Source organism: Thamnophis sirtalis, unplaced genomic scaffold (genome assembly GCF_051295495.1).
Source record: "Thamnophis sirtalis isolate CommonGarterSnake01/CBP01778 unplaced genomic scaffold, rThaSir2_p1.2 scaffold_10, whole genome shotgun sequence".
Lineage (NCBI taxonomy): Eukaryota > Metazoa > Chordata > Lepidosauria > Squamata > Natricidae > Thamnophis > Thamnophis sirtalis.
This window is the reverse complement of record NW_028261390.1, coordinates 6437436-6679935: the sequence shown is the minus strand read 5'-3', so window position 1 is coordinate 6679935 and position 242500 is coordinate 6437436. Positions and strand designations below refer to the sequence as shown.

The following is a 242500-nucleotide window of genomic DNA, read 5'->3' as shown; positions in this document are numbered from 1 at the left end:
GAAAAAAAAACCCAGGAATGTTCAAACTTCAGAGCTTTAAGACTTGTAGACTTCAACTCCCAGAATTCCTCCTCTTGCTCTTCATCTTGATGATGTGCAGACAGGCGGGGGGGGGGAGGGAGCTGGAACCGGTTCTAAACGGCACTGTAGATTTGTGGATAGATAGATAGATAGATAGATAGATAGATAGATAGATAGATAGATAGATAGATAGATAGATAGATAGATAGATAGATAGATAGATAGATAGATAGATAGATAGATAGATGTGGGTGGGTAGGTGGGTGGGTGGGTGGGTGGATGGATGGAGATAGGTAGGTAGGTTGGTAGGTTGGTAGGTTGGTAGGTTGGTAGGTTGGTAGGTTGGTAGGTTGGTAGGTAGGTAGGTAGGTAGGTAGATAGATAGATATAGATGTAGGTAGGTGGGTGGGTGGGTGGGTGGGGAGGGAGGGAGGGAGGGAGAGAGAGAGAGAGAGAGAGAGAGAGAGAGAGAGAGAGATGTAGGTAGGTAGGTAGGTAGGTAGGTAGGTAGATGATAGATAGATAGATAGATAGATAGATAGATAGATAGATAGATAGATAGATAGATAGATGTAGGTAGGTAGGTAGGTAGGTAGGTAGGTAGGTAGATAGATAGATAGATAGATAGATAGATAGATAGATAGATAGATAGATAGATAGATAGATAGATGTAGGTAGGTAGGTAGGTAGGTAGGTAGGTAGGTAGGTAGGTAGATAGATAGATAGATAGATAGATAGATAGATAGATAGATAGATAGATAGATAGATAGATAGATAGATAGATAGATAGATAGATGTGGGTGGGTGGGTGGAAGGAAGGAAGGAAGGAAAGAAGAAAGAAAGAAAGAAAGAAAGAAAGAAAAGAAAAGAATAGAATTCTTTATTTGTCAAGTGTGATTGGACACACAAGGAATATGCTCTCAATGTACATAAAAAGACAAGATACATTTGTCACGAATCATAAGGTACAACACTTAATGATAGTCAGAGGGTGCAAATAAGCAATCAAATCATATTAGGAAATAATCAATATAAATCGTAAGGATACAAGCAACAAAGTTACAGTCCTGCAGTCACAAGTGGGAGGAGATGGGTGATAGGAATGATGAGAAGATTAATAGCAATAGTAATGCAGACTTAGTAAATAGTTTGACAGTGTTGAGGGAATCGTTTGTTTAGCAGAGTGATGGCAGTTGGGGGAAAAACTGTCCTTGTGTCTAATTGTCTTGGTGTGCAGTGCTCTATAGCATCATTTTGAGGATAGGAGTTGAAACAATTGATGTCCAGGATGTGAGGGGTCTGTAAATATTTTCACTGCCCTCTTTTTGACTCGTGCAGTGAACAGGTCCCTCAATGGAAGGCAGGTTGGTAGCAGTGGTGGGATTCATATAATTTAACAACCAGTTCTCTGCCCTAACGACCAGCTGGATAGGCGTGGCTCAGTTGTCATGTGACTGGGTAGGCGTGGTCAACTCAACGTCACTCAGGTTAATGGGCGCTTTGCCTTAGCTGTTACAATGGAATAAGGGTTAACCGGAGAGGCAGTTTCTGTAAGCAGGGCAATCAAAATTAGTCTAGAAACAACACCAGAATGTTTCCTTCCTGCCTTCCTTACAGGATTAGCCCTGCAAAGTGGGAAAAACCAAAAGGAGATTTCTTCCAACAACCGGTTCTCCAAACTGCTTAGAAAGTTACCAACCGGTTCTCCCGAATAGGTGCGAACCGGCTGAATCCCACCACTGGTTCGTAGCCATTGTTTTTTTCTGCAGTTCTAATTATTACTACATAGCTAAAAGCAAATGAAGGATTGTGGGGGTTTCCTTCCACCTTTCTTTCAGAAATGCGGCTGAACTACAATTCCCAGCAGAACCCTCTTGGAGATGTTATCAAGGGAGCCGGAAAATAGCATTCCCTCTTTAGCTAATTACCATGATGCAAGATCTTTTATTTTGATCACTGCAGGATCTCTAATTGAGTCCCTCGGTTGCTAAATAGCTTTATAGGCTCTTTGCCCATTAGAAGAAGGCTATTTTTAGAACACAGCAGGAATGGTATTCTTGGAATCAAGAAAATGACAGCTGGTTGGTTCCCCCCCCCCCCGGATGAATTGCTGTCTAGAGCCATCCTTTTCCTGCAAATTTAACCCAGAAATGACATTTTGTAGAACAGGGGGCGTCCAACGTTGATAACTTTCAAACCTGTGGACTTTTAACTCTCTGAATTCCCTAGCCCGGCATGAAGGCTGGGGAATTCTGGGAGTTAAAGTCCACAAATCTTGAACTTGTCAAGGGTGGACATTCCTGCTCGAGATCATGGCAGTCAAACTGACTTCATGACGATCCCCACATGTTCCTCAACACTCTATATCTTCCCCCCACCGCCAAGCTAAGGCATTTGAATTCTTTAATTCTCAGAAGTATAGAAATCACTAAATAACTTGAATTACAGGGACACGGAGTCTCAGTGGCTAAGATGCTGAACTTGTCGATCAGAAGGTCGGCAGTTTGGCGGTTCGAATCCCTAGCGCCGTGTAACGGAGTGAGCTCCTGTTACCTGCACCAGCTTCTGCCAACCTAGCAGCTCAAAAGGATGTAAAGATGCAGGTAGAAAAATAGGAACCACCTTTGGTGGGAAGGTAACAGCGTTCCGTGCGCCTTTAGTCATGCCGGCCACATGACCACGGAGACGTCTTCGGACAGTGCTGGCTCTTCGGCTTTGAAACAGAGATGAGCAGCGCCCCCTACAGTCAGGAATGACTAGCGCATATGTGCGAGGGGAACTTTTACCTTTACCTATATTGAATTACAGAACAAGGGGTGGATATTTATTATTTCTTAAGGCTGTGCAATGCTTCAGGTTCAAAACAAAAATAGGCCGTCCCGTAGCACTGCAATGCCTTTAAGCAGTTGCCCTTCAAAAAGAGCAGCCAGCCTTTTGAGCTGTTCTGCTAAAGGTTGAAAGTGCAACTAAACCAATTGTCCAATCTTAGCAATTTTAAGATTTGTGGACTTCAACTCCCAGAATTCCCCAGCCAGAAAGTCTTAAAGTTGCCACCTTTGAATTAAACAAGGAATCGTTGAGTCTGTCATCTGCACCTCTATAACTGTCTGGTTTGGCTCTGCAACCCAACAAGACAGATACAGACTTCAGAGGATAATAAGAATTGCAGAAAAAATAATTGCTACCAACCTGCCTTCCATTGAGAACCCGTACACTGCACGAGTAAAAAAGAGGGCTGTGAAAATATTTACAGATCCCTCGCATCCTGGTCATAAATTGTTACAACTCCTACCCTCAAAACAACACTATAGGGCACTGCACACCAGAACAACTAGACACAAGGACAGTTTTTCCCCGAATGCCATCACTCTGCTAAACCCTATGACTATCATTAAGTATTGTACCTGGTTCCACCACAAAACCGCGTTCCACTAAACCGCGCTCGACGAAACCGCGTAGCTGACGTCATCAACAGGGCGACAACAGCATGGAGACAGAAGCACGCTGTAAATGCTAAACCTAAAATTAACCCCTAAACCTAAACCTAACCCCCCTAAACCTAATCCTAAACCTAACCCTAAACCTAACCCTTAACCTAACCCTTAACCTAACCCTAAACCTAACCCTTAACCTAACCCTAACCCTAAACCTAATCCTAACCCTTAACCCTTAACCCTAACCCTAACCCTAACCCTAACCCTAACCCTAACCCTAACCCTAACCCTAACCCTTAACCTAACCCTAACCCTTAACCTAACCCTAAAGCTAACCCTAAAGCTAACCCTAAAGCTAACCCTAAACCTAACCCTTACCTTAAATTGAATCAGCTTGCTTTCAAAGCGCTATTTAAAGCGCCCTTCTTTCTCCGCGCTGGCTGTTGTCGCCCTGTTGATGACGTCAGCGCCGCGGTTTAATCGGGCGCGGCTTAGTCGAGTGCGGTTTTGACGGGTCACGATTGTACCTTATGATTCGTGACGAATGTGTCTTTTCTTTTATGTACACTGAGAGCATACGCACCAAAGACAAATTCCTTGTGTGTCCAAAAACACTTGGCCAATAAATAATTCTACTCTAACAAAAATTAAACGGATACACTGATGAAGTGGGATGCCAACAATTCTCTTTGGGCTGAGTGACATGAGTTCTAGTCTTGTTCCTGGCAAGGTTGGATTCGGGACAATCCATCAGCAGCTCATATGGCGTTCCCATCTGATGAGTATGTCACCTGGATTCATGCCAAAATCCAAAAATAACATCCAAGAGCCAAAGTTCAGAAGTATTTAATACGGCTAGAGCCACTGCATCCAGCATATAGAAGGCGCAGCTTCCATGCCAGAGCATCTCCAACAGCAGGATTGAAGAAGACCCTTTAATATTATTTATTTGTATCCCACCATTGTTGTTTTTGCAAATACCCCAAAGCAATAAATATATCATATTTCTATCCCCCCGCCCCCAGAATAACCCCACTATGAGGTGAGTTGGACAGAGAATGTGACTGGCCCAAAGTCACCCAGCTGGCTTTCATGCCTAAAGTGGGACTAGAACTCACAGTCTCCTGGTGATTGGCCCAAAATGACCCACCTGGGTTTCGTGCCTAAGGTGGGACTAGAACTCACAGTCTCCTGGTGATTGGCCCAAAATGACCCACCTGGGTTTCGTGCCTAAGGTGGGACTAGAACTCACAGTCTCCTAGTAATTGGCTTAAAGTCACCCAATTGGTTTTTCATGGGTAAGACAAGATTAGAACTCACCATCTCCCATTTTCTATCCTAGTGCTTTAACCACTAGCCCAATATTTCCTATATATAAATAAATATAAAAATGTAGAGAAATATGTTCTGTTTCCAACCTCTAGCTTTATTTTTTAGCTATTCTGTCACCCAGTTTCAGCTTTCAAACAATTTTAGGAGTTTATGACATTGGCACGTTACCAAACTGGACATTGGGATTATAATTGCAGAACCAACTGTTCAAATTCTCTTTTATTTTTATACAGTATGTAATATGTGTATTTATGTATTAGTGTGTAGGTGGATGGATGGATGGATGGATGGATAGGTAGAAAAATGGCACATAGATAGATAGATAGATAGATAGATAGATAGATAGATAGATAGATAGATAGATAGATAGATAGATAGGATAGCTATGATAGAGATATAGAGATAGATAGATAGATAGATAGATAGATAGATAGATAGATAGATAGATAGATAGATAGATAGATAGATAGATAGATAGATAGATAGATAGATGATAGATAGTAATAGCAATAGCAATAGCAATAGCAATAGCAGTTAGACTTATATACCGCTTCATAGGGCTTTCAGCCTTCTCTAAACGGTTTACAGAGTCAGCATATTGCCCCCACAGTCTGGGTCCTCATTTTACCCACCTCGGAAGGATGGAAGGCTGAGTCAACCCTGGGCCGGTGAGATTTGAACCGCTGAACTGCAGCTAACAGTCAGCTGAAGTGGCCTGGAGTATTGTAGTCTAACCACTGCGCCAGCTCGGCTCTTCTTGGATAGATGATAGATAGATAGATAGATAGATAGATAGATAGATAGATAGATAGATAGATAGATAGATAGATAGGATAGCTATGATAGAGCTTTCAGCCCTCTCCAAGCGGTTTACAGAGTAAGCATATTGCCCCCAACAACAATCTGGGTCCTCATTTTACCCACCTTGGAAGGATGGAAGGCTGAGTCAACCCTGAGCCGGTGAGATTTGAACCGTTGAACTGCAGCTAACAGTCAGCTGAAGTGGCCTGCAGTATTGCACTCTAACCACTGCGCCACCTCGGCTCTTCTTGGATAGATGATTGATAGATAGATAGATAGATAGATAGATAGATAGATAGATAGATAGATAGATAGATAGATAGATAGATAGATAGATATGAGAGAGAGGGGAGGGAGGGAGGGAGAGAGACAGAGAGAGATTATAGAATGACAGTGTCCTGGAGTCCACTTCTATTACTATATATATTATTGCATGGGGAAATTGCAAAGTTTTTTTAAAAAATCCATGTATAAAAACATTTTTGGAAAGAGCAATTCGTTGCGATCTAAAGCTCAAGGCAGGCACCTCTTAATAGTTGGGAAAATCGTTACGCCTGGTTTGCAAATTGCTTAACTTTAGATCGCATTATCTATTTTAAGGCCCTGCTTTTAACAAGATGCCAAAGTGAAGTTTATCTTATGGCTGCCTTGGAGGCAGAGCGACATTTCTGCTGGAAACTGGAAGTGACTTTCGGGCCAACTGATTACCAAGGGACGATCATAAGACTGAAATGACACTGCGCGGGATGGACAATGTAGCCAGCCCGGCATTACAAGTTTCCAAGACGAAGAGCTAAGAAGATGGCAGGAATGTGATTTTTTAATAGGATTTGGTAGCAAATCTCCTCTGAAATGGACCCCACGGCTTCTTCAGTTATACAGAATATCAATCACACAGTTGTTCTGTCAAGGAACTGGGCAGCAGCTGTCCAAATGAAGTCGGGCACACTGACACAAACGTGTAGTTGTATACAAATAAATATAGTTCACATTTCGTATTCACAACAGTCAAGATAGTCAGGAGCACAGGAACCTCATGAGGTAAAAATTCAGACGGCAAACAGAGTACACAGGAAAAAAAAGGCGGGAGAAAAGGGAAACGCCCCCTTTGCATCCACAGCAACCAATCAGGGTGCAGATTGCCTCATCTGCATGAGTCCACGCTCTCCAACCAATCAACGCAGTGGTGGGTTCCGGATCCCGTCGCAACCAGTATACTGCGCACGGGGACGGGTGTGCTAATCGGGCACGCGCGCTGTGCAGCGTGCACGCCAGTGGTGGGTTTCAAAAATTGTTCGAGCCTACTCTGTGGGTGTGGCCTCCTTTGTGGGAGTGGCTTGTCGCCCATGTGACCGGATGGGAGTGGCTTGCCGCCCATGTGACCGGATATGAAGATGCCGACGATACTTGTCAGAACCACCTTAAATTACCTCACACACAACACTGGCCTGCATAAGAATATGGTATAAACTTGTTTTTTAAAAGGCATCTTTGGTTTGCGTTAAAACAACTTCAACACACGCAATGTTCTGATTGCACCACAAACGCAGTAGTCATCCTTACCTTTCACAGAGGCCCTGAGTTTTATAAATATGAGCATGATAGTGTGGAATAATCATATCCAAGGACCAGTGGTGGGTTTCAAAAAATTTTGGGACCTCTTCTGTAGGTGTGGCCTGCTTTGTGGGAGTGGCTTGCCCGCCATGTGACTGGGTGGGAGTAGCTTTCTGGCCATGTGACCGAGTGGGAGTGGCTTGACAGTCATGGGTGGGCGTGGCCATCTTGTAAAACGTGGTGAAACTCACTTAACAACGCTCTTGCTTAGCAACCAAAATGTTGGCTCGGGAATTCTGGCATTTGAAGCATGCAAGTCTTAAAGCTTTCAAGTTACAAGATCCTTGCACCCCTAACCCTTTAGAAAAAAAAAACCCAGGGATGTTCAAACTTGACAGCTTTAAGACTTGAAGGTTTAGATAGGATTCTTAGAGGTGGGCGGGGCGATTGGTGAGCCAGCCTATCAGTGAGTGGCGGGCGGGGCAAGCGTGGTGCGGATGGGCGGGGGGAGGGAACTGGAACAGGTTCTAAACGGCACAGTAGATTTGTAGAACCTCTTCTATAGAAGAGATTAGAACTGGCAGGAACCCACCCCTGGTCTTATTTTCTTTTGACATCCCCCCCCAAAATAAATGCTTGGCCTTATTTTCGGGGAGGTCTTATTATTTTTGAGGTGCAGGAGGCGGTGAGCGTGGTCACCTCATGGCTGCTGCTGTGTTGCAATATTTTCGGGGAGGGCTTATTTTAGTGCATGCGCTCAAAAGTCCGATTGGGCTTATTATGTGGGGAGGTCTTATTTTCGGGACAACAGGGAAGTATGCAAAGCAAACCATGGCTTAATGTGACGCCGCTCCTGATCCAATGAGGAATAAAGTGTTTCAAAAATGAAGTGCTTTCAATAGCAGGCATATGATATTCTAGATCCATGATGGCCAACCTATGGTGCGTGTGAGCCAGAGGTGGCAGTCAGAATCCAGCTGCTCTTCTGGTTTCCATCATGCACATGCATGCCGGCCAGCCAGTCTTCACAGGCGCCGGAGCACCAGAAAACACCCTGAAAATGGCCCGAAAAACACCCTGAAAATGGCTCGAAAAACAGCCTCCAAATAGGCTGTTTTGGGGGCATTTTTCAGGCCAAAAATGGCCTAAAAATGCCCCAAATAACAGTCTGAAAATGGCCAATAAACCAGGCATGTGTGCGCACTGCCCAGCTGGTCTTCAGATTTCTGGTGCTCTGGCGCGCACACATGCACACACACGTATGGTGTGGCACGGTGCTGAAAAGGCACTCAGTGCCGAAAAGATTTGACGCTCGGTACCGAAAAGGTTCTCCATCACCGTTCTAGGTATTCTTGAAATAACACTGCAGAATTGGCTCAAAAAGAAAAAGAAAAAGCCAGAAACTGAACTCATGATGATGATGTAAAACACACTTCAAGCATGTCTGACATTAAGGGAATTGGTTGTCGTAGAAACCAAACCCCACAGTCCCATTGTTGTTGCTTGAATGAGCTGTATTAGCTGTAATAAGCCTTTTATTTTTAAAGGCATAATGTGGTTTCCCCCCTTGTAAATGTTTTTCAGCCCTGGAAGTTTATTACTGTATGCCGGTAAATGTTCCTCTTCAAAGTCATGGAACATCTTGCTGCATTTGGCGGTGTCCCTGGTTTTCATCGCGGCTTGTGTTATGTTTGATTTCCATTATTTATATAGGGAGATTTTTAATGCCATTTTTAAAACCCTGCTGTATCCTGTCCAGGGTCCATTAAGAGGATAAAAGTAAACAAATAAATACAGTTTGTATTGCTTTATGGAAGAGCAGTCAATATCTCTTTGGATTAAGCTCGCCAACAGAACCGCCCCCCACTTACGATTGGTCACTTAGCAACTACGCGAAGTTACGGTGGACTTTGAAAAAAAGTACTTACAGCCCAGATTCAAAGTTCCAATGGCCAGGAACCCCCCACCCCACCCTCCACCGGTGTGGTCACATGATCAAATTTCAGATACTCTTGAAGAGCCGAGGTGGTGCAGTGGGTAGAGTGCAGTACTGCGGGCCACTTTAGCTGACTGCTAGCTGCAGTTCAGCGGTTCTAATCTCACCGGCTCAAAGTTGACTCAGCCTTCCATCCTTCCGAGGTGGGTGAAATGAGGACCCAGACTGTGGGGGCGATAAACCGCTTAAAGAGGGCTGAAAGCCCTATAAAGCGGTATATAAGTCTAACTGCTATTGCTATTGCTATCTGGTCTGTAGTTATGGCCATTTGTATCTTCTGGAAGTCACATGACTGCAATTTACTATGAAACACCCCCCCCCCCGGAACCATAATTTACTCAGACTTGCTGGCAAAAACTTCCCATATCAAACTGCAGTTAAGGTACTCAATTCTGTTTTTTCCATGTAGCCAGCAATTAAGGCATGAAGAATAAGGGGTGGGTCCGTAATCCTCTTGTTTCCTTCTTCTATTCCTTCCTAAGGCAGCTAGCCTGTTTTTCCGAAAATAAGACCTCTTCGGATAATAATAGCAATAGCAATAGCAGTTAGACTTATATGCCGCTTCATAGGGCTTTCAGCCCTCTCTAAGCGGTTTACAGAGTCGGCAGTATTGCCCCCACAGTCTGGGTCCTCATTTCACCCACCTCGGAAGGATGGAAGGCTGAGTCAACCTTGAGCCGGTAAGATTAGAACCGCCGAATTGCAGATAGCAGTCAGCTGAAGTGGCCTGCAGTACTGCACTCTTACCACTGCGCCACCTCGGCTCCCAATCGGGCTTTTGAGCACTTGCGCTAAAATAAGCCCTCCCCTGAAAATAAGTCCTCCCCAAAAATATTGCAACACAGCGGCAGCCACGAGGTGACCACGCTCGCCACCTCCTGCACCTCAAAAATAATAAGACCTCCCTGAAAATAAGGCCAAGTGCTTATTTCAGGGGGGGGTCAAAAGAAAATAAGACCCTGTTTATTTTCGGGGAAACACGGTAGAATTTGTAATCTCCTACGTTTAATAGTGTAAGAGAGTTGGAAGAGAAGGCGCTCTTTGAGATTGATGGTTTTCTTGCAGACGTTTCATTTCCAAAACAGGGAAGATCATTGCTGACGCTAGCACTGATGATGTTACCTAGTTGGGTCATGAAACGTCTACAAGAAAACCAGGAAGCTTGGATCACATGACCCTGTGACACTGCAATTGTTATAAATACGAGCCAGTTGCCAAGCGTCCGGGTTTTGATCACGTGACCACAGGGATGCTGCGATGGTCGTAAATGTGAAAAACGGTCATAAGTCATTTTTTTCAGTGCTGATAACTTCAAACAGTTGTGGTTCAAACTAGATATCATATCAATGGTGGGATTCACGTACCTTCACTACTGGTTCGCGAATGTGAGCGCATGCGCAGAAGGTCGCAGATTATATTGGGGCATGTGGGTGGAGCCTGCAACAGCAGCCGCTACTGGTTCGCCCGAATTGGTAAGAACCGGCTGCACGCTACCTCTGTATCATACACACAGTCCTATGTGTATGCTTTGAACACAATTCAGGAGCAGCCTTTTGGAAAATGTTGGAAGGCAAACTCAATGTTTCTCATTTGTTTAGAAAGAGGTTCTTTAAAAACTTGTAGGGCTATAACTCATTGAAGCAGCTGCAATTCCAAGATACGGCTGCTTTAATGGATCGTAAAAGGCGCTGCGATGGTATTCCCACCCATTCTGAACTATCTCGTTCCAATGAAATATAAACATTGCCGAATCTTCTGCGTGCCAGGATTATCCTCAATACAGAGACCAAATTGGCTTAACTTCAAAAGAGAAATACAAACAATTTTACAAAGAAGATTCTAATCTTCACATCATAGCTAGGAAAGCTGCTTCCAGGAAGATGACAGCTCCTTGAGCTGTCAGTCAAAACACAGGAACAATTATTCCACATGTTCCTCCTGAATGAATTTGGGATTTAAAAAAAAAAAAAAACAAGGCTGAAGAAATGGAAAAAAAAAACAGGAGCATGGCCTTTTGGTATACTGTAGGTTGTTTTCAACTTACAGCCAGCCACAGGCGAACCTAAAATTTCTGTTGCTAAGCAAGGCGGTTGTTAAGTGAGTTCTATCCCATGTTATGACCAGTGGTGGGTTTCAAATTTTTTTAGAACCTCTTCTGAGGTGTGGCCTGCTTTGTGGGAGTGGCTTGCTGGCCATGTGACTGGATGGGAGTGGCTTGCCAGCCATGTGACCGGGTGGGAGTGGTTTGCCGGCCATGTGACTGGGTGGGCGTGGCCAACTTGTAAAATGTGGTGAAACTCACTTAACAACGCTCTTGCTTAGCAACCAAAATGTTGGCTCAGAAACTCTGGCATTTGAAGCACGCGAGTCTTAAAGCTGTCAAGTTACAAGACCCTTGCACCCCTAACACGTTAGAAAAAAAACCCAGGGGTGTTCAAACTTGACAGCTTTAAGACTTGTGGACTTCAACTCCCAGAATTCCTCCTCTCGCTCTTCATCTTGATGATGGGCGGACGGGCAGGGGGAGGGAGCTGGAACCGGTTCTAAACGGCACTGTAGATTTGTGGAACCTCTTCTATAGAAGACGTTAGAACTGGCAGGAACCCATCCCTGGTTACGACCATCCTTGGCACAGTTGTAGAATTGAATCATTACAGTTATTAAGTTAGTAATACAGTTGTTAAGTGAATCTGGCTTCCCTATTGACTTTCCTTGTCAAAAGGTCGCAAAAGGTGATCACGTGACCCCGGGACATTGCGACTGTCATAAATAGGAGACAGCAGCCAACCATCTGAATTTTGATCACATGGCCATGGGGATATTGCAATGGTTGTAAGTGTGAAACACAGTTTCTGTGCTGTTGTAATTTCAGTCCCTGAATGAACTGTTGTAAGTCGAGGATTACCTGCATATATGTTCTACTAGTGTTTGAAAGGAATTCATTTTCCTTTCAGTACTTTTCATCTCCTTAAATGAAGAAAGTGAAATGAAATCCAAGGCTAATATTACAGAGTAAGTATATACCTCATCTTTATTTACTGAGAAATATCTCAGCAGTTTTGAGAAGCTTCTGCAACTGTTGGTCTGGCACCCAATTTCCCAAGTAAGCTAAAAACAACTAAATGTAGTTTAAACAAAACCCAAATATTTTCTTTAGGCTTTCCCAAATTTACAAAATCCTGAAAAAAATCAGGGAAATTACTAGATAGTTGATATGTTAGAAATCTTTTGTTCATTCTTTAAATACCTTTACCTCTTTGGTAAATGAAGTCATTTAGAAAAAAATCATAACTCACATTTCGTACTATAAATCTAAGGAACTCAACTACAGTCCTCAAAGCTTGAGTCTCAAAAGTTACCTAGCTACCTTTTGGGGGGAAATAAATTAATACAAACAATAATTTACCACATTCCCACTTGATCGTTTTTTCCTGTTCCAGAGGCCTATCACACTCATTGAAAAGGGATTTGCTTTTGTATACCTTTAAAAAAATGCCAAATGGATTCTAAATATAATTTCACACACACACAATGTGAAACTATGAAGTGGTATTTAGCTTTAGTTTAACATATAAATTGGATAGTGGCTTAGCGAACAAATCATTAAGGAAAAATTATGAAGCACATTGTGGAGATAAAGTTTCAGCTCTGAAATGCAAAGTTCAGAAAACAACAAATTACCCCTTTTACCTTAAGATTTAAAAAAAAAAAACTTGGAATGGCGCAACAAATGTAAAAGTTTTTATACTTGGAAAACACTTGATCCCTTTTGCAAAACGTTCAGTGAAACCTCTATAGCTTATAGATGCTTGTCAGTTGATTCATACTGATTCAAATAAAAATTTTATGTAGCTAGCACAAGTCTAGCAGATTCTTATATTTGCAACTAACATTTAATGCAAATAAAACATTTACATTTAAAAAAAACAATGCAGAATGTATGAACTAAAAGGACCAAAATATATAGATGATTGGGTCTTTTTTTTTTTTTTTTTGCAACCTTTACTGGAGCATTATTAAACTTTTCAGCTGAAATATGTCATTTTAAGCACCCAATCGATTTAAATAACCTGAATCAGGAGGTGTAAATAACTTTAATCCGCCTGAAACGAATTAGCCTGAATCATGTTAAATCCAAGCATCTTGATTGTTATTGGTTACAAATCAGCTCAGAAGTTACAGGATCCACCTTGAGAAGCGAAAAATTGTTTAAGTCATTAATGTATGTCTCCATATCTTTGAAATTTGCTCTTTCGAAGAATCTATATAAAACAGTACTTATTGGTCTGTGCCAAATAGTGTCCCGTCCCCCCCCCCGCACTTGGCTTCACAATGGCCTAAAATGTTGAACAACCTTCAAATCACAAGACAAAGACCTCACTCCTTCCTCATTCTTTCCTGGAATCAACGCTTTGCTTCACCTGGTACTCTTGAAAGAAATCCTAGCTGTTAAATCTGCTTTAAATTCCTCTTAAACTCTTATTTAAATCAAATAAACAGAGTTACCTTGGAGATGATTAATGGTTCTTTATGCTCCAGTCCGCCTTTCAGTGTAAATCCCCACGGAGCTCCTCCATGGAGTAATACTTCCAAGTAAAGGTATCTCCCCTTATGGGTTGAGTTAGCTTCTGAAGAAGAAATGACGCTTCTGTTTACGCTGTCCAACATCATGAACCTCATAACTTGGTCTTTCCAAGTGCCCTCTGAACACACCCTCAGTAGCCCGTAGAGTTTGGGAACGAGAGCATCGAAGATGGAAAACCTCCACATTCGTGATGAAGGATCTCACCCTCTGCCAGATCATAGGCCGTAAGGATCACCAAGAAGGACAAGTCCATTTCCCTGGTGGCCACCAGAAGTCCACGGTGCTACACAGAGAATTCTTCAGGAGAACATTCGGCCACCTTAGTCAAACCAGTCCAACTTTAGGAGATGTTTTCAGCGCAACGCATTTCACCTCCCCTCTGCAAAACCTTTCTCTCTCAAAATCTCTTCCCGTGAACATTGCCCCAAGCTGGGCCTTCTTCACGGCGTCAGGAGCAGGAAGAAGGCGAAAGGAAGGAAGAAAAGGACCAAGGAGATAGAGAGAAAGTAAGACATTTCAATCTGTTGGGGAGCAAACTCTTTAAATGAGCTCCTAGTGCTTCGTCTTTGATTGATGATCGGCCCTCTCCCCCAGTCCCTCCGCAATTTACCATTACAATGGCTGGTTTTTCCTCAGTTCATTGCATCTGAAGAATGAAAGCATCTTCTGCTGTTCTTCAACAGGCTTTTTCTACTAACTTCACTGTTTTGTGGCTTGTCAGAAGCAGCAGGACAGAAAAGGAGGATGGGAGGGGGAGCAAAGCCCAGACTTTCCTTCCTTCCTTCCTTCCTTCCTTCCTTCCTTCCTTCCTTCCTTCCTTCTTTCTTTCTTTCTTTCTTTCTTTCTTCCTTCCTTCTTTTCTTTTCCACTTGCTCTGTAGAGTTTGGATGTCGAACGGACTTGCCCAGTTGAATTTATAAAGGGGGAAGGAGACCGTGCCAGGAAAACAGGAAAGGCAGGTGAAATTAATCCCTTGCAAAATGTGAAGGAGACGGCTTCGCTCTTTTCAGCTTTCCCCACTCCGCTGCCTCTGTTCTCAAGCCTTCTGTTGTTGAAGGAGAGCGTTCAGCCCAGAGAGGCAGCAACAGCCAGAGAGAGAGAGGGAGAGAGAGAGAGAGGGAGGGAGAGAGGGAGAGAGGGAGGAGTGATTTGTTAAGGACTCCAGAAGCTGCTAGCTGCAATTGAGTAAAAGTGCATGCAATATAAAGTTGATAGCGGTCATTTCCACACAACGGCTGTGCTGGAAATGAAACTTTACCAACTTCAACAACTCGGATGGCCTCCAAAATAGTTTGCTGTCCACTAGAGATAACACGATAGCAGCATTCTAATATTTGAGGGGCTGCCACCAAGAAGACGGGGGAATAACAATACCTATTTTCCAAAGCCCCGGAAGGCAAGACAAGAAACAATGAATGGAAACTAATCAGGGAGAAAAGTAACCTAGAACTAAGGAGAAATTTCCTGACCTGTGGAACAACTTGCCTCCGGAAGTTGTGGGTGTGCCATCACTTGAGGTTTTTAAGAAGATATTGGACAGCCACTTGTCTGGAATGGTGTAGGGTGCCCTGCTTGAGCAGGGGTTGGACTAGAAGACCTCCAAGGTCCCTTCCAACTCTGTTACTCTATTACCGTAAATGTGTTAAATTAAGAGAATTTGTAAAGCAGCCCTTAGAACAGACTTAAACCCTTAATATTATGTTTGTCTGACTTCATACCACGATAGGTGGATGCCAGCATAGAAAGAAGGCAACCTTTCCATTTGTAGAACATTGTGAAAAGATTTGCTTATTGCACCAAATCAAAAATAAACAACCTATCTGTCTTTTCAACCTTCTTTAGAATCAATTTGTTTTTTCCAAATTCCAAAAGTGAAAACATGCCAAGAAACGCTCAACTGCATTAGATCTCACACTTACAGATGAAATACTCCAGGTTCTTAATTTATAATCCAGTCCAGCTACCAAAATACCCAGCATTTTCAAAGAAAGGAGAGAGAAACAAATGGAAGATGAAAACAACATTCCAAATAAGGCAAATTCATTCTGATATCAAAATAGATGGTACGATGCGTCTTCTGATATTTAAGTATTTATTACATCTGGTGAGGAAAACTATATTTTAAGCGCAGTCCAGCTTCTAGACATTTAATGTAATTTAAAGGAAAGACCTCTAGGGGTCAACAGAAAACCAGATTCTGTGAAATGTTTTAATCCATAATATCTGTTTGAGAGATCTAGAATGCACTGGGTCCATTATTCTCTGACCTGATTACCAGTTTGAGCTGGATCAGTTAGCAGAAGTTCATTATGTCAGGATGATTTAAAATTCTTTTCTACAAAGTGATGATTGCTATAAAAAAATCCATAATCTAAAGGGGAAAGTCAATGAATAAAACCACCTGTTTCTTACAGGTATTCTTCGGGATCAGTAAATAATTAAAAGAACAGGAAGAAGTTGGCCAGCGTAACAAGAAGTTTCCACAATTATTTCCAGGTCAGGGCTGGGAGTTTTCTTACTCCTGGTGAGGATAAAAGATGACATTGAAAAGATGTATTTGATATTTGTTTGTGAGTGTACACACAGCCAGACAGGGTGGGAAGGGGAGGGAGGGAGGGTGGGAGGGAGAGAGGGATGGAGAGAGAGAGAGAGAGAGAGAGAGAGAGAGAGAGAGAGAGAGAGAGAGAGAGAGAGAGAGAGAGAGAGATGAGACGGGAGGGAAGGAGGGAGAGGGAGGGAGAGAGAAAGGTGGGAAGGAAGGGAGAGAGAGAGAGAGAGAGAGAGAAAGAAAGAAAGAAAGAAAGAAAGAAAGAAAGAAAGAAAGAAAAAAAGAAAGAAAGAAAGAAAGAAAGAAATTTCAATTTCAATTTCAATTTCAATTTAATAAAATTTGTATGCCGCCCACTCCCTTGGGACTCTGGGCGGCTTACAGACAGATAAAAAGCATTTAAAAATTTAAAAATAAAAAATACAATTGTTAAAATTACACACCATCCATTCAGTGTAAGTGAGGCTGGACATTGATCAACAGCCCCAGGCCTGCCAGAACAGCCAGGTCTTAGTGGCTTTACGGAAGGCCGGGAGAGTGGTAAGGGTCCGGATCTCTACGGGTAGATCATTCCACAGGGCCAGCACAGCTACAGAGAAGGCCCTCCCCCGGGGGGCCGCCAGCCGGCATTGTCCGGTCAACGGCACCCGGAGGAGGCCCATCCTGTGAGATCTTGTTGGTTGTTGGGAGGTATGTGGCAGGAGGCGGTCTCTCAGGTAGCCAGGTCCTAAACCATGTAGGGCTTTAAAAGTAATGACTAGCACCTTGAAGCGCGTCCGGAGACCAATGGGGAGCCAGTGCAGCTCGCGGAGGATGGGTGTAACATGGGTGTATCTAAGTACACCTAGTATTGCTCACGCGGTTGCATTCTGGACCAACTGCAGTCTTCGAACACTCTTCAGGGGCAGCCCCATGTAGAGCGAAGAAAGAAAAAGAAAGAAAGAAAGAAAGAAGGAAGGAAGGAAAGAAAGAAAGAGAAAGAAAGAAAGAAAGAAAGAAAGAAAGAAAGAAAGAAAGAAAGAAAGAAAGAAAGGTGGGAAGGAGGGAGGGAGGGAAGCAGGAACTAAGTAAGGAAAGACTTACAAATTCAAATTAAATTCCTTGTAAAATAAGGCACCCCATTAATAAAATTATTCTCATATCTCAATATACTGACTTTTGTCTCCCACAACTACTGTCACACATACTGTAGATATGTACCTGTACACAATTCTTCCACAAATATTCTTTTTATTTTTATTTCCATAAGAAGCCCCTCCCCATGCGCGCATGTGCACCGTCCCCCCCGCCACACGATATACGTGAAAATTTTAAATCTTTTTTTTTTTTTTTGTTTATGCCCAAACAGGGATTTCCTTACTTTCTTGATTTTTCCTGGCTCTTTCATCTTTTCTCTTTGCCTCAACTCAATACATTCCCTCCCCCCTTTATTATTCATTTTTTGAGGATTGATGGATTAACTGTTGTCAAGTTGTGGTTGACATTCCGTGGCTTCCTAGACAGGCTTTTGTCCAGGATGAATTTTCTGAGGGGAGCATCTTCAAATTCAAAATGGTCTTTTATCAGCATAAAAATAACAGCGCTCTAAAAGGCAGGAACAAAATTCAACAGTAATCTGACAGACAGCCTGCAGAAAATAAGAGAGCAAAACTTAATAAAAGCAAATTAGGTTTCTCCACCAAACAAAAAAAGAGATCGTCAAACGCACAGTTACAAGATAAACGGAATGAAATTTAATAAAAGATAAGGTTCTTCACAAGCAAGAACGACATCAATGAATGCACAGTTACAGGATAAATGGTGCTTGGTTTTGATAATGTTATACTTGTAAAGTAGTTTGGAATTGTAGCTGATCACAACCCAAATATAAGAAATTTTGAGTCATGTTGGTTGCTAAAAAAAAGGAAAGGCAATTTCAGTCTACATCCTAATTCCATATAATGGGAAGTAATCGTTCCATTATATCTTAATTCAACTGATGATAGCAGGTACATTTTTGGCTATCCACATTCATAAAAAAACAAAACTATACAGCTAGTCCTTGAGGTTTAACCACAACTGAGCCCAACATTTATGTTGCTCAGTGAGATGGTTATTAAGTGAATTTTATGACCTCCTTGTCACAGTTGTTAAGTGAATCTTAAGTTAGTAACGTGGTCGTTAAATGAATCTGGCTTCCCTATTGCCTTTGCTTCACAGAAGGTTGAAATGAAGATTACATGAGACACTGCAAATGTCATAAATATGAATCAGTTGCCAAGCATCTGAATTTTGATCATTTGACCATGGGGATGCTGCAAGGGACATGCCACATTTTTCAGTGCCATTGTAAATTCAAACAGTCACTAAAGGAACGGTTGTAAGTCGAGGAGTAGCTGTTTTAGCAAAAAGGTTCGTGAGGTTATCTGTTATGAATGAGGCTTCCCAAGAGCATGAAGCAAACTCCTTGTCCCGACAAAAAACCCTTTTATTAATCGACTGTGAATTCTGCTCATTCACATCCAGCAAAGTCTTTCGAGGGAGGATTTACAGTCACAGACCTTATCTGGCTTGGAGAGCTGACATACCAATATCTGCAAAACTTGGCAAGGAGTCTCGGAGAGTGACAAACCAATTAAGCAAACTAATTGTCTCCTGCAAACTCCACTCCCTTTTCTCTCCTCTTTTATTCCCTCTGGGAGAGGCCATTCACCATTTACTTGTCGCCTTACTCCCAAGTCGACCCTTGTTCCTTAGCTGTTCCCTTCTCCTGGCAACTCTGCGCATGCGCACACTAGGAACAGGCTCCAGCTGTTCTTCTGCCTCACTGATGTCTGACTCCGAAGGCAGCTGATAACTGGCATACGGCTCTGGCCCCCTCTCTGCCTCCGGCACAGAGCCCTCATCAGAGCTTTCCCCAGATTCCAGGATTGGCCCATGTTCCTCCCCAACCTCCTCATTGTCCGAATCTGCCGCCAGCTCTGCTGGTGGGCCACAAAATTTTATCGAGGAATATAATATTACAGTATTGTGAGCTGGGATTTCCCCAGGGAATTCTATTATGTGGCTGAAACTTTTTCCCCCTTTTCTCATGAACTTCTAGATTCAGACTCACCAGTAGGGAAGATCATCTGTAACAATTTGTCCAACCTTGGCAGCTTTAACATCTGTAGACTTCAACTCCTAGATTTGGAGCTGGGGAATTCTGGGAGTTGAAGTCCCCATGTCTTAAAGAGCAGGGGAATTCTGGGAGTTGAAGTCCACAGGTCTTAAAGATATGGGGAATTCTGGGAGTTTAAGTCCACGGGTCTTAAAGAGCTGGAGAATTCTGGGAGTTGAAGTTCTCAGGTCTTAAAGAGCTAGGGAATTCTGGGAGTTGAAGTCCCCAGGTCTTAAAGAGCTGGGGAATTCTGGGAGTTGAAGTCCACAGGTCTTAAAGAGCTGGAGAATTCTGGGAGTTGAAGTTCTCAGGTCTTAAAGAGCTAGGGAATTCTGGGAGTTGAAGTCCCCAGGTCTTAAAGAGCTGGGGAATTCTGGGAGTTGAAGTCCACAGGTCTTAAAGAGCTGGGGAATTCTGGGAGTTGAAGTCCACAGGTCTTAAAGAGCTGGGAAATTCTGGAAGTTGAAGTCCACAGGTCTTAAAGAGCTGGAGAATTCTGGGAGTTGAAGTCCTCAGGTCTTAAAGAGCTGGGGAATTCTGGGAGTTGAAGTCCACAGGTCTTAAAGAGCTGGGGAATTCTGGGAGTTGAAGTCCACACGTCTTAAAGAGCTGGGAAATTCTGGAAGTTGAAGTCCACAGGTCTTAAAGAGCTGGAGAATTCTGGGAGTTGAAGTCCTCAGGTCTTAAAGAGCTGGGGAATTCTGGGAGTTGAAGTCCACAGGTCTTAAAGAGCTGGGGAATTCTGGGAGTTGAAGTCCACACGTCTTAAAGAGCTGGGAAATTCTGGAAGTTGAAGTCCACAGGTCTTAAAGAGCTGGAGAATTCTGGGAGTTGAAGTCCTCAGGTCTTAAAGAGCTGGGGAATTCTGGGAGTTGAAGTCCACAGGTCTTAAAGAGCTGGGGAATTCTGGGAGTTGAAGTCCACAGGTCTTAAAAGCTGGGCAATTTGGGCAATTCTGGGAGTTGAAGTCCCCAGGTCTTAAAGAGCTGGGGAATTCTGGGAGTTGAAGTCCACAGGTCTTAAAGAGCTGGGCAATTCTGGGAGTTGAAGTCCAGAGGTCTTTAAAAGCTGCCAAAGTTGGACACCCCAATCTACAAGGTTTGTGGCATGGCTTGTGAAGCATGACAAAAAACAAGAATGGGTCCTTTTTCTACAGCAGTTGAACAGGCCCTCTTTGCTAGCGAAACCGGACACCCGAAGTTGTGGTGTGTGGTTCCCACACAAGCACATCGCTCTTATCAGAGGTGGAGTTTGTTGCCTAGGTGACCCCACCAGACAAAGGCAGGACACCCGGCTGCTACGGATCCCACGGTTTTGCACCTCACCAGCTCTCTTTGGTGTTCAGTGCTTCCCAGTGTGCTATGTGCATAAAGAGGAGTGAAGCATGAACCCCAGGGCACCCGTCGAAGTCCCCTACTCCCCTTGGATGCACTCAGCAAGGTCACTGCATGAGCCAGTTCCACACCAGAACCGGCGCGGGAAGTGCTTATATTTGCAAAGTACAACAAAAAGACAGAATTTCGTCAGAGGTAGGTGTCTCATTGTTCGCGATGGGTTGTGTGTTTGTTTGTTTTTTGCTTCACAATGTCTGGCTTTGTTCAAAGTTTGGGGAATCCCCAGATTCTAATTCAGCACAATAATTGTGTGCTTCCTCGCACGCAATTATTTTGCGGTGGGAAAAAAAAACTGCTCTCTTCTTTAGCCAGTTTGCAGAAAAAGGGCTGTTGCATTGCGGAATTTCACAGGAGAGAAGGCTGTGTTTTAAAGCTTAGAATCAAAGTTAAGCAGAGAGATTTAGAAGAACGGGATAAAACCAGCTGTAATATTTTAGCAAATAAGCACGTAGGGATTAGGATGGGATGAAAACCTACTCAAGTTATAAGCAGCCACTTTGCAACCTGATACACAAGTGCATGTGGATAGAATCAACAGATGAAGCTATGGTGTAAATTTGTTTATTTATTTGCTTCCCGCTTTCATTATTCTTTACAAATAACTCAGTTTGGCAGGGAAGGTGTCCCACACACTTTCCTCCACCTATTTTTCCCACAACAACAACCCTGTGAGGTGAGTTGGGCTAAGGCAGAATGACTAGCTCAAAGTCATCCAACTGGTTATCATGCATAAGACAGAACTAGAACTCACCATCTCCTGATGATGTGACCCGACAAAAGCGCGAACGTCATAAGCCCGCCGACAACACCGCGGCGCTAAAACCGCGATGTCAAAAGCGCGCCGACAACAGGGCGCCGACAACAGGGCGCCGACAGAAGCGCGATTTAATTTAAGGTAAGATTTACATTTAGGTTTAGGGTTAGGTTTAGGGTTAGGTTTAGGGTTAGGCTTAGGCTTAGGCTTAGGCTTAGGCTTAGGCTTAGGCTTAGGGTTAGGCTTAGGTTTAGGGTTAGGTTTAGGGTTAGGTTTAGGGTTAGGTTTAGGGTTAGGTTTAGGGTTAGGTTTAGGGTTAGGCTTAGGGTTAGGCTTAGGGTTAGGTTTAGGGTTAGGTTTAGGGTTAGGTTTAGGGTTAGGCTTAGGGTTAGGCTTAGGGTTAGGTTTAGGGTTAGGGTTAGGTTTAGGTTTAGGGTTAGGGTTAGGTTTAGGGTTAGGTTTAGGGTTAGGCTTAGGGTTAGGCTTAGGGTTAGGCTTAGGGTTAGGTTTAGGGTTAGGCTTAGGGTTAGGCTTAGGGTTAGGCTTAGGGTTAGGTTTAGGGTTAGGCTTAGGGTTAGGCTTAGGGTTAGGCTTAGGGTTAGGTTTAGGGTTAGGTTTAGGGTTAGGTTTAGGGTTAGGCTTAGGGTTAGGCTTAGGGTTAGGTTTAGGGTTACGTTACAGCGCGCTTCTGTCGGCGCGCTTTTGTCGGCGCGCTTTAGGGCTAATTAGTCGCTCATTCGTCGCGCGGTTTTGTCACCGCGCTTTAGACACCGCAATTTAGTCAGCCACGCTTTTGTTGTGCGCGCATTTGTGGTGGAACCACTGATGATTGGCCCAAAAGATGGATTTTTAAAAAAAAGATGAATGTAGCTTTCATGAGAGAGAATTACATTCCAGAGGGGTGATTAAAAAGAATCATCAATCACCAGGAGATGGTGAGTTCTAGTCCCACCTTAGGCATGAAAGATGGCTTGGTGGCTTTGGGCCAATCACCAGGAGAAGGAGTGTTCTAGTCCCATCTTAGACAAGATAGCTTGCTTTGTGACTTTGGGCCAGTCCTTCTCTCAGCCCACCCCACCCCACAGGGTTGTTGTTGTGGGGAAAATAGGAGGAGGAGGGAGTTATTTCCTGAAAATAATAAAGACGTTCTATAAATAAATGCATTTAAAATCAATGCATTAAAGCTGCTGTGTTGAGAAGCATTGAAGTAGCTGTATTGAGCCGGGCTCGAATATACTGATGAAAGAAATGTCCTTCTGGGTTGGGCTCCAAGTGGGGGAAAAGACACTGGAGACATGGAGGCTGCTTGGAAAAATGGTTTTAACGATGGACAGGACCACATGGCTTGAGTCTGAACAGAAAAGGTGATCACATGCTTCAATGTTGGTGGAGAAGAAGAGAAGGAAGGACTGAGATGCTGAGTCCCTGGTTTTATGCCCTCTCTGGCCTTTGATCTTGATCTTGTATTCTGATTGGTTGTCAGACTCCCATGGGTCAACTCTCTAGGCTGCGTTTGGAATCCAGGTTTGGTTGAGTTCTCAGATGCCATGTGGCGAGTTGGGTAAAGGGCCAGTATTGTCATGCCTTAATCACTCTGGAGCTGAAGGGGAGAACTCTTTATTATGCAAAGGGACTGGCTTGGCCTTCTTAATGCCCCACTGACAAAGTGGGTGGAAGCAGGAAGCTACAGGGAGCTATTCTCTCTCTATAAAACATTTTTCTTCCTTTTCACATCCAGAGAAATATTCTGCCTTTTCAATATTTCCTAGGATATTTCATTTTTCTGAGAGAGGGCTGGGTGATAACTTCCTACAGTACCTTGAAAGTCTGTAGAGAATCCATACACCTTGCAAGCCTAATTTCTCCCCCATACTTATATGAGGGAGAAAACTCCTGGATCAAAGCTTATTTTGGCAGATGTCGTTGTTGAAACCAAAACTGCAGCAATTCATTCAACAAATGTGGCAAGAAGAAAGATCGTAAAAAGGGACGAGGCATCTCTTAACCTATTCCTCACTTAGCAACCTCGATGGTGGGCTCCATTGTGGTCGTAAGCCGAGGACCACCTGTAGACGGGTGTCACAGAGGAGGAGGTCAAACTATTTTCCAAGGCACCTGAAGGCCAGACAAGAAATAATGGATGGAAACTGATCAAGGAGAGATTCAACCTAGAAATAAGGAGGAATTTCCTGACAGTGAGAACAATCCACCAATGGAACAGATGTTGTCTTTGAAAGTTGTGGGAGCTTCATCACTTGAGACTTTCAAGAAGTGATTGGATTTGTCGGAAATGGTGTGTAGGGTCTCCTGCTTGGGCAAGGGGTTGGGCTAGATGACCTACAAGGTCCCTCCCAACCAGTGGTGGGTTTCAAAAAATTTTCGAACCTACTCTGTGGGTATGGCCTCCTTTATGGGAGTGGCTTGCCGGCCATGTGATCTGGTGGGAGTGGCTTGCCGGCCATGGTTTCTCTCTCTCTCTCTCTCTCTCTCTCTCTCGCTCTCTCTCTCGCTCTCTCTCTCTCTCCTTCCTTTTGTATCTCTGTCCCTTTTTCCTTTTTTTCTTTCATCTCTCATTTTTTCTTTCTTTTTTTCTTTTTTTCTTTTTTTTCTTTTTTTCTTTTTTTCTTTTTTTCTTTTTTTCTTTTTTTCTTTTTTTCTTTTTTTCTTTTTTTCTTTTTTTCTTTTTTTCTTTTTTCCTTTTTTCCTTTCTTCCTTTCTTTTTCTTTCTCTTTCTCTGTGTGAGTCTCTCTGTGTGTGTGTGTTGGGTTTCAAAAAATTTTGGAACCTCTTCTGTAGGTGTGGCCTGCTTTCAGGTGGAACCTCTTCTAACCAGTTCGGTAGATTTCACAAACCGGTTCTACCGAACTGGTGCGAACTGGTAGGAACCCACCTCTGCTCCCAACTCTATTAATCTGTAAACAATTTCTCCAGGTTATTCTGGGCCCTCAATCCCAGCCCCCGCAGTACCACCTCCCAACAGCAGAGGCCACTGTGGTTCCGTATGAATCTGTCCAGTCTATTTCTCAGCCCACTGGTCCTTCCGCAGGTGAGTTGCCAGGGGGCGGGGCAACCTGCAGCAGGTGGGACACACCTTGGGCCTTGGGGGAGCAGGCTCTCCCCAGCGTCCCCCAGGACCCTTGTGCCTTCGAGGCTGCCAAACCTCCGGCTGTGTTGAAGGGAGATGCTCTCAAGGTGGGGCGAGCCAGCCTCACCTGGGTGCCATGGGTAGTCTAAGCCACCCTCCAGGATCAGAGACCGTTCGAGCCCTTTGAAGGGGTTGGACCCCCCTACGGTGCCATCCAGGCCCAGCAGACGGCTCCAGCAGATGGGTGAAGCTTTCCAGGGGCCCAGCCGTCTTAGCCGGGGAAGCCCCGAAGGGCTCCTGACTGGGATTTGAAAAGGGGGAATCCGGCAGATCGCTCTCCGTAAGTCGGGATTTTGTACGAGATCTATGTATTTTGCCTGTCAATAAGCCAACACATTTGAATTAGAGAAAAGCAGCACGGACCGAGCAAAAATTAATATAGGTCACAGATGGTACGGTTAAAGAAAAAAAATTGTGCTCATCATTTCAATGAGATCGTGAAGGAGAAAAAAAATATCTAGGGTAAAGAGAAAAACTAAGGTGTAATTATATCCTTAGATGAATCCTAAATGGATCCCTTAATCTAGATATTGCTCCATCTTCTCATTTTTAGACCACGAAGACCTTCTAAAGCAGGTGTGTCCAACTTACAGCCCCTGGGGTACATTTGGCCCCAAACAGCTAGTAGTATGGCCCAATTATGATTGTATTAAATAAATAAATGAAGGAAGTTTCCTATTTATATACATCAACTATATTTTATATGCGGCCCAGTGCAGCCCAGGCAAGCCAAAAGGCTGAATAAGCACGATAATTGATGAAAAATACACAAATAAGAATATTCTTAACACCAGAATAAGTTTCTATTCCTCTTAGTTCTCTTATCTGAGCTCTAAGCTCCTGTTATGAATAACTGAATGTCTCAGAGGCTTTTTGATTGATTCACAAACTAGCTGTGTCACTTTGGGGCAGCTGAGTTTGGTTCCCCGCTTATGTGATTAATTTACATTTCGGCCTGTGGTGCGAAGCTAAAGAATTGAGCAGAACAAAAAGTAAGTGTACTGTAAGATTAAAATTGTGAGGGAGAATAGCTGCCTGGAGCCACCTTATAGGGGAAAAGAACGGCATAAAAATGTAATAAATATTGGGGTTAATATTTTAGCCTCAAACGGGAAATTATATAAGCACAATTATGAACCACTTTGGCGGAGTATACAGATAGAAAAAATGGGAGAAATTGCACTTATCCTTGCTGGGTAGGATAGCAGCAGTGAAAATGAACATCTTACCAAAATGTAATAAATAAAATAAAATAAATAAATAAATGCAAGGGGGACTCTTGAATCATTGACAGCCTTCTATCTTGCACCCAACACCAAGATGATTCCACTTCAGAACATTTTCTGAATTCATTTGTTAATTCATTGTTAATAGGTGATGCCTTGAAAAATGACTTTCTGAAATTAGAAACTGCCTTCAAATGATAGACAAACCTGTTCATACATCCAGATAGCAGCTAAGCAGTTGGTCAAAAACTCAGCCATTTCTGCTACCTCCTTAGAGATGAAATCCTGGGATAACCTTTTCTCCTCCTTAACCAACCACAGCCACTTTCAACATTCACCGCCTATTGTTCATTTTTAACTATTATTATTATTATTATTATTATTATTATTATTATTATTATTATTATTGTTGTTGTTGTTGTTGTTGTTGTTGATGATGATTTATTTAAATTTATTATAGCCTCCATTCCCATAGATTCTGAGTGCTTACAAATACATTAAAAAAAAACTCTGCAACTTTCTTGTTTCTTATCTCCTGCCTTTTATAAGTAGGATATGTGCAAGCAGTCCTTGACTTACGACCACAATGGAGCCCAACGTTTCTGTTGCTAAGCAAGACCATGGTTCAATGAATTTGCCCCATTTTACGACCTTTCTTGCCACAGTTGTAAAGTGAATCACAGTTATTAAGTTCTTAAGTAGTTAAGTACACAGTCCTTAAGTGAATCGGCTTCCCCATCGACTATGCTGGTCAGAAGGTCGTAAAAGGGGATGGCGTGACTCTGGGACACTGCAACCGTCATAAATATGAGTCAGTTGCTAAGCTAGGAAAATAAGGCCAACAGGTCTTGAATTGCACATTAATGATTAAAAGATTGCTTGAAAGTTTAATGGTTAATGATTGTTCTACTATAACACAGAGATGCTTAAAAGTGTAAGGAATTCTTGTAAATTTCCAGTGTTGCTTTTGGATTACAGGCCTACTTCGTATTATCATTATTTTGCTTCGTTGTGCTTGTGGTTAGAGTGCAGTACTGCAGGCTACTTCAGCTGACTGCTAACTGCAGTTCAGCAGTTCAAATCTCACTTGCTCAAGGTTGACTCAGCCTTCCCTCCTTCCGAGGTGGGTCAAATGAGGACCCAGATTGTTGGGGGCCAGATGCTGACTCTGTAAACCACTTAGAGAGGGCTGTAAAAGTACTATGAAGCGGTATATAAGTCTAAGTGCTATTGCTATTCCTTCCTTCCTCCTCCCTCCCTCCCTCCCTCCCTCCCTCCCTCCCTCCCTCCCTCCCTTCCTTCCTTCCTTCCTTCCTCCCTTAATTCCCTTTCTCATTCTCTTTCCTGGTGGCACAGTGGTTAGAATGCAGTATTGCAGTTTAAGTCTGCCTACTACCAGCAGTTCGATCCTGACTGGCTCAAGGTTGACTCAGCCTTCCCTCCTTCCGAGGTGGGTAAAATGAGGACCCCGATTGTTGGGGGCAAGAGGCTGACTCTGTAAACCGCTTAGAGAGAGCTACAAAAGCATTGTGAAGCGGTATATAAGTCTAAGGGCTATTGCTATCGCTTCAGAGATTCCCCGCAAGCAAAAAAGATTGCAATTTGCTGAAAACACAGATGATTATTATTTTTAATTATTATTATTTAATTATTGGTATTTAATTAAGGCATTTACATTGTCTTTTTGGGAGTGGTGCAGTGGCCTAGTGTTGTGCCTGACTGCCCCTATTTTCTTGCCACTTGTTTGATTCGTGCACATGGTATGGCGCAAACTATTAAATGCTTGGTTTTGCTTGACAGCAGGACTGATAATCTTATTGCTATTGCTAATTGACTGGAGCCAGTGGTGGGTTTCAAATTTGTTTAGAACCTCTTCTGTAGGTGTGGTCTGCTTTGTGGGAGTGGCTTGCTGGCCAGGTGACCGGGTAGGAGTGGCTTGCCAGCCATGTGACTGGGTGAGCATGGCCAACTTGTAAAATGTGGTGAAACTCACTTAACAACGCTTTTGCTTAGCAACCAAAATGTTGGCTCAGGAACTCTGGCATTTGAAGCACGCAAGTCTTAAAGCTGTCAAGTTACAAGACCCTTGCACCCCTAACCCTTTAGAAAAAAAAAAACCAGGGGTGTTCAAACTTGACAGCTTTAAGACTTGTGGACTTCAACTCCCAGAATTCCTCCTCCAGTCATGTTGACTCAGGAACTCTGGCATTGAAGTGTGCAAGTCTTAAAGCTGTCAAGTTACAAGACCCTTGCACCCCTAACCCTTTAGGAAAAGGGTTGTGTTAGGGGTGTTCAAACTTGACAGCTTTAAGACTTGTGGACTTCAACTCCCAGAATTCCTCCTCTCGCTCTTCATCTTGATGATGTGCGGACGGGGCAGGGGGAGGGAGCTGGAACCGGTTATAAACGGCACTGAAGATTTGTGGAACCTCTTCTATAGAAGAGGTTAGAACTGGCAGGAACCCACCCCTGACTGGAGCATAGGCTAAACATAACTTTTATATGCACTGGGAAGTCCCAACACTTGGTGTGGCTTGCATTGTTACAATATTCCCTTTATTCTGGGGATCTGGATCTGAATGTTGAAAGCCGCCTTGCGGTATTGTCGTAACTTCGAATGGCCACTAAACAAATGGTTGTAAGTTGAAGACTATTGCCTCTGAATTTTAACCACATGACTGACAATAGGGATGGCCATAATGGTCATAAATGTGAAAACTGGTCATAAGGCCCTTTTTCGGTGTCTTTGTAACTTTGAACAGACTCTAAATGAGCTGTTGTAAGTGGGGGGACTACCTGTGTACAGAAAATTCAAGCTCTGTAGTCATTTGGAACCATGTAAATGATTGGAAGAAATATGGGGACTGTGCTAAAATTTTGGTGCCTGTGAAGTTTGTTGTCTCTATCTATATATTTTAGATTATAGTTGAGTGATTTAACATCTCTCTGTCTTTAAAAACTCAACCTTCCTGAAGAAAGGCATTCTCTGGTTCAATATCTCTCAACCTTGGTCAACTTTAAGATGTGTGGATTTCAACTCCCAGAATTCTTCAGCCAGCATGGCTAGCTGGGGAATTCTGGGAGTTGAAGTCCACACATCTTAAAGTTGCCAAAGTTGAAATTCTAGCTTTTCTTTTATTCAAAATGCTAGTTTTCAGTGAGTAGACCTGTTGTTTAGTCCAGGGGTCTCCAACCTTGGCAACTTTAAGACCTGTGGACTTCAACTCCCAGAATTGAAGCAAAGACTTGTGGACTTCAACTCCCAGAAGCAAAGCTGGCTGAGGAATTCTGGGAATTGAAGTCCACAAGTGTTAAAGTTGCCAAGGTTGGAGACCCTGGTTTAGTCTGTATACTTTCATCCCCCAGCAGGGATGAAAAACCCAATTATAATTAAGTCAAGTTAAGTTTTTGTGTCAGATCTTAGATCCTGGGAGATAGGATTAGGGTTAGGATTCTCCTGGCAAGTCCTTGTCTATTTCCTCATATAGATAATCCTCGATTTATGACCACAGTTGAGCCCAACATTTATGTTGTTAAGTGAGACATTTGTTAATACCAGTAGCACTTAGACTTATATACGGCTTCATAGTGCTTAACAGCCCTCTAAGCCAGTGTTTCTCAACCTTGGCAACTTGAAGATGTCCGGACTTCAACTCCCAGAATTCCCCAGCCAGCTGGCTGGGGAATTCTGGGAGTTGAAGTCCGGACATCTTCAAGTTGCCAAGGTTGAGAAACACTGCTCTAAGCAGTTTTACAAAGTCAGCATATTGCCCCCAGCAATCTAATATAAACGACAAATATTTTGCAATGTCTTTTTATTGACATGATTTATCAAAACATTTATGAACTTGATTTATAATGTTGCAATAAAATAATTGTTTTTTTGCAGGCTTTAAAAGAATGAGTAAGAATATTAATGAGCTAAGGTAGTACCTGCTTTTATACTATTACCAACATTTCAATTGGGATTCTATCATAATAAAATATTTTCTCTAAATAAGTGTTGTTAGCATTTCTCTGAACAATACAAAACCTCTGAACATGTTTTAAGTGTAAAAGGCATTGATGCTTTTCGTGTTCACTTTACATTTAGGAAATGTGTTAACTACATTATATAGAAGGGCTGTGCCCATTTTGGGAATTGTTCTGAAGGATTCATGCAGAATTGGAATGTGCATGAACATAGCACCTCTTGCAGTGGTTCAGTGGCTAAGACACTGAGCCTGTCGATCAGAAAGGTCAGCAGTTCGGCGGTTTGAATCCCTAGCGCTGCCTAACAGAGTGAGCTCCTGCTACTTGTCCCAGCTTCTTCCAACCTAGCAGTTCGAAAGCACGTAAAAATGCAAGTAGAAAAATAGGAAACATCTTTGGTGGGAAGGTAACAGCGTTCCGTGCGCCTTTGGCATTTAGTCATGCTGGCCACATGACCACGGAGACGTCTTTGGACAGCGCTGGCTCTTCGGCTTTGAAACGAAGATGAGCACCGCCCCCTAGAGTCGGGAACAACTAGCAAAGGGAACTTTTACCTAGCACCTCTGTGCTGATGATTAAAGCAGATGCGTTCAGACTCCCATGTGTTTTACAAAAAAGATGTAGTTGCTTTAATAAGTCAAACCATTAAAGCAGCTGCGTCTTTAACCCAAAACAGTCTTTTCTCCAGCCTTATGCAGAAGTTTGGGGAAGTTTGGGGGGAAAAGACGCAGCTGCTTTAATAAGGAGCAAAGAGGTGCTGTGCCAGTATGACTCCAAAGTAGCTCTCTTAAATCAATTCTGAAGAATGCACAGTGCTAGAATCCACTACCGATTCCATTGACGATGTACCACTTAATTGTACAGGGAAGCATTACAGAAAAAATCACAAGAAACCCTGAAGCTTCAGGAAGAAGCAACCAAGTTCTCTTTGGAATCCACTGCACGTCAAGAAGGAATATCTTCTCCTTCCAGTGCCATAGGTACGTTTAATTAGCATGTATGCGAATTATAGTTGGCCTTTTTCCTGCAGGTAAACACAAATATTTTCAGATCGCTGTGGTTAAGGTCTGGCTCCCCTAAAGCACGTTAGGGTTCCAAATAGCATCTAAAAGTAAATCAGAGTCCAAGGCAAAGGATTCTTCAAAGTTCCAATTTATTAAGAGAGCCATGTTGGCACATCTGGGAAAATCCGAATCTGGAGGCTTCCCGGTTTTCCCCACCCAGTTGAAAATTCAAGATCTTTTCCCCACACCCACAAGTCCATCCCATGGTCCAATCTTCCACTGCCATGCTGGCAGCTTCCACCCATCCAGTTCAGGTCAGGTGCAGAGGTGCAAAGACAAAGGATGACCTTGGCTTTCTAGAAAAGAATTTTGTTATGGCTACATAGCATCTTTCAGCATCTCTGCCTCTTTTCTTCTGCACCCAACATCTGGAAGCCTGTGTGATCCCCCCCCTTTTCTGTTCAGGAGCTCAAGCCATGCGGTCCTGTCCACCCTTAAACCATCTTTCCAAGCAGCCTCCATGTTTTCCAGCATCTTTTCCCCCGTGACTCGTCAAAACCGCGGTCCACTAAAGCACGCCCGATCAAAGCGCGTACGTGACGTCATCAGCAGCGCGACAAATAAAATTAAAAATAAATTAAATTAAAATTAAAATAAAATTAAAGCAAGCCGATTCACATAAAGATAAGGGTTAGGTTTAGGGTTAGGGTTAGGGTTAGGTTAAGGGTTAGGGTTAGGTTTAGGGTTACGTTAAGCGTTAGGGTTAGGTTTAGGGTTAGGTTAAGGATTAGCGTTAGGTTTAGCGTTAGGTTAAGGGTTAGGTTTAGGGTTAGGTTTAGGATTAGGTTAAGGGTTAGGCTTAGGGTTAGGTTTAGGGTTAGGTTTGGGGGGGTTAGGGTAAGGTTTTCGTGTTAATTTTAAATTTACCGCTCACAGCGTGCTGTTTTTGTCGCGCTGTGATGACGTCACGTACGCGCTTTCGTCGAGCGCGCTTTAGTCTACCGCGGATTTGTGGTGGAACCCTTTTCCCCCACTTGGAACTGAACCCAGAAGGACATTTCCTTCCAACAATTTCTTCATTAAATTGATACGCTGCCTATTTGACTGTGGGAGCGACTCTGAGCAGCATACGGAATAATAATTGAAATTTTTTTTTTTTTTTTTGAGATTTTATTAATATTTGTAGGCCGCCCTTTTCCCTAAGGGGACTCAGGGCGGCTCACATAAAATCAGGGGAGGGGAAGACGAACATTGACAAAGAGACATATAGTAAAATAGTCAGCAACATACATTCATCATTCGGGAGGGGCGGCTATCCTTGTCCCCAGGCCCCAAGGACTGCTAACTGGTTCGGTAGATTTGATGAACCGGTTCTACCGAATAGGTGCGAACTGGTAGGAACCCACCTCTGGATGGGGGCGTGGCCAGCCAGAGGTGGTATTTGCCAGTTCTCTGAACTATTCAAAATTTCCCTATCAGTTCTCCAGAACCGGTCAGAACAAGCTGAATACCACCCCTGGTTTTAACCTCCATCCCCCTCTAATCATCCTTTAAAAAGATAAAAATATAAAGACGGTTAATGAGAATTTTATAGAGATTAGCATTTCCCCCCCCCACCCTTATATCATTCTTTGCTTTCTTCAATGGCTGTCACATTCTTGGTCCGTGTGTGTGTTTTAGGGGTTCACAAGATGGCCAACCCCAAACCATCGTCAAGTTCAAGCAAGCCCAGCGGTACGGTCCTGGACAGCACCTTGTACAGGATTCCTAGTTCGAACAGTAGCCCTCCTAAGAGCGTTCCTTCCAAATATGAACTGGAGATCACGAGCCCGAAAAAATCAGTTAGCTTTTCTGGAAAAGAGCAGGTGGAGAGCATCATGGAAGAATACGCCCAGCAAGTGAGAGATTTGCAGAAGAAGCTAAGCGAAGTAAGCATCAAGTTTCATGATCAATGCACATGATCTTTAATTCATTATATCTTTCTCAATAAATGGAGCCAAGGACCATTTCTATTTTAGAGATTTAAGTAGCCGCGGTGCCGCTGTAACTTCAGTCACTAAACAAATGGTTGCAATTCAAGGACTAGTCTGTAGCAGGAAAGTTCCCAAGTGAAACCGTTCCCTAAGGAACGCTTTCTTTCCATTGCTGTGTTCCAGAAAATTTCTCCCCTGCTTCTTCTCTCTCTGCGGTTTCCTCTCTCCCATTCTCCCAGCATTTATTTAATTATCTCATTTCATCTCCCGTAGAACACAGAACAACACGAGCAACAGAAATTCGCTTTACGGCAATCAATTATTGAGCTGCAGAACGGCCTAGAAGATGCAATGAGAGAGAAAGAATCCTTGAGTGAATTAAGGTGAGTCCCCTCTTAGCCTGACCCAAACGGAGTCACTAATCCCAGGTAAATATTTCTTGACAATTACTTTTCCTGGGTTGGCTCCAAAATGATTGAAGTGGGAAATGATTTCAAAGGTAGACGAGTCTTTCTTTCTTTCTCACTCACTGTCAAATGTCCAGTTGGTTAATCCAGAAAAAGAAACTCCTGGGACATTATTCTACCAAGAATACAAACCTTACTGAATAAGCCACATTAGCCACTATTTTTTGGAACTGATCCATTTAGTGGAAGGCAGGAGTTTTCTATCAGCTAGATTGTCTTGAATATTCTCAACGGTTTCCTCCAGGCAGGCAGTAGACCGGTTTGTTGATTCAGCTTTGCTACAGTTTGGTGTGAAATGCTTTGGACTGAACACCCAGGCAGCTCATTAAGAGTTCCCCCACACACACATTTCCCGCAGCCACCTGGGGTTAAAAACGGCAAAAGGTGTTGGTTTATTATTCTATTGTGTTTGTTTGCTTTTCTGGTATTATGGGAATAAAAATATGGTAAAAATATGATAAAAATATGGGAGGTGGAGGGGCACCAAGGTAAATCTTCTGGCTGCTGACCCAGAAACGAACTGCTGAATGTCACTTCGCGTCTGCAGTTAAAAAACCTCCTTCCGGGCAGTTTCTGAAGACTTTTCAATTTAAAGCAGGAGTCTCCAAAGTTTGCAACATTAAGACTTCCACTGGGTTTCAACTCCCAGAATCCCCAGCCAGCCATGCTGCTAAGTTTGGAGAGTCCTGATTTAAAGCGTGTTTTTCTTCTTTGCCAAGTGAAAAGTGGCTGAAAAGTGAGTCCTGATTTTTTTCCTTCTAACACCTCACTCTTTCTTTTTCTTTCCCTTTCTTTCTCCCTTCCCTTCCTCTCTCTCTCTCTCATTCTTTCTGTCAGGCGAATCAGCAGGGAGAAAAGGCTTTAACAAAGTAAATTTTAAAAAAAAACTTCTGAAGATCGCGTGCCTTACAGCTGAGCCGCCTGATCATAGGAAGCTTTCTTTTTTAACTGCCGGTTTGCTGGAACCCTGGAAATTTTTGCTACCGGTTCCTGGGACCCGGGGCCAACCAGTAGCATTTCACCCCTGTTCCTAGGGAAGGATACTGGAAAATCCCCATCCCCTTCCCACTCCATTAACCTGCTTTCCAGCTCCGTTCTCTTGTGCAGGGCAACAGAAGAAGACCCAGCCAATCGGCTTGGACATTGATCAATTGAGACTCGGGGCAGCAGAGAATAGATGGGGGCAGTGGTGGGTTTCAGAAATTGTTCGAGCCTACTCTGTGGGTGTGGCCTCCTTTGTGGGAGTGGCTTGCCGCCCATGTGACCGGGTGGGAGTGGCTTGCTGCCCATGTGACCGGGTGGGAGTGGCTTGCTGCCCATGTGACCGGATATGAAGATGCCGATGACACTTGTCAGAACCACCTTAAATTACCTCACACACAGCACTGGCATGCATAAGAATAGGATGGAAACTTGTTTTTGGAAAGGCATCTTTGGTTTGCGTTAAAACAACTTCAACACATGCAATGTTTTGATTGCACCACAAACGCAGTAGTCATCCTTACCTTCCACAGAGGCACTGAGTTTTATAAATATGAGCATGATAGTGTAGAATAATCATATCCAAGGACCAGTGGTGGGTTTCAAAAATTTTTGGAACCTCTTCTGTAGGTGTGGCCTGCTTTCCGGGTCCACTGGTGGAACCTCTTCTTACCGGTTCGGTAGATTTGACGAACCGGTTCTACCGAATAGGTGCGAACTGGTAGGAACCCACCTCTGGATGGGGGCGTGGCCAGCCAGAGGTGGTATTTGCCAGTTCTCTGAACTATTCAAAATTTCCCTATCAGTTCTCCAGAAGCGGTCAGAACAAGCTGAATACCACCCCTGGTTTTAACCTCCATCCCCCTCTAATCATCCTTGTTGCTTTTTTCTTCTTTGGGTTGGATTCTCCCTTGCCTGATCAACAGACGGAAGGAATCTTACTCGCAAGAAGGCCACAACAGCAGGCTAAGGGCCACGGTGGAGGAGCTGCAGACGGCCAGCCTGCTCCAGGAGGAGATGCTGAAGGAATCCAGTAGCCAGATCGACTATCTGAAAAAGTTGGTCCAGGGCCATGACGATGTGTTCGAACAGCTCCGCAGTCTTCTCCTGCACTACGAAGGTGGTCCGGACCAAAACACGTATGGATACGAATCCGTTGCGAGTGTCCGGGTCTCCTACTTGCCCACTGCTTTCGCCAGGATTCTCCAGGACTTCGAAACGGAGGTGTTGCGCTTGAAAAGCAAGTTTGTCCCAGTACGTGATTTTTTCCCCCTCTCTACAGTTGCTTATCTTCACCCCGAATTTGAAAAATGTACAGGTAGCCCTTGACTTGCGGCCGCAACTGAGCCGAACACTGGTGTTGTTATGCGAGACAGTCGTTAAGTGAATTTGGTCCCATTTTATGACCGTGGCTGCTGGGAAACTGCCCTCGGTTTATGGTCACGATTGAGCCCAACGTTTCTGCTGCTAAGCGAGACAGCAGTTAAGTGAAATTGTGCCCCGTTTACCGCCTGCAGTTGTTAAGTTAGGAACAACGGTTGTTAAGTGAATCTGGCTTCCCCGTTGACGTGGCTCGTTAGAAGGTCGTAAAAGGGAATCGCATGGCCCTGGGGCACTGCAACCGTCATAAATATGAGTCTGTTTCCACGCATGTGAATTTTGATCACATGACCATGGGGATGCTGCGACGGTCATAAGTGTGAAAAATGGCCATAAGTCACTTTTTTGTAAGTGCCATTGTAACTTGGAACGCTTACTAAATGAACTGTTGTAATCTGAGGACCACCTGTAGTCCGAGGAAACAGGAGTAAGGGACTGTCTTATGCTATCTTATGGAAATGTAGATGGAATTCCTCAAAAACATGTTATCAGCCCTGACAGTAGGATAAAGGCAATATTGACGGAGACAGAATGAAAATTATTGCCTTCATTTTAAATTGTTCCTTCATTTTAAATATTTAGATCATTTTCGTGTCACTCATCAAGAAAATTATTGATTGTCCAGATATTTATTTATAGGGGGAAAATGTCCGGACCAAATGTAATTTCTAATGTCGGATTTTCCCCCTTACTAGAGGGAGGGATTTTCCACTACACTGTACAGTAGAAGCCATTTTATGGCAGTACAGTAGAAGCCGTTTAAAGCCACAACAGACTGTATCTTAACAGAACCCCCCTCCCCAAAGGGATGTTAGGGGTGTCTTACCCCCACAGTATTTTTCTCCAGAGTGTAAGTCATCTGTGCACCAAGTTTCGTTGAAATTGCTCGAGGCGTTCCAGAGTTATGCTGGAACATACACACACACACACACACACACACACACACACACACACAGAGCCATTTTTATATATATATGGAAGGTGTAAGTGTAAAAATAGATACTCAACAAACGAGGTTATTCTCCTTATCTGTCCTAGCACCATGTTTCATAAAATAGCCACAGTGTTCTGACTACTGAGGGAAATTCTTTATCATTTACACGATAATAGTTGCTTGCATTAGAATAACTTTTAACTAATCACAACTTGTGACGTTTTATCAGCTGGAAGAGCAAATAGATATGTTGCAAAGAGAATCGCAGTCGAAAACCGAAATTTTGCTTCAGCAACATCAGGACAGGTACGCCCGTTTCTTCGTTTTAAATACATTTCAGATTATTTGCGTGTCACTCGTCAAGAAACATTTCCCACGGCAGTTTACAGATAGTCCTTGACTTACAACCACGATGGGGGCGCAGCAGTTCCATTGCCAAGAAAGGCAGTGTGATGACCCAGGGCATGGCACAGAGGCAGGGGTGAGTCCCGGCAGTCACCACTGCCGGTTTGCTCACGCCCATGCCAGGCGTGTGCCGTGTGCTTGATGCGGGCCAATCTACCCCCCCATAAAAGATGAAGAAGAAGCTCATCAAAAAATTTGGGGAATCGGGGGAGGTGTGTCATAAAATATACTCCATTCCTAGGTTGCTTAATAAAATTAAGAACCAGAGGTTTCCCCAATGAGACGGCTTCCAAATAATTATTCTAGTGAAGGCATGTACATCAGCCATTCATTGTTACAAGAGAAAGGAAGAAGGAAGGGTTTAGAACAAAGGGTATCCATCCTTGGCAGCTTTAAGTCTTGTGGACTTCAACTCCCAGAATTCCTCAGCCAAGTCCACAGGTCTTAAAATTGCCAAGGTTGGAACAAGGTTAGAACAACCCTGAACGGGGTTGTGCAGTTAGTCCTCGACGGATGAGCACAATTGAGCCCAAGGTTCCTGTTGTTAAATGAGACCTTTGTTAAAGTGAGATTTGCCCCATTTTACAGCTTTTCTTGCCACAGTCGTTAACCGGACCGCTGCAGTTTATAAGTTAGTAGCCCGGCGGTTAAGCGAATCAAAGGTCATAAATATGAAGCAGTTGCCAAGCATCTGGATTTTGGACACATGATCACGGGGATGCCGCAAAGGTTGTAACTATAACTATAACTGTAACTGCACTGGATGCCTGTTGATCTCCGGGTACGTTTCAAGGTGCTAGTCGTCACCTACAAAGCCCTTCATGGTATTGGATCTGGGTACTTGAGAGACCGCCTACTGCCAATTACTTCCCAAAGACCCGTTAGATCGCACAGATTATGCCTCCTCCGAATTCCATCAGCCGGCCAGTGTCGACTGGCGACTACCCGGAGGAGGGCCTTCTCTGTGGCTGCTCCGACCTTCTGGAACGAACTCCCCGTGGAGATTCGTACCCTCACCACCCTCCAGGCCTTCCGCATAGCCCTTAAAACCTGGCTGTTCCGACAGGCCTGGGGCTAAAGACTTGCTGCCCCACTTCGAATGGTATGATTGTTGTGCTTTTAACCATGTATGGTTTTTATGTTTTTGTAACTCTGTTTGTATTTCCCCTCCTTTTTGAGTTGTGAGCCGTCCTGAGTCCCTTCAGGGAAAAGGGCGGCATACAAATAAATTAAACCAAAATTAAACCATATAAAAAATGGTCATGTCACATATAAAAGGGCAGGGGGAAACCAGGGTCTCCGCGGGATGGGCGTGTACTATAATATTTTTCCCTTTTTCTTTTTTTCTTTTTTTGTATTTAGATGTATATGTGTATGTCTATGTGTCATTTGTATTTTTCAAAAAATATTTTTTTAAAAAAGTCACATTTTTTTCAGTGCCGTAACTTCAAACGTTCACTAAACGAACAGTTGTAAGTCGAGGACATATATATTCTCATGGCCAACTCTTTTCCCATTTGCTGTGTTTTATCCTAAATTTCTAACTTAGCAGTTAGACTTATATACCGCTTCATAGGGCTTTCAGCCCTCTCTAAGCGGTTTACAGAGTCAGCATATCGCCCCCAACAACAATCCGGATCCTCATTTTACCCACCTCGGAAGGATGGAAGGCTGAGTCAACCCTGAGCCGGTGAGATTTGAACAGCAGAACTGCAGTCAGCTGAAGTAGCCTGCAGTGCTGCATTTAACCACTGCACCACCTCGGAGATAGATAGATAGATAGATAGATAGATGGATGGATGGATGGATGGATGGATGGATGGATGGATGGATGGATGGATGGATGGATGGATGGATGGATGGATGGATGCATGGATGGATGGATGGATGGATGCATGGATGGATGCATGGATGGATGCATGGATGCATGGATGCATGGATGCATGGATGGATGATAGATAGATAGATAGATAGATAGATAGATAGATAGATAGATAGATAGATAGATAGATAGATAGATAGAGCAGTTAGACTTATATACCGCTTCATAGGGCTTTCAGCCCTCTCTAAGCGGTTTACAGAGTCAGCATATCGCCCCCAACAACAATCCGGGTCCTCATTTTACCCACCTCGGAAGGATGGAAGGCTGAGTCAACCCTGAGCCAGTGAGATTTGAACAGCCGAACTGCAGTCAGCTGAAGTAGCCTGCAGTGCTGCCTTTAACCACTGCACCACCTCGGAGATAGATAGATAGATAGATAGATAGATAGATAGATAGATGGATGGATGGATGGATGGATGGATGGATGGATGATAGATAGATAGATAGATAGATAGATAGATAGATAGATAGATAGATAGATAGAGAAGTTAGACTTATATACCGCTTCATAGGGCTTTCAGCCCTCTCTAAGCAGTTTACAGAGTCAGCCTATTGCCCCCCAACAACAATCCGGGTCCTCATTTTACCCACTTCGGAAGGATGGAAGGCTGAGTCAACCCTGAGCCAGTGAGATTTGAACAGCCGAACTGCAGTCAGCTGAAGTAGCCTGCAGTGCTGCCTTTAACCACTGCACCACCTCGGAGATAGATAGATAGATAGATAGATGGATGGATGGATGGATGGATGGATGGATGGATGGATGGATGATAGATAGATAGATAGATAGATAGATAGATAGATAGATAGATAGATAGAGAAGTTAGACTTATATACCGCTTCATAGGGCTTTCAGCCCTCTCTAAGCAGTTTACAGAGTCAGCCTATTGCCCCCCAACAACAATCCGGGTCCTCATTTTACCCACCTCGGAAGGATGGAAGGCTGAGTCAACCCTGAGCCAGTGAGATTTGAACAGCCGAACTGCAGTCAGCTGAAGTAGCCTGCAGTGCTGCCTTTAACCACTGCGCCACCTCGGCTCTGTGGCCCTATTAAAGCTTGACGAGAGATTATAATCGGCACATTAGACCACAGATGCCTTATCACTATTGATGGTGCTTTTTGCATGGTTTTGTTTTAATAACAGTGTCGAGAGGCTGATCGGTGAACATGAGCAGGATCTGGAAGTACTGAGGGAGGCAGCGAAGGCTTCCCACAGTCATGCCAACAATATTCAAAGCCAGATGGAAATCATTCAGTACGTAACACTCTTCCGAAGGGCCTCCCAGCAAATGTTCCCAAGCAGCATTTCATGAAACTCCGCCACTCTTAAGACCTGGGGACTTCAACTCCCAGAATTCCCCAGGCAGCACATCTAAAGCAATTGCCCCAAAGATGCTATTTCCAAAAGGCAACGGGACTTTCTTGATAGTTTGTTTTGTTTTGTTTTTCATTTGAAAACCAGCTGAATCCCACCCCTGATTATGGTGTCCAAACCGGTCCGAACCGGCTGAATCCCACCCCTGATTATAATGTCCGAACCGGTCAGAACCAGCTGAATCCCACCCCTGATTATGGTGTCCGAACCAGTCTGAACCAGCTGAATTCCACCCCTGATTATGGTGTCCAAACTGGTCCAAACTGGCTGAATCCCATCCCTGATTATGATGTCCAAACCAGTGTGAACCGGCTGAATCCCACCCCTGATTATGGTTCCAAACCGGTCCGAACCGGCTGAATCCCATCCCTGATTATGATGTCCAAACCAGTCCGAACCAGCTGAATCCCACCCCTGATTATGGTGTCCAAACCAGTCCAAACCAGCTGAATCCCACCTCTGATTATGGTGTCCGAACCGGTCCGAACCAGCTGAATTCCACCCCTGATTATGGTGTCCAAACTGGTCCGAACTGGCTGAATCCCATCCCTGATTATGATGTCCAAACCAGTGTGAACTGGCTGAATCCCACCCCTGATTATGGTTCCAAACCGGTCCGAACCGGCTGAATCCCACCCCTGATTATGGTGTCCAAACCAGTCCAAACCAGCTGAATCCCACCTCTGATTATGGTGTCCGAACCGGTCCAAACCAGCTGAATTCCACCCCTGATTATGGTGTCCGAACCGGCTGAATCCCACCCCTGATTATGGGGTTATTAAAATAAGGTAATGATAACTGCAAAACTGCACTTTGGGCAGTGATTTGTCATGTCTCATTGTCTACTTAGATTTCAAGCATTATTCTCCCCTTTATTACTTACGCTGTCTGCTCCTGAATATTTTGGATTCTCACTTGGGTTTCATTTCCTCTCTTTATTCTCAGGGAACAAGCCAAAAATCAGAAATCTTTGTATACGCGCCAAATCAGTCAGCTGGAAGGCACCATTTCTCAACTGCGCTCTGAGCTACGGGAAGCCATGAGGATGTCCCAGGATAAGGTGAGCTTGAGAGTGTTGGCGACCTTTGAAATTTTTTTGGGGGGAAATTTACCTTGGCGATTGTAAACTCAGCTCATTTCCTGACTACAGGTAGTCCTCGACTTACGACAGTTCATTTAGTAACTGTTCAAAGTTACAACAGCCCTGAAAAAAAAAGCGACTTATGACTGTTTTCCACCCTTAGAACCGTTGCAGCTTTCCCATGGTCACGTCCGACTCTGCCTTTATATATAATATTCTGCCTTTTCAATATTTCCCAGGACATTTCATTTTTCTAGGAGAGGGGTGGGTTTTAACTTCCGTGACCCGACAAATGCGTGCACGACAAAAGCGCGGTGTTAAAACCGCAACGTCATCAATGCACCGACAACAGCGCGCAGACAACAGCGCGCCGACAGAAGCGCGATTTAGGTTAAGGTAAGGGTTAGGGTTAGGGTTAGGGTTAGGGTTAGGTTTAGGGTTAGGGTTAGGGTTAGGTTTAGGGTTAGGATTAGGGTTAGGGTTAGGGTTAGGTTTAGAGCATGCTTCTGTCGGCACACTGTTGTTGGCGCGCTTCAGCGCTCATTCGTCGGCGCGGTTTAGAACTCGCGGTTTTGCCACCGCGGTTTAGTCGGGCGCGCTTTTGTCGAGCGCCCTTTTGTCGGTGAACCTTAACTTCCTACACTGCCTTCTAGGATATTTTTTTTCCTGGTGGTTTCTCAGCCGGCTCTTAACTAGATCTGGCCAGGTTTAGTTTTTGCAACTCAACCAAGGCCAGCTAAGCGTCGCCACCTTCTTGAGCTGGGCTGCAAAGGGAAGTTTAAAAAAGGAAAAAACACTGAGATTCTTAGGCACCTGCGTTCTGTGCCCCCCCCCCTCCGAGGGTCGTTTCTGAGTGTGTTTTTGTGTTAATGCTTTAGATAGAAGATCTGGAGAAGCAGCTGCACCTGGTTCACTCTGAGATGACTGAAGCTCAGATTGAAAGGGATCAATACAGCCAAGAGACTGGAAACTTAGATGATGAGGTTCAGCAATTGTTGGTAGGAATCTGGCGCAGGTCACACAGCTTCCTTTTTTTTTTTTTAAAGGCTTTTGTGAATCTCGGGGGTTCGTAATTGAACTGAGTGGGTCAAATTCTATGACTTTATGAGGAACTTAGGCCATTAGATGACCAAACTCATCTTCATGATAATGCCATGCATTCATACGTTCAACTCCAGCGGCACTGACCCTTGACCCCCACTCAGCCTACTGACCGAGTGTCAGTGGGGTGTAGGCAGCGGCGGGATTCAAAAATGTTAACAACCAGTTTTCTGCCTAGTTGTTGGGTGGTAAAGAGGAACAGCTTAAGATGAACCTGGTTCATTTACCTGTTGCAGGTAAAGAGTTGCAAATTTATTCTCCCCCCCACTTCCTTTGTCACATTGCTTGTTGCCTAAGAGAGTATGAGTCTAGAATTGCTACCTCCTGCCTTTCTTCCCTGGCATATGCGCGTGGAGTACATGTTCTTCATTATACTTTTGTTTTTATTTATTTATCAAACTTGTATGCTGCCCATCTCACCCAAGGCACCTCTTAGTACGATGTAGCTAGTCAAGTAGTTTACTTATCTCTATAGAGGCTGTTGTTAAAGAAATCTAATTTTGTGAGTTGATTAATGCTTTATATTCATATATGTGTGGGTGGGTGGGTGGATGTACTATAGTGTGTGTGTGTGTGTTTGTGTATAGGTAAGTAGGTAGGTAGGTTGGTTGGTTGGTAGGTAGACAGACATGATAGATAGATAGATAGATGATAGATAGATAGATAGATAGATAGATAGATAGATAGATAGATAGATAGATAGATAGAGACAGAGATGATAGATAGATAGATAGATAGATAGAGACAGAGATGATAGATAGATAGATAGATAGATAGATAGATAGATAGATAGATAGATAGATACATAGATACATAGATACATAGATACATAGATACATACATACATACACAGCTGGCTGGGGGATTCTGGGAGTTGAAGTCCACAGGACTCAAAGTCGCCAAGGTTGAGAAACACTGTTTTAGAGAGCCCTTGAGGCCACTTGGAGGACATAGATAAACTTCCAAATGGCCTCAACGACCCTCTAAAAGGATGCAAATGACCAGCTGTCTGCAAGGAGTATCAATCCTTCCAATTCCCCACCATCCCGTCAGAGCTGAAGAAGCTTCTTGGAGGAGAAGTGAAACGTCTTCAAAGAAAACACCAGAAAAATCCAGGGGCCTCTTTGAAAAAAAAATGAACTTTGGCACTTGAAGGACGGCAGAGTCACTTAACAACCGCGTGACTAATTTAATGACGGTAGATTCCCTTAACTCAGTGATGGCGAACCTTTTCAGCACCCAGTGCCCAAACCAGAACACGCATGCATGCACATGCACTGGAGCGCCAGAACCCCAGTGACCAGCTGGCCGGTGCACACATGCCTATTTTTTGGGTGGTTTGGGGGCTATTTTCAGGCTGTTTTTTGTTTTTCTGCCAGCCTAAAAATGGCCTCAAAAACGGGCAAAAACACCCTGGTTTTTTGGCGTCTTTGGCTGTTTTCATGCTGTTTCCCAGTGTTCCAGCAGCTGGCAACGGCGCGCGTGCCCACAGAGAGGGGGCTCTGCATGCCACCTCTGGCCCCTGTGCCATAGGTTCGCCATCACTGTGGCAAGGAACGTCGTACAATAGAACAAAACTCACTTAACAACCATCTCGTTTAGCAACAGCAATGTCAGGTTCGATCGGGGGTCGTAAGTTGAGGAATACCTGCCCATCTTCCAGGCTTTATTTAAAGGGTTTTGTATTTTTTTTTTTGTCCCCCACGTTCAGAAACGGTGAAGCCTTGCTTAATTGGGTTGCCTTGCCTTTTCAGGCTGATCTCCACAAGAAGGACGTAGAACTGAATCTGGAGAAGGAGCAGAACAAGAGGCTCTGGGATCGAGACACGGGCAGCAGCATCACCATCGACAACCTGCGGAGAGAGCTGGACAACAAGAACATGGAGCTGCAGCGCCTGGACTCCGTCGTCAGGTCCTTGCAGATGGAGTGTGAAGGACAAGTTCAGCGTCAGGTCAGAAAAGGACAGTGACGTGCGGGTGAGGTTTATGGCTGGTGAGGCAGAAATTTTTTTAGACTTGTGGACTTCAACTCCCAGAATTCCACAGCTAGACATGCTCAGTTCTGATTTAAAGCGACAGCATTTGTTTTTCTCCTTTGCTAAATAAGTTTCCTTCTTTCTTTTTCTTTTTCTTCTTCCTTCCCCTCCTTCCTCCCTCTCTCCCCCCCTCCCCCCTCTCAAACACACACACACACACACACACACACACACACAAAGTTGCACCAGGAGGATGAAGTTTGAATTCCTCCCCCTCCCTCCGACTCCCACGTACCTCTTCCAACTGTTTCAGAGAGGAATTCTTCAGCAATTCTTAGCTCTGCTCGAGTGATCATAAAAAGTCAGACTAGATGAGGCACGTCGTTCTCCCGCCTCCTCCTGTAGAGGGCGCTTTTTAGAGGCTTTTTTAAACAGTTAAGCACTAAGCAGAGTCATCCACTGTGACTGTGGCAGCAACTAGCTCAGCCTTTTTCCTTTTACATTTTTTTTTTCTTTTCATGAGGACAGTGGTGAGGCTCTGCCTCCCCTGACTGCACATCACTGGAAAAGGAGGAAGCTCCCATCAGACCTTGGAGGAATCCCAGATCTGGAGCAATCCCCAAACTTCTAGAATTTGGCCAAACATGATTAGACACACAAGGAATTTTGTCCCGGGTGCAGAAATTCTCAGTATATCCATGCAAAGCAACCGGATATTAATAATCATCATATGACATCTATAAGAGGAGGTAGTAGGAGACAAGATGGGAAGGATGCAAGTAATACAGGTAGTCCTCGATTTACAGCCACGATTTATGTTCTAAGTGAGACATTAAGTGAGTTTTGCCCCAGAGGAGGTAGGGTGGCCCGTCAGCGGCCAGCGGCCAGCAGAGTCGGAAAGTAAGGAGGTTGGGGAGGAACATGGGCCAGTCCTGGAGACTGGGGAAGGGTCGGACGAGGGCTCTGCATCGGAGGCAGAGATGGGGCCAAGGCCGTCTGGCAGTTCTCAGCTGCCTTCGGAGCTAGACAGCAGTGAGGCAGAGGAACAGCTGGAGCCTGTTCCCAGTGTGCACAGGCGCAGAGCTGCCAGAAGAAAAGTCAGGGTAGACTCGGGAGTAAAGCCACAGGTGGAAGTTCTTGGCCCCTCCCAGAGGAAATAAAAGAGGAGCAAAAGGGGAGTGGGCATTTGCAGGAAACAATTGGTTCATTCGGTCATTAGATTCGTTTCAGGAGTGTGGAGATCTGTCCGTGAATCTCAGAGACTCTGTGCCAAGTCTTTCCTTGCATAGTGCTGTGTTTGGAAAATATTTACATGGCAGCTTTCCAAGCTAGATAAGGTCTGTGGTCATAAATATTCCTTTGAAAGGCTGTTTGCCAGGCCTTTGCTGAAGGGGAATGAGAGGAATTCACATTCATTGAATAAAAGGGGTTTTGCTAGGACCAGGAATCTGCTTCGTGCTTTTTGGGGAAGCCTCGGTCAGAACAATAGCAATAGCAATAGCAGTAGACTTATATACCGCTTCATAGGCCTTTCAGCCCTCTCTAAGCGGTTTACAGAGAGTCAGCATATTGCCCCCAACAATCTGGGTCCTCATTTTACCCACCTCGGAAGGATGGAAGGCTGAGTCAACCCTGAGCCGGTGAGATTTGAACCGCTGAACTGCTGATCTAGCAGTAGCCTGCAGTGCTGCATTTAACCACTGCGCCACCTTGGAACAGGCAGTAGAGAAGACGAGAAGGATACTAATAATTAGAGGTAGTCCTTGACTTACGACCACAACTTAGGTTGTTAAGTGAGACATTTGTTAAGTGAGTTTTGCCCCCTATTACCACTTCTCTTGCCTTAGTTGTTAAGCGAATCTGGTTTCCCCATCTACATTGCTTGCCAGAAGGTTGAGAAAAGGGATTGTGTGACCTTGGGACACAGCGACGGTCATTAATGCGAACCAGTTGCCAAGCATCTGAATTTTGATCACCTGATTATGGGGAACACTGCCAAGGTCGTAACGGTGAAAACCAGTCCCTCGTGCCCAAAAGTTTGGGGGCTGATGCCTTCTGTTTTTTATTTTATTTTATTATTAAATATTGCGGCTGTTCAAACCAGGATTCCTTTGTCTTGACCTCAGGCCTGGAATGAACAATCCTTGTGAACCGAGGAGAGAAATAGGACATTTTTGGGGGGTCCTACTTGCAGCAAGACAAGACTAAGCAAAAGCAGAGGATTGTCCCGTTCTAAAGGGACATTGAGCTTGTCGATCAGAAAGGTCGGAACGTTGGCGGTTCGAATCCCGAGCGCCACGTAATGGAGTGAGCTCCCGTGACTTGTCCCAGCTTCTGCCAACTTAGCAGTTCGAAAAATGCAAGTAGAAAAATAGGAACCACCTTTGGTGGGAAGGTAACAGCGTTCCGTGCGTCTTCGGCATTTAGTCATGCAGGCCACATGACCACGGAGACGTCTTCAGACAGTGCTGGCCCTTTGGCTTTGAAACGGAGATGAGCACCGCCCCCTAGAGTTGGGAACGAATAGCACATATGTGAGAGGGGAACCTTAAAGGGCCACTTCCACTGGGTGGAACACATCGTGCAGTTGTATTCTCAACGACCTGCAGGGGGCAGCATCACTCTACGTTTACAGCAAAAATACTCCCCCTTCACTTCTCATTGAACCCAAAACTAATGTTGCTAGCTGAAACATTTGTTTAGTGAGTTTTTCCCCGTTTTATGACCTTCCTTCCCACAGTTGTTAAGTGAATCACTGCAGCGTTAAGTGAATAGCATTATTGTTAAGTGAATCTGGCTTCCCCTTTGACTTTGCTTGCGGGAAGGTCGCAAAAGAGGATCGTGTGACCCCCCCGCGGGACGCTGTAACCGTCATAAATCTGAACCCGTTGCCACACGTCTGAATTTTGATCACGTGATCACAGGGATGCTGCCACAGTCATAAGTGTGAAATAACGGCCGTAAGTCACTTTTTTTCAGTGCCGTCGTAACTTTGAACAGTCACTAAATGAACGGTTATAAGTCGAGGACTACCCGTGTTGGCATGATAGGAGAATCAGGAAGAGTCCTCCAGGATTTTTGCTTAGCCGCCACGTTTATTAAAAGACATCAGTGAGTTTTTGTGAAATGGAAAAGATGCTACCCGCCCCCTGATTATTAGCCTGATAAGGTCTGTGGTTGTCAATACACCCTTGAAAGACTGTTTGCCGGGGACTTTGCTGGATGTGAATGAGGGGAATTCACATTAGCTTAATAAAAAGGGGTTTTGTCGGGACAAGGAGTCTGCTTTGTGATTTTTTGAAACCTAGGTCAGAGTAATAGGGCAGAAACCAGGAATTGTGGCGTGCCAGCAGAGCTGGCAGCAGATTCGGACAGTGAGGAGGTTGGGGAGGAACCTGGGCCAGTCCTGGAGTCTTGGGAAGGCTCTGATGAGGGCTCTGTGTCGGAGGCAGAGAGGGGGGCAGAGCCGTATGCCAGTTATCAGCTGCCTTCAGAGTCAGACATCAGTGAGGCAGAAGAACAGCTGGAGCCTGTTCCCGATGTACGCATGCGCAGAGCTGTCAGGAGAAGGAACGGCTAAAGAACAGGGGTCGACTTGGGAGTAAGGCCACAGGTGAATAGTGAATGGCCCCTCCCAGAGGAAATAAAAAGAGAAGCGAAAGGGGAGGGGAGTTTGCAGGAGACAATTAGTTCATTTAATTGGTTTGTGACTCTCTGAGACTCCTTGTCAAGTCTTGTAGATATCGGCCTGGCAGCTCTCCAAGCCAGATAAGGTCTGTGAGTGTAAATCCTCCCTTGAAAGACTTTGCTGGATGTGACTGAGCAGAATTCACAGTCAATTAATAAAAGAGGTTTTTGTCAGGACAAGGAATTTGCTTCATGCTCTTGGGAAGCCTTGGTCAGAACACCAGGTTCATCTTAAGCTGTTCCTCTTCCTAGTTCCATTTGGGAATAATCTCCTTCGATACGCTGAAAGCCGTGGGGAAAACACTATATCTTTCCTTTTCCAGATGTCCGCAATTAAAGAGAGGAACGACAGCCTAGAGAGGGAATCTTGCATCTTGGCCCAGCTGAATTCAACCAAGGAAAAGCTCCATAAAGCTTCCCAAGAGCTGGGCGAACGGAAACTGAGCCTGGATTCCGCGGAGAGGGTCATCGCCGAACTCAAGTGTTCTCAACTGGAGAAGGAAAGAGTCATCGAGCGCACCAACAGCGAGATCGAGAAGCTGCGGGGACGCGTGGACAGCAAGCGGCAGGAGTTCCAGCAGCTGAAGAACGAGAGCGAGCTGTTGCGGGGAGTGCAGTCCGACTGCGAGTCCCTGAAGGTGCAGCTGGCGGAGAAGGAGAAGGTGATCGAGATCCTCCAGAAGCAGATCGAGGGCATGACGGAGATCGTAAGCCAACATGGCCGGACGGCGGGCGCCATGGAGACAGAGAAGTCTCAACTCGTAAAAGAAGTCGATGAAAAGAAGGTCGAACTCCAGGAACTGAAGGTGCCTTAACATTTTTCTTACGGCCGATAAGATCCCACAGGGTGGGCCTTCTCCGGGTGCCGTCAACCAGACGATGTCGGCTGGCAGCTCCCCGGGGGAGGGCCTTCTCTGTAGCCGCTCCGACCCTATGGAATGAACTACCCCCAGAGATCCGGACCCTTCCCACTCTCATGGCCTTCCGAAAGGCTATCAAAACCTGGCTATTCCGGCAGGCCTGGGGCTGTTGACCTCATGACTGAGGTCCAGCCCCGACCAGATTGAGTGCATGATGTGGTTTTTAACATGTTTTCCTCTGTTTTTTAAAAAATTTGTTTTTTTTTTTTCTTCTCAAAATTCATTTTCTGTAAGCCGCCCGGAGTCCTTCGGGATTGGGCAGCCTATAAATTTATTAAATACTAAATACTATTAATCAAGCCTGGCATTTCTTGTTGCTAAGCGAGGCAGTTTTTAAATCTTTTTTTTTCATTTCATTTTATTTTTTTTTATTGAAAGTTTTAATAGGTTTTACAATTATATACCTTTCCCCTTCCCTCCCTCCCCCCTGGTTCTTTCGTGGTTTGTTTTTTTTCCCCCAACCTAGGTTTCACAAGACAAAAAGGATAGCCGGATTCGTGAGTTGGAGGCCAGCCTGAGCGACATGGAATTAGAAAAGGTGAAACTGATGAACGTGTGCTCGGAAAGGCTGCGGGTACTGAAAGAGATGAAACTGGAGCGAGAAGAACTTGTGAATGAAATCAAAACCAACCGCATTGAGCTCAGTGCTCTCGCAGGTAATTCGCCAGTTTCGCCTTTGTTCCTTTGAGTCTTTATTCTCAGATACCTGAGCAGTGGTGGGATTCAATTTTTCTTTTACTATTGGTTCTGTGGGCCTGGCTTGGTGGGCGTGGCATGGGGGGGCGTGGCTTGGTGGGCGTGGCTTGGTGGGCGTGGCTTGGTGGGCATGGCAGGGGAAGCATACGGCAAAAACCCCATTTCCTCCCAATCAGCTGGGACTCAGGAGGCAGAGAATAGATGGGGGCGTGGCCAGCCAGAGGTGTTATTTACCATTTCTCCGAACTACTCAAAATTTCCGCTACCAGTTCTCCAGAACTGGTCAGAACCTGCTGAATACCACCTCTGTTCCCGAGACCAAAGTTTCTCAACCTCAGCAAGCTTTAAGATGTACAGATTTCAGCTCTGCGGGCACATGAGCTGTCACCCAACTCAGCTGCATCACACATATGCGTGCGCCTCCCAGCAGCCAGCTGATTTTGGGGGGTCTCAGCCATGCATGTGGGGGGACGCGCGCACATGCGCAGGGGCGGGGGGAGCGCAGTGCCCGCCTGCAGCCCGGTTTTTGGTCCCCAGAGGCCCTTCCAACCAACATCCCAGCGGGTCTCCCTGCCCCTGAACTGAATTCGCGCTGGGTTTCATTTACCACGGAGGGAGCATAAAACCCAAGAACAGCGTGATTTGATTCGGTGTGTTTCTCTTTCGCTGCAGAGGAAGCAGAAATCATCAGGAATGATTACCGAGAGAAGAACGAAGACATGGAAACCATCGTGAACAAGCTGAAGATGCAGCTGAAAACTGCTCAGATTGAACTGGAGCAAACCAGGGCCACTCTCAAGACCATGGAGGGCTCGGATGGCCATGGTAATGGTGCGACCTTCGTTGTGTAGAATTCTTTTTTTCTTTGTCTGTGGAGGAGAGTCTCAGGTCAGGTCCATGGAGATTCTCTGCCATTCAGGTCCCGGTTGTCCCCAAAGGTGCTTTTTCAACAGGCAACTGGACTTTCTGGGGTTTTTCTTTGAAGAGGTTTTGCTTCTCATCCAAGAAGTTTCTTCGGCTCTGACTGAATGATGGGGAATGTTCTGACCGAGGCTTCCCCAGCAGCCCGAAGCCGAGTCCTCGTCCCGATAAACCGCTTTTATTTAATTGACAGAGAATTCCTCTCCAGCAAAGTCTTCCTCTCCCACAGTCTTTCAAGATAGTTCACAATTACCAACCTTTATCAGGCTTGGAGAGTGGCCAGGCCGATATTTCAGAGGCCGCAATACTTGGCAAGAATGTAGGGTTGAACTAATTGTCTCCTGCAAACTCCACTCCCTTTTTGCTCCTCTTTTATTTCCTCTGGGAGGGGCCATTCACTGTCCATCTGTGGCTTTACTCCCAAGTCGACCCCTGTTCTTTAGCTGTTCCTTTAGTCTGGCAACTCTGTGCATGCGCACACTGGGAACAGGCTCCAGCTGTTCCTCTGCCGCCCAGTAATTTGCCTTGTGGAGCAAACAGCAAGTTTCACTTTCATTTTCTCCCGATCATCAGCTGTTTCAGGCTGCAGAGATTGCTATCGCCTATTGCAGCCTCCACAAGCCCCATTTTCCCCGTTTGCTGCAAGGAGGTAAATTGCTGGGAGGCAGAGGCCAAAGGGTGGGGGACGGTGGGTTGGTGGGGCTACATTCAGTGTATAAGACGCACCCAAATTTTCACCCTCTTTTAGGGGGGGGAAAGGTGCGCCTTATACTCCGAAAAATACGGTAAATGGGGCAAAACTTACCTAGCCAATGTCTCACTTAAGACATGAAGTGATCGACCCAGATTGTATCCTGCGACTTTATCCTGGGACGCGTACATTCGCCTTCCTTCGTGAAAAATTGTCGCGCCAAGAAGGGTCAAAGTCCCACTAACGCCTTGGACGTCTTCTCTTTGACAGCCATGAAAGTCGCGATGGGGATGCAGAAGCAAATCACAGCCAAACGAGGCCAGATCGATGCCTTGCAGAGCAAGATTAAGTTCTTGGAGGAAGCCATGACGAATGCAACTAAGGTCCAACTTGCTGAATTATTCAACTGCGATAAACGTAGCCCAGTCCCAATCCTCAGGCCAAACGTTTGAAAGATTGCTATGGGTGCAAATCTGCCTACAGTATGATTGAAAGGATGGAACATATCGAGCGCTAGTTAATTGCCAGGTGTCTTTATCACAGCCCCTATACCAGTGATGGCTAATCTTTTTGCCATTGTGAGCCAAAAGCGGGGGGGGTGAGTGCGAGGGGGTCATGCACGCATGTTCCCATGCCCATAATTCTATGTTCCCTCCCCCCGCACATGCGCGCAACGCCCTCCCAACGCATGCACATGCATCCCTGCCCTCTCCCTGTTTTTGGCATGTGGCAATAAACAAACAAACGACAGTTTCTCCGAATCCCCACAGAGCAAAAAAGTCAAGTGCCCCATTTCATCACCACTTAATCTAATTCTTTCAAGATTGGGGATATTTACGAGGTTAAAAAACGTCAAAATTGGCACCGCACACATCAAAAACAAAGGGATCTTTGCTCGTACTTCTGTTGGCACCCTTTTGACTTTTTTTTTCTTTTTTTTGGGGGGGGGGGACATTTGTTGTGATATTTTATCGTTTTGTTGGAACAAATGTCCCTCTGGGTTCAGTTCCAAGTGGGGAGAAAGACCCTGGAAACATGGAGGCTGTTTGGAAAGATGGCTTGAATGGTGGGCAGGATCCCATGCCTTGTGGGTGTTAGGTGAAGGAGGAAAAAAAAGAGGAAGAGATGCTGAGAGTTTTATTTATACCCTCTCTGCCCTTTTGAATTTGAGCTAGTATTCTGATTGGTTGTCAGACTCCCAGGGGCAACTCTGTAGGTTGTCCTGAGTCCCAGGCTTGGTTGAACCTTGCTGGGTGATGATGTAATGAAAGGGCTTTTGGGATTCCGATTATGGCTCTGCCTGAAGGAGGTAGATCTTAGTTATGTAAAATAATAGACTGGCTCAGGCCTTAATGGCCCATTGACCAAGGTGGTGGTGGTGGTGATGCTGCTGAGTTTCTACCTCCCTTTTAGGGGAAACATTCTTCCCTTCTCATATTTCCTAAAATCTCATTTTCCTAAGAGAGGGGAGGGTGCTAACTTCCTACAGTTTGAAATCCAAAGCAGCGTGGTAGATGCTGTTCCTTGTTTAAAAAAAATTGAAACCTGGTTTTGTGTCTCTCCACCCCACTCCCCATCCCCCTATTTTGCCTCTACAGGAAAAACATTACTTGAAAGAAGATAGGAACCGATTAAGTCAAGAGCTGAGCTGCATGGCTGCTTTAAACAACAAATTGGCTGGAGAGTTAGAAATCTTAAAGTCCCAGGATAAGCGTTTGAAAGACAAACTGGTGACGATGGAAGCCGCTCTAGATAAAGTAAGTTTCCTTAACCCATCGACGTACAGTCTTCGACTTACAACCATCCATTTAGCGACCGTTTGAAATTACCGCGGCCCCCCGAGAGAAGTTATTTTTTTTAATAAAAACAGGGATAGAATCAAGATCACGTGAAGGGTTCATACCACTTTATAAGGCCTTGGTAAGGCCACACTTGGAATACGGCATCCAGTTTTGGTCGCCACGATGTAGAAAAGAATGTGGAGACTCTAGAAAGAGTGCAGAGAAGAGCAACAAAGAGGATTAGGGGACTGGAGACTAAAACATATGAAGAACGGTTGCAGGAACTGGGTATATTGAGTTTGATGAAAAGAAGGACTAGGGGAGACATGATAGCAGTGGAAACCGACTTAAATGTGATTGATAATGCTGGATGTGAATCATGTCCCAAATAGTAAATAACTCCCTCCCGATTTTATCCAGGCATCTCTGCAGTTTGCGGAGTGTCAGTGCATCATTCAGCGGCAGGAACAAGAAGTTATGCGCTACAAGCTTCAGCACACGTTAGATGTGAAAGTAAGTCTTCTGCTTCACCCATGCTTTCAAAAATATGTCAGAACCTTTACAGGCAGTCCTTGACTTAGAACAATTTGTTTAGTGATGTTTTGGGGTTACGGTGGCACCGGGAAAAGTGACTTATGACCGTTTTTCACACTTACGCCCTCCTCCTCCCCGCAGCATCCCCATGATCATGTGATCAAACATCAGAATGAGCCGAGGTGGCGCAGTGGTTAAAATGCAGCACTGCAATTCAGCAGTTTGGCTATTCAAATCCCACCAGGCTCAGGGTTGACTCAGCCTTCCATCCTTCCGAGGTGGGTAAAATGAGGACCCAGATTGTTGTTGGGGGCAATATGCTGACTCTGTAAACCGCTTAGAGAGGGCTGAAAGCCCTATGAAGCGGTATATAAGCCTAACTATTGCTATTGCTATTGCTTGTCAGCTGATTCATATTTATGACGGTCACTCTCCCTCCCACTCCTGCCAAACCAGCAATTCAAAAGTGGGTGAGTGCAAGTAGCTAGATGGGTACCACTTCAGAATGCCAACTTAACAGGGAGGTGAAAAGGGCGCCCAGCTGGGCATCCCCTGGGCAAGGATCATATATCACTGGTTAATCCTTCCTTCCAATCCAGAAGTGCTTTGGTGCTCCCGACACAAATATTGCACAAATATAGGAGTAATATGGCACTTACGTTGTATTTGTGCTGATAAATAAATAAAGGGAGAGTAGTATAGATCTATTTCAAGCTATTTAGCTCTCATCAGCTAGCCATACCCTTACTGGGATTCGAACCTGGGCTGTATTACATATTAGGCAGATGTGTTAACCACTAAGCCACAAGGTTCTCCTCCTTTATAATATGGCACTTATTCAATATTTTGTGGTGGCGCAGTGGTTAGAATGCAGTATTGCAGGCTGACTCTGCCTATTGCCAGGAGTTTGATCTACCCTACCTTATCCTATCCTATGCTATAATGTAAGAGGGATGGCACAGTGGTTAGAATGCAGTGTTGCAGGTTAACTCTGCATTTCGACTGCCAGGAGTTCGATCCTGATCAGCTCAAGATTGACTCAGCCTTCCATCTTTCCGAGGTCAGTAAAATGAGGACCCGAATTGTTGGGCTGTAGAGCACCATGAAGAGATATATGTCTAAGTGCTATTCTTCCCAAGCACAAATTCCAGAAGGGATACCCAAATAAGAGCCTATTTTCCTCTTTAAATAAAACAACCAAATTAACCATTCCTGCTTTATCTTCCTTTGCTGTGGAAATAATGTGTATTTCTATTTGCACCTAGTAATCTTTGTGAGCTGTCCCCATTTTTATTCACAAGATTTATTGTCTTCTTTCAAATCCTTTGGCCTTACTGAAAGAAATATATATATATATATATATATATATATATATATATATATATATATATATATATATATATATATATATATATATATATATATATATATATATATATATATATATATATATATATATATATATATATATATATGTTATATTTATGCTGATAAATAAATAAAGGGAGACTAGTATAGATCTATTTCAAGCTATTTAGCTCTCATCAGCTAGCCATACCCAAGTTTGGAATCGAACCTGTGCTCTATTGCCTCCCAGGCAGGGAGTTAACCATTTGAGCTACAGAGAACGACTTCCTTATCAGCCAGCCAGGGTGGGAGGTATATACTTAAAGTCACAACCCCTGGTATGCCCAAGTATGGGAGGAAGGTCACACTTCCACTCTCTGTCATTAGGCTCGTCACAAGAGACCATCCAGACAGAAACCCAATATTTTTTACTGTTGCCTTTTTTGTTACATTTGTTATATTTATGCTGATAAATAAATAAAGGGAGACTAGTATAGATCTATTTCAAGCTATTTAGCTCTCATCAGCTAGCCATACCCAAGTTTGGAATCGAACCTGTGCTCTATTGCCTCCCAGGCAGGGAGTTAACCATTTGAGCTACAGAGAACGACTTGTGGAAGTGTGACCTTCCTCCCATACTTGGGCATACCAGGGGTTGTGACTTTAAGTATATACCTCCCACCCTGGCTGGCTGATAAGGAAGTCGTTCTCTGTAGCTCAAATGGTTAACTCCCTGCCTGGGAGGCAATAGAGCACAGGTTCGATTCCAAACTTGGGTATGGCTAGCTGATGAGAGCTAAATAGCTTGAAATAGATCTATACTAGTCTCCCTTTATTTATTTATCAGCATAAATATAACAAATGTAACAAAAAAGGCAACAGTAAAAAATATTGGGTTTCTGTCTGGATGGTCTCTTGTGACGAGCCTAATGACAGAGAGTGGAAGTGTGACCTTCCTCCCATACTTGGGCATACCAGGGGTTGTGACTTTAAGTATGTATATATATATATATATATATATATATATATATATATGTATATGTATATGTATATGTATATGTATATGTATATGTATATGTATATGTATATGTATATGTATATGTATATGTATATGTATATGTATATGTATATGTATATGTATATGTATATGTATATATATATATATAATGTTTTTTTATTTTGTGCTGATAAATAAATAAAGGGAGACTAGTATAAAAAATATATATATATTGGGTTTCTGTCGTGATGGACTCTTGTGACGAGCCGAATGACAGATGATGGAAGCAATTAGCTTCCTCCCATAATTGGGGCTTACCAGGGGTTGTAAAAATCTTGAGGCTGGAATGTGTTTATCGTGTACTGTGCTAGGAAGAGGTGGATGTCAATTCCCCCTTTTCTTTTCTTTTTCTCTTCCCTCTTGTATCTCACACCCTATTTCCCTCCCTTAATTTCTTACGTTCTTTTCTTCTTTGTATTTTATATAATAAAAATAAAAAATATAATAATAATAATAATAATAATAATAATAATAATAATAATAATAATAATAAAGTCTTAAGTGCTGTTGCTATGGCTATTCATAAACATCTCCTCTCCCAAGGAGTTGCAGGGACCAGGATACACTGTGGGTTCCGCCTCACTGAAGCAGCGCTATTCATCCTTGCCTCACTCATCCAGCGCACCGTCGTGTCAAACGTTCGCAGGCCACATCTCTCATGTAAGTACTGTGTCTGCTCTGGAACATGAAACATTCAGGGGTGGGATTCAAAAATGTTAGCAACCGGTTCTCTGCCCAGTTGCTGGGTGGGCGTGGCTTCCCTCAAGCCTCTAGGAGGGTGAAAATGGCCTCCCCCAGGCCCCAGAGGAGCTCCGGAGCCTGGAAACGGGCTCATATCCAAACTTCTAGGAGGCTCGTTTTTTCACCCTCCCCAGGCTCCGGAAGCTTCCCTTGAGTTCCGGGAGGGTGAAAATGGCCTCCCCTGGGCTCCGGAGGCCGGAAACGGGTCCATGAATCAACTAGGGCATCTTTCGGAAACCTGACACTAGTGCTTGAGGGAAGAGGGCCTTTGTACTTGCGTGTTTCACCGATCCTCACGAGTCTTTTCCACACCCATCTTCCCGTACAGATGCCGTCCAAGCTTAAGTACGCCAAGGAGGATCCGCTGCGCGATTTAAAACAACTCCTTCAAGAGCTGCGAAGTACCATCGATGAAATACCTTCTGCCATTCTCCCCACAGCAGAAAGTGACAGCGACCCTGACTTGAGCACTACGCTGTAAGGATACGCAAAATATTGGTAACTTCTGTGTTTAGGATTCTCATTTTGGAAATGAATGGTCTATAGGCAAAGGGGGTATCCTTTGCCAAGGATAATCACAGACATCAATGGACATCTCACCTATGCTGAGTTTGTGTGAATCCATTGAGATTAAATTTTCCAAACTGAGCTCCGTCTGTCTTTACTTCCTGGACACACCCATGTTGTTCTTCTTAGCAACAGTCGAAGGATGACTTGCCACTGTCTTCTCCTGGGATGTTTTTGCAGTTCACCGACAAAAGGACGAATGACAAAACTGCGCCCGACTAAACCGCGGTGACAAAACCTCGTGTTCTAAAGCGCTCCGACGAATGAGTGCTGAATCGCGCCAACAACAGCGCGGCGACAGAAGTGCGCTGTAAAACTAAACCTAACCCTAAACCTAACCCTAACCCTAAACGTAACGCTAAACCTAATGCTAAACCTAACCCTAAATCTAACCCTAAACCTAACCCTAAATCTAAACCTAACCCTAACCCTAAACCTAACCCTAAATCTAACACTAAACCTAACCCTAAACCTAACCCTAAATCTAACCCTAAATCTAACACTAAACCTAACCCTAAACCTAACCCTAAACATAACCCTAAACCTAACCCTAAACCTAACCCTAAACCTAACCTTAAATCTAACACTAAACCTAACCCTAAACCTAACCCTAAATCTAACCCTAAACCTAACCCTAAATCTAACCCTAAACCTAACCCTAAATCTAACCCTAAACCTAACCCTAAATCTAACACTAAACCTAACCCTAAACCTAACCCTAAACATAACCCTAAACCTAACCCTAAACCTAACCCTAAACCTAACCTTAAATCTAACACTAAACCTAACCCTAAACCTAACCCTAAATCTAACCCTAAACCTAACCCTAAACCTAACCCTAAACCTAACCCTAAATCTAACCCTAAATCTAAACCTAACCCTAAACCTAACCCTAAATCTAACACTAAACCTAACCCTAAACCTAACCCTAAATCTAACCCTAAACCTAACCCTAAATCTAACACTAAACCTAACCCTAAACCTAACCCTAAACCTAACCCTAAACCTAACCCTAAACCTAACCCTAAACCTAACCCTAAACCTAACCTTAAATCTAACACTAAACCTAACCCTAAACCTAACCCTAAATCTAACCCTAAACCTAACCCTAAATCTAACCCTAAATCTAAACCTAACCCTAAACCTAACCCTAAATCTAACACTAAACCTAACCCTAAACCTAACCCTAAATCTAACCCTAAACCTAACCCTAAATCTAACACTAAACCTAACCCTAAACCTAACCCTAAACCTAACCCTAAACCTAACCCTAAACCTAACCTTAAATCTAACACTAAACCTAACCCTAAACCTAACCCTAAATCTAACCCTAAACCTAACCCTAAATCTAACCCTAAACCTAACCCTAAATCTAACCCTAAACCTAACCCTAAATCTAACCCTAAACCTAACCCTAAATCTAACCCTAAACCTAACCCTAAATCTAACCCTAAACCTAACCCTAAATCTAACCCTAAACCTAACCCTAAATCTAACCCTAAACCTAACCCTTACCTTAACTTAAATCGCCCTTCTGCTGACGCGCTGTTGTAAATCGCCCTTCTGTCGACGCGCTGTTGTTGACACGCTGTTGTCGGTGCGTTAATGACGTCGTGGTTTTAGCGACGCGGTTTAGTCGGGCGCGGTTTTGACGTTCGCCCTTTTGTCGGGTCACGGTTTTTGCAATGCCCTGGTATTGTTCATGGGCCTCTCAGCCAAGTACAGGTAGTCCTCGGCTTACAACAGTTCATTTATTGACCGTTGAAAGTTACGGCACTGTGAAAAAGGGACCGATAACCATTTTTCATACTTATAACCGTTGCAGCATCCCTATAGTCATGTGATCGAAATTCAGATGCTTGGCAACTGGCTCATATTTATGACGGTGGCAGTGTCCCAAACGGTCATTTTTTTATGACCATCTGACAAGTCGAGAGCCAAGGTGGCGCAGTGGTTAGAGTGCAGTACTGCAGGCTACTTCTGCTGACTACCTGCAATTTGGCCGTTCAAATCTCACCAGGCTCAAGGTTGACTCAGCCTTCCGTCCTTCCGAGGTGGGTCAAATGAGGAGCCAGATTGTTGGGGGAGGCAAGATGCTGACTCTGTAAACCGCTTAGAGAGGGCTGTAAGAGCACTGAGAAGCGGTATATAAGTCCAAGTGCTATTGCTAGTGCTAAAGTCAACAGGGGAATCAGATTCACTTAACACACCGTGTTACTAATTTAACAACTGCAGTGATTCACTTAACAAATATGGCCCCCAAAAAAGGCTCATAAAATGGCCCCAAAGCCACTTAACAAATGACTCACTTAGCAACAGAAATTCGGGGCTCTGTTGTTGTCGCAAGTCGAGGACTGCCTGTATTAACCAGATCCAAGCTTGCATAACCTTTTGAGATAAATCAAGACAGCTAGGTGTTACATCCTAGCTGGATGGGTGGGTGGGTGGGTGGATGGATGGACGAACGGATGGATGAATGGAGAGAGAGAGGTATATTCACAAGCACACACACAAGGTTTAATAACCAAGATCTCCCTTTGAAGGAATTTTGGCATCAGTGCTGAGAAATTCTCAATCTACTTTCCACGCGGAACAGAAATCTGGCTAGGTGAAGACATGGTGCGATCCAATATAGGAGAAATTCATATCATCATATGGGCGATAAGGGTGGTTTCGTGGAACAGTTTGTTTAAACTTCTCAGATGAGTAATAGCAGACCATGGACTAGGGCAGGATTATCCAACCTTGGCAACTTTAAGACCTGTGGACTTCAACTCCCAGAATTCCCATGATGGCTGGGGAATTCTAGGGGATGAAGACCACAAGCTTCCAAGGTTGGACACCCCTGGAATAGAATAGGAGGTTGAATTTATATTTTCCATTAGGCAAGAGGCAAATTCGGCTACCTGTGCATATATTACAGGTGTTCTTCTGCTCCTGTTGACAAGGAGTTTTGTGTTTCTGTTTTTATAGCGGTGGGAAGTCAATTCAACCTATTATTTGCCTTTTGTCTACATGCTACAGGTGCTACTGGTCCTGGCTATTCAGTTTTTTCTTCCTCTTGCAGCAATAATTGAGGAAGGATCTTTTTATTAATTTGTAATATGCCAATCTTCTCTGTATCGTTCCAATTTTAGTACATATATTCCAAAAGAAAATAATAGGAAAAATAAGGGAGGGAAAAGTGTAGGAAAGGGGGGGGGGGAAGACACACAAAAAAGGTGGAGTGGAGTGGAATAGAATAGAATAGAATAGGGATTGGAATGGAATGGAATGGAATAGAATAGGGAGTGGAGTGGAATGGAATGGAATGGAATGGAATGGAATAGAATAGAATAGAATAGAATAGAATAGAATAGAATAGAATAGAGAGTGGAATAGAATAGAACAGGGAGTGGAGTGGAATAGAATAGAATAGGGATTGGAATGGAATGGAATGGAATGGAATAGAATAGGGAGTGGAGTGGAATGGAATGGAATAGAATAGAATAGAGTAGAATAGAATAGAATAGAGAGTGGAATAGAATAGAACAGGGAGTGGAGTGGAATAGAATAGAATAGGGAGTGGAATGGAATAGAATAGAATAGGGAGTGGAATGGAATAGAATAGAATAGGGAGTGGAATGGAATAGAATAGAATAGAATAGAATAGAATAGGGAGTGAAATGGAATGGAATAGAATGGAAGAGAATAGAATAGAATAGAGAGTGGAATGGAATAGAACAGAATTGAATAGAATAGGGAGTGGAGTGGAACGGAATGGAATGGAACAGAATAGAACAGAATAGAACAGAACAGAACAGAACAGAATAGAATAGAATAGAATAGAATAGAGCTGGAAGGAACCTTGGAGGTCTTCTAGTCCAGCCCCCTTCTCAAGCAGGAGAACCTGTACCATCTCAGACAAGTGACCATCCAGTGTCTTCTTAAAGTGATGGAGCGCCCACGTTTTCTGAAGGCAAAGCTTTTCCACTGGTTAATAACTTTAGAAAAAGAAGAATACTGTCACTTCGTGGGCATTGATCACCTCGCCATCTGCCCCCCCCCCCATCTCCTTGGAAAATTTGAGATGCGGCTAAGCCTGTTGTCCCACGCACGTGTCTCTCCTCGCCCATCTCTATGCCATGCAAAGAAGAATACGGTGATTGGCTGGTGGGCTTTGTCCCACTATTGGACGAGTTTGGTGGAAGGGAAATAAAAGCCAAGGGAGTCCTCCCATCACTTTCCTTCACTTGTCCCGCTTTATGCCAGTCTCATTTTCTGCTAACCGACATATTGATACACTATGCTCTAATGAAGCTGCCACTCAGCCATGTTTCTTTTCCCAATCAGGAATCCCACTTTGCATAAGACTGTTAATGACTACCCAAAAACTGTGTAAATAATATGATGTATTACGTGGTGTCTGCATTTTTACCGCCCCATTCAGAGAATTTCCTAGCAGAGAAAACATGGGCAGAAGAACATATGACCCCTGCAGGTGAGGCTCTGAAATTTTGACCTGGCAGATCAAAATATTCTAATTGAGCCCGATGGGAGAAAATGTGGGTTTTTTTCCCCCCTATTATTATTATTTCTAGCACTGCGTAAAGGGACACAGTGGCTCAGTGTCTAAGACGCTGAGCTCGTCGATCAGAAAGGTCGGTGGTTCGAATCCCTAGTGCCGCATAATGGAGTGAGCACCCGTTCCTTGTCCCAGCTTCTGCCAACCTAGCAGTTCGAAAGCACGTTAAAAAATGCAAGTAGAAAAGTAGGAGCCACCTTTGGTGGGAAGGTAACAGCGTTCTGTGCACCTTTGGCATTTAGTCATGCCGGCCACATGACAACGGAGACGTCTTCGGACAGCGCTGGCTCTTTGGCTTTGAAACTGAGATGAGCACCGCCCCCTAGAGTTGGGATCGACTAGCACACATGTGTGGGGGAATCTTTGCCTTTACCTTTTACAACTGCATATTTTTTATGTATTTTTATGGGGGTATTCAAGCATCTGTGAACATTCGTGACCTATCCAGAATGCAGTTAGAGAGACAATTAAAAGAAACATTCTCTTTAGCCTTCCCTTGTCCCAGGTTAAGATTACAGTTACGGATACTGTGGTTTCCTTGGTGCTCTCTGAGCATGATGGTTTTCTTGCAAACATTTCATTACTAAAAACTCAGCTAGCCCTGATGATGTTACCTAGCTGGGTAATAAAACGTCTGAAAGAAAGCCACCAAGTTCAGGGAGCACCTGGGACCCCACAGTTCAACCTTGAGCTTTGAATGTTCTTTCGTCGCCGTTATAGACATCCAGGTGTGGGTTTCGGCAGACACTACTGCTGGTTCAGTTGTGGGCACGCTGCGTGCATGCTTGATGCACACTATGCGCGCATGCACAGTACAATAAAAAATTTCTGCACATGCGCAGAACCAAAAAACAAGATGGCAATGCCGATGGCGCCAACCGGAGAACAGGTTCGTGGGTGTGGTAGACTTGGGTCACTGCCTGTTCCAGCGACCCAGGCCACCAAACCACTACCGGTTCGGCCGAACTGGGCCAAACCAGTAGGAAACCACCACTGGATACATCTCACGCTTTTTCTAAGATAGCAGAATTCCTCCCACAATGAAAGGAAAGCTTGTTCCAGAAATGTTCCCCCCAAAAGATCCATTTTAAGGAAGCATCATTCCCCAGGCAAAGACAAAAAATTCTAAAATTCTCCGCCACTATTTTATTCTAAAATGGAAAATTCAGAAATCCTTTTTTTTTCCTATTACTAGCTGATGGGTTGGAAGCAACATCTTGTTGTGCAGTGCTTTTAGCATCTGGTCCCCGCTGGTTCAAGAAATAATTAGGGAAAGGAAACTGTCTTGGTTAAGGACATTCTAAGCAAGATTCTTTCAGAAACTGGCTTGGTTTGGTTCAGATTTTTTTTTTCCAACCAGGAGACTGGACCAGTCCTGGGATTCCATGAACATCCTCATTTTCCTCAAAGGAAGCTTCTTTGATTGTTTTGTCGTCATTATCGTACATTGATTTCATCAATAATCACCCTTCTTTGATGGCTTTCACAGAGTTCTGTCTCTCGATACAGGGAGTCTGCAGTCAGAGACTTACCTTCAGAGGTGACCAGGGGGCAAGAAGCATACAGCAGGTGAGAAGCGATGCTTGGTTTGGTTCTTCGACATGGCAAAAGCATAGCCTTATCCTTAAGGGTAGAATTGTAACATGGCTGCCTCGTTGTTGGGAGAAACCTCCATCTGGTTCAGTTCCAAATAGGGAGAAAGGCCCAAAATGGAGGCTGGAGGCTGATTGGAAAGAGGGTGCTGTCAGGTTTCCAAAAAAATGCCCTAATTGATTCATTGAGTCACGAGCCAAATTTCAAAAGAAAACCAGTCATTTATTGGAAGATTTATTTTGGCAAGGCCTTGACTTTCCTTGTCTGAAGGTCTCCAAAGGGGGCCAGATGACCCCGGGGACACTACAACGGTCATAAATATGAGGCAGCCGCCAAACATCTGAATTTTGACCAGGGGGCCTTCGGGATTCTGCGGCGGTCGTAAGTGTGAAAAATGGTCACAAGCTACTTTTTTTTCCCAGTGCCGTTGTAACTTCATATGGTTGTAAGTTGAGGACTGCCTGCAATTATTTCTTTTGTTGATAATGTCAGGCTGTATTCCTCATCTTGTAGGTGGTTCTTGAGTAACAGAGAGACAACGTGGCTTTATTTTTTGTTTTATCCACAGGGATGCCTTAACCTTACATACTGCGGATCTTGAAGGTCAAGAATCGGCTTTCCCTTTTACATCCAGTGGTGAGCTTCCCCTTGGACATTAAACGAGGGAACCAGAGGTGGTATTCAGCCAGTTCGGACCAGTTCACCCAAACTGGTAGTAGAAATCGCAGGTGGGAACTTAGAGGTTGCATCCTTCTAGAGGATAGCTGAAGCCCTTGGAGGTTTCTCTGTGTCCTCAGGGTCACCTGAGTAGCACTACTCAGTGCTAAGAGCACCACTCAGGTGACCCTGAGGACAGAGATAAACCTCCAAGTGGCCTCAACGACCCTCTAAAAGGATGCAAAGGACCAGCTGTCTGCAAGGAGTATAAATCCTTCCTTTCCCCACCATCCAGTCAGAGCTAGCAATAGCAATAGCAGTTAGACTTATATACCGCTTCATAGGGCTTTCAGCCCTCTCTAAGCGGTTTACAGAGTCAGCATATTGCCCCCAACAACAATCCGGGTCCTCATTTTTCCCTACCTCGGAAGGATGGAAGGCTGAGTCAACCTTGAGCCGGTGAGATTTGAACAGCCGAACTGCAGAACTGCAGTCAGCTGCAAGTAGCCTGCAGTGCTGCACTCTAGCCACTGCGCCACCTCGGCTGAAGAAGCTTCCTGGAGGAGAAGCGAAACGTCTTCAAAGAAAGTCTAGTTGTCTCCTGAAAAAGCACCTTTGGGATAACCATGAGATGGATGACTGAGAATCTCCGCAGGGATTGTCTTACGGAAGTACAATATCAGCATGGGAAATGGTGGTTCACATTTGTAAAAGAAAAAAATGGCAACAAAACCCACCTTGGGGGTCTCTTGAAACCGTGACCCGTCAAAAGCGCGGACGACAAAAGCGCGATCGACAAAATCGCGCCTTTGACGTCATCACAGCGCGACGAAAAAGATCGAAAAATTCAAATAAAAATTAATAAAAATTAAATTAAAGCAAGCCGATTCACATAAAGGTAAGGGTTAGGGTTAGGGTTAGGGTTAGGGTAAGGGTAAGGGTTAGGGTTAGCTTTAGAGCGTTAGCGTTAGCGTTAGGGTTAGGATAAGGGTTAGCGTTACGTTTTTCGTTACTTTAACGGTTAGGTTTAGGGTTAGGTTTAGGGTTAGGTTAAGAGTTAGGGTTAGGGTTAGGTTTAGGGTTAGGTTTGGGGGGGTTAGGGGAAGGTTTTAGCTTTATTTTTACATTTTTTCGATCTTTTTCGTCGCGCTGTGATGACGTCACAGCGCGCTTTTGTCGAGCGCGATTTTGTCCTACGCGCTTTTGTGGTGGAACCCTTGAAACACCCCCTTTTAGAATAGAATAGAATAGAATAGAATAACAGAGTTGGAAGGGACCTTGGAGGTCTTCTAGTCCAATCCCCGGCTCAGGCAGGAAACCCTACACCACTTCAGTCAAATGGTTAGAATAGAATAGAATAGAATAGAATGGAATGGAATGGAATGGAATGGAATGGAATAGAATGGAATAGAATAACAGAGTTGGAAGGGACCTTGGAGGTCTTCTAGTCCAACCCCCTACTTAGGCAGGAAACCCTACACCACTTCAGTCAAATGGTTAGAATGGAATAGAATAGAATAGAATAGAATAGAATAGAATAGAATAGAATAGAATAGAATAGAATAACAGAGTTGGAAGGGACCTTGGAAGTCTTCTAGTCCAACCCCTGGCTCAGGCAGGAAACCCTACACCACTTCAGACAAAGTTAGAATAGAATGGAATGGAATGGAATGGAATGGAATGGAATGGAATGGAATGGAATGGAATGGAATGGAATGGAATAGAATAGAATAGAATAACAGTTGGAAGGGACCTTGGAGGTCTTCTAGTCCAACCCCCGGCTCAGACAGGAAACCCTACACCACTTCAGACAAATGGTTAGAATAGAATGGAATAGAATAGAATAGAATAGAATAACAGAATTGGAAGGGACCTTGGAGGTCTTCTAGTCCAACCCCCTGCCTAGGCAGGAAACCTTACACCACTTCAGACAAAGTTAGAATAGAATAGAATAGAATAGAATAGAATAGAATAGAATAGAATAGCATCTATTCTTCATCCAACATCTTCTTAAAGACTTCCAGTATTGGAACATTCACAAGTTCTGGAGGCAATTTCTGTTCCCCTGATGAATTGTTCTCACTGTCAGGAAATTTCTCCCCAGTTCTAAGTTGCTTCCCTCCAGGTTGCTTTTAACGCCCATTGTCTTTGCTTCCTGTAGTGTCCCAACTCTCCGCTCGCTATACCTCCTCTAAGAAACCCTCTTTTGAGGACCGATACAAAGATAGGTCTCCTGTGCACTCCTTGCTAACGGCTCCTTTGGATGACCTTAAGGCGGCTCCTGCCCCTTGCTTCGAACGACGGTCCAGTCTGAAGAAGAACAGCTCCCCCCCAGAAGTCACAACTACGACCACCAGTCGAAGTAAGCGTGCAAAGTAATCACAAAGGGTCTTTATGGACACAATTCAGCTCTTCCTGAGTGAGACCGTGAGCGCCCCCGACAATACTCGTATGGGCATGTGGGCACCGACCCTTAACATGGCCCGGTAGCAATTAGGCCACAGCCTGTTAGTAGGCTACAGCCCACATGTTGGGGACCCCTGATCTAGTGAGACTAAGAAGAAGGGACTTCTCTGTGGTGGCTCCCTCCATGTAGAATATCTACCCTGCGGAAATAAGATTGGCCCATGCTGTGACGCTCTTTCAAAAGACTCTATGGTTTTGTTCAACAGGTCTGGGGAGGCCAGAGTGATATAGAGCCCGTCAAGTTTAAAAGCTGCCAAATTTTTAAAAAGACTGGTTTATACAGTGATGAAATTCAATTTTCTTTTACTACCGGTTCTGTGGGTGGGGCTTGGTGGGCACAGCAGGGGAAGGATACTGTAAAATCTCCATTCCCTCTCCACTCCAGGGGAAGGATACTGCAAAATCTCCATTCTCTCCCCAGTCCAGGGGAAGGATACTGTAAAATCTCCATTCCCTCTCCACTCCAGGGGAAAGATACTGCAAAATCCCCATTCCCTCCCCACTCCAGGGGAAGGATACTGTAACTTCTCCATTCCCTCTCCACTCCAGGGGAAGGATACTGTAAAATCTCCATTCCCTGTCCACTCCAGGGGAAGGATACTGCAAAATCCCCATTCCCTCCCCACTCCAGGGGAAGGATACTGCAAAATCTCCATTCCCTCCCCACTTCAGGGGAAGCATACTGTAAAATCTCCACTCTCTCCCCACTTCAGGGGAAGCATACTGCAAAATCTCCATTCCTTCTCCACTCCAGGGGAAGGATACTGTAAAATCTTCATTTCCACCCCAGTCTGGGGCCAGCCAGAGATGGTATTTGCCAATTCTCCGAACTACTCAAAATTTCCACTACTGGTTCTCCAGAACCTGTCAGAACCTGCTGAATTTCACCCCTGGGTTTATACCAGAGGTGGTATTCAGCAGGTTCTGGAGAACCAGTATCGGAAATTTTGAGTATTTCGGAGAACCGGTAAATTCCACCTCTGGCTGGCCCCGCCCCATCTCTTCTCTGCTTCCCGAGTCCCAACTGATCGGGAGGGAATGGGGATTTTGCAGTATCCTTCCCCTGCCACGCCCACCAAGCCATGCTCACAGAACCGATAGCAAAAAAAAATTGAATTCCACCATGTCAGAATTCATAGAGGGAATTTTTTGTGCTGTGAATAAGGTTTTTTTTCTGTCAATGGAAACATGACATGGTGTTTTTTTTCTTCTTCTTTCCAAACAGGTGTTTCTTTCAGCACCTCTGCTTGTAAGTATATTCCTATTTTTTTTTTCACCCAACTTCCCACTGCATTGCTGGTGACTGATAAAGCTGTTTCAGTACTGAAAAATTGGCATGTGTTCCCTTTCCCGATGCCCAGAAATAATGAGAAAATAAATATTGTATACTCCAGGTTGGCACGACACAACAAGTCAAACAAAATATACCTAGTTCTGGACTTACAACTACAGTTAGGGGTGGCTTGCTGCCAGTTCACAAAACCTGCGCGCAACATGTGCTATATGTGCCAGATGTGCACTGTTCCATGTAAATTGTTCTGCGCGCACGTGGCATGACAAAACCGCGCTCAACTAAGCCGCGCCCGATTAAACCGCGTCGCTGATGTCATCAACAGGGCGACAACAGCCAGCACAGAGAAAGAAGGGCGCTTTAAATAGCGCTTTGAAAGCAAGCCGATTCAACTTAAGGTAAGGGTTAGTTTAGGGTTAGGTTTAGGGTTAGGGTTAGGATTAGGGTTAGGGTTAGGTTAAGGGTTAGGGTTAGGTTAAGGGTTAGGGTTAGGGTTAGGTTTAGGGTTAGGTTAAGGGTTAGGATTAGGGTTAGGTTAAGGGTTAGGTTTAGGGTTAGGTTTAGGGTTAGTTTAGGATTAGGTTTAGGGGGGTTAGGTTTAGGTTTAGGGGTTAATTTTAGGTTTAGCGTTTACAGCGTGCTTCTGTCTCCGCGCTGTTGTCGCTCTGTTGATGACGTCAGCTACGCGGTTTCGTCGAGCGCGCTTTAGTCGAACGCGGTTTTGTGGTGGAACCCTGCGCGCATGCACAGAACAATTTACAGTTAACTGCGTACACACGGTCACTAAAATTCAAAATGGCGACGCTCAAGCGGTAGCAAGGGAACCAATTCCGGCGCGTGTCAGGCCTGGGTCACAGCCGGTTCTGCCATCCAAGCCTGAATTCCACTACCGGTTCAAATGAACTGGGCCGAACCGGGAGCAACCCACCTCTGACTACAGTTGTGACCCACAATTTCTGTTGCTCAGTGAGACAGCTGTTAAGTGAGTTTTGCCCCATTTTAGACCCTTTGTTGTTAAGTGAATCACTGCAACTGTTAAGTGAGTAACAAGGTTGTTAAGTGGCTTCCCCGCAAAAAGGGATCTTGTGACCCTGGGGCACTGCGACCGTCATAAACACGAGGCAGCTGCCAAGCATCTGAATTTTGATCAGGTAGTCCTCGACTTACAACAAGTTCATGTGCCGACTAAAGTTAGAGCAGCCCTGAAAAAGTTGACTCACGGCCGTTTTTCACAGTTACGCATCCCCAGGGTTATGTGATCAAAATTCTGATGCTTGGCAACTGGTTCACATCTATGGCCTTTTCCCGTGTCCCTGCGTCATGTCATCCACTTTTGCGACCGTCTCACAAGCAAAATCAATGGGGAAGCCAGATTCACTTGGCAACCTGGGTGAATTAACTTCTCAGCTGCAGTGGTTCACTTAACAACCATGGGGAGAAGTTGTAAAAAGGGGCAAAAAAACTCACTGAACAAATGTTTCTCTTCCCAACAGAGATTTGGGGCTCAACTGTGGCCGTAAACTGAGGACCACCTGGACTCGTAATCTGCATTTTGCCTTGACGCGAAGTGTAAACCTCATTCTGAAATTCAATCCCTCTTCTCCAATGAGAGGGATATTTTATGGTTAATGTGATCGTCTTTTTATTTATTTTTTCCTCCACAAATAAAACATTTCAGGGATTTGGGCTCAATTATCCCTGAAAGTTAACCAGATATCTTTATTCTGTTCCTAAAGATTAGGGATTAGGATAACAGCTGAAAGGGAGGGGAAACCATCCAGGGGGTTGCCAGCTAAACTCCACTTCTAACATTCATTTCGCTCGAGAAATTTCTCCTCTTGACGTAGGCCCCTTTGATGGATCCGGGGATCATCAGGTTCTGATCCTCAGTTAAACAGATCCCTGACGTTGATGGAATAAATCCTTTTTCATTTAATGACAGAGACAGATTTCAGAAACAGGACTACAGTCACAATTTTATGTGATGCAGTCAGAGCTCTTGCATCACAATTAGGAGCCTGTGAGTTTGCTCCTAGGGAGAGGCAGATATTTCTCTCTCTGGGCATCCTGAGAATATATCTGCTAAATGAAACTCCGCACTGGCGACAGAATGGGCATCCGGCCAGTAAACGCTCAGCTCCATTCAGTTGCCCAAACTCCACCCCCTAAGGCAGTGGGTCTCAACCAGAGGTGGGATTCAGCAGGTTCTGACCCGTTCTGGAGAACCGGTAGCAGAAATTTTGAGTAGTTTAGAGAAGCGATAAATCCCACCTCTGGCTGGCCCCGCCCCCATCTATTCTCTGCCTCCCGAGTCCCAGCTGATAGGGAGGAAATGGGGATTTTCCCCTGGAGTGGGGAGGGAATGGAGATTTTGCAGTATCCTTCCCCTGCCACACCCACCAAGCCACGCCCACAGAACCGGTAGTAAAAAAAATTTGAATCCCACCACTGGTCTCAACCTTCCTAATGCCCGCGACCCTTTAATACAGTTCCTCATGTTGTGGCGACCCCCAACCATAAAATTATTTTATGTTTTCTGTATTTTTTTTGAAAAATAGGTGTTTTCCTATGGTCTTAGGCGACCCCTCTGAAAGGGTCGTTCGACCCCCAAAGGGATCCTGACCCACAGGTTGAGAACCACTGCCGTAAGGGATTATGGGATTGTTAAAAGAGGGTGATCACTATAGCCACAAAGTCAAATGGGGGGGGATGTTAGTAACCCGGCCAGACACCGTACCGGTTCTATCCCGGATACCGCCATCTTTATTTTCTGTTCTGCACATGCGCAGAACAATCTTCATTGAAAAAAATGTAAATTTCCCCCCTTTTTTTAATAGTGTGCACATGCCAGTCCCAGAGAAGTCGCAGAGATGGGCCGTTTTTCGCAAAAAACGGATGCGTTTTTGCCTTCCCCCAGCCTCCAGAAGCACTCTGCAGGCTTCAGCAGGGCTGGGGGAAAGGAAAAAATGCTCTTGTTTCTGCGAAAAACCGGCGAAGAATGGGGCATTTTTCGCAAAAACGGAGGCGGGAGAGGCTGTCTAATTGTTTTGTCATGCAATTGATTCATTTCATGAAAGGGATTTGGTCCCGGGAAATTTTAACATGTCCGTTGGCTCCCTCCCCTTTCATGCAGATCTGATCCTTTGCGGCCGTCCCGTGTTCCATCCGGGTTCAAATTGAAAATATTTTGTGTACCTTCATGCAGCCCTAGTTGTTTTGCCTATGTGCTTTGGTTAAAAAAAGAAGCAATGCAAATTTGAGTACACATGATAAGGGGAGCTTTGGCTACACCAGTGATACACATTCTGTCTACACCACTGTTTTTCTCAACCTCTACCTCTTGAAGATGGGTAGACTTCAACTTCTAGAATTCCCCAGCCAGCCATGCTGGCTGGGGAATTCTGGGAGTTGAAGTCCACCCATCTTCAAGCAGCCAAGCTTGAGAAACACTGGTCTGTATAAAAAGAATCAAAACAGAGCTCGAAGGAACCTTGGAGGTCTTCTAGTCCAGCCCGCTGCTCAAGCAGGGGACCCTGTGCCATTTGAGACAGCTGGCTGTCCAGTCTCTTCTTAAAAACCTCCAGGGATGAAACCCCCACAGTGATGGACAGATGGACAGAGACAAACATGGCTGTTTTTACCTTGCCTTCTTCTCCCTTAGCGGATAACATGAAGCGGGCTCAGTCCTTAAAGGGGCAGTGGAAGCGTTCACACGTCTTTTTCATGGAAGGAGCCATGCATTTAGATAGTCCTCGGTTTGCAACCCACCCGTTTAGAGACCTTTCAAAATTACAACGGCACTCTGGGGAAAAAAATGATTTAGGACTGGTCTTCGTGCTTACAACCACGGTAAGCATTCCCACGGTCAAAACCCAGCCGCTATCTATGATGGTTGCGGCATCCCGGAGTCCCAAGATCTCCGTTTGCAGCTTTCCCAGCCGGCTTTCGACAAGCAAAGTCGATGGAGGAAGCCGGATTCGCTTAAGGACTGTGTGATCCACTTAACGCCGGCAGTGATTCGCTTGACACTTACTCGCTTAACTGTGAACGACAGTTCCCAACAACTTTGGCAAAAAAAAAAGGGGGGGGGAGTAAAATTAGGTGTGGTTCGCTTAACAACCGCCTCGTTTAGCAGTAGCAATTCTGATTCTTATTGCGGTCATAAGTTGGGGATTATGGATTCGGAATCCATGAATTTTGTTTTCGTGAGCAATAGCAATAGCAGTTAGACTTATATACCGCTTCATAGGGCTTTCAGGCCTCTCTAAGCGGTTTACAGAGTCAGCATATCGCCCCCACAGTCTGGGTCCTCATTTCACCCACCTCGGAAGGATGGAAGGCTGAGTCAGCCTTGAGCCGGTGAGATTAGAACCGCTGAACTGCAGACAACAGTCAGCTGAAGTGGCCTGCAGTACTGCACCCTAACCACTGCGCCCCCTCGGCTCTGCCGAGCAGCTCTGCCAGTCCCGTCAATCTAGTTTGGCTCTGAAGCAATCGTGACTTTGTAAATGATAATGTAATGTTGTAGATCAGAGGTGTCAAACTGAAGGCCGGATCCTGCCCGCGGGGTGCTTAGATCTGGGCCGCAGGGCCAGTCTGGAAATATCAAAGGACCGGCCCATGGTGCTTCTACTGGCCAAATCAGGGCACGTGAGGGGGGGATTGTATGCAGCCCCCCCCCCATTTTCGGCCTCCACAGCTTCAAAATGGACCACAGGAGGGTCTTGCACAGTCCCCCCTGTACCCTATTTTGGCCAGCAGGGTGCTGCGGGAAGCTGTGGAGGTCTAAAATGGGCTGCAGGGGGCTGCAAACGGTCCGTCCCATCTCTCTGCCACCCCTCCCCCACATGCACACACCTGGCTGGCCCGCAGAGAACTTCAATGCTGATCCAGCCCTCAGAGACACCTAGTTTGACACAGAAGTGGGTTTCACATAATTTTACCACCGGTTCACCACACACCGGAAGTGTGAGCGTGCGGGCAGCCTTCTGCGCATGCGCTTTGCTTGTGCGCACGGCTTGCACGCACGTGGGCGACTTAGAAAATGTGGCTAAATAGGACAACATAGTGCCGTGGCAGGTGGATGGGCCCACCCGCAGGTCACCGCTTCCGGTTTGCCTGAACCGGTCCGAACCGGCTGAATACCATCCCTGGTTTGACACCCCTCTTGTAGATCAACCCAACTGCCATTGAGCAGTGTTAATAATGTGTTTCTCATAATACACTGAACTGTATGAGCTGACTGGTGCCTTTTCCTTTATCGCTGGCAGTCCTGCCTCCCGATCCAGGGTGAAATCCAGCAGGTTCGGACCGGTTCTGGAGAACCGGTAGCGGAAATTTTGAGTAGTTTGGAGAACCAGCAAATACCACTTCTGGCTGGCCCCAGAGTGGGGTGGGAATGGAGATTTTGCAGTATCCTTCCCCTGCCACACCCACCAAGCCACGCCCACTAATCCAAACCACGCCCACCAAACCACGCCCACAGAACCGGTAGTAAAAAAAATTGAATTTCACCCCTGCTCTGGATGCGTGTACTTTTTATATATATGTATATATCTGTGATAGTTTACATGACTGGCTATTTTAATCCTCAGCGATTCAAACGGGGGAATCCAGCGAAAACGCTTGCAGGAAATTACAGAATAAGATGGAGAATCTACAAAACCTCGTGGAAAGCATGCAGTTGAAAAACCAAGGTAGGGGCGTTTGGGGCTTTGTCCTTGCATATTTACGATGTTGTGAGGTCCTTTTGGTATTGTGACGCTGGAAATCGCCTTGAGGAGTTTAGAAGAGTCTTGATTGGCTTCGTGAGAAAAGATAAATGGAAATTGCGCCACTTTCTGGAGAATTTCCTTCTGCAGCAGCTTTCACTAGACACAATTACCCCGCGCGGAAGGCTGGCCCTAATTAATACAGGTAGTCAGTGGTGGGTTTCAAAATTGGCCTGCTTTGTGGGAGTGGCTTGCTGGTCATGCGACTGGGTGGGTGTGGCCAACTTGTAAAAATGTGGTGAAACTCACTTAACAACACTCTTGCTTAGCAACCAAAATGTTGCTCAGAAACTCTGGCATTGAAGTGTGCAAGTATTAAAGGTGTCAAGTTACAAGACCCTTGCACCCCTAACCCTTTAGAAAAAAAAACCAGGGGTGTTCAAAGTTGACAGCTTTAAGACTTGTGGATTTCAACTCCCAGAATTCCTCCTCCAGTCATGTTGGCTCAGGAACTCTGGCATTGAAGTGTGCCAGTCTTAAAGCTGTCAAGTTACAAGACCCTTCCACCCCTAACCCTTTAGGGAAAAAAACCCCAGGGGTGTTCAAACTTGACAGCTTTAAGACTTGTGGACTTCAACTCCCAGAATTCCTCCTCTTGCTCTTCATCTTGATGATGTGCGGACGGGCAGGGGGGAGAGAACTGGAACTGGTTCAAAATGGTACATTAGATTTGTGGCTTTCATGCCTAAGGCGGGACTAGAATTCCCAGTCTCCTATTGATTGGCCCAAAGTCACTCAATTGGCTTTCATGCCTAAGGCGGGACTAGAATTCCCAGTCTCCTATTGATTGGCCCAAAGTCACTCAATTGGCTTTCATGCCTAAGGCGGGACTAGAATTCCCAGTCTCCTATTGATTGGTCCAAAGTCACTCAAATGGCTTTCATGCCTGAGGCGGGACTAGAATTCCCAGTCTCCTATTGATTGGCCCAAAGTCACTCAATTGGCTTTCATGCCTGAGGTGGGACTAGAATTCCCAGTCTCCTATTGATTGGGCCAAAGTCACTCAATTGGCTTTCATGCCTGAGGCGGGACTAGAACTCACAGTCTCCTATTGATTGGCCCACAGTCACTCAATTGGCTTTCATGCCTAAGGCAGGACTAGAATTCCCAGTCTCCTATTGATTGGCCCAAAGTCACTCAATTGGCTTTCATGCCTGAGGCGGGACTAGAATTCCCAGTCTCCTATTGATTGGCCCAAAGTCACTCAATTGGCTTTCATGCCTGAGGCGGGACTAGAACACACAGACTCCTGGTTTGTAACCTGGTTCCTTAACCACCCCAGGAGCCATTTTTACAGAACCCGCGACGCAAAAGAGATGCCATTTGTCTTCCAGACCAATGTGGTGTAAACCACCCTGTCCCTTTCTTTCTAGCAATGTCCACTATGATCAGATGTCAGGAAAAGAAAATAGAGCAAGCCAAGGAGAAAGAGAAGAAGCTCTCCAAATGAATACACGGGCACGGTTCTCAACCCCTCAAAAAGAGGTATCCAGATTGCATCTCGCCGAGTAGAATGTATTTTAAGCCTCCAGTTCTTGTTAATAATAAAAGTTGACATAGTTTTGTAATCTGTCCTTTGGCTTAGGAAAAAAAAAACACAGACCAAGGGTGTCAACATCTCTATGACCAGGAAATATCCCAAAGATCCTGAGAGAATCCACCCTATGCCAGTATGCACTTTTATTATTTCAGGAATTCCCAGTTTGGCTCAAATCAGGGGTGGGTTTCAACCGGTTCGCGGCAGTCCCCGCGAACCGGTTGGTCAGTGAACCCGGAAGTAAGTAACTTCCGGGAACGGCGAAGCGCCCGCCCGCCCGCGCTCCTTACCGGTCTTTGAAGGCTTCTGCGCTTCCACGCAGGCGCATGGCACATACAGTGCCTGCGCGATTCTCCGCGAGCAGCTGGATGGCACATACAGCGCCTGCGCGAGTCTCCGTGAGCAGCTGGAGCATCGCACAGGTGCTAAGACGCATGCGTGAACTGCGCGCGTGCACGAGGACGACGGCGGCCCCGTCCCAACCGAACCGGTTGGAACGGGATTAGCAACCCACCCCTGGCTCAAGTGCATCGGCTCTGAAAGGCAGGAGCTGATCAGTGGCCAGATTCCAGCAGGTGCAGTGATCCAGTTTAGCGGTGTGCCCTGTGTGGAGAAGAGGCAGATACTCTGGGTTGTCATTCCATTCTGTTCTGATAATGTTCTGACCGAGGCTTCCCCCAAAACGCACGAAGCAGATCCCTGGTCCCGACAAAACCCCTTTTATTAAACTCATGTGAATTCCTCTCATTCACATTCAGCCAAGGCTTTGGCAAACCGTCTTTCAAAGGTGAATTTATGACCGCAGACCTTATCTAGCTTGGAAAGCTGCCATGTAAATATTTTCCAAACACAGCACTATGCAAGGAAAGGCTGGGCACAGAGTCTCTTGAGATTAACGGACAGATCTTCACACTCCTGAAACGAACGAACGGACAAATTGTTTCCTGCAAAAGCCCACTCCCCTTTGACCCCTCTTTTATTTGGGAGGGGCCATTCACTGTTCCACTGATTAATTGTTCTAACCGTCAGGAAATTTCTCCTCAGTTCTAAGTTGCTTCTCTCCTTGATTAGTTTCCACCCATTGCTTCTTGTTCTACCCTCAGGTGCCTTGGAAAATAGCTTCACTCCCACTTCTTTGTGGCAGCCCCTGATATATTGGAACACTGTTATCATGTCTCCCCTAGTCCTTCTTTTCATTAAACATAGGCAAAACAACTAGGTTTACATGAAGGTACATGAAATATTTTCAATTTGAATCTGAATGGAACATGGGACGGCCACAAAGGATCAGATCTGCATGAAAAGGGAGCCTACGGACACGCTAAGATTTCCCGGCACCAAATCCCTTTCATTAAATGAATAAATTTCATGACAAAACAATTAGACAGTTGCTCCTGTTGGTTATCCAACATCTTCTTAAAAACTTCCAGTGTTGGGGCATTCACAACTTCTAGAGGCAAGTTGTTCCACTGATTAATTTTTACAGAAATAACATAAAATTGCAAGGAAGAAGGTAGTGGGGGGGTTGCAGGCGGTACGCCCCAGTACAGGCGTACTGGTGCCTGCCCGGAGCACTGGCTACCTTTCCAGTACGGTGCTCCGGAGGGCCCACCCGCCTACCGGAGCACCTTACTTGTATTTGGGCTCTTCGGTGCTTCCATGCATGGAGCGCACGGCGCCTGCGTGACGCTCCGCCAAGCAGCTGGAGTGTCGCGGAGGCTCGCGGAGGCATCATAAGAGGTAAGGACCCATATGCGCGCTGCGGACGTGTCCGTTCATGTGGTGGATGCCGGGCCCCGTTGCCACCGTACCAGTTGCAACAGGATACGGAACCCACCACTGGATGAAGGCAAGGAATTTGTGTCTCTCCAAATGCTGAACTTCAGGCGCTGGTCCCAGCCGGCACGGAGAATTAGCAGATGACAGGGTTGAATCTGACCTCATCTAAGCTGCAGTTTCCTTACCTCTGGTTAGGAATATTCTTCGTTGCTTCACTCACCCAGTTTACATTTGACCTGGGTGTTTTTTTTCTCTCCATTGTGAAATACCTCCTTACTATACATAGGCACACTCAGTACTTATTCAGACTTTGGACTCTTAGTTAAGCTTTCTCGGTGCTTTTATAAACCTCACCTAAGGTAAACAGTGTCCTTTTTCAGAGCCTCACCTTATAGTTCAGGTCTAGGCCAGGAGAACCATGTTCATCCTAGTTTCCTTGCAATAATTATATGGTCACCTAAGTGACATTATCGTTATAAGTTATACATTCAGTTATTTTCCCCCTCTCCCCATTTTTGCGATCGGCTTGTCATGCAAAAACAGCCTAATGAAAGTCCAGCCATCTGTTCAAACACCAGCGCAGGAAACTTTGCATCAGTAGTTTAAAAATAAGTCCAGAAATGTTCAGCACGGTCTGATATAGTATATGCACGCCTCTCCTGCAGACATCTGTCTCTGCTGTGTTGTTATGCGTGCTTGAAATGTTGCATTCAATTTTGGACGCCACGATATAAAAAAATGATGTTGAGACCAGTGGTGGGAATCAGTTAGGTTTCCCACCAGTTTGCAACTGTGAGCCCGCTCGCATCGTGTGTGTGCCTTCCATGCATGCATGTTGCCTTCCAATGCATGCACTTTGCTCGCACATGCAGTATGCTCGCATGCACACAGCGTCGAAAACGAGGCTACATAGGATGTTTTGGAGTCAGAGTGAGTGGGTGGCTTCCCACAGTCAGTGGTGAGTTCCGGATCCCGTCACAACCAGTACGCTGTGGTGGGGCCAGGCGTCCACCATGTGCATGTGCACTGCGCACACATGTGCACCACCACCCTACGATGCTCCAGCTGCTTGGCGGAGCATCGCGCAGGCGACATACACTGCCTGAGAATGCACAAATGCCCTGGTCGGCTGAAATAGAGGTAAGGAGAACAGGTGGGCAGGTGGGTCCTCTGGAGCACCATACCGGTACGCTCGTACCAGGGCGTACCGGCCAAAACCCACCACTGCCCACAGTTCGCCACTACCAGTTTGGGCGAATGGGTCTGAACCGGCTGAATACCACCTCTAGTTGAGACTCTAGAAAGAGTGCAGAGAGGAGCAACAAAGATGATTAGGAGACTGTAGGCTAAAATATATGAAGAACGGTTGCAGGAACTGGGTATGTCTAGTTTAATAGAAAGAAGGACTAGAAGTGACATGATAGCAGTCTTCCAGTATTTGAGGGGCTGCCACAAAGAAGAGGGAGTCAAGCTATTTTCCAAAGCACCTAAAGGCAGGACAAGAAGCAATGGATGGAAATTAATCAAGGAGAGAATCAACCTAAGAACTAAGAAGAAACTTCCAATTAAACCAGTGGAACAACTTCCTTCCAGAAGTTGTTGTTGCTCCATTAGTGGAAATTCGTAAGAAGACATTGGACAACCATTTGTCTGAAATGGTGCAATGTTTCCTGCTTGAACAAGGGGGCTGGACTAGAAGACCTCCAAGGTCCCTTCCCAACTCTGTCATTCTGCTTAAAATGTCCAGTATTCCCCCTTTGCAATATGGGAACCTTCTTATCCTGAGCATTAATTCATCACTCTGTAAGATGAAAGCAGGATTAATAACAATTTAAAACGGCAAATGCTTCAAAGCGAGCTACGGCATGCCCCAACCGAAAGTCTCAGGGCCTCACCGTTCGCCTTAGGCCCATTTTACTCCAGGCCTTCTGCAAAATCATTGGACGCAGATTCGAAATGAGCGCCAATTAAATGGGTGCCGCTTCACAAGGTACCCCAATTCCTCCATCCGTCCGTGGAAACCCATCGCCCGCTTTCCGTCATGAAACTGAACCAAGCAGGGCTATTTAAATTCCCGATGAGTCATACCGAAAATAGGCCATCCAGATTGGAAAGGATCCCCGTCAGCACGGATCTGATTATAAAATATCTCCCTAAGCGATTTAAGTATTCTTTATATGTGGCAGGCAGATGCTGAACGGCAAGGGCTGTGTTATTTTTGGAATGAAAGAGGCAAATGAAAAAGACAATTGCCCATCAAACGCAGATTCTGTCTTTCAGATGTCTATACAAGTAGTCCTAAATCAGACGTGGTGTTTCTGGAGGACCGGTAGTGGGAATTATTATTTTTTTTTGAGAAATTTTTTTATTGTTTTAGTTAAACAAAAAGACCCCCCAAAAAATCATCTTTCGTTACATCTTGTTGAAAGCGTATCGATTGGTTACAAATATATTCCATGATAAATAGGATAAATAACCAGGCCATAGAAATGCTAATGTATATTTTGGGTGATTGTCAAGTAGAAATGTTAACATCTCTTAGATTGTCTTAGATGTCTAATGTTTATTTTCTTAGCACGTAATTAACTAATTTGGGATTGAGGGAAAAGTCCTATAAATCTTATTAATGAAATCATTGTTTAAAGACGGCTATAATGTTATAATATTGTGTGGGCCCGGAGAGGAGAGGTAAGATAAATAGTAAATAACTTTTAGTTAACTACAATAATAACAATGAAATGTTAATGGACAATATTTAATGATACACACAGGTGTGTTACCGGAGGCGGGGGGGGAGGGACGCTTAGATATTTTACTTAACTGAACTAATTTTAGAATATGTTATAAAGGTGCAATGTTATGGGAGATCTATTGAAATTGCAAATGAATGCCAGTAGGTGGTTGTGTCTTTTAATATAAATGATTCTAGATAAAAACATGTTTAAACAATGGTAACAAAATGAGAATTGTGGTACAGGGATAGTAAAATACATAACTTTTTTTTTTCTTGACTTAAAATGTACAACCTGATTTGAATGAAGCATATGTAAGGATTGTGGAAGAAACGCACGGAATATATTTGTAACCAATCGGTAGTGGAAATTTTGAGTAAATCGGAGAACCAGTAAATACCACCACTGACTGGCCCGCCCCTCTCATTATAATCTCCTTCCTTCTTTCCCTGCCTCTCTCTTCATTCTCCTTTCTTCTTCCTTCCCCTCTTTCCTTCTTTGTCCTTCCTTGTTCTCTTCCCATATTCTTTCTTTTTCTTTCCTCTTTCTCCTTTCCTGACTTTTCGTGCATGCTCAAATGCAAAAGGGGAAACTTTTCCCCTTTTGTTTTGGCTTTGATTTGTTTTGCTAGCCCTCTGCCTGCGAAAATGGAGCCCCGGAGGACCACTCTCCCGAGCTCCGTTTTTGCTAGCAGAGGCACCGTTGGGAGTGTCCTTCCGTTTCCAGGGCAGCCCCTTGGGCCAGATTTAAGCACCCTGCTGGCTGGAGGTGGCCCGTAGGCCTTGAGTTTGACTACTGTAACGCGCTCTACATGGGGCTGCCCTTGAAAAGTGTTCAGAGACTACAATTGGTCCAGAATGCAGCCGCGCGAGCGATATTGGGTGTACCAAGATACACCCATGTTACACCTATCCTCTACGAGCTGCACTGGCTCCCTATTGGTCTCCAAACACGTTTCAAGGTGCTGGTTATTACCTTTAAAACCTTACATGGCCAAGGACCCGGATATCTGCAAGACCGTCTTTTGCCGCATACCTCCCAACGGCCGATAAGATCACACAGGGTGGGCCTTCTCCAGGTGCCGTCGACCGGACAGTCGTCTGATGACCCCCCCGGGGGAGGCCTTCTCTGTAGCTGCTCCGACCCTATGGAACGATCTACCCCCAGAGATCCGGCTCCTTCCCACTCTCACGGCCTTCCGAAAGGCTACCAAAACCTGGTTATTCCGGCAGGCCTGGGGCTGTTGACCTCATGAATAAAGTCCAGCCCCGCCTAGATTGAGTGTATGAAGTGATCTTTTAATCTGTTTTTTTTTTTCCTCTCTATTTTTAATTCTTTATTTTTGGAAATGTATTTCTGTAAACCGCCCAGAGTCCTTCGGGATTGGGCGGCCTATAAATTTATTAATTTATTAAGAGCCAAGGTGGCGCAGTAGTTAAATGCAGCACTGCAGGCTACTGCTAGATCAGCAGGTCAGCGGTTCAAATCTCACCGGCTCAGGGTTGACTCAGCCTTCCATCCTTCCGAGGTGGGTAAAATGAGGACCCAGATTGTTGGGGGCAATATGCTGACTCTCTGTAAACCGCTTAGAGAGGCCTGAAAGGCCTATGAAGCGGTATATAAGTCTACTGCTATTGCTATAAGTCTACTGCTATTAAATACTTAAATACTTAAATAATGTACTTTACTACCAACACACACACAAAGTGTGAATTAGGCTTCCGACAGAGAAATTGTTTTGCTGAAAGAGAGAGCAGACACTCCTGCTGCGGCCTTTCCGTAATAAGGGAAGCCTTCTTGGTTAAAGAATGACCCCGTGGCGCAGAGTAGATCTTGTTCAAACTAAACCAGGGATCCTTGACCCCACTGTTGACCGGGCTGGCTCTCTCTGCATTATATTAATCATTGGTTGAACAAGAATCCAGCAGCTGGAAACGGCATTGCGTGCTAACAATAGTATTCGTGGTTTTTGAGCACTCTTATCCCACTATTAAAAAATACGTTGAGACTCTAGAAAAAAGTGCAGAGAAGAGCAACCAAGATGATGAGGGGGACTGGAGGCTAAAATATAGATGAACGGTTGCTGGCCTTGTGAAGAGAAGGACCAGGGGAGACAGGGATAGCAGCCTTCCAATATTTGAGGGGTTGCCACAGAGAGGAGGGGGGCAAGCTATTTTCCAAAGCACCTGAAGGTTAGACAAGGAATAATGGATGGAAACTGAACAAGGAGAGATTCAACCTGGAAATAAAGAGGAATTTCCTGACAGTGAGAGCCATCAACAGATGGAACAGAAGTTGCCTTCGGAAGTTGTGGGAGCTTCATCACTGGAGGCTTCCAAGAAGAGAATGGACTGCCATCTGTCAGAAACGGTCTAGGGTCTCCAGTCCTTTGCTATTTCATTCATTCATTTATTAAATTTATCACATTAGAAGTGCAAAGAGCAATAAAGATGATTAGGGTACTGACGGCTAAATCATATGAAGAACAGTTGCAGGAATTGAGTACATGCAGTTTAAGAGAAGGACTAGGGGTGACAGAATAGGAGTCTTCCAATATTTGAGGGAAATTCCTAATCAGGAATTTCAAGTAAGGCCTAGTTTAGATTTTGGCAATTGTACTTTTTTTATATATAAAAAAAAGCAATTTCAGGGAAGTGATTTTCAATCATTCGCATAGTTCCCATTCATGTCAATTCAAATAACAAGTATGAAGATCATATAGTTAATAAATACATGTATAGAATCTTAGTTTTTTTTTTCCAAATTGCAAGTCACTATATTTTTAGGATCAATTTAACTTTTTTACTTACACTGAAGTAAAGGAAAAAAATTTTCCCTTTGTATTTTCCAGAGGGCATGGATCCATTATAATGATTAACCGTAAACTAACATCCTTGTATAGATAATTGCATTAGCCAGGCTATTTTTTTTAGAAACTCGGTATTTTAAAAATACATCCAGGTTAACTTTAACTTGATTACAGTATTTGTGTAATTGTAATAAAGTTATTTAACTTTATTACAGTATTTTTGCTTAATCGTCATTCCACCTAATTTTTTCAATAAGAAAACCAGGAACTGGCAACCCAATTGTGAAAAATAGTATTAAAACAGTGGCAGCTGAATTTTCTGCCTCTTTTATACATGTTCTATTTTAATGAATCACTGTGCTGGGCACAGAGCAGACATGGTAAAGGGCAGCTTTTTCCAAAATCAAGCGAATTGCAGATGTGTGTGTCCTCCAGCGATGCTTAGAGGGAGGGTCTCCCAGGTAAAATGCAGTTAAATCAAGACCACCCCCTTTTTAGTACCCAAAATATAAAGGCCAGCTATCTTGTACTTGGAAACCAACGTTGGACTTTGTGCTTGAGGTGGGAGGGGGGAAATGAAACTTTGATGTTGGGCTTTGCAGATTAAATAGGTTTGTTGTTATAGAAATGCTAGTATACATTATCGTATAAGAGGCAAAAGTTGAGGTTTTATGTTATTAATATTCTACTATACCAAACAGGAGCCTGTAGTCAATGCTTTTCCTTTTCTTTCCTTTCTCCCTGCATTTTTCTCTCTTTCCCCTTTCCCTCCCTTACTTATCCATTATCATTTTGTTTGTATTTTTGCATTACCGTATTTTTCGGAGTATAAGACGCACCTTTTCCCCCTCAAAAAAGAGGCTGAAAATCTGGGTGCATCTTATACACTGAATACAGCATTTTGCCTCCTGAAACCCCGCCTCCTTCAGAAATGGCTGTGCATAGCCTTTAGGAGGCTTCCAGAGAGCTCCTGGGAGCTGGGGAGGGCAGAAATGAGCAGAAAACGGCCCATTTTTTGCTCAATTTTGCCCCCCAACCCGCACCAAGCACTCTATAAGGCTATGCTTGCCCTTCTTTTGACGAAAAATGGGCTGTTTTTTGCTCGTTTTTGGGCCCACCCCCCAGGAGCATTCTACAAGCCTCCTAAAAGCTATTTGTGCCTTTTTGGGGGGGGGGGGGAACGGACTCATTTTTGCGAAAAATGGGCCATTTTTGGGAGGCCTGTAGAGTGCAAAAACTTTTTTAAAAAATTTGCCTCTTCAAAATCTTGGTGCGTCTTATACTCTGGTGCGTCTTATACTCTGAAAAATACGGTATATATATTTTGATATGAAAATGTTTGAATCCCATAAAGGGTTTTACTTTTACAGGTTAAATATATATATATAAAGGCACAGCCATCATTGTAAAAAGTCCATCTTTATTTCTTTCGGATGCAGTCATCATAAACTATGAATGTTTTAAAAACAGTTACAGGACAGTTGAACGATCTTTTTCTCATGTCCGGCGTCCCGGATTCACACGCCTGTCTCTTCACACCATACAAATGTCAACTTGAGAGTTGAAAATGTTTTATTTTGAAGCATTGGCCACTAGGGCCCCTAACCTGCTTGCTATTAGGGAATCCTGGGTTTGATTTAATTTGAAGAATGCGTTTCTATCTTAAAGCCGAGCCTAATGGGAGAAAGACTGGCTAAGAGGCAGTCCTAGTCAAACACACAGCATGGAGGAGTACTAAAATAGCGCTAAGTAAAGGCAGAGAAATGTACTCCTTCTGTTCAGTGATACCCCCAGCACTTATGAGCCACCTGATCTTCGTGTTTAGTTACTAGCCTTCGGTTGGCGCACTCTTCCCATCGCACCACCTTGCCACTCTCCACCAAGACGAACTTCCACTCAACGCTGGTATCAAACGGGAGAACCACGGAGTCTGACCAGAAGCCATCTTTGTCACACCTGAGGGGTATATAATGGCGCCACTGGCCCAGACACTCGTGGTCACCCGTGATGGCGATCTGCTGGGCTTCCAAACGAGTGATGTAGTGGACACGGAAGACCACATGGACAGTCTGGGGCATGGGGGTCACGGCCGCAATTCTCTTCCCTTGCTCCACCTCCTTGTTGCCAGCGTCGTCCGCGCAAGGTTTCTTGGCGGCCTCAAGGTCTTCAGCATCCAGTGTTTCTGGACGCGGGTCTTGGTTGAGTTTCTCCTCAGGTTTATCGCCAGAGTTGTCTACTTCAGCTGACGTTCTCTCCTCGCGGGCTTCCGCTTCATGGATTTGGGGCGGTTCGGGTGTTGTGTTGGGGTGAATGGATGCTTCGCTCCTTAGATATTCTGAATAGTTCATGAACGGGATGATAGGCTCTTTGACCACGGCTTCTATTTCAGGAGGCTGTATGAAACCGTCAGGGGTGTGATGGTCTCCCGAGGGTGTGACATGGTTCTCCAGGGGCTCCTGTGGGCTGGACACATATGCTGTGTGTTTTGTTTGCGAAAGGACACCGTCACCGGTTCTCTGAGATGCGTCTAAACAGAAAGGATATTGTTAGCCATGAAAACTGAGTCCTACATTCCTCATACATGTAATTTTGCACATCTCCACCACACCACGACCAGTGGTGAAATTCAAATGTTTTTACTAACGGTTCTGTGGGCGTGGCTTGGTGGGCGTGGCAGAGGGAGAATACTGCAAAATCTCCATCCCCACCCCGCTCTGAGGCCAGCCAGAGGTGGTATTTACCGGCTCTCTGAACTACTCAAAATTTCCACTACCGGTTCTCCAGAACCTGCTGGATTTCACCCCTGACCATGACTCTTTAAAGTGAGGGAAATGTTCCTTGCTGATGATTTAATCCCACAAAAACTGTATTTGTTCTCCCGACATGGAATTCTTCAACAAAAAAAATGTGGCTTTTGTGCTCGGTGGCAATTGGGATTGACAAGAGTCTAGCGGCAAAATCCTCACCAGGTGTCCCTATCTGATTTTCAGCCCCTTTTGATCTTTTTTAAATTTAATCTTGGAATGTAAATGCGCTGTAAATGCTTGGGTGAACCCCAAAGATACTTTTCCCAAAAGGCAACTGGACTTCCTTGGTTTTCTCTTTGAAAACGTTTTGCTTCTCACCCAAGAAGCTTCGTGGCCATGTGGCCGGCATGACTAAACACCAAAGGCGCACAGAACGCTGTTCCCTTCCCACCAAAGGTGGTTCCTATTTTTCTACTTGCATTTTTACATGCTTTCTAACTGCTAGGTTGGCAGAAGCTGGGACAAGTTACAGGAGCTCACTCCGTTACACGGCATTAGGGATTCGAACCACCAAACTGCCGACCTATCTGATTGACAAGCTCAGCGTCTTAGCCACTGAGCCACCGCGTTTCCTCCAACCCCACCAACCCACCCACAACCACACATATATGTAAACGTATGCATGTGTGTCTGTGTGTGTGTGCGTATGTATGTATGTATGTATGTATATATATATATATATATATATATATATATATATATATATATATATATATATATATATATATATATATATATATATATATATATATATATATATATATATATATATATATATATATATATATATATAGTCACAACCCCTGGTAAGCCCCAATTATGGGAGGAAGCTAACTACACACATACATACACACACACACACACACACACACACCTGAGGGTAGAAACAAGAAGCAATGGGTGGAAATAAATCAAGGGGAGAAGCAACTTAGAACTGAGGAGGAATTTCCTGACAGTGAGAACAATTAATCAGTGGAACAACTTGCCTCCAGAAGTTGTGAATGCCCCAACACTGGAAGTCTTTAAGAAGATGTTGGATAGCCATTTGTCTGAAATGGTATAGGGTTTCCTGCCTAGGCAGGGGGTTGGACTAGAAGACCTCCAAGGTCCCTTCCAACTCTGTTATTCTGTTCTATTCATATAGATGGATAGATGGATGGATGGATGGATGGATGGATGGATGGATGGATGGATGAATGGATGAATGGATGGATAGATGGATATGGATATATATGTAAGAATATATATAAAAGAATGATATAAGCTTGAATGAAAGTCCTTGGGAACTGTTTCCAGATAAGGTACTTCTTGACTGCACATCAGTGAACAAGCAATAGCAATTCACTGCTATTTTCTGGATCTGATTAAAACTGCAAGATGGAAACTAAACTAGCATACAGGAAAAAAAAAAGCTGCAAAAATAGTCTAGCAAATGCCATCAGCCCTCGCAAAGAGCTGTTATAATTCCACACCTTCCTTTCTGGGATTTTTCCTGCTGGATGCCAGGCGGTACTCCAAGCCAGCTGGCAAAGGAGAATCTATTGTGAAGTTAAGGCTTCACCGTAGCTGAAAGGCCAATAAATTGTTGTCCATTGTTTTAATTCAGACCTCACCCAACCCCCCCCCTTTCCCACCCAGCCCTTTTTGCCGAGTTGGTTCCCAAATGACAAGCTCAGCCATAGCCAAAAATAATAATTATAATAATTGCAAGCAATTCAATCACAAGCAACTACTATCTTTACTAAAAGAGTTATTTTCAGCAGTTCATTTCCAGTTCTGGGCTTTTTCCCCTTGGCTCAATTTATTTTTAACTTTGCAAGAAGCGTTTTTTTTTTTTCCTTTCTTTCTTTCTCCCGCTGTTACTTCTTGCAAAACTGATTGATTTGAGCTCTGTTCAATTTGGCTCTCGTTTGGGCTCTGCCAATGAATAAGCAGAACGGTTAGCAGGGCACTGGCACAAGGGAGCTAAAAATAGCCGAAGGGCGGTTTTGCATGGCCTGTCCATATATTAGGCAAACACAAGCCCAAATGCCACGGATTCCTGTGGGGCTTGTAGAACTGTGCACCGCAATCCATGCAAAGGTCTAAGATGATACTTCACATAGTTGCCCTTCTATAGCTGTTAAGAATCCGGCCCAGGCGCCACTGAATTGGCTGGCCAAAGGCATTCTAGCTGCCCGATTCGATGCCATCCCATCTTCTTTGATTACCAAGAGCAAGCAATATCTCTTGCTCTAAAATGGGGCTGTCCGATTCCAGCAATGTTTAAGACTTGTGGACTTCCAATTCCCAGAATTCCCCAGCCGTGGAATTCTGGGAGTTGAAGTCCTCAGGTCTTAAAAGTTGCCAAGCTTGGCTAGTGAAATGAAATTGAATAAGAGTAGAATAACAGAGTTGTGGAAGGGACCTTGTAGGTCATCTAGTCCAACCTCAGCACTGGCCAAGCAGGAGACTCTACACCGTTTCTGAAGATGGCAGTCCTATCAATTCTATCTATTCTATCAATTCCTTTTATGGTTGATAGTGACTTAAGTAGCATGTAGCAATAGCAATAGCAATAGCAGTTAGACTTATATACCGCTTCATAGGGCTTTCAGCCCTCTCTAAGCGGTTTACAGAGTCAGCATATCGCCCCCACAGTCTGGGTCCTCATTTCACCCACCTCGGAAGGATGGAAGGCTGAGTCAACCTTGAGCCGGTGAGATTTGAACCGCTGAACTGCAGATAACAGTCAGCTGAAGTGGCCTGCAGTGCTGCACCCTAACCACTGCGCCACCTCGGCTCATGTAGGCCAGTGGTAGTCCGCCTGATCCCTACCTCCCACTAATGGGTGTTCCAGCTTTCATGGTGGGCGGTGGGGGGTTTGCTGTAACTCTGCTTTATAAATTTTATAAAGTAAAGTTACTTCCCTACTTGATAAATCACCATTTACTGTGGAACCGGTGGGCGGTTAGAAAATTCTACTACTAACAGAGATACAAAAGTGGGCGGTAGGTATAAAAAGGTTGACTACTCCTGATTAAGCTTATCTGCTTAATTAAATACAGGCCACCAAAAACATCAACAAATAACAAAGAGCATTGGATTAAAGCTTCCAAAACATTGCACAGTTATGATCATTATTTTCCTGCATTTTCCTATTTTTGACGTCTCTTTGTTTAGCTGGATAATTTTGGACTGAATAAATTGGTTGCATGAATACAGGTTCACCTTCCTTATGACAAAAGAGTCATAAACAGATTAACGGAGTTGGAAGGGATCTTGTCGGTCATCTAGTCCAACCCCCTCAATATAGCTTGACCCCCTTCCTCTCTGTGGCAGCCCCTCAAATATTGGAAGACTGCTATCCTGTCTCCCCTGGTCCTTCTCTTCACTTGACTAGCCATGCCCAGTTCCTGCAACTGTTCTTCATTTGTTTTAGCCTCCAGTCCCCTAGTCCTCATTGTTGCTCTTCTCTACATTATTTCTAGAGTCTCCACATCTTTTTTTTAATAGTGTGGTGACCAAAACTGGATGCAGTATCCTAGGGGTGGCCCTATTAAGGCTTTATAGAGTGGTCTACAGTTTCATTTACATACACTTTATCCGCATGCACTTTTAAAGATACGGGCGTTAATTCAAATGCAACAGAGCTGGGAGATGTTTAAAAAAGCACACAACTAATATCTGCCTGCAATTTTTCTCTCCCTTTCCCACGCCAATTTTCTACAAAATGCCAGCCGCAGCTTAACCACGGGCAAGGTTGCAAACGTTCCCACGATCCAAATGTTCCCACAAGCACCGCCCGCAATATTATCCTTATCAAAGAACTGGGGGGGGGGCTCCAAAAAAAAAAGGCATTGGAGAAGGAAGAGGAGCAGTTGTGAAGGAGTAGAGGAGGTGCAAGGAGAAATACAGTAGGAGCCTGCAAGCTTGCACAAGAGTAGGTTGTGTACGTGCAGAAATGGGGCAGTGCAAGGGCAGGATGAGCCAACATGTTTCTGGCCAGAGTCCCATGGTGATTATTAAGGCCACCCCCCATCCCTCTTTCATATACTGAATCAGTTAACTATTATGAAATATGTTGAGGAACTAACTTTACAGAAGTTATTTTGCCCTCTGGGGCTGCATTGATTTTATTACCAACAGAGATTTCGGCAACGCAGCCCCGTTTCCCCAACCTACTCCCTCCCCTCCCCCCTTTAAAAATGGATGCTTAAAATGGTTTAATAGCAATGGGACTTCTTAAGAGTTAAGACTTATATACCTCTTGGGTGCTTTAGCTCATTCTGGCTGCATTCACACAAGGGACCCCTCCATTTTTTATTTTTTTTTCATCATGGAAGTTTTAAAGAAGATATTGGACAACCATTTGTCTGAAGTGGTGTAGGGTTTCCTGCCTAAGCAGGGGGTTGGACTAGAAGACCTCCAAGGTCCCTTCCAACTGCTATTCTATTCCATTCTATTGCTATATTCTATTCTATTCTATTGCTATATTCTATTCTATTTCTATTCTATTGCTATATTCTATTCTATTGCTATATTCTATTCTATTGCTATATTCTATTCTATTTCTATTCTATTGCTATATTCTAGTCTATTGCTATATTCTATTCTATTCCATTCTAATCTATTCTAATTCTATTTATTCTAACCATTTGTCAGAAGTGGTGTAGCATTTCCTGCCTGAGCAAGGGGTTGGACTAGAAGACCTCCAAGGTCCCTTCCAACTGCTATTCTATTCCATTCTATTGCTATATTCTATTCTACTCTATTGCTATATTCTATTTCTATTCTATTGCTATATTCCAGTCTATTGCTATATTCTATTCTATTCTATTCTATTCTATTCTATTTTGATTCTATTCTAACCATTTGTCTGAAGTGGTGTAGCGTTTCCTGCCTAAGCAAGAGGTTGGACTAGAAGACCTCCAAGGTCCCTTCCAACTCCTATTCTATTCTATACTATTCTATTGCTATATTCTAGTCTATTGCTATATTCTAGTCTATTGCTATATTCTAGTCTATTCTAATTCTATTCTATTCTAATTCTATTCTAACCATTTGTCTGAAGCGGTGCAGGGTTTCCTGCCTAAGCAAGGGGTTAGACTAGAAGACCTCCAAGGTCCCTTCCAACTTTGTTCTATTTCTATATTTGGCACTGTGTAGTAAACGGGCTGGGATCATCCCCCCACACACTCACACCCCACCACATCCCCCCCATTCCAAGGTTAGCACCAACATTTCTAGCAGGGCTTTTCGCCTGTGTGTGTGTGTGTGTGTGTGTGTGTGGTGGGCGGGGAGGGGGCGTCGTCGTGTGAAAGCGGTCTTCGTGCCTCTCCAAAGCAAAAGAGAGGCGGATGATCCCACCACCACCACACAATTGGCCGGGGTGGGTGGGGGGCGAGGGTTAAAGAGCCAAATTGTGGTCCAAGGCTGGCCAGAGCGAAAGGGCAGCAAAATAAAGGCCGGGAGGGAGGCCGGAGCCCTCCCGCAGGACGCTCTCCGGGCGCCCCCCCACTCTCCAGAGCGTCTCAGACGCCTGAAAACCGCCGGCGGGTCTGGCGAGCAGCCGCTTCTTTGAGGCGCTGACAAGCGTTGCGGGCGCTCCCTCGTTGGAGGGTTTTCTACAATAGGCCGGGGAACCGTTTGAATGCTGCGGTGTATAGAGGGTCTCCTGCCCAGAGCAGGGGGTTGGACTAGAAGACCTCCAGGGGTCCCCTTCCAGCTCCAGAAGTCTGTGTTGTATCCCAGAAGAAACGGGGCGGCAGAAAGGGAAAGGACTGAAGTGACGAGTGAGGGAAGGGAAAAGGAAGGAAGGAAATAAAGGAGAAAAGAAAGGAAAGGGAAAGGGAAGGAGGAGGAAGAAAGGAAGGAATGAGAGATGGAGGAAGGGAGAAAGGGAGGGAAGGAAGGAAGGAAAAAGAAGGGAGAGAAGGAGGAAGGAAAAAGAGGAAGGAGAGAAGGAGGAAGAAAGGAAGAGAAAGGAAAAGGGGAGGAAAGAAAGAAGGAAGAAAAGGAAGGAAGGAATGCGGGAGGCAGAGGAAGGAGGAAAGAAGGAAGGAGGAAGGGAAAAAGGAAGGAAGAAATGAGGGAAGGGGAGAGGAGGGGGAAAGGGAAGAAGGAAGGAATGAGGGAGGGAAGGAGAGAGGAGGGGAAAAGGAAGGAAGGAAGGAGAGAAAAGGGGAAAAGGGAAGAAGGAAGGAATGAGGGAGGGAGGAAAGGAAAAAGGGAGGGAGAGAGGGAGGAAAAAAGGAAAGAATGAGGGAGGGAGGAGAAAAGAAAGGAGGGAGGAAGGAATGAGGGAGGGAGAGAGGGAGAAAAGAAGGAAGAAAAAAGGGAGGAAACGAAAGAATGAGGGAGGGAGGGAGGAAAAAGGGGTAAGAGGGAGGGAGAGAGAGAGGAAAGAAGGAAGAAAAAAGGAGGAAGAAAAGAAGGAAGGAAAGGGAGGAATGAGGGAAGGAAGGAAAAAAGGGGTAAAAGGGAGGGAGGAAGGCAGGCGGGCGGTACCTTGGGCTCCGCATGTGTCCCCCTTGGACTCCTCAGCCTTTTTCCGCTGCCCTTCACCACCGCCGCCCCCGAACCACAGCCAGCTCATGAAGGCGGCCGCCACCGCGGCCAGCAACGCCTGCCACAGCCCGGCCAGGAGCCCGCCGTCCTCGCCTTCCACCCCCAGCCACGCCATGGCCACGGCGGCCCGACCAGCAGCAGCAGGAGCAGCAACCGGCGCTCGGGGCGCAGCGCGGAGCCCGAGCGAAGCAGAGCCGCGCCCTCCCGCCCAGCCGCCTTATATGGACACGGGAGCCAGGCCGGCACCTGCCCAGGCCGGGGAGGAGCCTGGCGGCCCACTTGGGCTCACGGACGCGAGGGGAGAGTCCGAATTGCGGCCGGCTGCAAAAGGAAAGGCGAGGCCGGGGAGCAGCCCGGCGGCCTCCAAAGTTTGCGCTCCGAGGATCGGAGCGCAAACTTTGGAGGCCGCCGGGCTGCTCCCCGGCCTCGCCTTCCACTTTGCAGCCCCCCCCCCCCAAAGCGAAAGCAACCACCGCGGATCTTTTTACACGGTTTGCAAGCCGTCCCGCCCGTCGAACAGTAACAGGGTTGGAAGGGACCTTGGAGGTCATCTAGTCCAACCCCCTGCTCAGGCAGGAGACCTCTACGAAGAGGAGACGGGGAGGGGAAGGGGAGGAAAAAAACAACGCGCAGGCTAAATGCCACGCGCAAACCTACCCTCCTCCCCAACTTTTTTCTTCTTTAAAAATATTTTTATTGAACAGGATTTTTTTTTTTTAGTTTTTTTAAACACAATTATCATTCTGCAACATTTCCACTTCGGTATATATCTCCATTATGCTATTTTTGTCCGTACATGTGTGCATATATTTCTTTTATAGAGGATAGTCTATTAATATATTAATTTATCTACAATACCTACTAATTTATATACAATATATATCTTATATACATCTTATATCTCTATATACATATATTTCTTTTATACATGATAGTCTATTAATATACTAATTTATATACAATTTCTACTATTTTATATACAATACATCTTATATCTATATATACATATATTTCTTTTTTACGTGGTAGTCTATTAATATATTATCTACAATACCTACTAATTTATCTTAAATACCTACTAATTTATATATAATACATCTTATGTCTATGTGTACATATATTTCTTATAGAGGATAGTCTATTAATATACTAATGTATATACAATTTCTACTAATTTATATACAATATATCTTATATCTATATATACATATATTTCTTTTATACATGATAGTCTATTAATAATTATCTACAATACCTACTAATTTATATACAATACATCTTATATCTTATATGTGTACATGTATTTTTCTATACATGATAGTCTATTAATATACTAATTTATATACAATTTCTACTAATTTATATACAATACATCTTATATCTATATATACATATATTTCTTTTTTACGTGGTAGTCTATTAATATATTATCTACAATACCTACTAATTTATCTTAAATACCTACTAATTTATATACAATACATCTTATGTCTATGTGTACATATATTTCTTATAGAGGATAGTCTATGAATATACTAATGTATATACAATTTCTACTAATTTATATACAATACATCTTGTATCTATATATACATATATTTTATACATGATAGTCTATTAATATATTAATTTATCTAAAATACCTACTAATTTATATACAATACATCTTATATCTTATATGTGTACATGTATTTTTTTATACATGATAGTCTATTAATATACTAATTTATATACAATTTCTACTAACTTATATACAATACATCTTATATCTATATATACATATATTTTATACATGATAGTCTATTAATATAATAATTTATCTAAAATACCTACTAATTTATATACAATACATCTTATATCCATGTGTACATTTATTTCTTTTCAAAGCCCCCAATTGGGGAAAAAAGAGAAAAAAATCACTGCCGTAGAGGCAAAAAAGGGCAATTGGAAAGCTGCAAAAAAGAAACTTTTGCCTTATTTAGAGACAAAATTGCTGGCTCTTTAACGACCAGGCGCAACCTTGGAGCCAGAGGTGGTTCTTGAAGGCAGAGGGGATTTAAGCCGCTTAAAGGGACTGACAGAAGAGGGGCGGAAAACACAGCGGCTTCCTCCTCCGGGGAAGGAGGCTTAAGTTAATCCAGGGGTTGAAGAAGAATAGAAGACTTAAAAAAATAGAATAGAGCTGGAAGGGACCTTGGAGGTCTTCTAGTCCATCCCCCTGCTCAAGAACCTATACCAAGGTTGACTCTGCCTCCCAGCCTTTGGAGGTGGGTAAAATGAGGACCCAGATTGTTGGGGGCAAGAGGCTGACTCTGTAAACCGCTTAGAGAGGGCTTCCAGACAGCTGGCCAATTGCATTCTTTGTATAAATCCTTCCATCTCCCCATCATCCAATCAGAGTTGAAGAAGCTTCTTGGATGAGAAGCAAAATGTCTTCAAAGAAAAAAAACAACAGAAAGTCAAATTTCCTTTTGAAAAAAAAAAAAAAGCACCTTTGGGACAACCGTGACCTGGATGACTGAGACTCTCCCTAGACAAGACAGTTGCAGGAGCCTGGATGTCTTTGCTGCCCCCTAGTGGCTACCTGGAGCGTTGCAGGTAAGATCTGAATGTTCTAGGTCAGTGTTTTTCAACCTTTTTTGTGCAAAGGCACACTTTTTTCATGAAAAAAATCACGAGGCACACCACCATTAGAAAATGTTAAATTTTTTTAACTCTGTGCCTATATTGACTATGTATAAAGTAATTCTCTTGAATCCTCCGCGATTATTGCTATGGGCGCACGCATGGGACGTCAGTGACGTCCCTGCGTGCGCTACCTCCCGGCGGTCCCCGCGTTTATAAAGTAAACGCGGGGCCGCAGGGACTTAATAGAGGCATCCCTGTGTCCCGAAAGCAACTTTCGGGACACACAGAGATGTCCCGAGGCAAAAACACCCGGCGGGTGTTTTTCCCACGGCACACCTTACACTATGTCACGGCACACTAGTGTGCCGCGGCACAGTGGTTGAAAAACACTGTTCTAGGTAACCCATTAAACACCCAACCACGATGGAGCTTCCTTAATAGATTTCTCCGAATGTTGGGGTGCCCAATTTATGCCCTTTTTAAAGGCAGCTCTGCATGGAATTGCCACGGTCTTACAATCTGGCTTGTCTAATGGTGTATAAAGAAGATCGGAAGTATTCCAGGGGTCAGTTTTGCTGGTGGGCTAGGAAAACCGAAGTAGAATTAACGCGACAATCGGGTCGAAAGGCATGCCCAAGGTGGGTGACTTTGAGCCAATCAACAGGGGAGGATGAGTTCTAGTCCCGCCTTAGGCATAAAAGCTGGCTGGTGACTTTGGGCCAATCACTGCCTCTCAGCTCACCTGACGTCGTTGTTTTTTTTGACATGCATAACATCAATATGTATTTGTATTAATTACTTTGTCAAACACGTACAAGATAGCAGGTATAAATATAAACATGGACATGAATGAAAGAAATAAATACAAATAAATAGGGACAGTAGGACAGGGATGGAAGGCACGCTGGTGTGCTTATGCATGCTCCCTTACGGACCTCTTAGGAATGGGGTGAGGTCCACGGTAGACAGTTTAAGGTTGAAGCTATGGTGGGGGGGGGTTTGAGGATGTAACAACAGAGTCAGGTAGAGCATTCCAGGCGTTGACCACTCTGTTGCTGAAGTTGTTTTTTCTGTAATCGAGTTTGGAGTGGTTTACCTTGAGTTTGTATCGATTGTTTTCCCGTGTATTATTGAGGTGGAAGCCGAAGCAGTCGTTGACAGGTAGGATCTTGTAGCAGATAATTTTGTGTCCTATGTTTAGGTCAGACCGTGGGTGGCGTAGTTCCAGGTGTCCAAACCCAAAATTTCGAGCCTGGTGGCGTAAGGGATTCCATTGTGAGGAGAGGAGTGGAGGACTCTTCTCGTGAAATACCTCTGGACCCATTCGATCATATTGTCCAATATATAGTGTGGATTCCAGGCAGACGAGCTGTATTCGAGAATTGGTCTGGCAAAGGTTTTGTATACCCTAGTTAGGAACACAATGTTACCGGAGAAGAGGCTTCGCAAGATTAGGTTAACAACTCTTAATGCCTTTATGGCAATGCTGTTCCAGTAGGTTCTGGGGCTTAAATAATTTGAGATGGGTAGACATTGTGGTTTTGCATCATCAGCGAAGAGGATGCAGTTGCTTTTAATATGATCGTATAGGTCCCTGATGGCAAACCTATGGCACATGTGCCACAGGTGGCATGCGGAGGCATTCGCCCTACAGCTGACTTTGGCCGTCTTTTAAGGCCTTTATTCGCCCTCCGGAGGCTTCCACCCTCCGGAGGCTTCAGGAAGCTTCCCTGAAGGGTCCGAAGAGCAAAAAAATGGCCCTATGAGCAAAACGGAAGTCATCATTCCTGAACTTCCGGGTTGCCTATAGGGCTATTTTTCGCCCTCCGGAGGTTTTGGGGAAGTTCCCGAAGCCTCCCGAGGGCCTGCATGGGGGTGGGGGAGGCTGTTTTCGCCCTTCCCAGGCTCCTAGAAAGCCTCTGGAGCCTGGGGAGGGTGAAAAAAGTGCGCTAAAAGCAAGTGGGTAGCGCTGGTCATGTGGACATGTGCGCATAGCATGGTGGGTGTGGCACGCCCGCGCACGACCCCCCCCTGTGCTCCCCCCGCTTTTAGCAGATGATCCAAAAACGTTTAGACATCACTGGCGTAGGTCATTAATGTAAAGCAGAAAGAGTGTGGGTGCCAGAATTCTGCCTTGAGGGACACCACTGTTAACATGTGCTGGATTTCATATTTTGATTACTGGTTGCCTGTTTGACAGGAATGTGTAGGGCAGTGTTTCTCAACCTTGTCAACTTGAAGATGTCTGGACTTCAACTCCCAGCATTCCCCAGCCAGCGCTGGCTGGGGAATGCTGGGAGTTGAAGTCCAGACATCTTCAAGTTGACAAGGTTGAGAAACACTGGTGTAGGGATCCGGAAATGCTGTAAGAACTTAGTTTTAACAGTAGTTTGTGGGGAAAACGGGAAGAGTAAGATTTGTTGGATAGGTTTGCCATCTTATTTGCGAAAATAATAAAGGTGGGATACGAAAAAACTTTTTATTAAACATCGCCAGCGTGAAAACAAGCTACGAGGATTCTTCCCGCGGTGCTGACATTGCAAGCGTTGCTTTTATATTTAAGAATCAATCTCCTCCTAAAGCACACTCGTCTGAAAAACTCTTTCCATCCCCATTTAACGCAGAAGGCCGACCGTTTTCATGGCTGAGCGTGTTCTCACGTTGCTTCCCTTTCATTAATTCTTGGCTTGTTGCTCTCCGCATCTGTCTGTGACCGACTCAACAGCTGCTGAGGAAGGCGAGTGGGAGCGTTCAGGAGGCTCTCGGTAGGGCGGGTGGCATTTTGACTCGGCTAAAGCTATTCCCTCGGTGGAGCAGAGCGAAGACCGCTTAAATGTTTGCGAAAGACTGCGATCTGAATTCTTGAAGGACTTTCATCGAAAGCTTCCTGGAGAGGAGCTCGCTGTCTTCGGCGATCTTGTCAGAATGGCCCGCAGCCAACATCTGCAGAAGAAACTAGAAGCGCAGAGAAGCATTAGCAGCGCTTAAAATCGCACCGTTTTCCTCAGCCAATAGCAATAGCAATAGCAATAACAGTAGACTTATATACCGCTTCATAGGGCTTTCAGCCCTCTCTAAGCGGTTTACAGAGTCAGCATATCGCCCCCCATCAACAATCCGGGTCCTCATTTTACCCACCTCGGAAGGATGGAAGGCTGAGTCAACCCTGAGCCGGTGAGATTTGAACCGCTGAACTGCTGATCTAGCAGTCAGCCTGCAGTGCTGCATTTAACCACTGCGCCACCTTGGCTCTATTAGCCAAACAGGCACAGCGCTGTGTTTTTTTTTAAAAAAACGAGAATTTTGAAAAACAAACTTTACAAATATTTACTTCCCTCCCCCCACCCTCCCCTCCAACCCCCCCAAAACCTTCCCCCCCCCCCAACTTCCAAGAACCAATACAGGGTATAAATCTTTAACAAAAACAATCTAAAATACACTTGGAAAAAAAAGATAGTTAAGAACATCTTTCAATTGAGCTTGCTAGACTAGACAATTTATATCATTCCTGGTCTCTAATCATAAACTATCTGGAATTTCTTAGTCCCATATTTATTTTGAGTATAATCAATCCATCTTTTCCACTCCAGTTTATATCTCTCGTTTGAATGGTCCTTAAGATATGCAGATATTTTGGGCATCTTGGCTAGGTTTGTGACTTTCAATGTCCATTCTTGAATAGTAGGCAAATCTTCCTTCTTCCAGTATTGCGCCACCAACAATCTAGCTGCAGTTATTAAGTGCAAAATCAAATTAATCTCTAGAACTGTACAATACCTAACAAAAATAACTTGAGGGGTAAACTTTATCCTTTTTTTAAAGAACATTTTGCATAATCCACCATATTTTTATCCAAAATGCTTTAACCTTTTTGCAAGTTTCCACCATATGTGAAAATATGTAGCGTCCACACAATCACATCTCCAAAATTTAGCATAGCGCTGTTTTATGAGCATTACGTGTCCTATTATTACCTCATGTGAGATGTTCACAATCCCCACTCATAGCCCAGTGTGACATCAGATGTTACACATTGATATAAGAAAGGTTGGAGGGCAGAGAGCTAGGTTAGTAACTTGAAGATGAACAGGTCAACGCGAACAAGTTAGGCTGAGGATGTGTTGAATTTCACAGCCCGGAAATATTACTATCAACTCCTTCGTCCCTTGTGATTAGGACCGTGATATTGAACCTATGGCACTCGTGCCACAGGTGGCACGCGGAGCCATATCTGCTGGCACATGAGCCGTCAGCTCCAGCGCATATGCGCGTGCCAGCCAGCTGATTTTCAGCCTTCCGGAGGGCCGGGGAAGGCTGTTTTCGCCTTCCCCAGGCTTCAGGACAGCCTCCAGAGCCTGGGAGGGCAAGGCCTACCGGAAGTTGGTTTCGGTAGGGCCATTGAGCCCGTTTTTCGCCCTCCCCAAGCTCCGGAAGCTTTCCTGGAGCCTTGGGAGGGTGAAAACGGCCTTCTCTGGTCCCTCAAAGGAAATACCAAGCTCATCTTGGAGGTGAACAGTGTAACGCATGTTGGGGGGAGCGTAGGGAGGGGGGTTGTGCACACATGCACACATGGGGGGGTGGCTTTGCATTATGGGTTCACTGTCGTGGGTGCACTTGCCTTTTTGGCACCCAACAACAAAAAGGTTAGCCATCACTGGATTAGGATAAGGAGAGTTGTGACCCCAACAGGAATGGAATTATCACAAGTGCATCAGTCAATTTCAGTTTTGGAAAAGCCTAGTCATTCTTCAAGCAAGACAATTTTAAGCAAATCACTATGGAGACTCAATCCTGAACATTTCTGATATTTACCAATATCTGAACAGGAATCCACGTTAGAAGAGAAGAAGAAACTATAATAATAAAGGTAAAGGTTCCCCTCGCACTTAGGTGCTGGTCGTTCCCGACTCTAGGGGGCGGTGCTTATCCCCATTTGAAAGCCGAAGAGCCAGCGCTATCTGAAGACATTCTCTGTGGTCATGTGGCCGGCATGACTCAACGCCGAAGGCGCACGAAACACTGTTACCTTCCCACCAAAGGTGGTTCCTATTTTTCTACTTGCATTTTTACGTGCTTTCGAACTGCAGAAGCTGGGACAAGTAACGGGAAAGAGGTGAGTTGCTCCCAGTTCGGCCTGGATCGGACGAACCAATAGTAGCAGCGGCAGGAGGCTCCACCCACCAGCCCAGACTCTTCTGTTCATGCGCAGAAGCGTTGCGCGCAAGCGCGATCACGAGCAAAACAGTCGTGAAAAAATTGGAAATCCACCATTGTAACGGGAGCTCGCTCTGTTACGCGGTGCTTGGGATTCGAACCACCAAACTGCCGATCTTTCTGATCGACCAGTCTTAGCCGCTGAGCCACTGCCTCCCTACGAAGCTATAATAATTTGGTGGAAATGGTGGAGAGGATTTAACCCAAGCATAGGATTTTCTCCCCTCAAATAATATTTGATTGTTAATAGTCTGTAATGTTCTACTTTGGACTCCAAAGAAAATCGAATGGATCAATCTGAAAAACTACTATTGTGTTCAATTTCTACTACAAAGATAAGAAGCAAGCTAATGGAAACCAGATCTCACCCCCACCCCACAAAAGGTAGCCAGATTGAGATCCAAGTAATTGCCATCTTGTTTCAAGGCATTGTTTTTAAGTAAAATACAAGTGGCCCTCAACTTATTACCCCAATTGAGTATTACCCCAATTGAGGACAAGCGAAAGTTGTTAAGTGAGTTTTACCCTATTTTATGATCTTTCTTGCCATTGTTGTTAACCGAAGCACTACAGTTGTTAAGTTAGTAACACCGTTGTTAAGTGGATCTGGCTTCCCCTTCTGACTTTGCTTGTCAAAAGATCACCAAAAGGTGATCTCATGACCCCGGGACCTTACAACTTCCATGTGTCGGAATTTTGATCACGTGGCCATGCCATGGGGACGCTGCAATGGTCATAATAGCAATAGCAATAGCAGTTAGACTTATATACCGCTTCATAGGGCTTTCAGCCCTCTCTAAGCGGTTTACAGAGTCAGCACATTGCCCCCAACAACAATCCGGGTTCTCATTTTACCCACCTTGGAAGGATGGAAGGCTGAGTCAACCCTGAGCCGGTGAGATTTGAACAGCCGAACTGCAGAACTGCAGTCAGCTGAAGTAGCCTTCAGTGCTGCATTTAACCACTGCGCCACCTCGGCTCTGTGAAACGTCTTCATACGTCCCTTTTTTCAGTGCCGTTGTAACGTCATACGGTCATTAAATGAGCCGTTGTAAGCTGAGCACTGTCTGTGGATGGTATAATTAGACATTTCTCTGGAAAATTCAGGTCTTGTATTGATAATATTGCAGGCCACCCAGAGACTCAATGGAATTGAGAGGCTATGCAAATTGAATTAATAACCCAAATAAATGAATAAAGCAATGTAGGCCAAAGACCTTTTGTGACCTCTTGAAGAAGCAAAGTCAATGGGGAAACCAGATTCACTTAACAACAGATTCATTTAACGACTGCAATGATTCTCTTAACAAACGTGGCAAGCAAGGTCGTTAAATGGGGCAAAATTCACGTAACAAATCCATCACTTAGCCACTGGAAAGTTGAGGTCCAACTTTCCATGAATAGGCTGACCTATTCATCTCCCTACTACTCGCTTTAGATTTTAATCCACGAATAACTGATTGTGCCACAGAGTTAAAGAAGTGAAAGTTCTCCCCCAAGATCAGCTCTTGAAGACCACATAGACCAGAGGTCAGCGACCTGCGGCTCTGGAGCCGCATGTGGCTCTTTCATCCCTCTGCTGTGGCTCACTATCGCCAGTCGGCTCCACAATTGATAGGGCTTTTGGTTAGGACAGGTAGAGGAAAAAGGACGCCGCGCTAGGGGGAGACTATGGTGGGGGAACCAGACTTCCGGTCGGCAGAGGAAAAAGGACACCGCATTAGGAGGAGACTCTATGGTGGGGGAACCGGACTTCTGATCGGCAGAGGAAAAAGGACGCCACACTAGGGGGAGACTCTATGGTGGGGAAACCAGACTTCCGGTCAGCAGAGGAAAAAGGACGCCATGCTAGGAGGAGACTCTATGGTGGGGGAACTGGACTTCTGGTTGGTTTCAGAATTGAACGGGGTGGGGTGTTTCTGGTTAGGACCTTTGTGGGTCTTTGAGGGTTTAAGGTTGCCGACCCCTGACATAGATATATCGGTATCTATATGAAGAAACGGTGTCTCATTTCTCTCTTCTCCCACAATCTTTTTCAAAAGCATCCATTCTAATCCGATTTCCTCCTGGTTTCTCATTTTAAGTTCTAATAATGTTTTGCTCTTCTTTTGTTTTTGATTCCCCACCCCACCCCAGCATGATTTTTAAAAAAAACCTGGTTAAATGCTGCCCCCTAGTGGGACAGTTAGAGATTCCCAAAGTTGTTCTGAAAACTATGGGGAAATTTTTTTTTCAACCTTATTTATTTCTGCAACTTGAGTTTCTCAGCCTTGAAGAGGAGCGGACTTTATCCCCCACAATGGAGGAATGGAATCGAAAAGAAGATGGAACTGGAATTAATTGGGCACTCCATCCCTGGAGGTTTTTAAGAAGAGATTGGATGATGATTTTTCTGAAATGGTATAGGCTTGAGCAGGGGGTTGGACTAGAAGACCTCCAAGGTCCCTTCCAACTCTGTTTATTCTATTCCTATTCCTATTCCTTTCCCATTCTCTTCTCTTCTATTCTGGGGCAAGAATGCAAATACTTTTGTGGTTATTTGGAAACAGCTTCTGACTTTGTGTGAAAAAGGGAGAAAAAAAATGAAACCGTGACTTTGGGCTTTGACAATTAAGTGGGTTATTATTATTAGCTAGTGGTTATTATTTGCAATAACTATGAAGTTGATATTGCAACATTACTATGTATCTTAAAAGTTGGAACTCACTGCTTGGTGTTGTTTTAATTTCTTTTTCCCTTTTCTCTACTCCATTTTCCATTTTTCCATTGTTTTTATTTTTATTTGTATTTTATATTAAGGAAAGAAACCTTTAATGATAGAGATAGATAGATAGATAGATAGATAGATAGATAGATAGATAGATAGATAGATAGATAGATAGATAGATAGATAGGTGTTGTAGCCCAGCAGGAGCCGTTGGAGCTGCCACCAGACTCCCGACAACGAGGGGCCCTATGAGTTGGCTCTGGAGGATGTGGAGGACCCTGGACAGGGTTCCGAATCCGAGCAGCGCGCAGAGAGGCTGGTTGGCCATCAGGAGGCGCCTGAGCCTTGGATCAGTGGGAAAGAGACAAGGGAGTGTGATCCTGACGTCATGCATTGGAGCAGTGGGGAGGAGACAAGGGAGTTGTTCCTGGATGCCCAGCAACGGAGACCTAATAGGCGTAAGGAACAGTTACGCAGTTACAGGAGATAATTGCACTCAACTGGTGGTAATTAGGCTCCTCTCAAGACTATAAAAGGAATGATTGTCCACACGCTCGTCGCAGGAATCAACGTATTCACTAGAGCTGGAGAAGCTATTGTGGCTAGCTTGGCAGGCTGGATTGCTGCCAAGGTTAGTCTGTGTGTTAATAAATCCTTGAAGTATCTTTGTCTCGGCGTGCTTTGGTGTGTGAAGAGTGGGGGTCGGAACAGGTAGGTAAGTAGTAAGTAGAGATAGATTGATAGATGGATGGATGGATGGATGGATGGATAGACGGACGGATTTCAAGTCCCAGAATTCTCAGCCAGCAATCCTAGCAAATTCTAAATTTTAATAAGAACCTCAGCTCAGATATACCTAAGATGAATCCAAGAGGACCTCTGACATGATAGCAGTCTTCCAATATTTAAGGGGCTCTTATGAACCATAAGTTTATAAAGCATGTGACGATTGCATCTTTATCATCGCAAGACTGCAGATCTTCAGCTCTGGTTTTAGTATTTTATTTACGATCCTTTTAAACCACATGGACAAAGATTTTTTTTTCTTTATGTGGCTTGATTTACCCTTGCAACCCTTGCTGTCTGCCTCTTCCCTGTTCTATTTTTCGGGAATATGTGATCAGACGCTCATGCTGGCCAACGAGGTAGCAAGTAAATGAACCCTCTTTATAATTCCTGTTTCTGCAAAAATTTATCTGATGACAACTGTGAAGGGGAGGATGACTTAAATCCCTCCTTTCTTTTAGGGCCATAAGGTGGCTGTGCATCGTGCTTCTATTTCTGAAGCGTTACTCTGGGTGTACAAAGAAGTATGTACGATGATATCTAATCTACAAAGTGACCTTTCTAACTATCGGTGGGTGTAGTATATGTGGTCTGAATGCCTGTTTTCGTTGGAGTTGTGTGTTTGAGTCAGTGTTTTAGCAGACAGGAGCTGCTAGGTAAAAGGTTATTCCTCCTTATCGTTCTACCTTCTCTGTTGTTTTCCTAAAGGAACTTTGCAAACATGTACTTAATGCTTCAGGAACCAGCCTCGTAACAATTCCTGCCAATAGATTCCCTACTTAGTTCCATATCATGTTCAGACCAGAGGTGGGTTCCTACCAATAGCAGTAGACTTATATACCGCTTCATAGGCCTTTCAGGCCTCTCTAAGCGGTTTACAGAGAGTCAGCATATTGCCCCCAACAATCTGGGTCCTCATTTTACCCACCTCGGAAGGATGGAAGGCTGAGTCAACCCTGAGCCGGTGAGATTTGAACCGCTGACCTGCTGATCTAGCAGTAGCCTGCAGTGCTGCATTTAACCACTGCGCCACCTTGGCTCTAATCTACTCTAGATTCGTCAAATCTACCGAACCGGTTAGAAGAGGTTCTACCAGTGGACCCGGAAAGCAGGCCACACCTACAGAAGAGGTTCCAAACTTTTTTGAAACCCACCCCTGGTCCTTGGATATGATTATTCTACACTATCATGCTCATATTTATAAAACTCAGGGCCTCTGTGAAAGGTAAGGATGACTACTGCGTTTGTGGTGCAATCAGAACATTGCGTGTGTTGAAGTTGTTTTAACGCAAACCAAAGATGCCTTTTAAAAAACAAATTTACATCCTATTCTTATGCATGCCAGTGCTGTGTGCGAGGTAATTTAAGGTGGTTCTGACAAGTGTCGTCGGCATCTTCATATCCGGTCACATGGGCGGCAAGCCACTCCCATCCGGTCACATGGGCGGCAAGCCACTCCCACAAAGGAGGCCTCACCCACAGAGTAGGTTCAAACAATTTTTGAAACCCACCACTGGTTCAGACTCTTAGAAGTCTATCTACTGAATGAAAAATTGCTGGGGACCTTCTACCGCTGCACCATAGAGAGTATTTTACAACTTACTGCGCCTCTCTATGGTTTGCCAATTGCACAGTGGCAGATAGGACAGCGCTCCAGAGGGTCAACGTCATTGCCCGGAGGATCATTGGTTGCCCTCTCCCTTCTTTGGAAGAGCTTTAGAGCTCCCGCTGCCTTAAGAAAGTTCAAAACATTCTTAAAGATCCATCTTATCCTGGACACCCTTTTTTTTTTAAAAAAACTATTACCATCTGGCAGACGGTACAGGACAATAAAAACAAGGACAAATAGGCTGAAAAACAGCTTCTATCCCAGTAACTATATTGAATTTTACAGTGTAAAGGGAAAGGTTTCCCTCGCACATACGTGCTAGTCGTTCCCGACTCTAGGGGGCGGTGCTCATCTCCGTTTCAAAGCCGAAGAGCCAGCGCTGCCCGAAGACGTCTCCGTGGCCATGTGCCCGGCATGAGTAAATGCCGAAGGCCCACAGACACGCTGTTACCTTCCCACCAAAGGTGGTCCCTATTTTTCTTCTTGCATTTTTACATGCTTTTGAACTGCTCGGTTGGCAGAAGGTGGGAGAAGCAACGGGAGCTCGCCCCATTACGCAGCGCTAGGGATTCGAACGGCTGAACTGCCGACCTTTCTGATCGACAAGCTCAGCGTTTTAGCCACTGAGTCACCACCACGTCCCAAGACGCAATCTCGGGTTTTCAATTTCAATTATATAGCATGTGAAGGATGTGTGTTTGTGGTTTTTTTTTAATTTTTATAGTTATAATGTGCACTGAAGATGGCATTTAATTTTGTTGTAAGACGTGCAATGACAATGAAATACACTAAACTAAACACTAAACTAAACTAAAAGTTAAACTAAACTATTTTACGACCCAGAATAATAATTATTATTATGATTATGGTTCCTTGCAATTATCCAAATGTTTAGACCGGATTTGGCATTTTTGTCTACCAAGAGAGTCCTTTCCAAGGATCTGGAATAGGCCAATGTGGATCTTTGATGGTGATACAGGTGGTACACCGACAAATGCACGCTCGACAAAACCGCGGCGAGAAAACCGCGAGTTTTAAATTGCGCCAACGAATGAGCACAGAAGCGCGCCGACAACAGCGTCCCGACAAAAGCGCGCCTTCAACAAACAAGTAATAACCACGAGTTGTAAACCTAACCCTAAACCTAAGCCTAAACCTAAGCCTAACCCTAAGACTAACCCTAAGACTAACCTTAAGACTAACCCTAAGGCTAACCCTAAACCTAACCCTTACCTTAACTGAAATCCCCAAACCTAACCCTGAACCTAACCCTTACCTTAACTGAAATCGCGCTTTTGTGGGCACAGTTTTGTCGGCGCGTTGTTGTGGGCGTGTTTATGACGTTGCGGTTTTCTCGCCACGGTTTCGTCGGCGCGCTTTTGTCGTGCGCGCATTTGTTGGGTCACGGATACAGGTATCTTTGCGGGATGTAAGCTGTTCTGAGTAAAGCTGCCTTTTGCAATTGACTAAGGGTGAATCTATCAATGCCGACGGTGTTTGAGTTCTTTTCGGATTGAACCCCAGGAGCCTGTGACTATCGAGGCTACCTTGGCGTCCTTCGTCCACAGTCATTCTCTTTCTATTTGCCGTTCTTTGTGTTTCTTATCTTCCCCCGTCACTGAACTACAAAACACCCAATGCTTACTGCAACTTAAAATGAGGATTTTTTTTTTTAAATGGGTAATTTGGATTAGGTCATAATTTTTTTGGCTCAGAGCTCTGTTTTGGACAAAGGCAAGAGGGGAGTTAATTCATCTGAGGAGATCAAGGTGCCAAAATGTGAATCAAAAAGTCCCTGGTTCAGTCCTCCTTCGACACCAATGAGTTGAATGGGTATCTGAGCCTTCCTGCAAGAAGAGAGTAATAAAACTGGCCTGCGTTACAAGGCTCTTGAAAAGGAATTGTGGGAACGTTGTAGGGCCTGGTGAGATTCGAACGGCCAAATTGCAGGCAGCCAGCACAAGTGAGCCTGCAGTACTGCACTCTAAACCGCTGGCGCCCCCAGAGCTCTGCCACTGCCTCCTTCGGTCTGCGGGGAGCCCGATATGGGATCAAACCCCAGGAGATCACTCACCTGCGGCTTCCGGTAGCCTTTGGTTTCGAGGAATTGGTCGAAGGCATACGTTCCATGCAGTGACGATTCTAACTCAGCCTCAGCCTGCAAGAGAGTTCGGTTCATTTCTCAGGTCAAGAGACTAATTGAATTCGGTCAGGTTCTCAACCTTTTCTTCGCACGGTCCCCCTTTAAATACCTCTTGTGGCCACGGGTCATGGCCACGGACCCGCCAGACTTAACTCAAGATTTAAACCGGAGGTGTTCAAACTTGACCACTTTAAGACTTGCGGACTTCAACTCCCAGAATTCTGGGAGTTGAAGTCCGCAGGTCTTAAAGTGGCCAAGTTTGGGGGTCCCCTGATTTAAACGATAACATTTCATAATATTCCTAGAGGAGATCAACCCTGACTGCTCTTTAGAAGGCCCAGATCCTGAAGACGAAACTCAAATATTTTGCCACCTAATGAGAAGGAAGGACTCCCTGGAGAAGAGCCTCAAGCTGGGAACGATGGAGGGCAAAAGAAGAAGTTTGAGTTTAATAAAAATTTGTATGCCGTCCACTCCCATTGGCACTCTGATGGGAGGGGGACAACAGGGAAGGAGGTGGCTGGATGGAGTCACCCAAGCAGTCGGTGTGAGCTTAATTCAATTCAATTCAATTTATTAGATTTATAGGCCGCCCAATCCCGGAGGCTTAAATGGGCTCCAGAGGATGGTAGAGGACAGGAAGGCCTGGAGGAACGTTGCTCATGGGATCTAAATGGGTCAGACACGACTTCGCCACTAACAACAACAACAATTTCTTCAAGCCTTCATGGACTCTCTTTGATGATGTCGGGAATAAGATGTAATGACAACAATCTTCTCAGTATCATCTCCGTTTCAAAGCCAAAGAGCCAGCGCTGTCCGAAGACGTCTCCGTGGTCATTTAGCCGGCATGACTAAACGCTGAAGGCGCACAGAACACTGTTCCCTTCCCACCAAAGGTGGTGCCTATTTTTCTACTTGCTTTTTTACGTGCTTTCGAACTGCTAGATTAGCAGAAGCTGGGACAAATAAAGGGAGCTCACTGTGTTATGCGGCGCTAGGGATTCGAACCGCCGAACTTTCTGATCGACAAGCTCAGCGTCTTAGCCACTGAGCCACCCCGTCCCCTACATAAGATTAGAATATTACATATTCATGCATATACCCAACACTGTAAGAACATCCTAAGCCTGCAGTGACACCATTCAGATAAAGTTGCCTTGGATTTAACGTGCACACTTGTGTTTTTCATAGATGCAGTTTCATCTGGTTCAATAATGGAAAGAGATTTGTAGGGCTATTCTTCACCAATAAAATAAACAACATTTCCGTGTATTATTTTGTGCGGTGACCGGTGATTTGCTGTCATATTTGAAAACTTGGGTGTTTGAGAAGCTGTAACAGGGATGCAATCCGAGGAGGAAGGAGGAGGAAGATGACCATGGGGTATATTTGGTGCTCTCTGAGCTTGGTGGTTTTCTTAAAGACATTTCATTACCAAAGTAGGTAACATCATCAGTGTGCTATTAATAAAGAATTAAGAAACAATAAGTTTCAAACAGGCTTAAAACACACACCCAAAGTAGCGAGGAAAATCAACCCTGGGGGAGCCAGCAAAAGAATATAATATGGAATGCTGTGAAGTTACCTTTTGGACAATCTTCTTCCTGGCGTTCAGGAAGATTTGTAGACATTCAGGAATTTCTTCCTTCTCAGTTGCCCGTTTCTTCTTCCATGTCTTTGGAGGGAGGTACCAGGCTCCGTATTTAATCTTTTCCCACTTGGGCTCAGAAGGGGTTGGCTAAAGGCAAGAGATGCCAGAACTTGTTTTTTCCAACCTCCTGGTCATTGATACATTTTTCTGCCCCCAAGCAATGATCAAGGGTGTCACCAGAATGAGAGTCTTTTAGTTCTTCAACTCTTTGACCTCGGAGTCAACTTTGTAGTTATTGCAAATAATAACCACTAGCTATTTCAATAATAATAATAACAACAACAACAACAACCCATTTAATTGTCAAATCCCAAAATCAAGGTTTCATTTTTTCTCTCTCTTTCAGGCAGAAAGTCCAGAAGCTGTTTCCGAATAACCACAAAAGTATTTGCATTCTTGTCCCAGAATAGAATAGAATAGAATAGAGGGATGGGGATAGGGATAGGGATAGAATAGAATAGAATGGAATGGAATGGAATGGAACAGGAACAGGAACAAGAACAAGAATAGAATAGGAGGAATAGGAATGGAATGGAATGGAATAGAATAGAATAGAGGGATAGGAATAGAATAGAATAGAATAGAATAAAGGGATAGGGATAGGAATGGAATAGAATAGGAAATGGGAATGGGAAGGAATAGGAATGGAATAGAATAGAATAGAATAGAATAAAATAAAATAAAATAGACAAATAGGAATGGAATAGAATTGGAATAGAATAGGAATAGGAATAGGAATAGAAATGGGAAGGAATAGGAATAGGAATGGAATAGAATAAAATAGAGGAATAGGAATGGAATAGAATAGAATAGAATAGAATAAACAAAAGTTGAAGGGACCTTGGAGGTCTTCTAGTCCAACCCCCTGTGCAAGCAGGAGACCCTCTACCATTTCAGACAAATGGTTATCCAATCTCTTCTTTGAAATCTCAAATGATGGAGCACCCACAACAAGTCACTCCACTGATTTTGGGAGGCAGTTACTGGCCACATCTGGCCTTGCCAAAGCCTCCCAAGGTTAGCTGGGGAATTCTGGGAGTTGGAGTCCACACATGCTGGCTGGGGAATTCTGGGAGTTGAAGTCCACCCTTCTTAAAAATTGCCGAGGCTGACAAACCTTGCCTACTTATTTCTCTTTATGCTCATCATCACATGATTCCCTCAATAGTTATCTCAGTATCTGTTACCGTTCTGTTCATTTCGGCCTGCTTACCTTTGTGGGAATCCTCTTCCGGGACGGGTGCCTCCCCAGGTATTGTCTCAGCTCTGCTGGTATTTGATAGAGCTCCATTATTTTAATGGGTGTGGATGTCTTGATATCACTTTCGTACCTCGTGTCAAAAAGCTTCATGATGGTGTCTTCGTCAATATTGTACTTTTCTCCTCCCTGGGATAGCAAACCAAGAATACAAGTTCGGGAAACATTGCAAACACTCAGTCTAGAGCAGTGTTCTTAACCTTGGCAGCTTGAAGATGCCTGGACTTCAACTCCCAGGTTCAACGCCCAGGTTCGCCTGGTGCACCAGTTGCGTCCCTACCTGAACCGGGAGGCTCTCACAACAGTCACTCGTGCCCTTGTGACCTCCAGGCTGGAGTACTGCAATGTGCTCTACATGGGGCCCTTGAAGAATATTCGGCGACTTCAGCTAGTCCAGAATGCGGCCGCGCGAGCGATCGTGGGTGCACCTCGTTTCACCCACATAACACCTATCCTCCGCGAGCTGCACTGGCTGCCTGTCGATCTCCGGGTACGCTTCAAGGTGCTACTTGTCACCTACAAAGCCCTTCATGGTAGTGGATCTGGGTACTTGAGAGACCGCCTACTGCCAATTACCTCCACTCGACCAATTAGATCCCATAGATTAGGCCTCCTCCGAGTTCCATCTTCCGGTCAATGTCGACTGGCAACCACGCGGAGGAGAGCCTTCTCGGTGGCAGCTCCGACCCTATGGAACGATCTCCCCGTGGAGATTCGTACCCTCACCACCCTCCAGACCTTCCGCAAAGCCCTTAAAACCTGGCTGTCCCAACAGGCCTGGGGTTAAAGACCGCAACCCACCCGAATTGTATGAATGTTGTGCTTTTAATGATGTACTGTCTTATATGTTAATCTGTTTGTCCTCCCTTCCTTCCGAATTGTGAGCCGCCCTGAGTCCCCCCAGGGAAAAGGGCGGCATATAAATAAACTACTCACTCACTCACTCACTCCCAGAAGTCCCCAGTTCAAGATTCAAGGTTCATTTTATTTATATGCCGCCCTATTCCCGGCAGGACTCAGGGCGGCGCACAAACCCAAGGAGGGGAAGGGAAACACAAGAACTACAACAAAAAGTACAGGGCATTTAAAACAACCCACAGCCACACGATTCGAGAGGGGAAGGGAATTAGCATCTATGAAAAGCAGTAACTGAGAGAGGGATCTTGGAGTTTTACTTGGAGAACCAATTAAACACGAGCCAGCAGTGTACGACGGTAGTGAAAAAAACGAATGCAATCCTAAATTGCATTAATAGAGAGAGAGAGAATCAAGATCACGTGAAGTGTTGATACCACTTTATAATGCCCTGGTAAGGCCACACTTGGAATACGGCATCCAGTTTTGGTCGCCACAATGTAGAAAAGATGCGGAGACTCTAGAAAGAGTGCAGAGAAGAGCAACAAAGAGGATTACGGGATTGGAGGCTAAAACTTTACTTTACTTTACTTTAATAAGATTTGTATGCCACCTACTCCCTAGGGAATAGGAAGAACGGTTGCAGGAACTGGGTATGTCTCGTTTAATGAAAAGAAGGACTAGGGGAGACAGGATAGCATTGTTCCAATATCTCAGGGGTTGCCACAAAGAAGAGGGAGTCAAGCTATTCTCCAAAGCACCTGAGGGCAGGACAAGAAGCAATGGGTGGAAACTAATCAAGGAGAGAAGCAACTTAGAACTGAGGAGAAATTTCCTGACAGAACAATTAATCAATGGAACAACTTGCCTCCAGAAGTTGTGAATGCTCCAACACTACAGGTTTTTAAGAAGAGATTGGACAACCATTTGTCTGAAGCAGTATAGGGTTTTCTGCCTAAGCAGGGGGTTGGACTAGAAAACCTCAACGGTCCCTTCCAACTTTATTATTCTAGTCTAGTGAAGAGAAGGACCAGGGGAGGCAGGATAGCAGTCTTCCAATATTTGAGGGGCTGCTACAGAGAGGAGGGAGTCAAGCTATTTTCCAAGGCACCTGAAGGCCAGACAAGGAACAATGGATGGAAACTGATCAAGGAGAGATTCAACCTGGAAATAAGGAGAAATTTTCTGACAGTGAGAACAAACAATTCATGGAAAAGAAGCTGCCTTCAGAAGTTGTGGGAGCTTCATCGCTGGAGGCTTTCAAGAAGAGACTGGATTGCCATCTGTCTGGAATAGTATTTTTCTATTTTCTAATAGAAAATGTATTTTCTAATACATGCTTTCGAACTGCTAGGTTGGCAGAAGCTGGGACAAGTAAATGGTTCACTCCGTTACGCAGCTCTAGGGATTCGAACCGCTGAACTGCTGACCTTTCTGATCAACAAGCTCAGAGTCTTAGCCACTGAGCCACCGCGTCCCACAGCTTTTATATATGGGTCAGTAATTGCTCAGGGCACTCTTCTTTTTCCTTTCCAACCATTGTGACTTTCTCAAGAGTAAATCATGATTCATGACCAGAATATCCTAATCAGACTTTCATCCATGCTGAATCATCAAGCTTCTTTAGAAAATCCTTTCCTATTTCCTCTTTTTATTCTATTTTTTTTTACCCCATTGCAAAACATTTCAAAACAATGCCAACTTTCGCGTTGAGCTTATAGTTCTGCATTCTGATTTCCGAATTAGAATCCAAGGCTACTTCTGCTTCATCATGCATAACCAAAGGAGAGCCAAGATAAAATGTGACGTTCAGCAGGAACTGCCGAGACCATCCATGACCCCCTGACCTCGGGAAGGGGGTCAAAAGTCAAATATTTAGTAATATTTCATTGCAGTAATAGTTACAGGTTGTCCTCGACTTACAACAGCTTGTTTAATGACTGTTTGAAGTTGCAGTGCACTGAAATAAAGGGAGTCATGGTTGTTTTTCATATTTACAATTGTTTCAGCATCTCCATGGGCAAAATCTGGATGCTTGGCAACTGATTCCTATTTATGACGGTTGCAGTGTCCTGGGGTCATGTGATCCCCTTTTGCGACCATCTGACAAGCAAACTCGATGGGTGGAGGCAGATTCGCTTAACCACTGTGGCAAGAGAGATTGTAAAAGGGGGCAAAACTCACTTAACAAATGCCTCACTTAGCAACAGAAACATTGGGCTCAACTGTAAGCATAATTCAAGGACTACCTATATTGGTAGAACCTTCAGAAGATCCATCCAGGTTCTTCCTTGTGGCCTTCAGTAGAGACTGGCTGATATTTTGCATTTTTATTCGAAACCACCCTTCTTTCGTTCAAAACATTTGCTTGTTACTACTCTGGATGCGGTGGCTCAGTGGCGAAGGTGCTGAGCTTGTCAATCAGGAAGGTCGGCAGTTTGGTGGTTCGAATCCCTAGCGCCACGTAAGTGAGCTCCCGTTACTTGTCCCAGCTTCTCCCAACCTAGCAGCTCGAAAGCATGTAAAAAATGCAAGTAGAAAAATAGGGACCACCTTTGGTGGGAAGGGAACAGCGTTCTATGCGCCTTTGGCATTGAGTCATGCCTGCCACATGACCACGGAGACATCTTTGGACAGCGTTGGCTCTTCGGCTTTGAGATGAGCACTGCCCCCTAGAGTTGGGAACGACTAGCACAGATGTTTGAACCATTACCCTTATATTATTAGGGAAGATAAGTGAATATCACTCCTGTTCATGACCGATGAACCGTAGCACACCAGCCCCTCTGCCCCCATTTCTCCACTGTCCCCAAGAGTTTGCCAAAATCCATGTGATTAAATGAATGGTTGTAAGTCAAGGATTACCCGAAGAAAGGTATCGAACTAGGGGGTGTGAGTTTGCTTGCTGGATTTACATTGCCTGCTCGGTTGCGGTACTCGTTCAACTGGCTCTTACAGTGATTTGGGTTCACCGACAAATGCACGCTCGACAAAAGCGCGCCGACGAAACCACGGCGAGAAAACCGTGAATTCTAAATCGCGCTGATGAATGAGCGCAGAAGCGCGCCAACAAAAGCGCACCTTCAACAAACAAGTAATAACCGCAAGTTCTAAACCTAACCCTAAAACTAACCCTAACCCTACACCTAACCCTGAACCTAACCCTTACCTTAACTGAAATCCCTGAACCTAACCCTTAACTGAAATCGCGCTTTTGTGGGCATGGTTTTGTCAGCGCGTTGTTGTGGGCGCATTTATGATGTCGCAGTTTTCTCGCTGCAGTTTCGTCGGCGCGCTTTTGTTGTGCGCGCATTTGTCGGGTCACGAACGAGTGATTTGTACTTACCATTGCATTCACCCATTCGCAAAATTCCTTCGTTACCCGCTTAACGTTTTTATCCAGGGGTGGAACGTAATCGATTTTGGCTGCCTCTTGCCTCTCGGCCACCTCTTTCTTACTAAACCAGGTGTAAGGGTTCTTTTTTTTCTGCATCCAGCTGCAGAGACAAAAAGTGTAGAGCCGGTTATTAAATGAATGAAACAAAAAGAAAACAACAACAACAATTATGCTAGAGTACTGGTAGTCTTTGACTTAATTTGCTTAGTGAATGCCTGTGGAGATTCTCTGTCATCCAGGGCTCACTCCAGAGGTGGGTTCCTACCAGTTCGCACCTATTCGGTAGAACCGGTTCGTCAAATCTACCGGTTAGAAGAGGTTCCACCAGTGGACCCGGAAAGCAGGCCACACCTACAGAAGAGGTTCCACAATTTTTTGAAACCCACCACTGGTCCTTGGATATGATTATTCTACACTATCATGCTCATATTTATAAAACTCAGTGCCTCTGTGAAAGGCAAGGATGACTACTGCGTTTGTGGTGCAATCAGAACATTGCGTGTGTTGAAGTTGTTTTAACGCAAACCAAAGATGCCTTTTAAAAAAACAAGTTTACATCATATTCTTATGCATGCCAGTGCTGTGTGTGAGGTAATTTAAGGTGGTTCTGACAAGTGTCGTCGGCATCTTCATATCGGGTCACATGGGCGGCAAGCCACTCCCATCCGGTCACATGGGTGGCAAGCCACTGCCACAAAGGAGGCCACACCCACAGAGTAGGTTCGAACAATTTTTGAAACCCACCACTGGTTCACTCCATTACGCGGCGATAGGGATTCAAACAGCCGGACTTTCTGATCGACAAGCTCAGCATCTTGGCCATTGAGCCACCGTGTCCCTATGATTTATGTCACCTCCATGTTGCTTTTTACCTCAGCCCATAGTGCCCAAACAGTGCCCAAACACTGCCCATCGGTTGGTTACAGCATGGGGATTGGGTCCCCTAATTTTTGTAAAAAAAAAAATTTTTTACTTTTATTTGTTAAATTTGCGTTTTACTCGTTTCACTACTCACGGAAGAGTGGAGCTGTAGCTTCTGTTTGGGCGCACATCATACTTCACGTGATGTTGACCAGACGAAGGGGTGTCCACATCATCTTTACTATAATCCGGGGATGGTCGGGTCAGCTGCATCTCAGGGTCCAGGAGCTTCATCACATCGTCAAAAAGCTGTGAGGACAGAGCAAGATAGAAGCCTCAGGCCTGCCGCCATCTTTTCCGTTGGATCTTTGGCCTGTCACACGTTCTATGCTTCTGCTACGCATTTTGTATTGTGGGAAAATGGGAGGGTGGGGGACTGTACGGAGTTAGATGCTGTGTAGTCACAACAAAACCTCACAGGCTTGTTGTTCTGAGGAAAATCGGAGGACGACGATGGTGTGTTGGAAATGTTCAACACCTTCAGCTATTTGTAAAAATAATAAAGGCAGGATAATACATACGTACACACACACACACACAAACACATATGCAGGTCTTGGCATATTCCCTTGTAGGATCGAGAGTATCTTGGCTACGTTTCGACGAGGTCCCACTCGCCATCTTCAGGCTGGTGCCTTCGGCTTCATGCTAGTGCGAGCAAAGCTGTACCCGTGAAAATCTACGAAACTATCTCTCTCTCTCTCTCTCTCTCTCTCTCTCTCTCTCTCTCTCTCTCTCTCTCTCTCTATCTATCTATCTATCCATCTCCATAGATCTATATCTATATCTATATCTATCTATCTATCTATCTATCTATCTATCTATCTATCTATCTATCTATCTATCTATTCATCCATCTATCTGCCTCGAGCAATTTCAACCAAACTTGGTACACAGATGACTTACTCTCTGGATAAAAAATATACTGTGGGGGTAAGACACCCTTAAAATCCCTTGATGTGTGTGTGTTCTGTTAAGATACAGCCTGTTGTGCCTTAAAATGGCTTCTACTGTAGTGCCGTAAAATGACTTCTACTGCGCAGCGCAGTGGTAACGGCTTCACAGTACTCCACAAGGGGGCTCCCTCTGGTAAGGGGGAAAATCCAACTTTAGAAATTACGTTTGGTCTGGATATTTTCCCCCTATATAAATAAATACGCGGGCAAGGCTGGGTTATCAGCTAGTAAATAAATAAATGAATGAATGAATCCATCTTACGTCTGGAGGCACACTCTCTTCCAGATGTGGATAAAGTGCCAGTGGGTGTTGCTCCTGGGTGAGATTGGGGTCCGTCTTGGTTTTCTGAGGCGTGGGGAGTCTGGATTGAACCGCTGAGCGTTTCCTCAGCAAGTCCCCGGATTTGTAAGGGATGATCTGGGAAGCATCCAATTTCTTATACTGCAGGATGATTGGAGCGGGCCCTTTGGTGCCTTGAATTATGATGTTGTCCGAAGGTGGAGGACAACCGTACCGGAAATCATCCAGGCCATGTTTCAGGAACCTCCACCGCTGACCGTTGAGAGAATCCGAGAATTTCTCTTTGTTACTCGCCTGTTTTGGAAAGCACCTGGAAGGCAATTTTTCCTTGTACCTGGATGGAAAGAAGGGATGGCCAGCATGGAAAGCAAATCTCTCTTAGCTAGGTGTTCTGACCCCCCTTCTTCGCTCGTTCACAGAGGACAGTCAGACAGACTTAAAAGGAAATAACTTTATCAGTCCTGTCTCACACTGGCTGCGAGCCCAAAATAAACATAAATAATGTCTCTGGCAAAAAGGTTACGCAGCAGAATGCAAAAACAAAGAGCTACTACAGCAACACCAGATTTGCAGAAAGAAAGCAAATCATTTATCCAAGTGCCTCTCACAAACAAACCACGACCGATGAACGACGAACCACGAACGAACGAATGAACGTTGACTTCTGCAACCAGGGCGTGGCACCATCAGTCCTTTTATCTCCAGAAGACCACATTAACGAGCCCCAGCTGCATTGTTATTCCTGCATCCCGACCAGGGGTGGGTTTCGACTGGTTCGCACCGGTCCCTGCGATCCGGTTGGTCACCGAACCCGGAAGTAAGTAACTTCCGGGAACGGCGAAGCCCCCCGCGCCCGCGCGCGCCCGCGCGCGCCCGCACACCCGCGCCCGCTCCTTACCCGGTTTTTACGAATTCTGCGCTTTCCACGCATGCACAGAACGCATACAGCGCCTGCGCGATCCTCCAGGAGCAGCTGGAGCATCGCGCAGATGCTAGTACGCACGCACGCACCATGTGTGTGCGCGAGGACGCCACATGCGTGCGTGAGGACGCCACGTGTGTGCGCGGGGACGCCACGTGCGTGCGCGGGGACACCGTCGGCCTCGTTCCAACCGATCCGGTTGGAACGGGGCGAGAAACCCACCCCTGATCCCGACTCAACTCACAGCAAACTTCTGCTGAGTCACAACAGCTAGGATACTTCTATAACACATCTTTTCTATCCTGCTTTGCGGAGTGGAGGGTTGGTCTCTAACAGAAAGCTACTTGAAGAGACGAGAACCGTGATGGTGAACTTATGGCACCATGTGCCTCTTTGAGCACACAAAGCCATATTGCCCGGCACGCAGAGCTTTGCCTGCTTGTCTTCGGGATTTCTGATGCGCATGCATGTGTGACAATCAGCTGTCCTTTGCGCATGCAGCAGTGCTGAAAACTGGTGTCCGCATGTGTGCTGGCCTGATGATTTTCAGGTGCTCATGCGTTCCAGGATCTGGAAGTTCAGCTTTTCTGGAGCGCGCATGGCAGTGGCAAAACCCGGCCTGCGCACCCGCACTGACCAGCTGATCGTCACGCGCACAGGCATGCTAGAATCCGGAAGTTTAGCTTTTTCGGAGTGCGGCCCCACGCATATGCGGTGTTTCCGTGCCACCTTTGTGGCACTCGGTGCTGAAAAGGTTCGCCAGCGCTGGACCAGAAGCATTTGAAATGTGGATCTGCAGATGGCTGTTAGGTATAAGTTGGGTTGACAAAATCAGAAAATGAGGTGGTGATAAGCTGCCTGGGAAAGGCCAAGGGAAATCATCAAAACCATAACAAAGCGAAAGTTAGAATATTTCGGACATGGGATACGACACCCGGAAAAATACATCATCCTTCACTTAATCCTCCAGGGAAAGATTGAAGGCAAACGAGGCCCAGGTAGAAGAAGAACATCATGGCTTCCAAATCTAAGGGACTAGTTGGGACAAAACTCAGCAGCATTTTTTTCATGTGGCTGTTGATAAAAATGGAGCCGAGGTGGCGCAGTGGTTAAATGCAGCACTGTGGGCTACTTCAGCTGACTGCAGTTCTGCAGTTCGGCTGTTCAAATCTCACCAGTTCAGGGTTGACTCAGCCTTCCATCCTTCCGAGGTGGGTAAAATGAGGACCCGGATTGTTGTTGTCAGATTTAAGACTTGCGTGCTTCAAATGCCAGAGTTCCTGAGCCAACATGACTGGAGAAGGAATTCTGGGAGTTGAAGTCCACAAGTCTTAAAGCTGTCAAGTTTGAACACCCCTGGGGTTTTTTTTCTAAAGGGTTAGGGGTGCAAGGATCTTGTAACTTGACAACTTTAAGACTTGCCTGCTTCAAATGCCAGAGTTTCTGAGCCAATGTTTTGGTTGCTAAGCAAGAGCGTTGTTAAGTGAGTTTCACCACATTTTACAAGTTGGCCACACCCACCCAGTCACATGGCTGGCAAGCCACTCCCACCCGGTCACATGGCCAGCAAGCCACTCCCACAAAGCAGGCCACACCTACAGAGGAGGTTCTAAAATTTTTGAAACCCACCACTGACCGGTAAATACCACCTCTGGCTGGCCCCGCCCGTATCTATTCTCTGCCTCCTGAGTCCCAGCTGATCGGGAGGGAATGGGGATTTTACAGTATGCTTCCCTGCCACGCCCACCAAGCCACAGAACTGGTAGTAAAAAAATTTGAATCCCACCACTGATCCCATAATCTGACTCTCACGTATTCTCTGCTATGAGGGCTAGCATCTCTGTATTGCAAAGACTACACAACCCCTAGATGTCAGCAAAGAGCTACATTTCTTGAAATAAGTTTTCTTGAAACTTGTTAAGCTCCTTGAGGCTTTTCAATAACCTAGTGCAGGCGTCAGAAACCTGCGGCTCTGGGGTGGCATGTGGCTCTTTCATCCCTCTGCCGCGGCTCTGCCACTCAACATATGCGTCCCAACTGCCAAGGTGTAATACCACGCAATTTATTTTAAGTTTTCGACCCATCTTTGTTTTTTTCCCGGCATTCAAAATGTTTTCGTTGCATGCAGAAATAAAAATTTGCTTTCTGTGTACTTCATTGATTTCATAAAAGCAACATGCTATAGTTTTTTTTTAATACATGGCATAAAGTTAAAATAATAATAATATATGCAGTGCTAGCTTCATTTCAGAGGTCAAAAAAGGGTATTGTGGCTCCCGGGTCCCAATGGCTCTTTGAATGTTTAAGGTTACCGACCCCTGACCTCGTGCATTGATGGCTAATCTTTTTGGCACTGAGTGCCGAAACTGAAGCATGCACGCCGGAGCGCCAGAACCCAGAAGAGAGCAGCTGGCTGACCACAGAGAATGCTCTGCGTGCCACCTCTGGCACGAATGCCACCGGTTCGCCATTGTATTGTATTGTATTGTATTGTATTGTATTGTATTGTATTGTATTGTATTATTTGTATGCCGCCCTTCTCCGGGAGGACTCAGGGCGGCGAACAATTCAAAGGGGAAAAAAAGGGGGAACATAAAAGACAAAATACAAATAATAAAAGTAGGCAACAGTCGCACAACCATACATGTTGAGAGGGGAGGGAACTCATCACCCCCAGGCCTGCCGACAAAGCCAGGTTTTGACGACTTTTCGGAAGGCCTGGAGAGAGGTGAGGGTCCGAATCCCTGCGGGGAGTTCATTCCAGAGGGCCGGAGCTGCCACAGATAAGGCCCTCCCCCAGGTAATAGCCAGGTGGCATTGGCTGGTAGATGGCACCCAGAGGAGGCCAACCCTGTGAGATCTAATGGGTCTGTGGGAGGTAATTGGCAGCAGGCGGTCTCTCCATCACGGACCCTAGTGCATGATCCTTGACTGAATTTGTTAGAATTTCTGACCTTGTGGGGGTTCTCTGAGCTTGGTTATTTTCTTGCAGACATTTCATTACCCAACTAGGTAACATCATCAGTGCCGGAAGGGAGTGGGTTTGCTCTCCACTCTCCACTAAAGCACAATGTAACAAAACAACAACAACACTATGTAGGACAAAGAGGCAGAAGTCTAATTATCACACCCACGAACACCAGCTAGCAGTCAAAAGACATGATGGAAATTCAGACTTAACCATAGTTTCAAACTGGGAAAATGTGAGCATCCTGGACCGAGTCCAATTTCTGTTCTTGCCGTATGTCGCAATGTCGAAACAAGTTAGTTTGGATGCAGCAGAGGCTTTAGTACCAAGCCAATTGCGGTTTATTCAAATAAACCATGTTTAAGCCCTTTATTTAGGTCATTGTTTGAAGACAGCTTTAACTGGGATTGAGCCAGTTTCCAAGGTCCTGCAGTTCCTAAATTAAGTCCTAGGCTGACTGTCCACCTGCGATGCTTGCCTGAAATGGAGGTCCCTTCCTTGTCACCCCCGCACACTTAATTGGCTTACTCTTACTTGCTCACCAAGGGGCAGGACACATGTTGGCTGGCATTAGGGCCAGCTCTTGCGACAGCTGGCCAAAGGGATCCAGCTGCTTCTGCTAAAAAGGACAGGGTAGAGCTAAGGATGCTTGTCTCCTAGCAACGGGATGCTGGAGTCAACCATTTGTTCCCATTGCTAGGAGACAATAGCAAAGCCGTGGCAACCATAGAGAGGAGCAACTGCCACACTGGCTTGGGCCTACTTGCTTTTGCTAGAGGAGCCTTCTCCGCACGGAGGTTTCCTAGATGGGTTGGGAGAAGTGCTTCTTGAACTAACCCACCTTGGTTGCTCTGCGGAGTGGGAATTCTGGGATACGTAGTTCCTGATCCTTCCAAAGGCCTCGAGGCTACCTTGCAATCCAATCCAAGGCCTCTCTTCCCCCCCCACTTCAATCCTTTAGTCCAGTGTTTTTCAACCTTGGTAACTTGAAGATGTCCGGACTTCAACTCCCAGAATTCCCCAGCCAGTGAATGCTGGCTGGGGAATTCTGGGAGTTGAAGTCTGAACATCTTCAAGTTGCCAAGGTTGAGAAACACTGCTTTAGCCAACCTCGATGCTTTATTTATTTGCTGGGCTCAAGAGGTGGCTCCAGTTGAAGATAATAGCATCAACCATATCCCATAAAGTGCTTGGATTAAAAAGGATGCATAAAATAGTAAAATCAGGAAGGATCCAAGGACTCTTAATAACGATTCACATATAAACACACTCCTTCCCAGAAAAGCAAAATAAAAGTAGTCCTCAACTTACATCCGGAATGGAGCCCCAAACTTACATTGCTAAGCAAGGCACTTGTTAAGTGAGATTGGCCCCCATTTTACGCACAGTTGAGTCAGAAGAAAAATCCCAATTTCAAGCCGTGAATAAAATGGAGGCGGATGGGAAATAAAAGATTTATTGATGAACAGAACTACCGACTAGCTTGTGGTTCTGGGGCAGCTGATGAAATGGAGTAGAGAGTGGGTGGGTTTTTAATATGTCTTGATTCCTAGGGGGCCACGTAGGGGTCAGGGCTGGCTCTATAGGCAAAAGGGGAAATGCAAATCCTAGGTGTCTGAGCTAATCTTGTCAGCCTTTGGCTCGCCTAATTGTGTGGCTTATCTGGAATCTCTATCTGACCCAGTGTTTCTGAATAGATTACCAAAACTGCATTTCTAAAAGCTGGCCTCCTCAGTTTCTGCTTGGGGGCAGGGAGACTGGGGATGGTTTCTGCCTCCCTTAAGATTCCTCCCCCTCTTTTCTCCTTTAGGGAAAATATTATATCCTGCCTTTTTTTAAATATTCCTCAAAATATTTCATTCCCTAGGAAGGTGAGCAGGTGCTGACTTTCTACAGTTACTACATGGGGCAGCCCTTGAAGAGTATTCGGAGACTTCAACTCGTCCAGAACGCAGCCACGCGAGCGATTGTGGGTGCACCTCAGTACACCCACGCTACACCTATCCTCCGCGAGCTGCACTGGTTACCGATCAGTCTCCAGATACGCTTCAAGGTGCTAGTCGTAACTTATAAAGCCCTTCATGGTATTGGATCTGGGTACTTGAGAGACCACCTGCTGCCAATTACCTCCCACAGACCCATTAGATCTCACAGGGTTGGCCTCCTCCGGGTGCCATCTACCAGCCAATGCCATCTGGCTATTACCCAGGGGAGGACCTTCTCTGTGGCAGCTCCGGCCCTCTGGAATGAACTCCCCGCAGGGATTCGGACCCTCACCTCTCTCCAGGCCTTCCGAAAAGTCGTCAAAACCTGGCTTTGCCGGCAGGCCTGGGGGTGATGAGTTCCCTCCCCTCTCGACATGTATGGTTGTGTGACTGTTGCTTACTTTTATTATTTGTATTTCGTTTTTTATGTTCCCCTTTTTCCCCCTTGAATTGTTCGCCGCCCTGAGTCCTCCCGGAGAAGGGCGGCATACAAATAATAAAATTCTATTCTATTCTATTCTATTCTATTCTATTCTATTCTATTCTATTCTATTCTATTCTATTCTATTCTATTCTATTCTATTCTAAGCAAACCAGTGCAGTAGTTCAGTTAGTAACATGGTTGTAAAGTGAATCTGGCTTCCCCATGGATTTTGCTTGTCCGAAGGTCCCAACAGGGAATCAAGTGACCCCGGGACACTGCAACGGTTATAAATACGAGTTCGGATGTTGATCATGGGACCATGGTGGTGCTGACCAGCGGTCATAAGTGTGAAACCTGGTCATCAGTGGCTTTTTTTCATTGCTGTTGTAACTTTGAAAAGGTCCCTCTAAGGAATGGTTGTAACTCAAGGACTATGTTTATTCATTCATATGAAAATACAAGCAATTACATTCTTCGATGCAAATAGGCCACCTGGCTTCCTTTCTTTCTGGGATGCTTAATTGGAAACAGCAAGTTTTGTTTTGCTGAAAAAAGGGGGGGGGAAATCCCAACAATACTTGGGCTTTTTAGCTTTGTGGGAGGCATTGTTTTATTGCAATCACCTGAACCATAAAGTAATTCACTTTATGAATTACAGCGGGAAAACCTCACCCTACTTCTCAGTCTTCCTACGCAGAGAAAATGTATTGCCACCTTCTCTGTCGCAACCACCAAGCATTTCCCACCAACATTCAGTGAAAATTTTTGGAGACTCCAGAATATTAAGAGAGCTGCTTCTTCTTCCATCTTTCATTCTTGCATCCAGGGTTGCTCATGCCCCTAGGCCAGGGGTCAGCAAACTGCGGCTCTGGAGCCACATGTGGCTCTTCCCTCCCTCTGCTGCAGCTCCGTCACCGGTCGGCGTAGTGGTGGGTTTCAAATTTTTTTAGAACCGCTTCTGTAGGTGTGGCCTGCTTTGTGGGAGTGGCTTGCTGGCCATGTAACCAGGTGGGAGTGACTCGCCAGCCATGTGACGGGGGCGTGGCCAACTTGTAAAATGTGGTGAAACTCACTTAACAACGCTCTTGCTTAGCAACCAAAATGTTGGCTCAGGAACTCTGGCATTTGAAGCACGCAAGTCTTAAAGCTATCAAGTTACAAGATCCTTGCACCCCTAATCCTTTAGAAAAAAACAACCCCAGGGGTGTTCAAACTTGACAGCTTTAAGACTTGTGGATTTCAACTCCCAGAATTCCTCCTCCAGTCATGTTGGCTCAGGAACTCTGGCATTTGAAGCACGCGAGTCTTAAAGCTGTCACGTTACAAGACCCTTGAACTCCTAACCCTTTAGGAAAAAAAACCCTAGAGGAGTTCAAACTTGACAGCTTTAAGACCTGTGGACTTCAACTCCCAGAATTCCTCCTCTCGGTCTTCATCTTGATGATGTGCGGACGGGCGGGGGGATGGAGCTGGAACCGTTTCTAAACTGCACTGAAGATTTGTGGAACCTCTTCTATAGAAGAGGTTAGAACTGACAGGAACCCACCCTTGGGTCGGTGCCACAATTTCGAGACGAGCTTCCGGTGAGGGGGGGGGGGGAGAAGCACAGTGTGCCAGGAGAAGACTCTATGGCAAGGGGAGGGTTTCCCAGTTGTCTCCACAATTGATAGGGCTTTCGGTTAGGACAGGTAGAGGAAAAAGGATGCTGCGCTAGGAGGAGATTCTATGGTGGGGGAACTGAACTTCCGGTCAGCTCCAGAATTGAACAGGGGGCTTCCGGTTAGGACCTTTGTGGCTCCCGGTGTTTTCTTTTCTGTGGGAAACGGGTCCAAATGGCTCTTTGAGTGTTTAAGTTTCCCAACCCCTGCCCTAGGCTCTGGGAATCAGAATCACGGCTTAAATTTACCTACTTTTGTGGTTTGTGGTGGAAAAGAAAAGCAAACATTAAAGACAATATTAATGTTAGTGTTCCCACAGAACTCAATGTTAAGGGAATTAGGCTAAACAATAGTGTGTAATGTGTGCACCGACATGGTGATTGGCCCAAAGTCACCCAACCATCTTTCATGCCTAAGCTGGGACTAGAACTCACAGTCTCCTGGTGATTGACCCAGTCACCCAGCTGGCTTTCAGAGCTAAGGCAGGATTAGAACTCACTCACCTTGCTTCACCTTGTGAAGTCCACAAAATACTAATTCTGGGAATGGAAGACTAAAATACCATATGAACTTCAAGAGATTAGCAGCTTCTTCGTACTGTTGAACTGATGTGATTCAGAAGTGCTGCCGATATTATAAATCCCAGGTCACTCTGGGTGTTTTTAATGGAACACCCAGTTCAGATCACACTAAATTTTGAAAACTTCCTTCGGCTCGTAACATGTGCCGAGGTGGCGCAGTGGTTAGAGTGCAGCGCCGCAGGCTACTTCAGCTGACTGCAGTTCTGCAGTTCAACTGTTCAAATCTCACCGGCTCAGGGTTGACTCAGCCTTCCATCCTTCCGAGGTGGGTAAAATGAGGACCCGGATTGTTGTTGGGGGAAATATGCTGACTCTGTAAACCGCTTAGAGAGGGCTGAAAGCCCTATGAAGCGGTATATAAGTCTAACTGCTATTGCTATTGCTATGTGGGGAAGAGACTGGACTGCCACCTGTCAGAAATGGTGTAGGATCTCCTGCTTGGGCGGGGGGGGGGGGGGTTGGACTAGATGACCTACAAGGTCCTTTCCAACTCTGTCAATCGGTTAAAATCTGTTTCTTGATCTGTAAGAATCAAAATCTACCAATCTGCTCCCTTATTTACAAATGCGTGTATGCCGAAATGGACCTCGTTATGCATCGCATTATAACCTCCTTGCTTAATTTTTTTTCTTCCAATCCTTAGGAAGGATAAAGAGCTGCAAAAAACGCTGAGGAACTGGAAAGTTTATTCAACCGCAGGTTTCTGAAATATTAGCAGCATCACCCACAGATTTTCTTTTACGTAATCTCGCAACATGTTTTAAAACGAGGGCAGAGATGCACAAAGCACCATTTCTGCGGAGTGACAGCATACAAAGCTGGAGCATTCTCGTTTTATATCGATGGTGAGATGGTTTTTTTGAATCTGTTAAGAGGCTTTTCGAGCTCTCTATGTTCTTTTACCCTGCTTGGTTGGATAGACTGGAAGAGCCAGTTTGACAGAGCCTGCCAACACTGAAATAAAGCTAACAGGAAATGAAAAAAGGTTGTGGTTTTTTTTTGTTTTTTTAGGGGGTGGGGGAGAGATGACAATCAGAAGGACTCTCCATCCAACAAAGTGCCTGGAAGGGTCAGGGACTCTCTTGCACAACTCGGTTTTGCCCCCCCCCCCACCTCCACAATTTATTTAAACTGAATATATTTTAAAACATTTTTTTTAAAAAACAGCTGAAAACTTCACACTTGGCCCATACAGAACACAGGTAGTCCTCAATTTATGATCCCAATTGAGCCCAAGATTTCTGTTACCAAGTGAGACATTTGTTAAGTGACCTTTGCCCCGCTTTACAACCTTTCTTCCCATGGTTGTTAAAGTGAATCACTGCAGTTGATAAGTTAGTAACCTGGTTGTTAAGTGAATCGCTGCAGTTGATAAGTTAGCAACCTGGTTGTTAAGTGAATCATTGCAGTTGATAAGTTAGTAACCTGGTTGTTAAGTGAATCGCTGCAGTTGATAAGTTAGTAACCTGGTTGTTAAGTGAATCGCTGCAGTTGATAAGCTAGTAACCTGGTTGTTAAGTTAATCGCTGCAGTTGATAAGTTAGTAACCTGGTTGTTAAGTGAACCACTGCAGTTGATAAGAGTAACCTGGTTGTTAAGTGAATCACTGCAGTTGATAAGTTAGTAACCTTGTTGTTAAGTGAATTGCTGCAGTTGATAAGCTAGTAACCTGGTTGTTAAGTGAATCACTGCAGTTGATAAGTTAGTAACCTGGTTGTTAAGTGAATCACTGCAGTTGATAAGTTAGTAACCTGATTGTTAAGTGAATCACTGCAGTTGTTAAGTTAGTAACCTAGTTGTTAAGTGAATCACTGCAGTTGATAAGTTAGTAACTTGGTCGTTAAGTGAATCACTGCAGTTGATAAGTTAGTAATCTGGTTGTTAAGTGAATCACTGCAGTTGATAAGCTAGTAACCTGATTGTTAAGTGAATCACTGCAGTTGTTAAGTTAGTAACCTGGTTGTTAAGTGAATCACTGCAGTTGATAAGTTAGTAACCTGGTTGTTAAGTGAATCACTGCAGTTGATAAGTTAGTAACCTGGTTGTTAAGTGAATCTGGCTTCCCCATTGACTTTGCTTGACATTCCGACCGTTATAAAAACAGTACCTGCCTGTTGCCAAGCAACCAAATTTTGATCATGTGATCGTGGGGATGCTACAACGGTCACTAAATGAATGGTTGTAAGTCGAGGACTACCTTGGGTCGATTGAGGGGCCATTAACAAAATTTTTAAAAGCTTGATGGAGTTGCTGTTTTCCTCCCATTTATTCCCAAGGGAATCAAGATGGACCAATCTTGAGGTTCTTCCTAACCCTTTCCTGTTTTTCTGCCGCATCCTTTCATAACACCTTCTCCGTATCTTCTTCAAGGCTATCTCTTGTATTTCTCCATGCTGTAAGCGTATGACTAATGGATATTCTCACCCGTTAGGGAAGAGGGCAGACTACCACTTGATTTATCACATGCTCATCACATGCTTAATCAGATCAGCACAATCTGGCTGTCACTCAGAAAACACGAAGGAGAAGCAGGACAGGGATCAACCATGGGGGGGAGGGGAATTGAATTCTCACGCTGGCTCAAAGTTCTGCCAACTCAAAAACTAGGAGATATACTTGAAAACATCACTGTGGAAAGTGGTAAACTTGCAAGTTTTGTTTTTCTCGCCATGTACATCAGTGGTGGGATACAACTGGTACGCCCCAGTATGAACATACAGGTGCCTGCTGGGACCACCAGGTACCGTTCTGGTATGGTGATCCAGAGGGCCCACCCGCCCTCCTTACCTGTATTTGAGCCGATCGGGGCTTACGTACATATGCATGGAGCATACGGCGCCTGTGTGACGCTCCGCCAAGCAGCCGGAGCGTCGTGGAGAATCGTAGTCAGTAAGTACGCTTGCATGCTGTGCGCGGATGCCTGACAGTGATGGGTTCTGGATCGTACCGTTAGAACGGGCCCGGCGTCATCCACATGGACGCACGCAGCGGAAGCGCCAAAGGCTTATAGGACAGATAAGGAGCTCGGGCGGGCAGGTGGGCCCTCCAGAGCACTGTACTGGAACGGTAGCCAGTGCTCCGGGCAGACTCCGCTACGCCTGTACCGGGGCGTACCGCCTGTAACAAACAACTGATGCCTGGCCCTGTTGCATCGTATCGGTTACAACGGGATCCAGAACCCACCACTGATGTATGTCCGAACTAGACTACATTGTTTCTCTGTGTCGTACAATATTGTGGGTATATACTAATGTATTAGCCTGCTTAATACATTATCAATCCTTCTGTCCAATCACAATATATACAGTTGGTTCCAGTCTTGTCACTTCGTCTTATACCAGTCATAAAATCTGTTCCAGACTTCAAAATATTCTGATTCCCCTTTATTTTTAAGTTCAAGAGTGAGCCTCTCTGCTTCCGCACAGGCCAACACTTTTCTGATTATTTCTAGCTCTGATGGTTTATTTTCTTTTTTCCAATATTGTGCATAAGTTATGCGTGCCACAGTTAGTACATGTATAATTAAATAAAGTGTATCTTTCTTAAACCCCTCCGGTATTATACCTAGGAGAAAAATTTCCGGTTTAAACAAGATTTGGTCTCCCACCATTTGTTCTAACCATGATTGAATCATTTTCCAATATTTTTTTGCCTCATTGCACGTCCACCACATATGATAAAAAGTGCCTGCTGTTTTTTTACACTTCCAACAATTTGGGGCCAGATTTTTAAACATTTTGGAGAGCCGTGCTGGAGGGAGATGGTCTTTAACGTGAGAACTGGTCATATGACGAACGGTTGCAGGAACTGGGTAGGTCTAGTGTAAGGAAAAGAAGGACTAGGGGAGACATGATAGCAGTCTTCCAGTATCTCAGGGGCTGCCACAAAGAAGAGGGAGTCAAGCTATTTTCCAAGGCACCTGAGGGCAGAACAAGAAGCAATGGGTGGAAACTAATCAAGGAGAGAAGCAACTTAGAACCGAGGAGAAATGTCCTGACAGTTAGAACAATTAATCAGTGGAACAGCTTGCCTCCAGAAGTTGTGAATGCCCCAACACTGGAAGTCTTTAAGAAGACGTTGGATAGCCATTTGTCTGAAACGGTATAGGATTTCCTGCCTAGGCAGGGGGTTGGACAGAAGACCTTCCGACTCTGCTATTGTAATTATTGTAATTGTAAGTCAGTTTCTTCAGCGCCGTTGTAACTTCAAACAGTCACTAAACAAGTGGTTTCAGGGATGACCTGTATTGCCCTCCCTCCTGTTATGTCACAAGATGCTGCCCTATTTTTCGAGCAGTGCTGTTTCATTGGAGGCGAGCGGATTGCTCTCTAAGCCTTAGGACTTTGGCCAGGTGTGTGTTTTGAAGTGGTTTGTCTGCCCTTCCTTTCACCAGGCCGCTCCCAAGACGCCAGGGCAGAAAAAGCCCCAGAGAAAAGGGAGGGTTCAGCGACCCACAAAAGGGAGGCTGTGGAGAAACTACGCAGAGGTGTTTACAAAAGGACGTGTTACAAAAATAGGCTTGAAGCCCAGGAAACCAAGAAAGCATTAGGAAGAAACTCAAGATTGTCTCCACCCTTATTTTCTGAATTATCTGTGGGAGGGATGCAGTGGTGGGTTCCGGATTCGGTTGCAACCAGTACGGCGCAACGGGCCCCGGCGCCCACCACATGAATGCGCGCAGCATGCGAGTGCACATGTGCAGCACGGGCATGCGTCCTTACCTCCTGCAATGCTCCGTGACGCCTCTGCAGTGCTCCAGCTGCTTGGCGGAGCATTGCACAGGTACTGTATACTCCATGCGCGGAAGCACCGAAGAGTTCAAATACAGGTAAGGACGGTGGGGCACTCTACCAGAACGGTACCCGGTGCTCCTGGCAGGCACCGGTACGCCCGGACTGGGGCGTATCGCCTACAACCCACAACTGGAGGGATGGGAGAATCAATTAGGCTGTCAAGAGTCCGTTGTTTTAGACTATATCCGTGATGGCGAACCTATGGCACGCAATCAAGTGATTTCTGGCCTTCTGGAGGGCCAGGCGAGGGCCAGGGAAGCCTCCGGAGCCTGGGAAGGGCGAAAACCGGGCCCAACGGGCCAAGCAGAAGTTCGGAAACGATCCATTTCCAGCTGCTAGAGCGCCTCCGGGAGGCTGGGGGTGGGCGTAAGGAAAGCATAGAGAGCATGAAAACTACTCCACACACACACGGGTGGTGGTGGCGTCGCACACAGATGTGCGGGAGTCGCACGCAAGTGCGCAGGTGGGTGGGGCACATTGAATTGTGGGTGTGGGCACACCCATGCGGGCAACTGCACGCGCACGAACAATTTTGGCATGCCTTTACAAAAAGGTTCGCCGTCCCTGGCCTATATCAATAAAATATAATTCCAGTGAAACCGCTGGAGTCAGTTGTCCTGGTTTTTACCCACCTTAAAGGGCTGAGATACTTGTGCAGCCAGCTCGGTAACGGGGTAGTGTCTTGTGTTAATGACCATTTGAAGTTACGACGGCAGTGTTTCAGGCTTCTACACTGAGCTTGATTGCTGGAAGTTCGCAACAGGGCATCACCTGACCTTGGGACACGGCCACCATCATAAATACGAACCAGTCGAAAGAATCTCTACGGTGAATGAAACTTTTGGTTGGCATTCCCAGATGAGTTCCTGAGGTTTACCAAGGACACTTGAAGATACTAATACGATTCTCTGTGGTTCCAGCATACAACAGGTTTACTCTTAAGTCTTGCAGAATGAAACCAAAGAAATCATGTCTTCATTAAACTTAGCAAAGCCTTGTACTGGCAGGACCTGAATGGCGAGAAGGCGCAAGCAGAGGGAGGTGCTAAAAATAGCACTTGGTAGTCCTCAATTTATACAGGTACTCCTCGATTTAGGACAGTTCATTTAGTGACCGTGGAAAGTTATAACGGCACTGAAAAAAATTACGATGTTTTACACACTGATGACTGTTGCAGCATCCCCATGATCACCTGATCAAAATTCACACCTCCTGTGCGCGCCCACTTCACGGGCACACGCACACCTTCCGCGCCTGCGCCCGGCCTTCCATGTAAGTGCTTTGCTTGTGCACGCGCCTTCCACCCCTGCGCCCGGCCTTCCACGTAAGTGCTTTGCTTGTGCATGGGCCTCCCGCGCATTCACCCAGCCTCAAAAATGTGCCTAAACAGAAGGGCGTAGAGCCCGGGCGTGTGGGTGGAGCCCATTTCCGCTACCAGTTCATGCGAACCGATCCGAACCAGCTGAATACCCCCTCTGAACTGCAGTGATTCGCTTAACAACTGTGGCAAGAAAGGTCGAAACATGGGGCAAAACTCACTTAACAACTATCTCACTTAGCAATGGACATTTCTGGCTCAACTGTGGTCATACATTGAGGACTTACCTGCCTTGCAGACTTAGCTATGGAGATGAGGAACATTAATTGAATTCTCACTAGCATCAACAATTCACTTTCATTGCTGGTTTTTGAAGTGTGTTCTCCAAGTCTGGAGCCATCCTAATGGAAATAAATAAATTTACAATACATGAGACACATTATGTGTTTTAAATGATGACACGGTCAAAACAAATATGCAAGAAGATAATAAATTACAAATAAGGCCCTTAATATATTTCAAATAAATTGCTTTAGTTCAGCCGTAAGGAGCAAAAGATTGCGCTCAGCATTACCACAACTTTCCTATACGCTAAATTCTAAAGCAACCTCATTCCCTCACACCAGTGACGGGTTCCGGATCCCATTCCAACTAGGACGGTTAGAACAGGCCTGGTGTCACCCACATGGACGTGCGTGGTGTGCACGCACAGGCACACGTTTCACACATGTGTTGTACCCTTGCGTAACCCTCCGTGATGCTCCAGCTGCTCGGTGGAGCATCGCGCAGGTGCTGTACGCGCCATCTGCGTGCGCGGAAGCGCCAAAGGCTTAAAGAACAGGTAAGGAGCTCAGGCGGGCAGATGGGTCCTCTGGAGCACCCTACCGGAACGGTATCCGGTGCTCCGGGCAGGCTCCGGTACGCCCATACCGGGGTGTACTGCCTGCAACCCTCCACTGCCTCACACCCTTGGCTGGTCTCCGGAGCCAATTTTAGCCTCCCGCACGGCTTATTTTTGGTAAATTTTTAAAAGCAGAGATAACCCCACAATCCGGGCTGTTTCATGTAGTTGAGTTCTTCCCACATCAGCAGGGAGGTTTATTTGAGCCGTGGTGGTGCAGTGGTTAGAATGCAGTATTGCAGGCGGATTCTGCCCACAGCCAAGAGTTCGATCCTGACTGCCTCGAAGCTGACTCAGCCTTCCATTCTTTCGAGGTCGGTAAAGCGAGGATCGAGATTGTTGAGGGCAAGAGGCTGACTCTGTAAACAACTCAGAGAGGGCGTGCGTGGCAGAGACCTCAAAATCAGCTGGCCAGCGGGAGGCGTGCGCATGCACAGTGGATCTGAGCTGGGGCGACAGCTCGCATGCTTACAGAGAGGGCTCTGTGTGCCACCACAGTCCTAGTGCAATCCGGAAAAACTCGCGGTGATTCATAAACTGGCAGTAATTATATGTGGAAATGGGGGAGATAAAGGAAAGAGGTACGGCCTAGGGAATGATCAGATAGGGAGCCCCAAAGCTGCATAAGGGGGAGAGACACAGAGAGACTCACAAAGGAACCTCCCTAAACTCCCAGATTGCAAGAGAGATGCCTGAGAGACTTCAAACTTGCACGATTCTCTTAATGTAGCCTTACAATAAAGTAGAGTTAGCTCATCTAATGGTCTTTCCTTAAAATCAAAAAGGCTTTGAATACTTTTTCACGTGGGATTGGTTTTAGCAATTGCCAACTAACGGAAACAGAAATTAGAAATCCAAAAGTATGAAAGAAAACACCAATTATGTAAGGAAAGGTCCCTAAAATGTATAAGGAAATATTACTAGATCATTATTAATGCATAGATAAATGCAGGACATTACACACCCACCAGTGGTGGGTTTCAAAAATTTTTGGATCCTCTTCTGTAGGTGTGGCCTGCTTTCCGGGTCCACTGGTGGAACCTCTTCTAACCGGTTTGGTAGATTTGACGAACCGGTTCTACCGAATAAGTGCAAACTGGTAGGAACCCACCTCTGCTCCCCAACCTCCTTAACTGTCCGATTCTACTGAGAAGTCGTTCTACTTATAAACCTTCAATGTAAGTTTGAATCTGCTCTAACCATGGATGTTTTTCTTACATCCCAACAAAGCTATTTTGCTATACTCAGATGCTTAATGCATCCACCAGGGACATTCTTGTCTTATTGAGCCGAGGTGGCGCAGTGGTTAAATGCAGCACTGCAGTTCAGCAGTTTGGCTGTTCAAATCCCACCAGGCTCAAGGTTGACTCAGCCTTCCATCCTTCCGAGGTGGGTAAAATGAGGACCCAGATTGTTGTTGGGGGCAATATGCTGACTCTGTAAACCGCTTAGAGAGGGCTGAAAGCCCTATGAAGCGGTATATAAGCCTAACTATTGCTATTGCTATTTTCCTAAATCTAAAACAATTTAAAGTTAAGTCAATTGTTTAAAAAAAAATCTAAAAAGCATTAAAAAAAATCAGGGCAAAGGTTATCTCCAGGAACATCCCAGCTATCTTAAGTTTAGTTAAGGTTAAACCTTTCTCGTCTCTTTCCTTAATCTGTTTATTTTGCTTGAAGGTGAAGTCACTTAGGGAATTTAGCTGGTTTGGTACTTTCAATGGGAGATTTAAGTACTGTTTGCTCATTTCTCCACTCCCAAGAGTCCGGATACCACCGCAGCATCTCTCGAGGCTCACCCTGAAAGCGAAGGGGGTTTTGAGTCAGGCCTTCAATTTAAATCAGATTAACAGAGTTGGAATGGACCTTGTAGGTCATCTAGTCCAACCCCATTTTGCCAAATTCTTGAGAATCCAGAAGTCTGGGTCCGGCTTTGCAGCTTGAAATTGTTCTAGGGGAGGTGTGGCTTTCAAAGCATTAGGTCCACTTGTGGGTTACTACTGGTTCCAAACCACACATATGTTTGGCGGGCTGGGACGCTGGAACCAGCAGCAACCCGGGAACCGGCCACGCCCCCGAACCTGTTCTCCGGGCGATGCTGTGGGAGCCACCATCTTGTTTTTTGGCTCTGCACATGGACGGAACAATTTTTATTGCTCTGCGCATTCCCATAAGCGAACCAGCAGTGGCGACTGACGGAACCCACCCCTGGTTAAGTTACATTTGTAATGTTTGCAGTAAGCTTCTCCTTTCTCTCAGATCCTCTTCTCTTTTCTCTTTCAACATTTTGAAAGCAGCTGATTTTTAAAGGCAGGGTCAACCTGACCTCCAGCCTCAAGGACTGTGCTACTCTGATCAACCAACAACTGAATGGGACTGCGGGAAACCTGGCCTTTCGCCCCAGGCACTGGGATAAGATTGGAGAATTATTGCACGTTAGATGCTTGTCATGGTGCTAGGCCTTGGTTGTTTTTAAGGCTTTATGGAGAGGGGGGGGGGAGAGAAAGAAAGATAAAGCAGAGAGAGAGAGAACGAGGAAGAAAATGAGAAAGAAAGAAAGGAGAGAAAGAGAGACAAGGAGAGAGAGAAAGAAAACAGAGAAAGGGAGAGAGAACAAAAGAAAGAAAGAAAGAAGAGAGAGAAATAGAGGGAGAAAGAGGGGAAAAGAAAGAAAAAGGAGAGAGAGAGGAAGAAAATGAGAAAGAAAGAAAGAGAGAGTCAGAGAGAGAAAGAAAAAAGAGAAAGAGAGAGAGAACCAAAGAGAGAAAGAAAAAGAAAGGAGAGAAAGAAAGAAAAAGGAGTGAGAGAGAGAAAGAGGAAGAAAATGAGAAAGAAAGAGGCTAAAGAGAGAAAGAGAAAGAGAGAAAGGAGAGAAAGAAAGAAAGAAAGAAGAGAGAGAGATACAGAGGGAAAGGGGGGAGAGAAAGAAAGAAAAAGGAGAGAGAGAGAGAGAAAGAGGAAGAAAATGAGAAAGAAAGAGGCTAAAGAGAGAGAGAGAAAGAGAAAGAGAGAAAGGAAAGAAAGAAAGAAAGAGAGAGAGAGAAATACAGAGGGAGAGGGGGAGAGAAAGAAAGAAAAAGGAGAGAGAGAGAGAGAAAGAGGAAGAAAATGAGAAAGAAAGAAAGGAGAGAAAGAGAGACAAAGAGAGAGAGAAAGAAAAAAGAAAAAGAGAGAATGAAAGAAATAAAAAGAAAGGAGAGAGAGAGAAAGAAAGAAAGAAAAAGGAGTGAGAGAGAGAAAGAGGAAGAAAATGAGAAAGAAAGAAAGAAAGGCGCTAAAGAGAGAGAGAAAGAGAAAAAGAGAAAGGAGAGAAAGAAAGAAGAGAGAGAGAAATACAGAGGGAAAGAGGGGGAGGGAAAGAAAGAAAAATGAGTGAGAGAGAGAGAAAGAGGAAGAAAATGAGAAAGAAAGAGAGAGAGAAAGAGAAAAAGAGAGAGAAAAAGGAGAGAGAGCGAGAGAGAGGGAGGGAGGGAGGGAAGGGAGAGGCCAGAGGGACGCGGGGCCTCCCCACCAGCTGATCCAGGCTGAGCTCATTCCCAGCCGAGGAAAACGAAAGTGAGCAGCGGGTGGCGGGGGGGGGGGGGAGAGGCGAAGCGCCCCACCGTTTCCCGGCTTTCCTCCGCCCCTCGGAGCCGGGAGGGGCCCGCTGGGAGAAGGGGGAGGAGGAGGAGGAGGAGGCCGAGCCGGCACCCGCGGCGCTCTCTCGGGCTGGGCATCTTTGCGCTGCTCTCCCTCTGCGGCCTCCTGGACTCTCCCGGCAGCCATGAAGCGCTTCTGCCTGGTCACGCTGGGCTTGCTGGCGCCGGCCTTCCTCATCGCCGGCATCGCCCTCCTGGCGGCCCACATCATGGAGAACCTGGTGGACGGCCAGATCAAGCAGGTCAGGAGCCGCCGGGCGCGCATCATCCCCGGCAGGGAAAAAGGGGGGGTGGGAGTGGTCGCTTAAGGAATGGTTGCGTAGCCTTCTTTGGTGCGGGGGTGGGTGGGGGGCTTCCTTCCCAGCCTCCTGGCTGGCACCCATCCTGTGCCCTCCTGTGCCACAGGCCATAGTGCTTAAGGAACGGTTGCATTGTCTCTTTGGTGCCAGGGGGCTGGAGACTTCCTTTCCAGCTTCCTGGCACCTGTCCTGTGCCCATCCGTGCCACATACAGATTGTGGGGTTTAAGGAATAGTTGCATCAGCTGTTTGGTGCCAGTGGGCTGGAGGCTTCCTTCCCAGCCCCCTGGCATCCATCCTGTGCCGCAGATTATAGTGCTTAAGGGACGGTTGCATTAGCCTCCTGGCACCCATCCTGTGCCACAGACAGATCGTGGGGCTTAAGGAATCGTTGCATCATCTCTTTGGTGCCAGGGGGCTGGGAAGGGAGCCTTCAGTCCCCTGGCACCAAAAGGAGAGGATGTAACCCTTCCTTAAGCGCCGCGATATGTGTGTGGCACAGGAGGGCACAGGATGGGTGCCAGGGGGCTGGGAAGAAAGCCTCCCCATCCAAAGGAGATGGTGCAACTGTTCCTTAAGCCCCACGATCAGTGGCACGGGCGGGCACAGGATGGGTGCCAGGGGGCTGGGAAGGAAGCCTGCGGCCCCCCTGGCACCAAAAAAACAATCTGTTCCTTAAGCCCCACAATCTGTGGCACAGGCAGTACTTAAGGAACTTGTACTCGTGGTGCTTAAGGAATAGTTGCATCGTCTCTTTGGTGCCAAGGAGCTGAATGCTTCCTTCCCAGCCGCCTGGCACCCATCCTGTGCCCGCCCGTGCTACAGATCACGGCTCTTAAGGAACAGGTGCATTGTTTCCTTTGCTGCCAAGGGGGCTGGAGGCTTCCTTTCCAGCCCCCTGGCACCCACCCTGTGCCCAACCGTGCCACACACAGATCGTGGGGCTTAAGGAACAGTTGCACCGTCTCCTTTGGTGCCAGGGGGGCTTCCTTTCCAGCCCTCTGGCGCCCATCCTGTGCTCTCCTGTGCCACATACAGATCGTGCCTCTTAAGGAACGGTTGTTCCGTCTCCTATGGGTGCGAAGCCTTCCTTTCCAGTCCCCTGGCACCCATCCTGTGCCCGACCAGGCCACAGATCGGGGCTGGGACACTCGATCCAGGCCCTGAGCCCTGCACGATCCTGACATGTGGAAGCCACCACACCCCTGGCGGGGAGGGGTGGGTGGTTCTGTAACCTTTTGCACCCTGCATTTCTCCATCAGGTGATTTCCCTTTAAAGGTTGCATGCTTGCAAAGGTTAAAAAGGGAGCCGAACTTGTGAATGCAGGTTGGTTTGTTTTTTTAAATCGATGCACCTCTCCAGAAGCGAGAAAGGCCCACGGGGAAACATTTTCACACTTGGGAAGAGAAAAGTCTCCAAGCAGCTGTTTGGGAGGCAAAGTGCCACTTAATTAATAAATAGCAGAGCCTTGAGTTTGCTAAAAGTGTGTGTGTGTGGGGAGGGGGGGTGTTCCAGAAGATTGAAGAAGATTTAAATTAGGATGTGGGAAATCCAGGTAGGCAGCCAAGGGATGTGCTGGCGTTGGATTTAGTTTTGTACGAAATCGTCTAGAATTTATAGTTTCAGGCGTAAACGTGCCCGACTTGCCCACACAGATCTTAGCATTTTGTGGTGAGAAATTAAAAACAACAACGGCATAGTTCTGGAGTTAATTGTCGGCCTCATCCGTGACATTACTTCAGTTATTAAATTGGATTATAGTTATGTTTTAATCTTAAGTGAAGAGTGGCAGAGCGCTTTCCAGAGATGTAACCTTATAAAATATAGTTCACAAAACCGGAAACATGATTTCCTCCGGAGATTGTAAACTACGAGTTGTATTTGCGCTGCCGTGGCTGAACCGATGCAAAAGTGGAAAGGACTGTGTTATGTTCCTTCTCTCGGCTCCCAGCAATTTCTGTTTGAGTTGACATTTCGGCCTACAATGAAGCCACCACCAGTGGCTGAGTTCATGATTCCTATCGGATGTCGTAATTCATTTTTGAGGTGCTCCATTGTATGGAGAGGAATGGGACTTCTCCATGCAGAAAAAAAATCCAAGTATTTAGAAGAAAAAGAAAACTTATTTCGGATAGAAGAGGGTTGAATTGTGGGGGGCCTTGATTCTCACTGAGCTTGGCTGTTTAATATAATATAACAGAGTTGGAAGGGACCTTGGAGATCTTCTAGTCCAACCCTCTGCTTAGGCAGGAAACCCTACACCACTTCAGACAAACGGCTATCCAACATCTTCTTAAAAACTTCCAGTGTTGGAACATTCACAACTTCTGGAGGCAAGTTGTTCCACTGATTAATTGTTCTAACTGTCAGGAAATTTCTCCTTACTTCTAAGTTGCTTCTCTCCTTGATTAGTTGCTTCTAGTTCTACCCTCAGGTGCTTTGGAGAATAGTTTGACTCCCTCTTCTTTGGGGCAACCCCTGAGATATTGGAACTCTGCTATCATGTCTCCTCTAGTGCTTCTTTTCATTAAACTCGACATATCCAGTTCCTGCAACCGTTCTTCATATGTTTTAGCCTCCAGTCCCCTAGTCCTCTTTGTTGCTCTTCTCTGCACTCTTTCTAGAGTCTCCACATTCTTTTTACATCGTGACAGCCAAAACAGAAGGCAGTATTCCAAGTGTGGCCTTACCAAGGCATTATAAAGTGGTATTAACACTTCACGTGATCTTGATTCTATCCCTCTGTATACGCAGCCTTATGCAATTTTTTAAAAGACATTTCATGACTCAACTAGGTTACATCATCAGTACTAGTAGGGAGTGGGGTTTGCTCTCATTTTATATGCTAGTGGCTTGGGCTGTTCGTATTGGTGGGAGTGAATTTGGTATTGCACTTGATTATAGCTTTCAGACAAGTAAACAAACAGTAATTAACAGCTCAGTCAAGGAATCACCAAGTCCATTCCTACCGACACTGGCTGGGGAAACCATTACTATATACAATGATAAAATGACCAACCCCTACTCCCTTACTCGCACTGATGATGTTATCTAGTTCGGTGATGAAATGTCTGCCAAAAAACAACAACAACAACACAACCAAGCTCAGAGAGCACCAGGGACCTCAAAAGCTTAGTTCCTTTGCATGTAGAGTCACAATTTGTAGTTTTCATACATCTCTTTTCTAACTGCTGCATTATTACAGCGAGTCCTAGAAATGATAGCAGTGTTCCAAAATCTGAGGTGCTTTGAAGAATAGGTTGACTTCCTCTTCTTTGGGGCAACCTATTCTCCAAAGTACCTGAGGGCAGGACAAGAAGCAATGGATGGAAACTAATCAAGGCGAGAAGCAACTTAGAACTGAGGAGGAATTTCCTGACAGTGAGAACAATTCATCAGCGGAACAGAAGTTGCCTCCAGAAGTTGTGAATGCCCCAACACTGGAAGTCTTTAAGAAGATGTTGGATAGCCATTTCTCTGAAGTGGTGTAGGGTTTCCTGCCTGAGCATGGGGTTGGACTAGAAGACCTCCAAGGTCCCTTCCAACTCTGTTATTGTATTCTAGAGAGGTTTGGCTCTTGAAATTAAAAAGACAGAATGGGGAAAAAAATCTCAAACAAAATGCACAGGTACAGTATAGGTGATACCTCGCTCAATGGTAGTTAGTAACTGTGAGAGGGATCTTGGAGTCCTAGTGGACAACCATTTAAATAAGTGCCAGCCGTGGGCAGCAGCTGCCAAAAAAGCCAACACAGTTCTAGGCTGCATAAACAGAGGGATAGAATCAAAATCAAATGAATACCGCTTTATAATGCCTCCGTAAGGTTACACTTGGAATACTGCCTTCAGTTTTGGTCACCATGATGTAAAAAAGATGTGGAGACTCTGGAAAGAGTGCAGAGAAGAGCAACAAAGAGGATTAGGGGACTGGAGGCTAAAACATATGAAAAATGGTTACAGGAACTGGGTATGTCTCATTTAATGAAAAGAAGGACTAGGGGAGACATGATAGCAGCCTTCCAATATCTCAGGGGCTGCCCCAAAGAAGAGGGAGTCAAACTATTCTCCAAGGCACCTGAGGGTAGAGCAAGAAGCAATGGATGGAAACTAATCAAGGAGAGAAACGACTTAGAACTGAGGAGAAATTTCCTGACAGTGAGTGGGTGCTCTCCATCACTGGAGATTTTTTTTTAAAGCAGAGATTGCAAAACTATTTGTCTAAAGCATTATAGGGCAGTGATGGCGAAACCTTTCGGCTTTGAGTGGCCAAACCAGAACGTGCCTGCGCCAGAGCACTGGAAAACCGAAGACCAGCTGGCCCGCACGCATATGCCTGTTTTGGGGGCCGTTTTCAGGCCAATTTTCATCTGTTTTTTGGGCCCCAAATGGTCAGAAAAAGCCCCCAGAAAATGGTCTGAAAACTGCCAAAACCAGGTTGTTTTTAGGGCCACTTCCAGGGCATTTTTGGGGTCATTTTCCAGCTGTTCTCAGCTGTTTTTCAGGCCGAAAACCGCCTGTTTCTGGTTTCCGGCACACCAGAAGAACAGCTGGTGAGAGCATGCATGCCAGCACAGAGGGCTCTGCGTGCTACCTCTGTGCCATAAGTTGGCCATCACGGTTATAGGGATTCCTGCTTGAGCAGTGGGTTGGACTAGAGGACCTCCAAGGTCCCTTCCAACTCTGTTATTCTGCCTTCGTGTACAATTGCGTGCTCTGCTTTTGCTAGAAGTCCATTGCTTTCTTTCTCTCTCTCTTTTTTAATTTTTTTATACATTTTTATTTTTATTACACAGACAACACAGACAACAATAAAAAAATAAAAACAAAACAAAAACAAAAATAGCATCATCACATACAGCATGTCGTTTGGTTACAGGTGTTTTAACATCCATATTCTCGAATAACATTTACCATCACAGATTTTTCATCTAGTATAACTAAATACCTCACATTCATTGTACAGTATATGTTCAATTACGATTAGTATTTTTCCCCCCCAATAAATCATAGTTCCCTTACATTCTTGATTATCTATTTGATAACAGTATACCTTTATATAATACTCATGTGAAAGAAAAGGTTTTTTTTTACCAACCATTTATATTTATATATCACTATTTTCCATTATACATAATTCCACCAATCAACTATCAGGTATGCTTATGTTCATTGTTATCCTTGTACCTTATACCTTCAAACAGAGATCTTATTCCTTCATTTTTCAACAAAGTATTCTAAATAGTCAGTCGCTGCATATATATATATATACCAATTTTTAATTATTCCCTTATTAAAATTATTTATCAACATCAAGATATCATTGTAATATGTTCTTAAGGTTCTTCATTATATCACCAATCCTCTATCAAGTATACATAAAATCGTTGTTCTCCTTTTTAAAGCAAAAAATCCTAAAGTATTTAATTCATAGATGTATCAGCTTTTCGTTGTATCGTCGTTAATCTATTTCACAGCATGATTGTGTTATCATTTAACTCCTTCAGTTAAAACATGAGTAAAACATTTTTCATTTCCAAGTTTTTTCCCCCCAGCCACTGATAAAACAGTACTCTCTCTTTCTTTTTCCTTTAGGGAACGACCTTAAAAAATAATTCGGAAGCTTTTGAATTCTGGGAGCATCCTCCAATTCCCCTTCTCCTGCAGGTCTATTTCTTTAACTTGACTAATCCTTTAGAAGTGCTAAAAGGGGAAAACCCTATCGTCAAGGAAGTTGGCCCCTATACCTACAGGTAAGGTGACTTGCTTCATTTTCAACCTTGTACGGGGGCGGCGGTGTGGGGGGGGAGATTTAGTAGAGAAGATTTCCCACGGAATGTTCCCCGGAAGTTACGGAAAATGTTTGCATTCGTTGGTGAGCTTCTGTTTACTAAACAAAAGAGCTTGCAATTTGCAGTAAGCTGTAGAGACGGGTTGTGTAAAAGGCATGTTTCTAGCCCTCAGGAATGCATGCAGGGAATGACGTTGCAGGGAATAGATGGTGGGGAATATCCCTCAACTGAGCATCAAGATCACGAGAAGGGATAGTTCCGCTTTTTTTTAATGCCACACTGGTGAAACCACACACAGTTGAAATATTGCGCCCAGTTCTGGTCACCGCAATACGAAAAAGATGCCGAAACCCTCGAAATTGTACAGGGAAGAGCAACGAAGAAGATTTTATTTTATTTATTTATTTTTATTTTCCCTTTATTTGTATGCCGCCCTTTTCCCTGGGGGGACTCAGGGCGGCTCACAATTCAAAAAGGGAGGGGGGGAGGAAGACAAACAGTATTCCAATATGGAAACAATACAACATATTAAAAGAGAGCACAACAGTCACACAATTCGGGTGGGGTTGGAATCTTAACCCCAGGCCAGCCGGGACAGCCAGATCTTCAAAGCGGCGTGGAAGGATTGGAGGGTGGTGAGGGTCCGAATCTCCACGGGGAGTTCGTTCCAGAGGGTCGGAGCAGCCACCGAGAAGGCTCTCCTCCGGGTAGTTGCCAGTTTGCACTGGCTAGTAGATGGAATTCGGAGGAGGCCTAATCGATGCGATCGTATCGGTCTAGTGGAGGTAATTGGCAGTAGGCGATCTCTCAAATACCCAGGCCCACTACCATGAAGGGCTTTATAGGTGATAAGTAGCACCTTGAAGTGCACCCGGAGATCGACAGGCAGCCAGTGCAGCTCGCGGAGGATAGGTGTAACGTGGGTGAAGCGAGGTGCACCCACAATTGCTCGCGCGGCCGCATTCTGGACTAGCTGAAGTCGCCGAATGCTCTTCAAGGGCAGCCCCATGTAGAGCACATTGCAGTATTCCAGCCTAGAGGTCACAAGGGCACGAGTGACTGTTGTGAGGGCCTCCCGGTTCAGGTAGGGACGCAACTGGTGTACCAGGCGAAGATCAGGGGGCTGGAAGCTAAACTGTATCATGAAGGGTTGAAGGAGCTAGGTATCTTTTGAAGAGAAGGTATTCCGACCTAGGCTTCCCCAAACCAGACTCCTCGTCCTGACAAAATACCCTTTTTTTATTAAGTTGCTGTGAATTCTTCTCATTCACACCCAACAAAGTCTTCCAAGGGTGAATTTTACAGTCACAGACCTTATCTGGCTTGGAGAGCTGCCAGGCCGATCTCTTCAAAACCTAGCAAGGACCTTTGAGAGTCACGAACCAATTAAGCGAACTACCTTTCGCTCCTCTTTTATTCCCTATGGGAGGGGCCGTTTATCGTCCACCTGTGGCCTCACTCCCAAGTTGGCCCTTGTTCCTTAGCGGCTCCCTTTGTTTGGCAGCTCTGCGCATCCGCACACTGGGAACAGGCTCCAGCTGTTTGTCTGCCTCACTGATGTCTGACTCCGAAGGCAGTGGATAACTGGCAGATGGCCCCCTCTCTGCCTCCGATGCAGAGCCCTCATCCGAGCCTTCCCCAGACTCCAGGACTGGCCCAGGTTCCTCCCCAACCTCCTCACTGTCCAAATCTGTTGCCAGTTCTGCCAATGGGCCACAACAAAAGGATTAAGGTAGAATAGAATGGAATGGAATGGAATGGAATGGAATGGAATGGAATGGAATGGAATGGAATGGAATAGGAATATGAAAGAATAGAATAGAATAGGACAGGACAGGACAGGAATAGGATTAAGGTAGAATAGAATGGAATGGAATAGGAAAGAATAGAATAGAATAGGACAGGAATAGGAATAGGAATAGGATTAAGGTAGAATAGAATGGAATGGAATAAGAATAGGAAAGAATAGAATAGAACAGGACAGGATAGGAATAGGATTAAGGTAGAGTAGAATGGAATGGAATAAGAATAGGAAAGAATAGAATAGGACAAGACAGGAATAGGAATAGGATTAAGGTAGAATAGAATGGAATGGGTTAGGAAAGAATAGAATAGGACAGGAATAGGAATAGGATTAAGGTAGAATAGAATGGAATAGGAAGGAATAGAATAGGACAGGACAGGAATAGGAATAGGAATAGGATTAAGGTAGAATAGAATGGAATGGAATAGGAATAGGAAAGAATAGAATAAAATAAGAACAGAACTAGAACTTTGTCACTTAAATGGACACTAATCACCATACATTAAAATGAAACTTCATTGCATTCAGCTCTCCAAAGATAACCATTATGCATATACCCACACACACAAACACACATTATGACACAGAGAAACATCACAGTTTAGTTCACATGTATACATATACATGACGAAACAAGAATCCTGCGAACTTATAAGAGGGATGGCATAGGGAACAAAGCTGTTACCGAATCTAGCAGTCCTGCTATAGGTACTTCGAAACCTCCTCCCAGAGGGGAGCAACAGAAACAGACCATAAAGTGGGTTGTGTGGGGTCTCTAACAATGCTTCAAGCCCTTAAGAACATAGCGCTTATAAGCAGTATCCTGAATAAGGGGAAGCGAGCTTCATATAATCATCCCCGCTGTCCTCACCACTCTCTGTATGGGTTTTCTATCTGAGGCGCTACTGTCACCAAACCAAACAGGGATGCTGTTTGTTAAAACGCTCTCAATCGTGCCTCTGTAAAAAGTGGCGAGGACAGAAGGAGAAAAATGTGCTCTCCTCATCCGAAGTGGGAAATGCAGATTTTTTTTTTGCACACTTTACTAAATATAACATATGAAGAGACCAAGTCAGGTTGTTAGAGAAATTTTCTGACAGAACAATTAATGAAGGGAATGTCTTGCCCCCCCCAAGTTGTGGGGTCTGTATCACTGAAGGTTTTCAAAAATGGACTGAACAGCCATTTGACTGGGATAGTATAAGGTCTTCTCCCCTGACCAGGGACTAGAAATTTCTGAGGCCCTTCTAGCCCTATGATTCTAGGTTCTAATATTCTGGACTAGATTCTAGAGCCATGATGGCCCAGTGGTTAGAGTGAAGTACTGCTCACTGCCAGCAGTTTGATCCTGACTGGCTCAAGGTTGACTCAGCCTTCCATCCTTCTGAGGTGGGTAAAACGAGGAGCCAGATTGTTGGGGGCAAGGGGCTGACTGTAAACTGCTTATAGAGAGGGGTGTAAAGTACTATGAAGTGGCATATAAGTCTTAAGTGCCGTTGTTAGCCTCAGTAATGGGAGAGAGGCTCACCCCATATTTTCAGAACTGGTGCCTTTAATTTCTCCTGCCCACCCACTGATTCAATTCTCTTCCCATTCTGCATTGCCAAGCAGACATTCCCAAGACTGATTGCTTAGAATATTCCAACCATGAATATTTTTTTGCAATTTCTCCCTTGCTTATATAGCAGTTTCCTCAAGCCTGGGAAGCAACGAATCCTTGCGTCGTTGGCTTCAGCCTGCATGTTTTGCAATATGTCACAATATGCAGAGTGATTTAATGTGGTGTCTCCTTACGAATAACAGTTCGTAACATCCAGTTGCAAATCCAGGGCATGTGTGGAAATTGTTGTTTGCATTCAGGTTCAGTTCGTGGATTGTGCGGCTGGTTTGTTTGTAGTTTAGTTTGCTTCACAGAGCTGGTCATTAGGTTCATAAACCATGGTTTATAGCTTAGCGCAGGAGAATATGCTACCCATATTTGGGTAGACCAGGTTGCCCTGATAGACCGGTCTCACGGGAAAAAAACACTTAAATCTCTCCCCTGGTATAGCCGACAAAGGAAGGAGAGCCCGTGGCTTAGAGGTTTACTCTACCTAATATATGCAGTGGCTGGGTGGCTAAGATGCTGCCCGGAGTCCTACGGGATTGGGCGGCATATAAATTTATTAAAAGTTAAAGATGCTGAGATTGTCGATCGAAAGGTCGGCGGTTCGAATCCCAAGCACCACGTAACAGAGTGAGCTCTCATTATTTGTCCCAGCATCTGCCAACCTAGCAGTTCGGAAGGATGTCAAATGCAAGTAGAAAAATAGTAACCACTTTTGGTGGGGAGTTAACAGCAGCCCTCCGGAGTTCCGTTTTCACTGGCCGAGGGTTGCAGGAGGCCGTCGCAGCCAAAAACAGAGCTCGGGAGCCCGTTTTCATTAGTAGAGGGCTTGGGCCGCCACAGGAGCCCCCGATACGAGTGATGTGGAGCTCCTCCCCCTCCCGATGGTCAAACACAACCCTGATGCGGCCCTCCATGAAATTGAGCTTGACACCCCTGTAGTAAGGGCATTGCTTTTAGTATTGCTCTTGCTCATCTCTCGTTACCTCCCAAGGGGGCAAAAAGCAAATAATTCTATTAGAGACTTTACTAAATCCCTAAGCGTTCCTCGTTCTCCGGATCTGTGGTCTAATTTAAGGCAGCTTTGTCCACTCAACATCTGTGTAAATTTCCTTCAGGTGCAGGACGCAACGCCAGTTTAAAAGGACAGAAGTTCAGTTGCAATTGGAAAAAAGCTTTTTTAAGCCGGGGCAAAAAAATATATTCTTTTCTAGACTTTTCCCCTACCTCGTTTGGTTCTTCTGGTTTTTGCTCGGACTTGCCAAGACAGAGTGAGCCTGAATTTCAATAGGAAATGCAAGGAACTGAAGTCTCCTTTGTGTTTGCAAGCTTAAATAGTCCTTTATGTAGCTTTTTTTTTATTTGTGAATTTTTGCTTGGCTGGGCAAGCAATGACTGCAGTCTTTGTCAAGTCAAAGTGCCTTTCGTTAGCTAGGCAAAATAGATATAAACAGGTGTTTATCTAGTGCTGTATTTGCTGGATATTTTTTTCCTTCTTCTTCTTCTTATAATCTTTTATTTATTTTTTTGCCTCTAGCAAAAGTTATGGGCGGGGAGAATAAACCCACCCGGAATCTCACTAACGGTGATAATTTCCTCCACAAATTTCCGAATTTTAACTCAGCATTGTTGTTCCGCCTTTTGGGAAATTTCTTGGCTAGGAAGCTACATTCTTTTATAATGACGTTGTGTTCAGAGGGAGCTTGTTAACTGTTGTATTTTCTTTGCAAAGTTGAGCAGAGATTTTTTTTGACCTCTGGTGAAAAACAACAACTTCAAGATTCCCTTTTTATTCTTATGGGTTTATTAGATTTTTTTTTAATGCTGCCTTAATTACTTTTACAAGTAACTCAAGGCAGCACACATACATAACACTCCTTCCTCCTATTTTCCCCCACAACAACACCCCTGTGGGGTAGGTTGGATTGAGAGAGAGAGAGGGAGGGAGGGAGAGAGGCAAAGTCAACCACCCAGCTTTCAAGCTTAAAGCGGGACTAGAACTCACTCATCTCCTGGCGATTGGCCCAAAGTCACCATCCGCCTTTCATGCCTAAGGCGGGACTAGAACTCACAGTCTCCTGGTGATTGGTCAAAGTCACCATCTGCCTTTCATGCCTAAGGCAGGACTAGAACTCAGAGTCTCCTGGCGCTTGGCCCAAAGTCACCATCTGCCTTTCATGCCTAAGGCGGGACTAGAACTCACAGTCGCCTGGTGATTGGCTCAAAGTCACCATCCGCCTTTCATGCCTAAGGCGGGACTAGAACTCACAGTCCCCTGGCGATTGGCCCAAAGTCACCATCTGCTTTTCATGCCTAAGGCAGGACTAGAACTCACAGTCTCCTGGCGATTGGCCCAAAGTCACCATCTGCCTTTCATGCCTAAGGCAGGACTAGAACTCACAGTCTCCTGGCGATTGGCCCAAAGTCACCATCCGCCTTTCATGCCTAAGGTGGGACTAGAATTCAGAGTCTCCTGGCGATTGGCCCAAAGTCACCATCTGCCTTTCATGCCTAAGGTGGGACTAGAACTCACAGTCTCCTGGCGCTTGGCCCAAAGTCACCATCTGCCTTTCATGCCTAAGGCAGGACTAGAACTCAGAGTCTCCTGGCGCTTGGCCCAAAGTCACCATCTGCCTTTCATGCCTAAGGCAGGACTAGAACTCAGAGTCTCCTGGCGCTGGGCCCAAAGTCACCATCTGCCTTTCATGCCTAAGGCAGGACTAGAACTCACAGTCGCCTGGTGATTGGCTCAAAATCACCATCCGCCTTTCATGCCTAAGGCGGGACTAGAACTCACAGTCTCCTGGCGATTGGCCCAAAGTCACCATCTGCCTTTCATGCCTAAGGCGGGACTAGAACTCAAAGCCTCCTGGTGATTGGCCCAAAAAAGGTGGCCACGTTGGACATACACTGATTTAAGGCGAGCATAGAGATAGTATTTGCCGACAAAACCGTAACCTCGACTTTCCTTAGGAGGTGGATTTTATATGACTTTAGTTTGGAAAACATTGGTGGTAGAAAACAGCATTTTTTCCCTCTTGCTCTTTTTGTGCCAGGGAGTGGAAAGTTCGACGGGACGTACACATTCTGGAGAACGGCTCAAAGGTGTCCTCGTTCCAACCAACCACTTACTATTTTGAGCGAGAACTCTCCGTGGGTGACCCAGAAGTGGATCGGATCCGGACAGTAAACTTGCCCGCAGTGGTAAGTCTTGAGATTTGTTACCGGGTAGCAAAATGAGGCCAAAAGGGAAATTTTTTTTTTAAAGCAGCGGCTAACTACCGTATTTTTGGGACTATAAGACGCACTTTTTTCCTTCCGTAAAGAGGCTGAAAATCTGGGTGCGTCTTATACACTGAATACAGCATTTTTGGCCTCCTGAAACCCCGCCCCTTCACCAAAATGGCTGTGCATAGCCTTTAGGAGCCTTTCAGAGATCTCCTCGAGGCTGGGGAGGGCAGAAATGAGCGAAAAATGGGCTTTTTGCTCACTTTTGCCCCCAGGAGCACTCTATAAGCCTCCTAAAGACTCTGCATGCCCTTTTTTTTGATTAAAAATGGGCCCATTTTTGCAAAAAAACAGGCCATTTTTTGCTCTGTTTTTTAGGGCCCCACCCCCCAGGAACACTCTACAAGCCTCCTAAAGGCTATTCATGCCCTCTTTAAAACAAAAAAAACAAAAAAAAAACCAGGCCCGTTTTCGCAAAAAACGGGCCGTTTTTGGGAGGTCTGCAGAGTGCAAAAACTTTTTTTAAAATTTGCCTCTTCAAAACCTTGACGGGTCTTATACTCCGGTGCGTCTTATACTCCTAAAATACGGTACCTTATAACTTTCGTTTTGCCCATCGATTACATTTTCCATGTTTTTATTGGGTACCTGATAAAATACAGGTAGTCTTCCAGTTCGGACCACCATTGAGTCGCAAATTTCTGTTGCGAAGCAAGACAGTTGTTAAGGGAGTTGCGCCCCATTTTACGACTTTCCTTGCCAGAGTTGTTGAGTGAAGCACTGCCGTGGTTAAATTTGTAACACGGTTGTGTTAACTGTTAGCTTCCCCCTCCCCCTCAGTGATCACCGTAATGGGGAGAAAAATACAGGTAGGCTTCAACTTATGACCACAATTGACCCCAAACATTCCGTGGCTGAGTGAGATAGTTGTTGAGTTTTGCCCCATTTTACATTCTTGCCACAATTGTTAAGCGTTTGGGGGGGGGGGTTGTATTGTGTTGGGGCGGTGCATTGAGGGAGCTCAACCAATCTCATTGTACATACGTTGTGCACTGACAATAAAGAATTATTATAATATTATTATGAAAGAATCACTGCAATTGTTAGTAACACCGTTGTTAAGTGAATCTGGCTTCCCCATTGGTTCTGCTTGGCGGAAGGTCACAAAGCGGGATCACCTGATCCCAGGACATTGCAGCCGCCATAAATATGAACCATTTGCCAAATGTCCAAAATTTGACCAACTTGAATGTGGAAATTTTGACCACCTGAAAGTATGAAAAACGGCCATAAGTCCCTTTTTTTCCAGCGCCGCTGCAACTTTAAACAGTCACTAAATGAACAATTGTAAGTTGGGGACTACCAGCAAACCCATAAATGCCTCTTGTTACAGATAACAATTTTATAATAAGAAAAGTCTTAACGTCTCTCTTTTTTTCCCTTCCTTCGTATCAAGACGGCCATGAATATGGCCCGGAGAACGCCTTTCCATTTTCCTGCCGAGCTATTGCTACTGGCCTACGAAGAGGATATGTTCACCATCCATACAGTGCAAGAGATTTTATGGGGCTACACGGATAGGTTCCTGCAGGCGGTACACAAATTTTTCCCCAGCGTCGATCCGGTTTTCGGCTATTTTGCACAGGTAAACATTCTTGTCGTCAAGGGTACATCGGCTACCCTTCTTATATCTTTGCTTTTATTTGATGCATGTTTCCCTTCACCGGTGGCCTGCTCACTCGCCGCTTTTGCAGCCCGCTTCCAAAGGAGCTGCAGCCCTCTAGTATCCCAGGGGTTGGGACCCCCCTGCGAAACAGCTTTATATTCTTTTTTCCCCCTTCCTCAGCTTTCCATCGAAGTCCTGTGCTACCTTGCGATTATGGAAATGCTTACCTAGTCAGCCTTGGCTGCTCCTGATGAATATTGCTTGAGGATTGTCACCCCTGCTGTTTTTTTAAACAGGGTAGCGATTAAAATATGCTGTGCTTGTCCAATATAGACTCCAATGTCTCCTGGATATTCTGCTTATTAGCATCTCATTGTGGCTCCCTGTCTCTTTTAAATGAGAATAATCAACAGCTGCCCTTTCAGACAGCTGGCTGCCACTGTCTTTTTTTCTCGATAGATTTTTTTTTTCCCCTTAAGAGGGCAGAAAAAAAGGCAATTGATAAGCTTTGCCGGTCTCTTTTTGGCACAGGATATATTGTGAGGAAGCAAAATAATGTAGATGCATTAGACTTCCAGGAGGTTTATGACAATTATAAGAGTGGTTTTTTAAAAAGAGAGAAAAATAAGTCCTGAGGCCTAGTTCTGTGACAGGCCATTTTTTGGCTGTTTTCAGGCTGATTTTCGGTTCGTTTTTGGCCCCCAAAAGACCAAGGATTGGGCCTAAAATGGCTACCTGAAAACTGCCTGAAAAAACTGCCTGAAAAAACAGGCATGTGCATGCCAGCCAGCTGATGTTCGGGTTCCCGGCACTCCGGCGCGCGCATACGCATGTATACACATTCTGGTTTGGGCACTCGGTGCTGAAAAGCCTCACCATCACTGACTTAGGACGTAGAGCTAAGTGCAGGCAGAGCTAGAGGGTGGAGTAAAACATGTCATCAGTTTAGAGTCCTTGAGTTACCACAAGAGACCCAAGACCAGCCCTGATTGAATTCCATTGACCCCTTAGTAAAGGCAAAGGTTCACCTCGCACTCATGTGCTAGTCATTCCTGATTTTAGGGAGTGGTGCTCATCTCCGTTTCAAAGCCGAAGACGTCTTTGTGGTCATGTGGCTGGCATGACTCAAACGCCGAAGGCACACGGAACATTGTTACCTTCCCACCAAAGGTGGTCCCTATTTTTCTACTTGCATTTTTATGTGCTTTTGAACTGCTAGGTTGGCAGAAGCTGGGACAAGTAACGGGAGCTCACTCCGTTACTCGGCGCTAGGGATTCGAACCGCCGAACTGCCGACCTTTCTGATCGACAAGCGCAGCGTCTTAGCCACTGAGCCACCACGTCTTATTGACCCCTAATCCGGCACCAATTTAGTGCTGACCATTTAGTTGGCCAGATTCTTGGACGTGGGCTTCAATAAACCATGAATGCTGCCACGTACACAAATTGTCCTGAATCTTCGCATCTTAATATGTGTATATTTTATTCCCATTTGGGGCCATTTTGAAAAGTAAAAATCGTTTCTTGCTGGATTTTTTTCTTTTCTTCTGTAGATGAATGCGACAGATGATGGTGAATATCTCATGTTATCTGGTGAAAAGAACTATCTGGACTTCACAAGAGTAATTGAATGGAATGGCAAAGAGTAATGTTTGTTCCTTCTTTTCTTCTTCCTCACTCGTCTTCTTTTATCTCTGTGGTGGGGCACGTTGTAATTCTCGCCTTACAGTTTAATTCATTCATTTGATTTTTATCCCGCCTTCATCATTCTTTCTAATTAACTCAAAGGGTGGTGGTGATGGTGGAGGAGGAGGGAACATCCCTAATACTCCTTCCCTCCTCCTGTTTTCTCCATGACAACAATCCTGTGAGGTAAATTGGGCTGAGGAGAGTGACTGGCCCAATTTACCTCACAGGATTTTCACGCCTAAGGCAGGACTAGAACTCACTGTTCTTCTAGTGATTGGCTCAAAGTCACTTACCCAGCTTTCTTGCTTGAGGCAAAACTAGAACTCGCCATCTTGGTGATTGGCCCAAAATCATCCAGCCAGCTTTCATGCCTAAGGTGGAACTCGAATTCAGAGTATCATGGTGACTGGCTCAAAGTGTTCTGACTGAGGCTTTCCAAGAGCATGAAGCAAACTCCTGGTCCCGACAAAAAAAACCTTTTTATTAAATGACTGTGAATTCTGCTCATTCACATCCAGCAAAGTCTTTCAAGGGAGGATTTATAGTCACAGACCTTATCTGGCTTGGAGAGCTGTCAGGCCGATATCTGCAAAACTTGGCAAGGAGTCTCAGAGAGTCACGAACCAATTAAGCGAACTAATGGTCTCCTGCAAACTCCACTCCCTTTTTCCTCCTATTTATTCCCTATGGGAGGGGCCATTCATCATCCACCTGTGGCCTTACTCCCATCGACCCTTGTTCCTTAGCTGTTCCCTTTGGCAACTCTGCGTATGTGCACACTGGGAACAGGCTCCAGCTGTTCGTCTGCCTCACTGATGTCTGACTCTGAAGGCAGCTGATAACTGCTAGACGGCCCTGGCCCCCTCTCTGCCTCCGACAAAGGGCCCTCATCAGAGCCTTCCCCAGATTCCAGGACCGGCCCACGTTCCCCCCCAACATCCTCACTGTCCGAATCTACCGCCAGCTCTGTTGACGGGCCACAACACAAAGTCACCCATCCGGTGTTCATACCTAAGGCAGAACAAGAACTCACTGTCTCTTGGTGACTGGCCTAAAGTCACCCGGTTGGTTTTCATGCCTAACGAAGGACTAGAACTCACTGTCTCCTGGTGATTGGCCCAAAGTCTCCCAGCTGTCTTTCATGCCTAAAGTGGAACTAGAACTTGCTGTCTCCTGGTTTCTAGGCCCAGCCCCTTAACCCTTAGACCAAACCTCCTATTCCAAAATGTTTCATTAGATCTAGTGGATTTTCCTCTCCTTCCCAAAGATTCTTAATATTAAAAAAATAAAATAAATATTCAGACGCTGCTGTTGAGTCTCCATGAGTTAAACCTCCCTTCTTCACAGACTCAAGTCTTGATAAGAATTTTGAGAATGATTCCTTCCTCAGCGCCTCTGATTAAGTACAGAAAAAGTAGGAAGATGCTTCAAGGAACATGGCCTCTTATCTTTTTGGCGAGATGAGTTTTGGGGAAAAGCCATAATCACGATGAAGAAAGAAGGCGGCTTGGGTGAAAAAAATATATATTCTGAGTGGGTTTGTATTAGGGATCACCAGTTTATATTTGCCCTGTCTTGAAAAACCCAAGTCTAATTAGATCACAGACTTTGCTTTCACAATTTCTGTGGAGAAATAATCAGATCCTGGATGAAAGAGGCCTTTTGATCTTCGACCCGGCGGGAAAATCTCTCTCATCTCGTAAAACTAATCCTTGATTTCTTCTGATCTTTTCTCCTGACAGCAATCTGGACTGGTGGACGTCACCCAGCTGTAACATGATCAATGGGACAGACGGAGGGACGTTTCACCCGCTCCTCTCCAAAGATGAAATGCTTTATATCTTCTCTACAGATTTCTGCAGGTAAGGAGAGCGGGAAGCAGCTGCCTGGAATTCAAGGCTGAAACATACCGTATTTTGCAGAGTATAAGACGCACCTTCCCCCCCCCCCCCCCGAAAAAAGAGGGTGAAAGTATGGATGCGTCTTATACACTGAATACAGCATTTTTGGCCTCCCGAAACCCCGCCTCCTTTACCAAAATGGACGTGCATAGCCTTTGGGAGGCTTTCAGAGAACTCCTGGGGGCTGGGGAGGGCAAAAACGAGTGGAAAATTTGCCGTTTTTGCTCATTTTTGCCCCATCCCCCAGGATTACTCTACAAATCTCCTAAAAGCTATGCATGCCCTTTTTCTGGTGAAAAATTGGGACGTTTTTGCAAAAAAAAAAGGGGGGGCATTTTTTGCTCATTTTTGCCCAGCCCCCAGCCCCCAGGAGCACTTTGCAGGCCTCTCAAATTCTCTGCATGCCCCGTTTTTCACAAAAAATGAGGCCTGCGGAAGGTTTGGGAGGCCTGCAGAGTGCAAACCCTTTTTTTTTTTAAATTTACCTCTTCAAAATCTTAGTGAGTCTTATACTCTGAAAAATACGGTAGCTTTGGCCTGTTGACTCATCCTGGATTGTTTGTGGTCTGCTGGAACTCCCAGTGTCATGTTTCCTACTACGATAAAAAATTTCCCCCCCTCCATCTTGGTCCACAGGTAGTCCTCGGCTTACAGCAGTTCAGTTTAGTGACCGTTCAAAGTTACAACGGACAGAAAAAGGGGGACTTACGACCGTTTTTCACGCTTATGACTGATCTCCATGGTCACATGATCAAAATTCAGACACTTAGCAAGGGACTTGCATTTATGACCGTTTCAGTGTCTCAGCGATCCCCTTTTGCGACCTTTGGACAAGCAAAGTCAATGTGGAAGCCAGATTCACTTAACTTTTTTCACTACCGTATTTTTCAGAGTATAAGACGCACCTTTTTCCCTCAAAAAAGAGGGTGAAAATCTGGGTGTGTCTTATACACTGAATACAGCATTTTTGGACTCCTGAAACCCAGCCCCCTTTGCCAAATTGGCCACGCATAGCCTTTAGGAGGCTTCCAGAGTGCTCCTGGGGGCTGGGGAGGGCAAAAATGAGCAAAAAACAGGTCAATTTTTGTTTGTTCCACCCCCACCCCCCCAAGCACTCTACAAGCCTTCCTAAAGGCTATTCATGCCATTTTGTTGACGAAAAATGGGCCGTTTTGGGGAGGTCTGCAGAGTGCAAAAACTTTTGTTTAAAATTTGCCTCTTCAAAATTTTGGTGTGTCTTATATCCCTGTGCATCTTATACTCTGAAAAATACGGTAATTTAACAACTGCAGTGATTCATTTAACCAATAGCAATAGCACTTAGTCTTATATATACCGCTTCACAGTGCTTTTACAGCCCTCTCTAAGCGGTTTACAGAGTCAGCCTATGGCCCCCAAAAATCTGGGTCCTCATTTTACCCACCTCGGAAAGGATGGAAGGCTGAGTCAACCTTGAGCCTGGTGAGATTTGAACTGCCAAAGTAGCCTGCAGTACTGCACTTTAACCACTGCGCCACCGCAGTGGCAAGAAAGGTCATAAAATGGGGCAAAACTGACTTAACAAGTGTCTCACTTAGCACCATAAATTTTGGGCTCCGTTGTGGTCATAAGTTGAGGACTACCTGTGTCGTGTCTAAATGAGTACAGCCATTGTGGTATCAATAGAAGAGAATACTTGCACCTCAGAGTTGAACTGTGGCATCCTTGGTGCTCTCTCTAAGCTTGGTTGTGTTCTTGTAGACAGGCAGAAAACTAAGAATGCATCTATGAATACCAACTAACAGTCAAAGACACGATATAAACTCCTTAATTTCTCAAAATGTTGGCAGACTTAACCATAGTTTCAGCTGGGAAACTCTAAGAGACCAAGCCAAGTCCAAAAACACCAGAGAATTTCTAGAAGCCAGGCATTCAGACAAATTGGCCATCGACAGGCACACACAGATAAACAACATTTATACGCCATTCAAAAGAGACAATCAAAAAGCCCCCAAGGAAGCAAAAAGACAAAACCTCTCCTTACTGACAGTCAATACCAGGGGTGAAATCTACTTACCGGTTCATAAATGTGAACGCACGCACCACCTACGCGCATGCACAGGACCTTCCGCGCATGCACATAGGTAAAAAATGGATGTGATGACATCCAGGTTGGTGGGTGGAGCCTGCTACCAAGCGCTCCTGCAAAGGTAAGTAGATCAGCTGGGGGGGGGAGGGAATCCGCTGTGCCACGCGATTTAGATTATAAAATAATCTTAAATCGCGCGTCACAGCTAATCGTCGGAAATACCCGTTTGCCTGAACCGGTAGCATTTTTTACTACCAGTGAACCAGTCCAAACCGGTAGCATTTCACCCCTGGTCAATACCCATATCATCAGAGATTAACACCAAGATTAATACTCGACCAACAATCAAATAATATGTCAGTGAAGGAACTACCATTACAGAGAAACAAGCTAACAGCTAACTATCAAGAACATTCCCACCAACAGTGACAGGGCAAGCCACTAGCATATAAAAATAAGAGCACAAAACCCCGTTCCCTTTTAGCATTGATGATATTACCTAGTTTGGTAATGCAACGTCTGCAAGAAAAACACCAAGCTCGGAGAGCACCAAAGACAAGACAGATAAACAACATTTACACGCCATTCAAAGACAAGACAGATAAACAACAATTACACGCCATTCAAAGACAAGACAGATAAACAACATTTACACGCCATTCAAAGACAAGACAGATAAACAAAAATTACATGCCATTCAAAGACAAGACAGGTAAACAACAATTACACGCCATTAAAAAGAGACAATCGGCCATTGTGGCTTGTAAAACATGATATAAACACTTAGGGACGTGATGGGAAACCTGTGGCATGCAGAGCCATTGGTTAGGGCACGTGAGGTGCTGCCCTGTCAGCTGGCGCATGATTTCGGCCTTTTGAGGCCGTTTTTCGCCCTCCGGAGGTTGAAAATTGGCCCTACGGACAAACCAGAAGTCACAATTCCCGAACTTCCAGGGTTCCCCGTAGGTCCGTTTTTCACCTTCAGGAGACTTCCCTGGAGGCACCCCAGGTCAAAAACCGGCCCTACAAGCAAACCGGAAGGGACTAGAAAACATCTGGAGCCTGGGGAGGGCGAAAAAACGGTACCAAAAGTGGGGTGGGGGTGTTTCTGGTCGCGCGCATAGCATTATAGTTATGGCACGCCTGTTCACGACCCCACCGCACTTCCCCCGCTTTTGACACGGGAGCCAAAAAAGATCACTGACTTAGGGCCTTGCGTGCAGATTTTTTAATATCATTTTGTTCTTTTCCAGATCCATCTATCTAACCTTCGAGGAAGAGTTAACCGTTTTGGGAATTCAAACTTACCGATTTACACCTCCCTTGGCAATCTTTGCCAATGTCTCGGTTAACCCAGACAACGCCGGATTCTGTGTCCCTGCCGGACACTGTACGGGGTCTGGAATCCTGAATGTCACAGCTTGCAAACAAGGTGAGTGTGTCCCAAACCCGAGGGAGTCAAGTACCCAGTCCTTTTTGACAGGCTGTCCTCGATTTACGACCAGAGGTTTCATTGTATGTCACGAGGTTCGTACGTCGAGGCACCCACATCACCGACCCAATGTTGTGATCATTTTTGCAGCTCTCGTTCAATGAACACTGTGGTCATGAAATGGGCACATGGTCATTAAGCCAACACATGTCTGTCCAAAGACGATCCATATTTTGGGCAGGGAAGACCGCTGGTTTGAAAGAGGGGTTCAAAGAGGCCATCTATGTCAAAACTGAACAGCCCTCTGTCAACAAAAGGGGAGGGACACGACATCACCTATCTCCAGTCTACGACAGAGTCCTTTCAGCAGTTCCAAGAAAGCTCCCCACCCATAGTGACCCTGAGGATACAGAGAAACCCTCAAGTGGCCTCAACGACTCCCTGAACAGGATGCAAATGACCAGCGGTCTGCAAGGAGTATCAATCCTTCCATTCCCCACCATCCAGTCAGAGCTGAGAAGCTTCTTGGGTGAGAAGCAGTGGTGGGATTCAGCCGGTTCGCACCTATTCGGGAGAACCGGTTGGTAACTTTCTAAGCAGTTCGGAGAACCGGTTGTTGGAAGAAATATCCTTTTGTTTTTCCCCACTTTTCAGGGCTAATCCTGTAAGGAAGGCAGGAAGGAAACATTCTGGTGTTGTTTCTAGACTAATCTTTATTGCCCTGCTTACAGAAACTGCCTCTCTGGTTAACCCTTATTACATTGTAATAGCTAGGTGAAGTGCCCATTGACCTGAGTGACATTGAGTTGGCCATGCCCACCTAGTCACATGACCACCGAGCCCCACCTACCCAGATGGTCATTAGGGCAGAGAACCGGTTGTTAAATTGTTTGAATCCCACCACTGGTGAGAAGCGAAACGTCTTCAAAGAAAAACAACAACAGGAAAGTCCCGTTTCCTGTGAAAACAGCAACGTTGGGACAACCAGGACCCAGAACGGATGACTGAGAATCTCCAGTGCTCTATAATTGCCAGTACTACGGAGTTTTTGATTGCAAACGGTTGTCTGATTTATTTCACGGATGAATGAATGGGTGTGATAGCACAAATTGGCAGCGTGCTGCATTTGAAATCTGGTCGTGTGTACGGTCGTGTGTACGGTGTACGGGAGGTATTTTAAAATACTTGGGTGCCTCCTTGTTTGCTGGTTTTTAACAGTTCTGTTGTTCTTAACAGGGGCCCCGATATTCTTATCGCTCCCACATTTCTTCCATGCTGAGGAGAGCTACGTCAAGTCGGTGGATGGAATGCACCCAAATAAACAGAAGCACGACACGTTTCTTGATATTAACCCAGTAAGTCCCTTATTCCTGTGAACCTCAAAATCATCTACAGGTGGTCCTCTACCTGCGGCTGCCATCGAGCCCAACATTTCTGTGGCTAAGGTGGTTGTTAAGTGAGTTGAGGTTGAGGTTTGCTTTATTTATATGCCGCCCTATTCCCAAAAGGGACTCAGGGCGGCGAACAACTCAAGCGGGAAAGGGAACACACAAATATGAGACAAGCATTTAAGATAGCCAACAACCACACCTGTCGAGAGGGGAAGGGAGCTCATCAACCCCAGGCCTGCCGACACAGCCAGGTTTTAACGGCTTTTCGGAAGGCCAGGAGAGAGGTGAGGGTCCGAATCTCCGCGGGGAGTTCGTTCCAAAGGGCCGGAGCTGCAACAGAGAAGGCCCTCCCCCGGGTCGTAGCCAGATGGCATTGGCTGGTAGACTGAACCCGGAGGAGGCCGACCCTGTGCGATCTAACGGGTCTGTGGGAGGTAATTGGCAGCAGGCGGTCTCTCAAGTACCCAGGTCTAATACCATGAAGGGCTTTATAAGTGATAACTAGCACCTTGAAGCGTATCCGGAGACCGATTGGAAGCCAGTGCAGCTCGCGGAGGATAGGTGTAACGTGGGTGTATCGAGGTACACCCACAATCGCTCGCGCGGCTGCATTCTGGACAAGTTGAAGTCTCCGAATGCTCTTCAAGGGCTGCCCCATGTAGAGCGCATGATTTGCTTCGTTTTATGACCTTCCCTGCCACGGTGGTAAAGTGAATCACTGCAGTTCTCAAGTTAATAACGTGCCTCTTTCAATGGATCTGCAATGTGGGAAAACTGGTCGTAAGTCACTTTTTCAGCCCCGTCGTAACCTTGAATGGTCACTAAACAAACTGTCGTTAAGTCGAGGACTACCTGTATTTCATTGGCTGCACGCTCATAGAGCATAAAGTCAACTTTTAAAAAGAAGTTTGAGAAATAGGACAGTGATGTTCACCTTTTTGGCACCCAGTGCATGTGTGTGCGTGTGCTGGAAATCCTGAACTGGATCGGTAAAGTGATGATAACGGCTGAAACAATAAGTTTGATTTTTACAGGAAAGCACGCTTGTTTTTTTTTCCTTTCAGCTGACCGGAGTTGTGGTGCGTGCAAACAAACGAATGCAAATCAACGTTTTTGTTGAAACGATGCCTGAATTTATGCAAGTATTGTATGGAGAACCCGGCGGGTGTTTTTTATTTATTCATTTACCGTATTTTTCAGAGTATAAGACGCACCTTTTCCCCCCTAAAAGAGGGTGAAAATTTGGGTGCGTCTTATACACTGAATGTAGCCCCACCCACCCACCATCCCCCACCCTTTGGCCTCTGCCTCCCAGCAATTTACCTCCTTGCAGTAAACGGTGAAAATTGGGGCTTGTAGAGGCTGCAATAGGCTATAGCAAACCCTGCAGCCTGAAACAGCTGATGATCGGGAGAAATTGAAAGTGAAACTTGCTTTTTGTTCCAAGAGGCAAACTGCTGGGAGGCAAAGGCAGATTTTTTTTTTCTTGTGCTAATCAGGCTGTTTGCTGCTTGCTGCAAGGAGGTAAATCAATAACTATAATTGCCTATAGAATGTTCAAATTATTAGACTTATTTTTTAAAGACTGCTTTATTATTGTTCCAGACCGTTTAACAAAATGAAGAAGCTTTTTAAAACAAATGCTCGATCTGAAGAAGCCCAATGCTATTGTAATCTCCTTTTAAATAGCAGAGAATAACTATACTTCCAGAAAGCACATCAAATTTAACAGCATCTGTACAAGTATAATCTGAAATGTAACACTACAAACAGTGCATATTATCTGTACTCCTTGTTGCAAGGAGGCAAATTGCTGGGAGGCAGAGGGAGATATTTTCCCCTTATTTTCCTCCCCCAAAAACTAGGTGCGTCTTATACTTCGGAGTGTCTTACACTCCGAAAAAGATGGTAATTTATTTATTCATTCAATATATATTCATTCCATTAAGCGGGAGAACAATGCATGTACAAATGGAACAATAATGTATGCATAAATCAAAGGAATCATATAGATGCAAATCATGCATCGGCGAATTGAAATAACGAGAAAGATATTCAGCAGAAAAACCAGCTTATGGTTGAGGAAGTAGGCAACAGGCAGCATTTCTCTTTATAGTCTGAGCTCAGCAAAACAGGCAGACAAATCAAATCAGTTAGTATGAAAAAATAATTTCGGTAGATAACTAAGACGGTTGTTTAAAGGCTGTCCCCAGTTAATGATGGTGATGGAGAATAAATTTTGCCACCAATCCTCACATTAGCAACCTTTCTAGGAGCCTGGAGGCTAAAACTTAGGATGAAGAGTTGCAGGGACAGGATATGCCTAGTCCAGAGGTCCCCCAACTTGGCAACTTTAAGACGTGTGGACTTCAACTCCCAGAATTCTCCAGCCGGCTGGCTGGAGAATTCTGGGAGTTGAAGTCCACACGTCTTAAAGTTGCCAAGTTGGGGGACCTCTGGTCTAGTCTAATGAAGAGAAGGACTAAGGGTGATATGATAGTGGTCTTCCAGTAATTTAAGGGGGCTGCCCCAGAGAAGAGGGGGGTCAACGTATTCCCCCTAAGCACAAGAAGTAACAGATGGAAGATTAACAAAGAGACATCCAACCTCGAATGAAGGAGAAATTTCTGGAAAGTTAGGACAATTAAACAGCGGAGCTGCTTGTCTTCAGAAGTTGTGGGTTCTCCAATCACTGCAGGCCTTTAGCAATAGCAATAGCAGTTAGACTTATATACCGCTTCATAGAGCTTTCAGCCTTCTCTAAGCGGTTTACAGAATCAGCATATCGCCCCCACAGTCTGGGTCCTCATTTCACCCACCTCGGAAGGATGGAAGGCTGAGTCAACCTTGAGCCGGTGAGATTAGAACCGCTGAACTGCAGATAACAGTCAGCTGAAGTGGCCTGCAGTACTGCACCCTAACCACTGCGCCACCTCGGCTCTAAGAAGAAGAGATTGGACAGTCGTTTTTGTCCACAATAGAATAGGGCAGTGATGGCGAACTTTTTTGTAAAGGCGTGCTAAAATTATACATGTGCCCACACCCACGTATAATATATTTATTATTTTTTCATACTAACTGATTTGATTTGGCTCCCTGTTTTGCTGAGCTCAGACTATAAAGAGAAATGCTGCCTGTTGCCTACTTCATCAACCATAAGCTGGTTTTTCTGCTGAGTACCTTTCTCCCGGTTTCAATTCGCCGATGCATGATTTGCATCTATATGATTCCTTTGATTTATACAGACATTGTTGCTCCATTTGTACATGCATTATTCTCCTGCTTAATGGAATGAATATATATTGAATGAATAAATAAATACTGTATTTTTCGGAGTACAAGACACTCCGAAGTATAAGACGCACCTAGCTTTTGGGGAGGAAAATAAGGGGAAAATATCTGCCTTTGCCTCCCAGCAATTTGCCTCCTTGCAACAAGCAGCAATCAGTAGAGACAATATACAGTTTGTAGTGTTACATTTCAGACTATACTTGCACAGATGGTGTTAAAATTGATGTGCTTTCTGGAAGAATAGTTATTCTCTGCTATTTAAAAGGAGATTACAATAGCACTGGGCCTCTTCAGATCAAGCATTTGTTTTAAAACGCTTCTTCATTTTGTTAAACTGTCTGGAACAATAATAAAGCAGTCTTTAAAAAATAAGTCTAATAATTTGGGTTCCACCACAAAACCGCGCTCGACTAAACCACACCCGACTAAACCGCGTCGCTGACGTCATCAACAGGGCGACAACAGCGCGGAGACAGAAGCACGCTGTAAACCCTAAACCTAAAATTAACCTCTAAACCTAAACCTAACCCCGCTAAACCTAATCCTAAACTTAACCCTAAACCTAACCCTTAACCTAACCCTAAACCTAAACCTAATCCTAACCCTTAACCTAATCCTAACCCTTAACCTAACCCTAAACCTAACCCTTAACCTAACCCTAAACCTAATCCTGACCCTTAACCTAACCCTAAACCTAACCCTTAACCTAACCCTAAACCTAATCCTAACCCTTAACCTAACCCTAAACCTAACCCTAAACCTAACCCTAAACCTAACCCTTACCTTAAGTTGAATCGGCTTGCTTTCAAAGCGCTATTTAAAGCGCCCTTCTTTCTCCGCGCTGGCTGTTGTCGCCCTGTTGATGACGTCAGCGACGTGGTTTAATCGGGCGCGGTTTAGTCGAGCGCGGTTTTGACGGGTCACGAATAATTTGAACATTCTATAGGCAATTATAGTTATTGACTTACCTCCTTGCAGCAAATAGCAAACAGCCTGTTTGGCACAAGAAAAAAAATCTGTCTCTGCCTCCCAGCAATTTGTCTCTTGGAGCAAAAAGCAAGTTTCCCTTTCAATTTCTCCCGATCATGCCCACACCCACAATTCAATGCACCCCACCCACTTGTGCATGCACGCACGACCCCTAACCCGCGCATGCACAAGCCATGCACGGGGAGGGGAGATTTTCGCTCTCCCCAGGCTCCAGAAGTTTCCTAAAACCTGGGGAGGGCAAAAATGGCGTTCCCTGGCCTCCTGGAGGGCCTCTGAAAGCTGGAAATGGATTGTTTCCGAACTAACAGTTGGCCCGTTGGACCTGTTTTTTGCCTTCCCCTGGACTCCGGAGGCTTTCCTGAAGCCTGGGGAGGGCAAACATGGTCTCCCCCGGACCTCCAGAAGGCCGAAAATCAGCTGCCGGCGCACTTGCGTGCCACCAAATATGGCCCCGTGTGCCATCATGGGTAGAGGGTCTCCTGTTTGAGCAGGAGATTACACTACAGACTTCCAAGATCTCTTCCAATTCTGTTATAATGCAAAAGGAAGCTGAAGTACATTTATCAGCACAACTGCATTCTCCTTTGGCAATTCCTTCGCTTAACAACTCGGTTGCCTAGCTCAATGGTTGCCGCTCAACGAGGACAACCTGTATCCCATTTTCCTGAGCTCTGAAGGCTGATGAGATGCTTTCCCATCATGTAACCCTCTGAAGGAGGATTGTTCTCTTGAGAATCACCAGAAAACATGCTGGCTTTATCTGTATTTTTTTTTTTGTCTTATTTCAGCCAAACAGGGACTATCAAAAGGATGCCCTATCCAGTGATGTTTGTAAATGAGGTAGGCACTGATCAAACATCCCCCACCTTCACCCTGGGTATCGTAAGGAAGTTCTCTGACTCTGGAAAGGGAAGCAGAAACTTAATGCATGGTGGTATGAGAACAAATTGGACATTTCCGTCAGCTGCCACCAGTGGTGGGTCGCAGGCGGTATGCCCCGGTAAAGGAGCACCGGGTACCGTTCCGGTACAGTGCTCCGGAGAGCCCACCGAGTTCCTTACCGTGTTTTTAAAGCTTTCGGCGCTTCTATGCACGCGCATGGCACGTACAGCGCCTGCGCAACGCTCCGGCGAGCAGCTGGAGGGTCGCAGAGGCTTGCGGGAGCGTCGTTTGCAGCCACGATGCATGCGTGTGCTGCGCACGTCCATGTGGGGGACGCTGGGCCCGTTCCCACTGGCTGCCACCTTACCGCTTGCTTGCAATGACGGCGACAGTCTGCCATGAAGGGAGGGTGGGTGGGAGGAGGACTGCTTCAGGGAAAGCGGAAGTAACAGCTGCATCTCTCGGAGATGCTGCCTGAAGGTCACCGGACTGGGAGAAGAAGGCAGCTGCATATCAACTTTTCTGAAAAGATCTTGCTTGAGTCTGATTGGTCGTGTGTGTGTGTGTGTGTGTGTGTGTGTGTGTGTGTGTGTGTGTGTAAGCGATGGGAGGCTGTTTAAGGAAGGGAAAAGTTGATCTTAGGGATTTGGGCGCACAATTGTCAGTTCCGGCTATGCATTACTGCAATACACTTCTTAAGAGCCGTGGTGTCGCAGCGGTTAGAGTGCAGCACTGCCGGCCACTTCTGCTGACGGCCGGCTGACTGCAATTTGGCAGTTCAAATACCACCAGGGCTCAAGGTTGACTCAGCCTTCCGTCCTTCCGAGGTCAGTGAAATGAGGAGCCAGATTGCTGGGGGCAATCTCTGTAAACCGCTTAGAGAGGGCTGTAAAGAGCTGTGAAGTGGTATATACGTCTACTGCTAATAAAACTATCCCTTTCTCAAAAAAATGGAGCCAAGGAAGGTTACGGGCTGGCAGGTCGGACAATTTCAGCCTTACCTCTAAGAAGAGGCATCAATCTATGGATCAGAAAGTCCAAGAGAAGGAGGAACCAACAATTCAGAGAGTTCACCCCCTTGTTCTCACCTAGGCTTCCCCAGCAGCACGAAGCCGAGTCTTCGTCCCGATAAACGCCTTTTATTTAACTTACAGTGAATTCCTCTCCAGCAAAGTCTTCCCTCTCCCACAGTCTTTCAAGATAGTTCACAATTGCCGACCTTTATCAGGCTTTGGAGAGCGGCCAGGCCGATATCGTTCAGATGGCCGCAATACTTGGCAAGAATGCAGGAATGAACTAACTGTCTCCTGCAAACTCCACTCCCCTTTCGCTCCTCTTTTATTTCCCTCTGGGAGGGGCCATTCACCGTCCCACCTGTGGCCTTACTCTCATCGACCCTTGCTCCTTAGCTGTTCCCTTCGTCTGGCAACTCTGCGCATGCGCACACTGGGAACAGGCTCCAGCTGTTCTTCTGCTTCACTGACGTCTGACTCAGAAGGCAGCTGATAACTGGCATATGGCTCTGGCCCCCTCTCTGCCTCCGACACAGAGCCCTCCTCAGAGCTTTCCCCAGACTCCAGGACTGGCCCATGTTCCTCCCCAACCTCCTCACTGTCCGAATCTGCTGCCAGCTCTGCTGACCGCTGGTAGGCCACAAGACCCCTCCCAAGTGTATGCTTAGTCTTTCCCGAACCTCCTGACTTTAAATGCAAACTTTCGGGGGCTCATTCTTCTCCCTCTTAAAAACCACACTTGGCTACGATGGAATGGGCTGATAAACCCAAGTTGTGTCTCCTTCCCCACCTCCTTGTTCATTCTTTCCCTTCTCAGAGTTTTCTACTGGACGATGAATATGCAGGAAAGCTCAGGGCGGCTCTGCTTGAATCCAGTCTGGTCCAAGCTGTCCCATTCATCATGCTGGCACTGGGGATTATTTGTGGAGGCGTATTTCTGGGAATCATCTATTGGCCCAGGGGGAAAAAAGAGGAGGTAAGGCTTTTTTTAGGTCTGTTCATTTCCCCGTTATTTTATTTTAAAAGCACCTTCCTTCCTTCCTTCCTTCCTTCCTTCCTATCCACCTTTTCCTTCCTTCCTTACTTTCTTCCATCCATCCATCCTGTCCCTCCCTCCCTTCCTTCCATCTATCTATCCTGTCCCTTCTTCCCTTCCTATCTATCTTTCTTCCATCCATCCTGTCACTTCTTTCATTCTTCCTTCTATCCATCCATCCTGTCCCTTCCTTCCTATCTACCTTCCTTTCTTTCATCCATCCATCCTGTCCCTCCCTTCCTACCTATCGTTTCCCTCCTTCCTTTCTTCCATCCATTCTGCCCCTCCCTCCCTTCCATCCGTCTATTTATCCATCTTGTCCCTTCTTTCCTTCCTATCTTTCTTCCATCCATCCTGTCCCTTCTTTCATTCTTCCTTATATCCATCCATCCTGCCCCTCCCTCCCTTCCTCCCATCTATCTATCTATCCTGTCCCTTCTTCCCTTCCTATCTGTCTTTCTTCCATCCATCCATCCTGTCACTTCTTTCATTCTTCCTTCTATCCATCCATCCTGTCCCTTCCTTCCTATATCTTTTCCTTCCTTCCTTTCTTCCATCCATCCATCCTGCCTCTCCTTCCCTTCCATTCATCTATCCATCTATCCTGTCCCTTCTTCCCTTCCTATCTTTCTTCCATCCATCCACCCTGTCGCTTCTTTCATTCTTCCTTCTATCCATCCATCCTGTCCCTTCCTTCCTATATCTTTTCCTTCCTTCCTTTCTCCCAACCATTCTGCCCCTCTCTCCCTTCCATCCATCTATTTATCCATCCTGTCGCTTCTTTCCTTCCTATATTTCTTCCATCCATCCTGTCCCTTCTTTCATTCTTGCTTCTATCCATCCATCCTGTCCCTTCCTATATCTTTTCCTTCCTTCCTTTCTTCCATCCAACCATCCTGCCCCTTCATTCCTTCCTTCCTTCCATCCATCCTGTCCATCCCTTCTTTCCTATCGTTTCTTTCCTTCCTTTCTTCCATCCATTCTGCCCCTCCCACCCTTCCATCCATCTATTTATCCATCCTGTCCCTTCTTTCCTTCCTATCTTTCTTCCATCCATCCTGTTGCTTCTTTCATTCTTCCATCCATCCATCCATCCTATCCCTTCCTTTCTTCCTTCCTTCCATCTATCCATCCCATCCCTTCCTTCCTTCCCTCCCTCCCTTCCTCACCTACCTACTTGTTCATTCTAGGGGAGAGGTTTAATAGCCCCACAGTAAAAGGCTTCAGCAACATTCTGACTTGTATCACATGGTAAGACACACAAAATTTTGTCTCTTCCTGGTGTCTCCAAGCTCAGGGAGGGAGCTTCTCCCTTAAGAATTCTGAAATCTTAAAGCCTGATTTTGCACATGTACCAGCCACTTATCGGCATCCTAACTTCTGTGGGGGCAGACATTCCTATTGGTTAATTAAAAATTGTACCTCGTAAATGAATATTATTCCCTTGCGATGGGCTCAAGCAAGGGACTGTTTGGGACTTTTGAGTCTCATGACATATAAAATATACATGTGTGAATCAGTTTTGAGATTAAATTTTCCTGCTTTAATAACCTAGGCCTCGGGCCACCCACTAAAATCAACATTCAACACTCTCAACTCTTGGTAGAATGCAACAGCCTTGGGACGGCTTAGCTGGAGCCATTTAAAAACGAAACAAAATTCACTAAGTTGATATCTTAGATTATTCACCCAGTTTGTATCTTTTTTTTTCCTTTAAAAAAAATATTTTTATTTATTTACAAACATACAAAATACACACACACAAAACTTAAGACGTACACTACATTTACACAATACAGTATGAACAGGAACTTCCTGTTCTTTCTAATAGCAATTTCTAATCGATACAATTCCCCTTCTAGTATATTTCATTTGCATTTCACCATTTTTAACCCTCTTATTTTACTCATCTATCTGCTATATTGGGTGATTACCTCTAGTACATTATATATATATATAATGGAGGAAAGAAACAAGGATCAATGAAAGAAATCAATGAAACCCAAAGATAATAGTTAAGGAGAATTAACATATATATATATATGTTAATATATATATGTTAATTCTCCTTAACTATTATCTTTGGGTTTCATTGATTTCTTTCATTGATCCTTGTTTCTTTCCTCCATCCACCTACACCATTTATCCCATATCTGGTAATATTCTTCTTTTCCCTGGATTTCTTTTGTTAATTTGTCCATTTCGGCACAGTCCATGACCTTTCTTATTATTTCATCTTCGCTTGGAATTAATTTATTTTTCCATTTCTGAGCGAAGGCAATCCTCGCCGCCGTAATTACGTGTAAAATTAAACACTGGATTTCTTTTTTTTATATTTCGCAGTCATTATACCTAGTAGAAAAGCTGGGGGCTGGGAGGGGGGGGCAAAAATGGTCCGTTTTTCTCACTCATTTCTGTCCTCCCCAGCCCCCAGGAGCACTCTGAAAGCCTCCTAAAACCTATGCACAGCCATTTTGATGTAGGGGCGGAGTTTTGGGAGGCAAAAAAGTGCTGTATTCAGTGTATAAGACGCACCCAGATTTTCAGCCTCTTTTTTTGAGGGATAAAGGTGCGTCTTATACTCCGAAAAATACGGTAATTATTATGTGGCTCCCTGCACAGTCTGGGGAGCAGCTGGATCCCCCAGTCTTAAATCAAGCACCCACAGTATAGGTAGTCCTCAACTTACAACAATTTGGTTAGCAACCATTCAACGTTACACGGCACTGGAAAAAGCGACTCATGACCATTTTCCACACTTAACGACCATTGCAGCATCCCCAGGATCAGGGGATCAAAATTCAGACGCTTGGCAAACTTGCTCATACTTATGACGGTGTGCCTTGTCCCGGGGTCACGTTATCCTCTTTTATGACCTTCTGGCAAGCAAAGTCAACGGGCGAAGCCAGATTCGCTCAACAACTGCCCTGTTGCTAATTTAACAACCGCGGGGAATCGCTTTAACTCAAGAAAGGTCGTGAAGCGGGCAGGGCTCACTTAACCAGCGTCTCACTTAGCAACGGAAATTTTGCACACACCGGTGGGTCGTAAGTCCAGGGCTACCTAGTCACACAGGATAGGCAAGGAGGGACATTTGAGAAATGGACTTCATGCTTTGGCTTCTGGGTGCTTCCTATTCTCAACAGGGACCCTAAAAGTCTGAAAATAACCCCACGTTTCCGGGTGGGGATACACCTCTTGGGGTTCTGGCCTATGGTTCCACCACAAAACCGCGCTCGACTAAAGCGCGCTCAACGAAACCGCGTACCTGATGTTATCACAGCGCGACGAAAAAAGCACGCTGTGAGCGGTAAAACTAAAATTAACGCGTAAACCTAAACCTAACCCCCGAAACCTAATCCTAAACCTAACCCTAACCCTAAACCTAACCCTTAACCTAATGCTAAACCTAACCCTTAACCTAATGCTAAACCTAACCCTTAACCTAATGCTAAACCTAACGCTAACCCTTAACCTAACCCTAACCCTAACCCTAACGCTTAACCTAACCCCAAACCTAACCCTAACCCTTAACCTAACCCTAACCCTAAACCTAACCCTTACCTTAACGTGAATCGGCTTGCTTTAAAAGCGCTTTTTAAAGCGCCCTTTTTTCTCTGCAGTCGTATTTGTCGCGCTGCTGATGACGTCAGGTATGCGCTTTAATCGGGCGCGCTTTAGTGGACCGCGGTTTTGTCGTGCCACGCTGGTCTATGAGTCTGTAGGGCTTTGAATTGGTCTGCAGAGTGGAGAAAAGCTACAAGGATTGTAATGAAGTTGTAACTGCTGATCTCCCTTTTCTGATCTTAGAGGGGGGTATATAAATCCTGCTCTTTAGGGATGGTGTGGATTTGGTGAGGTTTGTTCTAGGGGTCCTGGTGAAGGCACTTCATTGGCTGGGTTTAATTTTTTTTTTTAAGTTGTTTTTACGTAGTCTTCTGAAACAAACAAGGTAGGTTTTTTTTAAGAGAGATCATCTCCTCCGCATTGGGACCCAAAGGTAGGTCGTGCTCATTCCCAGGGGTGGGACGCAACCGGTTCGGTGAGCGGGCACTTTGGGTGGGCAGCCAACGTTCAAAAACTGCCCCTTTTAAGCGTCAAAACTTAATTTCTGTGTGCCGCGAGAATCAGCTGAGCTAAAACACAGGGAAAGATAGGACAGGATAGGGCTGGGTGGGCGTGGCCTAGTCTCCAGGGGAGGGGGGCGTTTTTGCCCTCCCTGGGCTCCGGAGGCTTTTCTCGATCCTCTGGGAGGGCGAAAACAGCTTCCCCAGGTTCCGGAGACCCTCTGGAGGCCGGAAACGGTCCTTCCCGAATTTCCGGTAGGCCCTTTTTTCTGCCTCCCCGAGCCTTGGCGCCCTGCACTTACCTGCATCCAAAATGGGACTCCTGGGAGGGGAGGCGTGGGCGAGGCCAGCCAGGAGTGGGATTTGGAGGTTCTCCAAACGGCACAGAAGTTTAGCTAGATGTTCTCCCAACACCCCCCCCCCCTCGATTCTGCTTGGCTTTGCCATCTCCAGCAAAGTTGCATGAGACGATAGATGAAATGGGTTGCGTAAACACAATCTCTAAATTAACTTCTTGTTGTTTTGCCTCCCCCCCCCTAACACACAGGGCACCGTTGACGAACGAGCTCCACTTATCCGGACTTAACTCAATCTCCCCGACCATGCCAGGTTTACAGAAAAGAAAAGAGCTTCACCATGATGACTGAACAGGATAAACGTTTTTAACTGCCACCACAACCTACCACTTCAACGGCATCCTTGAAGTAGTTCTCTCTTTAGCGCATCTGTTTCCGAGGAAGGTGGGCGATTGTAAACTGAAGTGGAACGGAAGGCAGAATGGCAGGCTTTTTAATGGGAGTCGGCCGGGCGCTGCTTTCCCGGTGTGAGAAAATAGCAGTAGTATTTCACTACACTTTCTGTCATCTGTTGGGCTTGCGAAGTTGCCTCTGCCAGCTGCGTTCCCTTCTGGCAGGTGCCATGAAAAGTGACGTCAGCCTTGATGCCATCCTTGTTAATTTAGGAGCTTGGCCAGCGCAGCTCTTCTCCTGCCACAATTTGATGTCTTGGTGAATGCTATAGCTCAGATCTACTCGGAGTTTTGTTTTTCCCATAGTTTAAATCTTTGCACCAGAAAGGGACACGGACACACAGACACACACCACAGAATAATTTTACATACATCCAGGAAATTTCCCATTTTTGTCCAAGCCACCAGATGCCTAATTCAGTGTTTGTTTGTTTTCAAATTTCCTTTTGAGTAAAAGGTTCAGATGGGCTTTTACCAACCTGGCATCCTGTGGCAGTGCCAACCCTTTGATAGGGCACCAAATTGAGGAAGGCTGGCTCAGGTATTCACTAGTGAATCATCTCCTATTTGTGCATCTATCAGAATAGAGTTAAAAAAAGATCCAGCCCCTGGACCAAAAGATTTACTGGGATTCTAATTATTATTATTTTTGAAAGGTACACATGCGAAGTATATTTGAAGGCGCCATCGCCACAAACTGCACACGTCACACATTTTCCAAGAGCACACAACTTTATTTGTCAAAGAGTATTTTCCCTGGCCCTTTCTCTCATATCGCCTTCAAAAGTGATTTGGGAATAACAGATTTCTTTCTCTTAATCCAACACGTGGTTTTTTGAGATCTAAAGCCCTCTCCCTCGGAGGCAGAGGTGAGTTCCTACCAGTTCGCACCTATTCGGTAGAACCGGTTCGTCAAATCTATTGAACCGGTTAGAAGAGGTTCCACCAGTGGACCCGGAAAGCAGGCCACACCTACAGAAGAGGTTCCAAATTTTTTTGAAACCCACCGCTGCTCGGAGGGCATCCATCCGTGATTTCCCCCTTCAACTTGGGGGGGGGGAGGGGGAAGGGATCAGAGAGAGTCTTCACAATTAACTGCCAAAATGGGATTTAAACCCTGCAGGCCGAAGCCTACGATTTGTCAAGATAAATAACGTGACTGTTTTGAGCAAGAGAAGAAAAGGGAAGTTTTGACGGAATCATTCACTTGCACTGGAAGAGACTGAGAAAGTCATCTCTTGTCGAGCGAACTGCACTGATTTGAGGAAGGGAAGCTGGAATCCTTTTTGAGGCGGTCAAGTTAAGGAAATAGCCGGTAACCTTGGTGTGGTAGCATCTGGCTAACCCTGCTTGGGAGTCGTATGCTGTGCTTGATAATTCGGATAGGAGATGAGAAGGAAAAAGCACAAGGCATCGGATATCATGGAAGTTGGGGGAAAAAAATTCTGGAAGAAAGCTGTGGCAAACTTAATTTTGCCTAGAAAACAACATGGATGTCCATGAAGGCAACGGGAGTCAAACTCGACATGAACATCTATTTTTTTCCTACTAACTAAGCAGTGAAAAGAGATGCTATGTGTCCCTAATTCCCCCACCCCCAATCCTTCTTTTTTGTAGTGTAATCTATCACTGAGTATTACCTGAAGTCTCGCTACGATACTCAATAGTTCCCAAATGTCCTATTGTTAGAATCCTATTGTTAGAAACGAAGTAGTTCCTTCAACTTGCAATTTTAAATTTTCCCGTTGGATTAGGAAGGATCTCTCCCCTGGTTTTTGCTGGGTATTCCTTCAACTTCATCTTTAAAATGGCTTTGCGGGATCCCACCCTGTGTCCCTTAGCCTGGGCATTTCAACACCAGTTGTGCCAGGCAAGTGTTCTGGGAAGTTAACCAAGCTTGGCGCTGACCTCTGCTGTAGAATTAATCCAAGAGATTAGAGACAACATGTTTTGCACACCTGTGATAACAAGTGGTTTCCTCGGAGGTTGAATCTTAAATCTGGGGAATTAAAATCTGAATATTTTTCAGTTCAGAAATGAAAATGTCCTATTACGGTGCATAAAGTCATTGCAGGAAGAGAGACAGTTTTGAATATTTGCAGAGGCAAAGAAGCAAAAAGAAAAGAATATCATAATATATTGCAGTCTTAGGAGTTGTACTATACAAGGGGTCAGCAAACTGTGGCTCCGGAGCCGCATGTGGCTCTTTCATCCCTCTGCTGCAGCTCCCTGTCACCGGTCGGCTCCACAATTGATAGGGCTTTTGGTTAGGACAGGTAGAGGAAAAAGAACGCCATGCTAGGAGGAGACTCTATGGTAGGGGAACAGGACTTCCGGTCGGCAGGGGGAAAAGGGCGGTGCGCTAGGAGACTGGTGGGGGAACGGGACTTCCGGTTAGCTTCAGAATTGAAGGGGGGAGGGTCCGGTTAGGATCTTTGTGGCTCTTTCGGTGTTTAGGGTTGCCGACTCCTGTAGTATACAAATACTGTAGGTCACGTTTGTGGAGTTGTGGCCTGTTCTGCATGGATAGCTTTTCACCTAGGATGATATAACTTGCAGATTATAGGCACAGTTGAAATCATTCTTGCTTTCAAAGGAGAGTACTCCGTCACAATGACAAAAAAATTGGCCGGTCTTCTGAAAAGTTGACCTGCTAGTCTCTTGGTGCTCCCTGAGCTTGGCTGTTTTCTTGCAGACGTTTCATTGCCCAACTAGGTAACTTCATCAGTGCTGAAGGGGGTAGGGTTTACTCTCTGATTATATACAACTGGCTTGTTGGGTAGTGAAACATCTTCAAAAAAAACAACAACCCTCAAAGTTCACCAAAGACTCCACAAAGTTCAACCTTGAGCTACAAATATTCTTTCCTATCGCTGGCCTCTTGTTTGGATATGTTGAAGCCCAGATGTGGGATTAGCACATCTGGGTAGCATCTTTAAATATGCCAAGGTTTGCAATAGCTGTTAATAAATCAAAGGGCTCGTTTCTCCACAAAATGATCAGTCAATTTAAGACAATTTGGAGAGGGAGGAGAAACGCAACTGGAGTTTGGTACCAGATTACGAGTTGCTTGTGAAATTGGAACTGAAATCAATTCTCAAGGCTTGGAATGTTGCTTGTTTAATTTTAAGCATCTTTTATAGCTGGCTATAATTGATGGATGATTTGGGGTTTCTTGTTAAGGGGGAAGAAAAAAATAAAAACCCCAACAAGGATAAAGGCTCCCTACTCTTGAAACTGATATTACCGGCAAACTTGTCTGCTGCTGAAGACCATGGATAAATTTTAAAAGTCAAACTTCAGGATCCAGTCCTCAAAACAGCCTTTTCCCCCCCCAAAACGTATTTTTCTAATCTGACTGGACAAGACCCATGGCTGCTGGTACTTGAAGGCCTAGTTGCTTCTTTTGCACACATTTAGAAACGATGGGCACCCTTTGCAAGTTGCCCGCCGTTGTTTCTGCTCTTGATGTTGAAGCTCGCACCAAGTGCCCAGGAATTTCCTTGCAATCCTACTGGGCATCACAATATTCGTCCTGCAGCTGCGCAAGTGGTAATGTGTGCGTTGACCTCACTATTTTGGACTGGAAGCCTAGACGGCTTCTCTTGAGAAAGACTCAAGCCTCAGTTGTAAGGAAGGGACAGGATTGGGTTTTAATCCCATTTATCTAACGCTTCTCTTAACTCAAAAAGAGCTGCTCTTCTCTGTATTCTGCAAGTTGCACAAAGTACACTAATATTAACCCTTTTAGAAGATGGGGAAGCTTAAGATTGTGCCATAGCTGCTTTTTCTAAGGTTGTGTTTCTGAGTTAAAGACAAGTGCTGGCCTTAAAAACAGTCTTGTGTCTCCCTGAAGTCTTAACACACTTTTATGGCATGATGGAACTATACCAAGCAGTGAGTAAAAGATGTTTTTGTTCTTTCGTTTCTTTGTTTTCTTGTGTCTTAAAAAGGAAGATCAAAGCAAACAAGGAAATGCCTTTCATGCTCAGTTGGAGAAGGTGGAAGGATGGAGGGGAAGGAAGGAAAGAGGGAGGGAGAGAGGGAGAGGAAAGGAGAGAGGGAGAAAAATGAAGGAAGGAGGAAGAAAGGAAATAACAAGGGAGGGAGGAAATAATGGAAGAAGAGAGGAAGGAAGGAAATAATGGGAAGAAGAAGAGAGGAAATATTGGAAGAAAGGGAGGGAGGGAGAGGAAAGGAGAGAGGGAGGAAGAAAAATGAAGGAAGGAAGAAGAAAGGAAATAAAAGATAGGGAGGGAGGAAATGGAAGGAAGGAGGGAGGGAGGAAATAATGGAAGGGAGGGAGGAAAAATTGGAAGAAAAGGAGGGAGGGAAAGGAGAAGGAGGAAGAAAAATGAAGGAAGGAAGAAAGGAAATAACAAAAGGGAGGGAGAAAGGAAATGGAAGGAAGGAGGGAGGGAGGAAATAATGGAAGAATAGAGGGAGGAAATATTGGAAGAAAAGGGAGGGAGAGGAAAGGAGAGGGAGGAAGAAAAATGAAGGAAGGAGGAAGAAAGGAAATAAAAGGGAGGGAGGGAGGAAATAATGGAAGAAGAGAGGAAGGAAGGAAATGAGGAAGAGAGAGGGAGGAAATATTAGAAGAAAAGAGGGAGGGAGGGACGGAGGGAGGAAATAATGGAAGGAAGAAGAGAGAGAGGGAGGAAATAATGGAAGAGGCGGGAGGAAGACTTTCATATAACACTTAATTATAACTAGCCCAAATGTTTGATTAAACACACTTCTAAAAGCATGATGCACATCGTAAATATTATTTTGTATACACTTAAAAAATAAAATTTGACTTCTGCACTTCATAATTAGTTTTGGAAGGTAGATCACCATCGTGATTTATGAAATGGCGCAGAATGGTGCACAATGCAAGTTCTACAACTTCTGTGTTAGAAGATTCTGTTCAGCATGTCTGCCAAGCCGATCCCAATAAATTAAGATTTTAAAAAAAGATTATTGATAGTTACAATATTCTTAAAATCACTCAGAAGTAAGCATCTACATAATTAAAAAAATAAATGTGCATGCATACAAACGGAGTAATACAATATAGATAGTCCTATACTTTACAACAGTTCATTTAGTAACCGATACGACGTTGCTGAAAAAAAGCAATTAAATACTTTTCACACAACCATTGCAGCATCCCCATGGTCACATGATCATAATTCAGACACTCAGCAACACTCATATTGATGACGGTTGCAGTGTCCTCGGGGGGCCACGCGATTCCCTTTTGCGACCTGACAAGCAAAGTCAGTGGGGGAGCGATTCACTTAACAACCATGTCACTAACTTAACAGCTGCAGTGATTCACATAACAAATGTGGCAAGAAAAATCCTAAAACGGGGCAAAGCTCACTTAAACAATGTTTCTCTTAGCAACAGAAATTTCTTGCTCAGTTCTGGTCGTTAAGTCGAGGAGTGTCTGTAAATGGAAAGCGGAAAAGAACGAGATCTGCGATCCTCTTCCAATCCTTAAGGGGGCGCAGCGCTCCCTTTTTGAGGAAGCCGGTAGCGTTATGCGCCGCTCTGTACTTTCAGATCTCTGATAACGCCTGTCTCATGACGTCACTGACGAGCCCCGCGCGGATGACGCCAGTCGCTCCGCCCAGTTGCCGGAGCAACCAATCAAACCGTGCATCCAGGTTTTATGCCCGAGTGAACGACGGTTCCCGTTCGTAGAGCTAGAAAACAAAAGTCGCACCTCTGCAATGATTTTTTGCTTGTAGCATACCAACTCAACCCTTTCCTTTTCAGAAATTCAACCAACCATGAATCGAGCCTCGAATGACGTCATGTCGCGCCCACGGATTTCCATGACATGGTTTTTACATAAAAGGTTTACAATCAGAAAGTAGAACGCGAGCACTGCTCTGCCCTTTCGCAAATCTATAGTCCGCCTTCGGGCCTTCTCTCTCTGGGGTCACTGTTTCCGCCCGGACGGAAGAGGCGACCGGACCTTTTTCTTTGAGCGGGGAGGGTGGGGGACGGTGTTCGGCGTTGCTCGTGTCTCGGCGCTGCCTCATGGCTTTCAACTTCGGGGCGGCTGCTGGCGGCGCGGCCGCCCCAAACCCCGCGGGTGAGTGCGGAGATGAAGAGGGAGGCCCGAAGGCCTTGCCGGGAACGAGTTTCCGGGCCGGAGAAGGAGGGAATGGAGAGCTGCACCCGTTGAATGCCTACCTGGCTGTTGGCGGTTGAGCGAGTTGGGCTGCCTCAGAAACCACCAATAGGTTATTCGAAGAAATGAGTGGTATCATGGGATTTGGAAATACGGCAACAAAATGATAAATTAACAACACATTACGTTTATTTTTTTAAAAAAAAAGGACGATTAAAGTAAATAATTATAATGAAATATTGGGGGGGGGGATTTTATAAAATCAGTGCTGGTGGAAGGCAAAGGGAATAAACCTCGAGAATATGTGTTGTTTTGGAGAGGATAAGGACACAATTAGAATATATTGTATATCTTTTAGTTGTTATAGGTGAAGAAATATAAAGGGGGGAAGGTTTCCGGCGGTGGGAATCACTATAATATTTGTTTTTTTTTTCCTTTTTCTTTTTGTATTTACTATGTACATGTGCATAGTTTTTTTTTTAAAGAAACCGTAAATAAGGAGAAAACGAGGGAGGAAAATAAAAATTACCTCAGAGAAAATGGGGAGGGGGGGGTTGTCAAGAGCCAATTCTCTGAGGCAGCTTCCAGTAGGCAGGGACCCCAACGAGCCGGAGTGGACGAAAACTTGTAAAAGAAATGCGGTTTATTTGTTTATACAGGTGGTCCTCAACTTACGATGGTTCATTTAGTGACCGTTCAAAGTTACAGCAGCCCTGAAAAAAAAGAGAGAGAGAGACTTATGACTGTTTTGCACGGTTGGGACCTTTCCAGCATCCCCATGGGCGTGTGATTAAAATTCCAAGTTTTAAGAAGAGACTGGACGGTCACTTGTCTGAAATGGTGTGGGTTCTCCTGCTTGAGCAGCGGGCTGGACTAGAAGACCTCAAAGGACCCTTCCAGCTCTATTCTATTCTCTATTATTCTCTATTTTATTTTATTCTCTATTCTGTGCTATTCTCTATTCCCTACTCTCTTCTGTCTTCTATATTTTCTCTTCTTATTCTTTTCTCTTCTCTCTTCTCTATTTTATTCTTTATTCTGGTCTATTCTCTATTCCCTACTCTCTTCTGTCTTCTCTTCTATATTCTCTTCTTATTCCTTTCTATTCCCTATTATTCTCTATTTTATTCTCTATTCTGGTCTATTCTCTATTCCCTACTCTCTTCTGTCTTCTATATTTTCTTCTCTTCTTATTCTTTTCTCTTCTCTATTATTCTCTATTTTATTCTGGTCTATTCTCTATTCCCTACTCTCTTCTGTCTTCTCTTCTATATTCTCTTCTATATTCTCTTCTTATTCCTTTCTATTCCCTATTATTCTCTATTTTATTCTCTATTCTGGTCTATTCTCTATTCCCTACTCTCTTCTGTCTTCTATATTTTCTTCTCTTCTTATTCTTTTCTCTATTATTCTCTATTTTCTTCTCTATTCTGATCTATTCTCTATTTTCTTCTCTATTCTGATCTATTCTCTATTCCCTACTCTCTTCTGTCTTCTATATTTTATTCTCTTCTTATTCTTTTCTCTATTATTCTCTATTCTGTGCTATTCTCTATTCCCTACTCTCTTCTGTCTTCTCTTCTTTCTCTTCTTATTCTTTTCTTTTCTCTTCTCTTCTCTATTATTCTCTATTATATGCTCAAAAGGTCACTATCAATGGCTGATAGGCTGCATTAAGGAATGCCTTTGAGCTAAATGAAATATAAATAAGGCGGGGGTCATCTTTCTAATATAAGGGAATTTGTGGTAGGTTTTGTATAGCTTTTAATCTACCCAATGGTAAACCCTAATGCATTCAGTTTTGGTCACGTAAAAAAAAAAAAGATGTTGAGACTCTTGAAAAAGTGTAAAGCAGAGCAACAAAGATGATTAGGGGACGAGGCTAAAGCATATGAAGAAGGATTGCGGGCATTGGCTTTGCCTAGTCTAATGAAAAGAAGGACTGCAGCTGACATGATAGCACTGTTCCAATATTTGAGGAGCTGTCATAGAGAGGAGGGGGTTGGCCTACTTGGTGTCTAACTCTGGTTCTTAAAATAAAGTTGCCCTAAAGAATTAGGAACAGAAAAACTGCTTGTGTTTTACAATTCCTGCTATTGGTTTTCTTGTATTTCTTCTAGTACTTAAGAAATGGTTTTATTGCTTCGATGTTTGATTTCTCACTGACTTTATCTTGCTTTCTTTATGCTTCCTACTCATCAGGATTTGGTGGGCTTGAAGCAGCAAATTCCACTGCCACTGGGTTTAATTTTGGGGGGTTTGGATTAACTGCCAACCCTGCAGTGAATTTTAACATTGGGAATTTTGGTGTCTCCACTACTTCGGCGCCACCGTTTAATTTTGGTAACAGTCTGGCCAGCGCAGGTAGAGAATATTCATGTGATGCTCGTAATTATTTTGCTTTTGGAGGGATCCAAGAATTCAGTTTACACTTGCCAGTTTTTTAAAGTTCATCCATGAATAAGTTGCATTAAAATCTATAAGAAGTCCTTCAAGCCTAAGTTTTGACAAAACATTTCTCTGCTTTTATTATTCATTTTAAAAATAATTTACATGTGATTTCTACATGAAATGATTTATTTATAAAAGAAAAGCCAGAGTATATGAGATGGGCAGCCTATAAATTTCAATAAATAAAATGTATAGACCACCCCAATCTATTATGACTCTGGGTGCATTCCATACAAAAGATATTGGAAAAATAGTCTGCTTTGCAGTGAAATGGACATCAAGATTAACACATAATGCATAATAATAATAAAGCACAATTAACAATAGACCAGAATAATAGCAGCCAAAAGCAGAACATTATTCATGGATCCATCATCCACCTTAGCATAAGGCCTGATGTTACAGCCAGGATGCATTAAATAGTTCCAGAAATTTGCCAGATTTCTTCATTGTTTTGTCAGGAATAATAACTAAAAACTCAGCGGTGCTTAGGGATTTAGGAATTATGAATAAGTGTTCCCATTTCTAACAGTAGCTGCATGAAAAAATAGCAGAAATCAGGTTAACTCCGTAGCTAAGACATTAAGAACGATCAGCTGAGAGCAAAAGTAAAATTCGCACAGAGTTGTAAGTTGATTTTTATTGCATTTTTAATAATGAAATGGACTCACCTACGCACACAAACATATGTGCAAATGTGTGTGTACGTGTAAGATATGTAGTATCCTGGCAAATATTTTCAGTTATACTTCCAGTGTATGTCTTTGAGACTATGTATACAAACATGTTTTGAAATCATGTGGATCAAGATCGGGATATGATTTTTTTTTTTGCCCAAATAAGATGAACCCAATATTACTTGCAGGCATACAGAGTTGTAATTACATGGCCAAACAATTTCATATTTTAAAGGTATTTGTTTTCTGTTTCTTGAATTCTTGGACTCTGCTATATTTATATATATATTTCCCATTTCCTATGTCTCTTCATTGGATTTCAATTATCATGAATCCACCATGCTTTTCTCAAGGTTCTGTGGGAAAACAAATTGTATACGATCAGCACCAAAAAAATAATAATTAAAAAATCCCAGCTGACTTTGATTCAAAGCATTCCACAACAAAGACTTTTTGTTTTTTTTAAAAAATCCATTTTTGCTGACTTTAATAGTAATTATCTCTTTACTTATCTCTATTTTGTGTATATTTCTTTTGTATTAATTGTAGCTGCTCGTATATGAAATTATCTTCATTTCATAGTTCCCATCATTTCTGTGCTACGTATGCAGACATTTCAACATTCAGTGCATTGTGAATTCATGTTCACTGTTAAAACAATCACCACCTTAAGTAGTAATCCTAATAACACTCTTTTGTGATTAGTTGGAATTGTTTCCTCAGTATGCATTTCCTGTGGAGCTGGTTTGCAAGAAAAAATGCAGAAGGGATATAGAACTGTGATTTGATCACTACTACAATTCATGGGGAAATGGTGGCTCAGTGGCTAAGACGCTGAGCTTGTCGATCGGAAAGTTCGGCAGTTCGAATCCCTAGTGCTTTATAACAGAGTGAGCTCTCGTTACTTGTCCCAGCTTCTGCCAACCTGCCAAGTAGAAAAATGGGAACCACCTTTGGTGGGAAGGTAAGAGTGTTCCGTGTGCCTTTGGCGTTTAGTCATGCCAGCCACATGACCACGGTGATGCCTTCAGACAGTGCTGGCTCTTTGGCTTTGGAACAGAGATGAGCACCGCCCCCTAGAGTTGGGAACGACTAGCACATGTAGGCGAGGGGAACCTTTACCTGGACAATTCATGTAGAAACTGTACTGCAGTTTAGATAAGCTCACAGAACTTACAAAGAGGTTCAGTAGTCGCTGCTATCCAAGTAGCAATAACAAACCACTTCTGATCCTTCCCATATTTAATAAGTTCTGTTTCCCTGTGCTTGAGAGAGAGCCCCAGAATTATTAATCCATCCCAATTGGGTCTTCATTAATGGGTTAACTCTCCTAGCCTTCTTTGGCTGATCTGGAAAAAAAGCTTAACAGGATTTGGTCTGGTTAGTATTTAGAAGCAGGTTAACCTGGAAAACTGTAGGCGAGCCTGAGAGTTTGAAAAAAAAAAACATCCTGCAAGAAAGCTATAATTAATCCCTTTGGTGTTTTTGTCCGGATAACTACATGAGTATGTTCATAAAGTTTCTAGGAATTGAGTTTGAGTTCAGGAGGCCTTCCCTCCCTCTCTTTCTCCCTTCCTTTCTTTTTTCTATTCTTCCTACTCACTCTCAGTGACTGGGCGGCTTACAAAAATAAAAAGTCAACATATAACATACAAACAATAAAAACAATAACACCCCCACCCCTAGCAGCAACAGATAAGCAGCTAGATGGGCTCCATCCTGCTCTGGGTTCCCTTAGGCCCGTGATTGCAAACTTTTGGCGTTCGTGCCCAAAATGGCACACGGGCCCATGCCATTGGGCACGTGCGGCGTCGCCCATTCCTCTTCTGGGTTTCTGGTGTGCATGCGACAATCAGCTGGCCTTCATGCATGCTGCAACGCCAGAAACTGGAAGAGCTGGTCCATTTTCCAGCGTGAGCATGCCTGCCAACCAGCTGATTGTCGCATGTGCATGCACACCAGTAACCAGAAGACTAGTTTGCTGGCGCGTGCTGGAAGTTCATTTTCTGACACGCATGCCCCCTGGGCAGCTCCTCGTATGGTTTTGAAGCCCAGACGAGCGCTCATGCGCTCTCCCTTTTCGGCACTCGGTGCTAAAAAGGATTACCATCACTGTCTTAAGCCTATTGGCAAAACAAGCTCTTCCTGGCCTTACAAAAGAGTGTCAAAGTAGGGAACAGTCGAATCTCTGCAAGGATGATGTTCTAAAGAGAGGGAGTCCCCATGGAGAAAGCCCTTTTTCTGGGTCCCCCTAGGTGTACCTCCTTAGGAGAGGAGATCCACAACATTCCTTGCCTCCCTGCTCCAGTGGGTCAGGTATACGTGACTGAGAAAAGACGGCCCTTCAAATAATTTTTAAATTATTTTTAAAAATAATTATGTTTTCATTGTATGGCTGGCTGGGGAATTCTGGGAGTTGAAGTCCACACATGTTCAAGCAGCTAATGTTGAGATGCAACTTTTTTGGGGGGAGAGGGAGGAGAAAATCTAATAATAATATATATTTGTTCACAACTTAGATAAGGAAGTGACATATTTACTAAAGGCCGGCATTTCTCAAAATGCCGGCCTTTAGTAAATATGTCACCTCCTTATCTAAGTTGTGAACAAATATATATTATTATTAGATTTTCTCCTCCCCCTCCCCCCCCAAAAAGTTGCAAGTATATATACTTTTTCCCAAACAATAAACTAATACTGGCTATTTTCTGCCATTGCTGGATCTTGTGTGAGTATCAGATCACATCAGCCCCATTCATTTGTCACCATCTCTCTTCTCCGATCAGCATGCTGTCATTGAACAATTGGTTGCCTTGCGAAAAGTGATCCTCCTTTTAATTTACATAATTTGGTTTCCTAGGAGCTTTTGGGGGGTTTGGGACCGCCAACACCACCGCGGGGTCCACCTTCAGTTTCTCAACTCCTACAAATACAGGTAAGCGGCTGGAAGTCACTTGTGTAGAAATGGCTTTCTGATTAAAATACATGCATATTATTAAGGGCAATTACCGTATTTTTTGGAGTATAAGACACACTCTCCCCCCCCCCCCAAAAGAGGGTGAAAATTTGAGTGCATCTTATGTACCAAATGTAGCCAAAAATGTGAGGCACGGAGGAGGCGATGGTCTGTAGCAATCCCTGCAGTCTGGAACAGTTGATTAGGGGTGTTCTGGGAGGTCAATCCACCCGCCAATCAGCTGCTCAGGCTGCATCAATGTGCTGAAGCTGACCTGGCTGTTCTCCATTTGCTGCAAGGAGGTGTCCGAGTTTGCAGCAGCAATCACATTTAGAAAGCACACACAAGTCACTGATTCAGCAGGATTCAATAACTTCTCTTTATATATGCCAAAAGCAGGTTTCCCAACGTGGTAGTTCAGCAGAGGAGAGAAGTTTCAGATATCAGCACAGCATGCAGCTTTAGTACAGAACAAGCCACGCCCAGGCTCCTTGCTGTCTCCTTGTTGTCCACACAGCAAATACTGTTTGTTTCCAAATAGCCCTCAACTCTCTCACACACTGACAGGACGCTAGGCAGATGAATACCATGGATGCTGGTAGGCAGAGGCAGACTTTCCCCCCCTTATTTTCCTCCCCGAAAACTAAGATGCGTCTTATCCTCCGGAGTGTCTTATACTCTGAAAAATACGGCAGCTTGCTTGGTGGCTGACTGTCTTTGTCTTTCCCTCCAGGGTTGTTTGGAGCTACCCAGAACAAAGGTTTCGGTTTCGGTACCACCTTTGGAACAGCCCCAACTACAGGAACTGGGCTTGGCACCTTGGGAACCGGTTTGGGGTTTGGTGGTTTCAACACTCAGCAGCAGCAACCAAGTACGTACAGGTAGTCCTCTGACTTACGAACACAATTGAGCCCCAACGTTTTCTGATGCTAAGCGAGACAATTGTGAAATAGGATTTGCACAGATTTTACAACCTTCCTTTCCAAACTTAAGGGAATCTCTGCACTTGTTAAGTTAGTAACAGAGTTGCTAAATGAATCTGGCTTCCCCATTGACTTTGCTTGTCAGATGGAGGCAAGAGATGATCCCGTCACAAACACGCACACGCACACACCGGGACATTGCAACCATGATAAATATGAACCTTTTGCCAAGTGTCCGAATTTTGATCACGTGACCCTGGGGATGCTGCAACGGTCGCCAGTGTGAAAAACGGTCGTAAGTCACTTTTTTCAATGCTGTTGTAACTTTAAATGATCACTAAATGAACTATAACTCAAGGGCTGCCTGTATTTTACAGCCAGTCCTCATACTTACAACCGTCGCAGCATCCTGACGATGACACCTGCAACCAGCACTTATTTATGATGGTTGCAATATCCGAAAAATCACATCGAAACCTTCCCAGCTGGCTCCTGACAAGCAAAATCAATGGGGGAAAGAGGAGAGGAAGTTGCCAATCATGTTCATGTTCTCATTTAATGACCATGGCAAAAAAAAAAATCAAATCTGTAAAGTTATTTGTGTCTTCGCTGAAAGACCGCACCATTTAAACCAGGGGAATCTCCAACCTTGGCAACTTTAAGACTTGGGGACTTCCAACTCCCAGAATTCCTCAGCCAGCATGGAATTCTGGGAGTTGAAGTCCACAAGTCATAAAAGGGCCATAGTTTTCCACTCCTGCTCGATAACAGGGATCTCCAACCTTGGCAACTTTAAGACTTGTGGACTTCAACTCCCAGAATTCCACAGGCAGCTGGCTGAGGGAATTCTGGGAGTTGAAGTCCACCCATCTTCAAGTGGCCAAGGTTGAGAAACACTGCTGTAGATTATGAAATACTTTTCTTTAAAAAAAAAAAAGTGTTGGAGGTAATCTTGGAGGGTATTAGATTCGATCTGCCTCTTAATAGTGGATCTTCTAATCCAACTCTAGCACTTGGAGGCCTCTTCAGCCAGCCTGCTCAAGCCCCTTCACAGTCCAACCAGCTGATCAATACAGCGAGTGCGCTTTCCGCCCCGAGCCTCTTGGGGGATGAGCGAGATGCCATTTTGGCCAAGTGGAATCAGCTGCAGGCATTTTGGGGCACAGGCAAAGGGTATTTCAACAACAACATTGCCCCCGTGGAATTTACGCAGGAGAACCCGTTCTGCAGATTTAAGGTAGGAGGTCTTCCTCTCCTCCTCGCGTCTGGATTGAAACGTTTGGTCGGTTGGGTGAGCTCTTCCATCTGCTGGGACTTTAAAGATAAATCTTCTCTGTGTCAGCTCAGGGTTCGTTTTTAATGCCCTGTGTTGATACAGAAAAAGAACGAGCATCTGCAGCTGGAAAGACAATTGTCTCTTTTACAGGCCGTGGGCTACAGCTGCATGTCCAACAACAAGGACGAAGATGGCTTGGTGGCCCTAGTCTTCAATAAAAAGGAAAACGAGATCCGTGGTCTGCAGCAGCAACTGGTGGAATCGTTGCACAAAATCTTGGGTTCAAACCAGACGCTCACCGTCAATGTGGAAGGTTTAAAGACACTGCCTGATGACCAGTAAGACAATTGGATAGTCTATATAAACCCCGCAAGAGCCGCAGTGCTTAGAACCCAGTATTCCAGACTAACAATAAAGGGGAATATTTGTAGCTCAGGGTTGGATTGAGAGATCCTTGTGTTCTGACCGAGGCTTCCCAAGAGCATGAAGCAAACTCCTTGTCCCGACAAAAACCCCTTTTATTAATTGACTCTGAATTCTGCTCATTCACATCCAGCAAAGTCTTTCAAGGGAGGATTTACAGTCACAGACCTTCTCTGGCTTGGAGAGCTGCCAGGCCGATCTCTGCAAAACTTGGCCAGGAGTCTCGGAGAGTCACAAGCCAATTAAGGGAACTAATCGTCTCCTGCAAACTCCACTCCTCTTTTATGTCCTCTGGGAGGGGCCATTCATCGTCCACCTGTGGCCTTACTCCCAAGTCGACCCCTGTTCTTTAGCTGTTCCCTTCGTCTGGCAGCTCTGCGCATGCGCACACTGGGAACAGGCTCCAGCTAATCAGAGTTGATGATGTTACCTAGCTTGGGTAATGAAACATCTGCAAGAAAACAAGCCAGCCTGGAGAGCATCAAGGACCCCTCATTGCAGGCTAATTGTGCCCACTGCCTATAGTTTGATTCTGAGCAGCTCAAGGTTGAGTCAGCCTTTACATCCTTCTGTAAAATGAGGACCCCAATTGTTGGGGGCCATATGGTGATTCTGCAAACTGCTTAGAGAGGGCTGTAAAGCACTATGAAGCGGTATGCTATTGTTATATTTTATCCTGCCATCTATAACAGCCTGATGTTTCCCAGACCAAGGCTAAACTTAAGATCTGTTGTATTTAGATGGCCTCCGATAAAACTGTCTTATTCATTTGTCCTCTGCCCATCTCAGTAGTTTACACAACACAGTGAAGTTTAAGAGAGTGTTGTTTTTTGCTGAATGCATCGGGTAAACGCCATTGTCATTATTTTTAAACAATGGCTTAGATTTGGGTTGTATGAAGAGAATCGTCCTTTGTTCAGTAAATGCTGGTTAAACTATAACTTAGCTGCAGATGTGTGGAGTGCTACTTCTGACCTATCAGTCTCCCCGGTAGAAAAAAAGAGAAATTCATCCAGAGGTTTTTCATCCTGGGGAAATTTGCCTGTATCCTTTCCCCTTCTTCGTATGGTCCAATAAGACCTAACAGAAAAGGTATTTCCCCCTTAGGTTTTCATTATCAGTTCTTAGGATCCATTGTGAGATTTTCCTCTGAAAACAACCAGAACAGAAAAGGGAGAGATCTTACTTCCTTAAAGTGTTCAGTCGGTTACCTTTGCAGTGTGACACTTGAGTGAGTCCAAATAACTATACAATTCAAAAATCTTTCACAGGTTGTTCTTCGTCCTGAAACCGTAATTGAGCCCGTAATTTTGGTCATAAGTCATGGTCATTAAGCAGGCTGCCGTGTGACCCCATTGGATTTTAAAACCCAAAATGCAGCCATGTGACCATGAAGAGGCAAGTCGTCAGGACTTCAAATCTGGCTTGTGGGTCCCTTTCTTGGGAAGAGTTGCTAAGCAACCAGTCGTAAGTCGGGGACTCTGCCTGCCTGTCAAATCTGAATCCTTTCCCTGATCTTTTAGGACAGAAATAGTGATCTATGTGGTTGAACGGTCACCCAACGGGACTTCCAGGCGGGTTCCAGCCACCACCCTGTATGCGCACTTCGAACAAGCCAACATCAAAACCCAGTTGCAGCAGCTTGGCGTGACCCTCAGCATGGCCAGGACCGAGCTCTCCCCAGCCCAGGTTAAGCAGTTGCTGCAGCATCCTCCTGCAGGTAAGCCGGGCTTGGGGTGGATAATCCAGCATTCCTCTCCTACAAGCGAGAGAACAAACAGGTATTTCTGAGGAAGTGAACGTTTGAGCGACTCTTGGAGCAAATGCCTTATAAAGGAAGAGAGGTAGCTCCATAAACAAGGTTTGAGGACTCGGTACTTTGGAGTCCGCTTTTACCCACAATTTGGAAAGATCGCAAGTGGCCTTCTCACTAAATGTCTGTGAGGTGTTTTTGTTCAGTGTTTACAGTTTCCAAAGGATGCCACATTGGGACAGGAAGGAAAGCATATTTGTTGAGTCTGTTCAGCACTGAGCATGAAACCAGTGAGAGGCCACTGCTTAAGATAAACCAATTTCCTGTGTTTGTGTTACATTTAAGCAAGGGGAAACTCTTTATCATTCAGTTGTCTTTGACCCATTAAAGAGAAAGTCAGTCCTTCCTTCCTTCCCCTTTCTCTCTCTTTCCCTTCCTTCCTTCCCTCCCCCCTTTTCTATCTTTACCTCTCATTTCATTCCTTCCTTCCATCCATTCATCTTCCTTTTCCTTCCTTCCATCCATCCATCCTCCTTCTCCCTTTCCCTTCCTTCCATCCATCCATCCTTCTTCTCCCTTTCCCTTCCTTCCTTCCATCCATCTACCTTTCTTCTCCCTTTCCCTTCCTTCCTTCCTTCCTTCCTTCCTTCCTTCCTTCCTTCCTTCCTTCCTTCCTTCCTTCCTTCCTTCCTCCTTCCTTCCTTGCATCCATGTTTTATATGGCTTCCCATATCACACAAGTGCCTCTAGGCAGCATACAAAGACTAAAACTACACACACACACACACACACACACACACAACCCCTGGTATTCAAAGATTTGGGGTTTGTTACATGAATGACTCGCAGAAATGTGAGTTATTTATTTCCTTATTAATCAAATTTATATAGCTGCCCATCTCACCCAGGGCAGCTCCATACATTTGCTTATACACTCATCTTTCCTTAGTATTTGAAAAGAGAGCCTTTACATAACCCTGAGGGTCTGATTTAAATCGGTTTGCACGCTAACTTAAAAGGAAAAGCTCTTAGATCTTAATTGGCATGGTATGTTTATTATTTTATCTAGAACTTTGAGCGTTTTAACTAAACTTTAATCATGATTAAGACATAAGGGATATTTCTGTTGAAAAGAATGGCGAACCTTTTTTTAAAAAAATTCTTTGTTACGCTAATAAAAGATGGAGAAGAAATCAATTCTATTCTTCTCCCTTTACAGGTGTTGATCCTATCATTTGGGAACAGGCGAAAGTGGACAACCCCGAACCTGAAAAGTAAGGGGGCTTGCAAGATGACTCATAAGAAGCAATTTGCGAAAAGAATAACAACATTTTCCAGAGGAGAAATTGAAATAATTAGCTCAGAAAACAAAACAAAAAAATATTCTTCCTGCAAAGTGGCTGCTTGGATGATTAGTTGTAGTTTGGAAGAATTTTTTTTCTCCCCCGTATTAAATTACCTCTTTTCTTCTCATCTCCGCAGTTTTGTTTTCAATTTCCCCTCCTTTTTTCTAAGTCCGTCTCCATTTTTCTTCTTTTTGTTAATGAAAAACATCAATTTTTATAAAGTTAAAAAACAAAGGCTCCTAATTATCCCTGTAAGAAATTTTGCTTGGTTTTTTTTTACCTCTACGATGTACAAAAGAATTATTCCTTTACTCTGTAGATTTATAGCACTCATTCTATTTCTCCTGTGGCACCAGCGGTATTTCACTTAAATTAGTGTTTCTCAAACCTCAGTGACTTTTAAGACGTGGATTCCAACTCCCAGAATTCCCCATGGTTGGCTGGGGAATTCTGGGAGTTAGAATCCACCAGTGGTGGGATTCCAAATCTTTTCCTATCAGTTCTACACACTGTGTGTGCGTGCACAGCACTCAAAGACCACCCTCAGTGTCCGCGCTGGTGAGCTTAGCTCAGCTGAGACGCAGCAATCCGCTTTGCCACGCGAATCAGCTGAGCTAAAAAACAAGTGAATATGGGACAGGGAATGACGGGCGGGAGGGTGGGGCCAACCAGAGGTGGTATTTGCTGGTTCTCCAAACTACTCAAAATTTCCGCTACCATTTCGCTTGAACCGGCCCGAACCGGCTCAATACCACCTCTGGAATCCACATATCTTAAAAGTCACTGAGGTTTGAGAAACGCTGGCTTCAATTATTGTTCAATCTACGCATCTGTAATAATTGCCCCGCCTTCTAAATTGCGTTTTTATTTTTTACTTCTTTCATTTGTATTATCTTACTTTAGGATAAATAATTAATTAATTTGTAATTTAATGAGCTTATATGCCGCCCAATCCCGGAGGACTCCGGGCAGCTTACAAAATACGAGATAAAAATAAAATAACAAATAGGGGAGAAAGACAAAAACAGTTTAAAAAACACAACATACATTTGGGTTAGCTGGGGGTTGGACATGATTTATAAATCAACAACCCCAGGCCTGCCGGAACAGCCAGGTTTTGGTGGCTTTTTGGAAGGCCGCGAGAGTGGGAAGGGTCCGGATCTCTGGGGGTAGCTCGTTCCACAGAGCTGGGGCAGCTACAGAAAAGGCTCTCCCCCGAGTGGTCGACGGTCGACGGCACCCAGAGGAGGCCTAGTTTTAGTTAATAGTTAATAGTTTTATTAATGACCGCATTCGTTTTTAAACTGCTCTCCATATATCTTGGGAAGAAGGGATAAAACTGGAAGCTGGCAACAGTTGCCCTGCATCTAATATTTGCTGTATCCATGTTCTTCACTTCTTGCAGGCTGATTCCAGTCCCCATGGTTGGCTTCAAGGAACTCTTGCGGAGGTTGAAAGTTCAAGACCAAATGACAAAGCAGCATCAGAGCCGACTGGACGTAAGCGACCGCTCTTTGACCCTCCTGCCCCTCTATTCCGAAATACTTAAGGCTTGACCATGGATGGTAGAGATGGCAATGGCACCTAGACTTTTATACCACTTTACAATCCACCCTAAGATGGATTTCTGGAGGTGGCTGCTAGAGTGACAGCAGACTCCCCCTCCTCCCCCCTCGCTCTCTGCTCCCCACTTCTCCATCTTTTTAACTAGTCATATGGATGTGTTTTTTTGTTTTCTTTTTCTTCGTTTATTTTATTCAATTATTTTACTTTCATTTTGTTTAAACTTCCTTTTTTTTTATTATTGTAAGCTGCCTAAAGTAGTCCCATGTCGAAATAGGCAGCAAATAAATTTTATTATTATTGTTGTGGCAATAGCACTTAGACTTATATACTGCTTCATAGTGCTTTAAAGCCCCTCTAAGTGGTTTACAGAGTCGGCCTACTCCCCCAACCCCCCTGAACAATCTGGGTTCTCATTTTACCGACCTCGGAAGATTGGAAGGCTGAGTCAATCTTGAGCTGGTGATAATTGAACTGCTGGTAGCCGGCAGTCAGCAGCATTAGCCTGCAGTACTTCATTCCAACCACTGCGCAACCGCTGTGTTGCAATGTTTTCAGGGAGGGCTTATTTTAGCGCATGTGCTCAAAAGCCCGATTGGGCTTATTATCCAGGGAGGTCTTATATTCAGAGAAACAGGGTTAAAAAAAAGGCATTTGTCTTTGGTGCTTTAGTCTAGTTCAAACAACAAATGTTAGGTATTTGCTTGCTTTTTTATTTTATTTTTTTAGCAGATTTTTTTTATTATTTTTCCCTTCTATACAACACCTTACAGTCATTACATCAACATTATTATGTCATCATACCTGTACATGTATATAATATTTCGCTTCTATATTTACACACCTTTATACACAGTTCTATGTATATTTATATATATTGTTTTTTGGCTTAATTAATTTTATTCTTGTTTTGCAGCCATTTGTACCAATTGTTCCCAATTTCATAATATTCCGACTCTTCTGTATCTTTTAATTTCAGTGTTAATTTGTCCATCTCTGCACAATCCGAAGGTTTTTTTAATCATTAATTCGTCCGGAATTACAAGGAAAGGACGTTTTAGTGGGAGAAAAACATAGTCCTGTTTGTTCAAGTAGCAGAATGGAATCAATTTATCTGCCATCTCAGGGGACACAGTTGTGTTAGATCAAAGGGTGGGGTTTGTCACAGATGAGTTTTAGTGTGTGTGCGTGTATCGATGTGCACATGTACCTAGGGATAGTGAGAAAAAGAATTGAGAGTGATCATTTATTTCTAAAACGACTCTGAATGGAGTAGCTTCCAGTTCCGTGAGTACCCAAGAGAAAATGGAAAAGGCGAAAAGATTCTAGAGATGGAACCAAATCGATTGTTCAAATTGGATTTCTTTGTCTGTACATCTGAGCTAATCTCTCTCTTTATCTGTAGATTATATCAGAAGATATAAGTGAGCTTCAAAAAAACCAGACTACCACTATGGCCAAAATCGCTCAGTACAAGAGAAAGCTAATGGATCTTTCCCATCGAACTTTGCAGGTAAGCCTTTGATACTTTTTTCTTTTCTTTTTTTAGCCTTTCAGTAAAAGAAAAAGGAGCATTACGTAAGCTTAAAAATGTAAGAGATCCAGAAAACTTCCGTTCAGTCAGGAAGTCAACCTGAGGAGATGGCCTTAGATTCAGCTGGAGAAGAAAGTATGTTCTAGTCTAATAAATGTACAAAAATGCAATTACACTCTTAAGAGTTACGCTTTCCAAAGGTTGCTGTTTTATCAATTTATTGGAAGTTATATTTAGTCCATCTGCTAGCCTACAAATAGGGGATTCAGTGGCTAAGACGCTGAGCTTGTCGATCAGAAAGGTTGGCAGTTCGGTGGTTCAAATCCCTAGCGCCGTGTAATAGAGTGAGCTCCCGTTACTTGTCCCAGCTTCTGCCAACTTGTATCTGCCACGTCTATTTATCTCCGGCCCCTGCGTTTTATCCCCAGAGCTAGGGTGGGACTTCTCTAGCAGCAGTGGCTCTTCTCTCCCAAGGATCAGCCCACAGATTTCCACTGTTCTCCTCTCCTCTGCCTTCTGTACATTTGTGCATCAGGCACTGGACCCAGCCATTTCTCCTCTTCCTCATCAGCGACCTCCAGACCTGGGGGCTGTCGACTCTCCATCTGAGGGCCGACGGATAGCCCAGGCTCTGCCTCTTGTCTCTCTTTCCTCCAGCTCCTTTCCCTCTTCCCCCTCGGAGCTCCCAGGTTGCCTTGAGCACTGTCCCCCTAGAGTTGCGAACGACTAGCACATGTGTGAGGGAAACCTTTACCTTTATCTTAGCCTACAAAAATATATGCATTGGGAACAGGAATTTTCATAAATATAAGTTAATGAATGTATTAAAAATATGACATAACATATAACAATTGCTTGATGAAGAAAAATGAACAGAACATTTGTAGAGGATAATGTTTATATTAAGAGAAATATGCATAGAAACACCTCCAAATATTGGCAAGATTCTGCAATAGATGTAAGGATGGGGAAAATAATGACCTAAATAAAGACTGAATTACTGTTACAAATTCGTTTTTCTATCTTCTCTTCCCATCTATCTAGTCTATATATATAAAAACATGTATGTGTGTTCCAGCACAACTCTGGAACGCCTTGAGCAATTTCAACCAAATTTGGTACACAAATGACTTGTTCTCTGGAAACAAATACTGTGGGGGTAAGACACCCCTCCGTGTGTGTGAGTGTGTGTGTGTCTGTGTGTGTGTGTGTGTTCCAGCATAACTCCTGAACACCTGGGCTGCTGAAATGAAAAGGATTGAATTACATCTATAATGTCAAGTCACAGTACTTTTGACAGTGATAGTGTGCATTTTGGATTCAAGTTCTGTTAAGGTATAGCCTGTTGTGCCTTAAAATGGCTTCCACTGTACAGCACAATGGGGTTGCCATCGTAACGGCTTCGCAGTACTCCACAAGGGGGCTCCCTCTAATACAGGATTGGGATGAATACATACCTGGGCTACGCCAGGTTATCAGCTAGTTCTATATAAAGAAAAGCGGTGCCGGGTTCTGCAAAAGCTAGCCAGATGGACCATGCCTTTTTCTCTCTTAGTATATGTTACAGGTTTTACATCTCCTTGCGAAACCTCCACATTGCCCTTGCGGCTAAAAGTAGGTAGTAAGTAGACCTTGTCAGTCACAGCAAACCAGAACACAGTATATACTAGCCCTGATGATGTTCCCTAGTTGGGTAATGAAATGTCTGCAAGAAGTCATCCTAGCTTAGAGAGCACCAAGGACCCCATAGCTTAACCCTGAGCTCTACATATTCTATTCTATCAGTAGAATGTACTCAGTCTGGTAAGATTCCTGCAAACAGGCAAGTCACAATAGGGAAGCAATTCTGGTCAGTTCACAATGTTGTTCTCTTGGGAACTGCCACATAAAGGTTTCAGGAATCCTTGGGGGGGAGGGGGGGCGATGTCTGGCCTCCATTACTTCCTTCCCTCCAAGCTCCTCAGTCTTTTCACTCTTCCCCCCCCCCCCTCCTAGCTGGAGATTCCACCACAACGTCCTTGGAATGCCTGTGGGATGGAGTTCCATCGGAACAAACATGGGCCAGGTTCTCCCTGCTTTCCCAAAGGATGAACTTTCTTTGCATGATACTGGCAACACTTTACAAGTTGACATCTAGGTCATCTTCTGGGAACTTCACCAATACATCTTCTGAGACGAGTAATAAGTTTTAAAAAAATATTTGTTGCAGGTGTTAATCAAGCAAGAGATCCAGAGGAAAAGCGGCTATGCCATCCAAGCGGACGAGGAGCAACTCCGCGTGCAGCTGGATACGATTCAGTGCGAGCTCAACGCCCCTACCCAGTTCAAGGTGAGCAGCTCAGAAGGTTGCAGTGGGATCCCTGATCTCAGACACAACTAACCAGAAGAGACTCCCAAGAATGGGCCAAATAGGTTTGTGTGTTGTTGATCTCCATGTTACAAGAATCTCACTAGATTAATCTGCCTTCTCTCAGGAAATGGCAGAATTCTGACCCGGCTCCCAAACACGACAAGCCCTCTGTAGTTAAAGCAACGATTCCTTTATTAGGCACGCCAGCAGCCCCGGCAAAAAGTTTCTTTCTCACCGCAGGCTAACAAGTCTGTCCGGCAGGGAGATAAATAGTTGTCTGTCATGTCTATTCATCTCCGCCCCCTGCCTTTTATCCCCAGAGCTAGGGTGGGGCTTCGCTAGCAGCGATGGCTCTTCCGTCCCAAGGACCGGCCCATAGATTTCCACTGCTCTCCTCTCCTCTGCCGCATCCATTCATCTCCGCCCCCTGCCTTTTATCCCCAGAGCTAGGGTGGGGCTTCGCTAGCAGCGATGGCTCTTCCGTCCCAAGGACCGGCCCATGGATTTCCACTGCTCTCCTCTCCTCTGTCACATCTATTCATCTCCGCCCCCTGCCTTTTATCCCCAGAGCTAGGGTGGGGCTTCGCTAGCAGCGATGGCTCTTCCGTCCCAAGGACCGGCCCATGGATTTCCACTGCTCTCCTCTCCTCTGTCACATCTATTCAGCTCTCTCCCCTGCCTTTTATCCCCAGAACTAGGGTGGGGCTTCGCTAGGAGCGATGGCTCTTCCGTCCCAAGGACCGGCCCATGGATTTCCACTGCTCTCCTCTCCTCTGCTTTTTGTGCATCTGCGCGTCAAGCATTGGACCCAGCTGTTCCTCCTCTTCCTCATCAGCCACCTCCACACCTGGGGGCTGTGGACTCACCATCTGAGGGCTGATGGGCGGCCCAAACTCTGCCTCTGTCTCTCTCTCTCTGCCAGCTCCATTCCCCCTTTCCCCTTGGGGTTCTCAGGTTGCCCTGTTGCTGACCCTGACTCCCACGCCTCCTCTGATTCAGCTGCTGGAGGGTCCAACAGGCTGACCTAAGAGATTGACCTCTGAGGTTTTTCCCACCAAATAGACTCTTAAGATGGAGTGACTTTTAACATACACCCCCCAGTCTGATTAGGCCTCCTCCGAATTCCATCCACTGGCCAATGCCGACTGGCGACCACCCGGAGGAGGGCCTTCTCTGTGGCTGCTCCGGCCCTCTGGAACGAGCTCCCCGTGGAGATTCGAACCCTCACCACCCTCCAGGCCTTCCTCAAAGCCCTTAAAACCTGGCTGTTCCGACAGGCCTGGGGCTAATAAGCTTTTGTCCCCTCTCGAATGGTATGATTGCTGTGTGCTTTTAAATTGTGGTACTGTTTTGTTTTGTGCTTCTTTCTTTCCCTTATTTGTACCCCCCCCGCCCCCTGATTTGGATTGTAAGCCGCCCTGAGTCCCCTCCGGGGAAAAGGGCGGCATAGAAATATAATCAATCAATCTGTGTGTGTGTGTGTGTGTGTGTGTGTGTGTGTGTGAGTGGTGTGTCTTCTCCTTGACCCAGATATTCCACCACGCCTGGTACCTACAGTAGCCCTCAAATTATAACCTACAATTGAGCCCAAAATTCCCTTTGCTAAACAAATAGTTGCTTAGTGTATTATGCTTCATTTTACAACCTTTTTTGCCAGTTGTTAAGCGAATATCGCTTTCCCCATTGACTTTGCTCGTGTGACATTCAACATAAATGCCTGCCAATTGCCAAGTGCCTGAATTTTGATCACATGACCACGGGGATGCTGCAATGGTCGTAAGTGTGAAAGACAGTCATAAGTCACTTTTTTGGGGTGTCTTTAACTTCAGATGGTCGAATGAAGGATTGTAAGCTCAGTTCTACTTGTATAAGCCTTCACAATGAAAGATGCCCTAGAATTTTTTACATGCCAGGTCAGTCTTAAATTGCATATTTAAAATATGCAATTTTAAAGTGAAATATTTTCTAATATTAGGAAATATTGGAAGGCGCCAAAATGAACAGATTAACGCTGGCAACTAAAGAGAAAGGACAAACTGATTATTATACTGTATGGGATTCATCTTATCGATGGTTAGAGAATAAATATAAGAACTAGAAGTAAAAGTTGATGTGTAAAATATAGAAAATGTATCAATAGAGTCAACATAATTAATAGTTAAATAAATCAAGAAGAGGGTTATAGCATTAGACATTTAAGGTATTGGTATTAAGCTAGGAGTAGATTAAATAATGAATATGATTGTAAATTTTAACTGCTATTGCACAAAATATTTGTACCCAGATGACACACTGTTTAATGGAAGATGGATTGTTTATATTAAAATAAAATAAAAATTTATAATTTTTTTAAAAAATTGCATTTAAGCTATTGGGAAAGACCTGTGCTATTTCTGAAACTCCTTGAGGGTTTCCAGAGAGATATATCCAGTTTTAATAGCAGAATTCCTCTTTGAAAATCTTAAATAACAGATTAAGCCTGCCATCCTTGAATAGCTATGGACTTGTAGTACAGTAGAATAAAGAATAGAATAGAATAGAATAGAATACCCTGTTTCCCCGGATAATAAGCCCAATTTTAATTGAGGCAATCGTTGGATGCTTCTTTTATCTGGTTTATACACCGCCCACCACCGCTGCATTGAATGGTATAGAAATTAATGTGTAAGCAAGCAAATACCTAACATTTGTTGTCTGAACTAGACTGAAGCACTAAAGACAAATGCCTTATTTTTTTTACCCTGTTTCCCTGAATATAAGACCTCTCTGGATAATAAGCCCAATCGGGCTTTTGAGCACATGCGCTAAAATAAGCCCTCCCTGAAAATATTGCAACACAGCAAGCAGCCATGAGGTGACCACGCTCGCCGCCTCCCGCATCTCAGAAATAGTAAGACCTCCCCGAAAATACGGCCAAGCGCTTATTTCAGGGGGTCAAAAGAAAATAAGACCCTGTCTTGTTTTCATGGAAACGTGGTAGAACAGAATGAAATAACTTTATTGTCACTTTGAATGTACACTAATCGGCATACATTAAAATAAAATTTCATTGCATGCAGCCCTCAAAGGGTCACCCCCTCCAGCATACACTACCTAACCATGATTGCACCGTTAGTGAGAAGCTAATGAGTTAGGTCATCTTCCACCTTACCCAAAACACTTTAAAATTGTAAGCAGTGAAATCACACTTTTGAATGCTTTTCCGTGCAAAACAACAGCCATGAAGATCCTTTCCATCCGAGGCACTAATTTTATACACAAAAAGGTTTTTTTTTTTTTGTTTTTTTTTTTTGTCGATAGGAAACCGCAACCGAAATAACACAGCTTGTTTTCCATCTCATTTCATGAATGCCTAAACTAGATTTGAATTGTGTAACTGTCTCTTCCAGGGTCGGCTGAATGAGTTGATGTCACAGATCCGAATGCAGAACCACTTTGGGGCTGTCAGATCCGAAGAGAGATATTATATCGACGCAGACCTCTTACGGGAAATCAAACAGGTGTGGAGTGACTGGAATTTATTGTGAACTAAATTGATCAAATAGGAGTTTGACAGCCCTGGTCTAGTGGTTAAAGCACCAGGCTAAAAGCTGGGAGACTGTGAGTTCTAATCCCGCTTTAGGCATGAAAGCCAGCTGTGGTTGGCTTTTAACCGATCACCAGGAGGTGGTGAGTTCTAGTCCCGTTTTAGACGTGAAAGCCTGCTGGGTGACTTTGAGCCAATCAGTCTCTCTCTCACTTCAACCCACCTCACAGGGTGGTGGTTATTGAGAAAATAGGAGGAATAATAGGTATGTTCACCCCCTTGAGTTATGTATAAAACAAATAAAGGCAGGATAAAAATAACAAGAAAGCAGTCTCAATCAATTTCTTTCTTTCTTTCTTTCTTTCTTTCTTTCTTTCTTTCTTTCTTTCTTTCTTTCTTTCTTTCTTTCTTTCTTTCTTTCTTTCTTTCTCCAGCATTTGAAGCAGCAGCAAGAAGGATTGAGTCACCTGATCAGTATTATAAAAGATGACCTTGAAGACGCAAAGCTGATAGAACATGGCTTGAATGAGAACATTCCAGTTAGAGGGGGCGTCTTCAGTTGATCGACTGATCCTTTCCATTGACTCTATGGGCATAGAAAACACCTTGTTTTCCTTCACTGAAATCCACCAGGTGTGGACCATAAATCTTAGTGAAGGTTCTGAGAGAGTGCTAGGGACTTGGCACTCTACCCGGAAGGTCAAAAGGGATAAAGTTTCTAGGGGGGAAAAACCCCTGCAGTTGATTTTAAGGTGGAAGGATATTTTGAACACCGCTCCATGATTTAAGCCTGCGTTTCTATTGCATTCAGCTATGTCTCATTTTTGTTTTTCCGAACAACACTCCCAGTGTTAACTTATCAGTAGGGAAAATAACACACCTTCTCCGTATGAGAAACAACACAAAACACCTGGTTTAAAGGAGAAACGCACCTGCCAATGTTTGGGAAAAACACACAGGGTCACAGGTGTTTCCCCACCCCCACCCCTTTGTGCTTAAGGGCACAAAACTATAATTTTATATCCTTTCATCAGAATTTACAAAGGTAATGAAATCTGCTTTCTTTCTGTTATTCAGCCATATGCTCTTTGTAACGGATGACTTGTTTCCAAGATTACTACAGATGGAAACTGGATCTAGGAGTCTTAATCTTGCCCAATCGCTAATTTGTTGGCCTAAATATCCTATGAGATTCAGAGCTACCGCCATCCCTAACCACCACCACCACCCTTTCTCAAGTAATACAACAGAAACTTGCATTTCAAGCCGGGCCTTTTGCTTTAATCCAGGACTCTCCAAACCTAGCAACTTTTAAGACTTAAGGAACTTCAACTCCCAGAATTCTTTGGGCTGCCATGCCTTTCTGGGAGTTGAAGTCCACCGGTCTTATTTGGAGACCCCAGCTTTAACATCCCGCTCCTAAGGCACAGCAGAGGAATTGTGCCCTCCGTGTTGTATTTCCTAAGGTGAAAATGAAATCCTTATAAGAAAAGCTTTTACAAAGGGTTTTGCTTTTATTATAATAGAAAGCTAGCTGCTGCTGTTGTTTTTTTTTTTGTTTTAAGCCAAGAACTGGGGCTGAGGAAATAGCCACAGTTGCGTGCTAGCCTTCTTTCAGATTTCTTGGCAATGAAAGGCAGCTCTTGTTAATCAGTGTTTTTCCAATTGTTGTTATGTTATTAATTGCACCAGGGATAATAAAGGCAGGTTGTCAAACTGGACTGTGCTTGCAAGTGAGCTGGCTGCGCTAAGGCATCTTGGCATCACTCCAAAATACAATAATCCATAGGTGTGCATGTGGTAAAGGTAGCCCAGGTGTGAAATCAAGCCCGCGAATGGTAGCTACTCTGACGTTTTCCATTTGTAGCTTCTGAGGACGTGACGATTGGTCAGTAGATGCAGTTTTAAGGCAATTACAAGAACAAGAACCCTGTGCTTGGACAGCTACAAGCAAAGGTATCCCCATCTTATCCCCCCTCCCCAATGGTCTTAGAGTAAAATCAACTCAGCATCATTGTGGTATTCTCCAAAGTGACCATATCTGCTTGAAAGCACGTTTGTAGAAAATTTTTCTGATCATTACCATTTGCCAAAATGATTTTGGTCAACAGCAATAGACAGTATTTTTTTTTTCTACGGGAAGAACATGGATGGATGATGAGAGATTAATTGGGTCTCCTTTAATTTAGTAACCTGTTAAAAATGTAAGATCCAAGAGGAGACTAAAGAGAAAGAAGACTTAAGTTAATGAATATTGAAGATTGGAACCTATGCTTAGGACTGTAATGAAAATCTCTGTATTTTTGAAATTTAGATGAGCAAGGATGGTTAGAACCCATTTCTACTATTCTATGTTAATGACTATACAGTGGAAAAATAACTACTATAGCGATTTTGGAAAAACTGACAAATCAACACTTAAATGAAACAGTCTTGAAACAAAAGATTTGAGTTTGGATCAGACATGATTGTGTAAGACTTAATTGTAAGCTTTTCTTTTGCTAATGTCTTAATCAGCCAAACTTTGCAATGATCACATAAACTTTTTTTTAAAAAAAATTAGACCCATGTTGAAGCTGTAACAAAAAAAAAGGAAAACGTCCGGTCATTGGATACAATTGATAAAACTTTATTTGCATTATGCTTTAAAATGGAGTAAAGATATTAAAAGCAATGCAGCTTTGATCAGAAGTGTTTGAATTTATTTTTTTTTAAGCTTCAATGCTTCAAAGTTACTGAGGGAAAAAATTTTTCCAGATTTTTTTTTTTCCTGAAAAGTAAAAAATGGCTCCATTGGTAGCAGTAAATAATTCACAATTTGGGGTTAGGTCAGAGGCAGATTTTGGAATAAAAGATGAGTACACAATTAGAAACCTTGTTTTGAGGCGACCAAAGTTTTGCCCCATCAGCCCAGCTGACGGCGGCTTCGATTTTCACCCGGAAGTGGTTTGTTTGACCAACCGAAAAGCCTCGAGGAATTCGTTGAAGTCGATTTTCCCATCCTTGTTGAAATCAATGCTGCGGGCCAAATCGCAGATGTTTTCATCAGAGATATCAATATTCATGTGGGAACTGAACAGCTTCCATATTTGCTGGAACTCGTCAAGAGAAATAAATCCTGCAGGACGGGAGCAAAGAATACTAATCTTTTTTGGAGTGTGGAGATCAGAAATAACAGCAATAGCATTTCTATGTCTCCAATTATGTGATTTTTTTTAAAAAAGTACTGCCACTTTTTAGATGTACTTGGTTCTCTTAAAAACGAGTCTTGATTCTGAGATTGCAGCTGCCATTTGCGGTCATCCTGTTTCTCTTTTTATGTAAGAAACTATCATTGAAACCATAACTCAATAAACCTCTGGTTATTTATGAATACAATTCAATACAGTAGCAGAGTTGGAAGGGACCTTGGAGGTCTTCTAGTCTCACCCCCTGGTTAGGCAGGAAACCTTATACTGTTTCAGACAAATGGCTATCCAACATTTTCTTAAAGACTTCCAGTGTTGGGGCATTCATAACTTCTGGAGGCAATTTCTGTTCCACTGATTAATTGTTCGAACTGTCAGGAAATTTCGCCTCGGTTCTAAGTTGCTTCTCTCCTTGATTAGTTTCCACCCATTGCTTCTTGTTCTACCCTCAGGTGCCCTGGAGAATAGTTTTGACTCCCTCTTTTTGGTAGCAACCCCTGAGATATTGGAAGATGCTATCATGTCTCCCCTCGTCCTTCTTTTCATTAAACTAGACATACCCAGTTCCTGGCAACTGTTCTTCATATGTTTTAGCCTCCAGTCCCCTAATACCCTTTGTTGCTCTTCTCTGCACTCTTTCTAGAGTCTCCACATCTTTTTTTACATTGTGGTGACCAAAACTGGATGCCATATTCCAAGTGTGGCCTTACCAAGGCCTTATAAAGCGGTATCAACACTTCACATGGTTTGATTCCCCGCGCATGCACAGTGGAACTGAACTAGCTGGCAGGTATACGCGCATGCATGGTGGAACTAAACTGGGGCGATGGCATGTGTGCCTGCACCATAGATTCATCATCACAAGCTCTAAAAGGATGCAAAGGACCAGCTGTCTGCAAGGAATATCAATCCTTCCATTCCCCACCATCCAGTCAGAGCTGAAGAAGCTTCTTGGGTGAGAAGCGAAACGTCTTCAAAGAAAAACAAGCAAATCCAGTTGCCTCCTGAAAAAGCCCCCTGAATGATTGAGAATCTCTACAGATTCCTGGCTATTTAGTTTTCCTTCTCCAATCAGCCACCACATTGTTCTTGCCTCTGCTGGTGTATTATAAAATATAAAATAGTAGTTAATACTACTGTACCTTCCACCGTGCATTTAAAACCAAAACACTAAGAGCTCTGCCCTTTCTACACGAATAATCACTTTGGCTATTAAAAAAAAGGAAATTGGCCAATAATAAAAGGCGTTTTACCCGAACAATCTGTGTCAATCAGGCTGAAGATCGTCTCCAGATTGGATAGGTTTCGGTAAATGCTTTCTAGCAAACTCGACTGAAGGCGCTGAAAGGAAGAAGGCCACCGTTCACACAAAAATCCCTTCATCTGTTTTCAAAACACGGCTTGAAATAGTCAAATATGCTTAACAGGATAAAGATAGGACCTTGAAATTGTATTTATGCCTTGGGGTGCGTCTATGGAATGATAGTTCTTTAGCCTCCCTGGTTGCCAAATTCCACAGTTGGCAAGAAATTTCAGGAAGAGGAAGGGAAGGAGGAAAAAGAAGGAATAACAGAACAACCCAGCTGGAAGGGACCTTGGAGGTCTTCTAGTCCAACCCTCTGCTCAGACCTTCTGCCAATTCAGATAAATGGCTGTCTTCTTAAAAAACCTCCAGTCATGGAGCAGCCACAGCTTCTGAAGGCAAGCCGTTCCACCGGTGGTTTTCACCGATAGGAAATCTCTCCTTGGTTCTAGGTTGCTTCCCTCTTGGTTTAGTTTCCATCTATTGTTTCTTTTTTTATTAAACTTTTTATTTTATTTTTAATTTTCAAAACAAACACAACACATCCTTCTTTACCTACTGCAGAAAGTGTATCAGTTGGTTACAAAAAGACTTTCGTGCCTCTCTTCCGCAGTCAACAAACATAATTCATTTATTATCATCTATTGTTTCTCGTCTTTGCCTCTGGTGCTTTGGAAAATAGTTTGGCCCTCTTTTCTTTCTGGCAGCCCCTCAAATATCGTAACATGTCGCCCCCTAATCCGTCTTTATTCACTAGATTAGACTTACCCAGTTCCTGCAACCGTTCTTCATATGTTTTATCCTCCAGTCCCCTAATCCTCTTTGCTGCTCTTCTCTGCAGTCTTTCTAGAGTCTCCACATCTATTCTACATCGTGGCCACCTAAACTGAATGCCGTATTCCAAGTGTGGCCTTACCAAGGCCTTGTAAAGTGGTACTAAGACTTCACGTGATCTTGATTCTATCTCTCTGTTGATGCAGCCTAGAACTGTGTTGGCTTTTTTGGCAGCTGCTGCACACGGCTGGCTCCTATTTAAGTGGTTGTCCACTAAGACTCCAAGATCCCACTCACAATTACTACTATTGAGCTACGTTTCACCTTCTCTGTACCTGTATCTTTGGTTTTCCTTGCCAATGTGTAGAAGGAGAACATGAGTATTGGGGCGGGATGCTGGTTTTCTTCATTCCCAGATACTCTCTAGTCCAGGGATGTATAACCTTTTTGCCATCGCGTGCCAAAAAGCGGGGGGGAGTGCGGGTGTGTGTGTGTCGTATGTGCACATGCCCACTCCCATAATTCTATGTGCCCTCCCCCTGCGCATGCACAAGCGAGCCCCACCGCTCTCCCCCTTGGCACGGTGGACTCGTTTTTCGCCCTCCCCAGGCTCCAGACCAGAGGTGAGTTCCTACCAGTTTGCACCAGTTCTGTAGAACCAGTTCGTCAAATCTACCGAACCGGTTAGAAGAGGTTCCACCAGAAAGCAGGCCACACCTACAGAAGAGGTTCCAAAAATTTTGAAACCCACCACTGACACACACACAAACTCACACAGAGAGAGAAAGAGAAAGAAAGAAATAAAGAAAAAAGAAAGAAAAGGTGAGAGAGAGATGAAAGGAAAAAAGGAAAAATGGACAGAGAGACAAAAGGAAGGAGAGAGAGAGAGAGAGAACACATGGCTGGCAAGCCACTCCCACCAGGTCACATGGCTGGCAAGCCACTCCCACCAGGTCACATGGCCGGCAAGCCACTCCCACCAGGTCACATGGCCGGCAAGCCACACCCACAAAGGAGGCCACACCCACAGAGTAGGTTTGAAAAATTTTTGAAATCCACCACTGCTCCAGACCCTCTCTAGGAGCCCGGGGAGGGCAAAAACGGCCTCCCCCACACCCCGGAGTCCTACCAGAGGCCAAAAACAGCCTGTTTCCTGACTTCTGGTAGGCCCAGAAAGCCCGAAAACCAGCTGACTGGTGTGGGCATGCACGGCGGGGCGGAGCTTGTGCGCCCACCGATATGGCTCCATGTGCCACCTATGGCACGCCTTGCCATAGGTTTGCCATCACGGCTCTACTCTAGTGCATTACCTCATGGGTTGAAGATTTCTCTTCCGTCACGATGTCTCTGAGCCACATCTTATAGTCCACTTTCCCATTGGTCAGTTGCAATACCAGGTGTGGCCTCAGCATCCGCCACGGCAGTCCCAGGTGGAGAACCGACTCGATGCCCTTTGCCCAGTCGTTTAAACTGATGAGGCCTGGGAGGACCCAAAAATAAATCGTGTCAGAATGGCTTGGCGCAGGACCAACGTTATACAGGTACGGTAGTCCTTGAGTTAGGACCATAATGGATCCTGGTTTTGGGGGTCGTTTTGGGGGAAATCGGTGGTTTTCAAGTAACAAGGTTGCTAAGGGAAGTGTGGCGGTCGTAAAGTGAATCGGTGGTTCACTATGGGCCCAGTTTCGCCGAAAACCAAAAGTCACTCAGTTTTCAGCAAAATCATTGTAAAATGATTGCAGGATACCTCTAACAGTTGTAAATCTGCCTGGTTACATATTAACAGAGTTGGAAGGGAGTTTGTAGGTCATCTAGTCCAACCCCTCCCCCCCCCCAAGCAGGAGACCCTACACCACCGATGGCGAACATTTTTGGCTCATGTGCTATAAGGTGGGGAGCGCAGGGGGTCATGCGGTGGTGTGCCACACCCATAAAGCAACGTGCGAACCCCCCCCCCCAGTGCACTTGCATGCATGAAAAGCGCTCCTCCCCCCATTTTATGCATGTTTTTTCGCCCTCCCCAGGCTCCAGAGGCTTTATAGGAGCCTGGAGAGGGCGAAAACAGCCTTCCCTGCCCTCCCAGAGGCCCTCCGGAGGCTTCAGGGATCTTCAGGAGGCTTCCCTGAAACCTCCGGAGGACAAAAAACGGCCCTACGAACAAATGGGAAATCCGTTCCCGAACTTCCGGTTTGCCCATAAAGCCGGGTTTTTACGCTCTGGAGGTTTCAGGGAAGCTCCTGAAGCCTCCAGAGGGCCTCCGTGTGTGGGGGGGGACTCTTTTCACACTCCCCAGGCTCCTATAAAGCCTCTGGAATCTGGGGAGGGCGAAAAATGGCTTTAAAAAAGGCTGAACTCAGCTGGCCAGCTGGCTGAGGAGAGCAGTGGAAATCTATGGGCCGGTCCTTGGAACAGAAGAGCCACTGCTGCTAGTGAAGCCCCACCCAAGCTCAGGGGATAAAAGGCAGGGGGCAGAGATGAATAAATGTGGCAGAGGAGAGGAGAGCAGTGGAAATCTATGAGCTGGTCCTTGGAACAGAAGAGCCACTGCTGCTAGTGAAGCCCCACCCAAGCTCTGGGGATAAAAGGCAGGGGGCAGAGATGAATAGATGCGGCAGAGGAGAGGAGAGCAGTGGAAATCTATGGGCCGGTCCTTGGAACAGAAGAGCCACTGCTGCTACTGAAGCCCCACCCAAGCTCTGGGGATAAAAGACAGGGAGCGGAGATGAATAAATGTGGCAGAGGAGAGGAGAGCAGTGGAAATCTATGGGCCGGTCCTTGGAACAGAAGAACCACTGCTGCTACTGAAGCCCCACCCAAGCTCTGGGGATAAAAGGCAGGGGGCGGAGATGCATAAATGTGGCAGAGGAGAGGAGAGCAGTGGAAATCTATGGGCCGGTCCTTGGAACAGAAGAACCACTGCTGCTACTGAAGCCCCACCCTAGCTCTTGGGATAAAAGGCAGGGGGCGGAGATGAATAGGTGTGGCAGACAAACATTCATCTTCCGGACGGACAGACTTGTCATCCTGCACTGAGAGAGAAACTTTTTGCCGGGGCTGCTGGCGCTCCTAATAAAGGAATCATTGATTTAAGTACAGAGGGTTTGTCGTGTTTGGGGAGCTGGGTCAGAACCAGGGGTGGGCTGCTGCGGGTTCGCACAAGTTCGGGCGATCCTCTAGCTAGGAATCTGCCCAGTTCGGCAAACCCCCAAACGCTACCCCTGGCTGGCCACACCCACCCCACTCTGCCCTTCCCATTCCACCCCGCCTCTCCCAGGAGTCTCCATGTGGCCCATTCATCATGCCAGGTAAGTGCAGGGCCCTCGCGGACGCTTGCGGAGGGGGCAAAATGGGCCCACCGGAGGTTCCGGAAGTCTGGAAAGGGGCCTGTTTCCAGAGCCCGGAGTAAGCAGTTTTTGCTCTCCTGGAGGCTTAAGGAAAGCCTCTGGAACCTGAGGAGAATGAAAAATCACCACCACCCCTGCCGTGGTGCAGGAGGCCGACTAGGCCACGCCCACCATGACCGCACCCACCCAGCAACGGGGCAGCGAACCCATTGCTGCAATTTTTCAAGCCTGCCCCTGGTTCAGAACGCTCAGATTGTTGAGAGCAATGGATTGACTCTGTAAACCACTTAGTGGTGTATCAAGCGGTATATACCGTATTTTTCGGAGTATAAGACGCACCTTTCCCCCCCCCAAAAAGGGGGTGAAAATCCAGGCGCGTCTTATACACTGAATGGAGCATTTTTGGCCTCCCCAAACCCTGCCCCCTTTGCAAAAATGGACGTGCATAGGCTTTGGGAAGCCCGCAAAATGCTCCTGAGGGTTGGGGATGGCAAAAACTAGTGAAACATGGACCGTTTTTGTGAAAAACTGGCTGTTTGTTGCTCATTTTTGCCCCCGCTCCAGCCCCCAGGAGCTCTTTGCCGGTCTCTCAAACTCTCTGCATGCCCTGTTTTTCACCAAAAATGAGGCATGCAGAGGATTTGGGAGGCCTGCAGAGTGCAAAAACATTTTTTTTTTAATTACCTCCTCAAAATCCTGGTGCATCTTATACTCCAGTGCGTCTTATAGTCCAAAAAACATGGTAAGTTTAAGTGCTAATTATATTGCTATCATGGTGGCATCAAAACTGTCCAATTTTTATGGGCAGAGAGCTCATCTCGACTTTCTCACCATGTTCATTCATGGGGAATTATGTCTCTTTTGTTAGCCTTACCTGTGTTCTTCTTATCGTACCCCCGGAACACTGAGATGAGTTCTGACCTGTTAGCAAATAATTGCTCCTTTAAAATTTGATACGCCGATTCCTCCACTCGGCTAATCCTGGGGGGGGAGAAAAAGAGAAAATTTCTGACACATAAAATCGCAGGAGAACAAAAACATTCAGTCTGTGCCCTTTCCGGGATGACTGGCTTTGAGAGACCGACGACAGAAGAGAATCGTCCTTTGTTCACGGGAATAAATCGGCTGGATTGTGGATTTTTTTTTAAAAAAAAATAACGTTTCCTTGGCTTGAATTATCATTTAATTTTCTCTACAGATAGTTCTCGACTTAACTGCTGGTCACTTAGTCCCAGGGGTGGGCTTCAAAAATTGCAGCAATGGATTCGCTGCCCCGTTGCTGGGTGGTCATGGCCATGGTGGGTGTGGCCTATGGAACGATCTCCCCGTGGAGATCCGGACCCTTACTACTCTTCCGGCCTTCCGCAAAGCGATTAAGACTTGGCTGTTCCGGCAGGCCTGGGGCTGTTGATTTACCCAGCCCCACTCTAAGCTATATGAATCTTGTGCAATTTTAATGTCTGTTCTTTTTAATTTTTATATGTCCCCCCTCCCTGTTTTATCTGTAAGCCGCCCTGAGTCTCTCGAGAGTGGGCGGCATACAAATCCTAATAAACCGTAAACCTAGTCAGCCTCCTGCACCCCGTTGGGACGGGTGGGTGTTTTTTGCCCTCCCCAAGCTCCGGAGGCTTTCCTCAAGCTGCTGGGAGGGCAAAAACTGCTTCCCCTGGGTTCCAGAGGCCCGGTTATTAACAATCGTCCACAACTCCTCCTTTCGCAGATACATCTCCAAATTCACACTCCAGGAGAGGTAGCTGGTCTCATTTAGCCGAGACACCAGGAAACCTCCTCCCATTACGCCGACGGAGGACATGCTGTCTGCTAACCACGATTTAAACCCCTTACTCTGGTGCAAGCTCACACTGGGTTACTCCCCTCTCTAAGCTCTCTAGTCACTCTAGCACTCTCTCTGGACTGGGCCCACAACCTGTCAGAGTTTTGGCAGTGTGACTATTATAATAAACCCAGGAACAAAACATAGCACACAGAGTCTTTAGACAATTAATAGTAGTTTATATGCAAATATATACAGACATACATGTGGTAGATAGAATCCCTTACCACTCAGCTCGGAAACAAGGAGAGAAATGAAATACACAATGAGAGAGAAAGAAACGCCCTCTAATGGCCAGATATAGATATAGATATAGATTAGATAGATGGATGGATGGATGGATGGATAGATAGATAGATAGATAGATAGATAGATAGATAGATAGATAGATAGATGATAGATAGATAGATAGATAGATGATTGATAGATAGATAGATAGATAGATATAGATAGATATAGATATAGATTAGATAGATAGATAGATAGATAGATAGATAGATAGATAGATAGATATAGAGATAGATAGATAGATAGATAGATAGATAGATAGATAGATAGATAGATAGATAGATAGATAGATATAGATAGATATAGATATAGATATAGATTAGATAGATAGATAGATATAGATAGATAGATAGATAGATAGATAGATAGATAGATATAGAGATAGATAGATAGATAGATAGATAGATAGATAGATGATAGATATAGATAGATATAGATATAGACACATCTTTGCATCATCCTCACTGCATCAGCTTACAAATTACAGCTTACAACCTTACATCAGCTGGCAGCTATTAAATCCTCAGTACCTGACATCGTTTCCAGACTTCCGGGACCTCCACTAGGCCCATTTCTCCGCCCTCCCCGAGCCTCCGCGTGGGCCCGGCACTTACTTGGCATGACGAACGGCCGTGTGGAGACTCCTGGGAGGGGAGTTGCAGGGAGGAGTGGGCAGGGCCAGTCAGGAGTGGGATTTGGGGGGGTTCGCCTGAACCCGTGCAAATCCCCAGCAGCCCACTTAGTCCTAAAGGGATTCTTGGTGTCCTCTGAGCTTGGTGGTTTTCTTGCAGACATTTCATCGCCCAAACTAGGTAACATCATCAGTGCAAATCCAGTAGGCCTTGGATTTGCTCTCCCCTACTAGCACTCATGATGTTATCTAGCTGGGTAATGAAATGTCTGCAAGGAAACACACCAAGCTTAGAGAACACCAAGGACCCTAATTTCAACCCGGAGCTACAAATATACTCATTTATTTAAATACCAAAAAGCATTTAAAACCTGGACAGACCCTTGCCCCACCATCATGTGATCGCATTTTCTTAGGAATATAATTCTAATGGTTGGGTTGGCAATATATAAATCATGTAACAATGTTGTACCTGTTTCTTTAAAGCATACTGCAAAACAGGGGTAGTCAACCTTTTTATACCTACCGCCCACTTTTGTATCTCTGTTCGTAGTAAAATTTTCTAACTGCCCACCGGTTCCACAGTCATGGTGATTTATAAAGTAGGGAAGTAACTTTACTTTATAAAATTTATAAAGCAGAGTTACAGCAAACCCCTACCGCCCACCATAAAAGCTAGAACGCCCACTAGTAGGCGGTAGGGACCAGGTTGACTACCACTGCTGTAAAATGTGATCGGTTGCTGTTTTCCTCTATCGGCCATAAGAGGGAGCCAGAATGACTGTTAGCTCTCTGTTCATTAGATGCTGCGCTGATCTGATCTGAGTGTTTTGGAAGCTGGCTGTTAGAAAGTGCCGTGAGCTATTGTAAGTTTTGCAACTGCTAGCAAACTTTGAATGCTGAACTGATTATATGTTACTGAACTATGTTATTTGGACTATCCCTTAACTGAAAGACGTTGATGACTGACTGTCTTATCCGTGTATGACTTGGACTGTTTGATGGACCCTGATACCTCTATTTCCACGAAAGTAAAAGCCTATTTAAACTGCAGTGTCTCTGTATGCTGGTTTGTGTGTTCTCCCGCACAACTCTCACAACGCTTCTCTGAACGTACTCGCTCTCCCAACGGGGAGCTTACTTAACACTTAGCAACAGGACTGCATTTACGATGATTTGCAATGTCCTGCAATCCTGCGATTTACTTTTGTTTTGTTTTTTTGCTGGAAACCAGTGTTTACTTCCAGTTTCCAGCAAAAAAAAAAGCCCATTGCAAACAATAGCTTTATTTAATGACCACAATGTTTACGACCATTATGTTCGCTTAGCAACTGCCACCAAAAACGGTTGTAAAATCAGGCACGATTACTTGATGACATCCATAATAACCAGCTACGGCTATAATTCTAGCCTAAGATATGGTCATAACGCCAGGACAACCTATATTTCTGCCTTCCTGGATTGGGCTTCCTAACCCATGATCCTCAGCAGTGGTGGGTTTCACGTGTCGTTACCACCAGTTTGCCACGTGTGCGCCCACTTGCTTCGTGGGTGTACATGTCCCTTTCACGCATGCATCCGGCATTCCGTGCATGTGATTTGCTCACATGTGTGTTTTCCACCCGCGTGCCAGGCCTCAAGAGCTGGGGGGGGGGCACAATTTCCATTATCGGTTTGGGTGAACCAGTCTAAACCGGCTGAATATCACCTATGATTCCTCAGCCAATATAATAACATCTGAAGAACATTGGACAAGAGAAAGTTCATAATATATATGGCCTAAATCCGTGATGGCGAACCTATGGTAAGCGTGCCACAAGTGGTACGTGGAGCGTTTTGTCAGGGCACACAAGGCTTGTCCTGTCAGCTGGCTAGCGCGCAACTCTCCGCAATGCTGGCTAACCTTTGAGTTACGTTCATTTGGCGGATTACTCCTTTGGTGGCTTGAAACTGGAAAAAATGAGGGATGAGGTCAGGTCCCATTTTGATGTAGGCGCCCCGGTTACTGCCCACGGAATAATAGTTTGAAGCCGAGAATATGGTGATGACCTTGTCAAGACAAAACAGAGCACAACAGATTTAGAGCGGCGTTAAAGTCCCCACGTCAAAAGTCTCCCAAAACCACGTGTTCATCTTTGCTTTGCTCTCGTCCACATTTGCAGGGGCACGAAGCTCTGTCGTTAAAGATGCTGAGTTTGTCATCTGGGAAGCTGACAGCCCCGGTTCGAGACCCGAGCGCCGCACGACAGAGCGAGCTCACGTCCCTTGCTCCAGCTCCTGCCCATCTAGCAGTTCGGAAGCATGAAAATGCGAGAGATAAATAGGTACCGCTTCGGTGGGAAGTTGTTCCGTGTGCCTCGGCGTATAGTTATGCGGGCCATGAAGTGTCATCGGACAAAACGTCCTTGAACAAGAAACAGAGGTGAGCACTGCGTACTGGAGTCAGACACACGACTGGCCAGAGGAAATCTTTACCTTAATTCACATCTGTGCATTGTTGGCACAGATTTTCACAAATCTCGAAGGCAAAAATTATTAGGAAGTGTCACCACAGTGTCCTGCAATTTATAACTTTTGGCATTTGGTTCCATTTCCTGGCAAAAAAATACGCCCATTGACTACAATGGTTGTACCCCATGGTATTTACGTCTGCTGGTAAGTTACTACCAGAAGAAATGGGTTAGCTTGCAGAGTTTTACTGGGTTGAGCTCCACATTGATTATACAACCCATGTTTTTATTTATATAGGTAAAGGTAAAGGTTCCCATCGCACAGATGTGCTAGTTGTTCCAGACTCTAGGGGGTGGTGCTCCTCTCCGTTTCAAAGCCGAAGAGCCAGCGCTGTCTGAAGACGTCTTCATGGTCAGGTGGCCAGCATGACTCAACACCGAAGGTGCGCGGAACGCTGTTACCTTCCCACCAAAGATGGTCCCTATTTTTCTACTTGCATTTTTACATGCATTCGAACTGCTAGGTTGGCAGAAGCTGGGACAGGTAGCGGGAGCGCACTCTGTTACGCGGCGCTAGGGATTCGAACCGCTGAACTGCCTACCTTTCTGATCGACAAGCTCAGCGTCTTAGCCACTGAGCCACCGTGTCCTTTTTTTAAAAATTTCTTATAGCTACTTGTTAACTTACAACTGGTTGCTTAGTGAGTTGATATACACAGAACACTGAATACAAGATTTTCTGGCTCCTGAACACAAGATTTTCTGGCTCCTGAAACCCCGCCCCTTCACCAAAATGGCCATGCAGAACCTTTAGGAGGCTTCCAGAGTGCTCCCGAGAGCTGGAGAGGGCAGAAAGGAGCGAAAAACAGCCCCCTTTTTGCTTGTTTTTACCCAGCCCCCAGGAGCACTCTATAAGCTTCCTAAAGGCTATGCATGCCCTTTTTTTGACAAAAAAAACGGGCCCGTATTTGGGAACTCTGCAGAGCGCAAAAATTTTTTTTTTTTTTAATTTGCCTCTTCAAAATCTTGGTGCGTCTTATACTCTGAAAAACACGGTACCTTCCGATCGTGGTCGAATTCATAACCTTCTGGCTTGCATTCATGAGAGCGGATGATGAACTGCAGGCCGTGTTTTTGCAAAAACATATCCGTCACATCAGGTCCGAAGTAACAGCCTCCACCCCTTTCTATATTCTCTGTGCATCCGGGTTTGGGATCAGGGTCACTCCATAAAATATCTACAACCTAGAAGAAAAATCACAGGAGGTTTTCCAGTTGCTTTCGTTTAATTCCGTGCAGGAGTCAGGTATATAAGTCCACTTTCAGAACAAACGTCAGCAAGGACGTGGCACGACAAAACCGCGGTCCACTAAAGCGTGCCCGATTAAAGCGCGTACCTGACGTCATCAGCAGCGCGACAAATACGACCGCGGAGAAAAAAGGGCGCTTTAAAAAGCGCTTTTAAAGCAAGCCGATTCACATAAAGGTAAGGGTTAGGTTTAGGTTTAGGTTTAGGGTTAGGGTTAGGGTTAGGGTTAGGTTAAGGGTTAGGGTTAGGGTTAGGGTTAGGGTTATGTTAAGCGTTAGGGTTAGGTTTAGGGTTAGGTTAAGGGTTAGGTTTAGGGTTAGGTTTAGGGTTAGGTTAAGGGTTAGGTTTAAGGTTAGGTTTAGGGTTAGGTTTGGGGGGGGTTAGGGTAAGGTTTTCGTGTTAATTTTAACTTTACCACTCACAGCGTGATGTTTTCGTCGCGCTGTGATGACGTCAGTTGCGCGCTTTCGTCGAGCGCGCTTTAGTCTACCGCGGTTTTGTGGTGGAACCAGCAAGGAATAGCGTCAACATTTGAAATCCTGAGAGTTTCGAATTTTTATTAGTTTATCGAAATATAAGATACAAAAATGCAAAAAGAAAACAAAAAGGGAAATAAAGGAAAACTAGGGGAAGGGAAAAAAGAAAAAAAAATCTAGGATCAAAGGGAGAAAGAAAGAAAAAAGCATTGACTTCCAACCCCTTTGGGCTCAGTAGAACAAGATAATAACATATAATCTTTCTTTTACTTTTATATAATAATGCATCTTAACAACAAACGTATTTAATCAGCAAAACCCAAAACCAAAGCTTCGTTTTTTCCCTCAAGCACAACGTCCAAAAGTGGTTCCAAGCAGAAACAAATTTAATTGCATTCTTTCCTTTAAACAAAGCTATCCATGTTGCCATCTCTGCTAACTCTGCCAAGTTTTGCAGCCATTCCTCCATTGTGGGAATCAACGTACACTTTCATTTCTGCGCACAGAATATCCCTGCTGCGGTCACCATATGGAACGTCAAAGCTCTATTTATTTATTTATTTTCAAATTCTTTAGCCAGATTTTTGAAACTCTGGAGAAGTTCCCTTGTTCAGAATTCAATTCACCTGGAGCCAGGAGCATGGGAGACCATGGGGCATTAATGTGGGACTCTTAACATCAGAATGGAAAAACTTGCTCCAGACGTCTCTGTTCTGAGCGAGGCTTCCTGAGAGCAGGAAGCAAACTCCTGATCCCGACAAAAACCCCTTTTATTAATTTATTGTGAATTCTGCTCATTCACATCCAGCAAAGTCTTTCAAGGGAGGATTTACAGTCACAGACCTTATCTGGCATGGAGAGCTGCCAGGCCGATCTCTGCAAGACTTGGCAAGGAGTCTTGGGAGAGTCGCGAACCAATGAAGCAAACTAATTGTCTCCTGCAAACTCCACTCCCCTTTCGCTCCTCTTTTATTTCCTCTGGGAGGGGCCATTCATCGTCCACCTGTGGCCTTACTCCCAAGTTGAGCCCTGTTCTTTAGCTGTTCCCTTCGCTTGGCAGTTCTGCACCTGCGCACACTGGGAACAGGCTCCAGCTGTTCATCTGCCTCACTGATGTCTGACTCTGAAGGCAGCTGATAACTGGTATGTGGCCCTGGCCTCTTCTCCGCCTCTGACACAGAGCCCTTGTCCGAGCTTTACTCAGACTCCAGGACTGGCCCATGTTCCTCCCCAACCTCCTCACTGTCTGAATCTGCAGCCAGCTCTGCTGGCCGCTGGCGGGCCACAACAATCTCACCTTGGCTGACTTTCCCCGGCTGACTCGCTGCATCCATGTTGCCGCGGGACAATTCAACATGGGATAATTCCAGAAAGGGACAAGTAGAATTGCAGCTTTGAGGGCTTCTAACTTGAGAAATTTCTAACCTAAAGCAAGACCAGGCCCATTGCAATTCACTTGTCCCTGTCTGGAGTTATTCCCACATTGAATTGTCCTTCTGTGAGTTGTCCCGAATATGTTGGCCGGGGCGAGTTAATCATGTCGAGATAGTGAGCTGTCCTAGTCCCAGAGGTGGGCTGCTACGGGTCCAAATCCTACCTGTGGCTGGCCCCACCCACCCTGCCCCTCCCAGGAGTCTCCATGCGGTAATTGCAGGGCCCGTGCGGAGGCTCAGGGATGGGGGGGAAAGGGGCCTTCTGGAAGTTACAGAAAGCCAGAAATGGGCCATTTCCATCCTCCGGAGGGCCAAGGTGGCGCAGTGGTTAAATGCAGCACTGCAGGCTACTGCTAGATCAGCAGGTCAGCGGTTCAAATCTCACCGGTTCAGGGTTGACTCAGCCTTCCATCCTTCTGAGGTGGGTAAAATGAGGACCCAGATTGTTGGGGGCAATATGCTGACTCTCTGTAAACCGCTTAGAGAGGCCTGAAAGGCCTATGAAGCGGTATATAAGTCTACTGCTATTGTTTTCTTCCTTCCTTCCTTCCTTCCTTCCTTCCTTCCTTCCTCCCTCCCTCCCTCCCTCCCTCCCTCTCTCTCTCTCTCCCTCCCTTTCTCTCTCTTTCCTCCATTATAAAGGAGTTGTTCCAACTTCTTAGAAAGAAAAGTTTTTTTTTTACTCCTTTAGTTGTGGTTTTATTGGGCATGAAGAATCAGGACCATTTGCCAAGTTGATTTATTGCTCCTGCCTCTATACAATTGGCGGCAGATAAGAAGTAACACAGTTCAAGAAAGGTCGGACTTGGATAGCTGGTGGGAGCGCAACGATTCTAGGCTGATGACTCTCTTGTCTCCACCCACAGGCTCTGCCCTTTTTCTCCTACAAATGGGCCGGCTATTGCTCCCTTAAGCTGGGTTCATTTCAGAGGTAGTATTCAGCAGGTTCTGACTAGTTCTGGAGAACCGGTAGTGTAAATTTTGAGTAGTTCAGAGAACCAATAAATACCACCTCTGACTGGCCCCGCCCCCATCTATTCTCTGTTTCCCAAGTCCCAGCGGATCAGGAGGAAATGGGGATTTCGCAGTAACCTTCCCCTGGAGTGGGAAGGGAAATGGGGATTTTACAGTATCCTTCCCCTGCCATGCCCACCAATCCAAGCCCACCAAGCCATGCCCACAGAACCGGTAGTAAAAAAAAAAAATTTGAACCCCACCCCTGGTTCATTTCTACTTTTCCGCTTGTTGGAATTGTGGCAGTTCTCCAAATGCCTACCTGTTCAATGTCATCGTCATCGTCATCGTCGTCATAACTTGAGCTCTCTGAGTCCATAGATGAACCTAGTCCTAGAATTTTATCGACTCGCTCTTCTCCCCCGTGGGAGTTGCTGTGCATGGAACCACTCCTGCCAGCTTCCGATGGAGTATAGAACACAGTTTTTCTTCTCTTTGGTGCTAGCACAGAGAGAATCTAAGTTGAGAAGGGAGACACCAAAGGATATACGTGGCTTAGAATCAGATCTTTTCTGGAACCAAATTCTCAATCCAGTGATGGAATTGGAAAGAACAAAGAGTAATCTTGGAGGGGGTCAAGCTATTTTCCAAACCACCTGAAGGCCGGACAAGTAAGAATGGATGGAAACTGATCAAGGAGAGATTCAACCTGGAAATAAGGAGGAATTTCCTGACAATGAGAACCAATCAACCCATGGGACAGAAGTTGCCTTCAGAAGTTATGGGTGGTTCATCACTTGAGATTTTCAAGAAGAGATGGGACTGCCATTTGTCAGGAATGACGTAGGGCTGTGATGGTGAACCTATGGCACACATGCCATAGATGGCGCATGGAGCCATTTCTGAGGGCGCGCATGGCGTTGCCCTGTCAGCTCCAGAGCACATGTGCGTGCTGGCCTTGATTTTCAGCTGGTTTTGCCCTCCGAAACACCACCCAACGCGTAAAACAGAAGTTCGGGAACCTACCGGACCCACCGGAAGTTGGAAAATGGGCCTTTGGAGGACCCCTGTGGGGGGGAGGAAGCCATTTTCGCCCTCTCTAGCCTCCTAGAAAGCCTCTGGAGCCTGGGCAGGGCAGAAAACGGACCTACTGGGCCCACCAGAAGTCGGGAAATGGGACGTTTCCAGGCGCCGGAGTGCTTCCGGGGGGCGGGGAAGGCCATTTTTACCCTCCCCAGACTCCCGGAAAACCGTCCGTGCGAGCACAGGGCAGTGGGCGGGGGGAGGATCAGGCGCGCCTGCACAGGGGGTACAGTGGGGGGCATTAATTTATGGGGTTGGGCACGCTCATGATATCACCTGTGTGAAAAAGGTTCACCACCATCACTGGTATAGGGTGTCATGGCTGAGCTACAGGTTGTGGACTAGAAGACCTCCGTGGTCCCTTCCAACTCTGTTATTCTGCTCTGCTTTGCCACAAACAAAAGCGGGTTCTCTTCTAACGCCATACCTTATATCTCTCAACTTTGGCTAGGCGGTCCAAATCGGTCTTATCGGATATACCTCCATGTACGATCAGGACCTTCCTGTCGACCACGGTTGCCAAAGGCATGCTGCTGAAAACGTTCTTAATCACCGCCAGGAGTTTGTTGGCATGGTCCTAGAGGGAAGAGGAGCAGAGTGCAAAAACTAAGACACACAGTTCGGGGGGGTCACGTGACGACAACACAGAAGATGCCATAGGTAAGCAAACCAGAGTACCTTATATTTCCGTGTGACTTCCTTGGTGAACCCATAGCTAGAGGCAGAAGAGAAGGGAAGGTTTTAAATAGATGTCTCGGAAGGAAGGAAAGAAAAACAACAACAGCAACAATATTAAAAATGGCACAGACAGCCCTCCACTTACAATAGTTCATTTAGTGGCGCGGGTCAAATTTACCGCGACACTGAAAAATGTGACCCGTTTCCCGTAGTTACGAACTTTGCAGCATCCCCATGATCACATGATCAAAATTCGGGCGCTTGGCAGCTGACTCATATTTATGACCTTTGCTCTGTCCCCGGGTCATGTGATCCCCTTTTGGGACCTTCTGACAGAGCAAAGTCAGTGGAGAAGCCAGATTCATTTAACAACCGGGGTTACTAACTTATCAACTGTGGCAAGAAAAGTCATAAAGCACCACATAGAGCAAATAAAGAGTACAGTCACCATGTGCTTTACTGCTCAATTGTATTATTGTAACAGGAAACAGGAAACTCTCCTCAGAAAATAAAGAAACCATAGATTATAACCATAGATGCACATGGAACGCTGCCATCTACTGGCTGAATAATTCTTACTATACAAAATACATTTTAACATATATTCCAACACTTTCTCGAGTTACTTTCTTAGCCAGGGGTCAAGATCCATTTATCTTGCTTATAGTTCATCCAGGTTATTTCCTATAACTTTTACAGGTAGCCCTCAACTTATAACAGTTTGTTTAGTGACTGTTGGAAGTTTATGAAAATTTTGAAAGGTCCTGGGCCAAGGATAGATCTTCGGGATACCCCACTGCACGCTTCCCTCCATGTAGATGTAGTCACTCTCAATTCCCTTGTGGTTTATAAAGATAAATAAAATAAAAACAGATTGCCGTTTCTGCAAATGTTTTGGATTCCGTACCGGAAATTGATCATAAAGTCCTCGTGGTTCCCTCTGTTCACGTGGACCTCTTTGGGGTAAATCAAGAGGAAAACAAAGATAATGATCAGGATCTCCATGGAATTCTGGCCTCGGTCAACTAAGTCGCCATTAAAGACATAAACCTTCTGCGGAGAAGGAAGTCCGTTCTGTAAGGAAGAAAAAGATTAAACCTAAAATTAAACTTCAGTAGGACGGCAAGATTAGGAGACAAGCCCCCCCAAGTGATCCTCAATTGGTGGAGCCCTTGGTGATCTCAGAGTCTGATATTTTCTTGAAGATGTTTCATGACCCAACGAGGTACCATCATCAATGCTGGAAGGGAGAGTGGTTTGCTCCTTGTTTATCTACCAATGGCTTCTCCTGTCAGTGTTGGCAGGAGTGTTCTCCAACCAAACGTGGACTCAAAGCCCAGGCTACAGAGTTGTCCCTGCATGGCCCCACGGGAGTCTGACAACTAGCCAGAATACAAGATCAAGATCAAAGGCCAGAGAGGGCCTAAAACCAGGGGCTTCCAGCGTCTCTGCCTCTTTTTTCTTCTTCACCCAACATCTGGAAGCATTTCTGTTCAGGAGCTCAAGCCGTGAGATCCCGTCCACCATTAAAACCATCTTTCCGGAGAGGAGGAATAGGAGAAAGGGAAAGGCAGAGGAAGAATGGGAGGGAATGTAAGAGTAGGAAAGAGGGGAGGAATGGGAAGAAGAGGGGAAGGGTAAAGGGGAGGAAGGGGAAGAAGAGAAGGGAAAGGAGAGGAGGAAGGAAGGAAGGAAGGAAGGAAGGAAGGAAGGAAGGAGAGAAGAAAGAGAAGAAAGGGGGGTAGGAAGGAGGGAGGGAAGGAGGGAGGGAAGGAAGGAATGTAGGAGAGAAGGAAGGAGGGAAGGAAGGGGGAAAGGAAGGAGAGAAGAAAGGAGGGAAGGAAGGAGGGAAGGAAGGAGAGAAGGAGAGAAGAAAGGAGGGAAGGAAGGAATGTAGGAGAGAAGGAAGGGGGGAAGGAAGGAGGAAAGGAAGGGGGAAAGGAAGGAGAGAAGAAAGGAGGGAAGGAAGGAGGGAAGGAAGGAGAGAAGAAAGGAGGGAAGGAAGGAGGGAATATAGGAGAGAAGGAAGGGGGAAGGAAGGAGGAAAGGAAGGGGGAAAGGAAGGAGAGAAGAAAGGAGGGAAGGAAGGAAGGAAGGAGGGAAGGAAGGAGGGAAGGAGAGAAGGAGGGAAGGGGGAAGGAGGGAGGGAAGGAAGGAGAGTAGGAGAGAAGAAACGAGGGAAGGAAAGAGGGAGGGAGGGAAGAAGAAGTAGGACCGTTGTAAGATAAGATGGATCTATGGGATGGTAAGAAAGCAATCTTCAAGTATATTGTCAACTGTAGGGAAAAAATTGTTATAAATACATATTATTAATAACAGTTATGAGATCATATAATTGTGAATGTATATATGAAATTGATAAAATAAAAATAAATAAAAAAACATCTTTCCAAGCAGCCTCCATGTTTCCAGTGTCTTTTCCCCCACTTGGAACTGAACCCAGGAGGACATTTCCTTCCAACAGATATTTATATCAAGGTTGGTTTATTTATTTTGATTGCTTCCGACATATCGTCAGGCAGCTTCTGCTCACCTTGTAAAATATGTGAAACAAGTCGAATATTTGCCCATGTAAGTCTCCTAGTAAAAGAAAGAGAGAAAGTGTTATCTCGGTGAAGAATTTGATAGAATCCTAGCATATATCAATTGGAAAGCGTCTTTAAAGTCAATTTAATCCGGCTTCTTGCATGATGCAGGAGTTTTATTTAACATCAAGCAGGACATTGCTGAGCTGGAGAAAAGACTAAGGAATCAACATCCCATAATATTTCCTTATTGCTGCCAACCAGTGGTAGGTTGCCAATTTTTTAACTACAGGTTCGGGCGCGCTCCCACTTGCCCGTGCGATGCTTCTGCGCATGCACAGAAGCATCCGGGCGGGTGGGCGGAGCCTCTACCGGTTACTACTACCGGTTCACCCGACCTGGGCCAAAACCAGCAGCAACCACCTCTACCGCCAACGTAACGTGGGCAGGTCAGGAATTCAATGAGATTTGGTCCTTGATTTACAACAGTTTGTTTAGTGGGGGTTTCGAGGTTACAAGGGCCTGAAAATGTGACTTACGACCGTTTCTCACACTTATGACCGTTGCAGCATCCCCCATGGTCCCATGAACAAAATATAGACGCTTGGCAACTGGTTCATATTTATGACGGTTGCAGTGTCCTTGGGTCATGGGATTCCCTATTGAGACCCTTCTCACAAGCAAAGTCCATGGGGAAGCCAGATTCATTTAACGACCGGGTTACTAACTTAACAGCTGCAGTGATTCACTTAACCGTTTGTGGCAAGAAAGGTCATAAAATGGGACAAACTTGTTTCATCTGCTATCTCTCTCTCTCTCTCTCTCTCTCTCTCTCTCTCTCTCTCTCTCTCTCTCTCTATCTATCTATCTATCATCTATCTTTATTTATTTATTTATTTTATTTTATTTTCTCTCATCTATATCTATCATGTATCATCTATCTATATCTCTAGATTTATCTGTCTGTCTGTCTGTCTGTCTATCTATCTATCTATCTATCTATCTATCTATCTATCTATCTATCTATCTATCTATCTATCTATCTTGCATTTATTTTCTCTCATATCTATCTATCTATCTATCTATCTATCTATCTATCTTTATTTTATTTATTTTCTCTCATCTATATCTATCATGTATCATCTATCTATATCTCTAGATTTATCTGTCGGTCTATCTATCTCTAGATTTTATTGTATTTATTTTCTCTCATATTTATCTATCATTATCATCTCTATCCTCTATCTTTATTTTATTTATTTTCTCTCATCTATATCTATCATGTATCATTTATCTATATTTCCATATTTATCTGTCTATCTATATTTTATTTATTTTCTCTCATCTATATCGCTATATTTATCCGTCTGTCTATCTATCTCTATATTTATTGTATTTATTTTCTCTCATCTATATCTATCATGTATCATGTATCTATATCTCTATATTTATCTGTCTGTCTTTCTATCTCTCTATATTTATTTTATTTTCTCTCATCTATATCTATCTATCATATCTATCTATCTATCTATCTATCTATCTATCTATCTATCTATCTATCTATCTATCTATCTATCATCTATCACTCATTCATTCATTCATTATCTATCATTTCTATCATCAATTTATCATCTATCTATCTATCTATCTATCTATCTATCTATCTATCTATCTCTCTCTCTCTATCTATCTATCTATCTATCATATCTATCTATCTATCTCTATCTATCTATCTATCTATCATATCTATCTATCTCTATCTATCTATCTATCTATCTATCTATCTATCTATCTATCTATATCTATCTATCTATCTCTATCTATCTATCTATCTATCTATCTATCTATCTATCTCTATCTATCTATCTATCTATCTCTATCTATCTATCTATCTATCTATCTCTATCTATCTATCTATCTATCTATCATATCTATCTATCTATCTATCTATCTATCTATCTCTATCTATCTATCTATCTATCTATCTCTATCTATCTATCTATCTATCTATCTATCTATCTCTATCTATCTATCTATCTATCTATCTATCTATCTCTATCTATCTATCTATCTATCTTCTATCTATCTATCTATCTATCTATCTATCTATCTATCTATCTATCATATCTATCTATCTATCTATCTATCTATCTATCTATCTCTATCTATCTATCTATCTATCATATCTATCTATCTATCTATCTATCTATCTATCTATCTATCTATCATATCTATCTATCTATCTATCATATCTATCTATCTATCTATCTATCTATCTATCTATCTATCTATCATATCTATCTATCTATCATATCTATCTATCTATCTATCTATCTATCTATCTATCTATCTATCTATCTATCTATCTATCTATCTATCATATCTATCTATCTATCTATCTATCTATATCTGTCTATCTATCTATCTATCTCTCTATCTCTATCTATCTATCTATCTATCTATCATATCTATCTATCTATCTATCTATCTATCATATCTATCTATCTATCTATCTATCTATCTCTATCTATCTATCTATCTATCATATCTATCTATCTATCTATCTATCTATCTATCTATCTATCTATCATATCTATCTATCTATCTATCTATCTATCTATCTATCTCTCTCTCTCTCTCTCTATCTATCTATCTATCTATCTATCTATCTATCTATCTATCTATCTATCATATCTATCTATCTATCTATCTATCTATCTATCTATCTTTATCTTCTCTATCATCAATCTCATCTATCTATCCTATCTATCATCAATCTATCATCTATATTGCTCTCTCTCTCTTCCTATTCTCTTCCTTGCAACTTTGCCAAGGCCTCTCCCTGTATTTACAAAAGGTAAACCTACCACACACGGTGATCTCCTCGCTGTAGCAGGTAGAGACTCTGTTGATATTTGGCAGCTGGCTGAGATAATGTTCCGTCTCTTTGAAGAGTTTTAGCACATAGTAAGGATGAAGCTGCTACTGGGAGTAAAGGAAAAAAAGCATTAGAAAAGGCAATTGGGGAGAGGTTGAGCCTTGCTCTTCATTACAGAGAGTCCTCGAATTACGACCACAGTTGAGCCCAACATTTCTGTGGCTAAGCGAGACATTTGTTAAGTGAGCTTTGCCCCATTGAAGTGAATCTGGCTTCCCCGTTGACTTTGCTTGTCAGAACTGCCATATAGGAATAGCAGTTAGACTTATATAGCAGTAGCAATAGCAGTTAGACTTATATACCGCTTCATAGGGCTTTCAGCCCTCTCTAAGCGGTTTACAGAGTCAGCATATCGCCCCCACAGTCTGGGTCCTCATTTCACCCACCTCGGAAGGATGGAAGGCTGAGTCAACCTTGAGCCGGTGAGATTAGAACCGCTGAACTGCAGATAACAATCAGCTGAAGTGGCCTGCAGTACTGCACCCTAACCACTGTGCCACCTCGGCTCTGTCAGAAATAGTGTAGGGTCACCTGCTTGGGCGGAGGAGGGTTGGACTAGATGACCTACAAGGTCCCTTCCAACTCTGTTAATCTGTACCGAACCCTGGGACACTGCAACCATCATGAATTCCCAAGTTCCCAGATCTCAGGGGTGGGCTTCTACGGGTTCACCCTGTTTCGGGAGAACCTGTAACTAACGTTATGGCTGGTTTGAGAACCTCCAAATCCCACCCCTGGCTGGCCTCGCCCACCCCGCCCTTCCCAGGAATCTCCACACGGCCCGTTTTGGATGCGAGGTAAGTGCAGGGCCCGTGGGGGGGGCTTGGGGAGAGGGAAAAATGGGCCTCCTAGAAGTTCCAGAAGGCCTCCGGAGTCTGGGGAGGGTGAAAAATCCCCGCACCCCGCCGTGGTGCAGAAAGCCGACAAGGCCACGCCCAGCATAGCCACGCCCACCCAGCAACCGGGCAGAGAACCCGTTTCTGAAATGTTTGACGCCCACCCCTGCCCGATCTCAACTTTGGTCACGTGACCATGAGGATGCTGCAATGGTCATAAATGAAAAACATGGTCATAAGTTGCTTTTTTTCGGTGCCGCTGCAACTTCGAACGACGACTAAATGAAATAAGCGCTTGGCCTTATTTTCAGAGACGTCTTATTATTTTTGAGGTGCAGGAGGCGGCGAGCGTGGTCACCTCATGGCTGCAGCTGTGTTGCGCATCGCTGGGCTTGCCGCTCTTTTTTCGGTGGCCGTTAGCGTGAGAGAAGGGGCGCGGTGGCTAGGGTTTCAGGAGCGGCCGTTAGGTAAGGGTGCATGGGGCGTGTTCTCCCTCCCTTCTCCCCCTCTCCGGCTGTGCATGTGTTTAAATATTTTCGGAGAGGCCTTATTTTAGCACGTGTGCACAAAAGCCCAATTGGGCTTATTATCCGGGGAGGTCTTATTTTCGGGGGAAGAGGATAAGTCTAAGTGCTATTGCTATTGAGAAGGTTGTTCTCCAGTTACTTGCATGATTATTTCTTTTTTTAAAATAAAGTTTTTTATTTTTCCATTTTCATAACATACAACCACATGTATACTATTATACTGCCAACATCGTATTATATTATTAAATGTTTACATCAATTCGTCTTGCCGTCAACTCCCAAAATCAATTATTGGCTCTTCTGCTCTCCATATACCATATTTGTACCTTATCCATCACTTTCTTCTCCCTCTCTCCTTCTCCTCCCTACCTCCTTTCTTCTTTCTGTCATCCTCCCCTTCTCTACTTCCCCCTCCTCTCTCCCCTTTCCACTCCCCATTTCTCTCCTCCTCTTCTCCTTGCCCTCTCTCCCATCCCTCTCTTCTTCCCTTTACCTCTTCCACACTCTTCATCTTATTTACTTGGTGTATTTCAGCTTCTGAGCAAGCTCCATTTTATTTATTTTTAATATATATTGTTATTCTTTTTCTTAAAAAACAAAACAACACATACAAAACAAGAGCAAGGAAAAAAAAAACCTTTCCTCCATTTCATCAAGCATGTCGTTTGGTTACAAGTTTTTGTGCATCAATTCTTAAGATTAAGAATCACATCACTGGTTTTGCATTAAACATAACTGAATATTTCGCTGTCATAGAGCATGATGTGTTCAAATTACCATTAATATTCTTTCATTTGTAACAATCCTTATTTCCTTGAATTCATAATTATCTATCAAATAACAATAAGTCTTTAAAATATTATAACATCACCTATCTCCAAGGAGAAAAAGCGGAGATTAGAACAAAGAATTCCCGTTAATTTATAATATACATCCATGTTTTCAATTGACCATAATGTCACCAATCCTCCAGAGTTCGAGGAGATAGTTCTCCATTATTAATTATTAATCCATTAATAAAGCTCCATTTTATGTTGATCGTAATTATAATTCCTTTTCAAGATACATATTTAATTTTAACATAAGTATAACAGAGGTGGGTTCCTACCAGTTCTCACCAGCTCGGTAGAACCGGTTCATCAAATCTACCGAACCGGTTAGAAGAGATTCCACCAGTGGACCCGGAAAGCAAGCCACACCTACAGAAGAGTTTCCAAAAATTTTTGAAACCCACCACTGACACACACACACACACAGAGAGAGAAAGAGAAAGAGAAAGAAAGGAAGAAAGAAATAAAAAAAAGAAAAAAAGAAAGAAAAAGTGAGAGATGAAAGAAAAAAAGGAAAAAGGGACAGAGAGACAAAAGGAAGGAGAGAGAGAGAGAGAAAGGAAGAAAGAAAGAAAGAAAGAAAGAAGAAAGAAAGAAAGAAAGAAAGAAAGAAAGAAAGAAAGAAAGAAAGAAAGAAAGAAAGAAAGAAAGAAAACACATGGCCGGCAAGCCACTCCCACCAGGTCACATGGCCAGCAAGCCCCTCCCACAAAGGAGGCCACACCCACAGAGTAGGGTCGAAAAATTTTTGAAACCCACCACTGAGGAGCTGAGGTGGCGCAGTGGTTAGAGTGCTGTACTGCAGCCACTTCAGCTGACTGTTATCTGCAGTTTGGCTGTTCAAATCCCACTGGCTCAAGGTTGACTCAGCCTTCCATCCTTCCAAGGTGGGTGAAATGAAGACCCGGATTGTTGTTGGGGGCAATATGCTGACTCTGTAAACCGCTTAGAGAGGGCTGATAGCCCTATGAAGCGGTATATAAGTCTAACTGCTATTGCTATTGCTATTGCTGATGTATAAGTACAATCTTTATTGTCATTGTACTTAAATGCAACAAAATTGGTTTATATCTCCTTCCTTCTTTTTTTTTTAAAAAGAGAGAAAACGAAGTATACATATATAGTCATAATTCTTACTTGATTATTTCTGAAGGCTTCCAGGACATTAACCGCGTCGTCTGGCTTCAGGGGGAAACCGAGGCGAGGCCCTTTGTAGCTGCTTGGGACCACCATAGATTCCATTGATTTTTCCACATTGGTGCGTTTTGCAGTATTCGAGTCCGACAGGATACGGGTAAGGAATTCCTCTTGGTAGGAGCAAAGCAAAAATTTTGAGATATTTCAGATACTTTGCACATTTCCCTTAGAAATCAGAAAAGTTAACACGGTGGGCACTATTATGCAGGTGGTCCTCGACTTACAACAGTTCATTTAGTGACTGTTCGAAGTGAAGGCATTGAGAGAAAGTGACTTTTGTCCACACTTACGACTTTTGCAGCCTCCCTATGATCAACGGGATCAAAATTCAGGCACTTGGCAACGGGTTCGTAGCAGTGGTGGGTTCCGGATCCCGTCGCAACCAGTAGGCTGGGACAGGGACGGGCGTCTGCCACGTACACATGCACTGTGCGTGCATGCGCACCAAGGGTGGGTTTCTCGCCCCGTTCCAACCGGTTCGGTTGGAACGGGGCCGGCGGCGTCCTCGTGCATGCGCGCGGTGCACGCTTGCGTACTAGCGTCTGTGCGATGCTCCAGCTGCTCCTGGAGGATCGCGCAGGTGCTGTATGCGTCCTGCGCATGCGTGGAAGCGCAGAACTCGTCAAAACCGGGTAAGGAGCACGGGCAGGCGGCTGGGCCCTTCGCCGTTCCCGGAAGTTACTTACTTCCGGGTTCGCCGACCAACCAGTTCGCGGGGACCGCCGCGAACCGGTTGAAACCCAACCCTGATGCGCACCCACCGCCCTGCGATGCTCCAGCTGCTTGGTGGAGCGTCATGCAGGCACCGTAAGCTCCGTGCGCATGCGCAGATGGCCCGGTTGGGTCAAAGACAGGTAAGGAATGCGGGGGGCCAGTGGGCCCTACACAGCACTGTTCCCGTACGGTACCTGCTGCTCCCAGCAGGGAACCGGTACACTCATACCGGGGCGTACCGGCTGGAACCCACCACTGGTTCATAGTTATGATGGTTGCTGTGTCGTGCGAAGACTTTTTGCAACTTTCTGACCACTAAAGTCAATGGGGAAGCCAGAATCACTTAACAACCTGGTTACTCCCTTATCCATGGCAGTGATTCATTTAACAACTGTGGCAAGAAAGGTTGTAAAATGGAGCGAAAGTCACTTAACACCTGCCTCACTTAACAACAGAAATGCTGGGCTCAATTATTGCCTGTAGTCTTAAAGTAAGTTAAAAGTAAGAGTTCTTTACAGGGAGCCTTTGACTTACGTTTCGCTTAGGGACCATTCAAAGTTACGATGGCAAAGGAGAAAATGGCTCATGGCAGCTTTTCACACTTACGACTGTTGCCCGTGGTCACATGATCAAAATTCAGATGCTTGGAAACTGGCATGTACTTATGACAGTTGCATTGTTCTGGGGTCATGTGATCCTTTCCCAACCGACCACCAAAAATAATGGCAGGGGGAAGATGATTCATTTAATGACCGAAGCATTCACTTAACAATCAGCAGTGATTCACTTAATAATGGTGGCAAGAAAGGTTGTATAAAGGGGGGGAACTCAACAACTGTATCCCTTAGCAATGGGAATTTGGGGGCTCCATTGTTGTAAATTGAGGACTACCTGTGTATACACACCCATACACACACTTACTCTCCTTCATGTTTTTTGGCGTGATGTTCGTCATGAGGTAGTCAAAGAAATGGCTGAGCTGCAGAAGATCAAAAGAATATTGTGAAAACGGAGAGGAAACATATAGTACATTTCTTTTCTTTTTCTTATTTTGGTCCTCCTGGGCTACCCTCCTTCACCCCAACTAGGTGTAGTATATCTAGCTTGGCTATGTTTAGTTTGATGAAAAGAAGGACCAGGGGAGACATGAGAGCAGTCTCCCAATATTTGAAGGGGTGCCCCAAACAAGAGGGAGTCAAGCTATTCTCCAAAGCACCAGAAGGTGGAACAAGAACTAGACTACAAGACCTCCAAGGTCCATTCCAACTCTGCTATTCTATTCTACTCTATTCTATTCTAGTCTAGTCTACTCTAGTCTGCTCTAGTCTCTAGTCCAGTCCATTCTATTCTAGTCCATTACATTCCATTCTATTCTATTCTAGTCCTTTCCATTCTATTCCATTCTATTCTAGTCCATTCCAGTCCATTCCATTCTATTCCAGTCCATTCCATTCTATTCTAGTCCATTCCATTCTATTGTAGTCCAGTCCAGTCCATTCTATTGTAGTCCAGTCCAGTCCAATCCATTCTATTCTAGTCCATTCCTTTCTATTCTATTCTAGTCCATTCCATTCTATTCCATTCTATTGTAGTCCAGTCCAGTCCATTCTATTATAGTCCATTCCATTCTATTCTAGTCCATTCCATTCTATTCTATTCTAGTCCATTCCATTCTATTCTATTCTAGTCCATTCCATTCTATTCCATTCTATTCTAGTCCAGTCATTCTATTCTAGTCCAGTCCAGTCCATTCTATTCCAGTCCATTCCATTCTACTGTAGTCCAGTCCAGTCCATTCTATTCTAGTCCATTCTATTATATTCTAGTCCATTCCATTCTATTCTAGTCCATTCCATTCTAGTCAATTCCATTCTAGTCCAGTCCAGTCCAGTCCAGTCCACTCCTGTCCACTCCATTCCATTCCATTATTCTATTCTATTCTATTCTATTCTATTCTATTCTATTCTATTCTATTCTCTAGTCTGGTCTACTCCACTCCACTCCACTTCACTCTATTATTATTTTCTACGAAGCAACAGAGGGAAGCAACCTAGAACTAGGGAGAAATTTCCTCACAGGTAGAACAATTAATCAGTGGAACGACTTGCCTCAGAAGTTGTGGGTCCTCCCTCACTGGAGGTTTACAAGAAGAGATCGGACAACCATCTGGAACAACGTAGGGGTTTCTGCCTGTGTAGGGGCTTGGACTAGAAGACCTTTAAGGTCCCTTCCAACTCTGTTATTCTTGGAGCCGGTGCTTCCACAACCCGGTTCCCACCATACCAGTGGTGGGTTTCAAAATTTTTTAGAACCTTTTCTGTAGGGGTGGCCTGCTTTGTGGGAGTGGTTTGCTGGCCATGTGACCGGGTGGGAGTGGCTTGCCAGCCATGTGACTGGGTGGGCATGGCCAACTTGTAAAATGTGGTGAAACTCACTTAACAACGCTCTTGCTTAGCAACCAAAATGTTGGCTCAGAAACTCTGGCATTTGAAGCACGCAAGTCTTAAAGCTGTCAAGTTACAAGACCTTTCCACCCCTAACCCTTTAGAAAAAAAAAACCCAGGAGTGTTCAAACTTAACAGCTTTAAGACTTGTGGACTTCAACTCCCAGAATTCCTCCTCTCACTCTTCATCTTGATGATGTGCGGACGGGCTGGGGGAGGGACCTGGAACCGGTTCTGAACGGCACTGTAGATTTGTGGAACCTCTTCTATAGAAGAGCTTAGAACTGTCAGGAACCCACCCCTGTCACCATACCTTCATGTGATCATGTTCTCCCGCATATTCTATGGATTGGAAGATGCGCCAGGTGCACCTCCGACGCATTTCGAGCCGGGCCACATAGCGTCGATACCACCGCTGTATCAGAATAGCTGCTCTAATGGCTGAGGTACAAAAAGAGAGCAAAGTTGAAAGCATTTGCATCATGAAGCAACCACTATATTTAAAAGGCACAGTTTCATTGGAGTACATGGTTATGCATAATGAAAACATGATTAAAATGCTGCGTTTCCTCTCCAAAAGACATCTCCATTGAAATTCTTCCGATCTTGTTTTGTTGTGTTCCTCTGGCAAGGCTTTTAAATACGGGCACCATTTTGGCTTACAAGGAGCCCTTGACTGAGTTCAACTCCCAGAATTCCCTAACCCCAACCAGTTGGCCCCCCAGTGGCCAATGGAGCTGGCAGCAGATTCGGACAGTGAGGAGGTTGGGGAGGAACATGGGCCGGTCCTGGAATCTGTGGAAGGCTCTGATGAGGGCTCTGTGTCAGAGTCAGAGAGGGGGCCAGGGCCCTCTGGCAGTTATCAGCTGCCTTCGGAGTCAGACATCAGTGAAGCAGAAGAACAGCTGGAGCCTGTTCCCAGTTTGCGCATGCGCAGAGCTGCCAGATGAAGGAAACAGCTAAAGAACAGGGGTCGACTTGGGAGTAAGGCCACAGGTGGATGAATGGCCCCTCCCAGAGGAAATAAAAGAGGAGCGAAAGGGGAGTGGAGTTTGCAGGAGACCATCAGTTCGCTTAATTGATTCGTGACTCTCCGAGACTCCTTGCCAAGTTTTGCAGAGATCGGCCTGGCAGCTCTCCAAGCCAGATAAGGTCTGTGACCATAAATCCTCCCTTGAAAGACTTTGCTGGATGTGAATGAGCAAAATTCACACAAAAAATGTGGGTGCCGAACTGGTAGTAATGGTGGCAGGAACTCACTCCTGCCTCAGTTGCTTTGGGGGGGGGGAGGTTGAGACCTTCTGACAAGGAAAGTCAACGGGGAAGCCAGAATTCAGTTAACAGCCCAACTTAACAACCGCAGGGGTTTGCTTAACAAGATCCTAAAAACGTGTCAAAACTTGCGCAACAAATTTCTCGTTTTTAGCAGCTTAAATTTTGGGCTCAGATGTAGTTGTAAATCATTGATTCGCTGTACAGTTCATGACTTGGTTACAGACGAAACCAGAATGCGTGGGTTTGAATCGCTATGGCCATTTTGGCACTTCCAACATGTCTCTGTACTTACTCTTCTGGACCGTTAGTTTCTCCGGAATAATGGGTTTGTTACTTTTGTTTGAATCGCCATCCTTCTTCTTTTGCTTCTTTTCCATGCTTTATAACCGCATCGTGTTAACCGGTACCCAAGGATATTCTTGGGCTCCTAAAACAAACCAAGCCACCTGATTTGCAGTCAGCTTCCCCATTGTCTTAAATCGTCCAATGGGGAAAAAACCTGGCGAGAAAAGAAGGGACATTCTTGGCTTCCATTGGCCGGAATCTTAGATAGGACAAGGGGTCCATTCTGAAGGTTGGCTTGAGAACTTAAGAGAATAACAGAGTCGGAGGGACCTCGGAGGTCTCCTAGTCCAACACCTTGCTCAACAGGAGATTCTACACCCGTGATTGCGAACCTCAGCGCCACCGGTGGCACATGGAGCCGTATTTGCCGGCATGGCAGCCCTCAGCTCCGGCGCACATGCGAACGCTGGCCAGCTGATTTTCAGCCTTCCGGCAGGGTGGGATAAACCATTTTCGCCCTCGCTGGGCTTCAGGAAAACCTCCGGCGTCTGGGGAGGGTGAAAGCTCCCTTTAGTCTTGCTTAATGTCAACATACATAGTAACAAAATTCCATTTTTTTCCCCTCCAGTTCTTTTTCCATTAAACCCAAGAGGAAAAATTGTGATTTCATTTTTATCTCCATTTTCTGTATTTTCTGTATTTTCTGCATTACGATATGAGTTATAATCCAAATAATATTATTATTTTTGCACATGTCCACCATAGATGGTAAAAAAAGTCCCCTTCTTTGTTTTTACACGTCCAACATACATTTGACATTTGATGTCGGCAATTGGCTACTTGGGGAATTCTGGGAACTGAAGTCCAGATAAAGTGGCTGAGGACCAGTGGTCGGATTCAAATAATTTAACAACCGGTCCTCTGCTCTAATGACCAGCTGGGTAGGCGTGGCTCAGTGGTCAAGAGAGTGGGTGGGCATGGCCAACTCAACATCACTCGCATCGACGGGCGCTTCGCTTTAGCTGTTACAATGCAATAAGGGTTAACTGGAGAGGCAGTTTCTGTAAGCAGGACAATGAAGATGAGGCTAGAAACAACACCAGAATGTTTCCTTCCTGCCTTCCTTCCGTACAGGATTAGCCCTGTAAAGTGGAAAAAAACAAAAGGAGATTTCTTCCAACAACCGGTTCTCCCAACTGCTTAGAAAGTTAACAACCGGTTCTCCCGAATAGGTGCGAACCGACTGAATCCCACCACGGCTGAGGACAAGAAACAAGCTGGCAGCACCTGATTTTTGCCAGTTGCAAAAGGATGCCATGGCACAGGTTGTCATTTTGACATTATCCTAGCTTGTTACAGAATCCTATAAACGGGAAGTCAATAATGAGAGCCACAAGCTTGACCCCCAAAATATATGTCTGGTGGAACAAGTTTCCCACCTTTGGGACAGCTATGACCTGGATGCAGTGGTGGGATTCAAATTTTTATACCAACCGGTTCTGTGGGCGTGGCTTGGGTTTGTGGGCGTGGCAGGGGAAGGATATTGTAAAATCCCCATTCCCTTCCCACTCCTGGGTGAAGGTTACTGCAAAATCCCATTCCTCCCTATCCCTCTAACCTGCTTTCCAGCTCTGTTCTTGTGTTCAAGGCAACAAAAGAAGATCAGCTGGGAGGCAGCAGGGGCGGGGCCAGCCTATTTGCTGGTTCTCCGAACTACTCAAAATTTCCGCTACTGGTTCTCCAGAACCTGTCAGAATTGGCTGAGTACCACCTCTGCCTGGATGACTGAGACTCTCCATAGACTTTTAGCTATACAATTTGGGATGAACACTTTTTGAATGGTGTGGCAGTAAGAATGGATTTCCAGAGGAAAAATTGCAGACTACAGCAATCAGGAGTGCTATTCAGGTGACCCTGAGGACAGAGATAAACCTCCAAGTGGCCTCAACGACCCTGTAAATGGGTGCAAAGGACCAGCTGTCTGCAAGGAATATAAATCCTTCCATCTCCCCATCATCCAGTCAGAGCTGAAGAAGCTTCTTGGTTGAGAAGCGAAACATCTTCAAAGAAAGCCCAGTTGCCTCCCGAAAAAGCCCCTTGGGAGCCCCACTGCTAAGCAAGAGAGTTATTAAATTAGTTTTGCCCCATTTTTACGACCTTTCCTGACACGGTTGTTAAGCGAACCGCTGCAGTTGTCAAGTTAGGAACATGGTTGTTAAATGAATATGACTTTTTTCAGTGCTGTTGTGACCGCAAGCGGTCACTTAAGTGAGCCGTTGTAAGACGAGGACTACCTCTATGCCATTTTCAACGCAACCCTCATCAGTCAAATTAAGTTTTATTTCTTTGGAAAAAAATAGATCTCTTCAGATGTATTTTTTGGTTAGATTTATTACGCAATTTCCAATGATCTGTTTACATCGCTTATTCCAGTGTTTCTCAACCTTGACAACTTGAAGATGTCCGGACTTCAACTCCCAGAATTCCCCAGCCAGCATTCGCTTCAAGTTGCCAAGGTTGAGAAACACTGGCTTATTCTGTCACAACCAATTAGTGTGAGAAGAAGGAGATGACTAAGTATCACATGTGAGTTTAATCAGAGGATCCTCATTAGTGATTATATTGGGTGGAGGTTGTATCAGCAAATTTGGACAAGTGCGAAATCTCGACCTTAGGAAGCGGCGCCACGAAAACAGGATGAAGCCCTACTTAGCATTTATAATTCCACAAAATACCTCCGGTGGAATAGAGTCAAGTCTAAAAGAATATGTGGTTGTTATATTTGGCTTTGTTAAATACCTACTGTAGTTCTTTCACCCTCTAAGCTACAGAGACCAGTTCTGTCCTAAGTAACAACCAGGTTTCTGGAAGACAGATAATTGTAGGGATTGTCTTTGTGTGTGTGTGTGTGTGTGTGTGTGTATTTGTGTGTGTATCATCTGCCTGCCTGCCTGTCTATCCATCTATCCATCTATCCATCCATCCATCCATCCATCCATCCATCCATCCATCCATCCATCCATCCATCCATCTATCTATCTATCTATCTATCTATCATCTAACTATCATCTATCTATCTATCTATCATCTATCTATCATCTATCTATCTATCATCTAACTAACATCTATCTATCTATCTATCATCTATCTATCTATCATCTAACTAACATCTATCTATCTATCTATCTATCTATCTATCTATCTATCTATCTATCTATCTATCTATATCTATCTATCTATCATCTATCATCTATCTATCTGTCTGTCTATCATCTATCCATCCATCCAGTGGTGGGATTCAAATAATTTAACAACCGGTTCTCTGCCCTAATGACCAGCTGGGTAGGCGTGGCTTGGTGGTCATGTGACTGGGTGGGTGTGGCCAATTCAACGTCACTCATGTCGATGGGCGCTTCGCCTTAATTGTTACAATGTAATAAGGGTTAACCGGAGAGGCAGTTTCTGTAAGCAGGGCAATAAAGATTAGGCTAGAAACAACACCTGAATTTTTCCTTCCTTCCTGCCTTCCTTACAGGATTAGCCCTGTAAAGTGGGGAAAAAAACAAAATGTGATTTCTTCCAACAACCAGTTCTCCAAACTGCTTAGAAAGTTAAGAAGAGGTTCTCGCGAATAAGTGTGAACTGGCTGAATCCCACCACTGTATCTATCATATTTTTTGGAGTATAAGACGCACCAAGGTTGTAAAAGAGGCAAATTAAAAAGAAAAGTTTTTGCACTCTGCAGACCTCCCAAAAATGGCCCGTTTTTTTTTGCGTCAATTCCTCCAGGGTTGTTTGAAAGGCTACTGGGGTAGGGGCCAACCTAATCTTGGGTTCCCAAGGGTGGGTACAGTGATAGAAAGGCATACTTCCTGGGTTTCAGAAGAGGACACTTTTTAACGGACAGGACACATGTCAAGGTGATAATTTAAGAGCCGACCAGCTGATGCAAAGAGGGGAATGAGTCAGCAGGGTCTTTGGCTGTTATCCCTTTAAGAGCCTGTATAGTAAGAGGAGGTCCTGTTAGAGTGTTTGTTGGTCCTTTGCATTTCTTCCCTGCTGTAATTGCTATTTGTTTAGATGCTGCTTGTACTATGTGTATGTATAGTATTCCTACATTCCTAGTGTAGATAAAAACCACTATTTGATACAAACCACTGTTGGCGGTACTTGCTCCTAGGTAGATACACGGGATAGACCTGTGTGCACGCTCTGACAACACAGAGCCTACCAAATAGAGACAATCAGAGAAATATCCTAGCCTCATCGTGCATGATGGGCTGTATCGGTGGCAATCAACACCTTCAATTGCACCCAGAAGCCAGCAAAACTCATAAAGCAAAGGCATGACATGGGTGTACCAAGTTACACCCATCAACACTTGTTACATTCTGCACCAACTGTAGCTCCTAGGGGTTCTCCATAATGTTATTTACCTCCCTCGCCTGGTGTACAGCCCTGGAATATGCTGTTGGCCTCCACCCAATAATTAAAACCATCTGATTTTGTTGTCCCAAAGTTGCTTTTCAAAAGAGAGCATCAAGGACCCACGTTTCAAGATGTATTCTGCAAAGCTGGGAATGCAGGGAGCTCTTTGTCCATCCTGGAAATTAAGAGATTGTCCAAACTCATTTTTGCAGTTTTCCATACAGATGGGAGACTCGAGTCACCATAAATATCTACAGGTATATCTTGCCGTTGGCGAAATACGTAGATCCAAGGTTGTCCATCCAAGTCCTGATGTGATCCACACATATTTTATGGTTTCAATCCATTTTCTTTAGGAACACCAAATAAAGGTGTATCTAATCGTGGCCTAGCAATGTCATATAGCCACAGGGGGACCTGATTATTGAAATATAGGCTAAAATAGTCCATAGGACATGATGTTTAACCAATAAAAGCTGGGATTAGAAATATTGTCTCCTAAGACTCAGAAGAGTTGAGACTCTTTCAGATTGACACGCTCAGCGTCTTAGCCACTGAGCCACTGCGTCCCTTATTTGGCTTTTATCCCATGCCTATTATTTCAATATCCATTGCCAACTCACTAGGGCCGTAAGTACTGGGAAGCAGTAAATTCCTTTTTCTTCTGTTAAAAAATGATAGTTTTGCAGAAAAAACTATACACCAGTTAGTTATTGTGCATACACAGTTAATAAACACACTGCTGACTTTGCGTTTCCAAAAGTTTTCGTTCCTTCATTTTCTGGTTCAAGGGAGAGAGAGAGAAAAAATAAAAAAAGGAGATAAAATGAATATTTAAAAAATATTTTAAGGTTAATTGCAAAAAAATAATAATAATCAGCCATGTCACTTACTGGCAATATGCTTCTTCTATCTCTAATTATTATTCATTTATTTTATAGCATGCTACCCACCGTAAAAAATTTTAAAAGTCTTTGAGTGGCTTACATAAAGTTTATTAAAGTTTGTTGAATTCAAAATGTAGTTTTGAAGTACATTAAAAGAAAGCCTTCTATCGTCAAATCTGGAAAAACCCATCGGAGTATCTCACAACAGATAAAAGTCGCCGGAATTCAAGAGTGGTGGCACTTAGTCCCAGAGGTGGTATTCAGCAGGTTCTGCCCAGTTCTGGAGAACCAGTAGTGGAATGTTTGAGTAGTACGGAGAACCGGTAAACACCACCTCTGGCTGGCCATGCCCCCATCTATTCTCTGCCTCCCGAGTCCCAGCTGATCAGGAGGGAATGGAGATTTTGCAGTATCCTTCCCTAGGAGTGGGGAGGGAATGGAGATTTTACAATATGTCTCCCCTGGAGTGGGGAGGGAATGGAGATTTTGCAGTATCCTTCCCCTGCCATGCCACCAAGCCACACCCACAGGATTTGAATCCCATCACTGCTTAGACCATTTGTGGCAACATAAAGTTTCTATTGTGATGACTCACTTAATTCCACCCCTAGTCCTGCCTGCTCTTATCCTACACCAGGGGTGTCAAACTCAATTTCATTGATTGCCGCATCAGGGTTGTGTTTGGCCTCGGTGTGTGTGTGTGTGTCTGTGCATGCGTGTAGTGGGCGTGGTCAGCGTGGGCATGGCCAGCTTGATCTCACTAGTGTTGGGGGTGCCCGCGCTCTGTTTTCGGCTGCGATGGCCTCCTGCAACCCTCTGCCAGTGAAAATGGAGCTCGGGAGGGCCACATGTGGCCCTCCCGAGCTCCATTTTCGCAGGCAGAGGCACCGTCGACCAGTCCACTGTTTCCAGGGCGGCCCCATGGGCCAGATCTAAGCATCCTGCGTGCCGGATACGGCCCCCGGGCCTTGAGTTTGACACCCGTGTCCTACGCAGTCTGCCAGTGGGTCTCTCTTCTTTCGCTATTTCTTTAGGGAAACAAAGAAGCGAGGATGGAGGCCTTCATTAATATGCTTTGAAGAGTAGACTTGGAATGAGACTTACACATCTTCACTCCTGGGTCCTGATAAAAGTCTGGTACTTGTCTGGATCTGCGTTACTCATCAAAGTGGTATAAATGGTGAGCCTGGTGAGAAGAAAACCACACAGAAACCAACAATGAAGTCCAGAGGAGCCGTCCAAATTTTCAGTCCAGCCCAAATGGAAGAGAATAAAAATCAGATTCATCGCAGTCATGATGTGTGAACTCAGCCTGGTGCTCAACCTGTCCCTGGTTGCCAGAAGGCTGGGGGCCTCTGCCTTAAAAGATTGTGTGAAATCTGTTGTGGGCCGACAACGGCAGCAGATTCGGACAGTGAGGAGATTGGGGAGGAGCATGGGCTAGGAGTCCTGGAGTCTGGGGAAGGCTCTGAGGAGGGCTCTGTGTCGGAGGCAGAGAGGGGGCCAGAGCCGTCTGACAGTCATCAGCTGCCTTCAGAGTCAGACATCAGTGAGGCAGAAGAACAGCTGGAGCCTGTTCCCAGTGTGCACATACACAGAGTTGCCAGACGAAAGAAACAGCTAAGGAACAAGGGTCAATGGGAGTAAGGTCACAGGTGGGACGGTGAATGGCCCCTCCCAGAGGGAAATAAAAGAGGAGTGAAAGGGGAGTGGAGTTTGCAGGGGACAATTAGTTCATTCCTGCATTCTTGCCAAGTATTGCGGCGCCTGAACGATATCAGCCTGGCTGCTCTCCAAGCCTGATAAAAGGTCGTTAATTGTGAACTCTCTTGAAAGACTGTGGGAGAGGAAAGACTTGGCTGGAGAGGAATTCACTGCAAATTAAATAAAAGGGGTTTATCGGGACAAGGACTCAGCTTTGTGCTGCTGGGGAAGCCTAGAACAAAATCCAAAATGTATACATTTTACTTTTTTAAAAAAACTTACTTGTTTAATACTGGTTTTGTCGATAATACCTGGGGAAAAAATACAAGATGGTCATGCTTTTAGAATTTTGAACAGTGAATACCAATAAAGTCCAAATAGGCTACGTTTAACCAGTGCAACTGCACAGAATACTGATAGTCCTCAACTTACAACAGTTCATTTAGTGGCCGTTTGAAGTACAACAGCACTGATAAAAGTGACTTATGACTGTTTTTCCACACTTACAAGCCAGTTTTACTTAACAGCCATGTTACTAACTGAAGAACTGCAGTGATTAATTTAACAACTCTGGCAATGAATGAATGAAATTGAGTTGGACACCCCTCTCCTAAGATGTCTTTTTATAGGTTAAAAAGCTTGACAGGTAAATTTGCACGTGGGGTGGGGTTTATAATTCTAAAATAAAAATGAAAATTATTTTTTTTCCCACGGTTATTAAGCAAATCACTGTTGTTAGGGTGAATCACACGGCCATTAAGCGAATCCCTCTTCCTCCACTGACAACAGAAAAAAGGAGCATGATTTAAACTTGCCTGAAAGAGGGAATTAAGATTGATATGTTCCTGTCCTGTCTTGTTTAGTGCTTTAATAGCTGGAGTTCTGCAGAATAAAAATATAACGTTAGTGGAGAAATATAACCGATTTCCTAAGTCAAGAATGTGCAAAGCTGAATTTTAAAAAGTTTGTTTTGTACACCCAGATTTTACTCGTGACATTAAAGGCAGCTATGTCCTCTTCTCCAAATCCTGTTTGGGATCCCTTTTGATCCCAAACCTTTTTTGAGATTTTGGCCTTATTGTTGTTAGTTGCAAAGTTGTGTCTGACCCATCGTGACCCCATGGACAACGTTCCTCCAGGCCTTCCTGTCCCCTACCATCCTCTGGAATCCATTTAAGCTCACGCCGACTGCTTCGGTGACTCCATCCAGCCACCTCATTCTCTGTCGTCCGTTTCTTCTCTTGCCCTCCATCTTCTCCAGCATGAGGCTCTTCTCCAGGGAGTCCTTCCTTCTCATTAGGTGGCCAAAGTCTTTGAGTTTCCTCTTCAGGGTCTGGCCTTCTAAAGAGCAATCAGGGTTGATCTCCTAGTCTAGGACTGACGGGTTGGATCGCCTTGCAGTCCAAGGGACTCGCAGGAGTCTTCTCCAGCACCAGAGTTCAAAGGCCTCCATTCTTTGGCGCTCAGCCTTCCTTATGGTCCAACCTTCACAGCCATCCATTGCAACTGGGAAAACCAGAGCCTTGACTAGACGCACTTTTGTTGGCAGGGTGATGTCTCTGCTTTTTAGTCTGCTGTCTAGACTAGGTTATATTATAATGCTGTTTTTATTTGTGCGAAAAACCTGCAACTTGAGATGGGTACCTTTCCAGAAAAACATACCTTCGGTCATCGTAAGGTGGTGGGCTGATCCAGTGGTCATAGTTGGTCTCCACGCGGTACCACCTTCGGAACAGAAAATATACCTAAAAGCTTCCATGTTAGAACATTTAATTGTTTGTATTCCTCCTTTATTGTTTTTACAAATAACTCAAGGTAGAGATCATATCTAACTCACCTCCCTTTGGTTTTCCCCAGAACAACAGCCCTGTGAAGTGGGTTGGGCTGAGAGAGAGTGACAGGCGTTTTGTGGCTAAGGCGGGACTAGACCTCATGACATCATGGTGATTGGCCCAAAGTCATCCAGCTGGCTTGCATGTCTAAGGTGGGACTAGAACTCACCGTCTCCTGGTGATTGGCCCAAAGTCACCCAGCTGTCTTTCATCCCTAAGGTGGGACTAGAACTCACCGTCTCCTGGTGATTGGCCCAAAGTCACCCAGCTGTCTTTCATCCCTAAGGTGGGACTAGAACTCACCGTCTCCTGGTGATTGGCCCAAAGTCACCCAGCTGTCTTTCACGCCTACGGTGGGACTAGAACTCACTGTCTCCTGGTGATTGGCCCAAAGTCACCCAGCTGTCTTTCACCCCTAAGGTGGGACTAGAACTCACTGTCTCCTGGTGATTGGCCCAAAGTCACCCAGCTGTCTTTCACCCCTAAGGTGGGACTAGAACTCACCGTCTCCTGGTGATTGGCCCAAAGTCACCCAGCTGTCTTTCACCCCTAAGGTGGGACTAGAACTCACCGTCTCCTGGTGATTGGCCCAAAGTCACCCAGCTGTCTTTCATCCCTAAGGTGGGACTAGAACTCACCGTCTCCTGGTGATTGGCCCAAAGTCACCCAGCTGTCTTTCACCCCTAAGGTGGGACTAGAACTCACTGTCTCCTGGTGATTGGCCCAAAGTCACCTAGCTGTCTTTCACCCCTAAGGTGGGACTAGAACTCACTGTCTCCTGGTGATTGGCCCAAAGTCACCCAGCTGTCTTTCACGCCTACGATGGGACTAGAACTCACCGTCTCCTGGTGATTGGCCCAAAGTCACCCAGCTGTCTTTAACCCCTAAGGTGGGACTAGAACTCACCATCTCCTGGTGATTGGCCCAAAGTCACCCAGCTGTCTTTCACCCCTAAGGTGGGACTAGAACTCACCATCTCCCACTTTCTCGCTATTCAATTTTTGATTTGTGTGATTAAGTAACACACAAGACTAGTCTGTGTTATTTTGCTACAATCCTCAGCCCAAAGCCATAAAGAAGCATTTAAAGGTAAGCTTAAAGGTTTCATATTCAATGCTAGGGGGCGGGGTTCATCTCCGTTTCTTAGCCAAGAAATGGAATTAATTGTCCAAAGTCATCTCCGTGGTCATGGGGCCAGAATGACTATATAACCAAGGCGCAGTGAACTCTAGTACCTTCCCACCAAAGTGTTGCCTATTTATCTGCTCGCATTTGCATGCTTTCGGACTGCTGGGTGGACAGGCGCTGATGCAAGGAACGGGAGCTCACCCCATCACGTGGCGCTTGGGTCTCAAACCCCGACTCTCAGCTTTCCAGCATCTTTAACCACTCAGCCATCATAAACAACCCCCCCAACCCCATAAAGGAGCACTTACATATTTGTTAAATTTATTTGCCGCTTATCTTACATTTGGGGTAACTTAAGCAGCTTACAACAACGATTTATGCTCCCGTCAACCTTACCAATTGGCAAATTGCTTGCCATTTTTGCCTTATAAAATTCAGATTCTATGCAACTTACCCCCCATTTAAAGGATCCAAAGGCCAAACATCGACCGGGCCTCTTCTTTTCCTGGTAATTACGGCCCCTTGTCTGGGTGTTGTCCCACCGATGATATAATAAACATCTGCTATAATAGGTATCTTGGCGAGCATATAGAAAGCCGTTTCAAAATCATCTGCTTCACTCAGAACCTACAAGAAAAGATTCCATGAATTATCCCCAAGTTTGGATAAAATTCTGTTAGCCAGACTGTGGAGCAGAGGTGTCAAACTCTGTTGTGGCCCGTCAGCGGCGAATGGAGCCGGCAGCAGATTCGGAGAGTGAGGAGGTTGGGGAGGAACCTGGGCCGGTCCTGGAGTCTGGGGAAGGCTCGGATGAGGGCTCTGCGTCGGAGGCAGAGAGGGGGCCAGGGCTGTCTGACAGTGATCAGGTGCCTATGGAGCTAGACAGCAGTGAGGCACAGCCTGTTCCCAGCGTGCGCATGCGCAGAGCTGCCAGAAGAAAAGAACAACATTGGGGTAGACTTGGGAGTAAAGTCATGAGTGGATGGTGAATGGCCCCTCCCATAGGAAATAAAAGAGGAGCGAAAAGGGAGTGGGCTTTTGCAGGAAACAATTTGTTCGTTCGGTTATTAGATTCGTTTCAGGAGTGTAAAGATCTGTCCTAGAATCTCAAAGACTCTGTGCAACAATTATAATGGAAACAATAATTATAATGGAACAATAATTATAATGGGGAAAAAACAGCAATTACCGTATTTTTCGGAGTATAAGGTGCAACTTTTTCCCTCAAAAAAGAGCCTGTAAAACTGGGTGCGTCTTATACACTGAATACAGCCTTTTTTTTGCCTCCCGAAGCCCCTCCCCTTCACCAAAATGGCCATGCAGAGCCTTTAAGAGGCTTTCAGAGAGCTGCTGGGGGCTGGGGAGGGCAGAAATGAGCAAAAAACAGGCCATTTTTTGCTCAATTTTGTCCCCCCCCCCAGCTCCTAGGAGCACTCTACAAGCCTCCTAAAGGCTATCCATTCCCCTTTTTTGAGAAAAACAGGCCTGTTTTCGCAAAAACCGGGCCATTTTTGGGAGGTTTGCAGAGTGCAAATTTTTTTTTTAAAAAAAAAATTTGCCTCTTCAAAACCTTGGTGCGTCTTATACTCCAAAAAAACATGGTAGATGAGGTACGTGAGACTTAATTTAACCAAAAGAAAAGAAAGAAAAAGAGAGAGGGAGGGAGGGAGGGAGGAAGAAAAAGAAAGAGGGAAAGAAAGAGAGAGAGAGAAAGAAGAAAGGAGAAAGGAGAAAGGAAGGAAGAAAAAGAAAGAAAGAAAAAAGAAAGAAAGGAAGGAAGGAAGGAAGGAAAGAAAGATAGAAAGAAAGAAAAAAGAAAGAGGAAGG

General features: G+C 44.9%; 8 protein-coding genes and 1 pseudogene across 11 annotated transcripts in view; 3 read left to right on the top strand and 6 right to left on the bottom strand.

Moving 5' to 3' along the window:
- SHROOM3 (shroom family member 3) overlaps positions 1 to 14560 on the bottom strand; it is a 214306-nt gene extending 199746 nt beyond the window's left edge. Inside the window, 1 exon segment of the mRNA XM_087723987.1 lies at positions 13645 to 14560. Within this exon segment, the coding sequence (XP_087580113.1) occupies positions 13645 to 13908 (264 nt within the window). The 5' untranslated portion in view covers positions 13909 to 14560.
- A 10413-nt stretch (positions 14561 to 24973) lies between these two features.
- On the top strand, positions 24974 to 75303 carry CCDC158 (coiled-coil domain containing 158). Its single transcript, XM_087723986.1, has 26 exons — positions 24974 to 24983; positions 29819 to 29855; positions 30766 to 30881; positions 32586 to 32833; positions 33152 to 33261; positions 35253 to 35580; positions 36870 to 36946; positions 40070 to 40180; positions 41246 to 41360; positions 42260 to 42379; positions 44237 to 44434; positions 48469 to 48951; positions 49532 to 49721; positions 50434 to 50586; positions 51644 to 51756; positions 52972 to 53130; positions 53575 to 53667; positions 56636 to 56752; positions 57162 to 57310; positions 61830 to 61880; positions 63474 to 63533; positions 64126 to 64193; positions 66376 to 66576; positions 67906 to 67929; positions 73566 to 73667; positions 75116 to 75303. Exons 2-26 carry the CDS (start codon positions 29830 to 29832, stop codon positions 75190 to 75192), a joined length of 3489 nt encoding a protein of 1162 aa, XP_087580112.1. The 5' UTR covers positions 24974 to 24983; positions 29819 to 29829; the 3' UTR covers positions 75193 to 75303.
- On the bottom strand, positions 60469 to 60559 carry LOC148043760 (U6 spliceosomal RNA; annotated as a pseudogene).
- An 8696-nt stretch (positions 75304 to 83999) lies between the features above and the next one.
- On the bottom strand, positions 84000 to 92106 carry STBD1 (starch binding domain 1). Its single transcript, XM_087723985.1, has 2 exons — positions 91896 to 92106; positions 84000 to 85126 (listed from the first exon to the last, which is right to left on the bottom strand). Exons 1-2 carry the CDS (start codon positions 92068 to 92070, stop codon positions 84378 to 84380), a joined length of 924 nt encoding a protein of 307 aa, XP_087580111.1. The 5' UTR covers positions 92071 to 92106; the 3' UTR covers positions 84000 to 84377.
- Positions 92107 to 97054: 4948 nt separating this feature from the next.
- On the bottom strand, positions 97055 to 118086 carry FAM47E (family with sequence similarity 47 member E). The gene is made up of 8 exons (XM_087723883.1): positions 117944 to 118086; positions 116346 to 116718; positions 115222 to 115376; positions 114156 to 114306; positions 109910 to 110083; positions 108631 to 108783; positions 106974 to 107057; positions 97055 to 97538 (listed from the first exon to the last, which is right to left on the bottom strand). The coding sequence occupies exons 1-8, from the start codon at positions 118084 to 118086 to the stop codon at positions 97413 to 97415; spliced, it is 1359 nt and encodes a 452-aa protein (XP_087580009.1). The 3' UTR covers positions 97055 to 97412.
- Positions 118087 to 135585: 17499 nt separating this feature from the next.
- Positions 135586 to 174394, top strand: SCARB2 (scavenger receptor class B member 2). Its single transcript, XM_087723984.1, has 12 exons — positions 135586 to 135813; positions 141462 to 141619; positions 148125 to 148272; positions 149753 to 149941; positions 151516 to 151607; positions 153394 to 153513; positions 156874 to 157052; positions 158289 to 158407; positions 159508 to 159581; positions 163513 to 163564; positions 165437 to 165595; positions 170270 to 174394. The coding sequence occupies exons 1-12, from the start codon at positions 135697 to 135699 to the stop codon at positions 170306 to 170308; spliced, it is 1446 nt and encodes a 481-aa protein (XP_087580110.1). The 5' UTR covers positions 135586 to 135696; the 3' UTR covers positions 170309 to 174394.
- A 2054-nt stretch (positions 174395 to 176448) lies between these two features.
- Positions 176449 to 199094, top strand: NUP54 (nucleoporin 54). 4 transcript variants are annotated; one of them, XM_087723980.1, is made up of 13 exons: positions 176453 to 176561; positions 178803 to 178964; positions 182589 to 182663; positions 183418 to 183555; positions 184618 to 184844; positions 185034 to 185221; positions 186830 to 187026; positions 188279 to 188333; positions 189811 to 189904; positions 191374 to 191481; positions 193712 to 193831; positions 197242 to 197352; positions 197813 to 199094. In XM_087723980.1, exons 1-13 carry the CDS (start codon positions 176507 to 176509, stop codon positions 197939 to 197941), a joined length of 1659 nt encoding a protein of 552 aa, XP_087580106.1. In that variant the 5' UTR covers positions 176453 to 176506; the 3' UTR covers positions 197942 to 199094. The 4 variants fall into 4 exon arrangements, with proteins under 4 accessions (XP_087580108.1, XP_087580106.1, XP_087580107.1 ...); XM_087723982.1 differs by lacking the exon at positions 178803 to 178964 and having other exon boundaries at positions 176449 to 176561; XM_087723981.1 differs by lacking the exons at positions 176453 to 176561; positions 178803 to 178964 and adding an exon at positions 176601 to 176712.
- An 839-nt stretch (positions 199095 to 199933) lies between these two features.
- PPEF2 (protein phosphatase with EF-hand domain 2) lies at positions 199934 to 230786 on the bottom strand. The gene is made up of 16 exons (XM_087723882.1): positions 230702 to 230786; positions 229448 to 229575; positions 227612 to 227669; positions 225917 to 226086; positions 222516 to 222630; positions 219657 to 219703; positions 218031 to 218197; positions 217124 to 217160; positions 216873 to 217022; positions 215685 to 215879; positions 212250 to 212435; positions 210644 to 210789; positions 206862 to 206968; positions 203954 to 204123; positions 201820 to 201907; positions 199934 to 200496 (listed from the first exon to the last, which is right to left on the bottom strand). The coding sequence occupies exons 1-16, from the start codon at positions 230784 to 230786 to the stop codon at positions 200312 to 200314; spliced, it is 2034 nt and encodes a 677-aa protein (XP_087580008.1). The 3' UTR covers positions 199934 to 200311.
- Positions 230787 to 235241: 4455 nt separating this feature from the next.
- The window catches only part of NAAA (N-acylethanolamine acid amidase), a 19034-nt gene continuing 11775 nt past the window's right edge, over positions 235242 to 242500 (bottom strand). The window contains exons 6-11 of the mRNA XM_087723979.1: positions 241128 to 241300; positions 239376 to 239438; positions 238529 to 238595; positions 237996 to 238024; positions 237114 to 237195; positions 235242 to 235903 (exon numbers count right to left, since the gene is read on the bottom strand). Of these exons, the coding sequence (XP_087580105.1) occupies positions 237120 to 237195; positions 237996 to 238024; positions 238529 to 238595; positions 239376 to 239438; positions 241128 to 241300 (408 nt within the window). The 3' untranslated portion in view covers positions 235242 to 235903; positions 237114 to 237119. The remainder of the gene's footprint in view (positions 235904 to 237113; positions 237196 to 237995; positions 238025 to 238528; positions 238596 to 239375; positions 239439 to 241127; positions 241301 to 242500) is intronic.

Bases quoted from the DNA above. Each gene is read 5' to 3' on its own strand.
- CCDC158 (XM_087723986.1), top strand. From the start codon at position 29,830: ATGAGTAAGAATATTAATGAGCTAAG. The intron at 32,834-33,151 runs GTAAGCATCAAG...CATCTCCCGTAG, and splicing joins TGCAGAAGAAGCTAAGCGAA to AACACAGAACAACACGAGCA. The intron at 67,930-73,565 runs GTAAGTATATTC...TTTAATCCTCAG, and splicing joins TTCTTTCAGCACCTCTGCTT to CGATTCAAACGGGGGAATCC.
- STBD1 (XM_087723985.1), bottom strand. From the start codon at position 92,070: ATGGCGTGGCTGGGGGTGGAAGGCGAGGACGGCGGGCTCCTGGCCGGG. The intron at 85,127-91,895 runs GTACCGCCCGCC...CTTTCTGTTTAG, and splicing joins GGACACATGCGGAGCCCAAG to ACGCATCTCAGAGAACCGGT.
- FAM47E (XM_087723883.1), bottom strand. From the start codon at position 118,086: ATGCTTCTGGTCCAGCGCTGGCGAACCTTTTCAGCACCGAGTGCCACA. The intron at 115,377-116,345 runs GTAAGATGGATT...CTGTCCTCACAG, and splicing joins AAGAGAGTGTGCCTCCAGAC to CTTTTTGACGATGTGATGAA. The intron at 110,084-114,155 runs GTAAGTACAAAT...TTGCTATCCCAG, and splicing joins GCGAATGGGTGAATGCAATG to GGAGGAGAAAAGTACAATAT.
- SCARB2 (XM_087723984.1), top strand. From the start codon at position 135,697: ATGAAGCGCTTCTGCCTGGTCACGCTGGGCTTGCTGGCGCCGGCCTTC. The intron at 148,273-149,752 runs GTAAGTCTTGAG...CTTCGTATCAAG, and splicing joins CAGTAAACTTGCCCGCAGTG to ACGGCCATGAATATGGCCCG. The intron at 163,565-165,436 runs GTAGGCACTGAT...TTCCCTTCTCAG, and splicing joins CAGTGATGTTTGTAAATGAG to AGTTTTCTACTGGACGATGA.
- NUP54 (XM_087723980.1), top strand. From the start codon at position 176,507: ATGGCTTTCAACTTCGGGGCGGCTGCTGGCGGCGCGGCCGCCCCAAAC. The intron at 182,664-183,417 runs GTAAGCGGCTGG...CTTTCCCTCCAG, and splicing joins CTCAACTCCTACAAATACAG to GGTTGTTTGGAGCTACCCAG. The intron at 184,845-185,033 runs GTAGGAGGTCTT...TCTCTTTTACAG, and splicing joins ACCCGTTCTGCAGATTTAAG to GCCGTGGGCTACAGCTGCAT.
- PPEF2 (XM_087723882.1), bottom strand. From the start codon at position 230,786: ATGGAAAAGAAGCAAAAGAAGAAGGATGGCGATTCAAACAAAAGTAAC. The intron at 222,631-225,916 runs GTAAGAATTATG...TACTCCCAGTAG, and splicing joins AAGCCTTCAGAAATAATCAA to CAGCTTCATCCTTACTATGT. The intron at 219,704-222,515 runs GTAGGTTTACCT...TTCTTTTACTAG, and splicing joins CGAGGAGATCACCGTGTGTG to GAGACTTACATGGGCAAATA.